This window comes from Lagopus leucura, unplaced genomic scaffold, assembly GCF_019238085.1.
Source record: "Lagopus leucura isolate 7727_CA_CO unplaced genomic scaffold, USGS_WTPT01 Super-Scaffold_100004, whole genome shotgun sequence".
NCBI lineage: Eukaryota > Metazoa > Chordata > Aves > Galliformes > Phasianidae > Lagopus > Lagopus leucura.
In genome coordinates, this window is record NW_024962264.1 from 48057359 (window position 1) to 48345716 (window position 288358).

The window sequence follows — 288358 nt, forward strand, 5'->3', positions numbered from 1 at the left end:
TCTGTGGGATCACAACATGGAAGAATTCCTGTGCTATTTCCAGCATGAACAAGGATCATAGAGAAATGTCTGTGAAGGCGAGATTAATGGAGATAATTTCCCTTTTACCCTACTCATTCAACTGTAGAAAGCAGAGTTAAAGAATTGCTTTTCCATCACGCAGCTCCTCAGTCTGTAAAGTGCCCCATGAATCACTGCCAATGATGCCGGAGCCAACAAGGCACAGCAATATTATTTTTTAAAAACTTTAGCTTGTCAAAGCTGTTTTCAAAATCAAACTGTCTCTGACACTAGGCAAGATATCCAAAAGCGGCAGAACGTAGCACAACAGGGCTTCTCTTCAAATAACAAAATCAAGAGAATTCTGTCCTTTCTCTAACATCGAAGTCACTAGAGTATTTCAAATTAATTTTAACATGAGGAGCAAGCATTGTTAATAACTGCATCGTTAAGCTAGCCCTTCTGTTAAGGTAAGATTAGTACCAACAATCTTTGAATCATTCATAGAATGAATCATAGAATGGTTTGGGTTGGAAGGGAAATCTAAGACCATCTAGTTCCAACCCCTGCTATAGGCAGGGACATCTCTCACTAGACCAGGCTGCTCAAAGCCCCATCCAGCCTGGCCTCGAATGCTTCCAGGAAGGGACATCCACAATTTTATCCACAACATTATATATACATATATTAGATAAAAGAGTTAACAGTTTTGAGCAAGTTATAGTAGACCTGATCAGAGTATCTATGAAAGCAAAGGATTATTATAACCAATAATATAACCACAAACAAAGAACCACTTAAGGATTTAACAATCGAATTCTCAAGAATTAAGCTTGCCCATCATCTCCTCAAGACCCAAAAAGCAAGTGGAGCTCATTTTTTATTGGTCAACAATAGCTATGCAAAGTGAATTAAATAACAGAATCTCACCAAGCCAGCCAACCACTCATGTTTAGTTTTCTAAGATAAAAGAGGTTTAGTAGAAGTAGTTAGATTGGAAGCCAAACACATTTTATGCTGCCTTGAGGAGTTCCCACAAAGGAAAGTCAGTAGCGTACCTAGAAAACATTCATCAAAAGCCACAGGAGTTTTGCCTCCATAAAGAGAAGATCTTGTTCATGTAAACAGATGCTTAAATGTGGTGATACTGTAAGCATCCAATAAAGCAGGATTAAAAATAAAATTTAGCAACATTCACTCACCTACTTTCAAGAAACCACAGACCCACAGAATTATTCAGGTTTCTGGGGTCCCTGAGGGCCTCTAAGCCCAAGCTCCTACCCCATACCAGGGCAGAAGTCAGCCAGAGCTACTTGTTTGGAGCTCTTTTCAGCTGGGCATCAAGCCACCCAGGGATAGGCAGCCCGCACCAATGCTCAGCTGTCCTCACGAAGTAAGGAGAAGCATCTTTGCTAAGTTAGAACCTTTCCTCTTTTAGTGTGTGACAGGTGTCTCATTCTCCTGCCCCATGTCTCTGTCCTCTCAACAACCTGCCTCAAGCTACTAGGCTCCCTGCCATGCACTTCTTCTCCAGCCTAGCTCCCAGGGAAGGTACTCCAATCCCAGCCAGCTCCAGGGCTCTCTGCCAATCTCTCTCCAATGTCCCAATGTCCTTTCTGTGCCATGGGCCCCAAAACTGGATGCAGTATCGCAGGTGTGGCCTAGCAAACAAATAACCACTTCCATCAACTTACATCAATCCTTTCTGCTGCCAGGACGCAGCTGCCCCATATTTAACCTGCTGCCCTGCTGGTCCCCCCCAGGCCCTCTCCAGGCAGCCACTCCCCACACACTGCACCACAGCAAAGGGTCATTCAGCCTGTCCCAGGTACACTAAGTACATTTCTGTTTAATAAATAAGAGGCAGTTTAAGTCAGGGTGTGTTCTAGTTCATCACATTCTTACAAACCTACCTCTAGGGCATGTGGTGCAGCCCTTTCACCTGATACTGTTCTCGCCATAGCTTGAAGAGGTTTCAGCTATTAACTTTGATATTATAGTACCATAGTAGCTGTAATTATCATAACCGAGGGGACTGAGTGAAGCAAGGGAGCACAGTAGTTTCATTCTTAAACGACACACTGAAGGAGGGAAAACTGAGATCTTCACATTCTGTATGCCAGAATGCTCACACCTTCCCCCATCCAGCTTTATCAAGCACTCTTTCCAATGATGCTTTCACCCCCAGTAAATTTTGCTTTTACTGTACTAGTCTTATACAACTGTTCTTGTTGGGATATTTACAATACTAATACATAGAAGCGTTCATCGGTGGATGAAGAGCTCATGGACTGGCAGCTTCTGCAAACCAAAGATAATATAGCTTTTATAACCTGTTGTGAAATAACTCTTCCTTCATTGACTAACACATTCTAGAAAACAATTCTGCCACACTGATCATCTGCTTATTCTCCAAGCTAAGAAAGATTCCAGCTTTCTAGATGATAATTTTCTTTAAAATAAAAAATGTAGTTAACACCAGCAGAACAAGTGGAAAGAGGTTGAATAGTTGCATCCAACAGATCTTTGCAACCAATTAGACAAAGACATTCCAGACCCTGGTTTTTAAGGGCAGATCTTTGATCTGTGATCTTTTACCTATTTTAGAATTTTAGTAATGAAAGGAGAAATGAATTCAGTTTTAAGGAAATTAGCAGCACAACCCTACATTTCTTGACATTATCCCTTTATCAATAGTATTGTTGTTCTCACTATTCTCACCCTTGTGTTACGCACTACTTGTAACATGGCTTACACAGATCTCATGACAAGGGAATTGGGTCAATGTACACGGGACACACAGCTGCCATGCAACTGGGGGAGGAAAATATTTCTAGAAGGCGATGGTTTAGTACATCAGAGATTGGACATGTTCTTCCAACCCTTTAAAACAATTTAGTTTTCATTCCACTGAATGACTGACCTAGCCAGAACGAAGAGCACCCCATCAACCTCATCTGCCCTCACTAAATGCTGCCCTGGAGATGTAGAGAAAGAATGAAGAATTCCATTCCCAGTCATAATAACTGCAGTAAAGTTACTCTGAACCATCCATCTTTTGACTCTTTATGATTAACTTATAAACATTATGGGAAATATTAATCTAACTTTAGCTGTCCACAGATTAGCCAGTTGGTCCATTCATATTAGTTTCTTCCAGTCTGAGGAACATCCTCATAGAATCATAAAATGGCTTGGGTTGGAAGGGACCCCAAGAACCATCAAGCTCAACCCCTCTGCTGCAGGCTGGTCTGCCAACCTCCACATTTAATACTAGGCTTTATAAATTCCACCATGATGAGGGATTTGTGACTAGCACATATCAACTATAAAGTTAGGTGCTTAAAGACAGCCAAGATGGATACTAATCTGTCAATTGAAGCTATTTTTCAAAGCTCAAGGCCTGTGTTCAGAGCTCACTGATGTAACTGAGAATCTCTGCTATACTTCCCCAGTGGATTTGGGGTTGCATACAGCAGCCTTCCCACAAGCTGGACCCTCTTACCATCAGGGCAGACACCTTCATTGTACAAAGCTATAGACCTGAAGTATTACCAGGTCAGGCACTGTTGGCCTAGATAACTACACTTGTCCCTTTAAGTTCATTCCCAATACATTATGTAAAGTACACAAGTAAAACACTCTTCCAGTAAGAGAAGAAAAAGAAACACAAAGAAAACAGGAAAGACTAGAAACTGAAAAAAAAAAAAAAAAAAGTCAGCTGTAGGCACTGTTTGCAGCATAACTCACCAACTTTCCTACAAGATTTGCTTAATAAAACCATGTAGTCCTAAGTCTTATTGCACTTTTCTACATGTGAGTGGTTGCATTCAGATACTTTCACAGGCAGTCAAACTGGCTTCTCCAGAGCTGCCTCCTGCAGAAAACATCTGCTGGATTTAATCTATTCCTGAGTATCAACAAGACTGATGGTCCCAGTCTTGCTGGGGCACCATGGTTGTGGGACTAGAGTCCGTAATCAAAGATCTTAAAATCCCTTTGAAAGCAAAGGAAGAGTTGATAGATAGTCTAGATACAATCCTGCAAGAGACAAGTTTCTCATATACGTAGCCAATCAGTAGGTTTAACCAGTATGTTCAATAGAAGGAGCTTTATCTCTGATATTCCTCCAAGTCAGGGCACACCAATCAGTGTCACACTGTATTTTGAAGGCCATATAAACCGACGTGTGTATTCCTCAGGTTCTAGACACCTTCAGTAGATAACCCAATCCACTTCCTTCATCATATATGATTTTGTCAATGAGCTACTCCCACTGACTTTTAAGCAATGGGAGACGTAAGTCTCAGCCTTCTAGAACTGCATCCGCAGAAGGGAGAGACATCCTAACAAAATCTTGTTTCCAGACTCCTGAGGCAAGACAATAACATGAAATTTACTTGCCCGGATCACTGTTTTTATACCTCTCACACTGCCTCTAGATACGGCGGAGCAGATGGTGGCATGGCTGTTCTGCTGCACAAAAGGGCACTTCCAGAAGCACCAAGTAATACACCTGGCCCCAGTTCTGGAAGCAACCAGCTTAAAGCTGCTGCCTTCAGAGAAATCTATTGGAGGTAAACAAAAAAAAAAAACAACAACCACACAACCAACAAACCCCTCTGGCTCACAAGCTTCTTAACAACACAACTCTCCAGGAAAATACATATGAAAGTGGCAGAGTTAGAAATTACTGCACATTAGCCCATGCACATCTATAGGGAATGGCGAAGTCAAACACTGACCATAGAGGACAGAAAGCACGCCCTGTTTATTATTACCAGACAACAATAGAGGAAGCATTCTTATCAGCTGGCAAAGTTTCTAAGGAATACAAGTCTATGGAAAAGCCATCCCTAATTGAACCAAGTTTCAACAACGAGGACAGAGCATATTAATGAGGCGATGAGGAGATAACAATACCCTGAGGAGCTGCACCAGTATTAAATGTGGCTTTATTACTGTATTGCTGTTACGAATCCTTGCAGCAAGAACGACTGTTTATACAGATGTTCTTTCAACCACCAGTTATTGTAGTTTAAGCAAACACACTGGGAACCTTGACATTTTAAAATTATGGGCCATTAGATTAAATTAGATTTGTTATTTTGCTTTAGTAAGCCACTACACTTTACAAGGCTGATACATTCTTTCAGTGAAACTGAGCTGTGTTAATTGAAACGAGATACTGCACCTTTAATAATGCAGGCTGATGGAGCTGCCTTGCAGGGTTTTTCATCTGGTGCCTTTATTTTAAGTCTTCTGAGTGCCACTAATATGGTTCACTTTATCATTAAGAGGGCATTCTTTGTGTAAGTAGCACATGCCAAGTCAAACTAAAATAATAGAACTGGTTTACTGTTACACAGGGGGAAGTATGGCTGATATTTGTGCAGAACTGAACATGTGAGCAAGGCTGAATTTCAGTTTCCTATCAACAGTGACTTGTGATTGGAGCAGAAAGTCCACAGAATCCCCACATCCCAGCTCCTGTCACACGCAGATCACATCAGACCTGTCAACACCACATCCAGATCTCAGGCCCTTCTGCACACTCAGATGGACTTCAGTGCTTCTGTTCCATAGCTCAAGGGAGGCACAAAGGGGATGGGATTGTTATGAGGAACCACCCACTTCACTGCAAGCAGGATTCTCCTATTCTTCAAAGAGTGGAATAACTCTGAGAGAGGAAAAAGATGACTTCTAGCACCCAGCTGACACGCTCTAGTGAAACATCAAATGCCAAGGAGCAAAGGCAGGCCTCTCGGACACTCACTCTGAGCCTTAGCACCTGTCTGTGCAGCGCCCAGCCTGCTCCTGGACTAGCAGAATGCTGCTGCAGCAGAGACAGCACTTGGATGATATTTAAACTGGATGAGAATCCATCCCTGAACCACACAGCTGGTTCCTTACCAATAAAAACGTGCAGCTTCAGATCTGCGTGTTTCTGCCTCAGCTTCCTTGTGTGGCACTGCTCTACTGTCTGACAGACTCCAAGCTCTCTGCTAGCACCCTCACTGCCAATCCTCCACATCCCATACCAAGGACATCAGCAGCCAGCTTACTGCAGTTGCTGCTTGTTTTATTTTCATTTGAGAGAGACATCCTTGTAAATGCTCACCACTGAGCTGGAGGCCACCACACACACAAGGATTGCTAACACCTCTGGGCCAGCGCATAGACAGCTGAGGAACAACTGCAGAGCTGAACGAGGTGGACCTAGCAGCCAGGCATGGCACAACCCTATTTCTGGTTTTCACTCAAATCAATGGGGCTTAATACCTACAATAAATAGATAACATCTTAGGATGTTACAATTGATGTTGCTTTTCAATATCCTTGGGCTAATGTATCAAGTTCCACACCATTTGCTCAGTCCAAGGATGGTGAACGCTGACCGCACTTTTCTAAGAGGTGTTAACCCTCATACCTCAGAGCTTAACACAAAAGGAAATACCATGCACAAGGCACATGGGACCACACCTGCTTCACAGGCAGCTGACAGCCTCACCACACACATCACACGTTTGCCATCCATGCATCAAGAAGATTAAAAAAGTGAATAAGGAAGGGTGAGAGGTTACATCCAGCTTCCTCTATCCACATGGCTCTCCTGGGCCAGCACCAAGGAGTTAAGCCTCTTCCTACTCCTCTTACCTGCCCCATCACACACCAGCATAGGCATGAGAACTTGGGAAGACAGGGAACTGCCCAGGAGGGAGGTTTCCGCCTGACCCACACGCGCTGCTTCTAGACAGGAAGGCTCACACTCCCTTCATTATCATCATGCCCGGAGTGATTGCTGGCAGCCTCATTACCTACCGACCTGCTTTGCTGCTGAGTTCCTGGCATCCTTAGCAGCCAGAACCAACAGTCATAAGCTGCTGTGCACCGAGCAGGGTCACATGCCTCCCTCCTGCTCCTCTGTTGTAAGGAAGGATACACGGGGACCACCTGATTCATCTGCCCTACGCAGTTGCCTGCACGCACTGCACTTCTCCCTTGAGCTGTACACTGGCACAGAAGTCCTTCTTTCCCCATTCCTCTGCGTTCCCATCTCTGGTCCTCTTGTCCTCTCTCTGGTCTACAGCAACTGGCCAGCTATGTCAGTGCCTGACACAGCACTGCCGTTTCAGATGACGTTGGAGTCAACCATTATTCCTGAGAATATACTTGAGAATGTAGGAATCCCACCGTCGCGGCGACTTTACCAACCATTCGCCCAACCACCGCAGGAGAGCAGAACCTAAAGCCGCAGATTAAACTCAAAGCCTGCAACTGACGGGATCTCCTACCCGGCTATCTCGGTTTATGCCACATTCGCGGGTATTCTGCACCAGCAATACGGCGCGGAACTACTCAAAGCGTTGCTATTGTTACACGCCAAAATATTGAACTACAGCATCTCACCTCCACCTGCCCGTCTGCGCGTTCTACAGCGCGAGCAAACCCCGAGCGAGACCCGAGGGGCAGCGCCGCATTGCCCTCAGCTTTCGGGAGCAGCACAGGAGGGGATGCGGGCACCCCCACCACCACGAGCCTTTCCGCGTTACCTTCGCGGCCCTTCTGCGGCCGGGAGTGCCCCGGGGGGTCTGGTCTCCAGGAGGGCCGGGGAGCCCCGGTGCCCCCAGCCCGGGAGGAAGCGTCGGCTCCAGCACCTGCGCTGCTGTTTACGGCCGCCCCACTCAGCCCGAGCCAGGGGGCGGGCGAGGGAAATACGATTAAGGGCTTAAATCCGGCGTGGGGGCTGCGGCGCGGATGCCGCAGAGCGCAAATCGCGCGCTCCGAGAACCGCCGGAGCCCCGCGGCCAGGCGGCAGCTCGGGACTGCGGCACGGCGCCCACACCGCGCTGCCATCGCCTTACCTCGATCCACTTCTGCGCCTCGCCGAACGCCGGCTCGGGCTGCGGGCAGTCGGGCGGGGGCTGCGCTTCTCCCAGCTCCAGCGCGGGGCTGGCCATCGGGGAGCCGCGATGAGCGCCGGGCAGCCGGCCGGGGAGCGCCGCAGCCTGTACCGCTGCCTGCCGCGGCGGGGCCGGGCGGCTGAGCTCTACAGCCCGGCGGCTGCGGCTCGCCTGCGGTAACCCCGCGCCTGGTGCCGCCTCGGTCCTTCCTCCCTCCCGCCCTGCCTCCGCCCCGCCCGCCGCGTTGCCGGCTAAAAATAAAACAGACGGGCCAAGCGGCTTTGCCTGCAGCCCGGGCACGCGGCCCGTCCCCCCGGGGGCGGCCGAGCCCTCCCCGGCTGCAACCGGCGTTGTGCCCGCAGCCCCGTCCCTCAGCTCACGGCAGCGCTGCGGAGGGAGAGCGGCCGGGAGATGTCGGAGTGATGCCCGAGAGCTCTGTGCTCCAAGGTGTGCTGAGAAACACCGCACGTGAGCGTGGGCTTGGGGCGAGGGAAGACAGCAGAGCGCATCCTGCAGACCTGCGCGGCTGATAAGGCGGTGCGAGCAGTCCCAGCTCGAGCAGAAATGCTCCTAAGCCTGAAGTGAAGCATAGAAGTTTCTAGAAATTGGCAGGAAAACTCTTTCAAAAGGCCTTTTTAAAACCAAACCCTAAAACAAACAGTCCATTCATCTAGTCGTGTCGGAAAGATGAGCTAAAGTTAGTCGTTTGTATTTATTCCAGCTTAAAAAGATACCCACTTGCTGGACACCTGCGTGCTGGGCACGGGGGTGGGCGCACATTTGCTCCCAATCAGTGCAGTATCTGAGCGGGGCTCCTCGAAGCACCTGGCTGCGCTCAGCCGTAGGCGGTGCCGGCAGTCTGCAAGCTGCAGGACTTCAGAGCTCCCTTCGTCCGGGTGTGAGTTTGCCTCAGTTCTAAAGGTCCGAATCTTGCTCGTCATTAGACAGCAGCCAAGGAAACAATGCTCACTCTTCAAATCACCTCAATCTGCATATTTAGCTCTGTTCTCATTCTGAGAGTTTGTTTTCATTGCGTTTAGCTTTGGACTCTGTTTATGGTTTGAAATTGGCTGGAGAAACAAGGTGCCTGAAATCAGCTCATAGGGGTTCTTCTGAAAACAGCGACGAGATGAAAACGTTTTTGGTACGCTAACCTCAAACATCTAAAGGGAACTAACAAGTATACTTGAAGTACTTCTGCCAACACAAACCATTTTCTGATTCTTGTAATATTTAAATAACACTGATGTATATCAGACGCAATTAACTTTGTTTTCCTAAGGCAGAAGGCTGACAATTTAAAATCATTATCCTCTTATTATTCTGCAATCCCAACTGTATGGCTGTGCTCTACTGTGTTCAACGCTCCCAATGCCCAACTTGTGGAGAGCTACTCGTGGCTGACCACTGCTGCATGCTGTGTCTTGCTTTGGAAGGTGGGCATCCTTCTGCCATTTACACACCCAGTTTGCGTGGATCACTAAAGCTGATGTGCCTCAGTGCTCATGCACCCTCTCGCATTCGGGTGCATACTTTTTAAATTGCTGAAATCTGCATCAAGATGTGTGATGCAGACCTTCAGAGAGCCCTGCTTTGTGTTTAGGAGAATAGGAAAACCATGCATGGCAGAGGGAATCTGGCCACTTCTTCGCTAATCCTAATCCTGAACCTGCTTCCATCCGGTCAGATCTGAGCAGCATCCTTACCTCCCTGTTCCCATGGCAACATGGCTCTAGCATCAGCCCAGCTTGCTTTATTATTTTTTTTTTTAAGCCACCATCTGCCTGGGGAGCAGCAGGCCTTTCTGTAAGCCCCTTGACACCAGTTATGGATTTTTGCAAAGGTTTTTCTTTCCCTTTTGCAGCCACCCTGCTGACTGGCAAAAGAGGCAAAATACGAAAACAAGCACTTGGAGACTCCAGGAGGGTTTTCTTGATGTCATTTTGCCACTCCAATCATTGAACTATTTTCCTTGTAGCTGTTGTTTTAAAATGAATGCTTCAGTTCAGCCCCTCAGGTTTTCTTTCCAGTAAAACTCCAGCTCGCATCTCAGCAGTCCTTATCATCCCACCACCATCTGCATCTGTGTTCATTAGACAGGGGAAAGCCTTTGCAGGAGCATGCAGCAGTGCCAAGCTGTGTGCTTTGTGCAGCTCTGCACAGGTGCACTCACCCTGCCTGAGGCAGTGTGCCCACAGTGAGTGAGGGAACTGTGCCAGCAAGCTGTGGGACAGCGTGCATGGGGTGGTCATGAGAAGGTGAAAGCAGAGGAAAGATGGTGTATAACCAAGATGTTATAATTGCAATATAATCAAAAGAGTAAGGCAAAGCTGTATAACCAAGATGTTATAATTGCAATATAATCAAAAGAGTAAGGCAAACAAGGATCACAAAAGAGAATAAGTAGAAGAGCTTACCCTTGGGTTGAGCTCACTAGAAGATATCAAAGAGGAGGATCTCCAGAAGAGATCCTTCCCCTCTGGTAGCCAGCTCTTAAATAGGTCCAGGAGGGGTGGAGCCTGGCTCCACCCCTTCCGGTAGCACAGGTGAATTGCCTTCACCTGTGCTCCTCTGGCTGACTCATGGCTCACCTCAGGTGATCAATCAGAGGTTCAGGCCGTGACTCAGCAGTTCCCATACAGATGGGCTCCTGAATCTGTCAGGGCTTTGCTACCTTGAACAGCAGGGAAAACAAACAGGCTTTTGTGAAGCTGGTTTCAAGTGGAATGGGGGTTCAGCTGGTTTGGAACTGGCTGGTGTGGTCTGCCACCCAATTTTGTTTTCTCTGTTGGGAAGAGAAACTGTTTTATTCCTGTCAGCAATCAATCTAATGTCTTTAAGCCTGGGCAGCACCAAATGAGTATCTCTTTGGTTGTTTCCTTGAGCACTTGCATCCATTGAATTGATTTGCTTGTCTCTTTTTCTCCCTTTATCAAACCACTGAATGTCCTGTGGACAATTTGAGCATGTAGAATACTTATTTTAGAAAGATTGCTCGGGGTTCCTTCATTCTCTGAGGTGCAGAACAAGGGTAGGCACATCCAGCAGCCGGTTAGTTGAGGGCCATCACACAGGACTGCAAAAAGCAGTGCAGCTGTCTGGTGAGTGTGTGCTGACATGGAACATCATTAATTTGGATACTCCTCAACTCCTCAGGCATCTTAGAATCATAGAATGCTGAGTTGGAAGGGACGTTTAAAGGTTGTCTAGAAATCCTGTCTAGTCCGTCTAATACTCCTGGAGGTTTGGAGATTTTTCTGCTGACTGTGTCAGGACATGCACTTCAGACTTGTTGTGCATGAAGGGGTGTACGGAGGGGTAGGCTGAGTGAGCAGCTGAGAGAAACATTCACAGCAGCATTGGCCAGAGCAGAGGGCTGTGGGAGAAATCTTCACCAAAAGTTCAACATTTTCTTCATTGATAAAACTAGATTCAAAGACAGTTCCACTCTGCAAGCTGTCTTTGAGAGCAGGTTGGTAAGGGTGTCCATTTAGGAGCTAGAGAAAGCCTAGTTTTGAAAAATGATTCAGAGCAAGGCTGTTCATGTTCGAGAGGTTTTTCAATTCTTTTTTTTTTTTTAACATACAAGCTACAATAGAAGTAACACTGGAGCTTTAGTTATTTTTGTTTCCCATGACAGTCAGTCATTCTGAGATCACGAGAGCTTGTTGATTTTCTCAATCACTCAAGCAAATGTTGTGACTCTGCATTTTATTTAATTGGGGCATCTGCTGTGGCACATTTGCAGCATTCAGCATTTGGCTGACAGCACCTGTCTGTGTGCTCCTGCCGTGCTGCCTTCCATCACAGTCACTTTCGCTGCACTGCCGTTCATTCAGCAGCATACTATCAGACTTGGCATCCACGTTCTGAGCCATTCAGAGGGGTACAGGACTGGCTGGGTCTCCTGTGCTTGCTCTTCCCTTGGAGAAAAGCAGCATTACCCCTTCTCACCCTGTCCTGGGAGAGAGTATGCCACCCTTTTGCGAAGCAGGTTTTCTTTACTTTGTAATCACAGTTTGATTTTTGAAAAGTAAAGCACCTTATTTTACCAATTTAATAGTGGCTGAGCACTATTTGACACATCTCTATTGCTCTGTCTTTGCATTTAATTACTTCTTTAGATTTGAAAAGCTGTTGATTATTCTGGATTTGATTCACTTTGAAACACGACGCTCTTCAGTCACGAGCCCCACAAACCAGGCTGCAGGCTGTTCAAAATGAGAGACCATGCTCATAAATGCCTGCAAGTATTCAAGCTGAACTCCCCTTCCAAAGCACAATTCTTCAGGCTCTCCTCATCCTCTCTGTTCCCTGTGTACCAAATCCCTGATCCGTATCTCTGTTCTGAGTGCTGATACTCTTTAGGTGTGGGATTTTCCCTGCCTGGCCCCCTCCCTGGCTGTGCACTCTCCTTCCCAAGGCCCCAGATCCCACGCTGATGGCTCTGCTGATTGCATGGAGCTGGCTCAGCTTCGCCTTTCATCCACAGCCACACTCGGTTCTCCTGCTCACCCAAACAACCATTTCCTTCCTTCTTTATATTGTTCTCATCAAGACCTGCCTTTCCTCTGGGGTAGGAAGTTCCTATATCCTCTTTAAAAAGCATCATTTTTTTTCACCCCCTAGCCCAGCTGACTTCCTCCCCACCTACCACAGCCCCCATCTTGGCTCTTGAACTTTGTCCATCCCTGTTCTGCCTCTCCCCTCCTCGTGTTGCCAAGCAGTAGGTGGAGGAACAATGTGCCAAAGAGAAACTGTGAAAACCCCTGAGAAAAAAGGGCAGAAGGAACCCAGTGAAAGAAGTAGTATCACAAGCAAGTGATGAGTGCCTTTCACCAGTGTTATCAATGATCTTGTTGGACTGCTAAGATAAAAGCTCTGTGTCTGTAGGGCTGTGTACCTGCCAGCATGGTTTCTCTAAAGCAGAAACAGCAAACAGATATCATTTCTGTGCTGAACTGGAAGCGGCATAGAAGGGCAAACAAGTGTTTCCCTGCCAGGTCTCTTCTGAGCTTGACTACTTTTCAGCTACTTCCCCACAGTCTACTTCATTAAGAACTGGAAGTGGACCCAGGGTGTTCTTCCAACAAGAAACTCCACTTCCAGGGTGTACCTGCAATCACCCTACAGCTGATTTTGTACTAAGTAGACAGAGCAGGTTGTTCAGATGTCCACAAACCACTGTAGTGAGCTGTAGCTTCAAATGAGGGCTATAGGATTGTGTTACTTGGGGATGGGCAGGGCTGTCATGTATGAGACAGCATATAGTGAATGCAGTTGAAAACTGACAAACTGGTGCAAAATAAGATGAAAATCAAATTTCTAGAACTGCAGAAGTGGGTGATTTGGAAATCAAGTCTTAGTTTCCAAAGTAAATTCCTGTGTTCTGATACTCAGTTCCTTGATACATATTTGTATAATACAACCAAGTAGATCACCAAACTATGCTGTTGTATTAAAAGTGCAAAAAGGACAAAAAAATAAGTAAATAAAATCTCTCACTGATTAGAGAAGCTATTTGCTAGGTAGTGACATTTGGAAGTTTGACTAACCTGGGAAAAGCCACATCACATTCAACCTTTAGTTTTAGCAGTCACTTGCATCATCTAGAAAGAAGTAGAGAAAGTCTTCTTTTTTGTTCTCCTACTAGGTTTAAAAAAAGAAAACCTATGCCTGGAATTAGTCCTGGGCTTCATACAGATTTTTGGGGAATATTAGCTGATTCACAGTGAATTACAATGTTTATTTACTCAAGGTAAAGGAATAGGCAGCTAAAAGTGGAAAATGGAAAGGAAGAAGAGAAACAGGCTAAAAAGAAGTAAAAAGAAAAAGGTGAGAAAGGTAAAGAATAACTTTATGCAGGACAACAATTTATTTTAGTTAGAAACATTACAATTTAGTTTCATGATACAGGAATATATATATTTACCTATGTATTGAATTTTTAAAGGACAACATTTAGCCAAGGACTGTGTTCATCTGGAGACAAGAGAAAGCTGTGCAGGGTGAGATCTGGGTGAGCTTGCTCCCTGAAGGCAGGCTGTCTTGTTCAGTGATCTGCAGCCCGGCAGTCCTTGCAGAACAAGACATGCATCAAAGCTGTGGAGAAGCTTTGGTGTAGCACGTACCATCTGGGAGAGACAGCATCCATCATATCATCACAGGCATGCAGTCACATAATCATAGTCAGGATGTCAAAATCAGACACCAGCCCAAGCTCAAAATGAAGACTCTTATGTTGTCTTTACTTTGCTCCACCCATTTTAAAAGGTAGAGTATTACTTGCAACCCTGTCTGAATTACAGCTGTGAGATGTGGACATCTCCCCAGACAGCAGAATTTCTTGTATATCCATCCTTAAACTGCAAGTACCAACAGGCTGATAAATCAGATTAATATTACTTCACCATTTACAGACACACATCAGGTAAAAACTCATTCACTGGAGCTTCTGATGGAAACAGAATACTTCTTAATATGTATGAGACATTTAGGCATTAAAGAAACACATAGCACCATACGTATTTGTTGGGCCTTCCATTGGAAAAGTTATAAAACTTTTAGCGCTTCTCAAGAATTGCTGTTTTCTAGACCTCCTGGGGACCAAACTTCACTTTACTAAAAACTCTGGGACTTTTTCTGAGTCCTGTCCTGCAAGAGTGTGAGTCCAGGAGGGCCTGGCACATCTCTCGGGGTTGGAACTTGTAACCAAAGGTGCAACACGATCCCAGAATGTAGATTCACTCTGCCCTTGCTGCCATCTGCTCAGATGTGAGCCATCTCCAACCCAGGAGTGACATCACTGTACTGCTGGCCAACCCACAGAAACCCAAGTGCCCTGGAGCAAGTTTTGGATCCAAGCTGACTCTCTTCAGGGCTGCTTTTAGGAATGGATGTGGTGCCATCATCTATTGCACTATAAAGGTTTATCTCCTATTTAAGTCCTTGTTGACAAAGTATCAGGGAGGATATTACACATTGTTGAACTGCTGTCTGGACCACTATGATTTACTACTTAAGAGCTGCCCACCCAGATGAAAGTGTAGCTAATGAGATTGCCAAGAAATCACTGCTATTGTGTGTAAGCCAAAAAAACTTCATGTGGTCTCCTCTTAAAAATATAAAAAAAAATCCTTTTAAGTTATTTTCATAAGTTTCTCTTATTATTACTTTTTTTTTTTTCTTTCTTTTTTTTTTTCTTTTCTTCTTTTTTTCCCAATTATGTCTTTCTTTCTCGCCAGCAAAAATATCTGGAGTTCTTCCCAGTGTAGAGGAGCAAATGCTCCTCTCTGGGCCTCTGAAAGAAACCCAAAGGTTAAGAAAACTTCATCTGATCATGTAAGAGAGTGGAAAGAACTTTCTTAAAGTTGATAATCCATGTTACTGAACTGATTTCCAAAATCAATTGACTCATTTCTCAGGCTCTATTTGGCTGCTGATGGGACTGCCTATCACACAAGCTCCTGATCTAGCTGGAGGGAAGGAAAGGGAAACCATAGGTTGCAGGGTTGTCAGACATGCAGCCAATCCAAGTCAGCACTTGGGAGGATATCTACATTTTTTCTTTAATCGATGCTTTTCAAAATAACCTTCTTTACTAAGCTTTTTTCTTGAAATATCAAATTCCTGGATTATATCTTCTCTATATTGATGATACATGCTCAGGAATCTGAATAGAGATTTTCATAAGACTTTAAAGGAATTAGATGCTAAGATCCCATCAAAATTAATGGGATCAGCACCTAAGTCCCATCCATGCCTTCAAAAATTCCAGTCCTAAGACACCAGTGACACCATATTTGCTTTGTGTGCTGGCAGGCCAGCAAAAGATCAGAACAATGGATGGCAAATCTTCAAGAAATTGGAGCACTAGCTTCAGAAAAACCTTGTAGAAATAAAATCTTCGAGTTTAGGCCAAATAGTGCTGGGAACACCGGCATCACTTTGCAAACTTGGCCAAGGAGTCTCCAGAAAATGATGTATTTTTCTGAAGTTCTAGGTTGGAAGGGTCCTTAAAGCTCTTCTAGTTCAAAGCCTGCTCTGCCATGGGCATGGACACCTTCCACTAGGCGAGATTTGTGTCTACTGTACTATAGGCAAACTTCACTGTAACATTTCATTTAAGTATTTCTCTTTATAGACCACGTTGCAACCAGAATATAATAAAGAGATTTGAAAAGGAGGGAACAATCAATCTCAGGAGTACCTTGTGAGACTGAACAGCATCTTACACGCAACAGTGAAACTGAGAAAATACAAGCCCATTAGGGATAAAGACTTTTCAGTCTTGCTGGCAGTCGAGACCTGTGGGGTATTTGTTCCAGTGATTAAGGAAAGACATACAACGAGTTCCACAGAGTGAAAAATTTTCCAGCAGTGTGGCTGGGCTATCATCTGTTGGAGCTCTTCTAACATGACACTTGTCTTTTTTGCTGCCTTGCTAGGAGCTAATGTTGCCTTTGTACCTTGGAGTAGGTTGGCAGCACTCAAGTGTTCATGATCTCAGCCTAGGGGTGGGAGACACTTCAGCAAGGAAAGTGGAGGCTCAAGTGTCAAGAGCATCTCCTAGATAAACAGTGCTTCTTCAAGGCATGCGCTGAGACAATCCGTAGGCATATCCCATCATCACTAGGTTGCTATAGTCTTCTCTTTCCCTTTCTGCAGTAATTATGTCAACAAAATGCTGAAACACTGTACAAGACTTGAAAACAGACACTGAAAGCGACAGAAGGTGCTCATGGCATAGAACCCAGCTGGAAACTTGTGGTGGCTGGAGGAAACGTGGAAACATGCTGGAGGTGCTGTGCTGGGGAAAAGGGTAAGAGCTGCACATATGCTCCATTAAGCCTGCCAATTCTTACGGCTGCTTTTCTCCAAAACTGTGTGACTTTTACTTTCTGAGGCCTTGAGAGTGCTGGGGACTCCAGCAGAAATGTAGGGGAAAGATTGAGATGCAAAGAAAACTCTTCGTCTCTCGTTTGAGTGAGAAGGAGGAGAAAGGAGAGTCATCTTGCTATTTAGAAAGTCATATTTATATACAATTACATTTGTATCTTTAAATACTCAAGATTGTAGAACCCCCAGAGGAGAGAAAGAGAGATGGGGTTTATGAAGCCTGTCTGCTTCCACAGGAATGCTAGAGTACCAAAGAGGAGGCCATAATGTCTGGAGAACACATAATAATGTCCAGGATTCACTTCTTATCTTCCTCTTAAACTTCTGGCCCTTGATATAAGAACTGTAATGACTTTATTGGAACACTCTGTGTCTCAAAGCTTGTGATAATACAAAAGCCATCCCATGGCTGATTTCTTCTTACAGAAACACTGTTCAGAAGGATGGAAAGAGATGTTTACACCAACAGATATCCTTGGTTTATAACATGTTGAGTGATTGCAAAACTTGGGGCTGAATTCCCAAATCCATTTAAGTTCTCAAGTGATCATAATATAGTTAACATATCCTTTACAGAAAACATGCACAAAAATAAGGAAATGAATGCTTAAACACATAATAAATCTTTCACTCTCCGCAGAATAAGTGCACTATTCTTATCAGGTATAAACCATGGCCTATTTCTTCATAATCATAGTCATAAATCTGGCTCAGTTATTGTATATATTTTACTATCTGTGTATTTACTTTCGAAGAATACTGCTGTAAATTTCCTAAAGATAAAGGGATTCACTTTTTTTCATACGTATTTACAAGTCACCAGTTCTGGTCAATAATAGCATGAGTTCTGTTGAAAAGGCAGCTATTTGATGGCAATTTCTCTTAAAATTATGTATGCACCTTTAGTTAGCATTGAATAAGTGGGATTAGAAATGCAATATTGATATTGCTTTTAAAGCCCTTATGTAGCGAAGAAAGAACATAAATGTTTTGGGGTATTGCTGAATGTTATATAGAAGGGTTGTGTTACATAGAAATATACCTTTTGTTAAACTATCAGCGTGCAGGCTGCGTAGGATCTGGGACATATGTCACTGCTTGCTACATTGCTTTCAGGAGTGTGGTAGTTGTTCACACAGAGGCATCTTTCTACCTGAAATATCCATGAAGTCCATTTGGCTGCAGTGTGAGCAGAATGCCCATGGAAAAGCAGGGCTGTTGGGCTGTCTGTGCTTATTTTGTGATGGGTTTTGACTCTGTTAACCAAAGTAATTTGTTAATGCCCCGCTAAAATTTGATGAACTAACAAGTCCTTTCTTGAACAGTGGTTCAATCAGTGATATTTTTGGAAATGTTTTGTGTTTACAAATGGAGTTGCTTGAACAGGTATTGACCCTGGTATTACTGAGAATGATGTTTGCTGAGCTACCAGTGAGCGCACTGAGGGTGGTGACAGAGCCGTTTATATGGGGTGCTTCTAAGATAGAAGTGTCCTTATCATGCAGAAGTTATGTGCAATGGGAAAAATAGTGGAGGAAACCAGCTACGACTAGTAATTTTTAAGCAATTGGTTTTAGTTAGCTCCTGCTCCTAATGGTAATCATTTGCACAATAATTGCTTCAAATTTCTTACAGAGCATTTGGATTTGTGCTCACTTCGAAAAAAAAAGACAGAAGCCATGTTTCCAACAGGACCATCTGCTTTGCTGTGGATGCTTAAAGTCTACGTAGATGCAAAAACAAATGAAGACATTCCCCGAAGAAAAATCTGTCCAGGAACATTAAATACAAAGATACCACATCTGCCCTTGTGGTGTCCCTGCAGTTCCTGTAAGCTGGTGCAGCAGATAAGGGTGCACCACTGTGTTTTTGCTCACCTCTTACATCACACTCCAGGGAATGTCATTGCGATGCCATTGAGACCAGGTGCTTTTTGATCAGATCCAGTAAAATGCTGCAATGTTCTTGAGACTAGAAATCACACTTTTGATTTAAGGTACATCTCAGTGTTATTGATGTTTTTAAGTTTTGTTTTGTCTTTTACCTTTGATATGTGGGTTGTTTATTTATTTATTTATTTTGAGATAGCTTAGCACTGATAACATCAGAAAAATTATGGGCAGGAGAGGAATGCATTTGGAAAGTTACAGTGCCATCTATAGAAGGAGCATCAACCTGCAATCTCAGACCTCACTGCCTTCAACAACCTTATTTTGTACCTTCAACAAACACCAGTTGTTTTAACCATCAGCTGTAACTAAATAGCACATCCAACAGAAAACTGAGCACTGTACTGCACTCTTAGGCATGACTCCAGTCCTCACCTACATGTTTGTTTTCCTTCCTCATGCTCGCTTACCTTATTTTTTCTGCCAGCATTGTCCTGGTTTGTGTTTGGTTTTGGTGGCAGAGTTTCATGTCCTGGTAACCCAAAGCTGCCTGGTGGTCTCGCTCACCCTGCCAAGGAGACAGATCATCGAGGGTGCTTGGATGGGGCCTTGTGCTACAGGGAAATTGGTTATACATCAAGCCAAGGAGAAAAGTTGAGGTGCTGACTTCACAGTGAACAGCAAGGATCCAGGTGGAAGAGTCAGATTCAAGTCCGTATTCCAGCAGATATTTTATGGCTTATACGCTTACATACATTATTGCTTGAATATATTTACATACAGAGAACATTCACAGGAAGAGAGAGAACCATTCACCACAAAGTGCCAAATGGTGCAGTAGTTTAAGTAGCTAATGCAATGCATGGCTGGAAAGACCCTTGCCCCTTGTGCTGGCTCCGGGCAGCTCAGTAGGCTTCATACTGCCCACATGCTAGCTGAGCTCTCCTGCTCAGCACAGCAGGCAGGAGGGGGTTTGTCAGTGCTTGTCAGTGCCTGAGGGATCAGCCCTGTGTGCTTTGCTTGCAGAAGCTGGAGGCAGATCTGGACATTAACATAAGGCTCCATTGACAAAGCTCATGTGCTGTCCTCCATCCATTTGCTACAGCACTGTGACTTGTCACTGTGCATCCTTCAGCTTTGGCTGGGAAATGCTTTCTGTGTATTTTAAACCATTAGATTTTGGTGAGGTGGGCAAAAGAAGACCATGGATTTAATATGGTACCATTTAACATCACTGAATGTTTCGCCACTGACTTTGACTGGTTTAGAGTTGGTTTTATGAACTTGATCAAACTGCATAAACTGTTCTTAAACCAAATGAAAGGAACAGTTCACTCCATTTGCTTTTATGAAGTCTTCTTCCCCAACCTTGCTTCATTCAGACCCTGATTCTGGAGGATTTTACCTCAAAAAAATTAATTTCACTGCACACCCACAACAGCGTGCTTCTATTTTCAACACTGGCAAATATTTACCTGCAAAGAAACTCCTAGGATACAAAAACGAAAGGAAACAAGACAAAAATCCACAGATATTTTTGAAAGAAACAGCTTAAAGTCTTTCACTACTGAAAACCACTTTTAAAATATATTTGCTATTTACAGAAAAATGCAGTGTTATCTTTACAAAAGCTTTAGATATATTAGATTTGGGGAAAATATTTTGAATGAACAGGGAGAATTGAAATCTGCTTTCCAGGAGTAGGGCTTATGATCTTAGTTCCAGAGGGGGTGACAAAATTGTTGTTAAATCACAGAACTAGGCAAGGCAAAATCTAGATGCTGCCATTCACAACATACAGACCATTAAGGCTTTCAGTGCTGTTCCCTTGTCTGTCTGCTAAGTGATATGTATTCTTTTTCTTTCCTAAGTGCTCACCAGGCTGTAGAAAGGAGCACGGAAAAGTGTGGCACTTCCTTGAAAACCAAATATCCTACAAGCCAAATTAGGCATGGATTAGTCCTACCCAAGCACTAGAATTTTAAATCCTTACTCTTGGTTATATAGACACCTAATGTAAAGTAATTGTCTTAAAAGAAGTAAACCCAATCACAGGGCAAAATGGTACACCATGAGAATAAGGGTATGGCAAGGGGAGTTAGCTAGGGGAAGCCATTGCTTCTCTGTGTAAAGTCTTCTTCATCAATTTGATTGGCACAGGAGTTCAGGATGTGCTATGGGACCCTGACAGCTAAAGCCAGCACCACAGTTTACACCATGATCTAATCTTTATGGAATTAAAAAATGCAATTCAAGCTGAGGTCTTAAACCCACATGGACTTCTTTGGACAGAGGTCCTCATGCACAACGAAGGGTTTTACAGGTGAAATGTTGGGTTGGGAAAAGAGGACTGTCTTAAGAAGGATCCTGTTCTGGAGAACAGTCCCCATGCGACTGCATCCAGCCACACTGCAGCATACATAATGCTGTGTGACTGCTGCAAAGGAATGCAGGGCTGGGCCGCCTCTGTCTCCCTGCTGTGTCTCATCCCATAGGCTTCTGGACCAACAGGCTTAAAGATGCACTACAAGGAGTACACTGCAACCACCAGGCAGCAGTGAAACTTATCACTGATTCAAGTACAAAATCTGCGTGTTGGAGTGCTATACAGTTCTAAATACAAAGGCGAGTCCAAACTGTGAATAATTTTCAGATTAGACAGAGTTCTTAATGAACCACAAATGAGAAGTCTGTCCATCCATACTGTGGGCAGTGGTTGCATAGCTGAATGCAGTAAGTACAGATTTGTAAGGGCATTGCTGCACGTACTTTTGCTTTGTTGTGGATTTCACTGATCATACCTCACTTGCAAATAAAATATGCACAAGCATTTATTTTGCTCTAGATAAGAATGAATGCAAATAAATAAGCAAGTGGGGATTGGAAGCCCTTTCTAGCTCCTGCATCACATTTCCCTTCTGAAACAGAAGTCAGCCTGAAAGCTTCAGCCAAAGCTTGCTTTGGAAATAAGCATTTTTGCAGAGTGCTGACTGTGGAACTGCATTTACTAACGAGTTACAGTCACACAATGGTTTGCCTCCGTACGATCTGGGTCACAGGCCAGAATTCTCCTGAATGCTAACATTTTCATTTAAGCTGTGTTTGTCAGTGCACAACAGAGATATTTTCCTTCCTAAAGCTGGTCCTAAATGGGAATGCTGTGTGTCACATCTGATGTCACTGCTTATGGTTCACTGCAGAGTCAGGGGTGAGGCCCTCTCGCCGTGAGCTCCAGTATAGTGGAGCACCAGCCCATAGCGTCACTTCCCACCCTGTAAGGTCACAGTTGTTGGTGCCATTAAGTGACTCCAACAGACAGCTTGCAAGGTACCACAACCAAATTTAGCTAAATCCACTCTGCACCCAACTTTAGGCACCACTAAAGAGCCTAATTTAAGTAAGGGTACAATAAGCTTTGCCTAAATTTAACACAGTCAATGACCAATTGACTTTTTGCTCCTAACAAGAATATTCTTCTGAATAGCAGCTCTATCACAAGCATTTTAAAGGAATATCATGCAAGATCTATTGACTATCTTCAGGTTTTAAGATTTGTATTTAGCATTGAAGGGTTTCCAAAATTATTTAATAAATTGACCCATGCTGCATACTGCACCTTTTACAGTGTGGATATGGTATTAAATCTCACTTAGGAAGAAATGATGCTGAGTCCTGCTGAGAGATTTGTTCAGGTCAGTGCAAGAAAACCTAAAGATGAACAGCGTGACTTGTTTGGTCCCTCGCTGCCACTATCCTTCACCTGTTGCTACCTTATACCTGTTTGTCTGTACAAAGTTATTACATGCATATAAAAGCAGCATATCTTGGCCTGAATGCCAGGAAGAAGAATAGTAGGATCTTGCCACAAACACAAAGAATAGATGGGATTGGATAAACCATACCCAACTTGTTATTATTGCTTAAGGAGCTCTATAGAGCTTATTTCTTAAGAAGCTTTCCAGCAGCATTCTTATGAGAAGAAAAAAAAAAAACCCAAAGAGAGGGAAGTTACTCTGTTGGTGGTCACTGCTGATGAGAAGTCTGAAAACCTTCTGTCTGAGAACAACAGCAGAGACAGCCCACACAGGTCTGAGCTCCCCTAATGCACACAAACGTTATCTATTATATTGCAGTCTGCAAATATGTTAAAAATGTATACTTTATTTATACAAACTCATGTTTCTGCTGTAGCAAAAAATATTTTGGAAAGCAGTTGGACTTGTGAACACTTACGCTTCAGACCGTAGTTACGCTGTCAGGATTCACATTTTCTGCCTGGATATAATTTATAAACATTGGATTTAGTCAGGGAAAGTCTTCATAGAGGTTAACTGTAATTTCCTGTTGTAAATGGAGTCTGATGAATGAGGATATGAAATCTTGGAAAAGTTTAATCATTCTAAAGAAGGCTGTCCCACATGATGGAGTAGAATTTGCACAGCTTTGCAAAGAATTGGCAGTTTGCTATTTCTCTGTCTGCTCCAGAGTGAAAAATCACAAGTGAGGGGCTTCTGCTTGAAAGCAAATGGATTTTTGCCCTGTTAGTAGGATGAGATCAGGCTCCGAATCTAAACAGATGTGGAAATATCATCACATTCCTGACCAAGGAATTTATGTCTATTTGTACACAGCCTCAGCTATGTGCCCAGGCCCAGCTGAGGCACTGGAAGTCCTAGACTAGCACTGAGCTGAGGTGTTCTGTAAAATCAGAGCCCGAGTACTGTGTTATGCTCCAGAAGTTGAACTCAGCTACTTCCTATCTGAGCAGAGAACACCTCCCTGGCTCTAGCTGCCCCCATGAGTGTCATGGAGCAAACTACCAAAGTGATAACATGACATGCATATATATCGAGCGAATATCAGTAAAAAAAAACAATGTAATGGAGCTAACATCTCCATTTTTGGCAAAGGGTTATTAGCTCTGTATGATCACATCTCACAAAGGAATTGTGTGACTGTGGACTCTCCTTTGAAATCTTCCAGCTAAGCCTATGGGATAGTAAAATTATTCCAATACTCCTCATATTGTTAGCTGCTGGTGGGAGGAATATCTCAAGCTTTGAAAACTCTGAGCTCTGGCTGCAGACCTCAGTGGTGGCAGCCACAAGCTACAGACATCCAAACTGGAGCTGAGCAAAGGATTACGCCAGCCACCTGAGTGATACATATCCTTGCAGCAGCTGTGGCATAGGGTGCTGTAGAAATGAAGCAACTTCTGTTAAAAGCATTGACCAAGATTTCTGGCTGCTGAAACAGCACTTTTTTGTTGCCCTTAAACACGGCACTTATCCACAGAGCAACTGCATGAAAATTTTCCTAAGCCCTCACAGCCTCATTTGAGACAGTAAAAATGCTCATACCAGAAAGAAGATCTTGCCGCCTTTTACAAAAGATTTGCATGATGTTTTGCAAGGAAGTTTGTTGTCACTGCTTCCTGTGGCAGTTGTTTCTCAAAACACAGTAGAGGTCACCTCATGGCCGATTTTCAGGACCTTGTTGTGATACAGACCACTGAAAAGCAAGTCACAAACTATGCCTCATATTTAAGGGAGATCATATCCACCTCTGTACATAGTACTAGGCTGCATCAAAAACCTCTAACCACTGTCTTCTGACATAAGAAAAAATTATCCATCCGTTATCTAGCCTCTTCCCTAACTTTGTTCTATAGGAATTGATCCTGTCATTTATTGGCATCACTTGACCTTCAGTTCCATTGCTCAGTTAAAGGAGAAAGAATGGTGGTGAAGTTGCAGAAAACATCAAAGCAGCCCAATAGTGGTACTTTCTGATTAATGTTGTTCCTTCATCAACACTTCTCAGCTATGAAAAACACCAAAATAAGGACACAACTTTGTCACCTGAGTCTTCTGTTTGTCAGAAAACCAGAATACTTGAGCCAATCTTTTCTACAATAATTTGCAATTTTGATTTATGAAACTCCTCAGCTTCCCCAAATACCTAACCTTTCTGTGGGATGGGAGAGGGGAAAGGAGGGAGAAAGTACTATTTCTTGAATTATGATGCAATAGAAATCTACCAAAGAAATATCTTGAGGGGGACTCAGGATTAAGTGTTAATACAGACCCTCTTTTGCAGACAGACATGAGTTCACCTGACTGTTCTCAAAGCCAGTCAAGCTGTGGTTAGCCTAACAGTCAACTTTAGCTAATAAGCCATGCTAAAAGGTAGAATATATTAACTCAGGCCCATAGCCAAACTAGTGCAGATATAAAACTCTGCCTGAAAAACAAAACGTACATGGTTATAAAATGAGTTTTAATCCCAACTTCGCCATCAATTTGATGTACTACCTTAAGCAAATCACTGAATCTATGTCTCAGTTCCTTACTTGCACAGTGGGGATAGTAAAAACACATTAAGAGTGGAAGCTGTTCTGGTAAGATTCTGAACATGCATACTTATAAAGTCTTGAGGAGAAAATGCAGTTCAGTCTAGTTACAGTGCCACAAATAATAATGCTTCTCAGTCTGACACTGAACAAATGTAAGCAATTGAAGTGTCTTTTTTTTTTTTTTTTTTTTAAGTTGTATTGAGCTTAAAATGTTAACCCTACCAAAACACATTAGCCCAGCCTTGTCCCTCTGATGCCATGCAGCTCTTCCCACTTTTTATACCCTGCTGCAGGCCTTGTAATATCTGCTAGCCACATCTGAAAAGCAAAAACTACACAAGAAACTTTCAAATCAGTTCTACATTTTTTGTTATCCACACATTGAGCTCCATATACTTTTCTGAGGCATAGCAACTTTTTAAGGAGCTGAGAAACATCATTAAACTATCTTACAGCATTTGCAGTGCTAATAGAAGGATGACTTATGAGAAATGAGCAAGAATTGTCTCTTTTCCCATTTTGTCCATCAAGCATTCACTGATTTTCTCCTGCACTCCATTCCCAGTAGGGGTCCTGTACGTCCTCATAAATTGCAATGCTCAGAATGCTGGAGATGATTTAATCCTACCCCTTGCTCAGAAGCAATGGGCACACTGGATCACTTCAGCTGTGGCTTTCTCTAGCTAAGCTTTGCAAGCTTCCAAGGCTGGAGATGGGTTATCATTTCTCCGCTGACTTTTTCCCAGTACTGAACCACTTCCCTTTAAACAAGTACATATCTAGTGTCCAGATGTCCCAAATGGAACCTTCCAATCTGCATTTTGTGGTTACTGCTATCAAAAAGCTAGCTTTATAATCCTTGTAAATGCCCTTGAAGTAGTTATATGGTACAATTAGATACTCTCTTAGCCTCTTCTATGCTGGACTGGAAAAGTCAACCTCAACCAGCCCTCCTTGCAGGCCATGTCCTCTACATCTCCAGCACCCTCCTGCTGGATCCTCTCCAGATTCCTCCACAACCTCCTTGGACTGAGGTCCCAGAAACTAGACATCAGTCCAGGTGCAACCTCACCAGTGCCAAGTAGTGACGGATAGCACCTTCCCTCCATCAGCCAGCCTCACTCCCTCCAGTAAAACTCCCAGTGTAATATGCAATTTGCCTTACTTATGATGAGAGCACACAACACACAGGCTTATATTCAATTTGGCACCCACCATAACCCCAAGGGCCTGCATCCCAGCTTGTCCATACACAGAGTGGCTCCAGCCAGGTGATGAGATCAGCAACTCATTGCATTAAACTGTAGGGTTCTTTTCACTTCATGCTCACTTGAGATCCCTCGGGTTTGAAGCATCTGGTGCATCAACCACTCCCAGTAATTTAATAATCACCCTATGCAATACTTAAAAAATGAAAAAATATAAGTGATATTTTAATTCCTTTGGTCACCAAGGAATTTAAACACTGTTACTTGGCTTTCAGCACTAGGATTTTGTCTTCATTTTCTCAAGTTCTTGATTGTTCCCACTCAGTTCATAGTCTCACTGAGCTTCAGACCTGTCGTCAGTCTCTCCTTAGTTGTTGGTAGCAGCAGAAAAGGGAACCTGTGACAGTGAGGTTTACTGTCATTCCGTCTTTTCTCCCTAGTTCCAGCACACAGGCTAAGGGGATCAGCCAGCCACTTGAACTCCCCAGTGCCTCTGCATCAAAAAGCAGCAGATACTAGTACTCCCGTTCCCCTTTTGAGGTTATTTCACTCTCTTATTGATCTGAGCATCAACAGTTGGCTGCTACTGGAGTTATTTCCACTCTTCCCTTACTCCTCTAAGAAAATAAATATTGAAATAGTAACATAATGTACAGGGGATGAAGTGGTGCGTGCTATATTAACTACAAACAAGCTGTGGACCTAAGCCAAAGGCTATTGAAATGCATAAGAGGCTTCAGATGTTGCACTGAACTTGAATTAACATTTGACTAAATGGGCACTTTAGCTTGTGAGTAGTCCAACTGGAGCTGTATATTTCACATTACACGCACCTTCAAATAAATGAGTGGCTGATCTCCTGAATCACACTTATTGCCATAAGTTTCCCAATACTGCCACCTGCAGAACAGGCTAATTACAGCTCCCAACAAAGAACTGTGAAGAGGTTGAGCACAGACAACGCTGGATATGATTTTAAGTTACCATGTGCATGCCTGGGTACATAAACCTGAAGTCCTACCTGAAAATCCTAAATATTTCTAAAACATTTCTAATGCTCTGTATGTTAAATACCCACTTCTGGAAGGCTGTAGAAAAACCACAGTAACCTGCTGATTCAAATAAAGTAATTTGCACAGTAAAATCCTCACATATATGGAAGATCAGCAGTGGCAAGAACCAGTCATTGATTTCTTTTAGAGATGCATGGAACACTGTCAGGCTTCGCAAGCTGATTCAGTAGCTGTCACAATGAGAGTTCTGAGGTGAAACATTTTGGGCTTTGGATGAGAAGACAAAAAGAGCTGATTTAATCATGGAGGATGTGCAGGAAATTAAGATAACAATTCTATTCAGAATTAGAGATTCAGGATTAAAATTGAAGGAAAACAAGCACAGTGAGCTCCACTTGAAGTAGGACGTAGGTAAGAGTGTCAAATTATTGAAGACCATATTTTCATTAAAATAACTTTTTTTTTATCATAGCTTGTCAAAAGAAAAGCCTACAGCAATTTGCACTGTTTGGTCCAATACTTTTGCTAAAATGTGACACAATGGGCAAAGATGAAAATTGAAAAGCCATTTGCAAGCAGGTAAAGCTAGCTGAAAACATGCATTAAAAAAAAGCTTACAGAGTGTCTATAACTCAATGTAAATGACTGAAAACCATCCTTCACTACTTACAATTTATTCTAGATGGATTTGAAGTGTGCATACACACTTCTAAGCATGCTGACTTTGTAATGTATTAAAATACCTTGAACAGCTGAGCTATTAATACAACAAAAGCTCCTATCTATTCAGCTTTCAGATCCTTACCAATTGAATCCTTACCTCCAGAGACAACTATCACAGCTCATGAAACTTTGGATCTTCTCAGTAATTTCTCTTCCTTTAAACAACTCATTTTAGGGGAAGTCCAGTGCTTTGCCAGACACCTGTGTTAATTTTAAATAGATGAAAACAACCTTGCTGTTGATGCACATGAGTGGATTGATAATGAAGTGCCAGTCTTCCATCTTTTGAAAATGTACCTACAGTCAAAGGGTGCCAAAGTAACAAGTGAATGCCTCAATACTTCTCTTACTTTTCCAAAAAGAAGAAATTATTCAGATGTCTGAAATTTGGTAGACCTGAGATCTAGAAACCTGAGTAGATTGGGGAAAAAGAAGCTTGATAAATGCTACAGCGATTTCACTAGCTCTGCTAGACACGCTGCTAGATTGAAAAACAAATACACACCGATGCAAACACTGTAAGAAATATAGTCAGAACTCAAAGGCACTGTCAGGTAGCTTCACTATTGCCTACACAGTAGTTCACAGGCACAGTTACAATAGGTACCCAAGGCAACAGCTTAAACAGCAACACCCCCTGCAAAACAAAAACACAGTCCCACAGGCATGGCACACAGCTGGCTGGACTCCACTGTTTCTACTACATCTGATGGTTGCTGCTCCTTCCAGCCCCCCCGTGATCCTGCCACAAACAGTTCCCTCTCTGGGAGACTTTGTTGCTAGGCAGCCTGAGCCATAGCAAAGGCAGAGAGAGATGGCTGTAGGTCTCTGCTAGTGCAAGAGGCTGTAGCAGAAGTGCCATGAAAGGCCTTCATCTGTGTTTTGTCAACTAGAGAAAGATGCTGTTGAAGAAGAGTAACATGCAACAATTTACCTTAGCAGATGCTTTCAACTTCCCAAAACTGAAAGAGGCTGATGTTTAGAATTGAAGTACTCTGATCTTTTAAGCTTCAGAATCTGAATTTACTTTGATAATGCTTTAATTAAGAGTAGCAATGAGATACAACTCAATACACTTTCAGACTACACATGGCTTTAGTCAAAGCCTCTATTTTGAATTACTCTTCAAAAAAGCCTGAAAGCCAGGGGCAGTTCACAGGGAACACAACAGCAGCTACCTACAGAACATACGAAATTACCAAGCACCACAGAACAGAAACCTACACTGCACAGAAGCCGCAGCTAGGACAGTATGTTTGTAGACCCTTGGTCGAAGGACACTTCACACTTGCTTATGGTTACCTGAAGTTTGGGCAAGGAGCTGCAGATGAATATGTAAAAAGCTTTCATTTAAGAAGGTCAGAGCATTAAGGCTAATGAGTGTTTTACCTTGAATCTTTTCTTCCTATCACCTTCTTCCTATTCATCCAACCTGAAATTTCTCCCTACAACTCAAAATTCAATTACTGCAGCTTCCCAACCTCTCCACACTCCCATTTTCCAGTCATTTTGGAAGAAACGTGATCTCTTCCAAGGCTCTCCTTAGCACAGTAACAAGTTAATAAACCCACACACAAGCTGCACAGGTTGTGTCAGCATCAGACAGATTACTTTTCGCAACAAGTAGGAAAAAACTGTTCTAGTGCTGCCTACCAGAGGACGAAACAGGATCAGTTAAATGGACGCTTCTATACAAGCAACCTTACTGTAAAAGCAGATTGTTTCAAGTTGCCATTTCAGCATTCATTCATTGCACCTTACCAGCAGACTAAGTATAAAGAAGGATGTGAAATTACAGCTGAAGAGTTTGGACATCAGGAAAAGCTTTAACAGAAGCATGGTACAGGCCTGGCCTTCATTATCCAGACACAAAGGCATCTCTTGACTCAGAGGCCTTTCTCTAGTGTCTTGAAGCTACATCAGCCTCAGCTGACCTACTCACCTTAGGCAAATAGTAACCTCTTGCCCTGAAAAGAACTTTGAGTGGCCTTTACAAAACAAGGTTCGTAGGATGCCACAAGAAACTCTTGGGACAAGAGGAATGATCAATAAACTCCATTTAGTCTTCCAGCAGAAAGTTTTATTCTTATTAAGGACAAGGAAATATCAACCAACAGCTCCATTAATAGACACAGATTAAACAAGCCCTGTTAAGCACTTTCTACTCAACATGTGCAAAAAACAGAGTCTAAAGACATCATGTGTCCAAACTGTTCACATTAAAACTTGAGCTCATCCTTTATCATAAGCTCAAGTGATGTTGCTTCTGTGTATAGCAAAGGGTGGAAACAATTTAAGTTACCAGAACAGCTGTGTTTAACAAGTACTGAAGCACTGGAGTTTCGACTGCATTTACTGGTGTGCTATTAGGTGTGCTTTCCTTCAGAGCCTCAGGCAGACTTGCAGAAAGCCACAGCAGAAAAACGAACTTCTCCTTTTTCACGTTCTGTAAATTGTCTGCAGATCTTAGCAGAATCCTTAAGAGAAAAAAAAGCTGTTTAGATGACTGGAACATGTTTGCTTCAAAAAAAAAAAAAAAAAAAAGACCCTAAGTCATTGCAGAGCTCTGGGTCCCCACAGCTGATTTACATAGTCTAATAACACCAGTTAATACATACACTTTACAGGTATCTAGCTCTGTGGTATAGTACTGCTTTGTTACCAGCCTGCACAGCAAGCAGGTACAACCACTATACACTGCAAGAGTGCCCCCATCCTTTTAGAAGCCATACTTGCAGGGAAACAGAAGTTTTACCTTCAATAGCAAGTCATCTGAGCTTGTGCCATGGTTTACAGGAAACGGCAAACGCCCATCTGTGAAAGAAAGACCCATCACTCACTAAGCTTATTGAGTATGCATTAGCAGAATTCAATACAGTGATGTAAGAAACCAGTACAGACTGTGAACGCAGTCAGAAGAAATTGTCAATACATGTTTAAGTGAAAAGGGAACCCAGTATTCCCAGCTCTACAGGAAATGTTACTTTACAAGAGTATACAGGCATTCAGTGTAACTCTCCTTCAGCTGCAATCTTTACGTAAAACTATAAATTGGCTTTGACAATGCCATTAGAGAGCTACACCAGCATCAAGCTCTTAGCTAGAGCCACCAACACTGCTATACAGTGCAAAGCAAATCCTGCCTAATTCCACACCACTCAGGAACTCACCTAGTTCATACAGATGTCCATCCACATTAGCAAACAGGATGAAGTGGAAGTTCACACTGTTGTCCTCAACCTTAGGACAGACCATTAGACACATTAGTTAGACTAAGGAAAGCCTGCAACTACATTTAGAAAAATCCCACTTGTAGCTGCAAGACAAAGGAGATGTCTAGAAGAACGCAAAAGCAAAGCATTAACTGATTCAGCTTTAGTAGCCACTGCAAGGCCCCCATGTTACAATACATTAAAGTGCCAAAGCCTTAATATTCAGCCCCCCAGACACAGCCTGAATGCAATTTTCAACATGTTTGATAAAGAAATCCTGCATTCACCCATCAGTTATTTAGCCTGTTTCATGAGTTGTGACAGCTATCTGCCAGACAAGAAATGCACTGCTCTAGCACTTTCAACAGCCTCTTCTCCCAAGGTTTTACCCATTCATATCTTACCCGACACTCTCCTTCTTGTGCAACAGAGTTATGGACTTCTTGTATAGCCTTAAGAGAAAGCACACAGAAGTTATTGCATCCCTTAAGTGATGATGCTGACAGTTATTTGTGTAGTTCACGTACCTTATTATTTGCAAAACGCTTAGCTCTCTCTTCAGGAGACAGATCAGCTGTTTCATCAAGAAATTTCTTCAGGGCAGATCCCTCATCTGCACAAGATTAAAGATTTTCTTCAGCACAGTTAGAAAAACAGTTACAGTTCAAACAGCCCACACCACTCAGTGCTTACTGTGTTAACTAGGAACAATCACTTTCAGCCTAGAACCATCTCCAGCATAAGCATAATGCAACTACCACTTCAAGTCACCAGAAGCTATTGATGACCTGCATAAACAGCCAGAGTCCAAGTGCCTCAGGGCACTCCAAATACTTGTCTTGAAACAGACTTACAAATAGATTTTGGCTTTTTCCATTTCTCCTTGCAGATTTGGAAGAAGGAAAGTCATGTCTTAAAGAGATTATCCTATAGCTGGTATCTTTCATCTATGCACATTCTACAAGACACTTGATTTCTGCCTTTCTGAAACTGCAAATCTACAGACATACACATCACTTACTCATGCTAAAACCAAAGCTTGCTTTGGTTTTCCAGAGCTTGAATTAGTAGTACAGCATTAAGATATACAGAGTTCCTATTCTTACCTGAAATACATGCTCTAACACTGATATCATTCAGAGCACGCTCAGAAGTCTTTTAAGAGTAAAGCAACAGGGGTCTTAGCTTTCTTTCCACACATCCTTTAACTTTGTATAAGAAATACCACACCATGCAAGGGATTCAGATTTTCAAGACAACAGCAGGAATTTACTTTATTTTGCAGTTCTCTATTCGGAACAGTAAACATTACCCAGACTCAGTGACAAACCTTTAAGAGGAATTTGTAATCTTGTTTCCTAGGAAACAGGAGCTTCCAGCCACCCATAACCTGGACTAGTTTTGTATCTTTTCACATAGGAGAATCAAAACTGTCCTCTTCAGAAAATATACTTCCATGCTATTACCAACCCATATGGCTTTTCTCACAGAAAGGTATGCATGTTTAGAACTGATTTATAGACATCAAGCAAGTCCACCTACACTAGACATAACCAGCATTAAGAACCTACTGGTCAGTTCACATCAGTTATCAGTGTCAATGGTCATTTCTAAACATGATGCTTCCAACTTGTAAATACATTGGTCAGTCCTGCTCTTTACTTCCCTGTCCTGCAATGCTTTCTACCAGGATAGGAGTCAAAATAATGCCACTTCTGCAATTTGTGCTTCTCTCTAGGAGAAGAAGGATGCACACTGTTAACTTCAGTTTCTAAGTATCTTCTATAGTCCACAACCACTCAACTTTCCACTGCTGTAAAAAAGCTGAGAATTCAAGTATTTTAGAATATGAATACTCACCAAGTTTAACTTTGTCTTTGTTATTAGCAACTGCATGTATCAGACCAATTGTCCCACAGGAGTTACTGACAGTCTGCTTCAGGAAATACACCTTGGAACTGATTTCTTGGTCCTTTATTTTCTCAGTCTGTTGTTTCCTAAAGTTCTCATGCTGTGAACATGTAATTGTTTTCAGTGTTTCACTATAGCATTATCTTTTTATTGTACAAAATCACTACAGAGACAGGCATACAGGAGAGCCATTACCAGGACTAGACAGAAGAACTTACCCAGAAAGTCATCTTTGTGGCACAGGTCCAATAAAGCATTATCTGTGTATCCTGGATGCAGGCCAAGCCTTAATGGACTACCTACATGACTTAATCACATCCTAAAGGACTGTTCTTGGTTTCTCCATCTGTGTTGTACACTGGAAATAGCTTGAGAAGGAAGTCATATAATGGATCGGCTCTTTATCTGCTCTCTCAATTGTTTTTACCTATTTGATGGGACTACTCAGCATATCTATACAATAGCTTGCTTTTGTACCTTTACACCACTTTCCTTCCTTAATCCATACCCATCAGAACAGCATGTAGATCAACACAAAAGGTTATAACCCTTCTTTTAAGCATTTGTTAAGCACAGTTCATTTTTAAGTGCACCTCCTTGTAGTTCCTCAGCATGTTGCACTAAAGGCATTACCATGCAGCTGTAGCTCAGGCCTCCCTAGATCCAGTGAGTGATTCAGCAAGATGCAGAATCACCGCTCCTCACACTCAAGGCTGCTAACAGCATTTTCTTTAGTCCGGTACACAGAGAAAAGCATAGGAGGCACGTTAGAATAAGAGCCCTTTTTTTTATTTCTTACTTTTCTCTCGTTGGAGCTGACTGGAGACCATGGCCAGGCATACCACATCACTCCACTGCAGCCCGGCAGAGCCACACCCACCACCACCAGCTGATGCCGGCAGATCACTGCGGGCACCGGCTGACAGCAGGTGCAGCCCGGCTGCCGACAACGGGTTTTGTTCCAGGAGCAGCTGGGCCGAATACAGCCCCCCCACCAAAGCTGGGCACCTACCTGCTCGGTGAGAGGAAAGAGGAGCAGCAGGGCGCAGGCCGGGCTGGGCACGGCGCCCAGCGCCTCCTCTTCGAAACCCAGCACGTCCACGAAGCGCCAGCCAGGGCTCACCCCGAGGCGGGACAGCACCTGCGGAGCGCAGAGAGCGAGTGGAGGGGCCGCTCGCCACTCCCCGCACCCCCCCGGCCGCGGCCCCGTGACACAGCACAACGCGGCGCCGCCATCGCCGCCCAACCGCGGGCGCGGCCCCGCGCAGCCCCGCAGCTGCGGCCACCGCCGTCCAGGAGCGCAGAGGGCGGAGGAAGAGGGAACGGCCGGGCCGCGGCGGGGACTCACTTTGTTCAGCATCTGGAAGACAATGAGGGAGAGAAAGGTGAGTCTGCGCGCCCAGCCCACCGCGGACCCCCGCGCCCAGCTCCCCACTCACCTCGGGGTTGATCTCCATGGGCTGCCACGCCATTGCTCAGGACGGAGGCTGCCTGCGCGCCGCTCCGGCGATGTTCACGGCACAGCACCACCTGCGCGCCTCTCTGAACCGCCGTCGAGACGCTGCGGCACGGAGCCGCCCACCGGCCGATATATAGAGGCGGGCCGGCCCACTCCGCGCCGCCGCGGGGGGAGAGGGCGGAGCAGCGCGGGGAGGACCCCGGCCCGGCGGTGCGGCGAAAGTGCTAGAAGCGGTCGGCTTCCCCCCGCCGTCCCGGGGCGTCGGGTCAGGTCCCACGGACCGCGAACGGATCCCACGCCTTTACCGGGTACCGGGTCCACTGGACCTGCCTGCCAGTGGCCAGTGGTGGTGAGCGGGCAGGCCTTGCCCTGTGGCTGTCCCAAAAACGCTGCCTTGCTCATGGAACAGAGCTGCGGTTGTCAGGAAGGTGTTTGCATCGGGATGCCCTACTGCATGTGTCGTGTGCAGTGTGCGTGGCAGCATCGATATTCAACGCAGGCATTAGATAGTGGCTAAAATCACAATAAGATGATAAGGCTGCTGTCGTCCGCCTGCTGATGGCAGCTGTGCAGTCTGAATCCGTTCCTCAAGAGCAGTCTGCTGTGGTTAATGATAACATACAGGGCTTCTTACCTCTTTGTTCATGACCTGAAGATTTCTGCATTTCATGTCTTTCATCTAGAATGTCTATGAGCAAGGAAACAAAGCCATCCTTTGCAGGATACCAGGAATCTCATTTGAGGAACCGAAGTAACTGCCCAGTTTGCTGGTAAATAGCCAGAGCCTTGTCAGTGAATCTCACTGTTATCATCCTAGAATTGCTTGAGTTGGAAGAGACTTCTAGAGGCCATCTAGTCCAACTCCCCGGCAGTGAACAGGAACACCTACAGCCTGATGAAGTTGCTCAGAATTCCATCCTGCCTGACCTTGTGTGTCTCCATGAACGGGGCATCCACCACCCCTCTGGGCAACCTGTGCCACTACCTCACTGCCCTTATTGTAAAAACCTTTTTGTTTATATCCAATCTAAATCTCCTCTTTTTTTTTCTTATATACTCCCTTTTAGATACTGAAAGGTCTCTATAAGGTCTCCCAGGAGCCTTCTCTTCTCCAGGATGAGCAGCTCCCGCTCTCTCAATCTGAATCTTTGAAACAGTGTGAATACTGAATAAAGTAATCAGCCGAGTATCTTCAACCTGCTTCTTTTTTAGTAATTGCTTCCTTTGTTTTCCATCCTGTTTCAGAAAGATTTGAAACCCAGTGCAGCAAAATTTCTAAGCGCATGCCTAATTTCCAACAAATCTGTATAAACTTTACATCTCCTATAAGTTAGTGGGGTATCATTCCATTCAGTGTGTTGCACTCATGTATTTGAATGGAGACTGTTCATCAACTTCACTCTGTTCACAGTGAACTCCTAGGAAAAGAATTTTACGGGTTAATCTTTGACGTGACTGCAGCGGGTCCAAGATGCTGTGTCACATTGGGTGCACCTGTAGCAAGACTTGAGTAACAATAGGCAGGATAGCAAGGTCTTGATATTTTTTGTGCAAAACTGGGATGTTGCCAGATAGGAGAAAGCCCCAGGCAATCTGGTCTGATCTTGCTAAGTCTGATCTCCCTGCTTTGAGCAGAAGGTCAGTCTAAAGGCATCGTGAGAGCTCTTCAAACTGATGCATCTCATAACGTCTTGATTCCTTCCATCGCAGTAAAGGCAAGGACAAAATACACTGTGCAAAACTAAGAAATATGGGGAAGGGGGTCACAGTAAGTGGCAGCAGCCTATATTTCTGCTTTCTCCCCTTTTGGGTTTGGCTGAAATCATTGGTATCTATGTGCAAGCTCAAGGTGGTCCAACATATTTTTTTTGGTGTACATTACATCTCTGGCTGCTATGCTTTTTGTGATCAACTGTGCATGTGCTGGAAGATGCAAGTATAGAAAAGCAACTTGAATTAACATGTATGATGCTAATGATTGCTAATACATGTGTAGGAGGGACTGCATGCAGCTTCTCCAAGTGGATGGCAAAGCACAGGTCTTGCAGCATGGAAAAAGGAAGGCTGAAAATGACAAGGAAAATCTTATTTCTGGCTTACTTTAATAGCAAATGGTTGTTATAACTTCATCTTGTCTCACAGTAATTACTATTATTTGAATGCTGGATGCTTGGATGCTGGGGTTACAGGCATCCTGGGGATGGACCCCGTATCTGGGCTGTTGGGAAGACTGCAGACAACAGGGCAGGCATTGTTGCAGTCTCTCAATGCTGCAAGCAGTACACAGGGGCTGTAACAGGAGTGACCATTTCTAAAGGATAATCTGCAAAATCTATCAACACATTACTTTAAAGTAAGCAATAAATACAACTGGTAAATTCTGCTGCAGTTGCATAAAGATGTCTGCCTCTGGGAAGTGACGTAAAAATGAGTGCTGTATGTCCATTACCTAATGCTATCCAGTACCTACTTCCTTGCAAAAAGGGAGTTTTCATACCATCTTTCTTCAGTGCAAGTAGATGTTGTATGAGAACTACTGAGTCACGGCCTGAACCTCTGATTGATCACCTGAGGCGAGCCATGAGTCAGCCAGAGGAGTACAGGTGAAGGCAATTCAGCTGTGCTGCCGGAAGGGGTGGAGCCAGGCTCCATCCCTCCTAGACCTATTTAAGAGCTGGCTACCACTGGGGAAGGATCTTGTCTGGAGATCCTTCCTTGTGGTGTTTTGTGGTGAGCACAGTATAAGGGTAAGCCTTCTATTTTTTCTCTTTTGTTATCATAGTCCACTTCGCCTAACTCTCTTGTTTATTTTGTGATTGTAACATCTTGATATCCATTGATTATACAGATGTAAATGGCAGGTTTAACCCAGTATGTTCCAATATTTCAGTAGAATCAACTCACCAGAAGAATTGAATGGAAATATTTATAAGCCAAACAGAGGTATTAGCTTTGGTTGGTGACAAGCTGTCATCCATAAACAGCAGTTTCTCTTCCTTGATTATAAAGAGAGCCTGAGGGACTCAGCTCAAGTGTAGATGTCTACAGTGTGGGCAGTGGCTTTTAAATATATGAATCCAACTTTAACTGCCCAGAGGGGAAAGAATCCTTGCTATTCATCACAGTTAATGTTCTGATAATGTCTAGTTGAATATGCATTATGACAGCAAGGACAGATGTGGTTTCTGTTTTGGACTTTACAAATGGCAAACAGGACTGCTGTAAGCCCGCTGAAGCAAGTTGTGTTCACAAGGACTGCATTTGTAGACTGGTAGCCATGCGGCTGTGAAATAAGACAAGTTCCTATCACTTAGCAACTAGTATGCAGTATGGAAAGCTCTTAAAGCAGTCTTTATTTTATACCACTATTTTCTTCTATGTTAGGATATCTACCCCCGTCAGTGTTTGCATCATTGTGAAGGATGGATGTAGGGAAATTGACCACAGCTGCATTTGCATACTGGTTCCATCAAATGGGCATGTTACATTCTGTGTTGTTGTTCCAGCTATACCACATGATATAGCTTTTCAAAAACAGAAAATTGGGATTTACTGAAGGAAGCCTTTCTCCCAGAACAGATGCTGGAGAAAATCCTACGTCTGATGCATTAACCTCAGTAGGCAGCTGAGCCCCACACAGCTTGCTCACTACCCACACTGGGATAGGAATAGAGGAGAGAATCAAAAGGGCAAAAATGAGAAAGACTGTGAGTTGGGATAAAGACAGCTTAATAAATAAAATAGTGTGAGGGTATGGAGAATAATCTTAAAAAAAAAAAAAAAAAAAAAAAGGAGATAGAAAATCAAGTGATACTGAAAGCTGTCAGCACCACCTGACTGACAGCCAGCCAGTTCTTGAACAATGGTCTCCTGGAATAAATCCCTGCACAAAGTTCTTATTGCTGAGTTAAGTGTTACATGGTGTGGGATATCCTTTTTGTCAGCCAGAACCAGCTGTCCTGGCTGTGTCCCCATACAGCCTCCTGCCCAGCGTACTTGCTGTGGGGGAGAGTGGGAAGCAGAGAAGCCCTTGACGCTCTGCAAGCACTGCTCAGCAATAGCTAGAGCATTCTTGTGTTATCAGCACTGTTTTGATCACAGATCCATAACACAGCTGAAGCTGGAAAAAATTAACTCCATCCCAGCCAGACCTAGTACTCTATGTCTTAAGGTACCAAACATAAAACATGACAAACATATCTGAAGCCACAATAAAGACAGTGAGCATCTGGCATCTGCATAAGACTGTAATGCCTCCCTTTTCTTCTGGTAGATTGTTTGGAGCACAGCAGTAATTCATGTGTATTAGTGCCACAGCCATTAGAAGATCAGATGGACCAAGAGGACAAGCATAAATGACTGTTATTATAAAGGGGCTGGGTCCCTGGGTAGCTTTGTACAGGACCGGAATGTATATATGTATTTCTGAATTGCAGCCAGGTTCTTTTAAATACCTCTGTGAGGAGTTTCAGTGACTGCAGCACAGCACTGTGGGGTGATGCACGTCCAGTTCGGCACCAGGCAATCAGTAGCTTCTCTTCATGTCGGTGGGACAGGAGCTATGAGCTAAAAGGTCTCCAGGTGTCAAATGGCAAGCAGGAGTAAGACTGGAAAGAGAAAGAAATTCAAAGAACATCAGAGCTGAGCTAGGAATAGAGGAAAAAAAATAAAATCCTTTTTTTACTTAATCTTCGATGCTGAGGTTAGAACTGTTCTAACTCCTTTCCCCTTCTCTGCAAGGAGGTAATATTTTGGCTAGGGGATGGAATGACTGGAAGCTGCTGATACGGAGAGCTACTGTGGGTCTAACACATGATGAGGGAGAGGGGTAACTGAAGCTATGCACATGAAAGAGCCAGGATGATGGGGTGCTCCGGGGCCCTCCTGCTGAGGGCTACCTTTCTGCTTACTGAGTGCCAGCAATGACTCTGCAATTGCTATGAACTACAGCCAAGTTCTCCAGCATGTGAAAAACAAACAAACAAATAAGAATCTCTACGCAGTGCAATGGCTTATCTGGAAATCTGTAAGTGGAAATATTCCCTGAAGTGCTAAAATGTAACTTTAAAGGCCTGCCTTGAGCATCTCAGTTCTGAGGAATGTGGCTGAGGTTTTCCTGAATTCAGATTTGTCTGGCAGGATGCTCATGATTTTTTTTACCTCGTGGCAATGCAAAATTGTGTCCACCATATGGTGATAGTGTCTATCAGAGATACAGCAATAGCATACTTTATTTCATGGTAGAAGAAGGACAAACAAGGAGTGGTCCTTTTTTCTTTCCACAAAGAAAGGCAGGAGGGACAATACCTGTTGATAAGGGTATCTTAGTTTCCCACCAAATGATATACTATCTGTTTTTATTTGTTATGAAAGCTAGCTAGACTTTCAATGGATGAGGAAGACACCTGGATAATCAGCACGTCTCTCATTTTCTTTACATGCTTTCTTTGAGTGTTGCTAGCCAAACACTCTTTCTTCAATGAAAAAAGACAAGAACAATCCATCTTTCCAGTCTGTAGAGGAGAAAAATCCTTCCCTCTCTTTGTTAATTTGTACATTTGTGGGAGCAGAACTCTTTACCTGGAGATATAAAATATGCATCTTAAATAAGAGGACCACATTTTATGTAGTGTTTTAATGTAATACATATAATAGCTAATAATGAATTCTTGTTTTGATGTAATGGCTGGATGATGGCTGTGATAAACACATAGATAGCTATTTACATTTTCATCCAGTCAATGCTTTCCTCAGATTAACAGGCACAAGAGAAAACAAGATGGGCCATGTGAATTAAGCTGCTGCTTGAAGGAGACATGAATAGCAGCCCTCAACCTGTGCAGTGCATGTTCTTGGACAACACTGAGCTTCTTGTCGAGGGCTATGTTGTGCCAGGCCATCCCACTATGCTTCTCCCTTGTGAGCTTCAATTGTTTCACTCACAACTCAATTAGCAAGCTCTAAACTTAGGCTTGCTTTGAATACTCTTCACCTACACAGAGCACCCAGGAGGCATCCGCAGCCTCTCCTTTGGGCTGGAGGATGTTACTTTAGAGAGAATGAGCTGCTCTTGAAACAAAATAAAAATAATAGAATCACAGGATATCCCAAGTTTGAAGAGGCTCACAGGGATCATCAAGTCTGATTCCCAGTTCTGCACCGAACCACCCAACATTCAAACCCTATATCTGAGTGCACTGTCCATATGCTCCTTGGCACAGCAGCTTGGGGCTGTGGTCACTGCCCTAGGGAGCCTGTTCCATGTCCACTGTAAGAACTGTGAAGAACTTTTCCTAACACCAACCTGACCTTCCCCTGATGCAGCTCCATGCTGTTATCTCAGGTTCTGAGCTAAGGGCTGCCCCTTTACTCCCCTCATGAGGAGCTGCAGGCCACAAGAAGGCCTCCCTTCAGCCTCCTCTGTTCTGGGCTGAGCAAAACAAGGGACCTCAGGTGCTCCTCCTATGTCTTCCCCTCTAGAGCCATCTTTGTAGCCCTCTTTAATAGTTTTAAGTCCTTATATTGTGACACTCCACATTCAGCTCCTAAGTTGCTCCAAATCAGTTCCTGATCTGCTCTTATGTTCAATGAGATGTAAGAAAATGAGAGAGCTGAGGAATATTTTCAATCAGTTAAAAGAATGTTGAGACAATGACACATTTAGTACATTAAGGTGTAGAGATGCACTTTCTCAGGTATAATTGTATGTGGTTCTGAGAGAAAGGCATGGGTCACCTGCCAAATGCTTCTTTACATCAGTGGTCTCCATTCTCAAGAGTAAAACCTTTACAGGGAAAGAAAAGAATGTATACCTTAGGGAGCTCCTGATGAGGAACCTAACTTCTGGACCGTGTTTGTTGTCATCTGTGGTTTCTTTGCAGTCTAGCTTGGCTGCTGTGTTTCTCAGGGGAATGTGAAGAGCAAATGAAGAAATTGGCATGCTTGCTTGTTTGATGAAGTTAGACGCAGGGCTCTGCCAGAAGGAAATAACAGAAGCAAGTGTGTCTGCTGCAATGAAGGAGCTAGCTGCTTGCTTGACAACAGAGGAACCTATAGGCACGACCTCTCTTGTGAAAGAGTTTTATTGTGAAATATTATCATGCTTTCAGTTAAACACCACAAGCCATCTTGTACTGTGTCCAGGAGATCAGATTTTTTGTGGGTGGAAAGGTATGGAGGAAAGAGGGGCTAGTGATGGGATTAACCAAGATAAAAAAGGCTGTCCTTCGTTGTATCTTTTTGTACAAACATATATTTATATGAATATTTACTTTTAGCAGAATGTTAAAGTAGCTGACAATGGAATTCAGTGAGCAACAAAGCTGTTCAGCTTAACTTGTTCACAGAATGCTGAAAGATGCCTGCTTTGCTCCAGACATCTGGCATGGTCCTGTTCTCTTGCTGTATCTTAGGAGTAGTCTTCTGATGAAAACTTCTCCTTCAATTTTTGTGTATATATTTACCCAAACTGAATGAATCCAAATAAATTCTGAAACAAGGTGCGCTCAGCTCAACATGTTCTCCTTAAAGATCTGTTTTGATAACAGGTCAGGCAGTGCAAGTTACCCTAAAATTCTATGCAACAAGGACATGCATACCGCAATAAGGATTTTCTCCTTAACTTATATGTGCGTAGTCTTGATAAGCATAGGGATTTTGCTTTTAATTAGGAAAGCACCCTGAAATGAAGCTTCAGCCATAGACCATATATGAGAAGTTCAAAAGTATTTCTTCCGTTAGAACCTGAACAAGGATGTCGGCATAGAGCTGCTGCCAGTGCTGTAGGTGAAGATCAGTGCCAGATTTCCCTGGATTGCCTCAGAACCTGCCTGTGCATCTGGTCATTTCTTTAAGTGGACAGCCTCTGCCAAAATGGATGAAAAAAATCATTTTCTGCATATAAGCCAGTCCTCTTCATCAGTCCTACGGCCTTTGCATTTCTTAGAGTTTCTAGCCACATAAATATATATCTATATTCAGTGTGCAGCTCTTCGGGGCTGGTGCCTTGGGAATGACTCAGTAGCATAGCTCTGGCATTTTCTCAGTGTGACTGCAGCAGATGCAGAGCCTTACAGACCTAGATCTGTGCTGCTGTTGCTTCTCCACTCTACAGTAGTATGTAGAAGCATTAAACAGAACCAACTCCTGTGTTAATTTCAAATTATGAGTAGCTATTCACTTGCACTTATTACGAGAAAGCTTTGATTTCAAAACATGTAAGAACAAGTGGCTTAGTCCCACATTAATAACCATTTTCCATAAGTATATCTGGCAGAACACAGCCCTTCAATTCAGCTTTAATTCTGTCACAAATTGTTTTACATGTGGTGACCACCCAGTGCATGGTAATGAAAAGCAGTTGTGTTGTACTTGGTGCTTTTACTGGCTGAGGGAAACAGCAGCTCTGGAGCCCAACTGCTCTGACTCTCCAGTGCATGCCACAGGAGGAAGGTTATTAGCCCTGGCTCATCTCCAAGCAATTATATTAAATACACAGTGAAACAAGTCCAGTTGCCCCTTCTGAGCTTGCCCTTGCCCTAAGCTGCTTGCAGAGAAGCACTATGCAGTGCCATCTGCGCATCTCCAAGGCTGGTTGCAAAGACCCCCAGATCATCAGCAGAGGGGAGCAAATGGAGGTTTTCTTCCTCTCTGCTCTAGGAATTTTTCCATATTCTTCAAGGAGGAGAGCAGAGAATTTTTTAGACAGTGTTCATCACTGATGGAGAAATATCAGTTTAACAAGCACTGTTTTGAAATGTTGAACCAGACCACATGTAGTTATGGAGAACATCATCACTGGACCTTCAAGCCTCACCTGTTTTAGTGGAGGGGTTTAGTTTGTGAATGTGCATGCCAAAATATATTTATTTGTCAATGGAGAAAAATATTTAGATGGTGAGAAGAACTACATATGGATCAAAACCACTTCATCGCATGGTACTGCATCACATTCTGGAGCTGTAAATATAAATGCAAAAGATGCCACTCTTTCCAATGTATGTTTATACACAAAGGGCAAAATTCCCATTCAGTGCATTTACAGTGCGGACTTTTCTGGTTATATTTAGACCATTAACACTGGACTTCTGTCTTTCTTGTTTCAGAGGCAAAACTCTGCTGTTAGTAAGCTTAGCATTCCAACTTTCTACACCATTTTTTAAAATATTTGTTAGTGAATATAAATGTGTATACATGTGCATATATAAATGATGGAAACAGTCATTGTGGCCCAAGAAATGGGTTTCCTGATGGCCTCAGTGGGAGCTGTACTGCTGCACATCTCAAATGCACATTGGGAGCCAGAGCCAGCAGTGCAGGGAAAGCTCCAAGGTGCCAAAGCAGTGGGACTGAAGCCCAGCAGCTGTTGGTGATGCAGAAGTGTCTGCCTAAAACTTAAAAGCCATGGTTTGTGTTCTTCAAACAACCACATTCTCAAAATATGGAAAAACTCTAGCCTCAAAAGCAAGTGATATTCCCAAATCTATATTTCATATTCCTACTTTTCAGATGTATGAAAATATCAAAGATGATATGTTTTGGTGCCCATCAAAAAGCAGAGGTTTATTTCCCACATTCACTTTAAGAGTGTGAGGCAAAAAAAAATCTAGCTCCATTTTAGCTTTGCAAGTATGAGCTACTATCTTTATCTGACTACCTTTAGTTTCTCTCTTAGGACTTCTGAGTATTTTTCATGTGCCAGGGCCACATAAAACAGTAAAGCTTGCTTAAATGTCAGCTTTGAAGGAACCTACTGTCTTCTATCCCAGTGCCTAAGCAGCTGCTTTGGGATATAGAAACTCCGCACCTTTTCTTACCATTTTTCCTTGCTTGGCTGCTTTAGCTAGAAAAAAAAAAAAAGTCCGAAATGGATAGTTTAACTGCAGTGATCACTTGTTGTGTTGAAAGACTTGTAGTTCTCCTTTTCAAATATTTGGGAATGAAGTCATCCTTCTCACCTTTCTCCAGAACTTACCTGGAATTATTTCAAAAAATGATCAGTTCCCAGCTTTATTTCACTATTGGAGTAATCTTACCAGAACTTCTGATGTCTGGCTGTCATTGTTTCTCTGTAAGTGACATGGAGAAGAACCCTAGAAGGAGAGAACTTTCTCTATGGCAGAACTAGTTCTTTACTATATGCTTGCCCAAGGAGCACTCATCATAAAGAATCACAGCATGACTGAGGTTGGCAGGGACCTCTGGAGGTCATTTGGTCCAACTCTGCAGCTCAAGCAGTGAAGTGACACCCAGAGCAGGGTGTGCAGGCTCATGTCCAGGCAGCTTCAGGATTGTCAAGGAGGAGACTCCACAGCTTCTCTGGGCAACCTGTGCCAGCACCATACAAATGGCTCAAGATCTCCAAATAACAAGAAAAATACATGATTTCACACACTTGCCTGGGATACTGAACCCTCTGTCCTCTCTAAGAAAAGTGCATATTTAAGCCTGCAATGAAAAAAATGTAATTCCAGTCCAGTATTTGAATCTTCTAGGTGCACGTGTGTAGTGTTGTTCATCATGGGAAATCATTTGATTTTATAGTTCAAGGGGGAGACTTGATGTAACTATGAGACGTGAAAATGTTAAGAGAATTAGTTCCAAATAAAACCACTGTCCTACTGTAGCAGAATTTTCCTCAACAATTTCCATGTTAGGCTTGGATTTAGGAGTAATATATTCAGCAAAAAGTTATTTGATGGTATAGGTTATTCTGAAATACTAAACTTCAGTTACACCGCTAGATGGTAGTCTTGCTTATTCTGTGTTCACCTTTTTTTCTAATCTGATCTGCAGAGAGAAAAGGCAGGATCACCGCATACTTTTGATTATCCCCATACAAGGAATAACCCTTAAGTAAAAAAACTGGTATATAAAAGAAGATGGGAAGAAACCATTAGCTTCTCCTGAGAGAGCACTTAGAGGCACAGTCAATCTCAGCGTAAGTCTGCAAATCTGTGCTGTATAGAGGAAGGGTGGATGCAGACAGATTTTTGCCAGAGGAAACTCGTATGGCCAGACAGTTCTTACTGCAAAGTTGGATGGACTATTCCAAAATAAATTTGCAGTCGTGGATCAAACATAGAAACTGCAAGATGATGATGAAAATATTTTGTTATGAACCAATAATATAGAAAGGTCTCTTTACTTTCTGTTATATTTACAAATGTTGTGTTACTAAATGGTTGTCGTAGGCATGGAGGTAGTAACTGCTCTGTATCAATTCCTTAATTAATTCCCAAAACTACAGGCACTCTCCTTAAGTCTTCCTTTCTTTGACTCCTTCTTTGAGACCTGACCTTGAATGCCTCCAGGGATGGAGAATCCACGATCTCCATAGGCAACCTGTTCCAGAGATGAAGAGGTGCAGAGGTAATAACTGCTCTATATCAATTCCTTAATTAATTCCCACAACTACTTGGAAAGTTAACACAACAGATTGCTCTAAAAGAAGGCATCTATATTTGATGAGACTGGCTGAGCCTATGCAGGCAGCATATCCACCTGGAAATGTTGCTGAGAGTCTGAGTGTATTGAGCAGCTGTCCATTTAGGATGTATACAAAATTTGTTATTTAGTTTCCTCAACACTTCACTTTTATGACTCTGCTTACTACATTACAAACCAAAGTACATTACATGGACCATGTAACTAAATGTTAATCATAATTTTAACCGCATAACAAAACCACAATGCAGTGCAGATACACTTCTCATCAAAGGAATGTGAGTATATGAATATCTTGCCTGGCCACTGCTGCAGGAGAACATATTAATAGGGTATTCAATAATAATCTTGGGCAACTCAATAGTTGTCTTGCATCTCTTGAACAGAGGAAGTGCAAATTCCAGGGAGAGTTTGGCTCCAATATGCCTTCAAAGTCTCTTTGCATGAAAGCTTTCCCTCCTGCTGGATGATGTGCTCTGTTGAAGAGGAAAGCACCCTGATTTGCAGACAGTGGAATCTGATGAGTCACCTTTGGGTGGCTCAGAACCTCGTCAGTCCTTCCTGAATTGAGCAGTGATACATTTCAATTGCAGATAATTAGAATTATTTGGAAGGTTTTCTTTGGATATTCACCATAGTTAAGGATAGTGAAGTAATGAATTAAAACATGAGTCTTAGCATATAGAAGTATTGTTCCTTTTATGCAAGCCTAGACTAAATCATGTCCCCTTTTGATATAAATGTCAGTACTGCCATGAACAAGAAGAATACATTTAGGAGTAATTATTAAATTCCAAGTAATTATTGAAGTATAATTTCCAAGCGCTTTGCTCTGAACTATCGCACCTTTATCTAATTGCTGCTTTTCCTTTTTCACTGCTGCAGTGCTTATAATTGCATGTTCTTCCCTGTTCTTTAGGCTGACAGATGTCAGTGTGGTCTTCTAAAAACACGAATATTTCAAATTAAAGATTCTATATTCCTATTCATCTTAATGGTCCATTAAATTGTAATTAGATCCTCAAAGCTCTGCTGTTACAAGGAGCATAGTTATAAACTCATGAAAGAAAATACCAAAGGCTCTGGGACGCATGGGAAGAATCACTATCCCTTCTAGATAAATAGATTTACCATTAGAAACACTGCCATAAGTTTTGAAGCAGACTTGGGCACTCTAATAGGATCGCTGAGCGTGTTTTCATTTAAGAGAAAATCAGACTGGCCATTTTACTATTGTAATGGTTTTCTTTGGCCTCTTAGTGCACGTTTGGTTTCTCTGATAACAGCACTGTATTGTAACACGGACTGCTTTGCATCTGCTGTTCCACAGCCTTCATGAGTTTATCAGGAGGTGCTGGAGTGAAAGATGTGCTCGTGGTTGCATGCTTTCCACTCAAATATTACTCCATGTTAAAATCTTTGCTTCAGCACTGAGCAGTTTCTTCCCCCTAACGTCAAAACCTTGACAGGACAACCCCCCCCCCAAATAATTGCTAAGGTTTTAAACAGTTTCCCACGAGTGTACTCATTTAAGCCCCACTATTAGCTATTCGCTGCGTCGCTGTGAATCCTACTGCTGCATCTCAAGATTTGTCCAGGGACTCACAGCCCTATCCTGTTATACTGCAAGCGTGTTTAGAGCAGGGAGGCTCAGGACTGGCCCTCCTGGCCGTTCTCCGTGCTCGGAACGCAGCCCGCACCGCTCCTCCGTGGCCGGGAGCGCCCCGAGGCGTTCCCTTGCAGGTGGGAGCCTCGGGCACCCAACGTGGCGCCGCCGCCCCCAGCCCGAGCGCCTCCGGCGGCCGCCCCGCCCGCCCGGTCCCCTGCGGCCCGCGGCGCTGGGCGGCGGCCAGGGAGGAGGGAGAGGAGGGGCGGTGGCGGCCGGCGGCCGGAATCGTTTCCTGGGTAAGGCTGGGAAGCGTTTCCGGCAGGCTGGCTGCATCCCGCTGCGGGCTTCGAGCGCCCCGGGAGCGGAGCGGCGTCAGGTGCGTTCTCCCCGCGGCAGGGCTGGGATGGCCGGGTAGCGCAGCGTAGCGCGTCTCGCTGGGTCGGAGGGGCTTCAGGTACGCGGCCGCCTGCGGTGCCGCGGCTCCGCTGTGCTCGGCGGAGCCCCACAAAAGGAGGGCCCGGCCGGCGGGCGCTGCTCGAGCTCCGCTGCCCGTGCGGGGCCGCATCCCTACCCGCAGGCGGTGTGCTGTAGCCCGCGGCTCTCTGCCGGCGGGGCGAGGGCGGAGCGGGAGCGCGGAGCTGCTGCTGTTCTTGCTGCGGCTGCTGGCGGCCCGGGCGGCAGCGCGGTGCCGGCGTTCCCTCCTGCATAGCTAGGGAGCTGCGGTGGATCTCGCTTTGTTGGATGTGGGGAGGTAAAACGACATGGGAAGTGGGTAAAGTGTCTGTAGAAGTAGCTAGTGTAGTTGTTATTATAAGTTATAGAATGTTAGACTGCGATTTTTGCAAGTTCGGCTCCGGTTAAATAATACTTAAGGTTTGTATGCAGGATTGTGAATGGGAGTATGTAAAGAAACAGTCCTCAGAACAAAATGTGGACCTGGTGTAATTCCTCTGAACTTCTTAGCTTAGGTCTCATGACAGTAGTGAAGCTGCTTCCATTGCGGCCCGAGAGAGAATTTGGGCAGATGAAATAAAACGAGAAGTGTCGTGGTTTGTATTTGAACTTGCTTGCTTTGCCTGCTTGATCAGTGTGCTTTAGGTTCTTGGCTGGGCTCCTGCTTGTTAGGGAGAATGGCTGCGATTCTGTGCTTTAAATGAAAACCAGGCTGCATTCATAGTGTAGGTTTGCTAGTAAGCATTGTGCAAGCTGCTGGTAGTTTTGTGGGGTGATGATGTCTGCAGCAAGTTGTGTGGGATGCCAGTACCTGCGGCAAGTTACAGGGCTTTGTGTGAGACCCTCTGAGTTATCCCAGAGCAGAGATACAGGCTGCTGACTGCAGGCTTGCTGTGTCCTCTGGCTTGCTGATGTGTGTCTCCAGTTCATTCTAGATTATGGCACCATTCTGCCATCTCATGCTGTAGCACTTTTGAAAAGCCTGAATGAGTTGACTGTCTTGTATCTCAAACTATTTTCTGCCAGCCTTAAGTAAGTTTAGTTGAAATGTCTGCAGATGTTTTGGCACTTAAAAGGAGAGACATCCTCCTGTGATGATGACCTTGTGACAAAATCTTGGCTGAGTAACTTCCTTGTGTAGAGCAGCCACATTAAGTGTGTGGGTATTTTGTTTTTTTTCCTTTGCAGCAATGAGTGTTTGATGGAGTATTTCTGGGTTCTCTTCTTGTTTTTCTGCTGTTTTAGAGAAATGAAGGTTCGGAGAGGACTCTTCAGGGGGAACGCAGGGATGCATACTGTGGAAACTTGGATTACTTCTTTTTCCTGTTTTTCCATTTTTGCAAATATGCCAGGGATCAGTGACCCAAAATGTTCATTTTTATTGGCTCCTGGGTGGATTCTGCTGTCCTTTCTTATCAGGAGGGCAGTACTTTCCTTAGGAAATACTTAAGCAGTACTGCTGAGCATTGCAGCTGCAGGGAGTTGTGATTTGGGGGGCTGGTTAGGAGAGATTTGAGTACTAGAGAATGCCTGCTGTAGGGATTTCTTACTAGAGGCTGGGCAATGACTGAAACAAATCCTAGTAGCTGGTAGGTGATGGTGAGTAATCAGTGGATGACATCTCAGCCAGATAAAAAAATCCATACTGTTCAGAAGCTCTATATTAGGATGTGCAATTACACTTGGAATCCATACTGAAAACACACAATGCTGTATTGTATTTGTACTGCATTGTATATAGATCTCCTGTGGGCAAAGATGAGATTTTGCCTTTGTCTGCTCTACTGTGAGTGGAACTTTGCAGCTGGGAGCAGGAGGAGACTTGCTGGGTGTGTTAGCTCCTCTCAGGCCACACTGCTGCCATCCTACTGCTGTGGGCAGGTGAATGTGGTGGTGAAGGACTGGTGGGATAGGTGAGAGCTCTTAGGGAATGCTGGGTGCTTCAAGTGGGACAGGTGCAGAGGGTGACTAGGGAGGAGAAGCAGCAGTGTTACCAGAGGAGGTGAGAAAAGCCAGGCCTTTTAGCCAAGCAAATGAGGCCTGAGAGAGGGGATATGATTCCAATCTGCAAATACAGCAGGGATATAAACATTAGAAGAGGAGAGGAGCTATTTAAACTAAAGAACAATGTTGGCATGGGAACAAATGGATGTAAACTGGCATGAGTAAACTTAAGCAGGAATTGAGACGGTTACTTCCCTAAATGGAGTGAGGTTCTGGAATGACCTTCAAATGGGAGCAATGGAAGCAGGACCCCTGACTGCCTCTTAAAGATATATCGAGGAAGTTTGTCATGTGCTTGGCTGTGGTATTAAAAGAGAGACTTGGTGACTCAGGAAACCTTTTCTGTACGCCTGTGCTAACTGGATATACATTTTCTGTGCCAGTGTTTCTTATTTTAAAAATCTGACATTCAGAAGTGACATTAAAATAAAATGCTTGCTTTACGGATTGTATCACTGCTTAGAAAGCATTGCAGTATGCTTAGTGGATGCTTTCTGAAATATTTTTGCAAGTTTAGGCTTTCTTCCTCCAAAATGCTATGTGTTGACTTAGAGTAGTATCTGATCAAGTCAAAACTTTTTTTTTACACCAAAACTGTGCAAAAAGAGACAATTCTTTAGTCTATGTGTGACCTGTTTGAGCTTATCCTTCAGGTTAAAAAATAAACTTCAGAAAACATTTTTGTTAGCTGAAGTAATTCACAGATTCTCAAAAACAGAAATTGAAAGGGGTGGCAGATCCAGATGGTGTGAACTGAGAGCAGTGCTCTAAACTATGCTGCGGTTAGAGGACTGAGATGAATGAAATGTGAAGTAACTTTGAAGATAGGTCTAGTGTATGTCATTGTGCATGGGATTTGTTTCACTTACTGTTTTGCAGAACAGCTGAGAGTTATCTTGAGTAGTGGTTGCAACAGTTCCACTTGTTCAGAAGCCTGTAGACCATTCTAAAAATATTGTGTGTGCAATACTAAGTACAACCAGCTGCAGATGCTATGCACTAGGTCCTATGACTCTCATAAGTACATGACAGCTTCTAGAAGATGTAACAAATGTAAAAATGGAAGACCAGCTGCAATGAACGTACCAAGGATTAGTCCAGTGCAATGGCCACACAGGATGTGATGCTGCCACAGGGCGCTCAGCTGGTCGCACCTCTGAGCAACACCTCTGAGATGCCTCTGAGTGCTCCTGCATGCTCCCCTTCCCTTCCTGTGTGCTCTGACAGAAAGCAGCCTTGTGCCATTGCAGAGAAGACCTCTTGCAGGTTGACTTATACTTTAGGCTGATTTGTGGCCCACTGAAATCAAACATGAAAATTCCCTGAAGAAGAGTGAAGATGGGTGCATTTATGCTTTTCTGACGTACATCCCTTGCAGAAGACCCTGGGACACGTATATCTATATCAGTTCTTCTCCTGGCTCCTCCAAACCCTCTTCCCAAGCATAAGGGTGCTTTTTGCTGTGTAACATTCCAGTCTACCACCCCACCAAAAGCAGAGATCTTCTCACTGACCTCCTGCTGCCCCTCTGAGCTGCTCTGTGGGCTGATGGGCTCCATACCTCATGGGCAACCACCCCAGCACTACTGGGCCTGTTATCCTGTCCTTGTCTTGGTATGGATCTGAACAGAACATTGCTATCCTCAGAGCTTTAAGAAGCAGGGGTTACCATTGAGAATGCTTTGTGTGGTGTCCTGCTTGAGTTGCCCTTTTTAAAAAATATATGTTCTGCAGGGAAAAATAGGAACAGGATGACCTTATGCAGAACCTCCTCTATATGTGCTCTCAGAGGCTCTGGTTGTTCTCAGCTGGGGATTGCTGGAGCTGGGTACACCCTCTGCTGTTCTCAGAACGTCTGGTGGCTTTCTATCCCAAATGCTAATCTGATCTGTCTGCAGCCCCCCTGGGACCTTATTGCAGGCACCGTGACCTTTGGTCAGGTGTGCTGCATGTCTGTAGGCCTTCTTTGGGTTGTTTGAGATTTCCCTCATTCTCTTTGTTCTTGTCTGGGCTCCTTTGTTTGGAGACTTAGTTTTCAACAGTAGATGAGCTTTGGTGTTATGTAGTTGCTCTGTTTTCTTAACAATTTGTAACATTTTATTAGCTTTCTGGATTGCTACCAAGGTAGTTTCCTGAATATGTCAATTTGTAACATTAAGATGTGCTGGTGTGTGATCATTTTGGAGTCCATTAGTTGTGTGAAATCGTGGTTGTACCTTTCTCTTGTACATCTTTTGCCGCTTATGTTTATTTGTTAGTTCACAGCTCAGTCTCACAGGATTATCTGGAATTCCTCACATCCCCTCCTTGTTACCCAGATAGCTGTTCCATGAGCAGTGTCCTCAGCCCACTGCTCAGACTCCTTCCTGATCTCAGGTGTGTGTCACAGGGCTCAGGTCTGAGCACAGATGGCTGCGGAACTTCATGGTGACTCCTGCTCACTGCAGGAAGAGACTGGGTACCCTTATTCTTACCGTTTCCATTTTTCAGCCCTTTTATCTGTCCACACAGGACTTTTCCTCTTATCTCTCTCACCTGAGTTCCCTTAAGAAACCCCTCACCTTTTGGGGAGGGGAATTTGAAGTCCTTTTGGAAATCCATGTAGGTTGAAGCATATGGCTGCATCCTATCCGTGTTTGGCACCTTTGAAGAACTTCGATAGTTCCAGGCCTTGTGCATCTGCAGGCTGCTGCTGAGCCTTGTGGTCCTCTGTGTGTTTAGAATGAAAAAATGAGGCTCAGTTTAGTTGAAGATCTAGGGTGGATCTCTAAGTTCTGTCTCCTACAGTTACATGGATTTTCTTTTTTTAAACCGAAATGTGCTGAGCTTCTGTCTCCCCTGAAAATGTGGCATTTGTTTGAATAAGCGTTCAGATTTTTCATTTCTGCTGAAGAAACGCTGCATCTTGTATAACGCTGATTAGTGCCTTTTAAAGCATTCTGCATAACTGTTAGCATGATTAAAAAGATGCAGATTTCTGCTTTTATCAGTAGCCTGTGTGCTGCGGTTGATAGAAATCTAAAACAGGTCTGAGATGAATGGAGTCAGACATGGTTTACTCTTGGGTATTTCTTCATGAATGTAAACTCTTAGCTTCAGTAATAGTGCAGTAAGAGTAATGCTGCTTGACAGGGAAAGGTTTGGTACAGAATGTGCAGGTTTTCACTTCTGATCTCAATGCTAGATAGCCAACGTTTCTAATTCTGGTTTATGTTGCTTTACGAATAGTGCTGGTGCTGCTGAAATACTCCTTAGCAAACTTACATCAGGCTTCTTCTTGACAGCTTAATCTTTTGGACTTCAGAATTTAAAAACCTCTGCTGAAATCTCAGTGGTGTCCCTCTGTAACAATGCCAGAATAGAGTTGTAACCTTCTGATTCAGTCATCTAGCTCTTACTGTTTCCCTGTCTTTTTCTTTCTTTTATTTTTTTTTTTCCTTTAGAAATCTTTCTTTCCTTTGTCTTCCTTGCTGGGTTGTGTTGCACCCCAGGTAATGTATCCCATCAGACAAGCATCAGCTCTGCCTGCCCTTGGGAAAACCCTTGTTTTGGAAGAGTAAGGCATGCTCGGCTATGATATGCTTTTAAGCAGTTCTGCAGTGTTTAGTTTCTTTGTTGAAGGGTGTGGGGTTCTTTTTTTTTTCTTCCTTTTTTTTTTTTTTTTTTCCCCCCTTTAATGCACAGTTTAATTTTCACAGGGAGCGAAAGAAACATTTCTAAACATCTGCAGATATCCAGTGTAGAACACATGTTTAAAAAAAACACCCGTAGGCTTGTTATAGGCACTAAAATGTGGTTCATACAGGACTGTTTTAGAACTAATTTTTCTTGTGTTCGTTAGTTGGCTGTGGGGAGAGGTTTCCTGGTATAATTATTGTGTGTAAAGGACAGATTCCAAAGGGAGAGAAACTGGCAGGCACAAAATGTTCTTTACCTTTATGAATCAACTTGTTAGAACAGAATAAGCCACCCTAAAGTTTTCCTATTTTGTTGTTGTCTGTTTATAGAAACATATAGCTTCTTTGTAGCATTTTCAGGATAGGATGTATTCCAGTCATTGAATTACAGTAACTTGGTGTGACTAATATTGGCACAAATTAGTTCAGCCTTTATTGGAAACATCTTAAGTATAATTTCACAAATGGGATGGAGGGAGGTGCTGCAGGGTGCTTACTGGCTAGCTGCCTAATTTAGAAAAGTAGGAGCTTGACATTAAGCCATCCTATGTATTTAATACAGAATTTCATTATCTGGAAGCAGTAGCTTAGGTAAATATGACAACTAGTTCATTGCTACAGTGTTTACATTTGCCTTGTTAATTCTATTTACAAGGAGGATTATTGTCAGGAAAGGATGTTTCTCTGCAAGGTATGAAATTGTGTGGCTATGGAAGATGAAAGGAAATTGCAAGGCAGAGGAATATGGAGGAGGTGTTCTCTCATAAGGAGAATTCAGTGCTATCCTGATTAAATCGGGATTTAAACACAGCATAATGGAAAGATAGTTTAATTTGGTTATTTACACAGTGCAAAGATATATATACATGTGGAATGTGATGTACAGACTTATGGAGCTATTTGTCTGAAAGTAAATGCAGTAGGAAACCTAGATGATTTTGGCATGCATAGTACTTAGAAAACCTTAAGCATTATGCCATCATGTCACCTTACAAAGTATCCTGGGTGCCCTGGATCTAGTTTCCATGGCATACACAGAGGTGTAGGGCCAATACTCTTGGAACAGGAAGGAGGTCTTGCTGGTTGCTCTGCCTTCTCCATCCACCACCAGGGAACATCAATGGAGCTCCTGCAAGCCCTGTGATCTCCAGTGGAGCTGGGAATGTGTATTGGGTGTTAGTCCCCTAATTCTCCCAGAGTGCCACATCAGCTTCAGGTTTTTGCAGAAGACAGAGCTGGTAGGCACTTGGGTGTTAACATGAAATTGAATCAAAATTTGAAGCCTGGTTGATTCATGGACAGCTGCTGGAGTAGTGTGAGATGGCAGTGAGAGATCTCTTTGTTAAGTGGAACAAGCAGAAATAATTTCCAAAAGACATGCTGGCTATCCTGTGGGTTGAGTCTGGAGACCTCTGCCACTGTAGATGGTGCCCATGGTTTTGCTGCAGGGAATTCTTGTTGGACGCATCACTGGGCTGGCTGATCCTGAAAGAAACAAGCATAGGGATAAAACATGTTCATGTTTCTATTGAAGTGTGTTAGGACAGAGTTAAATTCTGGTAACCCTTTTTTCTTAGAGTGCTGTAAAATAATTCAAGAAGTAGTTATATAAATATCTCTTGCTGTTTTCTCTAAAAAAGTCTCACCAGCCATTGGTGCTCTCCTTCCCATTGCTGGGATGGGAGAAGGGTTGATCCCGATGGCTGCAAGATGGAAGCCTCTTTGTCTGCCTGTTGGAGATGCTGAGGAATTGAAAACATGTGCGGAGATGTAGAACTTCACAAGATAGCAATGTGCAGAGGGTGTGTGCTTCTACAAAACACAATTCCCACCAAGATTTTCTGTTCATCCAGGCTAACAGAATGAAATCATGCCTTTCATTACTTATCGTCAAATTCTTATTAAGCTGTGAAACTTGAGAAGAAAATGAAACAGTATGAAACAAACTTTGCCCTTCAGGAAATTAAATTTCATTTTGATATTAGTTTTTCCCAAAGGTACAGATATGAGGGTCAGCTTAAAAAACAGTAGAAGTGACATGTATGCTGATGGGTAAAGAAGAAGGGAAAGGTGGTGAAGATTATGTCACTTGAATCTGAGTAGCGGTGAGAACTGTGTACCTGAGAAATAAGTCATATTTTTGAAGTCCAGTGAGAACCTGCTTGCATGGTTTTGCTATTTTTTTGTTTTTCTTTGTTTTGTGTTTTCACCACACTTCTGGAAAACAGTGCAACAATGTGAGGCCGTCAGTATAAGGAGGAGTTTAGCTAACATTCCTGGATGTGGAAAGCTTTGTGTTTTCTGGCAAATAAGATTGGCTTTTTTTTTTTTTTTTTTTTTTTTTCATTTTTATTTGTTTTTTTTTTGAGGAATTTGAAGTCTGTTAGCTTAAAAGGCCATCAGAAATAAGAAAAATGTTTGAAAACACTTGTGTATGTGACACAGAAGCAAAATAACTTCAAATATTCAATCTTTCTGCCTCAGAAATATTTGAGATTGGATGTATTGTTATATAAGGTTGTGGGCTGATGAGATGACTACCCAAGGAGATTAAAATAACTTGGTGAGAAGACAGTATTTGCTTTAAACATGTGCTGTTACTTAAACATGTGCAAGAACTGCTAGCAAACAATGCTTGACTGTATCAATGTGTTCTAACCTTATTTTTATGATCTTTCCATGCTATTACATCAGGTGTTTATCTAACTGCATTTTTCGCCAATTCTTGTTTCTTCTTAGCTTCGTTTTCGGTGAATTCTCCTATATATTTCCCTTTGACACAGGGATGTGTTTGTTTTTTTTTTTTTTTAAAAAAAAGACTAAGCTTAATGATCAGTATATTTTCTATACCAAAACAATATACAGGAAGCAGGTTGGGGTAGATATATGGGCATTCAGAGGCTAAAAGATCTCTCTTGAAGACCTACGAGATATATTCTAATGTGATAACACTGGGTGCAGATCATCAGGCAGTCACATAAGTGGTCCTGGGAGTTGGGTCTGTGAAGCCTGGCAGTGTACTGACAGCCTTGCAGCAAAATATAAGCCTGATGGAGGGATATGCAATGAATTGAAAGCAACCACAGGATCACAGAATGGCTTAGGTCTTGAAGATCATCTAGTTCCAACCCCCTGCCATGGGCATAGTTGTCACCCACTAGATCACTCTGCCCAGGACCACATCCAACCTGACCTGGGTGTTCCTAGTTTGGGGAAAGTGATTAAGGTGGGAGAACTGTTAGTCTCCTAGGGACATCAGAGCACTGTAGGAGATGTGGAGCCAAGGCAGACCAGGAGTGATGGGAAACTCAAAGTATCACTGATGCTTTTGTACCTCACGTGGGAGTTGCATTTTAGCTGTTTCCTGGCCTTTGTTGAGGGTCACCAGCACTGCCACATCTTGGCTGTGAAACACAGGTATCGCTTGTGGTTTTTCCAGTGTCTTTATTCTGAGTTGGGCAGCCAGTGGGTAGCCACAGGTGCAGTGGTGTTGTGTGAACTTTTTTTTTTTGTATAGAGAAAGTTCTTCCTAACTCAAGTTTTTTGTGAACGTGTTGAATGAAATGGCTATTCTCCTAAATTTAAAGCTTGGGTTCTCCTTCTTTGAGTTCTTGTGGCTAAAACTGTGCTACACTGTAGATCCGTTTGAAGACAGATAGCTCAAGCAAAAGATTCACTTTGAGGGATTTGGCCTGCTCCTCTGCTTCTGCTGTGTGCTTCTGAACAATCTGGAAGTGTAAGTGTGGGCCTGGAAAAAGTAACAGTGAAGCTGGTTGACAGTATTCCAGCTCACATTAGGACTTAATTTGAGAAACATGAGCTTGTGCTATAAATCTGAGATTTGGGCTTGTAACCCCTTAATTTTTGACCTGATAAATCCTGTCACTCCCAGCAAGCTGTTAAGGTTCATCTCACTAAGTGCCAAGGATGTTTTAAATCCATGGATTATTTAAGTTATGCCCGTGCCAAGGTTTGAAATAAGACTGCTAATACATGGAACACGCCAGCAGTAAAACCAGGAGTGGATGGTGTGGGATCAGTTCAGGAGACATAGTGAAACTGGGCTTTGACAGCATTGGGGTTCTTTGAGGTTACAGGAAAATATTTTTGATGTAGGTAAACACCATGGTGGGATGAGATTCTTTGCAGGAGGAGGTGTGGAAACTGGAGAAGAAAGTATTAAGCTGAACTTAGATTTAAAAAAGAAGACAAAGATACTCTAAGGATAGTGTGTAGTGATGCATGTACTTGTGACTCCAAAATGAAGGTACTCATGCTCCCAAACACTGGCTCGAGGAGGATACTTGCCAGTGCTCAGGTGGAGGCAGTAGCCAGCATATAAATTGATTAATTTTAATTACACAAAGGGGCTGGGTGATGAAATGAGCTGCAAGGCTCAGGAGTGAAATAAGCCAAACTTCCACACACAGAACTAGTTGCTAACCTTGAGATAAAACTGCACTATGGAGCATTAGGAAGGCATGCTTTATACTGAATACATTATAAGCCCCCAATGATGTTTTGCGTGTATGTGTGTATGTATATACACATGGATAGTTTTAAAACTATGCATTTAGTTTTTTGTTTTAAGACCTTATTTGTTTTAAGACCTGTATTTGTCCTGAAAGATTCTAAAAGTAGCTAAATTTGATAATAAGTATGATTTGTTTTCTCAGAAAAGTTTGGGTCTAGGAATTTCAAGCTATACTCCTTTGCATTTTCCTTGCAATTCCCAATGTAGAGATGTCTGTAACTTTTATTTACTGTTTGTAACTCAGAAATGTAAGATAACTCAAATGCTTTCATGGCACAGCAGAAAGTTTAAGAAGGTCTGGAAAGATGCAGTATAAAGCTAGTAAAACAGGCAGAGCTGGATGATAAAAATGAAAACAAAACCCAACATTTTCCAAGATGTTGTCTGAATGTGGCAGGCTTGGGGATGAGCAGCATTTCTGCCTTTCTCAAAAGCTTTTCATGAAAGAATCCTTTTTTCAAGCAGATCAGTACATGCATAAAAACTTGGCTCCTCTAGAGAAGCTTTTTATAATATGATGCAGAAAGTATTGGCATACTGTATGGAAATAGGTGGTAAAATTACCTGTGCTTTTGAAATGGATGTTTTGATAGTTGTGAGTCGTAGCTGCTTCGAAGGCACCACGTTATCATCTCAAGTTCAATAAAAAGCTTAAACTTAAAGCAAAACAGTTACTCTCAGGAGCTCCAGCTGGGGAGAACTTCTCAGTTTTGCAAGGTGAGAGCAATGCAGCTGTGAAGCAGGTTGGTGCCATGGAGTGGCCACAGAAGATTAATGGGGTTAACCATTGTACTGAAATAACAGTTCAGGTCTGGACCAGTGGTGTGACCTCCACTAATAAAAGCTTACAGGGACCAAACAGCTTGCAAAAATGGAATTAGAAGTGGTCAGCCAAAGCTGTAGCTCGCTGCCTACCTGCCCTGCTCAGCTCTCAGGAGGCACCAAGTGGTAGCTACCTGGGGTGGTTCCTGCCTCCCTGGTGAACCTGAAGTACATCATGATGAAGTTGCCCCCAGAGCACTGATGGGAAGATAGTTTTTTTGTTTTTTTTGTTTTTTTTTTTTTTTTTTAACTGCATTAAGGCACTGAACTAAAATGTTGGATGTAGATTGTATGTTAATAGTGGTTATATTACCTGTTGCAGCAGCTGCTTGGACAAGTGGCACAGTGAAGTGGTAGGAATGCCATTGCTCTAGGTATCATATGGCAGAGAAAAATTGGTGCATGCCTTCTGTTTAAAAAGAAAAAAAAAAGTAGATGTTTAATTTTTCTTCTTTTGGAGGGAAAACACAAACTGAATTCCCATTTCTTAGCAAACTATTATGTTTTGGGATTATTGAATGAGAAGCTCTAAAAAAAGCTTGTGTTTGCTTGGGTGACCTTAACATGTTGTTTATTCTTCACTTGTACATCAGCCCTGTCTGTACTGAAGAAGTTTTGTGGATTTTCTGTGTTCATGGTTGGCTGTTGTGTGTTTTTGTTTGTTTTTACCTTGAAACAATTTTTAAACTTCTACATTGCACATTGAAGTGCTGAGTTTTCATTCTTTGCTATTTCTTGATTTTTGTTTCTAATAGAACACGAACTTGTGCAGAAATGATTTATTGCCCTAAATGGCAGCAGTTGGTGTGTTGGAGGCATGACACTGTGTGTTTACAGAAGGAACAGGAATGTGATATGTAAGGTTTTAAAACAAACGTTGAAGGAAAGAGTAATTAAAAGCCCAAGGGGCGAATTGCAACGTAAGTTTATCCATAGGTAGGCTATGTTAGAGTGACTTTCTTTAACCTTGAAATGTGAGTTAAAATGCATGCATTGAGTTTATCAGGTCTTTATTCAAGCAGTTGTTATGGCTTGAGGTGGAAAGAGCAGCATAAGAAATATGTTTTTCATCTATAAAGGGATTCATCACCGTTGTTAATGATGCCAACTGTGTTACTTGAAAGGTAACAGAGTTGGGGTAAGACAGGGCTGGCTGTGAGGAGTGGTGTAGCCATGGCTTACCTATGGTCACTTATGGTCTCCTGTGACTGTGACTTAACCATGGCACTGAGCATACTCAGTTCTGTGAAAGACATTGTTTCAGCATCCTCAGGGCTATGGGTCCCAATGGTTTGGGATACTGCTAAGTCACCACAGGGATTTTGCTTGTCTGGGAAAATGGCTTTACGTGCCAAAAAGAGCTTGTTTATTTTACTTATCAAGGTGTAATTCTTCTGCCTTGTTTTTGCATTTTAAGCAATGTCTTAACGCCTGTAGGACTTTGATTTGTGGCCAGCTTATTTTCCTGCTGATGCTGATGGGATAGATGGGCTGAACTACTTCCCTCTGATGCTCCCGAGGCCTGGTTCACGTTTCAAAAGCATGTCGCTTAGTCCACGTGAATGTGTGCCTTTTTCCTACCTCTACTACAGGGTTTATGGACTGTGCTGCCTTTTCCCCAAAGGGGCTGTGAAGGGGGAGCTGTGTTTGGATTAATGTCTCACAACTGTGCACTGGCTGTAGTGTATGTGATGCAGCACAGCTGTCAGAATGGAGACAGAGCTGAAAGCAGTTACAAGGCATCCAAACAAAGGGATGCAGACGTGGATCTATGCTGTGAAGGTGCCCATCTCTGCTCTCTGCATAACCGCATTGTGCTTAATCACAAAAGTATCTGCTTGAATTGGCAATGCAGAAGAATTTAAGGCATGTTCTAATGTCTCATTTATGTCAGGATTCCTGCATACATTAAATATTTGGTAACTCTGCTGGTGTGTTTGGGGGAAAAGGTGGGGGGATGTGGCTTGAGTAATGCTGTGTAATTGGCAGTAAAATAGATATGCATCTGTCTATCCTTACTGAGCTGTAACAGGAGTGGAGAAATAGGCATCTCCAGGCATAGCTCCTGGGGAGACTTCTTCAATGCAAATGCCTTCTGTGAGTGAGAAATTGCCTATGTAGACAACAACTAATGCATCAGTGAGTGCGTCACTGGAGGTGGTGGCACATCCAGGAGTGGGGACAAGTGGAATTCATATGGCTGGTTCTTCAGTTCAGCTCTTAATGTAGATCATGTAAGATGAAGGAAGACTTCGTAAATGACCTGGAATCACTGGCAGAAAAAGCTGACTAGAAGATAGCTTTCTAGCCCCTTTTGAAGTAACTTACATGTTTAATCATTGTTTTTTCCCCATCAGCAATTGCTTTGTTCAGTGAGGAGGGTGAAGCCCAGCAGCTCATTGGCCATTCAAGCAGCTGCACTGATCTGGAGGCCTGCTTCTGGCATTCTGCACTGAACTGAGGCTCTTCATGTTGAAATGAAGAAACTTTCTTGGAAATGTAAGTTTCAAGGCATTTTTGGAATAAAAAGAGACTTTTTTTTTTTCTTTTATGTTCCCTCAGATATGTGCTGTTAGAAGTATGGTCAACATTGTGATACATCAGCATGCTTAAATGTGATCCAAAAAATGTATGTGGCTAAGTACAACTGCTTTTCATTAGTTTCTTGCTCAACTCTTGAAAAGCATTAATATTGAGATACTCTATTCCAACAACTTTACTCTCCTTAACACAAAAGTTCAAAATATGTGGAGAAGTGAAATGAAGAATAATGTGCATCATGCCAGAGCAGAGCAGAACATAATGAAGGTATTGCAACTCCTGGCACCTATTTCTGCCTTTTGAGCCAAAGTTGGCATGGATGGTGGCATGGTTGCTGGAGAGGGTGGCACTGGAAAGTGTTTTAACATAATAGCAAACCAATGAGCTGTATTTATAAACATAAGTATGGTAAATATGTACAAGATCATATCATATGTATATGCATGTGGTATTAGTTACTGATGGTGTTAAACTCTTATTGTTAGAAAATCAATGTGTGGCACACTTGATTGTAGAAGGGTTCCTTTCTGCTTAGTGCTGCTAACTGAGGACATGTATATTGAATAATTAAAATAGTGTGGGAGAAGGCTTGCTTGCATTACTTTTGTGCTGTGCAGTGTTGGGATGGCTGCAGTTTATCTCTGTTGAATATGGAGATGCTAATGGCCTTCTTGACTCAAACAGAAGTTGTATAAATGAGTCCTTCAAAAGCTCTTATCGGCTGTTAAGATAAAAGTTATGCTATGGTTAATGTGAATTGCTGCTGAAGGAATAATGAAGAGAAGAAAAATGGAACATAAGATATTGTTTTAGCTCAGCAGCTGTGGTCTCTGTGAAAAAGGCACATAAATCCCTTCACATGAAACAAACCACAGTTTAGGAATTCTTTTAAATATTTTAGCCTGTTTTGATTATATATTCCTATTAAAAATACTTTAAACTCTGAAAGGAAGTTTTCTTCACTCTTCCCAGTGCTCTGTGAAGTCCTCTGAGGGAAAAGGAAGGGAGTGTTCAGAAAACTATTTCTGACATTAAATGGCTTCTGAAATGCTGAGTGGGTAAAACCTTGAATTTGTGTTTTGGGAGTAGGCGTTTGCAGGGCAGGAAAGGTTTTATTTAGAAGTGTCTGGTCCATGCGGGGCCATGGAAGTGTGCGTGGGTCTGGGGTGTCCATCAGACTCCAGCATTGATCCCTGGCCTCGCTCTGTGCTAATGGTGGGATTGGCAGGGTGCTGTTGCCTAGCTTGGGACTGACTGCTCAGTCACAACCCATCTCCTGTGCTCCTTTCTCACCCCACGTGCTGTCAAGCTGAACAAATTCCAGTGTTAGTGGAGCTTGTAATCAATTAGGCACAAGGTGAAAAGGATAAGAAAGAAATACAAAAGACAATAGCTGAGTGTGAAGCATCAGCAGGAATTCATTAAGGGCCATGTGATTGATGGCTGCCCAGCATCTTGTTTGTGTCTGAGCAAGCTGTGCCAAAGCCATCCATAGCATACACTGCACGCATTAAATTTGTTTTTATCCCCACATCTAACTATTTGCACATCCAAGGATGTTCTCTACTTCTATAATAACCCAACCTGTGTCACTGCTCTCACCCATGTAGAGGTTTGTTTCACTCTCTCACCCCAAGAATTTCTGGTCTGAAAAACCAAGTTTAGTCTGAATTTTTAGGTCTTTTAACTTCATCCTTATTTAGTTTATATCAGCAGTTTTGTACAACTGTCTGAGGAGTTGTGAACACCTCTCACAGTTTGCACTCAGTAAGCTTTTTCTTCAAGTTTTCAAAGAAGAAAAATGTGAAGTGTGTGAATCAGACTCCAGAAATGCTTCTGTAGTGCTTGCTGTGGCTCAGTGTGATAGGGGAAGCAGAATTCTGGAGGGGAAATCTGTCATTATGGCAGCAAGAATAATTTCTCATTGAGACTTGCTATTCACATGCTGCTTTTATGCTTCCTATTTCAGTCTCTAAAAGAGTCTGTGTATTATATGGTGAACTAAATGGCTTTTTAATAAGCTCGTAACTACTGTCTCCCAAACTCTGTAATTTAGACACTTAAGTGAATAATAGCACATGATGTATAATAGCATGTTGCCTTCAGTTTTCCATACTCTATTAGAGGGCAATGATGCACAAATGTATAGTTAATTAGGTCTTAATTTTCAGTTCTTTGCAGTCCACTTTGTACAGATATCTTTATTTGTATTGCACTGCAGTTGAATCACTGGAATAATCTGAGCAGTTAGACTATCCAATTATGATTGCAGTGAGGTTAATAAATTAAACTCCTCCTCCAGACTTTGGTTTTGTTTTGATTAAGGCATACAATCGCAGTAGGGAAGAGCCCTCTGTTTTTAATGTATCCTTCAAATTGGTTTAGTATATGAAAGTACATCTAATAAATCTCTGATGGAAGCCGGATTCCAAACATGGCTTGTATCTGAATGGGGATGCTGGCTCCTAGCACCTGCTGAAAACAGTTGTGTAAGGTCACCCTGGTGTAATGTAGAGAACAAATTGCATTTGCTTCTGGACAGGACTAACCTGGCACCTCAGTCGAGAGGGATTTGCCGATGTCTTGGGTCCTTATGGTGGATGGGATTTCATGTTCTCATTTTTACTGCTTTTCTTCATTCTTCCTTTTTTTTTTTTTTTTTTTTTTTTCCTCTCCCAAGATTCTTCTGCAGTGAAATGTTGAATAGATATCGGATACCTCTTTTCTTATTGATGTCCCATTTGGTTTCCCATTGTCCTGCTTCTTGCAGGCATAGCCTTTCATTAGAGCTGATGGGTAGATTTTCTGCTTGGACTATATTGTGCTTTCATATCCTCATTTTGCAAGTGCCTGCTCTTTGTTTTTTGTGTTTTGTTTGTACAAGTCCACTTGGCACCTGCATCCTGAGGACAGGCCTAGGGCTGTTCTGAAAGAATTGAAATGGAGCTGAAAGGATTACTGTTTTCATCAGCAGTCCATTCATCTTAGATTTGAGACAAGCAACTCCATTTTATGTTTGAGTATGGGTAGCTGTTTTTAAGAATTGATCTTTTTACACACAAACTATTCCTGTCAAATCTTTATTTTGTTCCAAGTTTTAAGTGGCCTGGGAAACACTTAGATCTGGACAAGCCACCTTTTACTACAAGCAGTTGTCTAAAGAGTTCTTATGATAGGGAGCAAAATCTAATGCAGCCTAGAAGTGACTGTGGAGAGGATCAGCAGGCAGTGGAGCTGATGAGAGGAAACAGTGGAGGATTTTCAATTGCATCTTTACTGATGACACTTGCATCTTCCAACCACACAGATCTATTGAGTGCTGGTAATTTACTGTTGTGCAGGGACAAGTAGAAAAGAAGGAAATTGCAAGGTATTTTACATATGCACACAGTATTCTTGTTGGCACTGCACTTCTCTAGCATCTGTACTAAAATAATTACTGGTGAATTATTTATTGATTGATATTATATCCCTCCCTATGGATTGTTTTCATGTTTTGGTGAATTAGTGAGGGTTTTTTTCTAAGTATGGAGTAGCTTTCATCATGTTTAAATGTTCAATCTCAATGGAATTGGTATCAGGAAGGAGAGGGAACCTCGTCATCATCTTTCTGTTGGTAAAGAGGTAATGTCTGGCTTTTTAGTAGTGAAAAAATATGGATAGGGACACGCTTTTCCCAAGCCAATGTCTCAAACCAAAGGGGCTTTTAAAAGGAAATCCTGTGAAGAAGATGGGATGTTGATGACCTGGAAGATATGCACTGGAAAAGAGAGCAGCCTGAAAATGCAGTGATTTGGACAACAGTACTGGTTCTCTTGTAGGTGAAAGGAGCAGATATTTGGACTTGTCATGAGCATTAATACTATATAAGGAAAAGTAAGAATTTTCTTTAATGATTCCTTTGAGTAGAAAAATGTTTTGAGGACGCTGCTGCTGAGCCTTGCTTTAGTCAGTTGCTGTCGTGGGCTCCTAGAAAAGAGATACGAAGTTCACTTGAGAAATGTAACAAATCTTGATGGTTTCAGCAAATCTTGGCTTTCAGAGAGAACTTTTTTTTTCCGTGTTGAAAGTTGATAATGTTTTCTTTAATTCTGAAAGGCAGAAAAAGGCTTAGAGTTTTATTTTTCTTCAGCTTGAAAGAAATTCTTATGGACTCCTCCCAGAGAGCAGTGAAGAGCTTTAATCCATGCGGTATTGATTTATATAAGCTTCAAGCCAGGACATTAGTTCTCTGAGAAAACAGATCTTCGCCCACTAAACATGCCTTAAATATGTACTTCCTGAGGTGAAAAGGTTGAGATGTCTTTAGCAGGATGTGCACTACTGAGAGAATTAGTAAGGAAATCATACATTCCCAAAGGCTTAATATTCAATTTTTAAAACAATTGAAGCTTCTAGTGATTTACTTAGGGGATTCTGTTGTGGAGTAACAAAAAGAGGGGGAGAACTCTGCAGTTTGAGTAGATGGTCTGTCAAATCTCCAGATAGGAGGTGTACCAAAATGTCATAAAAATCCAAATTGTAGAGCTATGTAACAAGTGAGTCAGTGATCAGACAGCATTCAGTGGTAACAGTTTCTCTATGCAGCTCTTGGGTGCTGTTTACGTTGCACTGTCTTCCCACATGCATGGATGTTGGAGGTTCTGACAGGCTGTGTTCTGCATGAACACCATCTCACAGATTATCTCTGATTAAAATTTGCATTTTAAGTATCTGATTGTGGCTATAATTTTTCTGGGTCCTTTCCCAGAGCTAGACATATTTCTTGTTTCTGGAGCCAGAATGGGTTTAGTAGCATCTTTTGGAGTGGTTGCACACCACATTACTCTATATGAGTTTGCCATATTGTCTTTTAGAAGGCATTTATTAGAACTTCATTAGAACATTCATTCATAGAACTTCATAGAGGCAGTTCTGTTCATGCAAGGGTGTGGAATTCGTGGTTCTGTTTTCTTTTGTGTGGTAGGTTTTTTTTTTTTTTTGTCTGTTTTAAAACCATGGCTGCATATTTGAGCATTGATTTTTATTTATTTATTTTTTTTTTGCTGAGCCATTCCAAGTCCCTTTCTAGAATTTATGGTTTAATTAAAAATCCTGTAAGGTTTTATAACTTATGTAAAAGTTAGCATTTCATGTGTATTAATTTACATTTGTTAATACTGAATTTCATTGATGTTATATTCCTTGTCCATCTGTATCACTTAATTCTCTGAGAACTCCTGACAGTCCTGTCAGATCTTGCTTTACATCAGCATGTCATCTGTTGATGCTGCTACCCTTCATCTCTCCCCTCACAGCCTTGCTTTCAGTTCACTGATCTGTGAAATATTCTGTAGCACAGGGATATGGGAGACTGCTGCTAAACTCAGCTACCATGCATATTAAGCCCTTATTTTTCTCACCTTTGCCCATCTCTTGTGTGCCCTTTCCTCTTAACTGATCATCCCTTGGGAAAACACACATGGCAGTCCTTGTTTCCATTCTCTCTTGACTGAGTAGGCAGCACAGAATGTGCCTTGTTCGAAATGCTTCAGGAAATACCGAATGTTAAAGCTGCTCTAAAAAATGGTTTGTGCGTTGTGGCTCACCAGAGTTATTAGATGTGGTGACCAAAAAAGTTTGGGCTCATGTTACAGTTCTTGGTGGCGCTCAGAGCAATCCAGTTCCTTTGGGTTCTTTTGTGAATTCATCTTGTAAAATACATCTGCACTGATAATCATATGAGTAATGCAGTAGCTCAAAGAATGAAGGCAGGGTCCTGTCTTGATTACAAGAATTAGGGAAAAAAATATTTTAACTAAAATTAAATGGCTTTTTTTCTTTGGCCAGTGCTTCTCAATTGCTCTGGAAGCACTGAAAACTTGCATGTATTCCAATCTCAAGACTTTCTTGTCCTTTTCCTTCCTTACCAAACGTCATGCCGAGAAATATACCAACTCTGATGACTCAGGCATGAGAACTCTATTTCCTTCCATTTTTAGTTTACCTCTCATACACGTGTGCATATTCTATTAATTTTTTTCTTAAAGTCACTGTTTGGTGTTAACACTGGGCAATAAGGATGAAAGTGTGCAGTCCATTCCATGGTGTGGAGCATTGCCTTTATTTGCTGGTTGCCGTCCTCTGGTCCAAAACTAATGGGTAGGGCTTCAGTAGTTTTAGTTACATGATCAAAAAGTATATGCTTTAAAGTACAGCTTTCTGAGCATTTCCGTGCATTGTAGTTAAACTCTTGAGTGCTGAGGGCATATCAATATTAAATTTTAATGATTGACAATGGCATTTTTTAACTCAAAATGTAGAATCACTATCCTGAGGAACCAAGGCTCTGTGGTTTCATTAAATATCACAGCAGAATCCATAGAACTTGATGTTAGGATGGCAAAAGTCTGATTTAATAAAAGCACCAGTTTGCATATAGCTCTGATTTTGGTGTGTATGAACTTTAATCTTCAAAGGTTCATAACTATTCTCTGTTCAAATGTTAATAGAAAATTTGGGGTAGCTTCCAACAATAAAATTAAACTGGCTAGCTTTCCTGTGAGACTTCCTGTGTTTCCTGCTTCTGTTTTGGCTTAAAGTTAATAGTGTTAAAAAACCACCCTTTCTTGTATTGCTTCTTTAGCCAAAATGCAAAAGCAAGAAAGCACTGCAGCAGGTTTTAAAAAAAGTAGCACTATTATGAACAAGAAAACAAATGAAAAACAAAAAAACACCTTCAGCACAATCACTTTTTTTTAATGATATTGGTCAGAATTTCAGGTTTCTGCCATTGTATTTAAATAAAAACACATTTCTGTGCCTGCATGTTAACATCTCAGCACTTACATGTGCAGAGAAAAGGCTGAGTTTGTAAGAGAAAGGAGGTATTCAAAAGAAGACATTCTCTATAAAAAATTTCTTGACTTGAGGAACAACTGGAAGATTAGCCCAGGTAATGGCATGTGTGTTACTTCAGGGAAGTTTATCAAGCAGCATGTGAGCACTATGCTGAGATCAAATGGTGATTGAGTGTTAATCAATAATTCTATTCATGTGGGTCCAGTATTTTCCAGCTCTTAACTGGTTTCTGTATATAGTACTCTGATTGGATCCATTATTTCTGTTGCTGTCCAAGATAGTAGCCACTTTCTTCTTAATTTAATTTGTCTTTTCTTTGGACAGCCGATGTCAATTACTTTAGAAGCATTGAAAATGTGATGCGTTGCATCAGATTGATTCTGGCTTTTGTGATCCTCTGTACAGTTGAGTGGTGCTCGCTCAGGGTAATTATTTCTTTCCTTTGCTTGAAAATCTTGCCACCTCACATGTTTAGCATTAGGTGATGAGTTGCAGTGTAGGTGGTGGTGTGGAGATGTCTGAAAAAAGAACAGCACTTCAATTTTTGTTATAATAGCATATGCTGAATGAGAGGAAGTCCTGCAAGCAGACTCACAAAAGGAAATGTTTCATTTTATGAAGCTGGTACGCTGAAGGAAGAACTAGGATTCTACAGATTTTATTTGCTAAACCAGTACCCAGCACCTACCCAACTAAAACACTTCAGGGCAGGATTCCACGTGCTGCTTGAGAGCGCTTTGTCTTGTTCAGATACGTGTTGCTGGAATTTTCCTGCATTGCACAGCCCACCCACTCTGTGTTATTGTGGGAGGATTATCAGCGTTGCACACAACTGTGCGATGGGTGCAGAGGAGGTCGGAGCTGGTTCCATGTAATTGAGTTCAGGCTAGAAGCACTGTGCTACAGATTGGGTGGCTCCAAGCAGCCTTAAGCAGTCTGGGCCAGTGCTGCACTGGGAGTGTACGTCTGTGTTCTAAAATCAACATCAGTGTGCTCCTGTACATTAGCTGACGTTAGCTCTCCTTTTGCATTTACTGTTTAAAAGAAAAGGCTTTATAGTTTAAAAAAAAAAAAAAAAGAAAGAAAGAAAGAAAAATGACTTGTTAAGGCTTTCAGTCCTTACTATCTTTACGTTTTGACTCCTGTATGTTATAGCACTTAAATACCTGAAGGTACGTAAGCCCTACCGTTTTATAAATTTTGAGTTTCAATGGGGTAAACCTGCTGATATAGTCATCAAATTTAGGTTAACATGAGAAGGAAGCTAAGTCTCCTGAACAGAAATACAGACAATTGTATGTAAAACGTTAGGAAGCAATGTGTTCTCTGTTACAGTTTCAGAGGTCTTCAATGAAAGACAGGACTTAAGTTTTTTGCAGGCTCTGAGGAATGCATTCCCATATAGGTGGGGTACCTTTGAATGCTTCTAACAGCTTAATCAGTGCATAAAAACCACCCCAAAGGCTGCTTTGTTAGTGGAACAACTGTGCTTCTGTGGTATGTGTTTCTGGCTGAGTCCAGGTAGGGGTTTTCTGGAGGCCTTTTGCATTTTTTGTGGTAACCTGATGAACAAAATATTCAGACAGCACACCCATGCTGTGTTCCCAGCCCTTCAGTTTTGTCAATGATCAGCAGTCTAGAAGAAAGTATGTTACTTTCTTTTTTCAAGATGTGTCTTTGACATGTGTTTTTATGCTCTGCAGTTTGTAATGTAAAGAAAAATAATGGCAGTGTGCTCTTAAAGCATTACTCAACAGCAGTGTAAACCAGATTATACTGACATTTGTGGTGGTGATGCCTTTTAGGCAAGCTGCTAGATTTGGGCTGCAGTGTTAGCAGTGTGGGTTGCTGCCTAATTGGACGTCTGTGCTAGAAGCAACTGGATGTGTTTCATGATTCCTGGAGAAGCAAAGCATTCAGTTCCCTGGGGTGAATTTCCTCTGATTAGCTGTCAGACTCTTCGCTTTCAAAAGCTGGTTCTTATCTGATAGTACAAAATAGTCTGACTTGTCAGGTTGCTGCTGAGAAGCAAGGAAGATCCTGTTCCTGCTTGTGCCTTGAAGAAGCTGGGCACACAGTTTATGAAATGCTTCTGGGAGGTGCCTGAATCCAGTTTGTTTCCCTGCAGATCAGGGACAGATGATCTGGACCTGTTGCTGCATTTCAGAATTACTCTAGTTGTAGCAATGGATAGATGTTTGTCTGGTTAGCTTATTGTGCTTCATGGATGCTCGTGGAAGTCGTTCATAAAAGCAGAATGCTAATGCATTAAAAATACCTCAGATTTTAGAGGAATCTACATTTGTTATGCAGATTTATAGCTATAGAACCTTCGCACTGCCTACAGCTGGCTTGTGTTGTTTGTTTTTAAAGCCAACAGAAGCACAGAGGGACCATTGGTGGTGTTCAGTTCCATTTTCCTCAGGAGACTTTGTGGGTGGTGATATACAACCTCAAAATCCAAACCCTTTGTGGAGAACAATGGAGCAAAGCACTAGTGTGGTGTTTCTTATGAATAGCCTCGTTCAGGCACTTTTCTTTCTTTCTTTATTATGAAGGATTTAGCCTAGGTTTTTTGTGGTTTATTAAACCATGCTCTACTCTTTTCTCTTAAAGTAGCCTGCAGTTTGTTAGCTGGGACAGCTGAATTGTGTGTACGTGCACTCTCCTTTCATTGTAACAGCAAGCTAGAGGTATTTTTCCATCTTTTTTTTTTTTGTGTGTGTGTGTGGAACCATAAGAACTGTGCAGGGACTTTCAGTATGTCCATATGGTTTCTATATTCTATATTCTCTAAGTAACAGTGGCATTAATTCAGTGTTAGGTCAAGTACAGAGCAGTGTATGTATGAAATTGTTGGACTGTATGGCTAAAAAGCAGGAATATAGGCAGAATCTGACCAACAAAATGAGAACTCTGACAGAAGTATGCTGCTAACTGAAAAGTGCAAAGTGATTTGCTTTAAAGGAATTAGTTCTTATATAGACATTTAAAACAGAAGTTAAGGAAGAACGCAGGCTTTTGATGCTCACTACGCACTTTTCAGCTGACTGCATTTCTGTCAGTAATAATTGCTGTGTATTAAAGAGAAAAGTACCAGACTGGAAGAAGTTCTCAAGATGGGAAGGATAAGAGATTGTTTCAGTAAGTGACAGAAACTGTGGAGACCAGAGGAAAGGCTAAATGCAGGGAGATCATGTTGTGTTGGTACTGCTGGTGGCCTTTCTGTGGCTGTGATTCTGGGAGACTCAGCTGCTGTGTACTGCAGAGTTAGAAATTTTATACTTGGATGGAACAGTAGCTGAACTGAGTTCTGTTGTGGACAGGACATACAGGGGGTGATTTCCCTTATCTGTTAATGGGGAAGGGTGCTAATCCTTTTCTGGAGGATTCTTTTAAGTCTGAGCATCCACAAAACTGAACCTCCATGTTTGTATTAAAAAACCCAAAGATATGAGGTTCTTGTGTGGCCACCTATTCTGTCCAAATTACTTCTCTACATTGTTGTCTTTGGGACTATTGCAGCTGAAATTGAATGAGTTGTTGGGCATTTTACTGTTTGTTTGTTTGTTTTAATGTCTGAATATTTATTTCAATTCTTCATCTCTGCTACTGCTGTCTTTTCCTTATCTGCAAACTGGATATAATGGCTGTCCCTCCCTAGACATGTTTGTCTCAACATACGTAAAAATGCTTGTGTGTTGAAGTTTGCAGCTGCTTGAGAATATTAGCATGCAGCAGTGGGAGTGTACAGGAGGTGCACTTTTAAATTGGCAGTCAGAGGCAGAAGTACTTGGAGTGGAGGGGATGCCCCAGAATTACTTTGGAGAGAATGTAGCAGAGTGGCCACCTAAATTGTGGTTTGTGATTCTTTCAGGCATGATTTAACATGTCCAAGGGTAGAGGGAGGAAATATTTGAAAGCTTTGTAGAGTGCTTTTCAAAAGTTAGTGGTAGATCTTTCAGCAAAACACATTCTTGGAAGAACAGAAATTTTGAAGCAGAGATGTTCTGTGAAGAACATTCCAGAAGACTTGGTTTGGAAATACAGAGGTGACTGCAATATTGTTTGCAAAGCATACCGATGGCTGGTGTGTGTCTCAAGGTGTCTGTGATGTCTCCCTGTTTAAACTCCTTAGTTGTGTTTGGTTGGTGAGTAGGAAGTTGAAATATTTTGTTTTCTTTCTGTGATGTTGAGATTAATTGGATTTCTGACGTTAAAGGAGGAATATAAGCTACAGGTAGAATATGTTAGGCACAGCAAAACTGTAATACAAGCTCTTATTTAAAACAAAAACAAAACAACTACTGTGTAATGTTATTCTATACTAGCCTGAAGTAAGCATTTTAGCAAAACTGAGTGCTCATTCACAGGCCCTCGAGTCCTGCTGAAACTTTCCAAGTGTTTTCTCTTTCCCTTATTTTTTTGGACTGCTGCCCAATGGCATTTCATGTTCTTGACATAAAGCAGTGAGGAAAACAGTGTGCTTTTGTCTGTGCTCAGGCGCTGCCATTTTGGGGGTGGGGGTTGGCAGAGGAAGTGGATGGCTGGTGCTTATAGGCCTCCGGAGGAACCAGGCAGAATGGTCCCCATTGATGGGGCCTTGCTAGTAAATACCTTCCCAGGTCTGTCACTGCTGTTTTGATTGGCTCTGTGAATCGTCTCAATGACTGAAAGCTTCTGGCTCTCGGTACTCGAGGATATTTGGTATAGAGTCTGGGTTTCCCAGCCTCCTCCCTGCCATTTTGTAGTGGTAGTGAGTATGTGAAGATTGCTTGCTGTGGGGCTGGAGGCGAAATACTGCCTGTCCTGCTGCAACCACTGCTGAATCCAGGCTGATTATGTGCTGATCAAACTTTTGGGACAGAAGGTTTGTGCCTCATGGTAGATATTTCTACCCAACACAGGAGTAGATGGCTTTGAGACAGTGCAGTCCTTAGCTATGACTCCTAGGTAGGCACAGCAAGGATGCCTGGGTTGTCTTCTGCTCAGTCTTACTTCTGGGCATCAGGAACATGGCAACGCAGGGGTCTTGCTACATGATGAGTTTCACATTTTCTTTCCTCTAATTGTAGCTATTTTGGATTGTTTCACTATGAGGTACTCTTACTGTAGCTGGTACCAAGTACTCTTACTGGACCTGGGTAATTCTCAAAGTCCTGTGTAGCTTCGCTTGGAAGTTGTGGATGTATTCTAAAACTTGCAACAGGAAGGGGGAGGGTTTTCCTTCTCCTATATAAAAATAGTCTTAGCTAAGGAGGAAAAAAAAATTCCCAGAAGCTTGCCTGAATGTAGTGGGCAATAATGGCCTGCTCAGAAGTGCTTGCTGCAGGCTTGCCTATGAGCTCCCAGAGAGAATGTGTTCTGTGTATCTGTAGCAACTAAGTGGGCAAAGTGGGAGAGAAACAGTCTGCAATTTGGAAAGTTAATCTGTGATATTTGAGGCTAAAGACAAGCTGTTGCCAGCTGCTGGGGCTGGCATCCTCCTGGGAGACAGACATTGGTGTGTGTGTGTGTGTGTGTGTTTGATTTAGTTTATTAACTCTATAAGATATGAAGGTGCAGGGAAAAAGAACGTTACAAAGTTGAGCAGTATCGTCATTTACTCAGTAATGTTAATACAAGTGTATAGCTTCATTAAAATTCCCTTCAGCCTTTGCAGGAGAGCTGCAAAACCAAGAGAAAGTTAATTTTCCTTCACTGTTTAGTCTCTTAAAACTTCTGAATTAATATGTGCGATTTTCGTACATAAAACTCACTTCTGTGCATGATTTTTAAGGAAATAGACATCGTTTTCCATTTTTTTCTCTGCTTTGGAATACTGTAGAGCAGAGGTATTACATGTTTTTGCAGATAAGATTCATCTTCCTCATCCCTTTTAGTGGCTCTTTTGCTGATTAATACCACTGGTGTAGGTGTGGTGGCTGGAGCTATTTGTATTGGGTCTAGAGTGTTTGCAGAAGGCAAAAGCTGCAGGGGAGCTGTTCTAATAAAAGGTATTTGCTTTGCTCTAGTACTTGGGCAGAGTCTCTTTTAGCAAGATAACTGACTTTTAGCAAGATAACATGACTATGTTGTTGTGTTGGAGAACTCCATCTGAAGTTACTCAGTAGAGGTTCAGCTCTATTCAAGTCAGTGATTTGTTTGCTTTGCTTTTCTTCGTACTTAAAATAGTTGTAGTGATTCTGCTGTTTTGGACCATGGGGAATGAAAACGTTCAAATTATAAACTGCAGTCCTTTTACTTACCAGTTACCACAGAAATCTAAATAAAGAATGCTTTTCAAATAGTGTAAATGCAGCACATTTACAGCTCTCATCTTAAAATGTGATACCATTGTTCAGGTCTCTTTAATAATTGATCAGTTAATATCTACTGCACATATTCAGACTAGAAGTGCAGTGAAAGTGTTGCATTAACACTATTTGCAAAGTATTCTCAATATGTCAAAACTTTTCCACTACTGATTTATACATCAGTTTGTTGCTGAGATTGGCAATGATAAATGAGACAGGAAAGGCTGCTTCATGCTCTTTATAGAGCTGCAAAGCACTCAAGATTGTATGGATTCTGTCGCCTGCAGAGCTGTTCTGTAATTCCAGTGGGAAATAGAAGCCAGTGACATGCAGAACAGTTTAAAGTTACAGCTAGAAACCTGGCAAACGTAAGTCTGGAAATGCTCTGCTTCGTCTGTGTGCTTCTTAGACTCTCCCCAGTCTTGCTTTCTGACATCACTCATTGTATACAGAAGCTGTAATGCAGGGGAACTGGAGTTTTGAGTTACTTAGGCCTCTGCAAGAGGCATGGCACTACTCAGACTAGTTTTTAGGAGAGGAGAGCTGCTCCAGGTTTTCCCTCCGCCTTTACAGACCTGCCAGCCCCTCTGCTTCAGAAGTACTGGAAGGCAATTTTCTGCAAGAGAAAATCCTGCCTGTCTACCTGTGTGTGTGGCAGCATGGCATTTTTGTCAGTTTTCATTGTTTTCAAAGTAAACATTAATGCATTTTTAAAAGCAGTCACTGATTTCAACAGTTTACATCTGCTTCCAGTCATCTCATATAATGCAAATTACTTTCTCTCTCTCTTTTTTTTTTTTTTTTTTTTTTTTTTTTCCAGTTGCTGTCTGGCTGGTGGTAGTAACCTTGTAGAAAGGCAGCTAAGCATGTAAGAATTTTAAATGAGTTTCCATCTGGTGTTGTTTTTGGCTTTGTAACAGGAATAAAAATGTCTCGTATTTTTACAAAGTAGAGGATTTTTTTTTCCTCCTGATAATTAGAAATTCAGTCTAAAAAGCAAAATGGAAATTTCCAGATTTCCTGAGGCAGATCACTGAGCTGTGCCCCTACATCAGCACATTGCTGAGGGAATCCAAAAAGCAATTGCACCGTGTGACATATGGGCAAACTGGCTATTCTAATTGGTCAGTCTGAGCTAATATGGCTATCCAGCATCTCTCTAAGCAGTGTGGAGGTACTCCTAAGCTGTTATGTTCTTGGAATCTTCTAAATTAATTTTACTAATCATCTCTAACTAAAATACAGTCCCTAGGTCTGCATTGTGTTCAGTTCTTAGGTTGGATGACTCCATGCAGCACTTCTTTAGGTGCTGACACATCCATTGCTACTTAACTTCCTGGTATAGGTTCAGAGAAAAAATTCTGGACTGGGAGAGAATTGCCACCTTCTTGAATTCTTTATCTTCTTGCTGTCTTGCCCTTCTGTCTCTGGCTGTATGAAATGGTTGGAATTTCTTGTCTGAGTGCTGAGACTTTTGCATATGTTGCCAGTTTTGCTGGCTTTGTCCTGTGTCCAGAAAATCAGGCATCTTTCTAATGAGCAGGATGGTATTGTAATAAGGATGAATGAGAGATGACTAATTTTTTTGTATGTTTTTATGGTTTCTACTCTGTAAAGGTTTAAGGTTGAGTAGGATTCCAGCAAGTTTCAACATTCATCTTGGCTGTGCTGGGTGTCAGAATAATTTTTCCATTGTTTTTCCTTCCAGCTGGTTTGTTCCTCTTTTGATCCTGTTTTATGGCTCCAGATGCTTTAGGACACTTCGGAGGCTGAGGCAAGGTTAATACATGTCTCTGGTATTTGTCCTGGTACCTAGGCTGCGCTGTTCCAGCCAGGATGGTCAGCCTTGGTGCTCCATCCACTGTCTCTGGCAGTGGAGACAACCAGGCCAGCTGGGCCCCAGCAGTTTGATGCAGAGGCAATATAGGCATTGAGGAATTGACATACCTGGGTTGGTTCATGTAGAACTTTGCAAATGGAGCAAGCCCAGAGCCCAGGGTAGGGTTTTGTATTTGCAATCCCAACATTGCATGGCAGTACTGGTGGCAGGGTATAGAAAGGCATTTTAGCAGACATTCAGTTTTAAGATGCCCACTCTTCTTCCTCAGTTATCTTCCTCAGTTACTGTCCCTGTGTTATAGGGTGCATGTAGCAGCAGTGCCTTTTTGTACTGTGCTCAGCTCAGGTGCCTCATTGGGGAAGGTTGCTCCATGTGGGTCCGAGTCATGTCCTAGGGACAGCAGAGGAGGAATAGCATAGAATGGATCTCAGCTACAGTGTCTGATGTCTTTCTGAGATCAAAAGCATCTGGGGAATGAACCTGCTTAATTTTTGACAGGGTGTATTTGATGATGTTTTGACTTTGCCAGAAGAGAAATAGTTGTTTCAGTTGCAATTTTACCCAAATTCTGTGATGAGAAAGAAGCTGAACTCAACTGTCTTTTTTTAACTGATCTACAATTATATTCATTTTATTTCTTGTCCAGCATTTTAAAAAGCCAACTCAGCAGATCTAGCAAGTAACCTATTGGCTGTGTTTTTAAAAGCTTGCAAAAATAGTAGATGGCAGAATTGAGCTAAGCAATTCTTTCCTTATATTTGTGCTAATATGATCTTGCATTTCTTTTCCTCTACTAAGTCATCAGAATTGAAGGCCATTCTCACTAAGGCCTAGCAGGATAAAGAAAAGTTGAATTTAGATGCGATGTTGTTAAATAGTAATAGTCTAGCACTAGTATGAATGTAACTTGAAATACGCTTAATTATGTTCAGGATTATTTCAGCTGTAAACTGATATTATGTTTTTTTTTTTTTTAAGGCTTGAACATGGGGGGGCTATTGGCTATTTTTCTTTCTCTCGTCACAATAAAGGAATTTATCATTTAATATTTATTAAATTTGTTATTTATTTTCATGTCTCTTCTACAGTTATCTGAGATTATCTATTTTTTAGGTTGGGGGCTCTGCCAGTTCCTCACTTCAAAGAAAGTGAGATTGACAAAATAGTGCAGAAATGTTAAGCTGAAGATTGGAGAATAACAATGAAAGTTTGAAGTCAGAAGCTGGGGACTTAAAAGAAAGCAAAGATGTCAGTGCATGGTCTGCTTGCAAAACTTGTGATCTGTGTCCATGTACACAAAACTGATTTAATGTGATGATGAATGAGGAGTTGGAATTCTGCTGCTTTCAGAGGAACAATGCTGTTGTTTTCTGTATTGTTTTATTTTTTTAAATTATTATAAATTAGAGTTTTAAGTGCAATTACTGAGCTTTGCAGCACTTGCTTTTAAGAAGTGCCTGCAATTTTGTAAGCCAGTTTGGTTCTGAGCGCTGCAGAAATAAGAGCTTCAACTGAATTGCTTCAATTATAATTGAAAGGGAGAGAGGATGAGTGGGTATTGCTACAGAAGGTTTTCTGGGAAAGGAGTTCTCAAAGACTGAGGGACATCCTTTTAGTCAAATGGCTTTGAGTGGGAGGAAAATTAGTTTTATAGCTACACTGCAGGTGGGTTACCTTCCTTTTTTTTTTTTCTTTTTTTCCCTCCTTTTCCTCTCCACCTTGTATGACATTACCTTGCCTCCTTGTTTCTGCCAGATCTGGTACTTTTTTTAATCCAGCACCAGGAATTAAATATACTATCTAGGTTCATCCTACTCCCTCTGCCCCCCTTTGCATTCTTCTGGGTTATTTCCCTATGTAGGTTCTCTCTAGAAAGAGAAATCTCCTCTTGTGTACAGAACACTGTCTCTACCCTAGCAGCAGAGTGAACCTTTTTTTAGATCTTTTTTTTGCTGAACCTGTTTGTCTTCCTCTGATGAAGTAAATATATGCTAATTTTCATGTTGATTACCTGGTGCAGTTCCTTTATTCACTCTAAGTTACAGCAATTCACCAGCTTAAGGACCTTTGACACCAGTTTGGCCTTGTGTTTTGTAGGCATCAAATGTACATTGTACTGCACTAGTCTGTCAAGTGAACATGTTGCAAAATGTGAATGGATTTTGAGAATAAATGCTATTAATACTTCTCCAGTGTAATGCTATTAATACTTCTCTAGTGTAAGCACCAGGAATACAAAGGTATTGTGCAAAACTGCTGTAGCTGCTATCAGATTTAGTTCAATCACTGCATTTGGCAGCTGTTCTGACAGCCAGCTCTCACAGCTGGGTTTGCTGCTGCAGCCTCTGCAGAGAGCAGAGCTGTTGAATGTGAGCTCAGGTCTCTCAAGCCGTGCAAAACTTACTCTTGTGCAAATGCATCAGTGTTATACGGGCTTTTCTAAAGCATCTAAGTAGATGAGTATGCATAGTTTTATTTAGTTCTCATAGGTGCTGTCCTTTGAGGGTCTGGTTATACTCTGCAGGACACAGTGCCATTTCCTGTAAATGCAAAGGGAAACAATTGATCAGTCTTGAGGTGTTCTTCCTGTTCCTAAAACTAGAAATTACACCAGCTTACTGTGTGTTTGCTTGCAACTCAACCGTAACACAAAAGGTGGTGAGGGCCAGAACTGCGCAGTCTTGGGATGTCTTGCTGTTAGAAATTGATTGTGGTGTTCACCACTACTGAGCTGGGGTAGCAGTTATCTGAAACACTGGCTGTGGTAGGAAAGGGAACGCTCCATATATACTTCAGCTGTGGGCTGTGGCATGTATTATTCCTTGGTTTGTAGATTGTTCAGTAAGAGGTTTATCGTTGTTAATAGTTGTGTTCTACCAAACAGAATAGAACAACTAAGTGGACTGCTTAAGAAAAATGCTCTTGCTTGAAACCATTTAAAGACCCCTGGGTTTTCTATTGGTTAAGATTAATCTTAACGTTAGCTTTGTGCTAACATTATATGCTCCACTCAAATGTGAGTATTTATTACCTGTTTTCTCATATCCTCTGGAAGGTTAAACTGATGCACACAAATTACACAATATTACTGCTTTGCATTTAGGGAAAAGAAAAAAAACTTCTGTATAGCTTTTTTCTGCATAGCTTTTTTGTTATCAATCACTTTACCTTGATTTGAAATGAAGGAAACCATAAGAATACAAAACAAAGCGTATAGCTTATGTTTACTGGGGAGAACATGTATGTGGTGTTTTATTTTTTATCAGAGGTTCTGGAGATGTTTTGCAGACTTCCAGCAACCCTGTTTCATCCTGTAAACGAGGAGCCAAGCACGCCAGAAGCAGCACGATTTCAGACAGCAAGTTGTGTTACAGTAGTAGGTGACACTGTGCTCTTCATTCATCCTGCCTGCCTCACGTAGGCTGCTTTGGCTGAAGTCCTGAAGGTTTGTCTAAGCTTGCAGAGGGGATTTGGTGCAAGAGTTGGGATGTGAGTCGCATCCTTATTTGTGAGTAAGAGGTGACTTTGTTCCTGTATGGCTGTTATCGTGTCCTACTTGCTTGATTATTGCGTTATTGTAGGGGTCACTGCTTTCCATGTAGCTTGGAGCGAACGGTGGGTGCTGTCTGTGTCAGCTGCTGCATCTTCTTTCTGGATCTTCAGTGGAGGAGGACCTGTTGTCTGTGCTGAAATTAGATCCTTGCTGACTGTCTTGGAACCCTGTCGGAAATTCCTATGAACCCATATGTGGATTTCTATGAGCTTCAAGGAAGGTTCCCCTTTCCATTTTCAAACAGCAGTGAATAATGAGAGCACAAGTTGGCCAGGATATGAGTTATGCCTGCTGTTGAGGCTGCGTGTGTCATCTGAGTCCTTAGTGCTGACGGTATTCTTGGCCTGCTGCAGGCATTAGACATGACATCTTTCAGTTAGGTTTAAAGATGTGGCAAAGGATTATGAGCATAGATTCATACCACTTTAGACTGCTCCAGATTTGTTGTTAAAGGCTGTTGTTGACAACAGCTGTCAAAGGCTGTCCATATTCAAGTTACTGTGGACACCTGATCCTTGTCTGTGGCACTCTTGTGGCCTTCTGTACAATCTGACTGATTTGAGGACCCAAGTAAAAATGAACCCCTTGAAAAGGAGGAGGGCTTTTGATCTGCCTGGTGCAGATCTGACTTACTGTGGTAGCCCTGGAGCCAGCAGAAGTGGGGAAGTTGATCCTTAAGAAATTACTGGATTACTGTGTTGATAACACTGTCCCTACCAAAGAGCATCAACACAACCCAGCTCTTATCTGGACCAGCCATTGCTTTGAAGCCTTCTGCCTGGGGTGGGGAGAGGAATTGACAGCAAGAGAGGAAGAACTCAAAGATCGATTGGGGTGAGTGGTGCTTGGACTTGGACCAGCCATAGAGATTACCCTTCTGGCAGCGTCACTGCAGCGAGACAGCTGAGCCGTCCAAAGGCCAGGTCCTGCTGGAAGGGACAGTTGGCTTAAACGTAGCATAGATGAGAAACTATGATTACAGAAAGCGTTTCACTTTGCTGAACAGCAACATTTACTTTCTGCAGATGAAGGTATGTGAAATAATTCCTGAAGCTGAGGCAGTCATACCCAGAGTTTATATTGTTGAGCTCAGGACTCTTTATTCAGTTGAAGTTCTGCCTGTATGAAGTTTGACATTTCCAGCTCTTAAGATTTGTATTGTGCTTTATAGCAATACTGACTTTCACTGTTCTTGTTGATATGGGTGTAAGCTGGTTTTTAAATGAAGGTTCAAAGTTGGTTGGCCTTGCAGACTTCTTAGCTGTGTGTGTAGGTCCATGTACACCTATACATACGTATACAGGCATGCACGCACAGATGTGTATTTTTTAAAAGGAAGTCTTGGAGCCACTGGCTTCATCCCAGGGGCTATGAATGCTGCCAACTTCCTCTTTGGGTAAGCTAGGAACAGTGGAAGTTCTTCCTTTCGGCTGCTGTGGGCTCAGCTGGGGCTGTGAGTGCTCACTTGATACCTTTTATGCTTTCAAAGTATCTAGTGTCTAATGTTTTAGCTTCCAGCCACCTCTATTAAGTCTAAGTGATGCTGTAGCCAGGGACTTCAATCCTAGAGTTGCTGTTCTGCACTTAGACTCTAGTGGATTCTGAGATATCTTGGAGATGCCATGTGTGAGTCGCCTACAACAGGAGAGAAATAGTTTGAAGTTCCAAAAGAGTTCCAAATTTTATTTTTCAGTTATAGCAAGACCTCGTTTAGATCACAGACCTCTCTAGGTTCTGTGTAATTAGTGGTTAATTCCAGCTGATTTACTGAAGTCTTCCTCAAACTCTTATGAGTACTTCAGCCCTATTTGCTTTATTACATACTTTGTTTCTTGTTGTGGAGCACCTTCTTTTTTTAAATTTCATAATACATGGCATCTTTTGTCACAGTTTAGTCTGAGAGGATCAATACACAGAAAGCTCCAAAATTTTTCTGTCTAAGACAGAGTTATTCACATGCTTCTTGTTATTAATGGTTCTCATTTATCGAGTTGGACCCCTCTGCCTCTGGTGAAGAGGTCATATTTTTTAGTATATTGATTAACTTAACCATTTTTAGTAAATTTTACAGCCCGTGGCTGCTCTTGACCCTGGATTCCTTGCAGCACCTCCAAGCAAGATGCTGAACATAGTTTGCATTCCTGATGCTACACAAATGGGTGTGTTGTGAATTCGTGGGCGCTAGAATGAAGTGTGTATCCAGGAAAGTCTTTTATTTAAAAAAAAAAAAAAAAAAGACAAACAGCAAAGCTCAGTCTTATTCTATGCTGAATTTAGTTCGGACTTGCTGTGTTGACAGTGAGGTCGCTCATGCTATAGTTATTTATGATACTCTTTGGTTTCTTATGGGATTGGATGGCTCTGCATGAGTAGGAAAACTCAGTAGGTGGGAAATCAGTGCAATTGTTTGGATCTAAGACCTTATTTAAAACAGCAGGATTTCATGAGGATTTAATTGTTTCTGGTGATGAACAAGAATATAAGTGAGTTAGGGTTAGAGTGAGGGAATATTGGGTGCATTTTAATATTTTTTTTAATGTAGTTCTTTTTAGAGCATGTGGTAATAGCTGCTGTCAAGTCTGTTCTGACATGGTATTTCTTGTGCTTTAATGTGTAAATTATTGTAGCAGTGTACGGAGTGTTTTACTGTAGACTCAATATAGCAGCAAGGTATTAATTCTTGTAGTTCCTCTTTTTGGTATGGATGTGAAGTGTAAATATAGCCATCTGGCACTGTGCGTCCAGTGTGTGTGCAGTGTCCTGTGAGAAGACTTCCAGTTCAAGAGGAAGTTCATTTAGAAACTTCCTGTTGTAATGAAGTCATAGCCACCTCACACGTGTGATTTGAGCTAAAAACACACATGTCTTTTTGATGAAAACTCTGAGTCTTAAGACTTTAAGAATGGAGAACTTGGAAAGAACCTAATACTGAGCATAGTATTATAATTAATCTACAGGCTTACTGTTGTTAATTTGTTAAACACATTTTAAGTGATTGTTTTTTGAAAGAACTTCCCAAGCAAACAGCCTCATTTATACTTTTTTTTGAATAAATGGTAAGAAAAAAGATCTTGGAATTTTTTGCTTATCTGATGAATAATTGCCACATCCTAACTTGTGAGCATGTATTGTATTTCTTGGCTGTCTAGAGTCATACACCAGCAGAAGTCATTACTGACAGGTTGTTTTTAACTAAGTAGAAGGACCAAATGCAGTCCCACAACATGTAGCTCTTTGAACATCATACTTACTATTTCAAATGAATTAAGAATATACTTGTGTGTTGCATGATAGAAGTTGGCTACATTTATGGGAATAAACTTAGAAGCCTAAAGGCAGACTTAACACTCTTCTGAACTAAGTGCTACTGAGAACAATGGAAAGCGCTTGGTCCAAACAGGATGCAAGTGTATGATGCATGAGTAATGAGTAATATCTTGGACAAACGAGCATTGAATTTTTTCTCATCCACCACTTGTCCATGGAGTTTGCTCTCCAAGTTTCTCCTGTTCTGTTACCAATAGTTTTGTGTCTCTTGCCTGCTCTTCTGTGAGAAATATGTTTTCCTGTTAATATTACATTAGCCAATGATTTTATTTTTTCAGGAGAAGCTGCAGGATCTCTTCTCAAGCGCGTTTTAAAAAAGAAAAAAGTGCTAATTAGTGTGTTAGTGTGGACCAGCTAGTGGCATTAGCCTCATAGCAGATCCTGTGATGCAGTGGGAGGACATTTGGTTTTTGAAGGTGAAAATGAAAATGAATCCTTTCCATCAGGCAATTCCACCACTGATAGCTCTCCCTATCATAGGTGAGGAACTGGGCAAATGCTGCAGAGCACTCGACCTGCAGTCTTGACTAAGAAAAATCAATCTAAATATATTTAGCTTGGTGAGAATTCTGAGTCTGCAGCTGCTGCATTTTCTTCATCCTTTTCACTTCCTTAAGACATCAACTCTAATTGGTGAGTCAGATGGCCAGCAGAGATGACAAATAAAGTAATAAGCTAAATAGGGATTTTTCTATTAACCACAATTTTTTCAGCTAGACGTATTCCATGTCCCTCTTAAAACTATTTTGTTGTTTCTTATTTTATTTTTTAAATTAAAATCAATTGTTCTGTTTGAGATAATAGAGATGGGACACGTCTGATGGTTACCCTAACAGTGGTCCTGCCATAATTCCACTAAGTACATTTAAATGATTTGTTCCAAATTCTTCATAGGCTTGTGTGAGACCTTTTGTGGTGCAGGAAAAGAACATAGTGTTGCTGCCTTCTCCTATCCCCATACTGAAGTAGCCAGTGCTTGTAAGGGAGAGGAGATCTCCTGTTACAGCTAAGCAGCAGTTCTGCAAAAGAGTTTGGAAAATGTGGTCCCAGTGTGCAGACACAGTGTGGTGGCTTCCATTACTACACACTGCAGAAGTTGTAGTTAAGGGTTTTTTGATTGTCTTTTGACTGGCTGTGAAGTCAAATTTGTGAGGGCTTGTAACAGTATCATTACAATTGATTATGACTAAAACTGGAGAGACCTGAGCCTTTTATTTTGCATTTTTTCAGTTCACTCAGTTTAAGTGAGCTGAGTCTGCCTGATCTTTCATGAAGACAAGATGGTCTCCTATTGGGCAAAATTGCTTGCATAGATTTCCTGAATATATGAAAATAACATAAAATAAAGGGTATGAAACGATGCAGATGCAGACAAAGACACCCTTCTAACGGTATCTTAAATGTGTTGTGTGATGGCCAGGCTGATATGAAAAGCAAGTGAAGGGCAGCAGTAATGGTGGAGGCTGACCAAGCAGGACACAGAGAGGCAGAATGGACTGGGAGGCTGGGCAGAATGGGACTGCTGAGTGCTTTGTCCCAGGTCCCCTGGGCTCTGTAGGTTGCTTGGTATGGGCAGTGACAAGGATGCTCTGAGATAAAGCATCCTCTTGCACGCTGCTTGAACTGGAGAGTACCAGAGAATGTGAGGAGGAGGGTAATGGTGCTTGGAGCACAAGTGGTAGTGCATTTGTTGTTTTTTGGGGTTTTTTTTTGTTTTTGTTTTTTTTTTTTTTAATTTTATTTTTTATTTTAAAAAGGAGCTGACTCACACAGTCTGATTGCAGTGCAGTTCGCTAGTCACAAGTTAAGACTGAGTGTGGCTCCATCTGAATTTGTCCTGATTTAGCTAATGCTCTGTGGGATTGTCTTAATGATGGGAAAGTACATCTCCTGGGAGCTGTGAGCAAAGGGCTGCCTTGTTGGAAATCGGCAATTCTGGCTTGGGGAGCTCTGAATAGAGTAAATGATGTATTTTACCATCATCTTGTGAGAGGAAATGTTGCATTTTTGTTTGTATCCCCTGTGTCCTGCTTTTGCTGGGTTCGGTCTGTTAGTGTATGTACAGAACAGGAAGAGAAAATTAAAAAAAAAAAAAAAAAAAAAGTGTGTTGTGCCCTAGAGGGGATGGATGGCTTAGGCTGAACCACTGCCTCCTTCTCCCGTGGGTATGATGTGTGGTAGTGACTGATCTGCATTATTCATCACCTCTGGCTGCTGCTGTGATGTGGGTGTTTATCACGTGAGTAGTGATGCTGTGGATTGCTGCAGGAAAGGTGTGTGTGACTGGAATGCTCATTGCCCTCAGGTCTTTCTCCAAGTGACAGATAAGATCTGGCCTCAAGTATGGTATGTCTGGTGAGCAGTTGAATCATTTGGGAACGCTTTTATCATGAGCAGCTTCTGGATTAGCATTTTTAGTTGCTCTATCTCTTATCTTATGTTTGATTGGTCTCTGTCACATACTGGCATGAATTCTCAGACTTTCCATTCCTCCCTTAAAAATTGATGCATATGTGAAAGTAAGGTTTGCTTTCTAACATTTATTTGGAAAATTGTTCAGCTAGGTAAGATGCATCCCATTGTGTGGACCATTAAGAAAAAGATCTCTAAGAGAAATTCCAGGCTGCTTTGTTTACAAGTATTGGTTAAGGTTTCCTCGTTTTCACTTAATTTTTCTCCTTATTTTCTACCCCTCCAGCATGAGCATTTTCAAAGCATACCTGTTCTGCTAGTGAAGCATTAGCAGCAGAATTGTGCTTTTGGCTTCTGTGAACTTTAAAGCTTGGGTCATGGAGGGGTAAGCAAGCAGAGCATAGACTTGGTTGCCATCCATTGGGAGAGAGTGCACTGTGGGCTGTTCTGCAAGTCAGTATTGAGCAGTACATACCCTTTGGGGATCGTGCTGTGCTTTTGGCATAGTAACCTGGAGCCATCAGCCTCAGTCCGGGTGTTTTCTATAACAGTATTGTAATAGCAGCTGTTTGTCTATTCTATAGTCATCTCTTGTTTTTGTTGTTGTTGCAAGTTCAACAGCAGACATGGTTGTAGATGCTGAAAGCTGGAGGAAAAGGGTGGGCCTGGGGATTGGAAGTGGGAGGAGGGAGGTTCTTTCTGTCTGGGGGATGCTGGGCACGCTGCAAACCCTATTCCAGAATATGGGACTTGTACATGGGACCCCACCAGTTAATCAGTCTGCAAAACGTGATTATACCTTGAATGTGTGCAGGGGCTTTGCCTGGAGGTTCGAGGCCTTATTCTGGAGCAGGGAGGCAGCGTGTGGCACAGAGGCTCCTAAGGAATGTCTTTGCATGGACAGAATTGCCGTGCTGGCTGAAAAACCACTGGTGGATTTCTTCTGGAGGTGTTCAGGAGGAGCACAGGGCAGGCATCTGTGAATTCCTTCTTCTGAGGTGGAATCCTGACAGGAATAAGCCCAGTGGTTTTCTTCTGCTGCTTCATTGTCTGCGATATAGCACAGCTCAGTGAGAAGTCAGAGCACAGAAAAGCAGTAAGTTGTGTAGTGAGGGGCCAAAATGACACCCTGGTGTTTGGGAATGACTGCTGGCAACCAGGAGGCATAGGCGTCACTTGACTGTGAAGGGCTGGAGTGAGGTTGCCAAAATGAGAATATAGATTTTGCCTGAAAGGCAAGTCTCTTGGCTCTGCCCTTTCTTCTCCTTCTCTGTTTGTGCAAAACTCTTAAAGGGGAAAAAAAACAGAACACCTTCCAATTTCCACTTTGAGGATTTTTAATAAAAAGAATCACAAAAACAAAGGGGACAGGCTTGGGTGTGATTTGTGAATACCAAGCTGTCCTCTTCCTGTCTCTTCTGTGGTGGCCTTGTGGCTGCCATGCTGTGTGGGCAGGCAGGAGACCCATCCCCATGTTCAAGCTTGACACGGGATATCCTGGCCCACCTCTGCCCTTTCCAGGAGCTGGTCCTGTCCTGGTTCTGGGGCTTCTGAGCCCTTTATGCTGTGCCTTCTGTTACAGGTACCCTGAGCCAGAGTGTGGTGATGGATGCTCAGCATGGGAATGAGAGCTGGCTCACAGCACTGGCACATAACATAGAGGCTCTGTTTCAAAAAGCCTTGATAATTCCAGCAGATAGAACTGGGAGGTTGTTGTCCAGAATACATTTTTAGTGGGAAGGGAAAAGGTAGGACTTCATTGTAGATGGCGGATAGCTGAAGCTCTTCATTGATTGCACTTTTCAGAATTTATAAATAGTGGCATGTGTATTTTGGTGTTCAATAATTGCAGAAAAAAATGTTTATGGACATTGTGAAACATGATGGGGTATGTTAGAGACTTTTCCCCTTCATCTTCCTGACTTTCTAAAACTTGTGAAGGTTAAATGTCATCCAAATGATGCTCTCTTCCTTTCGGTCCTCTAGGGCATAAAGTGAATTAATGTGTAAGATTCTTCCTTCTGTGCGTTTGCAAAACCTGCTGTCAAAGAAGCTCCAATTTCTTTGCAGAATAAGATACTAAAAACGTCAGGAAATTCTTGAGGCAATGACAGCAGCTTTCTCCCTTACCCCTGTTTAATGACTCTTTTTACCCTTCAGTATGTCGTGAGCATCCTTGACTTGTGTCAGACTGAAGCTCAATGTGACAATACACCTGGCAGCTTTCTTATTTGAAGGAAATCATCATTTGTATTTTCTTGTTGTTTAACTATTTCCACACTAATGCTCCTAGAAACTGCAGAACAAAACTCAGCTCCTCCTTCTTGCCTCCTTTTCCTTTTGAGAGCCCCCAGCAGACTAGTTACAAACAGACAGTGTGACAGTGTGCTTTCTAGAAGGAAAGAGAGAATAATTCATCCCTAAAATAGCTGACCATGCAGTACTTATTAAATATTGATGTCATGCTGGACTCTTTCTATTCTTCTATTTTTAAACTAGGAGAAAGAGTGGAAAGTTTAAAAGAGGAGTAGGTGAGATACTTCAGTCCTTGCTTGAAAGACAACTTAAGGCAGTTCACAGTCTGGTAACAGGAATCCAGCATACTCTGCACGTCTGTGCAGAGAGAACTGGAGGACAGTGCCTGTTACTGCCTTCATACTGTCATTTCACTCATCAGTGTATAGGTAATATCCTAAATCTCATGCAATCTCTTAGCTGCTTCAATTCTAAAGCATGGAAGATGGTCTGAGGGTCAAATACTGCAAATCACAGGGAGGTGTCATTAAGTAGATGTCACTGCTTTGAGAGAGCTACAAAAGTAATATTTGTGCTAACATCACAACAGGGCTGATAGCTCCCCAAATGTTTCCTTCCTGGCTGCTGTTGTTTGTTTCTATTACTTCTAGCAGAGATGCTGTGATTTGCACAGGGGCCTGTTGCTTGGTCTCTGAGGCTGGTTGAAGAGCAATCACAGGTCCGTGTCCTATGGAAAGCCAGGAACATCTGATTTAAGCACATATAGCTGTCGCTCCATCTCTGCAAACAAAGGAAGCAGAGAACATTGACACTGCTTAATTTGCACCTGGTACCTCAAGCTGCCAGTTGTTTATTTTATCGTTTGCAACAGAGTCTCTACTTTGTTGCCCGTGGGTGTTTATTATGTACTAATTCAGTTCTGAAGAAGAGAGTAGATTGATCACCCTGGAGGTGCTCAAGGCCAGGTTGCATGGGGCCCTGGGCAGCCTGGCCTAGTATTAAATGTAGGAGGTTGGTGGCCCTGCATGTGGCAGGGGGTTGGAGATTCATGATCCTTGAGGTCCCTTCCAATCCAATCCAATTCTGTGATCAGTGCCTGCATGTTATCTGCCTTCCAATTTACTGCTTTTAATGAAGTCCTAAATAAATAATTTTGTTTTGCGTAGGTTTACAAGGCAGCTTGCTGCGCTGTTAGCTGTCCAAGGTTTTCTTTGAAATACTAAGATGCATGAGCAGGAAGCAGATTGTAAAACCAGTCCTGTCTTCATCCCACTATCGTTGTTTTCAGACCTGGCAGTTTTCAAAGTAGGCAATATGGTGAAAGCAAGGGTGAAGAGGTGGAAGTGTCCTGCAGGATGTGGAGAGAAGGGAAGGACTGCTGGGATGGGGAAGTTCCCAGCTGGAAATCTAAAACGCTGATGTGCATTGCTTCAGGAATTTGTCAACATTATATCCCTCTCGATTCAAAGTCAGATGTCTCTTGTCGGAACTCACAGTTGCAGCTTCCTACTGATAACTGTTCATGTGAGGAAGAGTTCTCCCAGGCACTTTGCAGAGGCACTGCAAAGCTCACCTTCTCTGTGAGAGCTGGTACTGAGCTCCAGATTCCTTCCATCTCCTGTCCTCTGCAGGGAGGGAACAAAGCCACTGTGGGCAGTGATATGTACCTACTGCACTTTGACAAAGGCTGCCAGTGTTGCAAAATGCCCCTAACCAAGGCTGCAGGTGGCAACTACAGCCTTCTGCCTTGGCTGTCTGTTTGAGAGCTCAGTTACTTCCACCTTCAAGAGCTCTATTTGGCATTTCAGACTTTTATCTCAGAACTGGCTGCTGAACCTACATCAGTTTCAGTAAAATGAATAAATAAATTTTCTCGTTTCAGACATAAAATGCTTTTTGAGTTGTTTGGTTTTTATTGAATTAAGCACTGTTTCTGTTGCAGTTATGCTAGGCTTGATCTAGGGCAAATTAAGTTTCATGTGCAAGGTGAAGAGGATTAATTGTAAGAACAGCCACATCAGCACAGATGGATGCATCCACTTGTTTATCTCAGGAAGAAAACCCTTAGAATGAATGGGGAATAAACCAGCCCGTATGCCCGGTCTGTGGTGAGGATTGAGGTTCTCATGCTTACCCCAGAAAGTCTTTTTATGTAAAGTCATGAGCCTCAGACAGAAGGAAATGACAAGTTCCTTGTCTTTGCTGGCATGAGGATGTTAACATAATACGTGTTCTCTCTCTTACACTAAAGTCTGATCGCCTGATACAAAAGTCCACAACTGTGCCCATTAGATTGGGTTAGAATATTAGCCCAATGAGCACCAAGCATTGTTCTGTTTCCTTCCTGCCCTCTGGTGAAGGTGTTTGGATTTTTGCTGTTGTTAAAGCAGTTTTATTTGAGTGTAATTTCTTGATTTCTTCAAGAAACTTTAAATCTTAAAATTATTTTTCATCTTGTTTATAGAAATATTCATTCTTAAGTTTGCAGATAACACACGATTTCAAAGAGAATGTTTTTATCTCTCTTAAATGATCTCTTCTGTCTTGGTGCTTACTGGGATTTATAGTTCTTAAATTCCTCTTAGAACAAGGACAGGAAAAAACAAATCTCTTTAAAGTGGAACATGATTTGCCTTACTTTAGACTGGCTTTCACTTTTTTAAAAAATGTTTTTGAAGCTGTACAGCAGATGAGATTTCTATTTTCGGTCTTTTGCATGTTTATTTCCCTCACATCTGAAGAAAATATAAAGTTGAATACTTTGAATCCTAGAGCATAGCCTGACTGACATCTGCTGCTGAAGTATCTGCTGATAGGGAGATAACGTCACTTCCATTGCTGTGTGGCAGTAATTCCAATATATTTTTCAAGACCATCCTCTTCATCTGAATTCACTTTCTGACTGATGCTCAGCATCTATGCATAGAGAAACCACAGGTCCGTGGTGTAGAGTGCAGGAGAGTGCAGAAAATCCCTCCTTGATTCTGTCACAAACAAAAACTTGTAATATGTGATGTTTTTGCTTTGCAGCTTTCTTCGTTTCTTCATTGTGACCTGAGAGCGCCAGAGCCGAGGTACCAAGGACTTGGTGTTCCAGTACAGACTTTCCACTGGTGAGCTGGGGAGCGTAAGTCTTCTGCTGCATCTTGTATTAATGAATTAAATAAGTGGTAGTATGTCTGAGAATCTACTGGGGGTGGAAAGAGAGCTCCTTCTGCGCATTTCTTGTTCCATATCTCAGATGACGTAGCCTCAAACTTCTTCCAGCATAGACAGGAGATACCATAAGTACTGGATAGAAATATGAATATTTATCATGATGTTTGTTAGTAAGGATGTCCCAGATCCTCTAGTACAAGAGAAGTAATCAGTTTCTTTTCTCTTGCATATCGTAGCTTTTTTTAGCTCCTTGTACAAAAAAGCACTATAACTTTGCCTTCTCATGTGAGAAAGGGTTTTATGCATCAGAGGTGTCTTATGGTAGTACCATTCCTCTGTGGTGCCAGTGTATCTGCTGATGTGGACACTCTTGGTCGATCTCAATGTTCTTTTTATAGCAGAGGTATGGTTTCCTGTGGTGTGTTTTGAATGCTTGCAATCTTTAGTAAGATTGTGAGTGCTTGCAGTTGGGCTAAGATGGAATCTGATTCAAAGATGGAATCTGAAAGCCCTGGTTTACGAGTTCCTGATTATGTGCTGTAGTTTCCCAGTTAAGGTAACTCTAAATAGAATAGTGACATTTACTAACCAAAGACTTGAACGTGACACGTTGAGTAGCAGAACAGGAGGAGGAGCTGGAGGGTACAAATGGGAAACCTGGCTTTGTCAGATGCGGTGTTTGTGGCACAAGTCATAGTCACTTTTGTCCAATCCAAAAATTCAAGAACCTATGTCCATCATATGTGGGAATAATACTTGCTGTTGAATCAAGTAGCAAATGGCTTTTCAGATGAGCATGAAGAGGTGCTTGATGAGCATGAGGCAGCTAAGCATGAAGTTGAATCCAGCCCTTACAGTTCTATGATTCTGTGAGAGGTTGTAAGTAGCAATTTCCTGCTGGGGCACAGTGGTTGTGTATGACCCCTTTTTCCAGGCAGAGTTTTTCCAGAGGAAAAGCCTGGCCTAGGATTGGAAAAACCCAGGCATATGATTTTAATAATTTGGAGAGCAGTGTTTTGTTTAACTAGTTCATGCTTGATGTAACTGGTTGAGTTTTGAGTTAATTTGATTATTTTTTTGAACTACTGGGAAACTATTAAAGGAGTAATGGCTAATTTGATCAATAAGTATTCTGGGAATTCCTCCTTAAAATGAATGCTTTTAGGCTAAGGGAGGAAATAAGAGCTGTGCAGCAGAGTACCTACTTCTGATTTTATCTGACAAATGTAGTCAAATTCTGGTGAGGAGGCGCTTGAATTTGGAATGACTGACCTGTTTACCATTTCACGTCAAGCTTTTTGTGTCACCTTGGAGCAGATGCCTGGTTTTGCAGTTGAAAGGAGCTCTTAAGTGTGTGTGCTTCCCCAGATTGTGAACTTTTGACTTTTGCTGAAAGTGCAGTGCTTAGACATTGTAGCTTGCTTAGACATCTAGTAGCCCATAGATACTACCAGAGCCTTGATGAAACTGCAGTGCAATGACCGCAGGAGCAGGACTGGGTGTGTGGCCCCAACGGGGACACAGCCGCCATAGACACTCATCTTGCTACATAGATCAACACAGTCAGGAACACCCAGTTCCTGGTGTAATTTGTGTAAATGCAAACAGCCTGTGTCTTCCCTCAGTCCTGTCTCTAGCTGACCAGGAGGAAAGTTTTTAGTGGGAATGCATACGTCCCTGGGGCCAGGGCTGGCCATGACCATTCCCAGGAATGTGGCCAGATCTCTGGCTGGAGAATTGTGCAGCTGTGCATGCTGTTAGTATTTACATATGCATCAAGTGTGCTATTTATGGTATTTGCAGGGTTCAATTGAGTTTCAAAGAAGAAATTAGAGGCAAAGGGTGTAGGGGAAGGTCAAAAGCATTTGCTCCTTTGCAGGAAGGTGAAGCTTATGTATTTAATTCATCCAGAATGCTGTATCGGAGTTCTGCTCTGTACTAACCCAAATGAGCAGCTAAGCCCAAACCTTGCTGCTTGCCTGCTTCACAGAATCACAGAATTGTAGGGGTTGGAAGGGACCTCCAGAGATCGAGTCCAACCCCCCTGCCAAAGCGGGTTCCCTACACCAGGCTTCTTCCCATCAAAGTGGGGAGAGAAGTGGAAAGGCAAAAGCAGGAAAACTGGTGGTCTATACATGAAGCAAAACTATGTGTGCATGTTTCCTGTTTGTACAGAGTGACTCCATTAACTCTGCAAAGTGGTCTGGTGAGCTGCTCTTCTTGGCTCATCTGCATGTCACATCCAGTCCATGGGGTTCTGGAACAACCCTTGTAAGGGCTGGGTTAGTGCCTCTGATGGGGTTATTGCCATCACTTGCCACTGTACATCTGTTCTCCTTTCTGCACAAAGATGAACTTGCTATCATGTAACCTAATGTGCACTAATGCTTATCTGCTTCACATGAGTGTTTCTCCCAGGCATTTTATCTTCTGACACAAAACCATAAAACCACAACATCTTGTCCTTGCTACATGCATGGAATATTTGTGATTAATGTGGCCTTGTAGTTACTTGAAAGCAGAGCATATGTTTAACATTTCTACAGCATATGCTTTAAGATTTGAAGTCCATGCCAAGAACAAACTCCAGGTGGACACAGCAATAGCTCAAGTTGTGGTTCAGATACATCAGCATCTGCTTCTGTGACCTAGTGGCATCTCTGCTGCTACTAAAGGAGTTCAGCTTGCACAGCTGTATTTCTGCTGAAGAGTTAATTTCTGTGAGATGCAGGCCTCTTTGTTAGGGGCTAAACTAGTCTCTTGTTTCAGAGACTCAGAAGAAAATCAGTGGTTGCTCCTACCTCAGATTGCATGACCTCTCATTTAGTTAAGCAGTTTCTTATTAAAAGCCTCATTTACAGAATCATAGAATCGTAGGGGTTGGAAGGACCTCCAAAGATCTTCGAGACCAACCTCCCTGCCAAAGCAGGCTCCTTACACCAGGTCACACAAGTAGGCGGTCCAGGCGGGTCTTGAACATCTCCAGAGAAGGAGAATTTAAAATTATTGAATACAAAGCTATAAGGTTGGTGGAATCTAACCTTCATATCCAAATGTGGTCCAAAATACATATATTCTGTCATATTTCATAGGGAGGCCAGGAGCTCAGTTTCTTGTCCCATTTCAGTCAACTTCATTTTGGCCTGCTTCTGCACTTGCAGCAGAGGAGCTGAGATCTGACCAGCTTACCTGTCGCACTTGTTGCTTGGCAGATGGGGTGCAAGCCCTTTCCTGTGGTTTTGCAGAGGATCTGGAAAAGCTGCTGCTGTTTCTTATCTTCACTTGAGACTGCAAAAATAGCTACTTGTTTGTGGAAAGCTTTATTTACAAAATAAAGTTTTGTAAATAATGAAGTAGAAAATGTTTTCTGGTGTCATAATAGCAGCACTGTACAGCGGCGTGTAAAAGGAGCTCTGGGGAAGGTCTTGGTTTGCAGCACGTAGGTGGGATGGACTTGCATTGGCACTGTCATCATGCTTCATTACCACCTTTTCCAACTGGTACTGGCAGCAGAAGATGTAACAGTGGTTAGTGCAGGAAATGGCTCAGCCATTTTTAGAAACGTGAGTATGTCGTACTTCCACAAAGAAATAAATTTCTTTCTACCATTATCAACTGACCTTGCAAACCATGGATATAGCACTCATCTTTCCAAGGTCATCATGGAGAGACTGGACCAAATCTTAGCTGGTTGGTTGGTTTGAGCAGCTTTTCACCCACCCATCTCTCTTTTTAAACATTGTAAAATGGTTCCCTGAGGTTAACTATACTTTTTAAAAGTATATTTAAAAAAAAAAAAACAAAACTTAAAGAAACAACCAAATAATAGCATACTTTTTTTGTTATCACTTGTAAGAGATGGTGGGACTAAACAAGTACTTTGGCAAAAAATCCTGTATCATTTTCAGTGCAATTACTACTTGGTAAACCTTTTCAGAAGTTTTTTACAAAGTTCTAAGATTTTGTTGTAGAGCGTAGTTGTAGTCTATAGGTATAATTTCTGTAGCTTCATGGTGGGAAGATGTGTTTAAAAGAAAAAAAAAAAAAAAGAGTTGTATGGGAAATAGAATGGTGTGGGTTGAAAAGAACCACAATGATCATCCAATTTCAACCCCCTGCTATGTGCAGGGTTGCCAACCACCAGACCAGGCTGCCCAGAGCCACATCCAGTCTGGCCTTGAATGCCTCCAGGGATGGGGCATCCACAGCCTCCTTGGGCAACCTGTTCCAGTGCATCATCACCCTCTGTGTGAAAAACTTCCTCCTAATATCTAATCTAAACCTCCCCGTCTTAGTTTAAAACCATTCCCCCTTGTCCTATCACTATTCACCCATGTAAACAGTATTTCCCCCTCCTGTTTATATGCTCCCTTTAAGTACTGGAAGGCCACAATGAGGTCTCCCATCTCCCTGGAGCCTTCTCTTCTCCAAGCTAAGCAAGTCCAGTTCCCTCAACCTTTCCTTAGATGTACAGCTGTTAAGTCAGTAGAAGTGTATGAAAACACTCTATCTGATGACTCTACTATGGAACCAGACAAAATGGTAAACAAAAAAAAAAAAAAAAAAATCATATCTCTGTGGGGGGGGGGGGGGGGAACAAAACAACACCACAAAAGCCTAACCAAACAAAACCATCAGCACTTTTTTCCCCCAAATGAAAAAGCAGGGCTGAATTGTTTTCATTTCCAAAATGCAATCCAGTTGCTCATTCCTACATATAAGCTGTATTCCTTCCTTTAAAAAAAAAAAAGAGTACTGCTAATAATGTTAGAGTGGTGTCTATTGTCTAGGTCATGGCATATTGAGATTTCAGATGCTGCTTTGTTCGCTACACCTAGACAAAAAGCTTTTAAAATTAAAAATAATTCTGAATTATGCTTCAGAAACAGTTTGGCTGCTTTCAGTCATTTCTGGTTTCAGTTTCAGAGAAATAAGTTGTGTGGAAGGCAGATCAAGTAATCTGTTTACAAAGTTTCTTCCATATCCTTTTAGGTGAAAAGGTGAAAGTCATGGTATGGTCTGAAAGTTGATGCTCAGAACTTCAGTTACCTTGTTTTCACTTAGTATTTGTTCTCTGGATGTGCTTGTTATTCAGTAATCATGCAGTTTTATAACCCTGCCGGATTCTTGTCTTCAGGTTGTGATTTAGATTCTCATTCACCTCTTGGGGAATTCCACAACTTGGGAACATTGGTTTCACAAAAATAAAATTAAAGAATTTTAAAAATCACCCCATGGGATTAAAACTCTGGGAGGTATCTGTCATTTGAGTACTTAGCCCCATCATATTATCCAGTTCAGAACTTTTTAGATGAAGATCCACGGGGTTACTGTAAGGTAATTTTACACCCTTTTGGAGGCTGTTCTTGGACTGTATCTCTCTGATGTTAGGTATGTTCTACTTTCCAACCTAAATTTAGTAATGACTGCTTTACATGCTCTTTCTTCTTGTGCCAGCATTAAAGTTCTTGTTGCTTCTCTCAACCTTCGTTTTTCTGTAAGCCAAGCTCTTAATATCCTTGTACAAGATAGAAATCTGTTACCTTGATTATTTTCCAATTTCCTGTGTTTTCCATTAATCCCTCTGGTGTGTGAGGGTCCAGATGCTGCTGCGCTGCTTTGGATGAAGACTGGGCATTACCTAGCACAATGGTGCCAGTGTTTTCCTAGCTGTAACCAGAGAACTAATTTGCCTTCCTCATGGATGCATCCCACTGAAGGCTAAGCAGAGGTCAGTGCCCTGCTGATGTACCTGGGTCTCTTTCTTCCATCGTTTCCAAACACTTGCATTGTAGCTCAGCACTGACAGCAGAATTTCTTAGTGATCCCCTGAATGACTGACATTGTGCTCTGTGTTATTTCACTTAATTACTTTCCTATTAGGCTTCAGCTTTCAGTTTTCCTTTTGGGGACTGCATCTTTTTCCTTGCAGAAGAGCTTCCATGTGTTATGTCAAGCAGATTTCAGTAATGCCTTTCATGACAAGGTCATTAATGACAACATTAATTGTAATTTTTTTCATCATCCAGTAATTTCTACTCTTTTGTATAATTTGTATTTCCCTTTTTCACCAGACTGTAGCAAAAGGTGATTAGAAGTTCCCCATTTGCTTGCACTGAGCCATTTGTTTGGACCTTTCTTTGTGTTCCCTCTTGTTTACTGTTAAGGCAAACGTTTTTTGCTTCCCTCTGTGCATCAAAGTTCTTCACAATGCCTTTGATAACTGTCCATTCCCTAAGATCTTTGAAAAATACCGTGAGAGAACTTGCCTTGCCTTGTCTGGACTGTTGAAGTTTGTGCGTCTCAGATCAAAATCACGTGTGAAGAAGGCCTGTGCTAATATATTCTTATAGTCCTCCATTGCCACAGGTAAAAGAGAGGAACAGTTGATGCTGTGGTTCTTTTGCATTGCTTACTGGGGATATAATGCACTGATTTAAATAAAAATAGGAACTGGAACTCTGTTGACAGGAAGAATCAATAATGAGATTTGAACATAATTTTTGCATTAGTGTTTCACTTTGAAGGTAGGAAGAGTAAAGGCTTCTTGGGATAGTGCCAGAAGAAGTCAGAAGGTAGCTGTGTGAGTTGTGGTAGACCAGATGCTCTGGGGTAACCATTTAAAGAAACCCTGATGCTGGCTATGTGCTCCTATTGCACTGCAGCTCTCCTATCCTTGCACTCCAGAAAACAGCTGAGCTCAGTTTCACCTTGTGCTCAACTTGTCTTTGGAAGACCTTCCAGTGATCCTGTTTTGTTTTTGTTTTCCCATTTGAACAGTTAATGAACTTTTTTAGATTAGCATATTCATCAGCTTGGAGAAAGTGTAGTGCATCTCATTAGTTAATTGAGAGCTGGCAAGCCTAGGAATGAAGACATTTTCAGGGGTTTCCAATCCTGCTTTGTCTCCACTTCTAAGTTTTGCATCCATTCTTAGAAGGACAGCAGCAATACTGTGTTTATTCCTACAGCATGCAGGAAAGATGGTGGGGAGTGATGAAATGCTGTAACAGAAACCCTGGTTGTGCTTGAAAATTTCCCACGGAAAACAAAAGGATACAGGCATCTGCAGCTTCAGAAGAAGTGAACATCTCTGATCTTGGTGTGAATGAAATTCCAAAATGGCCATTACAACCCTGAATATTGCCCACTTGTTTCAGCCTTTGCTGGCAGAGCTGTGCTGGCCGATGCTAACTGCTGCTCTGCGTGAATGCATACTCTGCCAGTGGGGCCTGGCATGGGCTGTACAGCTTGCTGGGATCTCCAACTTTGCAGTGTACATGCACAAATGTACAAACATAACTGTACAAACACTGTATGTGTGCATGCAAACACGCCTTCATTAATCTCAAAATGAGCCGTTAGATGCATAGTGTGAAAATGTTGGGATTTATTCTTCTTTCAGTGCCTGAGCTCTTCGCTGTAGCTGACCTATCTGTGCAGGGCGTGTGTGGGTTTTGAAACAATGAAAGGCATTCTCCTCCCCGTTCCCAGCATAATTGTTTCCTGATATTCAAAGCCATACTTTTAAAGGCAAGATAGTGCTTTTGTCAGAATATCACCCCAAGAGTATGGGAATGTGATTTCTTGAGTAGCCATCCCTGGAGAAACTTCACACAGTGCTTCTTTCCTGCTGCGCAGCTGCTCATTACGGCTGCTGGATGATGGAGGGAGTCTCACTTGGGTGACTTCTGTCATTTCCAGTCTTTTGTCTTTTTTCTTATCCTTTTTCTTAGTCTTGTGACAGTAGGTCTGCTGGCAGTCTGTTGTATGAGCTTTGGGTAGCCAGTATGCGTGTATGTAGACCTGTATTTGAGTGCACACATTACGTTGCCTGTGGGGGTCCAGGAAAGGCCAAGGAATCAGTCAACAACCACTGCAAACCCTCATAACTAGCAGCGTATGCAGGCAAATATATACAAGTGAAAACTGATAAAGGTTTAACATACGTTAGAAGTGTGGACGTTAGATTGTTTATCCTACAGACTGTACTGAAGCAAACTTGACCTATCCATCCAGTATTTGAACATAACTCATAATATACTTTAAAAAAACAAAAAAAACAAAAAAAACCACTTTTTTTTGTTGTTCTCCACTGGTGTTGGAAGAGCCAGAGTAAAGTGAACTCTTCTACAGCAGTAATAAGAGCTGCAATAAACTCTGTAAAAAAAATAAAAATTAAAAAAAAATATAAAAAAAATATGGTGGCTTAAGGTGGCAGCCTGAGATGAAAGTTGGGGCAGCCTGCTTTGTGATGTGTGCCCTTGGCTGCACAGGATGAATGGCTGGAAGTTTTGTCTCTCAGCTCTTAGGAAGACCTTGGCATTGAGTAGGTAGTAGATAGATAGTTGTAAAATTCATTTAACTGCAAAGATGTAAAAGTCATAAGGCATGAAAAAGAAGCCATGGGATTTCTTCTCTTCAGACTAAAATATTTTATGCTTTTATTGGCTCAGAAGCATTTTGATTGAGGTTTAGGGTTTGCACTATGTTACTCTGGGCTGACCCCAACACATGCCGTGCATTTTTTGGTCACTTGGGGATTTTGTTACTGTGGGAAAACTGATGCACTAGTGTTGGACTACATTGCTGTAAAGACAAGAATGGTTTTCAGAAACAGATTCAAAGCAACTACGTTGTGTGGCATGGATAAGTTTTGCTTCCATAGTAAATTTAGAATATTGATAAACTTGTTGCTTACTGCTTGCTGCATGATAATTAAAATGACAGTGTTGTTAAATTTCACCTGCTGTCTGGCTGTGTTTATAGCTAAAAGCAAATTCTGTCTTGCAGTGTTTTGTTCGGATGGCACTGTGGGCCGTATTGAGTTGCTGTATGACCTGAGACTTCTCCATGCCTTCAAATTTATATAAGCTTATTAATGGAGGCCAAGCGCTAATAATAAATTTATGCTGTATGTATAGCACAACAGTTCATCTACTCTGACAGCATGGGCATGAATAATTTATGAATGTAGTTAGCCTGAAATTTGTGAGGGTCATTAGCATTTTAATGAAAAAGATACAGCTGTTGTACTAAATCTGTGCTTTCCTCCTCCCCCAGCTGAGCGTTTCGATCTGTGCTGGGAGCAGCTGACAGTGCGGGGATGTGCTGACGGCATTATGGGCAGGCGCTACCCAGGGGCTCACTATCGGCCAAGCAACTCGTGTATGTATGCAATTGCTCTCATTTATTGGTCACTTGATTGCTTTAGAAGGCTACGTTCATAAATTTTGAAGAAGCATTTATCAAAGGATGCTGACATATTGTAATCGATGCCAGCTCTCCTGTGTGTATACCCAAATGGTAAGTATACTGATTAATGTTCAAATTGCAGAGGTGTCTTTGAGAACTTTAAAAAACTAACCAGCTTGACTTGACTGAGCCTGTTGCATTGTGCTGTGTTTTGTGATCAAGGTCTCTAATTTTATTTATTGTAGCATTCAGAAACTTAGCTGCTGTTTCTTGCTCCCAACCCAAGTGTTCAGTACCAGATACCTTCAGATTGGCAAACAGCTTGAGCCATTACTGTGCACAATTGCTTTAACTGCTTACAACTTGGACTAACAGCTCCTGTTCAGATTATTTATGTACGTGAGGTCAATCTTATTCACACTGAATTTCCTCTGAATTATGTCCTTCTGGATTATGTTTACGTTGGGTATTAATGTTCAGATACTGTAAACGCTAACACTGGGAGAATAAATGGCTGTTACAGTTTTGAGACATCTCTGGTGGTCACCTGCAGATCTGTTTGAAACCCTTGATGTTATCTCTAGGTGCTAGCCTTTTAAGCCTGGCCTTCCAAGCATCCTGCAAGGCATGAAATCTACATCTCAGCCTAAGCTGAAGTTCAGCTTTGAAATGGTCCTTTGTAGCAACAGGTAGTAGGGTCTTTCCTATTTCTACCTTCAATAAATGGCATTTAATTATTGCCAGAAGAGCCTACAATATGTTTCTTGTTGTCTATTTTACCACCTGCAGGCAGTGAAGAACTGGCAAAGTTCAGAAATTTGCATCAGGAACGACTGATGTCAGAACTCCTTGTTTGAGGGCAAGGATGCAAAAATATCTACTTCATTATAGCTTTATTCTTTTGTTTATCCAGGTTTTCCCTTCTCTTAACCTGTCACGGTTATTAAGTCTCACTTGTTTTCTTTTTTTGTTTTGCTGCTATACGAGTTGTGCAACTTCCTGGTGCCTAGCATAGTAAATGCTTTGGGCATCCAGCAGTAAGAGCATTGAAACTGACCAGTCTTTGGAGAATTAGATTTATGGTAGCAGGTTAGATCCTGATGAAAGTACTAGTAAAATGTATCATTTTGCTTTTGCTTTCTTTGCATAAATACTGAGTAATGGCAGCATCTCAGTTATTGTATTTCAGGAATCACAGTTGTTTCCATTAAAGGAAGAACATTACTCTCGCTTTCTGATGTTTATTATGTAGTGTTAAGGAATTGGGGCAGTTTTAAACCTTAATAAATGACTTTCTATTTTGTCTATACATATGTGCATAGGCATACTGCTACCATTCTGTAAATAAATAGGGAAGAATTAGGCCCGTGTGGAGTAGGGCACTCTTGGCCATTTATGACATTGACTGTTTTGTTAAATGATTTCATAACTTTAATGAATACAGAGCATTGCATACTCTTAGAAGAGTAACAGAAGGTTTTATATGCAAGGAAATATAACAATTTAAATAGAAAACAGCTTATTTGAAGCCTAGTGCTAGAAAACATAGTTGAAATGCAGATGCTGAAGGTACAGAAGAAGCAAGATGTTTAAAATGTAGAACTGAAAGTAGTGAATTTAACAGGTACCTGCTAATTTTGGGTTTTTAAATGTCTAGTTAAAGAGCAATGATGTTGCCTGATTACTGGCCATGAAGAAAACAGTCTTGGGTGTATCCCTGGCTGTCCTTAACACTGCTTGTCTTGACTTCATGCTCAACAGGGAGCCTCCCTCCTTGCTGTTCTGTTCTTGTTTTTCTTATGAAAATTATGGACGTAAGACTGGAAAGTCTCCAGCATGGAGAAGCCTGGCTTTGTAAAAAAAAAAATAAAAATAAAAAAAATTAGTTCCCCTTCACGAATTTTCCTGAGCTTCGTTCATATTTTTCTCTCTTCTAATATTTACTCATAAAACGACTTTTCTGCATCGGTTGCAGTAACTCTCCTGAAAAGACAGGAATTGTGTTATGTGGCTTCAAATTTACTTTCATACTATGGCTAAAATCTTGGTTCTGTGCACTCTGTTAAAGTCTTCTGTATAACTGGAAGAACTTTCTAATGGGATGTCCGCATATTCTGCCCCCAGCACAATAACTTAGCTTTACTTGCTTGTAGTATTTTATATGATACTGGAATCGAAGCAAAGAATTTTGTTGGAATTGGTTGCAGTTCCACTTTGCTGTCCTGCATGCCCTCAAAGGCATGGGCACAGTATAAAACATAATTAAATGCACAGCAGTTATATTTTCTTAGAGTGATATGAAAATGCAAATTAAAAAAAAAAAAAAAAGCCCTCCTTTTTTTGTTTTCTCAGAGGACAAGTGAGGAAAGGCAGGAATTTCTGGGCGGTAGTTTTGGTAGTCATCGACCTCGGGAACGTGCTGGGTGGAGGCACAGTCCCATAGTGGCAAAGACCTGCTCACTTCTGCAGCTCTGTCTTCAGCCTTTGCTTCTGCAGAGGAGAGCACCATGTCTGCCTTGCACAAGTCACCATGGAGGGCAGAGGTGGAATTTTTTTCCAAATTATTACGCATATTTTATTTAAAAACTGCTCAGACTAGTGTCCATGTAAAATGATTTATTGATAACATTCTGCCAATACAATTAGTAGAGTTGAAAGAGGTTGTATTTCAGAAACTTCTGATGGAAAACCTTTTGGGGGAAATAACTTTTTAATGAAATATTCATAAATCAAGGATGAGAATGAAAGTAAGCATCCCCTGTGGGATGGCACTCCCTGGACTGTGGAGGAGAGACGTTTGGGTATTGGTTCTCCTTGACTGTCTCCCATGCTAGAGCTCTTACAAACAATTCAAAATACTTCCGGGCAGAGAGAGCAGGACTGATTTCATAAACCTCGGATTTGGTTTTCCTCCAGGAATACTCAAAGTCCTGTTCTTTCTATTTCTCTTCAACTTTGCCAGGGAGTGCCCAGCTGCAGCCTGTTTTGCACTGAGGTGATCTCCCACTGCTAGTCTTCCAAAGGAATATTAGTGAATCAAAATACTGAAAAGCTTTAGCTTTGTTGTAGTAAAGTAAGGAAACAGATGATGTGATGACAACATAAATAGCAATAAAACTCTGGATAAAACCTCAAGCTTACAGTCTTACAGCCAGTCTCAGCAATTACATCGCTATAGTGATGTACACAAGCTGGGGTGAGAACTTCCCTGGAGTGGCTTTGCACATTTGGTGTGGAACCCCTACTGAAACAATAGTAAACCACCCAAGGAAGGTAGCCTGACTGTAGAAGTGTACAGTTCCTGGTAGAGGTGTCCTGGTACCACTCTGTCAGCAAAGACCTGCCGTGTATGTCTTGGTATTTCCAGGCCTTGGTCTAAAAAGCACTTGAGTGAGTGTCACCTGAGCTCATGCTCAGGAAGGGCAGTTTTCATAAGGTTGTTGAAAAGCTGCAAAGAATCATTGCTGAGATGTGGAAAAGCCAGAAATACAGACAATTAAAGGGGTAAAATTTACAAAAGCACTCAATGGCATATACATTGCTCTCCCAGTTAATGCCTCTCTCATTTGACTTTCTGCCATTCGTAAGAATCTGTTTGGAGACTTGCATGACAATTTCTTTGCCTCTTGAGGAGTCCTGACAAAACCTGAAGATGTTCTGGATCCCACAGATAGGAAGTTAGGTCTGCAGCACTGACCTCCTTTGACTTGGAGTCTACAGAGAGAGAGAGGTTCTTTTATGAGCCACATGGTGCCCTGGGTGCATAGTGTCACTTCTGTTTTTTTGTTTCTTAGCGTGGTTTTAAATACTAAGTCTATACTAAGTCACTGCAGTACACCTCTGACAGTTCCATTTCTTTTTGACAACAGAACTGTTCTAAAGCTGAAGGTTTTCTGTAGGACCACACATTATGGAGTTGTATGCTGTGTGCTTGTCCTGTCACAAGAACTTCAGTTCCCTTAGTGTAAAAGCATCCTGTGACGCTCAATGAGTGTGTGGGTGGTGACAGCACAAAAGAAAGGAGTATTCTGGTTAGGATATTAATACCTTAAGACTCATTGAAATCCACTGAAATGCTACTAGCTTGTTCTTTTTCCACTCATTTGAAGGCTTTTACAGCTAAGTTTGTAGAAACTGAGCACACTTTTAGCCATGCTTTAGAGGAATATAAATGTCAGTCAGAGCCGTTGCTTTTTTATGTTCTCCTTCCACTTTATTATGGATTGATCCATTTAGTTTATGGGGATCATAAAGCAAGTACACTTTGATTTTATTTATGAGCACGTGTTTTGTTTTATATATGAGCTCTGTGGGTAGAAGTTTCTCATTGCAGTACAACATTCTCAAGGAACTCTGCTTGCTTCAATAGCCTGAGATTAAAGTTATTCCTATATTCTAGTGCCATAATAACATTTAGGAGAGTTACTACAGGGTATGGCCCCCTAAACAATCTCTCAGATGTCCGACAGCTTTAGAAGAGCTGCAGCAATTGGTTCATAAACTGTTTTCCTATTTGTCCCATTAAGGTTTTGTTGAAGACGATGCGTAGCCTTATTGGCAAATGTTGAGCCTGGCTGAAATTGTTCTTTGTATGATAAACTTTACTGTAGCTTGGCTTTTAATGGAAGAACAAATTATGAACTAGAAATGTGGGTATGTTTTCAGGTTTGGTGAAACCTCTGCTCTGAAATGCATTCCGTTACTAAGAGCCAGGGAAATGTGGCAAGGACGTATGAGCCCAACTTGAAGATGGTTTCAGCAAATGTATTTAACAATGATGCAAAAATACATGATGCAATAGCTTTGCTTAGGTGAGATACAGAATGTTTTTAATACATGGAGCAGAATTCCATAAATCTGTAATTCTTCCTGATAGTCATATCATCTTATTTTATGGAACCTGGCGATCAGTGCTCTTTTCTGTTAGTAAGACTTGGACTTTAATTTTGCTCACTTGTCTCAACTTACTGTTAGTGATTTGAAGTTATTTGCAAACACTATGATTGAAATGAGGAGTTTTGATTCGTCATATTTAGACTTTTGATATATCTATATTTTTATTCTTGTCTCTTTTCGTATAGAGTTGCAGAGTCTTCTGAAAATTGGCCCATTAATTTAGTTTTCTGATTTGCATTTTTAGAGATCAACTTAACAGTAAGTACAATCTTGTGGTAATAAGAAAAAAAATTCAAATGTATTTTGGGATCTCAGCTTTGAGAATAGTGGTAATTGCTGGTTCAAAGCTATTATTGCCTGTCTGGGTAGTTTGAGGGTAAAAAATGTTTCTGGTTAACCTTGATAAGAGCATAATGTATAACTAGCCATAAACTTATTATCTGTAATTCAGGGGCCAGCTGAAGTTGTTGCAGGTGAAATCCTGAACACAGGCCATCAGGAATTTAATTAGCAATATGCATTAATTTAAAAAGAGAACCTGAAGTGTTTGCATTCATATGCATGCGATTAGAAGCTGATGGTGCTCACGTGTATGCAGTGCTGTTTGTGGGCTTCGTGGGAACTACAGAGTGTTTGCAGGCTGCAACAGCGGGGCCACAAACAAGATGTGTGGGAGGTGGTTAAGGATGAGCATTCTTAAATTTTTTTTTATTATTATTTTGTTCAGCACAACTTAGCTCATCCATCTGATCTGGTAGCGTGTCAGTTTGTGGGTTTTTTTTCCCTTTCTTGCTTTTGTTAATAATGCTGTGATCTATGCTCAGTCACATCTCTACTTTCACTGCCTGCCTCTCCTGACCAAAGGGCTTGGTGTTGGACTTGTGCCACTGAGAACAGTTGGAACACTGGTACTGGATGCTGCCAGTTCTTCAGCCCAGTTTGGGAATCAATCATCTCTTTAATAGTTTTACTTCCTGATTTAGGAGTAGTCAAATGATCCAAGTTACACTGATGTGGAGGCTGAAAATTCCTTGCTCTGAATTTGATCTGAATCACTGTAAGTCAGTTTATGTGCTCAGCTCGTGAGCACTGATTCTTTTCCACTGTTTCATGAAGCACCTGTGTACTCTGTGTATTCTACAGAGCATGTTGGTTGCTTTGTTTCCCCGGAGACATATTTATTGTAGCTTTCTTTTTTGTATGTTATCATGCTTCAGTTTTGGTAATTCCAGTCAGATTTAACTGCATGTTGTTTAGCTTAAGGGTCAGTGAATGCTATTTTTGTGGCACTCAGTACTGAAGTGTCAGAATGCAGAAGATTAAGTCTATCTTGGTTTATTGATCTCAGCTTCTGGAACCTAAGTTACAATTTCTGCGTTTGTTTCTATGTAAGAGGAAACGACTGTGTGTTCATTCATGTAAGCTTGTTCTCTAGAGTAAAGCATGCATTTAAAGTAGAGCTCTTTGTAACTAATAAAGTCTGAGGTATGATCTTTATTACAGAAATTGAGTGATAAATACATTGTTTGTTTGCTTTAAAGAGAGAATATTAAGGCTCTGGGTTTTAATTTACACACCAGGATTTTAAAAAAAGACAGGTTTAGTTAGCAGATGTGCCTGTAACCACATAGCTCAGATGGCAGAAGGTCCTGATAGCAGTGCTTGCCATAGCCAACAGATAACGCACACTCCATCTCCTTGCAGTGACAGCACTGATTGTGCCTGCCAGACTATTCTATTCTGCAGGGGGTGGAGGGGGAGGGGAAATCTGATTAAAGGAAGAAAATTGAATTTGAAGAAGACTTGGTGTCTTGTTTTTTCAGTACTAAATGCAGGCTTAATCCTGATTGCATGCCGTGGATATGCAGTATATAAATGAAAGCGCTGCTCTTTGTTTCTGCGAGTGATCACTTGACTCAGGAGCACTGTGAGCAGCATGAGTTTGCCCAGGGAGTCCACAGCACTATGCTTCAGGCACACAGATATATGCTGATTATTTACATCTGTCGGTCTTCATAAAATCATGAGGATGTGAGCAATAAATCTAGCATTTTTCTTGATATTATTTTTTTTCTCTTTGTAGGTGTTAGATAGAATCTGTCAGTGAAAGGCATCTTGCCCTTAATTCGTGCGACATGAGGAATTTGACTGGAAGGATGGGAAGAGGAAGGGAAAAAAAGACAAAAGGCAGTGCCAGAACTAATGGCAGGACTTTAAATTGTCTTTTCCTTAATAACAGCATTTTAAGATGGATCAGCATTATGGGTTTCTGTTAACAAGAGCATCACAGGAACATATACCACTGCCAGGCTGTTGGCAACATGGTCTGTTCCAACAGGAGAAGTGTGATTCTGAGGCAGCAGAGGCTGGCAGCGAGCCTCGTGGGGAAGTGGGAGCAAGGCAGGAAGCTGGTTCCTGCATTAGCAAGGACTGGAGGGGCGAGGACAGCCACCAGGGTGGGACAGGGAAGGCAGCCCAGGGGATGCACTGCTTCAATGATGGGAATGGAGTACATGGTCTTGACAGAGACCCCTCCTGTCCTCAGCAGCTCTGCGATCTGCATGGAGCAGCCTGCAGACAAGTGAGAGGGCATGAGCAAGCTGCTTGCAGCTCAGCTCCTGCCCTGCTCTTGTGTTCCCCAGCTGTGCTGTGGGGCCAGGCTGTGGGGCTGGGCTCAGTTTGCTGGCTGTGCTGAGCTTCCTTCTCTCGTTCCCAGCTGGGCCCAGCAGAGAAGTGGTGCTGCAGTGAGCAGCGGGAAGAGAATCCCTGCCCATAGGAGCATCTTCAGTTGCTCTCCTCTACCATAACTCTTCATCCAAGTGTTTTTCTTTCTCCTTTTTCCTTCTGAAAACAGTCAGTATCCCCTGGATATTGACATTTTTGTGTAGGCAAAAAGGAACATGGTGACACTTGACAGGAAGGAGGCTGCTAGTCCCTGTTCTGATTTCAGCTTCATTAGTGTAAGTCTGGACTTCACAAGGAGGTTTTCAGCTGATATCTAGCTTTTACCATTTTGCTGGTTCTGCTTGAGGAAAAATGCAGATGCAAGAAGACTGCAGTAGGATACTTAATTTAAATTGGTGTTTTAACCTGGTATTTACTCTTTGAAGCTCAAGGGTTAGCTAATACTGAGTTGGAATTGTTCTCTCCACCTGATCAGGCTTTAATGAGGTAAAGTCCATAGGACCTGAGGCCGTAGCCCCACTGCTTCATTTTGTCATTGAATGTTTTGCCTTCAGCGGATATCCTTGCAGATAGGACTTCCTTGATGCAACTATAGAAATAGTTGCAGGTGTATAGAAATGCCCTGGCTTCCAGTGTATGCATTGTTTGAATCCAAACCAAAGACCCTAAGGCAAAAATAGCTTACCTCCAGAGAGATGGCCATGCCAGACCCACACGGGAGGCCGCTACCCAGTTGCTTGTTAGAATTCTCTCCTGTTGGATCTGCCCTGCAGACTGTGCTCACTAGCTTCATGTGCTGGGTCTTATTGTGCAAGTTGTTCATGTGTTGATGTCTTACTGCTAGGTTTATCTTACAGTGCTGGAGTAGTTTCCTGAGTAAGCAAGCGAAGAATTACTGGGGAAAACCCCCGATTTTCTAACCTTTTTTTCCCCTTGCAATGTGTTGTGTAAAACTGGAGACTATTGTAAAGCATAAATTAAGAAAAGTGATGTTTGTGTTAGTTTTAATTACTTGGTCTTGTTATTATCTCCCATACTTTAATGCTTTGCAAATAGCTTTGAAAACTCCAGAAATCATCACTGCTATGTTATCAGAGTTTGTTTAGAATACTTAGCCTTTGAGGAGCTGCTGAAATGTGGATTATTTTGTATTTTCCTTTGTTTTTAATTCTTACATGGTCCCTCTTTTCAGATTTCAAATTATAATCTATTTCCTGATGCATTGCTGACGCCCCCGTGAGCCATGTCAGAAGTACTTCCAGGTCAGATCCCCTTTAAAAGATACTGCTTTGCAAATATACAAAACTTTCTCATTTTTCTTCTTCTTCCCAGGCCCATCTTTTGCTTTCATTCTGCATTTACAAATGAAAAAGAGCAAAACCTTTCATTTATTTTTGACAGCACCTTTTTGAATAAACTCTCAGTTTGGCTTTTTAAAAATAATTGCTATACAAAAAAGCCTCATTTCAGTTAAAGGCAAATCAGTTTTTTTCTGTTCGTAATGGCATTTTCTGTCTCTTTCTTCAAGCTCTGTAAGTATCATTACGTGACTGAGAAACAAAATAAATAAAAGTCATTCAAGTAATAGTGTTATTTATATTATTGTTATGCTTAATGAATTGGGACTTCTTCCTATTAAGCACATGACACTGGTGAAAGTTTATAGTTATGCTTCCATACATTAAAAGTATATTTCTGGGACTGATATCTTATGTATAGCAAGCCAGAATAATCAATGAATTGCTATGGTAGATCCTCAACCTACCAAAATGCTGTCTTAAAGCACTTTAATGTTGATAATATTTTTTCTATTCTTCGTTCTGTACCAGAGTCCAGTCTTTATCTTCTTGAGATGCCCTGTTTTCCTTGCTTATAACTTACTACTGTAAATGTGCTCTTGCTGCAGTATGTATCGACGCAGTCATGCTTGATCTGCTTGCCCATTTTTGCTTGTGTTTTAGCTTAAAGAAAGTTGATTACTGAGGCTCTGATGGGAGCTGTTGCTCAAATTGTCTGGGGTGCAATTTGTACATCTATAAAATAGAGTGCAATAAAACCAGGTTGGGGCAATTGGAAGCACCCACTAGTCTGGCAGGGAAATGGTGTGCCCATCCTTTGCTTTGCTCCTTCCTCATCATCAGGGTTGAGCCATAATCTCATTGCAGTGGGAGCACTGACCTCTTGAATGCTGGCAGGGCTGAGATGGTCAGGAGTGAGTGAAGGCAGTGCAGGCCTTCCCAAGTGCTCCTTTTGAGAAGTTTGTTTCCACACCCAGAAATCTTGGCTGAAAAGCCAATGTTGTCCGACTGACGGGAAAACTGTAATGCACATATTGGACCTTTTGGATGCTCTGTTACTGATGAAGATGTAAAGAAGAACTCTCTACAGGAATAAACTACCAACAACCACTGTAAACCTAGGAACAGAAACACATTTCAGATGTGAGCAGAAAAGTAAAATCTGCTTATGGTGCCAGCTGCTCCGGCAGATGTAACAGTCCAGGATTGAGCCCTGCTCCTCTCCTAACCCCAATCAAAGTCAGTGATGGTGGAGGGGCAGATCTCAGGCAGGGATGAAAGGGTTTTGCACGAACACAACTCCAAGATGTCACAGAAAGCCCTAGGTGGGTGCTGCTGCTTGTTTCTGTTGTCTGCCCCATGTGACTCATGGGCAGAAGTACAGGAGGAAGTTGCATTTCCTTGAAACTTTTAAATGTAAAGCTGAGATAGAAGTCTTCTGTGAAAAGTGAGGCAAGCTAGCTTTCTTTTTCCTTGTGCTGTTCTGTTCTGCAAGTTAGAGTTTCTTTGATTAAGCTTTCCCTTGCATTTGAATATTTTCCAACGCTTTACTTAATCCTGGTCTGGTAGCACTTTCTGCCCTTGAGACCTAAGTCCTGACTTTGTATTTCATCTCTTTTCTTCTCTGTTGTAGTTTCCTTTCTTCCCACCTTCATTTCTCATTGAGAGAGGTTGGTGCCAGCTGTGCCTCTTGTGAAGCCTGGTCTGGTGTGCAGTGACAGGAGGGGGTGGTGGGATGTTCCTTTCTGCATACACCTGCTGCTGCTGCTGCTGGTCTGCACAGGCTTGGGAGGCAAGCTGGTGTCCAGCAAAAGGTTCATGTGCACATTTTTCTGCTTATGATCAGAAAGCAGCCCAATTTAGTGCCCCGTTTATAAACACTGCTTGGTAACAAAAGACATCAGGTGGAGACTGGAGGCTTTGCTCCAGTCCTTGAGCCACGTGCCAGTGTTTGTCATAAGCCAGCAGGGGAGCTTCATCAATCAGATAAGCAGAAGATAGTACATGCTGCTTCAGTGTCTCAGTGAGCTTATACTTAGGGTATATTTTGATATGTGAAATGCTAGCTGCAGGAGGCCAACGAAAGATAATCTGACAGGCAGATACTTAAACTTTATCTAGGAAGATTTTTTTTTAAGTAACTTGTTCAGTGGTGGAAAATAGTGGCAAACATTTTATACAACAAATCGCTTGTAGCAGAGGATGAGAATAAATGTTTCAGATTGAGGCTGTTTTATTTACTGATGGAAAAAACACCTCTGGAATGCAAAATAAAACATAATCTAGCACAAATAGGTACCGTGCAATTCCGTGAGTGCAGCAGATCAAAATTATTCTGCCTTAAAAATTTGTTCTTATATATTATTTCCAGAATGTCGGGTTTTAACTGATTCAGGACAAGAATATAAAACAGTCAGTCTGCAAACATAGGCTTCTCCATGCTTTTAGATTAAAACATGTCCTCTGATAAAACTACGCTGGATCAGGCGTGAACTTTCTATTTGCACTAGTCCACATTGTTTTAAGGTGAGATGCAGGAAGCGACGTGTATTGATGCATTTGAGATGTGCACTTAGAGAATTTCTTTCAGCTTTATGATGGCTGTGTTTTAGAAGTCCTTTGTGGCTAGGACTGAAATTGGCAATAGGATGTTTAACCATTGTTTAACCATTACCTAAACACAGGCTGTTGCAGTGTGCATGGGCAATTCTGAAGCTTTTGCAGTTGAATACAGAGCAGGCAATATGGGTAACCGTGTACTCGTTTATTAACATTGTGAAGTGCTCCTTTTTGCTCTGTGCGTTTATGCTGATATGCTTTTAAAACCTGAATGTTTAATCTCTCGCAAATCTATGCAGCAGTCTATTCTGTCTTGTCAGATGTACAAGGATGCAGCACAGCTCAGCTGGAATGATCTGTCATCAGCTAGCTCGAGTGATAATTTTTCATTCCTAAATAAGCCTCAGACATATTTTTGTGTGCAGTATAAGCAGTCGGTGATACTTGAGAATTAGGAGCGACAGAAAGGGTGCTTCATGCTGCAGCAGATGGGAGTGATTTATTAATTGGTGTCTTACTTGGTTGGCAGGTGTCAAAAACAGTCACTACTACTGTGTGTGTAAGTTGAGGTGCTCATGGAGTATTTGTACAAATTAGTGGGAGCCACAAATAAGCAGTAAAGTAACAAATGATGGTTTAAACCAAAAAGCAAAGTATTTCTTCATAGTCTAAAACATAGTCTAAAAATCTATTCCCTGAAGAAACTTCATATTTTTCGAAATGTGAACTGTACCTCAGCTGATCAAAATCAGAAACTTGACTATAAGTAGGCAAAAAATGGTTTCTATTTAACACTGAAATACATGTACTGTCTCTTAGGATGCATGTTGTATACTTAAGTTTGAAGCTTGCAAGCTGTAGAAATAGTGAGCCAACTTCATCTCTGAAGTGGACCTTTTTTTTCTTTTCCTTCTTTAAGCTGATTGAACTAGAGCAGGGTATTTTATGGAGGGATCCAAAGCACTCTACCCCACCCTGTACTCAAGTACAGTTTTGTGTAATACAGTGCTGTGTCGAACAAGGGGCACCAGTTGTTTCCTCATCTTTCTATCTTCCTTGTCACTCTTTTGCTGTAGAAGCAGAGAATCATTAAGGTTGGAGAAGACCTTTAAGATCATTCAATCCAACCATCAACCCATCACCACCAGGCCCTCAAATATATAAAATAATTACAGGGTTACCGAGGAATCGCTGTATTATGAGTAGCCCTTCCTGCCGTAAGGGACCCAATAAACACCCTCACTAAGAGCCTGCAATGCTCAGAACTTTCATTACCCTTTTCCATAAAGGGGAAGGAAAAAAAAAAAGTAAAATTTCAGGTGTGAGGAGGCAAGGGCTGAGTGGGCAATCATACTGACAAAAACTGAAGAAGGAGCAACATCTGTGCACAATCTATTGAGAAATGTCTCTGATTTACTGCTTCCTAGTAATGGGCACCAGAGAAGTTGTTCTCCTCTTGCACCCTCGAGGTAGTGGTGAAGTCCTGGAATGAGATGAGAGCAGGGGACAGCTCCTGGGCCTTGATGCATTTGCTGAGGGCTGTTCTCCTTATCCCCAGCCTGCTGGGCATGAAGGAGCTCAGACATGAAGAAACACCTCACTGATACGGGGTCAAGCCTTCTGCTTGTCTTCTAAGCTCCATGGTGATGATCTCTTTGTATTTCTCTGCCTGTTTTTCTCTATTTAATAAGCTAAGCTGTGTTTTTGTTCTCTTACCCACGTAGATTACAGTGATTCTAGCAGAAGCCAAAATACTACATAACACAAGTGTTTTATTGCTGCCTCTGTTGCTTTCCTAGTTGATTCTGGTGTGGACGCGCTGGCGGTGTTTATGGCAAGCAGCAGCACGACGGACGTGGTGAATCGCAACGGCCCTGCCACGCCGCCCAACACCCTCAGCCTGCGCTCCTCTCACAACGAGCTGCTGAACGCTGAGATCCGGCACACTGAGAGCAAGAACAGCACTCCTCCGAAATGCAGGAAGAAGTACGCGCTGACTAACATCCAGACAGCCATGGGCCTCTCAGACCCGGCAGCGCAGCCCCTCCTGGGGAGCAGCTCTGCCAATATGAAGCTGGTGAAGAACGGAGAAAACCAGCTGAGGAAAGCTGCCGAGCAAGGCCAGCAGGATCCCAACAAGAACCTCAGCACCACGGCCGGCGTCAGTGTGACTTCTGAGAAGTTTGAAGGCAAAGAGCCGATCCCACAGGACTCCTCCAGCTGTGAAATATTGCCCTCACAGCCCAGGAGGACCAAGAGCTTCCTGAATTACTATGCAGACCTGGAGACATCTACTAGAGAGCTGGAGCAGAGCTTTGCTGCGATGGAAGATAAATCTGCACAAAACAACAGCCAGGCTTCCACCATTATTGTCAATGGGGAAGTCTTGCCCCGGAAGCAAAACAAGCAATCAAGCCCAGAGGATGGCCAAACTGCCACAGTGTCCTCGAGTCCTGAGACTAAGAAGGACCATCCCAAAACGGGGGCCAAAACAGACTGCGCACTGCACAGGATTCAGAACCTGGCTCCAAGTGATGAGGACTCCAGCTGGACTACACTGTCCCAGGACAGCGCTTCGCCGAGCTCTCCTGATGAAACAGGTAGGCAGCAGCACCTGCTTAGTTTTCGGAACATGGGGCTGAGCCTTCCCAGCTGGCAAAAGGAAGGAGTAGGGCAGTTCTGCTGTGTTTTTACAGGGGTGTGAATTGCATCCAAACGTGGATGCTGCTTGGCCAGCACACAGGTCCCTTCCTGTTTGGTCCTAGTGCCTTACAATTTGGTTTGGAAAAGGCACCATCAAATGCTTTAGATAGGATCCTAAAAGCTGTGAGACCCAAAGTTTCACTGTAACTCCAAACTGCTTCAACAATGTCAGTAATATGCAAACTTCACAACTGCCATTTTATTAATAATCACCCCAGTGCTCAGTGAGTCTGTGTTCTGAGATGCACACAATTGCTTGGAGATGTTCAACTATTGCTATTTGCCTATGGATAGCAAGGAAAAGCTTTTCTGAGTATGAAGTGTTGCTTTTGAGCAAATATTTTCAGGTTTGGTAGAGATTTTAGTTTTCTAATTAAAATCTTTTTGAGCCCTCAGTCATTTGCTTATATGTTTTTATTTAAAAGGGAAAGAAACTTAATTTGGGTCATTTAATTAATGCATTTCATTGTTGGTTGGTTTGTTTTTGTTTTTGTTTTTTGCAAAGCAGTTTCATGCAGTAATTCAGAAGTTGAAATCATGGCATATTTTGAAAGACTGGGCCCATTTACAACGTGTCTTTATTATTTTTAAAACTGCAGAGCTCTCATTTACCCTAGTTAATAGGCTTCATCATTTAGCGTTTTTTTAATATCCAAGCTAATCTTTAACGATACAACTTTGTCAAAATGGGGGGAAGCAGTGTAATTCTTGAGGGTGATGTGGAGCTAAACAAATTTATCTTAAGTTGTTTGTATTTAAAGTGATTTCATTATTACTGTATATAAGTTTTGTGCTGTTTGGAGGCTATAGTGATCCAAATTCACAGCTTCCTTATCTGTCTGTAGCATTTGTGACAGTGTACTTTGGATGTGATTGTAATAACAGTGAGTTTGGGTTTTAGTGTGAGAGTTCAGTCACAGCAGAAGGTCCCTACTGCTGTGTGGCAAATAATGGATCTTTCGATCTGTTTTGATGTGTGACAAACCTTTGCAACTGTAGAATTTTTTGTATAGTCATCTCTTCCTGTGAAAACTGAACGTATTTTCCATTTACTGAGATTGCTGTTTGTGTTAGTATTATTTCTCAAGATATATGATATGTATGCCATCACTGATTAACATTTTTTGGAGAAAACATCAGTGTGTTTTAGATAACAGTGCCGAGTTTGTTAGCTCTGGCTAACAAACTTGCCCAAGGCTTGACAACGGAAAAATGTGGATAGAGAATTTATGTTCAGTGAAAATTAAATTAGCATAATTCCAAGTAACTTAATTAAATAAGGGTCACTCAGGATGAGCTACTACAAGTTTTGTCTCTTTTACTCTTAATTAACGTGTTTAATTTCTTCCTTCCAAGCTGTATGTTACCATTGTGTGACATCTGAGCTCTTTTGGCACTCGGAAAAGAGAATTTTCTGAGCTCTTTAAGATCTTTCAGTTGTGCTTGGGCTTCATAGGACGGGCACCACTGGGCTCCTCACTGCCACTGCACCTGGGCAGAAGGAAAGCATCATGTATGGTCTTCAGTCCTTGTGCTTCTGCAGTAAATGCCAGCAGCCAAAGGGAGAAAGGCATCCAGTAGAAAAATCTGCAAAAGCAGACAGCTTTAGTTTATATGGCTTCTGGGAAGGAAAAAAAGATAGAATTTCAAGAACAGTTAATCTGTTAAGTAGTGCAATGCAGCAGATGCGTGGAGAATTATTAATGTTCAGTCCAGAGATTGTATTTAGCACTTTAGCATACATAGGAATGTAATAGAAATACCATTTACCTCACAGTACATGGTTGAAAATTGCAATAGTCTGCTTTCATGTATTTTAAATTGCTTCATCTTCCTCCTCCCTCTATGAACAACTCACTGTTCAAATCTTGGATAACTGAGTGATTGAGGGTTTGCTTGCTTTGTTTCTGAAAGTATGTTACTCAAAGACCCTGAAGAATTAGTTCTTATTTTTTGTGTGCACTAGGAACACATCATTACTGTTCAGACAAAATCAAAGGCAGGAAACTTCTTTGTGATCTAATGGAAAGGTGCTTTTGAAAGATTTGACACTTTTTCTGAGTGGGGAGGAAAAAATGAGACAACCAATTCAACCTTCCCACTCAAGGGGGAAGGCCCTTGGCAGATGGATTTGTATCTCGAAATGAGAATATGAATCAAAGAGAGGAGTCAAAAGGGCAATCCTCCTCCTTTCGGGCAGCACTGCTGCTGAATGTGACTGCTATTGAGCACATGCTTGCCTGCTGCTGCTCTCTCAACAAATCCAGGATGTCACTTTAATGGCTGGTTACAAATAAACAAGTTCAGCTCAGCACAAAAATGGCAGCAGTGAGCCTGGCCCTTGGGGAGGGAGAGTTGGGATCTTGCAAATGGAGCCTGCTATTCTGAAACAGTAGTGTGTATGGGTAGAACAGCCCTCTAATACAATAAAAATTGCAGCAAATCAGGAACTAGTCAGAAAGATTTATACCAAGGGTGAGTTCTGCCCCTGATTTTAACCTGCATCTTGGACAAAATTAAAATGAATGCCCTTTAAAAGCTTCAGTTTTCCTTTGCGGAACGTATCTGATAGAGACAACAAGGATGTTATTTAGTACAGAACATGTTTTCTGTGTTCCTGAGTGTAGAAAATGATTTATGGTAATAGAAATACAGTCAATTATGGTGTAGATAAGCACAAGTCCTGTAATACAGGGGACAAAATATACTATCATTTGAACAATTGTAGGATTCCAAGTAAACATCTGACTTTAAGGAATAAGAGGTTTTGGTTCATACCCACTGTGCATCCTAATAGCCCACAAATTTAATAGCAGGTAGTCCTTGTTCTCTTATTGTTTTTTTTTTGTTTTTTTTTTAATCCTGCATGTTGCTGATAGCTGTGTATCAAGAACACAGGTTTTATAGTCACAGACCTTGACCATTTGCTGACTGCTTGCAAAATAGTAAAGGTGACTATTGCTGCATATCAGTATTTGTACAGGTACCATTCTATATAGGGAGTAACTAGTTACATGTTTATATTCCTCTTAGCTGTTCCTGTGAGAGGATTTTGGGGAAGAAAAGGCAAGTCAGTTTAAGAGGAAAAAAATACCTAAAGGGCCATGTGGTTATTTATACAGTGTTCAAAATAATGACCAGCATCCAGGGTCTACTGGTAGAGGGGAGACTGAACTTGAGAGGTGATCTCCTGGGTACAGGCTGTTGGTGGCACAGAAGCCGCTTGCTGCTCTCGGATGTTGAGGTCAACCTTCCCTTGGAGTACTGTGTCCACGTCTGGAGCCCCCAGTAAGAAAGACAGAGAGCTGTTGGAGAGGGTCCAGAGGAGAGCCACAAAGATGATCAGGGGGTTGGAGCACCTCCCCTATGAAGACAGGCTGAGGGAGCTGGGCTTGTTCAGCCTGGAGGAAAGAAGGCTGTGGGGTGACCTCATTGCAGCTTTTCAGTACCTAAAGGGAACCCACAAACAGGAGGGGAATCAACTCTTTGAAATGGTTGATAACAGCAGGACAAGGAGAAATGGTTTCAAGTTGAGGGAGGGAAGATTTAGGTTGGATGTCAGGGGGAAGTTCTTTACAGAGAGAGTGATGAGGTGCTGGAACAGGCTGCCCAGAGAGGTTGTGGATGCCCCGTCCCAGGAGGTGTTCAAAGCCAGGTTGGATGGGGCCCTGGGCAGCCTGGTCTGGTATTAGATGAGGTTGGCCCTGCATGTGGCAGGGGAGTTGGAGATTCATGATCCTTGTGGTCACTTCCAATCCTGGCCATTCTGTGATTCCCTTCTTAATGCAGTAGTTGAATCCTTGGCTTCAGTGCTCAAGTAAGTGCTCTGGCTTGAAACCCAAAGTTTCTGTGATAAAAACAGGTGATGAGCACCCTTTTGAATTTGAATAGCTAATAAAAATAGATGTATAAATTGAATTAATGTTATGGCATGAACGGTTGCTTGTGTAGCTAGAGCTAGAGTTGGTGAGACAACACAGGAAAGGGATTGCTGGAATTGCATCGCCACTGGAGTGAAAGCTGTGGAGTAGTTTGCAAGATTTTCAGGGCACTAAAAGTAGCATAGTGTCTCTGTAGTGTAGTTTACATTGTTTTGTAATGTTGAGGAATAGTCTAACATTGTTTTCAAGCAGGGCTTATTGTATCTTTCAACAATGCAGAAGACTGTTCTAAGTGTCTATAGGGAAAACTTGAGATTTAGAAAAGGTGAACTGCTTAATGTCTCATGCTTGATAAACTATTTTCAGAAGCTTTTCAAGCTTCTGTTGTTACAGAAATGCAGAAGTGTAATCCCAGACCCTGTGTGTCCTCTTACGGTATGAATGCATCTTCTTGCTGAAGTTCTTCTGTGCCTAGGGCTGTGTTTCTTTTCCAGGTCTCCTCTGAGACCATGGGAAGAGTTGGGTTTCAGGCAGACACATGACCAAGCAAAAAGAAAAAGGAAAACAAACTAAGGAAGGGAAATCAGAGAAGCTAATGGGAAAAGTCAGGATCCTAATAGCCCTTTCAGAGGGTGTTAAGGAAGGCGCACAGAAGAAAATCCGCCAGTAACTAATAGCAGACTAGCAGTCCCTCCTTAGGGGGGAAAAAAAGTTTTCAATTCATGAAGTTGTGAAAGTGATCACAAATTATGACCAAAATTGATCCAGCAAATCTCTGTCTCAGCACTTTTTAATGGTGCATAGAACTCAAGCCAAGTTTCAATCCACCTGATTGATGCTTTAGAAATGAGTGTAAAAATCTATACGGGAGGGAAGGAAAGCCTGTTGTTACCTTTGGAAGGACTCTCAGCTTGTGGAGTGCTGTTCCCTAGGGCAAGCTGAACGTTTGAGAGTAGCTGGCAGTAGAAACAGGTGGGCTGTTTGGGTTTTGCATGCTGACCAGATGCACCAGATCCGGCTAGGTGCTTGTTTGTCTCTAGTGCTACAGCAGATGTGATAGAGGAATAGTACTGCCATGCAGCAGGAGTCCCTCATCATTACATTGTGCCTGTTTTATGGAGTTCAGGAGTGTTCAGGAGTGCTGCAGGGGGCAGGTATAATTTTGTGAGTCTCCCAGCTTGGAAGCAGTTCTTGCGTCACTGCCAAAACCCTTGTTGAGTGCAGATCAGAGCCTGAGCTTCTCTAAGCTGATGCAGCAATGCCAGCATTGGGCCCCAGTAGCAATGGTGGCTCTGTCTCTCTCTGTTCTTGGTGGAGGAGGAGTTGTGGGGTAGGGAAAAAAGTAGAAAGCTGAAAGATGAGAATGTGGCCTGGAGGCTGATGAGAGAAGGTTGGGGGGTGGGGGAGAAGGCAGCAGAATTACTGCAGTTAGAGAGATGAATGAGAGCGTGGCAGTAGCTGGGAAAAGCTGGACAAACCAAGAATCAGAAGCAGGAGTGTTGGTATTTATTAAATTAGGCAAATGGGGCTACACAAAGAAGGTGGTAATAAAAAGGATGGTCCAAAACTTTGTTTGAATGCAGCGCTTTCTTAAAATTGATATTTGGTCCCTGCCTTAAGGGACATGAAGCCTTTTTCATGCAACCCCATGAAAGCACATACATTTGCAATTAAGACTCAATTGCTTGATATCAATATGTGTGAAGCCCCTGGGCGCTCAACATTAGGCTGTAAATGTCCAATACCAGAATGCCATGGAACTCAAGATAATGACATTAAGAAGGCTTCCTGTACTGTCTGAGATCTGGATTTCTAAAGCCTAGCAGAGCATGTCCTTCTGTTTGCACAGTAGATTTATCCTTGATACTTCAGAGATGAGAAATTCTCGAGCTGTGGGGGATAACAGCCCCACATCGCAGGCACGTATTTTTGCTGTCTGCTTGCTGTCTCTGGGGCATTTGGAACTTAAATCCATTTTTATATGATATTATGTTATTAGGATTGTTTCTAACCGCTGTGTATTATGTTGTTAGTGTTATGCTTATTTCATATCCTGGACTAATTTATTACTCAATATGTAGTACACAGTCTCAGAACTATTCAATAAAGTGTCTTAACAAAGCTACTTTTTTTTTTTCCCCCAAGTTGTTCAGTGTTGTGATTTAACTAAACTCATCCTCCTATTTTCTTAGTGGCTTTTCAGTAGAGATTTTACAGGGTTAAATTTAAAAATTAAACACTTCCTCAATTATTCAGATATGGTTGCGATACACTAACAGGTACAGTAGCACTGTCACTACACTGAAGTAATAGTTGTAAATCTATGGAGTTCATTTGTTTCTTGTTTGTGTGTAGGTTAGCATTGCAGGATAAGATGCTCTAAATCAAAGGCTATAGCTGCTTTCATGTTTTAGAAGTGGATTTTGGCCTTTCTGTGAACCTGAGAAGTTTTCAGCAGTGAACAAAAGAGCCCTTCCCTCTTTCCCTTCTCAAAATAAATGCACAACTCAGATTGCCCAAATTAGTTTTTAAATTAGAATATATTCCCACTCAGACTTTAATTTAATTTTACCTTTACTAGGCAAGAAAAAGAAAGTCAGTTGCCCTGGTCATTTTGGCTGATATGATTCTTGGCTTTGCTTAAATTATTGATTATAGCAAGGGGAGGGACTTTCTGATGAGAACAGTGCTCTCGCTAATAGAAGCTTTTCACTAAATCAATTTCTACCATTGCTGCAGTGCACCTTCAGGGAGTTGGAGGTTATCAGCCTTAAGAAGAATTTTGTCCTCAATGAGTGGATCTTTGCCATACGTTTTTCTAAACCTTTCCTTTTCACATTTATACCGGCAACTAAGGGAAAAAAAGCACCATAAATAGATTACCAGGGTTGGTTTGCAGGGCGAGGGGCTGTTCTGGTCCAAAGTTGAGCTGATTAAATCTTGATGTGATTGATATCTGAGTGCTTGTGGGCTGAAAGTACTGTTTCAAAAGCTTGTCTCCTGAGCAGAGTCGGTCAGAAAATACATCACTGTCTTGCAAGCTGGAATCAATTCAGTGGAGAGTACCCTGAATGCATATGCTGCTGCAGTTTCTCTGGAGGAGACTCTCTCAGGTTTTCCTGGCTTACTAGAAAACGCAGTCATTTAAATGGTCAACATGTGGTGTTTCCTCTATTATTTCTATCTTCAGTTGATTGAGGTGGCTTTTCTTTTCTCCCACCCAAAGCACTGTTTCTTGTTAGACTAATTAAGTAAGGGTCTGGTTAAGCATAGCAGCATATTTTCCATATTTGATCTGGAGACCGATTTGGAGGTGCTACACAAGGAGAATATGAAGCTGTTGGGATGTGTACAGAGCAAACTTTAAGGATGCTGGTAGCAGATAAGTACATGTTGAACTGTATGGGAGCATCTGGTAACTGTAAGTAACACTTTCTCTTCTACTTAATCAAAGCTCTGGGTTATAATGTCTCTTAGCTCTAGGTGATGGATAGTTATTTGTTAATAAAAATTTAACAGATCAGTTAAGATCAGTTGATACCTGACAAGGCTTAAGCTGCAAGATAAATACTGTAAAGGTGTGCTTCCAGCTGCTTGTCTTTTAAGTAGTGAATTGACAAGTGATGTTTTAGGCTTGTGTTCTGTAGGACTTAAAGGTTTTTATGTAGGTTTAAAATCCATGATGAAATGGATTTCTGTTTTCTCTCTTACATGTCCCATATAGTTCCCGTGGGGCTTCTTTATTTAATGCAGCCCAGGGTCAGAGGGGAATCTGGCTAGATAAAGTGCAGCACCTCTGTGCATTCCCTGCAGTGCAAGGTAATGCAACTTATGGTATACAGAGCGAGGTTTGGGGGTTAGAAAGCTGAGGTGTTTTACAGTCAGTGCTTGATTGGTATCTCTCAACAAGTGTTGACTGGTATCTTGGACATGTTTCTGCTAATTTTTAATGGACACCACTTTAGCCAGTCCTAAACCAGTCAGTTGAACTTGGTCAGAAGAATGATCTTTGGTCTACACAAAACCTTACTATACACAACTTTCTGTTTTCATCTGTATTCACTCCAAAGGAATAGTAAGAAATAGTGATCTGTGTTGGCTTTTGTATTTAGAAAAATAATAAAACAAAAATTAAAATGCTTCTCATTCTTTCTCTATAGGCAAGCCAATGTAATTTATCACACACTGTAGCCATAGCAGGTTTTCGAAGTAATATTTTGTGTTAAATTACCTTGTTTTCCTTCATGCTTAACTAAACCAGAATAATGAGATAATGAGTCTCTCTTTTTTTTTTTTTTCCTTTTTCCCCCTCTGGAGTCTGTCAGCATATTAACAAGCAACTTTAGTCTCCTGACTACACAAATTTCCCTTCATTAACTGTGTTCAAACATAACCAACACTTTTTTAACAAAGGCACATGAAGAATAGGAAAAATACATAAGAAGAACAGAGATTTCAAGACTGAGCTTCCACTTGCATAGAATAAAAAGTTTGATTTTTATTTATTTAGTCATTCATGCAGAACTTGTGGTTTGCTGGGGCTTTTTGGATGGTGGGATGGATGGTTTTGTCTTTTTTTCAGAACTGGATGTGCTGGGCTTCATAAAATTCTGTTCTATGTATAAGAAATAACGTTCCTTTGCAATTATGAAAATGAATTTGTGATCATTAATAGAAAATATTTTTTCTGTATTTCTCTTCATTCCATATCATAGTGGAGTTCTCCTGAATAATTGTACTCTGGATTTTTGTACATTGACTATACCCAGTGTTTAACTTTATGGGAAGTTCCTCTACCCTTAGATTAACTAACCCCAAGATTGCTTTATAGGGAAAAGTGCAGTTTCTTAAGATGATTACATAGGGAGTAGGTAGTTGCCCCATTGAAGTTTTACCTCGTTCTCTATTCCTCTGTGACTTCTGTCCACTTCAGCTTCACAAGGTTTTAGTTTCAAGAAGCTGATCCAGAGAACAGCAGAGCACAGTTCAGCATGCTTAATGTTTCCCAGTGGAAAGCTGCCTGTTCTGGGTGTTGAGGTGCTCCTAACCTGGAAGCAATACTTTTTAATCTTTGACAAGCTTCAGCAGCAACAATGTCAAATGAATGGATGGGCTGGGACTCAAAAAGAGTAGTGGTTTCCCAGGAATAGGGTGGAGGGGAGAGGGCTCTTTCTGAAGTCTCTGCCAGAAGCAGATTGAGATGCTATGTTTGATCAACCACTTCTTCCAAATCTCATTTACTTCTGTATAATAATTATTTACCAGTGTTTTTAAAAAAGGTGACAATCTACCCCTGATTTAAAAGCTGCACTCCCTACAGAACACACCAAAAACAGCCTAGTAATAGTAATTTCTGGTTCTATTCAGGCATACAGCTTTGCTGTAGGTGAGGGATTACGTTGAGCTTTTGCAAAGCAGGTCTGTTTTGTTTCCATTAACAGCACATTTATTTTATATCCTCTTTTTAATCACAGAAGAATGCTTATAGGTATCTTGCATTTTTAAAGGCTGTTTGTTAGTACTGGTGAATAAGAATGGTTGTTTCATTTACACCAACGAACCAAAATGAAAACAGAGCTGTAACATTTCCCTTGAAAGAAAAACACCCTGACACCAAGCAGTAGTCTGACAAGTGTGCGTCTTCCGAAACAAGAGTCCATTTAGGTCACTGTGCATCTTTTAGCATTAAGGTAGTATTCTTATTTAATTCTTTCATCTTTTTTCAGTAGACATACGAGATTCTACGGTTTCTAGTGATTATTTTATTTTTTTTTTTTTGTGGACTGTCTTGAGATTTTTCTCTTAAACTCAGGAGTTGGGGACTTAAGTATCAAACGTGATACAATATGAAACTCTAAAAATTTGTCAGTGCTGAAAGTAAACATGCATTTATAAGAGTATTTTTTTTTCTGTTCATTGTTTGGTGTTTTAAAAGGAAACTTTTTGAAAGCCTTGCAGCTTTAATTCTGCAGTGAGGAGCAAATGTAACACCTCATGCTGTAATAGGCTAAAGGCTTTCTGTGGAGCATGGTTTATTTTATGACTTACTGATGGGTAATGTAGTGGTCTGAATTTAGAAGAGAGAAAAAGACTCATTCTGGTAAAGCTGTTGCAAATGGGTCAGTTTAAAGTCAAGCAACTGAGGTTATTGTGCCTTCAGTTCTTTTTTCTTTTGGCTTATCACAGTACAGATACTATGCCAGGATTGCATGTTGTACTGCCCACAGTCTTTTATCTAGGCTAATCCTGTTCAGAAGGTGACAAGATTAACTGGGAAATCACCATCAGTGAAGAAGCAGTGAATTCCTAACTGCATCTTGCATCCAGTATGTTGCTGTGATCTCCTTTCTATTAATTTTTGCAAAACACAAATAAGATGAGAAGCAAGCCTATAAAAACTTACTGATGTAGCTCTCTTGAACCATAATAATGGTCTTCTGTAGTAGCCTGTATTTTAAGCAGTTAATGACATTAGCTGCAATCACATAAGGGGAAATAGGTGAAGTTAATCTCCCCCTCTCCACCGAAACACCTAAATGTATTTCTTAAGCAATGGGTTCTGCAATAACCACTAGATCATATCTGCTCATGGTGCCTGTTCCTCCAGGCATTTCTGACACAGTCTTTTTTTTTTGTTCATCAACATATTTAAACCAGGTATATATGCTTGCCTGTGAAAAAATGTCCATCTATTAAATTGTTCCGTACAATATAGTGTAAAAGTAAAAATGTCATCCTTTTAAATAAGTGCTAATAGAAAATTGAAGGTTAAAAAAACGTAGAGGGATAATAATATTCAGTCCCATAACTCCTGCATTTCTATTGTCCACTTTTCCAGTGCAAACACTATACTGACTCAAAATTCAAGCTTGCAACTGTGGGCTACAGGGACTGCAGTTCAGTTTTGTACCTCACTGGGTAGTTCATCAGCTTTTAAGGATGGCCGTTCTGTCAGAAACAATCCATTAAAGGAGTCAGTGGTAAAAACTTATGGGTGGAATAGAAGTAAATTAAAAACATAACCAAAAACAGAGCTAGTGTACAGCGAGTGGTTCTCCTCCTTACATCATTTCTCTTTCAGCAGTTGGTGGTTTTGGGCTTTCAAACCTGGTATGTCGTTCACATTATCTTTTAATTGCTATAGATAGACTTTTCTAACATGAATTTATTTAATCATTTTCGATCTCATTTGTACTTCTGGCATCCACAATATCCTGTGACCATGAGTTCCACAATTTAATTATGTGATGCATGAGAAAGTACTTCCCTTTGTTATAAAATTGCTCTCTGATAATTTTGTTAGGTGCCCCTTGCTTTACTGCTATAGGAAGCAGTAAATAACAGTGAATGTTCATTTCCTTTCCATCCTTGCCTTCTTCACACCCTTTGTGACTACAGATCGGTGACATTCATCCCTCCTTCCCTTTTCACTCTTCCTCCAGGCTCTACCACACACAATGGCTCCTTCTGAAGAAGCACTTTTATATTTGTGTTATCTGTTTTTTATGCTTCTTCTAGTTGAGCTACATCTGTTTTTATAATAGGGTGAGCGGATGTGCATGCACTGGTCCCATGGTAGTGCCAATGCATGTTAAAGCTGCAGGCATAAGGGGTTCTGTCTTGATCTTAGTTTCTAACTTAAAATCAAGCTGTTATTTTCAGAATTCACTATGACCTTGTTCCTTCCAGAGTAACAGAGAGTAATTGATTGCCTGTCACTTTGTGTGAGCGTTTTAAGTAGCAGTAAAGGAACTTTAAGAAATTAATAAAAGCCAGGACTCGGAAATGTGTGTGGCCAGGAAACTGAAGGCTGTGCATTACAAAACATTACACTGTTTGTAACATTTTGTGATGACGGGTTGCCATGTTTTTTCCATAATGTTAATTGGTCTGGATGCCTTGAGGTATGTCATCTGCTGGAGACTTTTGTGTATTGTTTTTACTGTATGTTGTCAGATTTACATTTCCACGAAGAAAGTGTTTGTTTTGAGGGAGATTCAGGTTTCAGAATAAAGAAAACTTTTGTTCTTATGTTTCTGGCATATGCAACTTTAGGGAGAGCTTGTGCAGAGTTTTTCAAAGCAAGTAGCTGTTTAGATAATATACTTGACATCAAATAAGAAAGCAGGAGATGCAAATTGCAAGTGAGATTCTGTTGTGATTCTGCAGAACTGAAGAATTCATCCTTTTTTTCCTTACAGATGCTTATCCAATATGAGGCTCCAGCTAAAGACTGTTAGGTTTGATTCTAGCTAATGCTTATTTAAGTTCAATTTGCCGCTATAGTCTGTGACACAAGCTATTTTTGAATTTTCTTTTGATTCTTGTTAGTGGTTATTTCACCACTATTAGTTGTCTTCTAAATTTCTGAATCTATCTTCAGTTATGTTCATAAATGCATCCCTATGAAAAATCAGCACAAAGTTCTAAAGCTGGTGTAACATGTAATAGAAGAATGCAAATAACGACTTGTGCTGGATGGATTGTGTTTTCAAGACATTATTTATATTTCTGAGTTTGATTAATGCCAAAGATATCTGTATGTTAAGAATAAAGCTTTAGTAGAAAGCTTATAACGATGTAGAGATGGGAAATAGTTACAGAAGCCTCTATGCTATGGTGGCCCCTTTGCTCTATCAGCATGCTTCCCTCTCCCGTGAGATGCGAATCACAGAATCATTAAGCTTGGGAAAGATCTCAGATCATTTACTATGCCTACTAACCCATGTTCACCATCATCACATTTCCATGTTTCTTAGACACCTCAAGGGACAGTGACTTCAGTACCTCCCTGGCCAACCTGTTCAATTCATTGCCATTCTTCCTGAGAAGAAATATGTCCTAATTTCCCACCCGAACCTCCTGTGGCACAACTTGAGGCCATTACTTCTCATCCTATTGTTGTTACCTGTGAAAAAAGTTTGACCCCCACATCACCACAACCTTCTTTCACACAGTTGTGGAGAGTGATAAGGTCTCCCCTGAGCCTCTTTTCCAGACTGAACAATCTCTCAATAAGACTCAGTTCACCTGAAGCAAGATTCCTTTTGAAAAGGTCATAGTTTAAAAGGAGGAGAAAAAAGTCTCGAAGCTAGAATAATTGGAATCAGGTGAGTTAAGAAGCTTCAGCAGAGGCTGAGCTCCTGGTGTGCCTGAGTTTTTCCAGAACATCTTTGTAGAGATGAGCTCTAGGACATGAGGTCTATAATGCACTGCTTCCTGTGCTCGTGCATTATTTTGTGTTCATATGCCTCCAATTCTAAGAGAGTTTTGTCATAACTTCTACTGCCTTTTTCTTTGGAGTAATAGATACATAAAATAAGGAGATGTGGGAACATTGGGTTTCTGGATTTTGTGTTGAAAAAAGGAACCCTTCAGGTTGTTCTCTAACGCACATTTGACTATAGCCTTAAAGTTGCTAAGTAATGCAGTATATAGATCATTAGAATCCTCTTAATGATGGTAGTAAATTGGGTAGAATGTGGTAGGAATACTTGTTTTGCTGTACAAGGTAGGACTAAGTTTGAAGAGCAGCCCTTTGTGTGGGACAGAGGGGAACCCAGTGCTTCAACATGCTGGGAGGGACAATGATGGGTCAGTCTTTGTGCCCTTATCTTATACTTGGGTTTGGGGAGCTTGGCCCTGCCTCTGGGCAAACAGTTTCAGGCATCTCACACCTCTCTTCCTTCCCCTGTCCCACTGTGTTTAAAATTGGGTTCCAAACCCTCCTGCTGTGTGGATAAATCCATTGGTTTTGTGGTGTTCTAGAACAGCTGCCACACTGTGCCATGCATCCACATTGTCTGAGGGATGTGCAGAGCTTGTGCAGGAGATAGGAAACAGCATTTCTTGGAGTTTTTACTTATTCTCCAAGTGAAACATTTAATTTCAGAGAGTAACTCAGTTGTAATTCAATTTTATGTTCTGTTTTCATTGAATCATTAAATTCAGAAGGAGGTCTTTTTCTGAGTGCATTTGCGCAGTTCTGTGAATGAAACTATCAAAGAAGATCAGTTTCAGCCAAGCCATCACTGGAATTGTATGTCTGTGCCACTGGCCAACTTCAGTGGCTCTTAATTAGCCAACCACATGCACAAAACCCACTTATGAGAACTTCTTTAAATCTTCAGGCTATATCAGTGTATTTATGCAATACATTCTCCAGAGCAATGCTGTCTTGCCTTTGATTCTGTACACTGTTCCCTACTGAATTTGGTAGGCTTCATCGTATTTCACATTAAGAAAATTATCAGCTTCCTGGTACCTCGCTTCTTATGCAGGTTTTTTTTTTTCTCTTTTTCCTAAGGTTTGTATTCTGAAGGGAAAAGAAAATGCTGACTCTGAATTCCTTATTCCACGCTCTATTTTACCATTTCTTTCATTCAGGTTAAAAAGATTCACTAAAGCCAGCAAATTTAAACTCCTTCTATTTCTCCACTGGAACAAATCTGTTATCTGTGGCAGCACAGTGGACTCCATCGTTTCAGTACGTGTCAGCAGGTGTACGGTAGTGAGGTGAGGGAATAAAATCACAGAATCACAAAATTGCAGGGGTTGGAAGGGACCTCTAGAGATCATTGAGACCCTCCCCAGATCTGTCCTTCATGATGTCTGTCTGGTTCAGTAGCACCAGCAAAGAGCTGAAGGTCTGAAGGAGACCCCAGAACGCCTCGTGTCTTCACTCAGTCCAAGTCCAGCAGAGAGTTGTTGGTCAGGAAGTGCTCAGCTTGCTACTGTCTGGTACTTGTAAAACAGGCTTCTATGTGGACACGAAGCCTCACGGTACATTGGCTCCTGTGTGGAGAGTCAAGGCTGCTGAGGTGCTAGCACACACTATGCTGCACACAGGCACTGCCTGAAGCCCCGCAACACTGCTGCAGAAGGTGATGCTGGCAACACAGTGTGCTTCTGACACAGACCTCCCCTCTGCTCTGCAGGCATCTTCATGTCAGGACGTCTGAGTTTAACTGCTTCTTGTGTCAGCATTTATAGGCTGAATCTTGCTGTTTGGTTTGATTGTTCCAGATTATTTTTACTCACTGCCCCCAAATGAAATAGTTAACATGTTGTCTCTTCTGTGAGTGGCTTGACACATATTGATTTGCACTGATTAGACAGAGTCAGGCTCTGTATTTTAGTAGAGAAATGCATACATTCAGAGGAGCCACCAAACTGATTTTTCCCTGCTTTTCTTCCAAATAATTGGCAGCTGTTGCTAAGACATGAATTTTCTGGGATAGGACTCAGGGTGGGAGGGGTTTGCATTGGGAAGGCTGGGCTCCTGTGCAAATTGATTTTCCTGTGCACATGGAGTGTGCTGCAGTAGTGCATGTGCAGGCAGCTGCATGAGTCCTGCAGTCCCTGGTCTGATGTCTTGTCCATTTTTTGTCATTAGATCAGACAAAAAACCCTTCTGAAACAGTGCAAAGTAGTTAAAGAGCACATGCTTCAGTCTTGCTCCCTATAGCAATGTCATAGGAAAAAGAGGTACTATGCAAAAATCAGAAAAGAGATGTAAAATACTGCTGGATCATTTTAGTCCTGAAAGCTAATTTACACGACCACTTCTACTGGTTTGTTGATGAGGAAAGAAAATATTGATCTGATTGAATTTTGTGCTGAAGAATGCCTCAATATACTGCACCATGCACACCATGGATTTAGAGCATATTAGACTGCTATGTTGAACAATTGTTATTTTTAATTAAAAACTTTTGCCACCTGGTGGAAAGAACTAGTACTTCAATTAAGCAAGAAACACATAATGCTGGTCCCATACAATGTAGATTTGCTAGCAGGAATAGCTTTCTAAGACAAATTATTCTGATTTCCTGCAGAGTGTAGAAGAAATCTTCCAAGGGGAATGGTGCACTTTGTTCACATGCTGTTTGAGGCTGTATCTCATTTAAGCACAAAGTTCTTAACAGGGCATTCATTTGTGTGATGCTCTTTTGTTTGGGTCTCTTTTTTACCCCACTGCAGAGGTATCTGTCTGTTCTTCCCTGGATTCTGGGTTCAGCCACTGTGCTGAGTTCCTCAGCAGTAGGTTGACCCCAGCTGGCAGCTAAGCTGCTCATTTGCCCCCCAGCAGGATGGGGAAGAGACTCAAAGGCAAAGTGCGGAATAGTCAAGATAAAGATAGTTTAATGAGTTAAGAAAAGCAATGAAACGAGTGATGCAAAAGCAGTCACTCATCACCTCCCACTAGCAGACCAATGCCCAACCCATCTCTAGCTGCCAGCACCCCAAGAGAAGCAGAGAAGGCTTTGATCCTATGCAAGCTCTGTTCAGCAGCTGCTGAAGCATAAGTATGTTACCAGTACTGTATTGGATGCAAACTTTAAATATAGTACCATATGGGCTGCTATGAGTCACAGAATCACAAGAGTTGGAAGGGAACTCTGGAGATCACCTAGTCCAACTCCCTGCTAAAGCAGGTTCCCTACAGCAGGTCGTACAGGAACATCCTGGCAGGTTTTGACTATCTCTAGAGAAGGAGACTCTGCAGCCTCTCTGAGCAGGCTGTTCCAGTGCCCTGTCACCTTCGCAGTAAATATAGGAAATTAATTCCACCCCAGCCAGACACCCTCACAGCTGACTGTTACCAGCTCATTTATCAAAAGAAAGCAATCTCTTGTGACATTATATAAAGCTTTTGTAAGAGTTGTAGAATGTGTAGAAGGCACTACTGTGCCTTCAGGCAGTGATTCCTCAGCCTTTGCTGAGGTGCTCCTTCCTCCATGTCATCATTTCCTGGTGCCCCAGAGGCATGGGGCTGTGCTGTCATCATTGTGCTCTCCTCCATCCAGATGGGATGCACCTTACCAGAGCATCTCCTTGGCCCACAGCAACCTTTTGGGGGCACCTGCAAGTCTTATTTCCTAGCTTTGTCAGATTCTGCTTGTTTTGTGGCTGGATGTTTTTTAGTTAGCAGATGGGTTAGTCCTTTCTTACCTATTTGGGCCCATTTTCCTAGATGGAGCATGTGGAGCTTTCTTCACAATGTTTCTGAGATACTTTTTCCTGCCCCTGCTATTAGTAACAACCATTACAAGTGCAGAAGAGCTAGTTTCTTGTAGCTTCACCTCTGGTCTGCAGGCTGTATTGCCCCAGAATTCTTCATCTTACACAGAACAGGCAGTGCTGTCCTGGATGCTCACCAGAGCCACCATCAACCAACACTTAAAGGACACCAAAGCTTTCTTCTACAAAGGCCCTTGGTTTTCTTCTGTTACTGTGCTAGTTCTTTGGTTCTTGCATCAGGATTTTGGTAGCTGAAAGGGAGAAGATACCAGGGCATGGAAACAAATGGGTTGAATGTTCTGTGTTGTTTTGATTTTCTTTCCCTTAATGTTGACTAATCTGCTTTCCTCTCTTCCTTGAGATTAGTCATGTCTGCTTGAAGCCCCTGTATGCCTGTAAGAGCTCATACAGCAGGATAAAGAGCACACCATGTTTTAAAGAAGGAAAGAATAGCACAGGTACTTAATCCTGAGCTTCTTTAGGATTTTCAAGTTGTCAGGCTCTTCTAATTATGGTTTATGTTGGTGGTGGTCAAAATGGCAGCTCATCTTGGCACAGATTGTGCCTGATGGCAGGCACGTCTGTAAATTCTGCAGTTCAGCACTTCTTCCTGGAACCTGTTTGGAAATCTTCCTCTTCTGAGTTCCCAAAATGCAAGCAACTGCTTCAGCAGTTTGAGGAGGAGGACTGGGTTGGCATGACAATCCGTTGCATGCTGCGAGGAAAGATTGCACCAAATGACCAGCTTCTGGCTGTTTGTCGCTCCTTGTTGAGTAATGTTCCCCAGATTAGACAGGTTTTTCTGATTTATAACTATTTGTCCTGGTAACTTGTGTTTTTGCTGCACTTACGTCTGAGATAGCGTCACTGCAAGAAGCATGAATGCTTGGGAAAGGCTACCTACTGGCCATCATTACTGTGAATTATGAGTGGTATTGTCAGTTATGCTACAGAGCAAAGTGAGAAGAAAATTTGTCTTTTGAGTGTATTTTCCTGAGCAGCCTACATTTGCACATTGAGCCTACTTGAGGCAATAGATGTTATAAAAATATTCAGGGTCCATGTTCTTACTGTTTTGCTGTTTCATAGAGAATGCTGGCTTATCTTTGCCTTCATTCAATAGCTCAACATATCTTCCTTTCTTATGACTTTCTTGATGTTTAGTGTGCATATGAAGGTAGGTGGAGGAAGTAATGTGCTCCCTTTAGGATAAAAGCCCAGATCTGTTGAAATCAGTGGGATCTTAAAGATGATTTCGTTTCAGATCTTTTCTTTCCCTTTAGCTTGATTTTTCTTTAGGCCCAGGAGATAGAAGGAAAACATTTTTATTTCAATATCTTGGAAGTTCTGAAGAGTAAGAAATGCTTTCCTCCACCTCTTTCACTTTTAATAAAACCTCTTTATCCCCTTCTCTTCCCAGTTCCTTTCCATTGTGCCCAGAAATATAGCATCTGCAACATGCATATTCTGTTATCAGCCAGCAGTTTCCTGGTGCTTTTACCCAGCAATGAAAAACGCCATCAAATTTTAAGCTAGTTGCTTCCCACTGCTGCCAGAACACTACCAACAACATGCTGTTGGATCCTGTCAGCATCCCTTTCTTTGCAATTTTGCTGTTAGAAACTTTTACTTTACTAATGAGGCTATGCTGTTGTTGTTTTTGTTGGTTTTTTTTAATTTCTCTGTGGATGTTGTACGTGTACCAGCTGCTGGAATGTGAGCAATGGAAAAGCCAGAGACTGAAAAACAGATTTCTGAATTTAATATTGGCCGGACTATTTTTTGTAGATTTGGAGAACTCTGAATATGTCTCGGGTGGACCATTGTGCTCCCAGCCTGAACACCAAACATTCCAATGTTTCCAGTGTGGAAATATGCTCCTAAGAGTGGTAGATAATCAAAGTCTAGATCAAATGCTGCATTTGGATGGTCTCTCTTTTCTTTTGAGAATCATTATAGGTAGAACAGATATAAAACAGTCCTAAGAACTGAGAGAGGTAAATGAGAAGTAACTACTTTCTGAAAGGAGAAAAGTGAGATCTCTCATCTTTGTACAGAATGGGTATTTTATTTCCTAACCTATTTAGATAATTTGGATCAAGTGCTTAGAAGCATTGTTGAGTCTTGCAGGCAAATGGTCTCACTTGGTCATTCAGCCACCACACAGTGAAAGGAGCCCTTCTTTGCTGAAAAGAGGGACTGGAAAACAGACGCTTCTACAATTCCAGGTAAGCTGCATTTGCATCAGCTAGAAACTGCATTTACATCATCAGCTGCTTCCAAGTACAAGAAATTATGCTTACAGAAAAAAACAAACAAACAAAAAAAGCCATGCTCAAAAACTTCAGTGGAGAGGCACTGACTACTCTGTCCCTAGCACCTTGTTTATCATCATTTCAAAGAGAACTTGGTTCATTTCCAAAAACAGAATATAAGAATGTGATCCTGTTTCTTACAGCATATATGTGCTTTTGGCTTCTAATTCTGTTTGACATACTTCTTTTGCACAGTAGTTTGCAATTATTACTATTATATATTATTACTATTATATATATTACTATATATTACTATATATATTATTACACTATGATTCTTTCTAGGGGTGTATACCCACCTGGCATAGCCTCACATCTGCCTTTTGGAACGCACAAGTCATCAGGATATCACACAGTGCTGCACCAGCAGCCTGCAATTATTGGTGTATGAAGTCAAAACAAAACCTTTCATCTGCAAATCAGTGAAAAGCATGGAAAAGACCATGAGTTGCAGTGTAGAACTTCACCTCTGGGTAGGGAGGTACAGCAGAAAGGTTCCCAGTGGTAATAAAACGTTTGGTTTTGTTGCATGCAGGTTGTAAAATGTTACAGCAGCAGTACAGATACTTGCCTCCTTTCTCCCCTCTTCCTTTTGTGGTTGTCCCCTTTTTCCAGAAGATTAGAACTGAAAAGACTGTTGAATGTACCAGTATCAGTGTGGCCCCATTTTTTTTTCCTTGGTGCTCTGCTAAGTGGCTGTTTTTACTGTGGACTGTATAGCAAGTAGACATTTTGACTCAGTATCATACTGTTTAGCAAGATCTTCGGTATTCAAAGGAAAAGTATTTTACTACCCGTCATTCTATAGTCAAATAAAGAAAATTTAGTATGTAGTATGTTGTAGTATGTTTCCACTGCAGAGCATTCATCTATCCTGTCAGATTTTGTACGTTGGCTTTTACTTACATCTTCCTGTGTTCTGTATCTTGTGATGGGTCATTACCTTCCATGTGCATGGTGAATGCTTTCACCTGTTACAGAAGAGGGCAAGCTAGGTTGGTTTTCCAGTCTGTGCTGGTAGGAAGTCACAGCCTGTGAGCAGGTTAGCCCTGTGGATGTTGAGGTGTGTTTGCAAATTAGTTGTAGGTGGGACAAGGTTGCATTTATTTCAAGTAGGTTTGCACAGCTGACTTTCGTTTCCTTAATTGTCTGGATCAGTAACTGGTAACACCTGTGATCTGGCTTCCTCCTGTTCAGCTGCATTAATCAGCTGATGATTAAATTTAACTCCCTATTTTATCTGAGAACATACGCAAGCATATTTTTGTATGTTTTTTTCTTAATGCGTAATTTTTCTAGTAAATAACTAGTACTCAGACAGGTGATATTTTCTACCCCCAGAATGCACCCAGCTGTTTTACCTGATTTCTTTCCAAGTGCTCCTTCATGCGCAAGCGAATTTTATTATATACTGGCTAAATGTTACACAAATATTGTTGTTTTTAGTCTCTAGATTGACAATTTTCCTCTGCTGCTAGTTCTGTACAGTTACACTTCAAGGTCACTTCAGATTAGGTATTTCTGGTAGTATATTGTTGCAATAAATAATTGCGTTGTTTCCTCTGTATCTTTGGTTGATTTGTTTAAAAGAAATAATTTAGCCACATCATAGTACCTCACAAACAGCATATGCAAATATATATGCATACATATGTATGTTTATACGACAAGGACAGAAACAGTGTCTGTCTTCTTAAAATGAGCACAGTGACATTTCATGTCACGGCGCTGCTGAGGTATGGTTATTACCATACAATTCTGTAAACTATATGAACCTGAACTAATGTAAAACTGTTCCTCATTGTGTAATAAAGGCTTATCATTTTTCTGTTCCAGCATACACTGAGAGGCCCAATATGTATATTTTATGAACACCGGCATTATTGTGATATTTTGGAATTCATGAACCACTTATTTAAACTTACTCGTGTGTATTTGGTCTTGTGCTGTGCATACTTCACTGTGATACTGAGATAATTAATCTTTGTACATACCAGTATTTTGCATGATGTAGTTAAGTTATTGAAAGTTTTGTTTTCTTTTCACCTGGTTGGGAAAAGTGCAGGTAAGTTGTTTGTTTTGAAAATAAAAATGGGCCAGGTTGTTGGAGCAACCTCAGATATGTGTATGAACTGGGACAAGAACTCATTGAGAGCAGCCCTAAGGACTAGGACTAGGGGGTCCTGTTGGACAAAAAGCTTGATGCGAGCCTAGGCAACCAGAATTCGTGAGTGGTAACCCTGTGCACAGAGGGGAGGAGGGGTTGGACCCTTCCAACCCGAGGCATTATACAAATATGAATCTACTTCATGACTTATAAGAGCTTAGAGTCAGGAACTATGTAAGTGAATGCAGGAGAGGCTATAGAGGACATGCTGACGTGAATGTTTAGTATACTTGGGAATTTTTTTAATTGATTATATAATTGCATCTGATCCATGATATTGGGGTGCGATCCTTAAAGCACTTTATTGAATTTAAGCGTAATGATAAAGTTATGTTTCTTTTCTCAGATTAACCCTGAAATTGTAAATTGGTAACTTAAGAATTGAAAATGGCATTGTGAGAAAAGTTGTCTGGTTTGTGCCGTAAAGTGTAAGAGTCAATCAAATTATCATTCCATTTGTGTGTGAGTTTGCATGTGCCTAAGTGATGACAGCAGAAGTGAGAAGCATTGAGAAACAGGTAATAGAAGTGCTGAAGCACCTAGTAAGAAATGTTAGTTGGGCTAACAATAAACTTTGAATTCAGTAAAGATGTGAAGGAGGAAGATATAAAGCAACTGACAGTATAAATCAGGAAATTGTTTTAATCCATTATCTTTTTCTGTGTTTTTTTTCATGACAAGTGAAATAAAATATTCCATAAATACATTGTCCAACAGTTTCAAATAACTGACCTTCTACTATCTTCCACTAATTTAATGGGAAAAGTATGGAATTCTCACCATATCAGCTTCATAACAGTTTCCTAAACAAACTCCAGTGCTTCTGATGGAGTGGATTTCTTCCCATGGTCAGGTTGATCTGGAACAGGCTGTCTGTAGAGGTGGTAGATATCCTGTCCCTAGAGATGTTTAAGGCCAGGCTGGACAGGGCTCTGATCGACCTGAGCTAGCTGTAAGTATCCCTGTTCGTTGCAGCACAGTTGAACTAGATGGCCATTAAGGGTCCCTTCCAACTCATCTGGTTCTGCAGTTCATCTACCCTCCATTGTCGGTGTTTTGAAGCCTGTATCTGAAAGCTGTGAGTGAGTTGCTGGAATAGATGAGCTCCTGCTCATTGGTACAGTGCTTCCTTTCTTTTCAGTGTTGTTTTTTTCTTTTTTTGCTAGAGCAGTTTGTATGCCAGTGTCAGCCCCTCATGTCTGCTTGAGTGCTGGCGAAACGTCAGTCCAGGAGGTTATTGCAAGCTGACAGCCCTTGGAGCATAGCACCTGGTTAACAACACATAACATAATGACACTTCCAAAGCACTTTTAGCTGGGAAGTTTTAAAGAGCACTGGCTCTCTTCCCAGCCTCTGGAAAGTATATATTCCCCAGGAGAAAACTGCCCTTGCTGAGGTACAGCTGTTTTTCACAGAGATGCCTCTGCCTTTATAAAAAGTACTGTATTTTTTTTCCACTGGTGACATTTCTTATACGTATTTGTAATCTCATATAAATTTGGGAGCGTCTCTAATTATGATATGAATTGTTGGCACATTCTTCAGTTCATAATAGATTTGTCAGCAGAGCCAGCATTTTATCCCTGTGTTGGCACTGTTGATGAGGTTGGGCTTTTTTTTCCTACCCTATTATAAAACCAGTTCAAAATAATGTTACTTCTGACAGCCAGGGTTGTATGCAAAATGTTCATTATGTTCTTTTATTTGCATTGTTTTGAGCAAGTATGGATGTTGCAAGTAGAGCCATTGCAAGTATGGATGTTGCAAGTACAGCCATTGCAGGTTCTGGTTTTCTGTTATTATTTCTTTCTTTTGATAAGCTGATTTTGATTAGCAGAAATGCATGCTCTGCTAGCATGCATTGACAAAGGAAAGTAGTGTGATGAAGGGAGCAGAACAGGTTACATCACAATTCCAGATATTTCTTTGTATGTTGTGTTTTAATGTACCTAAAGCTAAACTCTATTAGAAAAGCTAGTTTATCTGATGGTATTGGGTAACAGCCATATTGGAATGGCTCTTTGTTAAGTTTTCCCTCTCTTTATAGGCTAATTCAAGCCACAAAGGCTTTCGTGCCTTATTTTGAGATCAGTAAGTCAAGTTTTTCTTGGTGTTCCTGTCCCTAGGAATAGTAGTACCTGCTGTGTTTTGTTTGCATCAGGTGAAGACCTATGAAAAAAAAAAACATTCGTATCTTTTTAACATTGATTCATTTTCTGTTTTTTCTTTCTTTTTTTTTTTTTTTTTCCCTGTTCCCAGCAGATATATGGAGTGATCAATCATTTCAGACAGACCCAGACTTACCACCTGGATGGAAAAAAATCAATGATATTGCTGGAATCTATTACTGGCATATACCTACAGGAACAACTCAGTGGCAACGTCCTGTGTCTGTTCAAACAGATCTTCAGGGCTCAAGGAAAGGCTCACTTGGTTCCATTACACCATCTCCTACTCCAGAAACTGAGGTAACACGCTGTCCTGATGTGTGCTGTGTACCATTAAAAAAAATAAAAAGAAGACATACCTTCTTGACATGTTTGAACGTTACCTAAAGTAAGCTTTAGAATATGAGGCCTGATGCTATTCCGAAGTAGAGCTTCTTGTTGACAATATATTGTAATTGCCTACTTTTCATGTGTATTTTCTAATGGCTATGCCTCATAAAGCATCCTAAACTTGGGATGTGTAGGATGAAATCAAACATCATATCTCGCATAAATAAGTCAGTGCGTGATTGATGTGAAATGACTGCAGTATGTGCTGAAGCGTTACTCCATTATATGGGTACATAAAATTTCTGCACATTATAGCTATCTTTTTCCTAGACTATTTGTAATTGCATCTTCTTTTTGGTTCACATAGTAGGAGGGAGTATCACACAAAGAATTCATTTGAGACAGCAGCTGCTTTACAGGGTAGTTGCTATTAAATAAATATCAAGTATTCTCAAGAGTAAGCCTCTTAACATCTTGTCAGTGCAAAATATCTGCGTGAGTAGATCACTGTGTTGCAGTCAGTCTTTAACTAGAAACAGAAAGATGTTCTCTCTTTCTGCATGGGCTGAAAGAGCAATATATGATACTGCCTTTTAAAATAATCCTTGAAGGCACACTTGAGAAGGTTGATTGAATGTTGTATACATAGAAATATAAAATAAATACTGGGAAGGAAGAGTATGCTTCAAAAATGGAATCACATTGGTTTTTAATGTAGACTTGACTTCTGTGGAGTGAACCATTAACACGATAACAGATTATTTTGAAACGTAATCCTTTTTTGTTCTGACTTTCCAGAAGAATGTCTACAGCTTTATGGAATCAATTGAAGTCTTTGTACTAGCTTTGATTTTTGTATCAGGCAGTATTTGATTATTATTTTCTTAATGTATTTAGGTATGACATTTTTTGTGTTCTTGACTTTATTGATACATGCTCCAAAATAACATAGGTGAAAAGCAAGGGGAGTTAAGGACATTCAAATATGTGTTACAGTTTTGACCCTGAAACTTTTATCCTGTATAGGCTTAAACATGCACATTCTTGTTTATTATTTCAGAAAGATTGCTCCCATGTGTTCACAACTGCTACTCATAAGGTTGCCAAACTTGACCACACCATTTTAGTTACAGTTCACATCAGTAAGGTGCCTGTTCACCAAACACACTGGAAATCATTTCTGAGAGAGATTCATGCAGAAAGAACATCAATTGGTATCAATCATGTAGAAAATAAGAAAAAAAAAATCACAAATGTGCCATATAAATTCCTGCAAATTCTTCCAACTTCAAATGTCTGGACTGTGTAAGTGAGGGATATATAACTTCAACATTAAGTATTTCTCTAGAATATGGACAACATATGGGCTTCAATAGGGAAGCTGTAGATGTCCTTCATGACCACCCAGAAATCAGTTAGGTTAGTAAATTGCAGAAGGAGAATGCATATATTCTTTTGAATTATTTTTCTACCTCTGTTTAAAATGTCTTTGCAGTGAAAATGTTAGACCTGGTAATGTGGCATATGGACCTTTAATCTTTTATAATTTTCATTTCTTTAAACAGAGAATAATTATAGCAGCACAGATCTTAGTACAGTGTGAATGTATAAAATAAGAATACTTGAAGAGCTATTCTAAAATGCCATATATATGCCATATATATAACTCAAATTAAACTTAGATTTTGATGTGGATGTGCTAGTGCACTGAAGAATTGGATCCAGTCAAGCATATGCATTTCTATGGCAGGATCAATACAATATACTGTATCTTAAAAGATTATGTCGAAAATAAACAAGTTCCTGATACTATTATTAGTATGTTAATATTATATGCCTATTTTAATTGTAGATATAAACTGAGGAATTCATCTCTTGAAGGTTTCTGTGTTCACCAATAAGCTTCTAACATGCTCCTATTTAAATAATACTGATTTTTTGACTATCATTACTAAGAAAGCACTGCAATAAAATACCAGCACATTGATAGAATTAATTTGGAAATCTGTGTCTGTCAGTCTGACAAAAAAGATGTGGAATTTGATCTAGAATGAGGCTCCCAAATGTCTGTACCCTGGTGCTGCCATTGGCAGCAGTGGTTGTGGTGGACAGGTTCCAGTTTGAGGCTGGAGCACTTTGAGCTGTGTACTGCTGGTTCCCATAGAGCTGCTCAGAGTACAGGCTTCCAAACTGATCTGGCTTGGAAGGGCTGCTTTAGTTCAACTCCATGGGCAGGAATTTGTATTGTTTTCTTCTGAAAATCTTTTTGATGGATGAAAGGGCAATCTAGGATTGAAGATTGGTGCGGGTAGCATTTCTTATTTGTCTTTATGGGCTTTTGTCACTCCATAACAATTATTTTATCACTTTTGTTTGTGAAGCATTAAGTGCTAGTCTTGAGTTTGTTTGGGCTATTCCAGCTTTTAGATTAGTCAAATAAACATATAGAATTATAGATATTTTTTTTTGTTCCTTGAGTAATGCTATTTTTACCCTTTGTCTTGTTCCTTCTTTATTAATTTGTTTGTTATTTATTTTAGCTTTGTGTCCCTGTCTCTTAAATGATGTGACATACAGAAACTTTGCTTCATTTGGTAGAATGTGGCTCACAGCTGAGGGCAGTCAACAAAAATAGCCAGTTTTATTCCATGCCTGGTTGCAGGCAGTTAGCATGAAGTACAACAGATGCTTAGCATTGAACAGCAAGTTACAAGAAAATGAGCATGGAAAAATGGTGCTGTAATGCGCACAAATGGCACAAAGGGCTTTAAAAAATGAAGAATACAAAAACGTCTTACTCTTGCTCAGGCTGTGAGACAGTTTTACTTTTCAAGATAATTAGTGAATTTCAATCTAAACCAATTGCAGGTTACACATTATGCGAAAATTCTGCACATTTAGCAGAAGTGCTAATAAACACTAAGTATGGCTAACCTGGATTATTCTTTCCCTTTCTACTCCAAAAGCTACTACTAGCAAAAGCACAAAAACAAAACCACATGGACAGGTGGTTAAAGTTCACTTAGTTGGCTCTTTTCTTCTCTGCATTGATGACTGACTTCCTTTGTAAATCCTCATGTTTTGTATGTTTTCTTCCAAATTTTAGAGAAATTACTGCCTTTTTCCCATTTCCTGTGCAGAGAGAAGGGGCTTAATTTTCAATAAGAACTTCTTTGAGGTCCCAGTAGAACGTGGTGATGGTAGTTGTCTTCTTAAAGTCTGATTCATCACACACCTGGATCACCTCTAGATGTTATTCCATAGGTAACATAATTGCCAACAGCTAATAATTTAAAAATGAGGGGCTTAGTAGCAAAAGCTAACAACCATTAATTAAGTCAGAGGCATGTTTGGGAGGAGTTACTGTGGGAGTTGTTTTTAACCAATAATTACTCCAGGCGAGATTTCCTGAGAACACTTCTGAGATGTGAGATCCATACTGTGAATTAATGTACTGAGTATGTGGGTTCTGCTTGGCCTTAGTGCACAGCTTGTCTTGGGAGGGGCTATTATTAATTATTATTAATTATGGGAAATCTTGATGATTTGGGGAGCTATTTGGGGGGCTTCCCTGTGGGGAAGGAGGAGGGGACAGCTCCAACATTAGTTGCTCCTCCTAGGCTTTGCAGGGAAGGACAAAACTCAGATTGCCATAGTGTTAAATGCACTATTGCCTTATTAATTGCACCACTCTGAATGCATCAGAGCTATTAGAAAGCTAAATGGAAAATGAGAGAGTGGATGGTTTGTTTTGTTTTCTTAAATAAAAAAAAAAAGTTCCAAGATTTTACAAAAGTACTTTCTCAACAAAAAATCTCTCTGCACTCCTTATTAATCCTTCTTCCCTTCACTTTGTTCCTCGTGCTTTTTCCCTAGAAAATATTTGATCTTTACCTTGTATGTATCTTCTCCTTGTGTATATCATTGTGTTGCAGTTCTAGTTCCAGTAGTATTAGTCCCTTAACAAATGTGGCAATCAAATGGAAATCCTTGTGTTTCCCCTAAACTGCTGTTTACCAGGCTGTAGCAGCTGTGGCCAACATTCATATTCAGATTTATTTTGCTTGCTTTTAAGATCATAGTTAAAGAATAATTTCATTGTTCGTTCCTAATTTATATTAACTTTCCTTGTTTCAATCATTTGTTTTGGTAAGTAACTGTTAGAAGCATGTCTTTTCTTCCCTTTCCTCCAAATGCCATGGTATAGTAATTAGCTGAAGTTTGAGGTGATCTGTTCCCTAACCCATCCTGTAAATATCAATGCTAACAACAGTGTCTTGTGTTTTTTTTTTCTTTTTCTTTTTCTTTTTTTTTTTTTTATCAATGTGCTTCTTCCTGTGTGAATAATTATGTGTCTAGAAACAGCCATGGAGTGATTTTGCTGTACTGAATGGGGGAAAGATTAATAGTGACATTTGGAAGGCAAGTATATTGTCAGATTTTAGAACCTTTAATACTGTTACCCTTGTTTTTTGCATGGCAGTGGCTGTTTTTTTCCCTTTTATTTCTCCATGAATGTCATTCATAACTTAGGCCGAAGTGAATGGGGGTACTGCTAAGGATGTGTAGCTCACAAACATGCTGCCTTTTCTGATCTTTCCACGTGGAATGGATTCAGTCTAAACTTGCAGGGCAACTGCCATGATATAACAAATAAGATGCCTGCACTGAATGAAATGCAGCTTGAGAATACATATGCATGCCTCTTTTCAACTTCAGCCAGAAATACTGTCGCTTCTTTGCAGGGAGGATTTAATTTCCCTTTGAAATAAGAAATAACACGGCGGTGTCCTTAATACTGCATTGACCAAACTGCCTTTATCTGTAGGACCTGCATGCAGCCACTGTGAACCCAGACCCAAGTCTGAAAGAGTTTGAAGGAGCAACATTGCGCTATGCCTCCTTGAAGCTCAGGTACGATGGCTTCAGAAATTCCCATGGAGTAACCAGTTTCGTATGGTGTTTTCCTTAATTTTTACCTTATTTTTAAGTTGATGTTTGTTTGTTTGTTTGTTTGTTTTTAACAGAAATGCTCCACAGTCTGATGATGATGATTCTTGTAGCATCAACAGTGATCCAGAAGCTAAGGTCTGTAAGAAAATACACTGTGAGATAACAGTTAAAATTTGCAATTGTGAACATAAGTTGCAAGCTGCAGAATGTCTCCTAGGTTGTGAAGTTTAATGTACTCCTCCTTTTGGCACAATATAGGTTGACCATGCAAGACTAATTTTTTCAGAGGAATTTGCAATTTAAAGTTTTATTCCATTTGGTCAGGATAGTGTGACCAAGAGCCAAGAATTTGCTTGTTACAGCTGAAGAGTAAGTGGTAATAACTGACCCCTTGCACAACCAAGCGAGTTTTCTGTTCTAAGTAAGAGAGAGGCTTGTTTTTTGTTATGGCTGGACAGCTTCCTGGGGCTTTCATTGATGGCAGTGGCTCTTTATTCTCAAGTTTGTCCCCTCTTTAAATGCTCTTTGCTCAAGTGTCTGCTTCAACTCTCAGATACTAACAAGGAAGCTGCTTTTTTGAAAAAGGAACTTTGTATTTCAGAGAACAGAGAATGCAGTCTAGTTTGAGGATAAAATTTATCGGTAAAAATGAGACTACTATGTGAACAAGCACCATAATTAAATTAGGGCCTTCAGTGATGTAATCTAAACTTTCTGAGGAGAAGGAAGCAGCAGGAGGTTTTGAAAGCTTGTGCACATGTCTCCAGATTGGTCTTGTTGACAATTTTGCCATGTGCTTGCATCCATTTTTAAGAATGTATGCGAATCTCTAAAATTGGAAATCCAACTAGTTTAAATGAGCGCCTTTGCTGCCATACACCTGCAGTGACTGACAGGAGCAGAAGCTACTTACATGCAGAAAGACAGTATGAAACAGATTTAATAATTATAATAGCATTAACGATATATTTTAGGAGAGAAAACAGACTGATCAGGGTACTTTGTCGTCTTGATTATTTGGCTTGTGATGTTTAAATCAGATGTAAATAAGTTTGTATCTCTTGGCAGGCTGGCAGTTAAAAAGCAAGGCTTCAGCTGCTCTCGTTATAATGACAGGCACAGTAAATGGAGTGGGGGAGTGATGAGCATTAGGTACCAGTCTTCAGAAAGCTGTTCCTTTCAAATGTCTTACAGTGTGGAAAGCATTGCAAGTAGCTGACATTTTGGTATGTTTCACTCTTCACTGGATAATTAGCACTGGAGGAGTCCTTGTGTGGAGTGTTTGTGTGGACAAGGAACACTGGTCATCATCTCCCTCCTGTATGACTAGCTGTTAAGCTACACAATTTATGGAGCTGATACCTATCCAGTATCAGCAAAATGAGATGAAGCCAAGAGCTTGTCCACAGCAACTGGCTTTTTTTCTCCTGTGTAGGCCAAATTGTGCTGATGATGCTTACATGAGTAATTGTAGCTGAGCACTGAAACATTCGCTGAAGTGGCTGAAAGGAGCAGGACAAGAAATGGAGTAGGAATTATACAATTGTTTTATATTTATTGCATCACTTGAGCGCTGATGTGCTATCTATCACTGCCTGGCAGGGCTATTGTGGTACAGTTCAGCAGCTTGAGCCTTACCCTGCAGCTCCAGAGGCTGAGGGCAGAGCTTCCAGCTGCTGTATGGCTATACCTTGCAGAGATGGGAGGTGGGTCTGGGAACACCAGGAAAATCTTTGCCTCTGGAAAAAAGTCATGGAAAGGCAGATGTGGTAGGAGGGTTCCTTGTTAGTCCATTTTATCCAACTTATTGTGAGAGTAAAAGAAGTGCAATAGGATTTAAAACAGGTGACCTGATGCTTGGATAGATCAGATTTCTAGCTTCTTCAGCTTCTCTGCCACGTTACTTGCCTTACTGCATTGGTTTGATGCTTGCTTCTGCGTGGCAGCAAGCACAGCCTCAGAGAAGGAAGCTTTGTAACTCATTAAACTCTGTGTTAGAAGAATTTGTCAAAGTGGGCCTTGTTAGAGAGATGCTAGAGACTTTAAATCTGTTTAAGCCTATCCACGATAGTGGCCAGTACATAAAAAGAAAAATAAAAGTAAAAATGTCTTTAGGCACACAGATCAGTGCTGTCTTTCAGTAAAGGGAACTGTGCCACCATGTGGAAGTCTCTAGTAGTTCCCTTCCCCAAAGGTGGTCTGCTTCTGAAAGGACTGTAGTGTTGTAAACAAGTCAATGTTGTGAAAAGCATGTCATAGAATTCATGCAGTTCCTGTAAGAAAAGTTATTTACTCAGCTTTGAGCTGCGCATCCTTGGCAGGTCGGTGCAGGTTTTCTGCACAGGACCATAAAAGGGAAGGGAAAGGACAAGAAAGAGGAGGATGATTAGATTGAGCTTCTCCATTTCAGTGATTCATTTTTGTAGGAATTTCTTGAAGAGGTGGCTCGTTGCACTTGACAGGGATACTAATTCTGCATGTGAAACATGCGCGACTGGAAATGAGTTTTGAATTGGTCCTAGGAGACAGATCATAACTTTCCTAGTTAATTTATTGAGAAACATGCATTCCTACTTGAGTCTCAAGGAAGGTAAAAAGATGCTTTTACCAATCCTGGACCATAAACTCATCTGGGCTACGTCTTGGCTTTTTTCCCTGTGCAGGTACAAACAAACTGAACCTCTTAGGAAATCTGTCTCCATCCCTAGGGATGGGATGATAAATAGAGGAGTTGTGCAGCTCAGTTTCTCCTAATTCTATACAGAATCAGCCTATTTGACTGGACATTTGAACCTGCCTGTATTCTTTCAGTTTAGGTGTGGTTTTCTGCATAGGCTTAATGTAGTCCTGTATGGATTTTCTAATTTCCTGCCCCCCTATTAGCTTGTTCAGCAGGGCTCTACTTTTCACCCTTGCCATTTTAAAATAGCTATATATTGATATCTAAGAATTGTGAAGAAGTATCTATACCTGCTGAAGTACTGGGCAATTGCTTCAAAAGTCTGTTTTCTAATTTAAAAGCCAGTAAATGTTCAGGATCTTGAAAGGAAGAAGAGATAATTTCTACATTTTGTAGAGGTACAAGATGCTGCTAACAGGTACTTGAATGTGATGATTTACCTGTAAGTCAATGGAAAGAAGCTGAAGGCATGGAAAGTGATGAACGTGGTGATGAATTGTTAAGCATACTTGGGTGTTTTGATTGACACGCGGCTGTCTTGTGGTTATCGTGAATGTAGCCTGTAAATATCACTGTTGAAATAACTTTTACATAATACTAAGTAGCTCCCAAAGAGTTAAACGTTATCTCTTTGATGTGTCTCTTGCTATGAAGGTAGGTGCTGTGTCTTTTGGAGAGATCCCATTTCTGCATGTTTCTTACCTTCTCCAGAAACACATATCCTGGGTAGACTCAGGGCCACTAGCAAATAGTCGGTCTGTCCCCATGATGATGGTGGTGGGCTGCGGATGATTCAGACTTCTGATGCAAGTGAAGAGCTAACCAGAGACAAGTAGTTTTTGTCATGTCTAGTAATTACAAGAAAGGATGAATTTTCCATGTTAAAGGGCATAATTCTTTCCCATTCAGAATAGCTTCTGGATTATTGGTGCAAACAGGAAATAGTCAAGCTTATCCAGTAGTTTCACTGTTCACCTCATATTGCATCTAATTTTCTCATGAGCATATGAAGCTCTACAGAAAGCTTTAGTTCAGTCCATCTCAATTAAAATTTGAGGTTGCCACCTTCTTAAAAGATGAGTGCCTGTTTCTCTGACTGTTGTAGCAGCTCTGTTTTCTGGCTTTAATATTTAACAATGTTTGATCAGGTTTATTACTTCAAATGAGTTTTTTCCAATATTATATAGAACAGATCTAAAATATCCATCCGTTGGTGTGCATTAAAAAGAGTGTGGCCAGCAGATTGGGGGAGTGATCTTCTCCCTCTACTCTGCCCTGGTGAGGCCACATTTAGAATACTGTGTCCAGTTCTGGGCTCCCCAGCCCAAAAAAGATGGGGATCTTCTAGAAGAATTGCCACAGAGTTGATAAAGGGCCTGGAGCATCTCCCATATGTGGAAGGCTGAGTAACCTGGGTCTGTTCAGCCTGAGGAAAAGAAGACTGAAGGGGGATCTGATTAATCTTAATAAATATCTGAAGGAAGGTCAGAGGAAAATGGATTAGGTCGGGCTCTTCTTGGTGGTATGCAGTGATAGAACAAGGAGCAATGGCCTAAATCTTGAACATAGGAAGAAGTTCTGTGCAAGCATGTGGAAGAACTTCTTTACAGCAAGGGTGACAGAGCTGTGGAACTGCTTGCCCAGAGAGGTTGTGAAGTCTCCTTCTATGAACATATTCATAGAATATTTGATGTACCTGTGTGACGTATTGTAGGTTGTGTGCTTTGGCAGTGGGGATGGATTCAATGACCTCTTGAGATTCCTTCCAAATAATCTTGCCAGTAGCTGAAAGTTTCTTGTGAGCAGCAGAATTATATATTGTGGGGATTAGCCCAAAGAGTACTTATAAAGTTCTTTCAAGACTAAACTTCAGCCAGTAGAACACCCAAGGGCATCTTTAGAAGTGCAGTTTTTTGCATTGATTTGAATACTCAAAATAGAAGAAAACATAATATTCAGTGGACGTGGATCTTCCTTAAACAATGTGTGTGAGTGTTTTAAAACAAAGGAAATAGAATACAAGTTAAGTAGTTTCAAAATTTTGTTTCTGTTTGCTATAGGCTTATTGTAGACTTTCAGGGGGTAGCATGATAATTTGGAAATAAAATATTTTAAATAAGTAAAATCAACATAAACATTCCAGAGAAATTTGAAGAGGTTTTGGGGGGGTTATGGTTTTTCCTTTGTTTCAAACACAAAAAGGCACCCTTAGCTACCTCCCCTTCTCACTTTTCAGGAAGTCATTTCAGTAGCTTTTAGAACTGCATGAAAACAGATTTTCAGTTTGAAACATCCAGTGAATAGTTGAAGAGAGGTCAGTCGCGACAGTCATTGTATCAAAGCAAGATTTTATCTGTCTCTCCTTCTTTGCAGCCTCTCAGTAGAAAAGGTGAGCAATGAGGAAAGCAATTCCTGAGCTGGTTGGTTGCTTATGAATTTGGCTCCCTGCCATGAGCATTAAGGCACACTCCCAGCTGTGGAGATGCTGCAGATAAATGATGCAGGTGTGCTAAAGCACTCTGCTTCACAAGCAGTTTTAGAAGCAGCAGACTGAAGCACTAAAATACATCGCTAGAACTTTTTCTTAATGCTTTTTCATTTTGTGTATTAGATGCCTTGAAGAATGTGTCTGTGTATTCATTCTTTCGCCATACTGACACATACTACCAACATCTATTGTATCATTAAATGATGCTGTAAGTAATCATGTTATGATGTGATATATATATACTAATACAGATTTTCATCTATATGATATTTTCTTCCACCTTGTCCTAAATGTAGTCAAATACAAAGATACAATACAAATAATCAAATACAAAGATGAGTCCAAGAAAGAGGAAGAAATAAGAGTTTTTCCCAAATCTCAGCAACTGACTTTTTAATGATACAAATAGCTGCAGTAAGTTTATCTGTTACAATATATGCATAAAGGTCTGGGATAAAATATTTTAATTTCATGAGCCCTTCAAGATCCTGTGGTATGTTGCATGTCCTTCACTCCTAGAAATCCCATCTATCTTTGGGATCTAATTACATGTGAGCCTGTTCTGGTGGATCAGGACATGGATGACCGAGCAGCAGGAAGGATGTATAGGGAAAGATTTTCTTGAAGCCTTTCTCAGAAAAATGTATTAAAAAAAAAAAAAAAAAAAAAAAAAACATTCCTTGTGGGAAAGAAAATGGAAGGTGCTTTAAAATTTAACATAAATTTCCAGGTTTGTAGATCAATAATAGCATCTTGAATTTCAGGGTATTATCAGTATTTTATTTTTTAAGATACACTGTACAGAAGGGTTACATCAGGCTGCTGCATTTCTACAGGACTGGGAAAAGATGAAATATGAGCATCCTTTTGTCTCAGGTCATGCTTTTCCAAGTGCCGTGCCGTCTGTGTGTGGCATGGGTTATGTGGGAGTGCAGCACAGGCTGGCTGGAGCTTCCCACCTGCTCCTAGCAGGACTGCTGCCAGGTGACGGTGTTTCTTACATTTTCTTATTTTTAATTAATCATAATTTATTTGGTACTTTGCAGCACAGTATCAGCTCTTTCAGGGCTAGCATACTTATGTGTATGACTTACAAAAGGAGTCCTGGGAGCAGACAGAAAGTGAGAGCAGAAGTCTCATTCATATTCACATCCCAGGAGTGGAAAGCTCCTCATGCTGTTCTGGGATCAATAGGTTCAGAGTGCAGGAAGCTCCCAGTTTAGCTCAGCCTATGCTGCTATTGCTGGCCTCTTTGCTAAAACACTGGTGAAGTAATCACAGCTTGCAGCCCTTCATACTCCCACTGGAGACTGATTATTTTACCTCTAAAGCAATATATAGCCTCTGCCAGCTCCAGCTTTAGAGCAAGACTGTTAGTTGTGAACTGCCTTTTGAATATCTGTTCATCATGTTACTGCTACAAAATGAACTGATCAGAAGATAAATTTGTGTTTCTCTTCAATTATTCATATTAACTTGCCAGTTCAGAGTGGCTTGGAGAAGCAGCCTTGGCTTGCCTCTGATGTCACAAAGTTTATCATTCTGTTGCTCACATTTTTAATGAAAAAATGCTGAGTGTGTATTGATGTGTATATGTATTTATGCATGTTATGCATATACATGATGTGTAGTACATATACCCAATTTAAAAACAGCATGATAAAACTTGGTGGGTTATTTGTGTGTCGTGAAAACTAGATTTATGGAGGAAGTTAATCTAAGAATAAATTGAAATGGAACATGGTGTTGAATGACACAGCAGTGTTTAGATAGCTCTAACCAGTATGCACATTTATTTTGGTAGTAGTTCTCAGTTGCACTGTAGAGAAACAGAAGTCTCCAGTGCCAGTATTTCTTGCATTTCAACAAAGAAAAGAGGAGTGGAAAGTAACAATTATCACTTAAGAATATAAAAACTTGAGATATACATTGCATAGTGATACTATGTCACTCCTCATGGGGCGTACAACATTCCATAGCTCTGCAGTGCTGCAGGGAGACAATGGGACAGTGAATGGGGCCTCAGGCATGGGAGGCCACAGGGGCTTGTGAATCAAGATTCATCAACTTGAGATTCATGTTCATTTGAGTCTCTTTCAACAAGTGGAATGGATCAGAAGTGATCTAACTTATTGACTTTGGATGCTGTCATATAATTGCTGGAAAAAAAAAAAAATTGCTCTTTAAAATGTTGTTTCTGCAGAGACATGAAATCTTGACAGCTCAAGACAAGTTTTTTTGCTATGGATTCATTACATTTGAGAGTTCACGTAAAGACTTATTCTTTTTTTTTTTTTTTTTTTGCCTTTTTGTCTTTTTTCTTCAAGTTGAATATCATGCATTCTACCTTTGAAAGTATGTATAATAGTGCTAAGTAAAGTGCTTTAAGCTGCATTAAAACCTCTCACATCCATCTGCCTGCAGAAGAGAGCCCTCATCAGAAAAGTAAATATGTAACATGGTTAAAGATAACAAACACAAAACATTAGTTTTTAAGAAATGAATGCACACATTCTTCCATACCCTACAAATTCCTGCAGGGCTTGTCTTTACAGACAAAGGAAATGTGTATTTGTTGGGGTCTCTTGTGTGTTGAATATTCTAGTTGTGCTCAAGTTAGTCTATAGTTCAGTTATTCTACAAGATAAACCCTAATTTGAGCTTTCTTGTAACAGTCATCCTGTGTTGGTTTCTGGTGAAAAGTGTCTGCCTTTTCTTTACAGAGGAAGCGTTTCTGTTATTTCACTATATTACAATGAAACTCAAAACACTATGTGTTGCTCAAAGCAAAGTCTGTAAACCTATCTCTTCAGGGTATGAAGTCAAGTTAACTGCGGAGCATCTGAAATCTAAGCCTGTTCTTCACTAAGCTGATGTTAATTTCTTCTTCAGAACTGTATTTAGCAAAAGGGTATTAGTAGAGAATAATGATGTCTGTTCCATTTTGCTCAACTGGCTAGATTTTTCATTTGATTCAGAAATACCATAATGAAAAGAAATTGGGATTCATAAAAATCTTGAACCAGTACAATGGCCCTGCAATGCTTTCTTGCCTTGATGGAGCACATTTGACCTCTGGCTGTGAGCCAGAAGGCATCACTGAAACAAATATTAAACTGGAAGAGAGCCACTGCTGTCAGCCTGCGTGTTGGAGTCTGAGTGTCTGGAGAAAAACGAGGCTGCAGTGTCTTGGAGAAATGAGCAAGGGACTGTCAAAGCAGAGAGTTCAGTTGACCTGCACTAGAGATGTAATTTATTAAAAAGGTTTATTTGTAGTGTTATTAAAGCCCTCCCATTTTGCTCCACAGAAGTTGAGTTTATTGTCATCTGCTTTCAATAGCAGTTATTATTTCTTAATTCTGTTGTGATTTGAAAATGTACTCTTGGTTTTGTATGATACACACATTTTCAGCAATTCAGATAATACATCATGAACTGAAAAGCAGAAATATTAAAAAATGCTTACTAGTTTTGATTCTGCAGTTTGAATTTTTGGTAATTAAGAATTTTCACATAACAACTGAATATTTCTATGAGAAAATGGATATGCAGCAATCTGTTCACATTATTTGAAGTACTTGCTTGTTCATTAATTGCATAGCAGCATCTCTTTATTCTCTTGTTACTCAGTTTAGCTTTGATCATTTCCAATACTTTCATCTGAAATCAATGCAAGTTTTCTTGATGTGTAGCAGGCAAATATATTGGAACTCATTTATTTCCCAGGATACAGTAGCTATATTTTATCTTCCAAAGCGTAAAGCAATGTGTTAGTTTGCTTTACTTTTAAACAGTTAAAGATGATGTAAGTGGAATTTTCAGAAATGTGCTGGCTGCACAAGAAGTGGTTAATTGTGTGACCTACATGCTGCGGCACAGGCACCAGTCTGCTCAGTGGCCTGTGATAGAAGACCTTATTAGATGCTGTAATGATTTACTCGTATGTTTATCTGCAGACAGATATAACCTTTAAAAAGGAAAAGCATGAAGGGAAACAAAAGAAAATTGCTCATATTAAAGTCCTGTGGAAGTAGAGAAGAAATTAATAGCCTAGATTTAAATCCCCAAGGAACATACACTCAAGCATAGTTTTTCACAGTGGATACCAGCAGCAATTTAGATTGCTTTTAATCTGTGTTTTAGGCATGTCCCTTAGTTTCTTGTTCTCAAGCTGATGTTCTAATGTAATTTTTCCTTGTCATTTGATCTGGTCTTCCTGTGCCCTTATGATCTGTCCAATTTCCCATACTACTTTGACTTCTGTCTTGCAAAATTGATCTCTTGTCCTCTGCCTAGTGAAGGATTGTATTTGCTTTAGTTTTCCTGATACATTTATTTTTTTCTAACAGTACCTGTTTAGCACTACAACAGCTAGAATGTGCTGTTGCTTGGGTGCAGAGATGCATCATGATTCCCCGTACCTGGAAAAGCTCTTCCTGGCTTTTCCTGGTGCTCCCACTGAAAGAGCTCTCATGGAGCAGAACCGTACCAGGTGGTGGAGCGGTCTGTGACACCAAAGAGCAGGAGCATGAACCACCACCATTCACTGAACTCATTCAAACCTCAGTCTGGGGGGATGTTTCAGAGCGACCTGCGCTGCCAGAGAGGTTTACAGTGTTTTACAGAGTTTAGATTACAGCGTTTATGAGTTTGGTTTTTTGACTACAGGCCATTAACGTTAATTAGAACATTAATTAGATTTGCATCTGTGCAAACATATGCTCCCTGAAACTGGGAAAGTGGGTGGGGATTTCTGTGTTTTCCTTTCTGCTCATCTGATTCTTCATGGGGCAGAGTGTGTTCAGGTGGCTTTCTTTGCCTGTCTTTTGCAGCACACCTTATGCACTGCTTAACAGGAAAAGTGAAGTCTCTGCCTGAGATGAGAGTACAAGATTGTTGTCATACTACAGTTTAAATGTTTGCATTTAGCTGCCTCAGACATGCTGTGCTCCTAAAATCAGACAAGATTTCTGAAAGACACAGTTGGGATGAGAAGCAAGCATTCTCCCTGCATTCATCCTCTGCCCACTTCCAGCCGAACCAAGAATAAAGCAATGTCCATGTGATCCCCATGCAGTGCACCATTCCTAAGCCTGCCTTTCTTCCTGCTTTGTTCTTCAGCTTTCTTTAGTTTGCTTCAGACCTAGTTTTCTTGGCAGCTCTTGGAAAGAGTCTGGGGACAGTGGATTAACGCAGGCAGGAAAATCATGTTCTATTTATTCAGATACATTTTTCCAAATTGTTCTTTTTAGACATCAAAATGTAAGATAATGCAGAGTGTCCTGACCTGGAAGAGAAAATGATATGATGTTATTTTGTAAGTTAATTGTGAAAATATGTAACGTGATATAAAGGCTATTTGTTAACTCCCTGTGAGAGAAAAAGAGGGAGTCTACTGTAGGCCAGAAGTTAGCTTCTGGATTACCTTGAAATTATAATTTGCCAATAATTAGCTGTGAGCATTGAGCAGGGGTAGTTAACTAGCTGAAGTTACCAGGGACGGCTGCTTTAATGAGCTTGTCAACTCTTAGCCAAGGAGAGCTGTCCTCAATGCTTTTCAGCGTGGCTGGCTGTGACTGCACGCATTAGTTCCAGGAGAAAAGAGGGTGCATTAGCTGAGCTCACTCAGCTCAAAGGCAGCATTTTTTCTCTTGGCTAGTAAATGTGGCTGATGGGAGCTGAGAAGCTGTGGTGCCACGTTACAATGCTAAGAAAGCAATGGTGCTGTCATCGCTAACTCAGCTGACCCTAATTTAAGAACTAGGTCACACCTGAAGGGAGAGACTGGGTGGATTGTTTATGTTGGGTTTTGTTTTCTTTTGTTTTAAAAAGTACCTCTAAGCCAAATAAGAAAACAGGCAAAATCTCTGCAAAACAAACAAACGAGTAAAACACAAAGTGGATCTTTTGTCAGATTTTTAAAGGTACTAGCAATACACAGAGAGGGGAATGCAACATGCATGCGCCCACTTTTTCTGCCATCCTCCTTGTGTATGTATGTGTGTGTTATATGATTTTGTTGTCTACTAGACTGATAATAAATGAGCTGTGGTATGTAATGCACATCACTCATATTACTTTGTGCAGAAGTCTGCATGAAAGTCTATGTCTGAGTCACGCCAACATGTGTTGGAGCCAACTAAGAAGAGTTTTCTTCTTCAGGTTTGTTTGGAGCAAACAAGCACATTTGTTTGTGTGTGCTTAGAGCCACAGGCATCATGCTACTTCGTACACAGTGTTGCATCTTTCTGGGTTTTATTAAGAGGTCTGCTTTTTTGTTTGTAGAGAGTTGTTGGGAAATATGCTTTTCTTATAAAGTTGTTGTGAGACATTTAATTTAGTTAATGATAAGAGCTTCTTACAAAACACATAAACAAAGATTTGCCAGGTGTCAGAAGCCAACTGGTTTTCCCTCACGTATCTGGCCTGGACACACTGAGAGGGACTTGGAGACAGGAGAGGATCCAAACCCTTCATGCAAAGGGGGAATACGTGGAAAATGGACAACAGAGAGTCTCATTCAGCTTGCTCTGCTGTCATGACAGTGAGCTGCAAAGGGAAAGAAATACAGCAGGTACCAGCACTGGAGAATTCAACATGAGAATAAAAGTGCCCAAGGGGAAAAAAAACAACAAAAACAAACAGTTCACCATCTTTACTCATAAGAAGTGTGCTTGCTGTCAACTTGAACTGCTTAAGATATACTCCGTTCAGTGCAGCTGTTTTTATCTCTAGTTTGAAACCGGCTTACATATTGCGGATTGAGATATGGAAAATAATAAGGAAATAATGTGTTTATTACATCTATTTAGTTTTTCACTTCTAAGCTGATTTAGAAAATTATCCACTCTGCTAATGTTCTGTGATTCAATGCACTATTGACATATATGTTAAAAAAAAAAAACAAAAGACAAAAAACAGAGCAACCTTCTGGCACAGTAAAAATTCTGTATTTAAAAAGCTTGCAAATATAAATATTTAATACCCCAATGGGCTCACAGCACTTTTAGCAAGATTCATGAGCATCTGATGTGCCAAAAATAATTCTGCAGTCTCGTGATTGGGTGACCTGCTGATTGCTAAGAAGTGGTTGTCCGAGTACCTTACGTAGCCCTGAAGTGAAGAGAACCCTTCAGTAGTGACTTCTCCATTATCTCCTCCCTTCTCCCTCGTCTCTTTTTTACCTGAATGTCAGTGCTTTTGTGGCTTTCCAGCAGGCTGCATAGGAGGAGAATTTGCTTATTAGTTCCCTTCTTTCCTTTTTTTTTTTTAGGGGGGTGGGGGGAAGGGAGAGCTAATAAAAATGTAGAAGCATGGGAGTTTGGGTTTTTGTTGGCTGCTGCCTTAGTTGAGATGCATTGCTGTATGTGCTCGGAGCAGTTCCAGGGGTGCAGGAGGCAGGCTGCGTGCTGACCTCTCAGCACTTTTTAGGGGAAAACAAATGAACATTCAGCATCTACTTTAGCACCACATGCTGATTTCTTTACTGTGTCTCTGAGCAGCACTGGGCACTGAGTGCTGGCCTCTGCCATCACAGGGTCACCATTGTGCCAAGACCTAACAGGGAATCAGATTTCCTGAAACAGTTGCGAGTTAGTTTGCCAGAACAACATAGGATTTAAGGACACTGTTACATTTCAGAAGAAACACGTCAAAGCAGAGTACCAAGGGCTCAGTGCTAATGGAGTTCAAACCTTGGTCCTCTCTGGAAAGGAGAGGCAGAGGATGAAAAAACAGATACACTACAGCAGATTTTCAGTGGTTAACTCCAAATTGTCTCAGTTCTGCTTTTATAATATAAAAGGCAGGGCAGCATCGTGGTTTGAATACAGGGAGTGCAGCTACATGTCAGCATGGGACACCACCCCTTCACTGACTCAATTAAAAAGCTTCTTTTTGTTACTCCAGCAAAACTGGAATGAAAAGATGGGATGAGATTTTTGGTCTGCTGCCATATGAATACCTAGAAAGTAGCAGGAATTGGATATTGGCTCAGGAACTATTATTGATGAACTTTTTAGGGACCATCACAGAAGTGTGGCGTACCTGTTAGGAAGGTACATCTGTTGTGCATCTTTTGCTGGCAGTGCATGGCAGCTTGAGAATGAGGTACTCACAGTGTTCTCTGGGTCAAATCTTGGTCTCTTACACAAGCTCCCACTGATTTAGCATTGAGCCTGTATTTAACCGACTGTAAAACCTTGAGAGCAAATGTGGTTTGGTTTGTGCTTGTTTTTCAAAAATTAATTTTTTTTATTCTTTACTTCAGTACACCCCAGTAGGGTAAAGATAGTGCCATTGAATTTCTCCCATTCTGTTTTGCTTGCAAAAAGCACCGTATGTGCAAAGTAATACTGCCTTGGATTGTTCTGCCAACTCAGTGCTCTGGTTGTCTAAACACCCTTCTGCTTAAAGAACTGTATAATTAGTTTTGTGTTAAAGGTCATTTTTAATTTCTTCTGGAAAAAAGCCTCCTGCTTTTCCGTTACGATACTTTATTGTTTTGTTAGGACTTTGAATTGTTTATAGTCAACTACCTTACTTAAGGTTGCTATAAAAATGATTGTTGTAATCTACAAAAAAATAATTTTCTGCTTAAAAGGTAGACATATACTGTCTGTGTATGTAGGTATGCTGTAGACATGTATCTACAAGGTAGAGATATACTGTGAGTGATTTTCACAACATACATACTCCAATAGCTCAAGATGCTAGCTTAACTTTCCTTTGTACTCTATCTATGGCTAGTTTTTCCATTATTCCTATGTGTGTGTGTTTGTCACAACAGTCAGTGTGTTGTGTGCTATGATCCACGTTCAGATTTTTTTTGTTTCTTTTTTAGTGCTTTGCTGTGCGCTCTCTGGGCTGGGTAGAAATGGCAGAAGAAGATCTTGCTCCTGGAAAAAGTAGTGTTGCTGTAAACAATTGCATCAGACAACTCTCTTACTGTAAAAATGACATCAGAGACACCGTTGGCATTTGGGGAGAGGTAAGAATGCGTGAACTTCAATTCTTGGAATGTGCTTCTTGTGCTGTAAAATAGTTTGAAAGAACAACCCTTAAGACAAATATTTCCATATTCTGTGTTTAGATTTCCCTATCCCAGTTAGCTCTGTTGGAACTGTTCAAGGACAGTGCTGACATGTTTGTTCCAAACTGCTCAGAACAACAGGTACCCTTAGAGACATCCCTTTAATGTTTACATCTTCACTAGTACACATCTGTGTAGAAGCAGAGTTGTGGACACGCAAGCAAAACTGTTGAATCCAGTGGAATCCTTCTGGACAGAGGTTTTAGAGTGATGCTCTGGAAAACATTGTCACATGCTTCTCAGTGACAAAAGGGCTTTAAGGAAACCCAGACTGCTGTGACCGTGTTTCTAACATGTCTGATGAAATTGAGAATGATGGACAGATGGCTTATTTTAAGATGATTACATATCAGTCTTTCAGAAGGAAATGAATTTCATTAATTTCTCTGTTGTTTCCTCTCCTATAACTCTTGAAAGCGTTGACCAGCGTTCCTCAACTAGATGGATGTCAAATTCCCACACACTGAGGAAAAAAGCAGAGAGCTCAATTCTCTTTACCACTCTCTTTGCAAGTTTGTAATTCCATCCATTTTTCAGATGACAGAACTTTAATCAACTTGAAATATATCAGCTCAAAGCCATGTTTTACTTTGGCTTAAGAGTTAATACATTTTTCCATATTCTTCTCTATCAATTGCACTGGTCTTTATTCAAAACTCTTGCTAGTTTTCAAGCCAAACTGGTGAAAAGTTGTGTCCTCTTGAAAGGAATTTTTAATTAATTATTTTTAATTTTCATTTAAAAAGTAAACATTAGCACAGTGAAACAGTAGAGACACTGTGCTTGAATTGGTGGCCTCTGAAGTAAATCGCCATCTTGATTTTTAAAAGAAATCGTTACAACATTTTTTTTCTGCTGACAAGGTAGTATTTCAAGATTGGAAGAGGCACAGTTTAGAGAAGAATCTGAAAAGCATGTGGTTCTCATTGACACATAACATAGATCAGAAATCTATTACAGAGCTAGGGCAGATGGCTGCACATAGGGGTTTTAAGATTGCCTCAAGATTTATTTTAGCTAGAATGTAATGAAAGTGAAATTGAGACTAGGGTCATCCTATGTTTTCATGATTACAAAATCAAGAAATAGAATAGCAAATCACCCTGAATAAAATTCTGACCCTACAGAAGCTTTGTCATTGGCTTTAATGTAAGATTTCCTGTCACCTTTGAAAGAAGATCTGTGTAAGTTTCTAACTTCTGCAGTTCTCTATGATGTAAAAACAAAACAAAAAAAAAAGCTTGTTTGTTTGTACTGCTACTTTGCCATGCATTACATTCTCCTACCTCATAATGTCACTTACATAAACAAGACTTACTGTTGCTATTGGCCTGTATACCACCATACATAGCACCTCCTGAAAGCTGTTGGACCTGAGTCTTTCCTGTATTCACTTTCCCTTCCTGATCCTTCCTGTGAAAGCCATCCTCAGCACGCAGCTTCAGGTCTCTGCAGCTATTCAGCCATCTGAGACGGTCATGTTCGAGCTCCCCACGTCTGAATCACTTCTTCATGCCCTGTGTGGTATTTCCATCTATGAAATAGCTTCAGTATATAAAGCAACAAAACTTAGCAAAATATATTGCTTCTGGCTGCAGCTAATCTATCCCTTGAGCGCTGCAAGGATAATTGACTTATGTTACTTATCTGCCCATTTTCCAATCTTTTCCAGCTAATTTGGATTTCATTTTATTACTGTAATCCCAATGTATTTTGCATGATGAACAGATTTTACCTCCTTGTAATAATTTCCTTCTGGAATAAATACATAAGTAGAAAATGGGTTCAAAAAGCAATTTTTTAACACTCGGTAATATTCCTTGCACAGACCATTTACTGCTTCTGACTTCCAAGCACATTTCTTGCTCTTTTTCTTTGTGGTTATTCTATTTTCTGTTTGGTTTCATTCCCATCCACCTATGCTATCCTAGCTTATTTTGTTCCCCATGTTTTTGTCTCATTTACACACATGGTTACTACAGCTAAACAACATCTTTGTCTAGGCACCAGGCTGCATACCAGCCTGCATCCCTTTCCCCTCCTGCACCCCTCGAGTACTTGTGTTGCAAGCTCTGTGTCACAGTGCCCTTTGAATGATCATTAGGGGACTTGGGGCTGGGAGAAGTGATCAGTCCCATGAGAGGCAGAAAGCAAAAGCTGGGCACCTGTGATTCAACACCTGTGGTTCACCACCTTCCCCCCATCAGTGGGCAGTGTCTGCCTCTCCCTGAACTGGCCTTGAATCCCTGAGGTCAGGGTGGCATCAATGTATGTCATGTAAAATCACAAAAATCACACATCATTAAAACTTGAACCACAGTAAGCAGGCAGAGAGAGAGTTTCTGTGTCACTGAGGTGAAGAAAAAGGTCATTTCTGAAACATTTGTCAGTGGGAAGTCAGAGCTTTTCCATTCTTTCTGTTCATTTATAGATTCTAGCACAATAGAGGAGAAACAAATTACTCCATATTTAGCTCATAGTTCCCTCATTTTTATCAGCAGGAGCTTGTCTTAAGTCTCAAAAGTGGGTCCAGGATCATTTCCATGAGATTCCAGTCTTCAGCCTCTGAGAAGAGAACTATTAGATGTGGCAAAAGAAGCAGCAGACTTTTTGCAGATGCTAGCAATAGGAGGAAGATTAGCATTTGTGAATTAGCATCAAAAGGAAAATTGCTTCTAAATTTGTTTCCTCTATGGGAATAAGCATTCTCCTTGTTCTTATGCACCAGTAGAGTTAGCGAGAAACCCTGGCTCCAGGATTCTGCATTGCTGGCAGAATTTTTGTTCATTCCTCACTGCCAGGTTTTCCTCTTTAAGTAATCTTTCTTTAAAGAGTATCATATAAGTAAAAGACAGCATACAAATAGTTGTCTGTTCCCATGGCCCATTGGCTAAAGTTTATGGAAACAAAGCACGTACTGTGTGAGAGAGGGAGCTCTGCCCTAGGTGTGGATGGGGATTCATGCAAACATTTACTAGCAACGTGGTTCTTCTATATTTGAAAGAATGTATTGAAGATAGGATAAACAAATGATTTGTTGAATAACTCACTAGCTTGCATTTAAATGAGTCAAACAGTTGCATTTGAAAGTTAGCTTTTTGTGATTGGGATCTTTTAAAAATACATTAGTAGCAGAATGCTGTGTTAGGTCTTTTTCACATTGGAACTGAGCAAACGTGTTCTTAATTGCTTTTGGAACAAATGTAACTTCGCATCAATTTAGAGGATGCAAGGCTTAACAATGTAGGCATAACTCCTTAATACTAATCAGTTTGAGAGGAGGACATGCTCTGTAACTGTGCATTTTCTGGAGTTGCAGGGCAAAGACATGTACCTGATATTGGAAAATGACATGCTGAACCTGATCGACCCCATGGATCGTACAGTTCTTCATTCACAGCCCATAGTGAGCATCAGAGTTTGGGGAGTGGGTCGTGACAACGGCCGGTGAGTCTGCACTCTCTTTGTTCCTACTGATTTTGTGCTTTTTGTGACTTGCTGATATCAAGTACAGATATGCCAGGAGTAAGTTGCGTATCAAACCTGTTGAGCAATTGTGACTCAGAGGTAATGAAAGGATGGGCAAATTCTTCTTTTTCTTACCTGTGCTTTTTTTTTTTTGCTTTTTTTTTTTTCAATTTCTACTTTTCATAGTCTATCACTGATATTCTGTTTTACTAAACCTGTGTTGAACAGGCATTTCAGGTGAATTCAGCTGTATGCATAAAACTGCATGTGCAACCTTACTTCATTTATGTATGCAATGCTTTTTTACATGGAACTATGTTTTCAAAAATGGTCCAATATTTCTCATGACTCCTCATTTTTCTATGTCTTGTATGTGTTTGTTTCTTTGACTAAAGGAAAAGTTTGATTGATTCTCTTGTCATAAGGAACAATGCCAAATGCATGCTTCAAGGCTTTCCTGAACTGGAACCTGTGTTCCACTAGTTCTCATTCCTGACTGGTCTTTTGGAAACAATCTTGCTTTCCATGTAACACTGGCTGCAGGAGCAGGATTGTGAAGGTGGCTTATGTAGAGCAGGATAGCAAGTTGTTTCTCTATTCCAGTGAGTGTTTTGTCTATCAAAAATGTTTCCATTCACATAGAGCAATTCCAGAATTTTCAGACAGTGCTCCTTCCAAGTAGTAAGGATTTAGACACAATAAAGAACTTATGTTTTTTGTGCCTATGTTTGATTATTTGGATGCTCAGTATGAAAGTATCTATTTTTTGTCTCTGATTTTGGCTAAAATTAAACCCTGAATTTTTTTTTTGAGTACGAGATTTGGCAAAACAAAGTTTCTGATTATTTTTGGTTAAATTTCTAAAAGGAAAGATATTGTTTCTGTGACCTGATTTTGTCTTTCTAAACTTACTACTACTACAAATGACTGGTGTGGATGTGTTCATTTATTATTTATTTCTTTATTTTACTGTTTTTCACTTCCATTGGTGCAGATTTTTGAGAGATCTGGAAGAGCAAATCCAGTTTGAAATGGTGGGAAGTAAAGAGCTTTTTACTTCTTATGAATAAACCATTACAGTGCTTTGTTTGCTTTAGAAAATGAGAGCACATTTCCCTTCAAGTCAGATTTTGTAGCAGCTTGCTTTGGTCAGGAAATAAGAGCATTTTAAGGAACATCTGAATGTGATGCAGCTTAGGAAGTTAGCTTTGCTTTTCATTAATATTTTTGAAGAATTTTCAGTTCTCTTTCAAAATACTTAGATTTCTTTTGAAAATAATTGGAAAACCATTTTGTTACGGCTGTAAAATAATGTGTCACATTTATCCAGGTTGGATTCCTACTTCAAAAGGCAGAACTAGACATAGAAACATCAGTGCTGAAAGGGGGCATCTAAGAGAAATGTGTCTTTTGCCTCCAAAATGTGAACGTAAGCCCCATCAGTAGGACAGGAGCTGGTGGGCATCATTTTGTGTGGAGGCCAGATCTGCAGATTTGCCATGTTATCCTCCAACACCGATGAAAAGCTATGTACAAGTAAATAACATCTCTGATTCCATCCCTGCCTAGTTTTGTAATGGACCTGGAGACCAAAAATAAATTCCAATTCTGCTGAGATTTCTGTAGAGGCTCACCTATTTAATAAGAATAAAGTCCTAGTTGTAAGGAATATGTATATGAATTACACATCCAAGTTTAAAAAAAAATAAAAAATAAAAAAATAACCCCATCAAACCTGTTCTGCCTCTTGGTCATAAAATGTGAAAGTTTCCTCCACTGTTTACGCAAAAAGAGATTTTATTTGGGACATCAACAGTGAGACAGCTGTAGAACAGATAAACTAATCTTTTCTCGCATTTTCATCATCAGAAGAGGAATTTGGTCAATTTGTATTGAAACTGAACACTTCTTAACTCTAATTTTTCTTGTTTGGGTGCTGCAATATCAGCAAGAAAGCACTGCTTTTTTTGTGGATTACTGTTCTGGGAAGCTGAAAAAGTCCTACTTTCTGTCATGAAACTCTTCTGGAAGATGTTGCTCATGAATGTTGTTAATTAACAACATTTTGTATTCCAAGAGCCCATATAATAAAATTTAATTAGATTTGTTCTGAAAAGAAGTTTTAAAATCGTGAAATACTGTAGAAATGTATGTTTTCCTCTATATTGACCTTTCTGAAACCCATAGTGATCCCCCAGCTCTCATTTTGAACTGCATTTTACTTGTAGTAAAACAGGGATAGATTTTGCTTTGGAAGATGAAAAGATTTTCTAATGACACCTGACCAGATGATTTTCTAAGAAATGCCATAATGAAAGATTGATGAAATAAAGCGATGTGCTGATGAAAGTTTAATCTGAGGATATGTCTGGTAACTCACATCAGGCAGAAACATCCACTGGAAGGCTGTAATAATTTTCTCTGTATGCTACACTATTATCTTGACCTCTAGAGTTACTTTTTTTCTTTTTTTACAATAGTTGTGTGATAAGCAAAAGCTTCATTGTTTTGTTGACTTAAGCTATGCAGCGATTTTGTTTTGAAAGGTAGCATCCCTTGTTTCCAATTAATCATTTAGTAAAGCATATTTGACCTTAAGAGAGACCAGAGTAAAATTGTGAGCAAAAGCAGGTTTCTGCAAGAGAAGCTGGTGGTTGTGCATAAATATGTGCGTAGACTCTAAGCTCCAGTGTTTCATATGCAACATGGGCATTAAAGGAAAAGACATATACTTTATCTGAACATCCTTTTGGTAGACTGTATTTCTTAGGTGGTGTGATGTTTTTTAAGAGTAAAAGCCATTGTACTTCATTATCTTTACAGCCTTCCTCCCCTTTTCTGTTTTTCAAAAGAGCCATGACATTTCATTTAATATTACTTGTAAATGAGAGAAAAATCCTAGTACTCGCTTAAATAGTTTGATTTCAAGATCAGTGATGTCATTGCCACATGAAGAATGTGTGGCACCACAGGTGTATCAGTGAATAATAGACAGTGCTGCATTTTCTTAACGATCAGTTGGCATGGATTTTTCTGAAAAAGCATCTTGGAGAATATCAGCCTCCTAACGCTGTTGAAAGATTGTTCTTTCCAGTTGTGAGCTGCAGGTATGTGCATTCATCATGCCTCAGGGTGGGTTTTGTGTCCCCTTCTCAACTGCTGGCGCATGCCTTCTGCCTCTGAGCCACTCACTAACAAGGAAGGGAGACAAGGTAATGTGCCATCAGTTCTGTACAAGGGTTTCTGTTAGCACATTTCCCTGAATCTTCCTTTATCTTCATTACTTTTCAACCAATCCAAAGTCCAGCTCAACTTTTAAAATCTCTTTGAGACTTGAATTGCCTGGTGGGAGAGCACAGTGCCTTCTCTGGTGGTGTTTCAATCCAGCTGTAAAATGGAGCCATTTGCTGACAGCATTGGTGTCAGCATGCTCAGGAGACAGCTGTCACAAACCTAAACGTGAGTGGTGTGGGCATTTAGAATGCTGGACAAAACACATGGCACATTTTTCTGTTCACCCACCAGCACTGTCATAGTATAATTCACATCTGCTGTTCTAGTTGGTATGTGTACTTCCCTGGAGGCTGAGAAGGGACGGCAATTGCTCTTGGTTCTCAAGTGATGTTTTGCGGTCTTAGAAACAATGGTTAGAGAGTGCAGAAGTGTTGAGTTCCCCACTCTGCCCTAAAAGCACAGATTTTCAAAGATGGTGGTATTGAGGACCTCTTCAACTGTGTGGAAATCCCTTGCCCCACGTCTTTGAACTGCTGCTGGTTTTCTGCTCCCTAGGTATAGAATCATGGAAAATCTCAAGTTGGAAGGGACCCACAGGGACCTTTAAGTCCAACTCCTGGCTCCACACAGGACCACCCAGAATTCGAACCCTGTGTCTGAGAGTGTTGTCCAAATGCTTGATCTCTGGCAGCTCAGGGCCATGACCACTGCCCTGGGCAGCCTATCCCATCACTCTGGTGAAGAATCTTTTCCTACTGCCAACCTGACCCTCCCCAGCACAGCTCAATGTCATTCCCTTGGGTTCTGTTGCTGTCAACAGAGCTCAGTGCTGCCCCTTTCCTCCCCTCTTGAGCAGCTGTAGGCTACCATGAATCTGAGCTAAGAAAACTATTGGAGTTACGTGAGAGCACAGTACAAGCCTGTGAAAAGATGAGGAGGGAATGGCATAAAGTGACAGCTCAGACTCCTCAGAATCTGCAAAATTTTGTTTTTTCAACAGCTAAACAAAAATGTCCTGATATCAGAAGTGTTTAGCAGCTACACTGTCCATTGGTGTCAGTGGAATCTGTGTGTATTAAGTACCTTTGAAAATCAAGTGGCTAAATATAGATCTGGGTATCTTTCTCTAGACATGCAGATTTGAAAGTTTTTGCTTGAACAGCATTTTTCTTTGAATAGTGAGTGTATTATCGAGCTAAGAGGGATGGAGATGAGTTTGGGCAAGAACTGGTTTGTTTAAGGACAGAAAGCAGCTGAATGGGGAATCTGCGGGGTGCACTGCTGCAAGGAAGGGGTTATAATCCATATTTCCTGGCTAAGGCAGCACGTTTACACAAACTACCTGAGCCCCACTGCACATCACATTGTATAGATGTGAGATTTTTGGAAAGATACCTGGCCTTAATGAGGGAATTTTAAGCTTAGTATGGACAACAAAGGTAAAGTTAGTGTGCTTGGAGTACCCTGGTGTATCTGCAATTTATCATTCCCCTTTTCAAAAAATTGTGCAAGCAACACAATATCAGGCTTCAGTGATGTATTCAGTGATGTGGCTTATAAGAGCATTGTTCAGGGAGGTGCTGAAGGTTTGCTTTTCCTTTGAGGTGATGATTGAAACCTTAAATGCATTGTGAGGTCAAGTCTTTCTCCAGTTCTTTGAGAGAAGCTTATCGAGTTGTAAGAGATAACAAGTAATAAACTTTCTGTTCCACGTTAAAGGGACATGGTCAAGAAAAGCTGAAAATAAATTAAAACTGAGATGGTGTATGCACCTGCTCTTCTGAAAAGATAACACCCTTCAAAGCATGTGTTATTCCAGCTGAACTCTCCAAACTCAGAGACACCACGAATCAATACTACCTATTCCCTTTGGTCCGTATAACCTTGGAATAAGGACAAAAAATACAGTGAGGAATCATGTAATAGGGCATAGGTGAGGGATTATACAGGAAGAAAAGGATTGTACTGGCTTTTCTGGCCCATATTCCTTGTTGAGTTTTGTAAGTAATCTTTTCCTTTCTCCTTGTCTCTAAGCTAGTTGTATCTGAACATTCCTTTCCATATATTTTTATAACATTTTCTAATCCCTAAACAATAGTGCAGGTGATTATACAAAGCTTCAGTTAATGTCCATAAGGCCTGACATTACTATTTGCAAGTGCAGTGCTTTGTAGGAAGGGGTGATAATACAACATGACTGTGAAGGGGATGTAGTTAAGCAGGTGAAAAAGCTGTATGTGTGCATTCTTTCTTTGATTAATGAAAGTAGTTTGTTTTAATTTCAGGATTTAACCTAACTGATAGAGTAGATGGAAGGTGAGTTAAAATACCGCCATACTAACTTGAAATAAGCACCTGTAGTTTTGCACTGAGTGGACAGTTTTATATTAATAGTGTCTTAAGCTGTGTGTGGGGAGCATCCCTCTATCCTTCTGCCTAATTCACTAATGGGATGAGAAATGATTTTGCGTGACAGCAAGAGACTTTTTTAGGGATGAAGTGCTTGTGACTGATGAACTCACCATTTGATAACAGCTGAGAAAAAGGATGTGCTTAGGGAGAATCTTGGCCACAGAGCTATAGATATTTGGTAACCTATGAAAAACTTGAATGCAGGAGCAGCAGCTCAGAAGCACAGCAACAGTGGATTAGCAAAAGCAAAGTGTCACAGAGGAAGGGAATTGGGACAGGCGCCAAAGAGGGAAATTGTGAGGATTGCTGTGGGAGGGGTTGGGAATGGAGAGAGGGGTGCGGAGAGCTTAGGATGATGCTGTGGCACTGCACTGGGAGGAAGTGAGAAAAATGGCAGGAGGCTGCTCTTCTCATTAGGAAAAACAGCCACTTAAAAAGTGTCGCTTGCTGCATTATTGGCTGAGAGTGACCAATAGTGTTCAAACAGAACCCTGCTTAAGTATTTTATTACAGCGTGCCTTTAGTGTTCTATATGTATTTTCTAGAAATAGTGGGAAATATGTATATAATTTGGGAATTGCATGTAGTGTTTCTTCTGGGAGTCAAACTTGAAATAATGCTGGGAACTATTAAACTGTTAATCTTTCTCACGGTTAATTTGAATGATACATCTATGCCAGGACTACAAATAGCTGCAGTGATGCAGCCAGTTTATCTCAATCAGTAAAAATGATGGCATGCTGACTTAGTCCCTGGTTTACTGTGTTTCTCCAAATTTGTGCTAGAAAATATCCACACGCTTGCTGTGACTCCAGCTATTAAACTCAAAGGCTTTAGGATACAACCAGGGTAATCTGTGTGATAGCCAATTAAGTTTGCAGGTCCACTGATAGTAGTTGGGCTGCTTGTGAAGCTACTGTCTACCATTTTGATGTGGGAATCTGATGCTTTCTTCTGTTATTCTTTTCAATGCATGTTAATCAAGCAGGTGCTATGCCCAGGCTGGATTCCTTTATTTATTTGCTTTAACTCCATGGCAAAGCACTGATGCAAGTGATGCAGACAGCAGCTATTTTTCTGCTCCATAGCTGTGAGCAGACAATGCCTCACTGCCAGGTACTCTGCTTGCCCTTTTTGTTTTCAGCACCCAGATAGGAGCTTGGGCCTTAAGTGATTTAAAATTAATTTATTTACTTTGCCTTGTCATGTGTATGGGTGCATGTGCAATGACTTGCTTCCTCTCAGCAGAGACTATGCCAACACAAAGTAGCATCCTCTTTCAGAAGCCATTTGGAGTCAGTTAAGGCGCCTGCCCTTCACCTGCAGCGGTACTGAATTTACACTGTTAGTTGCACTTCTCTGAGATGGTATGTGAAGACCAGGTCTGTGTATATAGGAGTCACCTATGGAATAAATTTTCCTGGCAGAATTAGGTTTTGATCATCTTATGAAAGCTTGAAAATGCTTCCAATTTGATAATACTTTTCTTCCAAAAGCAAGACAAAACAAAAAGCAAGAAGAACCTACAGCATTCTTTCTGTTCTCAAGACTATGTAAAGACTTAGGTCCTGGTAGGAGATAAAGGAAGACTACGTTAGTGGGCCAGTGACTTACATTTTGCTGGTCTATTTTATATTGAAGCCATTCCATTTCTAATAAGGTGGGCATATAAAAACCTTTAGAGGAAAAAAAGGCACAGAGAGCTTAAGTCGCTGAAAAAACAAGAAGTGTTTTAAGAAAAATCATGTTGTTATACTTACAAGCCCCATGCTGGCTGTAAGGTTTGATACAGTTCTTTGTTAGCTTGATTATAGCATGTTTTTGTGAGCATTAACAGGCTTTCTGTCTGTGGCTTACTTGGAAAGGTCAGTGTTTTGCAAGACCTATTTACTTCATCTGTTTTGTATTGTAGGCAAAAACTTGACTTCCTAAAATGATTACTGTACTGGGCAAGTCATTTCTGTAAAAGTAATTCAGATGAGAAAATTTCCTGTGCAGTGGAAAGGGTTTAATTTGATTATCTCTGCACTACACTACTTAATGAAACATGGGGCTTTCATGACTTGCTAATGCAGCAAATTAAAGAGCCAAAATGTGGACAGAAAATGATCTGCCTGTAGTTTTAATTTCTGTACAAACAGTTCATATACTGTACTGCAGAGTCATAGATGGGATGTTTCTGTATTTACCTTCACTGTGTAAATATTTATATCCACTTACATAAACACAGTTTTAAAACTTGCATTAGTGTTACATGCCTGATACCAAGGGAACCTGTGAAATACCTACGTAGTTTTAGACCTTCAGTGGTCTTCTGAAATTTGGCATATGCCACAATAAATTAAGGTCAAGATCTTGTCTTTTGTCTCTTTCTGAGCATTGTCACAAACTTAACAGAGCTTCCCAGTACATTAATTTGGAACTTGCCTCTAAAATACAAGAAGATGTGCTTTCTGTCAGCTTACCACTTCAATTATTTAAATGGTGTATCTGCCTCAGGACTCCTTTCCATGCTTGCTACTAGCTGACTGCGATTCAAATATTTATATGCAGTATGTCCCTCTGCAAATCACAGTGTATAGTGGTGTCTTATATGTATTTAGAAAGCACTTTCACTTTAGGTTTACAATTCTGAGAACGATGTACTGGCTTGTTTCCTAATACTAACTCCACCAGAGAAAAGCACCTTTGGCAGTGGTGTTCAGCTCATTGCCCTCTGGCAATGGAGATAGGTAGCCTGTTAAAGTCTCCTTAATAGATGCAGATTGGTTAGCAAAAGCTTGCACACTCATTTGAGTAAACTAAAAGATTTTTTTCCAGTATAAAATTATAGTGTCTTAAAAAAAAATCTTGACTCGTTTCTATGCTTTGATAGTGTAACATGAATGTGTTTTTGAAAGAAGAAAACTGTGCTTGATAACACTGAAAAATCTGTGTTCATTGTGATGTTTCACGTAATTTCTATTCATCTTAATGTAATGCGATAAAAATAAATTCAATTTATAATTTGAAGGATGTATTAAATACAAAACTCAATCATCTCTAAAATTTACTGCCTGAAGTTCCCCTTTCCCCACCCCGATAAATTTCAGAGCTGACTAAAAGGATGCTCTTGTGCCCTCTGAATCTGACCAGATTCTTATTATAATTAACGGGAAGTTTTCATTAACTTCAACATGAGTTGGGTTTGTCCGTAACATACAGACGCGAGCTTGGGAAACCAGGGTGTTACTTAGTGTAACCAATGTAATGCCTCTGGGAGCACCAGGATAGCTTAAGCATCATTTCTTAGCAGGGCTAGGGTGGCTCTCTTGTAGAAGAAAAGAACGGGTGGAACATTGAGGAGCATATGATGAATCTTAGAAGAATACAAATGGGTTTGAGGGCTGTAACGTCAGGCAGGGTGGCTGGTTTCAGTATTTGATTTGGTATCCTGCTGATCTTATCTTTAACAAACATAAAATAAGTGAATTTTTCTGCTTTAGCCAAGCACCTGTGAAAACTGAGCTTGCCTTCATTCTGCGGTGCCTATATTGACATGTGTCAGTGTTTGGGGTGATACTGTTCTTGTCAAGGGGATGCATAAAGAGGAACAGCAGATTACTTAAGGAATAATTTTTTGGTAGCTCGAAGTGGATGGTCTGTCTGAGTCCTTGTGGCTTGTCCTCGCATTTGCAAACAATCTTTCAATAGTGAAGGTGCTTCTTTTGGCAAGCTGATAGTAGGTCTAGGTCAGTTTACTAAGAATATTTTGAATTTGTAGTTGATTGGGAAGTCTTTGTTGATTGAGAAGTTTATTTTCTGCACGTTCCTTTTGGTGCTGTCTGAAGAATCTAATTACATTTGCATGTCTCAAAAAAATGTAGATGCGCATTTAATATAAATATCCAAAGCCACAAGAAAACAGATGCACTAAGAAAGAATGTTTTTTGCATTGTCTGTATTTTATTAGGAAAGTTGCCTTTAATCTTGCTATTGCACAGTTATTAATATGAACATGATGAGATGAATTAGACAAAGCAAACTGAACAATTTCTCGTGCCCTCTATTCATTTCTGAAGTGCATACATAGCTTCAAGGGTCTCAGTGTAAAAAACAAAGCAAGCCCCTATGGGATATTGCCAATCAAGGCAATGGTAAAGGGTATTCATTTTGTCAAATTTGAGCCTTTATGATTCAAGGTAGCATTTCTAACTTCCCTCATCCATCCCAGCATGTGGGAGTTGTGATTTGTAGCATATGTGGAGATTCTCAGTTCCTGTCTGAATCCAGGATTTAACTGTTATGAAATGTTCCCTCACTCATCCCTCATATACTCTTCCATCTTTCTGAAAACAAAATGAAACGTCAGATAAATTAGAAGATTTGGCAGTGCTGTTGCTGCTTGATAATTAATGATTATAAATGATTTGTGAATGAAATTACATAAGAGGATGTTTGAGAATAGGACTACAGCTCTGCTGTAATTTGGATGTGCAGCCTCGTGTTAAAGCAGTGTTCCAAAAAGCCGTGCTTCTGAAGATCTGCCAGCATCTCTAGGGTGGGTCCAACAAGGATGTCAGCTGCTGGTAATGTTTACCTTTCTTTAGTCTGGCCATAGCTCTGTAATCAGGGCTGTGTGATGAGATATGTAGTGTTTTGCTCTGAGATAAATCAGCTTCTGACCATGCAGTAGGAATAGCTGATCAACTGAGGAAAGCGTGGCCCCCTTCCTGTACCTGGAGCATATGCTGAATTCTTTTACTAGGTCACCCTGCTGTTCACCGCCAGAGTAACGGGGGGCCTAGACAGACCATCACTGCCAAGTGTGTGGAGGTCTGCTCACTTTCTTTGTGATGTTAAATTTCTGTTCCATAATTGTTAGCTTGGCTGAACCTTGTCTCCAGTGGGGAGCACAGCAGCCTGGAGATGTATAAACTGGCTGGGGACCCAGGAAAGCAAGCATGCATCAGCTGGGAGAGGCTGGAATGACTCATGTTGTGTTTCCATACCAGGCCTACCCCAAAACATCCCTGCTGTCTTGAATTCAGCATGTTTGGCAGTGCAAGAGTTGAATTTGTTGGGTGCTCATCAGCTGAAAGCTCTCTTGGGTAGTTTCTACCTTGCCAAGGCTGATAATGGGACCCATTGCCTGCTGTAAGCTTGCTTTACCTGCTGTGTGTAGGTACACACAGCACAATAGTGCACTATCAACAGTCCTCCTGTTCCCTTCTAAGGGATTGGGATGCAAGCTTCCTTCCTTGGCTGGCAGTGGAGAATGTGGCTTGGAACAGAGTTTGTGCTAAAGTTTTTCTACCTAATCTCTGGTAACTGTTGTTGGAGGGGAAAGCCTGTCAGCCAAACACAGTGCTGCTACTTTGACTTGTGTCAAAACTTGCGTACCCAATGAGTATTCTTAGAAACCCAGCTTGTGAAAAAAAACTTTCATTTCAGCTTCACCTTTCATTTTCTGAATACATATACGTGACCAAGTGAAATCTAAGGCATCATCTTAGAGAGCTACCACCCAAAGACTATATATGAAAAGAAGAGAGTTTACTCCAGAAGGAGTAAACTTAGAGGAGAAGAGAGAGTGAGATGAGGTGAAGGGAAGCTGATTCTGGGGCTCAGTAATGAAGCCAGCATGTTACACCTAGCCATGCCTCTACTGAAAGGTGCACTGATTGTAAGTATCATGTACCAATACATCAAAACCTGGGACTAAAAATTAGTCCCAGGTTCATTTACTGGATAGCCAACTTGACACTTCAGGCCTGGGATGTAGTGTTGTCTCTTTTTTTTTTACATATCTCCAAGGTTCTACTGAATCTCCTTTCTTGTACTGAAGGAAGGTTCAGGAAGCAGTGGTTCTCTCCTATAAACTGTTTCAGCATATTAAAATAGGGAAATTTGGCTTCCTTCTTTGGAAGCTTTCAAGTTGGTGTCTAACATTGTCTCACAAATGCTGTCACTTGGCCAGCTGGAAAAGTACCATATCCTTTAGTATTCTGGTTATTGAAAAAGAAGGAGGAGAGCGGAGTAGTTGTCAACAGCTATCAGATTAATTATCTTCATTTTCAAGGTTAAAAAGCTATGTGGAATGCATAATGGGACCAACAGTATATAGTACTTATACCTTACAGCATTTAGCCACTTTCAAGTGCAGCTTTGCTTGTCCGTGATACTTTCCTTCCCCACAAATGAAGTTCTGTATTTAAGTCAAGCTTTTCAAGAACTTATTTAGTTCAGTGCCAAAATTACTACATGGCCTTGAATTCTTGTGAGTGCTGGGCATCCAGCACATCCAGGAAAGAAGGAATTGGATCTGTTTCTTCTTAGACAGCATCAACAGATTTGTTTATTAAATTCCAGCCTGTTAGTCCCATGGAAATCAATGGAAAGCTTTCAGGACAGCAAAGGTTGCCACTTGAACATAATTCATCCTGCCAAATCTTGTGCATGGCACACAGGAAGGAAGGAAAAAGTCTCACTGGACTCTCAGGGTATATTTAGGCTGTGAACAAACATCCTGCTCCAAGTGCATCTGCATGGCTGGAAGTATTGACTGCCAGCAAACTGTCCTTGACTGCTTGTCACTCTCTCCTGTCTGCTGGTAGAACAGCCCATGTTTGTGTTCCTTGCCCTGCTTGCAGTGGCTGGCTCAGCCACTGCAAAGAGACAGGTGGTGTACATTAGCCATACTGGCTCCTTGTCCATGTGCAAGACAAGGTGTGATTCCAGGAGCAGCTCCATGGGCACCCGTGAAAGAGAGTCTCTTAAATGGAGAGGAGTGCTTAGCAGGGACATGACCCACCCATGTCCAGCAGGCAAGCTCTCAAGAGCTTCAGTGGTGTGGCTTGTGAATGCTCACTGAATGCCCCAGGATGGGACATGGGACTCACACAGCTCATCCCCTGGCTGCTGCCATAGCCAGCCAGCAGCAGCCACGGTGTTGGCATTGCCAAATGATGTTGGTGCTGTTTGTTCCCTCAGCTCCCAGAAGTGTATTTGGGGGCACTGACTTTCTTCTTTCATGTTTGCCAAAAGTATAAAAGCTGGAGCTTGAGAACACTGCTTTTACTGTCACTGTTACAGCAAAGCAAAGCAACCCCTCTAAATGAAAATTATTGTTACTGCATGTGTCATGCAGTTTGGGAAACAGAATTATTTGGGGCGTTTGTTTTTTATAGATCAAGGATAAATCCCCCTTCTAGTATGAGCAGGTGTAATTTCATTGAAGCAAACACTGTCATAGTCCTGTCCAAATTCTTGAATTTGGCAGTATATCCTATCTGCCTTTTAAAGAGATTTCCCTGCTGGCACTCAGCTGTAGTCACGTTGCAAACGCGTTGTGTTGCTCTGCTTGGGAAAACTGGGAGGGGGAAGAGTCCTGTGTGCTTTAGCTTCCCCAAGAGACTGCTTCTGTTGGAGTGGATTGCTCTGGGAAGTTTGCAGGCTGGAAATACACCGTGCATCGGTGAAACCACATTGCAGAGGGAGGAGAGGGCCTGCTTGGCAGGTCAGAGTGTGCAAATGGTGAATCCAGTGGGAAGGGAGGAGAAGACACACCCACCTCGGTGGAGCTGTGCCCTTCGGGGAGCACCTGCTGGCTCCCAGCTGGAGCAGGAGCACAGGCATGCACAGTCCGTCAGGAGTGGGGAGCTGGCGCGATGCGCTCCGGCTCAATGCAGAATGAATGAGCTGCTGTTCTCGGGGTGAAGCGTGAGTGCGTGGCTGCATCGAGCACACTGCATCAACCAGCTCCTGGATACACGCTGACGGCACCGGGCAGCGCCTTGAGTTGGGGGGCTGTGTGTGACCTGCGTGGCTTGCGTTGCTGTTGGCTACAAGAACGAGGTAAGAAACTTAAAAAGTGACATGAAAAACCCTCAGCCCGCCCTCTCCCCGCCCCCCCACCACAGGCAACAGTCTCATGGTAGGATTAGCCTTTGTCTCTTGCTGTATTTTCAAAGCTACGGTCCGTTAGTCTAAAGCCTCTGTGTGGGTGCCTGTAAGGCAAATCACAGCTCCTGGTGTGACAAAAGGCAAGTCAGATCTCTTTTCTCCAAGAGCTGCCACTTAAAACCTTCGGAGAGCGCCGTGGCTGGGCTGTGTGCTGAGCGGTGAGTGTTTGATGCTGCTCTCCCTCCTTTATCCCCCCACACACTGCTCATTTGAGCAAGAAGCTAACTAATGGATCTTGATGCTTAAGGATCTTGGTGGGGGATGCTATGTATTCAGCTCAAAATTTCATGTTCTCAAGCTAGCTGCAATTTACTGACTGCATATTGGCCAGTCTGATACTGTAGAGAGTGATCATCAGCTGTTTTTACTGATAATGTTGCATTAATAACCAAATAGATGCTGTTGTTATGAAAAGCAGAAACCTTGTTTACTGCAAAAGAAGAAACTTCCTGTATTTTTCTTCAAACAGTGCCTCCATAATGATTTTTGAGTAATTCCCAGCTAACTTCTAGTCTGCTAGTCTAGGCTTCTTTAAACTCATAATTGCCAATGGAGATTGTTCAGTTTGAAATTTTTGTAGAGGTCCAAAAGTCTTTGACATTTTTAAGGGCAGAAGTGTTACACAGTGTGTAGGGATGCATGCATGTAAAAATATATTTTGTTGAGGAGAAACTGTTAATAGCATTTCTGCAAAAGAAGAAACTTCATGATTTAAATGTAATATATTGCCTTGAGGTCTCTGCTTTGCTTAATCCTATCTGTATTCATAAAGAATTTGCAGCAGGAGAAATTTCATTGATTTGCTAATTGATATATAGCTTTGAATCCTCATTATGTTGCATACTGAGGGAAGGGAAGAGAGACAAGCACATTCATCTTTTTCTTTAAACTCAGCAGCTTTGCTCTTAAATTAGGTCTCTCTTACCTTATGGAACCTCATTGCTCTCCTGTGCAGTAGTTTTTGCTTTCTTAAAGGATACTAAACATTACTGACTCTTGATATTTGTCAGTGAAATATATGAAGTGTTTATTCTCTTAGAACTATGGCTTTAATTATGTTTTTGTAGCTGTTGCTTCACAGTTAATATAATTATAACAACTTGTGAGTGAGGAAAATACTATTATTTAGCCCTGGAGCATTTCTCAGTAAGAATGGGCTTATTTGTTTTCATAAGGATTTAGTGGGAAGAGAAAGATCCTGTGGTTTTATTAAGTAATACCAGTTGGCTTTTTTTTTTTTTTTTAAGTACAGATTAGTTTTCCTTTCTACAATAACAGATGTATACATTAGATATCTCTATGTATAAAGTTATCTTAAACATCAATCAGTCGAAATACAGATGAAGGTCAAATGAGTTGTGGGGCTAGTATTTTAGATAACGAAGGTGTGTGCCTATTAGATGTCTCTGCTGTTTGTTGGGTTGTTAAGAGTCTGTTGGATGTCCTGTTCAGCAAGCTGTTCTGGTTTGCCATTGGAGTTGCCTGTGTTTCATGACACGAAGTAAAACTGTGTTACTGTGGACAACATTCTGATCTAAATGACATCAGAGTGCCTGATATTGATTCAGCTGCCCTGTGGAGCTTTGATTTGTGGCAGAGTGCGGACTTTGCTCCACTGTAGTTTAAAATAGGTTGAGATGAGTGAAGTCAATCCAGGTCAAAAACTTAAATTTAACAATTCTAGATCAGGGAATGTCAATTCGTTAATAAGCGTTCAGTTGAATTTCCTCATATTAGAAAATAGCTGCTGTGTTGCTGAATTTGGTTTGGTATCTGCCAAAGAAAATAACATTCATTTTTCTTGTACTGTGCTGTAATATTAAAGGCTCCTCTACATGCTTTAGGAAGTTTCCAAATTGATATGCTAGACTATGTTTGTGTCTGAATTGAATCATTCTTTCAAAATTAAAACAGAAAACCTCATACCCAACTGGTAGATCTCAAATGATGGTCTGGTAATTTGGGGAAGAGGTGGCCTGCCATTCAGAGTTCGGTTCCTACTGCCAGAAAAAAATGTACATTTTCCCTACAAGTCAAACATAACATTTCCCAAGGAGGGGGAGAGCGATGGTCTGCGGTGGGTTAGGAAAGTCCCCCAGGAAAGGAGATGCCTGGGGTGGCCATCTGCTGCATGAAGCTATAAAGGACACATCTCTTTCATCACGGTTGCTGTCATTTAGTGTGCACAGGTGAGGGAAACAGTGAAGAAATGGTGAAGTGACCTGGGATTGCTCTGTGATTATTTATGGAGAGGGCTTGAGGAGCAACAAGGAACCAGCTTGCCTGTCAGGTATCGATGTAATGTGTAGCACCCAAACCATCAGTGTGATTTAAAAATTCAGAGCCTCTAGTCTTAAGAGTAGAATTCAATTCTTTCAGAATGTGAATTCATTTAATGTGGCAGGCTGCCTCTTATTTTCTTCTTTAAAAATAGAACCCGACTGGGTTATTACAGTCTTCATAATATATGAAGCAACAGAAGGCTACATGAAGCCTTCAATTTTTAAGCAGAAATCTTCTTTGCTACCAGTGGTGAATTACTTAAAAATTGATGGCACAATCTGGCCCCCAGCAAACAAGGGATTTCTGGAGAGGGTGCTTTGCTCTGTCTTTGTGCTGTGGTGAGAGACACAGAAACACAAGGCATGTTGGAATAGTCTTGATACCCTTTGGAAGGCAAAAGTCCTTAGGATCATGTATAGAAAAGGTTAAGGATTTACTGAACCCTTCAAAATATTATAAACCACTGCCAATTTCCTTTCAGTGAAAGCAGATCTATTTCCCTAATGGCATGCCTAAGTGGAGAACAAAATCATTCTCTAAGCAACAGAGAGACTTTCAGATATGCAAAAAATGAAGGTTGCTCCCTTTATTTGTTCAGGTTACATTGTTGAGGTGTAAGTAAATTTTACATAAACATTTTGCTGCTTGGAGTGCTACTGTACTTTGTAATCACAAACCAGGAAACCAGAGTAACACCTCTTCTGTGCCTCAGCGGCTATGCATGGACAAGTATTCACAACTGTAGATAAAGAAGAAAGGCTTATGCCACACATCATTATTTTTATCCAAGTAAAATGTGTTTAGAAATAAAATCCCCAGTAACTGAAAGCAGAGAAATTTCAGTTGGTCATTATCACGAGAGAGGCTGCCAGTGCTGACTGCTGTGTGCAGTCCCACATGAGCTGTCTGGGGACTGTAGGACTTGTGGTGTGGGTGACATGTGGTAGCTGTATTTTTTTGTTGTTCAAAAAAGCCAACTGAGGAACATGCAGTTAGCCAGACTCCAAGGGAAGCTACAGTAATGAAGATACGTAAAGTGTTAACCTCTCGACACTGTTAGCTGAACGTGTCAAGTCACAGAAGTGGTCAGGCTATAGGTTTAAATTCACTCTGTCAGATTCAGGAAGTACTAATGCTTGCACGCGTAGCATCGTGCCTCTTTGCTCCAGTCTGTCTCTCTTCTGAATTGCTGAGCCCAAACAGGTTGCGGAAATTTAGGTAGGGCCTCATGAGCATCAGGTGGAGGATGTGGTTTGCAGAGCAGGCTGTTGCCACTGAGCCACACAGATTATTCACCTGCCAGTAGAGCCTGCATTACGCTTCAGCTTGCCCAGGGGTGCAACTTGCATGTTACTGCTGGGCCAAACCCAAGGTTTTTGGGGATAAATAAGAAGGAAGTGTCCATTGGGCTGTCCCTGGAAGGGGTGCTCCTTTCTTGCATCTCTGGCTGCTGGAAGGTCATAGGCTGTTTTTCTCAGAGGTCTTGGTCTTTTTCCCTCAGAAATGAATCTCAAATGCTGCAAAGCAGTCCTCACATGATTCTCTAGATATCATCTCCTCACATTATTGTCAGGCTCTGGCTTGACCCTTTTAACTCAATCAGTGTAGAAAAGAATATAGAGCACCATACTGAAGAACTTACACAGCTGCATTTAGGGCATTTCTGGCACTTTGAGCCATCAGTATAATCTGTCATGAAACTGAAAACTTTCCGTGGCTACTTCTTAGCCTGGTGGTGCATTTCTTTTAGTGTTTTGTTTGGGGTTTTTTGGTTTTTTTTTGTTTTTTTTTTTTTTGGCTTGGTTTGGTTTGTTGTTTTTTTTTAAGCTTAAAGATAAATCATTCAACTCTATTTGTATTACCAGAATATAAAGGGAATGCAGGCAAGTAGTTTTCTGTGTGAAATTAATTCATTAATTACAAAGCACTCTGTGAAGAGCTACTGGATTAATTTGAAAGCTGTAATTAACTGGTTAGAAGCAGGCTGCATTCCTGCTTGATGTGCTTGCATCCCACTGTGTGAAAGTCCTACAGCCACAGCCCAGTCATTCCTCAATACCCAGCAGCCTGACTGATCATATTTTTCTGTCACCTTTCTGCATTTCCTTCTCTTTTTTTCTGTGTCTACTCCTGCAGTTACAACGCTGTTTATTCTGTACAACTGTACATTGCTTAATGGTAGAGGAATTAACAGATTTTCCTTTAAGAGTTTCCACCAGCAGGTCATGTTTTGTATTTAATTCTGTTACGTTCAAAATCTGCTAAGTCTAAGACATTTCTTCTCTCTCTTTTATTTATTTTTTTTCTTTTCCTCCTAAAATACATTGTATCTAAGTTGCTGAAAGATTTTTCCAGTGTTAAGCTTTGTTCTGAGAAGTAATCGCTGTTTGTCCAGTTTCATATGAAGACAGTGATTAGTGCATGGAGAAACTGACTATATTCTCCTGGGAAGCTAAAATAATGCTACTATGATTATCATTATCAAATTAGCATTGAAATGCAGAATCCAGGGCTGTCCATGCTCAAAAAATCTTTCACTATTTGCAATATTGAGATCTACTTTTAGCATCTTAAATTATCAAGTGCTCACGAGAGGCATGGTGAAATCTTTACTGATTCTGCAAAGCCAGTAGAAAGCCCATGGAGCTGAAGGGAAGGTGTGAGCAGGGTTTTGGTTGAGGAGATCACTACAGGTCACCACTGGATATTGAAAAGGAGAAACTGCCAAGTTCACCACCTGGAAGGAAGCAGAGCAGAGGGCCCTGGGTTATTTCTTCTTTGTAATGAGACTGAGGTTCATGTTTCCATTGTAAAATATCTGAGAATGATCATTGCAGAAATACAGATGCAGTTCTTGTGTCTGACTTAGCTGCTTTCACTAGCTGCCTTGTAGAGTGTGTTGGGCAATGAAGATACACCACTGCTCTGTAAATGCAGAAAACAGTTACGCTAAGATGAAGGAGTCCTTAAGTAGGAAAAAAAAAACATTACAGGATCAGAAAGTAACTATAACAATTATTTAAATGGCTGAATCAAGCCTTTATAGAGTAATTTGTCATCAGCTTCTCTCAGGAGCAACCTCTGTTTTCTTTTGACAAGGAAAATAGGTCAGAGATGAATTGTGTTCTAAAAGCAACTGTATGCCAGCAGCTTAAGGAGCTGCAGCCTTTCTTTCTACTGGGAACTTGGCCTTCTGCTTAGAGCAAATGAGTGAGTCCAAGAGAAAAAATAAGCCTGAATTTGTTCTTAAATACAGAGGTCACAATTTAGAGACTGCAAATGAAGAAACAAACAAACAAAAAAAATTATTAAGGGGCAGGAAAAAAAACTGGTCACAAGGTTTCATTAGAGAAAGATACGTTCATACTTGAGGCCATTTTCTGTGTGCTGAAAACTGTGTACCCTGCTCTCTGGCAGCGGAGGATGGCAGCCAAGATTCCAGAGCAGAAGAGCAAAGTGGTCTTTCTTGCTTGCCTCAAAAAAAATCATAAATAAATAAGCTGGGGGATTCTTGAGTACACTTTTTATTTTTTGTGCATACATTTCACACTATTTTTGAGAATAGTCCTAGCTCACATTGGCTATTTGCATTCTTAATGCCTGCTGGTAGTCTCTAAAGCATCCCAAAATTTGGCATCTGTTTGCTTAGGTATGTTGGAGTTTGTCCACAGTATCTTACAAGTTTGATCAATGTATAATATGCACATGCTCAAGAAGTACCAAAAGAAAAATACTACAAAAGTATTTGAAGGAAACCTGGGTGAGGGTTAATGTTCTGAAGTATCTGTATGTTGTTGTGCTACCTTGATAAAACTGGGAGATGTTTATGATCAAAGCATTAATAAAACCAGAATCCTTTTGCCAAGGTTGTTAATTTCTATTGGCCACCTATGTTTACTCTTGTGACATAAATGCATAACTTAATGGAAGTAAGGTTAAATGAGGGAGGATAAGAATCATAACATCTAGAGCTTCAGCAGTTCTTAATGTCATGCACTATGAACTGTATCTGCCAAGCTTACTAATTTTGTTTCGAGGTATTGAAAGGGGATTTAATGTGTTTGTTTTTCCTTTACAATCTAGGTACTAAAAGGGCAAATATCTCAGTAAAATGTGAATTTGTTCTCTAGGCAAATATGACAACAGGATTAACTGTGCTTGAATATTCGTATTTACTGAATGCTTTATTTTTGATCTAAAACAATTTAAGGGGTATGTGTATGTGTGTGCGCTATGTTTCTAAGGTGTGAATATGAAATCTTAGTAGAACTCCATACTTCACAGTTTTATATTTTCCAGGTGTAAAAAATGGGATTTCTAGAGGTCCATAGAGGTCTCCTTTGCGTAGATACTGTCACTAGCTCTTCTCAAATGTCATTGCTGAAGTAGACACATACTTCTCTTAAGCCTGAAGTTTCGAGCTCCTGGCTATGACGTGTTTTTTTGTGTGTTGAAAAAGTGTATTTTAAAAATACAATCCAACATTTCCTTTAAACGTTATTTAAGTGCCACCATTTTGCAAAAGGCTCATGGAGCTGGTATCCAGCAATTAAACCCTTGACTGTATACGTATGCATCCATGCACAGCTTCTGCTCCCACAGTGAATGGGTGCATTAGCTAACCATATGCACATTTAGTTAAAACCTGACTTAGAAAGCCTGCTTTTATTCTGAATCTACTCATTAAGCCATTTCTAAGCAACAGATCCATTTCTGTAAGCTTCACAAACTCATTGGAGTGAGATGTCTAACAGGAGTCAGTTCCCTTTCTTTCATCATGCCATCTTTAGTCCTGCCCTTAAGTAGGAAGGGTGATTTTTCCGCTTCACTACTTTTTTCTCAATCAGAGCTAAGTTGGATGATGTAGGATCCCACAGGTTTGTGTACTGTGCCTGAATGATGCTCAGGTGGTCACTAGAGGTGAGCTCTTACAAGAGCTGAGTTCTGTAGTGCGTGGGGAGAAAGGGGAGTAGAGGATACTGTTTGCAAGGACCTGTTGGAGGGCTGGACGCAGAGATATGCTTTGCAGCAGATGGCTCCTCAGCACGTGTCTTACACTAAAAGTTGTGGAAAGTAGCTCTCCTCTTGAGAATGGTGTTTACCTCCATAGGGACAGCACTGCCATGTGCGTGAAGTGCTGTCATGCTTTCAGGGAGGGTTGGGGAGAAGCAGGCAGCAGCCTATCTAGTTTCCCAGTGCGGTTACCCCTTTGTGGAAATGTCATGCAAAACCACGTACTGTCTTTAGCTGACACCTCCACACGAGTGGTCCTGTGCTTTCCTTTGCCCCACCTGAAGCAAGGCCAGCTGGTGGGGAGCTGTGTCCCAGCCAAGGGGCAGCAGCCCCCCCAAGCAGAGGAGTCTGTCCCTGTCCTTCAGGAAAAGGGTGTACAGAGAGTTTGAGTTTGCTGCAGTGCTTCAGGGATGAGGGTGCCCAAGGATTTTGTACTTTTCATATCAACTCAGTGTCTTCAGGAGGAGGTCACCCAGGCTGTGACTTCTGCAGTGCATGTAGCAGCACAAGTGAATTCAGAGCCTGAGCTCGTGGAAAAGGCATTCAGAAAACTCATGCAGATCTGTATACTCCTTCAATTTAAACAACGTAAAGTGTTCATGGTCTGAAGAATTATTTGTTTGTTTTCTCTTTGCCTTGTTTGTTTGTGTGCTTTAAGTAGTGTCATTTTGGAAGGAGGATTCATGCACTTTGTGTATCCATTTATGCTTACCGCTTACTACTTCCCTTTTCTGTGTGTGATATTTTAAGCTCGATTACCTCCCGGTGCTGATATGTCTGTCCTGCCTCGATAAACTCAGCTGATGCTTGTTGGCTTCATTGCATGTTGCCAAAAATACAAGCTTGAGAGCAACGGGATTCAACCAAAATAAGCACTGAAGGCAAATAGTTGCAGGACACCTAGATACACTGTGCTACAAACAAATAATGAATATTAAATGTACCGCACATTTCAGCTACTCTGTCTCATCTTTTGCTGGAGCTCTGTCTGTGTGGGTGTTTTCTAACTTGCTCTTTCTCTTTCTTCATGCTTTCGTGGATTCAGAGAGAGGTAAATGATTTTCATTTTCCCATTATTCTTTGTGTTTATCTTTTCAGCATGCACCAAACAGTGCTCATATCAGTTTGCTTGTGAATACTGTCATTCGGAAACTTAACTGCAATGAGGTGCATTTATGTCTCTGCCACCTTTTCAGCTTGCTATTAACAGTATTGTCAAGTTGAACTGTGTGTTTTTTTCCGTATCTCAAGCCCTCAAGTACTAGAACAATTTAAATTTATGCTATGCAGTGGATTTTGTTATTGACTTCTGATGTTTGAGTTTAGACACTATCATTCTGTGTGTTCTGAAATGAAGGAAAATTCATTATAATTTTTTCTTTAAGAAAAAAAAGTTATACTGCCTGCTGGGGACTTTAAGAACTAATTTTAGCAACAGTTCGAAATGTTGACATTTAACTTCCAATTTTTGGCATTTGATTTTTGAATGCAGCTGGGTTGGTCACTTGTCCTTGGAGTCAGATGAAAAACTGTCACCAGCACGTTTGATTTGTTTGGGTGCACAAAGGAACCCTTTGGGATTCCTGACACCGCTTCCCGCTGGTGGGAGCGCACACAGCGAGGCATTGTAGTCCCGCGCTCTGCAGCGCAAGGGCTGCAGCCACGCCAGGGCCTCCTGCTCATGGAATCATGTCTCGTGGATGTGGCGCGGGTTTTGTTTGCTCTTCTAAATTGTAAGGAGTTGGTGCTGGGACTGCGTGGAAGGAATGTAGCTGAGAGATGCAAGCAGATGCTCAGGTTTGCTTTGTGGAATATAATGAGAATGCTTTCCAGGCTTGACTGGTTTTTAATCAGTTCTTTAGGCAGAGTTGGCCCAGGGAAATGTTTGAACTTCCTTCATTATGGCTTTGCAATCTAATGTAGATTTCATGCATGTAGGAAGTGATGATCCTCCCAGACTAACACTAGCAGAAGTGTGCTGCAAGCAGATTCGTGGGTAGTGTCTGTGCATGATTGCTTGTTCTCTGTCTGCATAATAAAGAGCAAAGGAGAACTAGTGAGCACTGCTGATAAAGAGATTCTCAGTGAAGAGTTTAACTGTTCTAGCGCAGTCTGCTCTCTTCTTCACTGAAATGTGTGGTAGTGCTTTGAGCTCAACTTGATGTATGTCTTTATTAAATCTTCACATATTCCCTATAAACAAAAGCCTACATCTACCAATTAGATCTGGAAGATAGAAGTGTTGTTAAAAATATCTAAATACTAATTTGTCAAAATAAATTTGCAGGATCTCCTGCAGAGAGGCTGTTTAGAGGTTCATAGGCATAATAACACGTTCATCTATTTTTAGGAAATTTAGCATTCACAGAGTGCTAGACTGGCCATCCTGAGGAGTTAAACCAGCAGTCTGTGATGCTACCAAGTAGAAGCAGCAGCTGCAATGGACTTGACAAGTAGCTTCATTTGTGTGTTTTCTCCTTGAAAATCATGCTGTGCAGGGTAGCCTCCCGCCCATGCATATTTCATTAATGTTGTGAAGCAATTAAGCAGAAAAAAATTCACCGTGAAAAATTGGTGGCAGTAAAATGTCAGTGGTCAGTGTCTCCACTGGTTTTCATAGGATCTGTTGCTGAAGGTGTGACTTCATTTAAGTTTTTGTAAAAACCGGGCTGAAGCCTAAGCTGCTGCTCCTCTTGTTGCCTTGCGGTGTCTGCCCAGCAGCTGAGCAGCAGCTGTGCTCCACTGGGGATGGCCTGTGCCCCTGGCCTTACTCTTGCCAGCGCCTCGCCAGCACTTTGAGATGGACTGTCAAGGGCAGTCTTGGTGGTGATCCCAACAAACGTGATGGGCTGTCCTCCTTGTCTTGTCCATTAAAACAGTATTTTAGCCATGTGATCATGAGATGAGGCTAGCAAGGAAGACTGGCATGGAACAAAAATCTTAACTCTGTGGTATTTGTTGGTGCACTTTGTTGACACGATGAATAGATCAGGAGAGTGTGGATATTAAGTCATACCTTGGCGTAACTCAAGACCTCGACTCGTGACGTGGCCATGTAGATCTGTGTTTCTTTGAAAGGGTGGAATGTAGACCTTGGTATTAAAAAGGGGCATGGTTTATAGCATCCTTGTGCCTGGAGAGGCAGTGGCAGCAGGCATGTCCCCTGCCCTGCACAGTGAGGTGGCAGCCAGCCTTGGTACATGGGGAATGGCTTCTGCAGCTGTGTCGGGTTCAGGATGTTGGAAGGAAATTGGAGTGGAAATTGTGCAAATAGTTTCAAGCCTGGAAGTGCTGGGCTCCAGAGGGCTGGGTTTTGGACATATTGGTTTGAGGAAGGTTTTAACAAACTAACTTGGATGTGCACAGAGCTGTGACAATGATAAGACATCAAAGAGTAACTGGGAGTCTGTGTGTTTTAGGGTTGCCAGATTAAAGCCTCTGAGTATTGCACAAAGCTAGCAAGTGACGTTGTCAAGAAATGAAGCACACTCAGCCTTTCAGCAGAGGATAATTTGCACTATGCATTTTATGCATGAATTAGAAAAACAAGCTACATTGTTCCAGTGCCCTTTCAGGAGAATTTAATAAATGCAGAACTGATTTATTGCTTCAAGGGTACGCTTTTTTTTTTTTTTTTTTTTTTTTTTTTTTTTTTTTTAAAGTTCTGTGAGGATTGAAATAAGAAATGACTCCTAGAAGTCTCTGCTTCAGAGAGGATCTTAACTACCTAGGCCAGAAACTCATGACCAGGATGTGTATTGGTGGACCTGCCTGCTATACTGGGTTGGAATTGGGCAGCAAGAGCTCTGCAAGCTGGAGCTGTTGGAGTAAAGAATTGCAAAGCTTTTGTACATTTTTAGAATTACCAGAAGATCTTTAAATTTTTGTAATGTATCTTTACTGCATGGTTTCCTGCACCTAACCTTGCTTGCCATTTGTGACATTAGAATACTTGTGTCTTGGAAAAAGCCTCTTGAAAGAATGAGCTTGTTGGTGTTAAAATTTATCCCCTTTTCTTCCGTATGACCTCTCTCGCTTTCCTTGCTTTTGTCCTTCTCTGCTCATTTATTCTGCTGTCATGGACACTGTGTTGTCTATCCACTGTGTGTGAATGGCAGCCTCCTGCCAGACGGCTCCTGACCCCACTCTGCCATTGTGGCGGCTGCTCTCCCCCTTTTTTCTTCTTTCTCTTTTTTGTCCACAACCCTCCCCTCTCCCCTTTCTCCTTTCTTTTCCACAAATCTCTGGGCAGCTGTTTGCAGTAAAGCGAAGCAAAATCTGAAGATTATGAGCTCAGGAGCCTGTTTCACTGCAGCCCAGCAGGGTGTGCTCTTTGACCCCACAGGAGCAAGATGTACATACAGTGCACACTGTTACATAGAAATAGTCATTTTCTGGAGGCACTTTTAGGTGAATTTGAATCAGTTTTAAGCTGAGCCTAGAGGATATCATTTTCTTCTTCAAGGATTCTTGTTAAAATTTGTGGTACATAAATCTGCAAAGCAATTTACGTTTTCCTGCATATGTATTATTTTAATACAGTTGTTCTAAATACCTGCAATTCAATTATCATTGGTAAAAGTAAAAATTTTCTTATTTCCAGATTCAAGGCTTTTTTTTTTTTTTTTTTTTTTTTTAATAAGGGTTAATACAATTCTACAGTCCTCTGGAAAAGTAAGAAAAGGCAGTGGAGAATGTGTTGTTTTTTCAGGCCATACTTAATTGGGATTTCTCCTAGGACTGTAGCCTAATAGTGGCAAATGGCCATGACTGCTATTCAAACAGAACAGCATTAGCATAAATCACATTTAGTGTGATTATATTCATCCAGGGTTGAGCAGCTAAGTGATGCCTAGCCAGGTGTTAAATAGGTATGGCTATCTAAGTTCTAGTCAATTACTGTAGACATTTGCCAATTAAGGAGGGTAAAGGAGCAAATAAAAATGAAATTCCATTCCACTTAGCACCTTACATTATCTTTGCAGTTCTCTAATTGCTTTTTAAAATGTCTCTCGTTGTATTTTAAACTATTCAGCAGAGCCAGTCTTACCTGCTTGTGCAACAAAATGCACTTTCTATCTGTTTTCTGGCTTTTTCCAGGCTACTAATTTACAACAAGTTCCTATGTCCTGAAATGTACTAGTGGATAAGGTACTATATGTGCAAATGGTTAAAAAAATAAATCCTGGCCCTTCTCTGTAATGCCATACCAACAGAAACGATCTGCTTGTGCTGTGAACTTGAGAGAATATAGAGATGCAATACACTGTTCTTCCACTAAACGTCATGCTGCTCTCCCCACTGACATGAAGGGAATTTTACTGGGAGCTGTGGTTTAAATCCTGCTAATTTCACATGTGCCCACATCCCACGGAGAACGGGAAGACTCCATCTGGATGAGATGGGGATCTGTTCATTCTGTGCAGCTTTGTATCCTTCCCTGGATTTCTTAAAGGCTTCTCAGTTTATTCTTTCTCTTGTTTTCCTAGCAAGAAGTAAAGGCAAGGGAACAGTGTGAGGAGGTATTTGCCCTTTTCCATAAATTTCTATTGCAAGCACGTTACTCAGCACTTCTTCATTATTGAAGGGACTGGTTGCCCATAAATCTCACTTAAATGTTAATCAGCTTCAAGTGAGCTGCTGTGGAATGAAGGTTTACAGAGTAAGCGACCCAGAAGGGATCTGAAGTAGAAGAAGCATCAGAGAGCAGTCTTGGGGCTTACTTGGTATTCAAGGCTTTGGACAGATAAATTGTTGCCTTCTGGTCCTGTGTAGGGAAAAATAAAACTCCAGAGTTTTATTCTGTTAGCCACGGTTTTGGGAGCAGCTACTACAGAGTGATCAAAGCCATGCCCTTCTTCCCAGAGAGCTCTGCTCTCCCTGTGCTTCACAACACCAGGCTGCACCAGGTCCCTGCTGCCAGCCTGTCTCCTGAGATGCTTCTCAGAGCGTGGCAGGTAGGTGACTTCAGGAATTAAGGGAATCAGTGGTATTGTTTGTGCTCTGTCAAAACAGAAGTGGATGATGTGCTTGCTAATTTTGATTGATGACTTGGAAACAGCTGGTGCTGGCAGACTTGTGTGTGATACACTACCATTGGTTTTGAGGAGCTTGGATTTCCTTCTCTGCCTCAGCAGGCTTACAGATGATCATCTAAAGGTTTATGCATGTTCACAATTTCCATATGTAATTAGCTGATATACTTTGTTCAAGCTGTTCAGGTATTTAAAGTAAAGCACTGGTGCGTGTGTCTCAACCACCACTGCACGGGCTTTATTAGCTCTCAGCAGTCAAGATTGATGTGCTAGCTGGTGTCTCATTTGCTGCTGTAATTGCACTGTAATTTCACACAACCTGGCTTATACACGTGTCCTTTTAATTCAGGAATATTTACTGTAGCAGCAGGAACAGACTCCACTGTCTGAGGCTGAGGCCTCCTGGCTGCATGGTACACACAGCATCTCAGCGAAGGGCTACTTTTCCTGCTCCTTCAGGCTGATGGTGCCTGAGTAGGATTTCACAGAGTGAAGAAGGCATTTCCTGGTATCCCTGGGCAAATGCCAGAGCAAGCAGTAGGAGCATGAAGACATCTGTGGTGCAGAGTGCTTCCTGACGTGTGTGAAGGCTTTGCCTACCAGCTCTGTCATTTCACTGCTAGGCAAAAGTCAGACCAGCCATTCATAGGCTGCTTGAACTTGGATTTGGCTGGCAATGTAATGTGTCATCCAAATCTCCAATACTTGCTTTGTCCCATCTTATTTTTATTAATGACAAGTTTCTAGCTAATAGCTTTTAAGCTACCAGGAGGTGCAAGTTATGCTCTGTCTGTGCAGCCCATCACATGTGATGGCCCGATCTCATCCTGATGCTTCACAGTGTTCCTTGGGCTCCGGGTTTCTATTTATTTGAATGGGGATCTGCACAGCACAAGCAATTCAGCAAAACAATGCAGGGTATACAACTACTCTTCTTGTAAAGGAACCCGTAAATCATTCATTTACACATCCTTGAAGGGCTTTTATCGATTTGAGGTTAATGCTTCCAAATAGTGATAAATAGCTATTGTCACTCCAAAAGAACAGGCCTTGATCCAGCAATGAGGTATATGCAGCAGGTTGCTTGCTTGTGCATCTTCGCTAGCCTGTGCCTAAGATCACAGCCAGCATGTTTGTTTTGCATGCAATTCCAGATGGAAATCTCTATTTTATTTTCAAAGTGTTCAGGAAGGAAGGAGCCCTTCTAAAGCAAGGCTTTGCTTGTGTAGAAAAAATGCTTCAGTTATCCCCAGGATGCTCAGTGTCTCGGTGAACTTGCAGTGCAGCAAAAGGGAAGAAAGTGCTGAAAGGCTCTTGTAGATTGTGGCTGAAGTACTGGGAGTGGGGCTGGAGCTGGAAGACGTCCAGGCATCTTAACAGACAACCTCTTCTGGGATTATTGCTGTGGGGTTTGCCACAAGTCATGAGTCATTGGATTAAGACATGCCTATGTTGTTACTCCAGCACTGTTCCTTTGTAGGTGCCTGTGTCACACATACAGGCACACCAAAGCAGAGGAAGAGCTCCAACCTGTCTGTAAGCATCCAGGCAAGGGGCAGCCACTTCTTTGTTGTGAGGATTCATCATGGACAAAACCTAGTGCTGCCACACTAAATACAGGAAATGTACTGAACTTCAGGGTAGTGCTCCTGCTTCCAGTGTGGGGCTGGAAGTCCAGCTCTCCAGCAGCCATCAGCATCCTGGTGTGCTTTCCTGTGCTGTAGAACCAGCTACGGGTTCCTCCTCTGTGAAAGGGTGAATTAGCCTCCATCCCAGGAGGGCCATGAAACAAATTAGCACTACAGGGAGAGTTATGAGCTCTTAGAGCAGAGACAGCCCTGAATTCAGTATCCAAATGGAACATGTCAACCCTGTGCTCATGCTTTGACTTCTTCAGAAGCACATCAGCACTTCAACAGCCTGAGAACGAGGAAGCACCGTACTAACTTTCAAAGACTGTACTCTGTTGAGGCGACTAGTTGGAACAGTGTAGAAAATCTCTTTCATAGGGAATCCTTATTTAACTTTTGAAAAAATAAGGTCATTTATTTAGGCTGATTACTTTGAGCAAAACTCAGCAGGTTCACATCTCCCTTATACAACCAGATCTCTAATTACTATCTGCATGTTTTAAACACTTTTATACAGTCCTTCTAAATGCATTCTTTTTCTATCTAGACCACCATTTGCCATTTTTCATTTTTTTTCAGCATTTAAAAGCTGCATGTGTTTTTAGTCTTATCCTCTAAATCTTTCTCCTTTGCCTTTAGTAAGTATGTATTTTTCTATGTATTTACAATTGCTTTTGGAGTTATGGGTGTTATGTTCAATAAATTGTTATGAAACTGTAATGAGCTGTTTAATTATATAGATTACTCATCAACGCTTATGTATTTTTTCATAGGTGTGCAATGTATTAAATTTGAAGATCTGCATTGTCTAAGATGTGTTTTATTCTCTAATAGCTGAAACATACACATGGTAAAGGACAGATGACTGCAGGTATTACTGCTTCTAATGTGTCAATTCATTTTGTTTGTGCAGAGACTTTGCATATGTGGCAAGAGACAAAGACACCAGAATTCTGAAATGTCATGTGTTTCGATGTGACACGCCAGCAAAAGCCATCGCCACAAGTTTACACGAGATCTGCTCAAAGGTAAGTGGATGCAAAGTCATCCACACAAGCCTGCTGAGAGCCTCAGAGCATAATACACACAGTCAGCCACCTCACACTGTTAGCTTTGTATCTCTGGCAACCAGAAATGAGACAAGGAGTTTGTAAAGGATACAAAGGAATGGGAATAGTGGGAGGATGTGCATTTAGATTTGAGGATGGTGATACTTGTATTTAATTGATAAGCATATATACAGAGAGTCGTCTTGTGTAATAAAGAAGTTGTGTGTTGAAAAGGGAAAAAGAACACATTCTTTTAATTAATGATCAGTGGTGGTGTGTAACTTTGTAAATAAATTAGACCTTGTTTGAATGGTATGCTTCAAGCAGGACAGGCATGAAAATAGTTGCCAGTGTTATGCTGCCCAATTAAAATAAATCAGGGAGAAGGGGAAGAGCTAAGCTGACTAACAGTAGAAGGATCTTCGTTCCCGTAGCAGCACTGTCTGTAACACTGGAGACAACTGTTCTCTTCAGTCATTTTACATTAATCTGCCAACATTCCCTAGTTATTAATTTTGATTTTCTTGCGTGATCAGTTCATGAGTGTCCTCAGTACAGCAATGTCTTGTAGTGCTGTGACAGCACATCCTTGACAGCTGAAAAAAATGTTTAAAAGGCTTTATAGGGAGATACTTAAGCCAGAGTGCTTGAAACTGTTTTTATTTCTTTTATTGAGCTATGGATTTGAGGCTGCATTCACCTTTTTAAGAATGTGCTGACGAGCTGCCCCAACTGGTGGTAGGGCTGGGAGTGGCAGGGGCCATTCTGGGTGATGCTGCACAGCATCACTGCAGCAGTGGTTCACTGGAGATGCCTGGACTTGCTGTCTCTCATCTTTCTCCTCCGACTCAGCTCTCACAGATTTTTCTAGCAAGTCTAGCAGGGAAAAACAATTTCTACAAAAGTTTCTTTTGTCCAGTAAGCACAACATCAAGTAAATGCAGGGGGTATCTGACTTGTGCAGTCAGAAAGGCAGGAAAGCTGTCATGTAATTGTGGCATGAAATTCCTGGCAATACTGGATCACAGAGTGACTGAACATTTACAGCTAATAGTAACAGAGAGTAAAAGAGAATGGTGCTGTTGAGCAGAGAGTTGTTCCTTATAATTCAGCAGTAGATGAAATCCTGATTCAGCAAAGCACCTGGCATCTGCTATCTGACACACTTGACCTCTTTGCTGAGCCAGGGCTTCTCCCTAAGCTAGCAAGTATCATTTTTCATCCTCAAGTGGGAATACTGCCATGTGTCCCCATAAAAGATAATACTTCCAAAATATGAAAACTAGCAATAAATAAATAAATAAATAAAAGGGAAGAAAGCAAAGATAAATGAAAAGATAAATTAGCCAGAAGTATCTTCAGACCAAGTGTCATTCACTGGAACTCTAGTCATCTCTACAGCTTAATTACTATCAACAGTCATCAGTGTTAAAGAAGCAGATCGCAATTTCATATTTTGGAAAACCTCCCTTAACTTCCCTGGGACCCTCCTCAGATGTGTATTTGTAGAGAATGATCATCCAAAGTGATTGTTTGGAAGTGTTTTCCTCTTTTGTTAGTATTGTGGGAGAGGAACGTGTTGCATTTTGCATGGAATTTTTAATGTCAGACGAAACATAAAAATGGAAGAAAAAATGACATGCAGCAGAGGATAGATCAGAGAGGTACATGAATAATGAACATACTTCTCTGTGTGTTAAATATTTGTTTCTTGCAATATTACTCCTCACAATTTTTCTGTTGACAAAAATGGCTGGTTTTTTAACTCTTCCATTCTTCTTTCATCTAGTCTTGAACAGCTCGTAAGTTCAGTATGTAGATAAGGAATGGTGAATAAGCCATGGGCAAGCTGAAGTAATTTATGAAGAATAACTTGTTTAGTCACGTAGTTTCTGGCTAATTTGGGAAATTAGAGTTCTAATAGGAGTAGACTGATACTTGGAGTTACTATTTTACAACATCTTTCAAAAAATGCTGCATTATCACTATCTTATTCAGATTATGGCTGAACGGAAGAATGCTAAAGCTATGGCTTGCAGTTCAATGCAGGAGAGGACAAACGTCACCCTTGATGTTCCTCTGCAAGGTACCATACATCACTGCTCATGCCCATGGGATGGGGCTATTTCAGATATGTTTTATTTCTGATGCTGTTTCTGACCAAAATGGTGCCTGTTGGTTGGAGAGTCTTTTAACCACTGTATCTGACTCTAAGGTGGTATTGTATTAAACATTTTAATGTATTGATCCTGTTCACAGTAACACAGTCCTGCTAAGTTATGTCAGTTTGCACATTGTCTTTTATTTTAAAATACAACTTTTGCAAACACGGTTTGTCATGCTTGTGGCTACTTGCATATATTGTCCAGTTCATATCAAAGTACTTCTTGAGATGGCACAGATCAGCCAAATCTGCCCTAAAAGCAGAATGTGCTCCAGTTAATCACATGGATTCACATAGGACTGCTCCTTCCAGGTTTCAGCATGGTTTTGGCAGCTTCCAAGGCAAAAGATACAAGTGGGTTGTCATCTACCATGAGGGGCTTTTGCACACTCTACTACTGCATGGCAAAAGAAAGTTGCCTTTGCATGCCTTATTAGTCAAAACTTATTAGCTGCTGTTTAGAAAATTCTCCAGAACAAATGTACCATGTGTTAGCTTTACAGGAAACTAGATGCTTTCAGATGCAGCAGTTCATCCTGATTACCTTACTCCTAATCCATACATCAACTTGTGTAATTTTCTGCTAGACAGCAGTATTGATTACTCATAGCTTGTGTTGAACATATTAAAATGGATGATATTAAAAAGGTTCCAGATTTTACATAGTTATGCAGTAAAGAATAGGTCTGTATGTCTCAAAGGCACATTCATTTATATTTTTTGTTTTTGTTTTTTTTTAAATATGCCAGTAGCATAATGTGACCCTGTTTTTAGTGTAGATGAAGAATTAAATGATGCAGCATTCTAATTCCCTTAGAAATTATTTGGTATTAGTCTTGTCAGAGGGGGTAGAGATTTGTTTTAATTAGTACAATGCCTTCAGAGTATAATTACTTGATAAGCTGTTTTAGGTTATTGATGAAATGAAAGTCTTTTTCCTAGCTGTGAGTAGCAATAAATAGAAATCTGTATTTGTTCCCATGCAGTAGATTTCCCAACACCAAAGACAGAGCTGGTGCAGAAGTTCCACGTCCAGTACCTGGGAATGCTACCTGTAGCTAAACCTGTGGGTATGTGTCTTATATTTGTGACTTCAGAGGGAACTTGCATAAACTCTTAAGGGCTGGATTCTGACTAGCCAAGTGTAAGAGCATGATTTTGGAATGGGAGCAGTTCCTGAACTTCACAGTCTTAAGAGCCAGAGATGAAAATGTCTAGCATTCAGCGCTTCAAATAAATGTGTGTTGTGCAACTAGAGTACTTTGGGAGCTGGTAAGAAAGCATTTTCTTTTTACTGCTTTCTCTGAATATGAGCTTTGTTACTAATGAGAAGGGCCTTGGACAACTGAAATGGTGCAGCAGTTAAACAAGATGCTAATGCTTTTTTAGTATGCCAGAGGCACCTGATTTGCTTCTGCAGATGATGAAAACCAGCTTCAAAATCCATCACCATACTCATTTTACCAAGTTCAGAACAATTTACTACTGTGTACTACTGTGTGAAAATAATATTGTTTACTCATACACATTTATTTTATGTTTTAGGAATGGATACCCTGAACAGTGCTATTGAAAGTCTGATGGCTTCCTCTAGCAAGGAGGACTGGATGCCAGTTACCATGAATGTTGCTGATGCTACTGTCACAGTCATTAGTGAAAGAGTAAGGCAGAATGTCCTGTTCAAAACATGTTTAACACAGGTGCTGAAAACCAGGAACTCATGAGCATTAGAAGAGAGTGTTCATTTTTCCTGGACTTCATTTACCTTTTTTTGCATTTTATTTCTTTGCAGGGCTGTATCACTGTTTTACAACTACTTGTGTCAGCTTCAGCTTTATTTACCATTCCAAGCATGTCCTTAGAAACATAAATTATAAGTAACCTTTAGATGCTTAAAACGAACACAGTATTATCCTTCCTAGAAATTTTGAGTGTCAAATGTTGTAGATTAAGCTGTAAGGAGCAATCCTAAGTTCTAACTTGTATTTTCTTTATTCTTTCTATGAAAGCCAAGAGTAAGACTACAACTTGTGTTTCACATCACTGTCCTTTAGTGAAGCATTTTTCATAGAATAAAATGAAACTTGCAAAGAATGTTCCACATCTGCATCTGTTGATTAGGTCCTAAAGCCACATCTCTACATACCAGTAATAGGGGACTATGTTTAGAAGTCACAATAGCCATGCATTTCTTCACAAAACTGCCACATCCATTTTAAACATGCAGTACTACAATGCATGATATGCTTCAGTTCTAAGGCTCAAAGCCATTGTGTTCTGCTTGTAGCCTAGAAGAGAGAACTCAGCTCAGGCCTTTGCACACCAGGTATACACAGATTGCAGAAGAAGTTTCACTGTATCAGTGTTCTCTCCCTACTTAATCAACCTAATACTGAAAGTAAAATTGCATAGAATATCTGTTAGTAATGAACAATCATTTTATTCATAACCAGAATGAAGAGGAAATCGTGGTGGAATGTCGTGTGCGGTTTCTGTCCTTCATGGGAGTAGGCAAGGATGTCCATACATTTGCCTTCATTATGGATACAGGAAACCAGCATTTTGAGTGCCATGTGTTTTGGTGTGAACCAAATGCAGGCAATGTATCAGAAGCTGTTCAGGCTGCTTGTATGGTAAGTGACTTTCTTGAAAAGGCATCTAATAGTACTTAAATTTTCTACTACTTCAGTATATGTATTTACAAATGTGCAGTTAATTTCCTGAGATATAACTTGCAATTTGGATTCTGATATGTCTGGTAAATTGAAAATAAGCTTGAAATGTTGATCTAGTGAACTCTGCTCCTTTAACATCTGATCTCCTGAACTCCTCAACACCTGTGTAAGATCTGTTCTGCAGTTACAGAAGTTATCTAACAATGGAAGAATATTTCTATGTAACCCAGTGACAATGTAGTGAAGAATAGTCCTTGTTTAAGAAAACTTATTTTTCAATTTTCAAAGTGGGTTGTTGCTGTGATGTAGTATTTGTCGTGTGCTAAAGAACAGTTTCTGCTAAAAGTCAGAGCAATATCCTATTAACTTGATCAGGGTTGTTTGTCACAGTCAAAATGAAAGTTTGACTGTATTTCATGAGTAAGTATTTTAAATGTATTTTAAATGCACTGAAGGTAATAGCTACAGTAAGGAGTGCAGAATGCTTCTGCTTTGTTGCAGTTACGGTATCAGAAGTGCTTAGTGGCCAGACCTCCTTCGCAGAAAGTTCGGCCTCCCCCACCGCCTGCAGATTCAGTGACCAGGAGAGTCACAACCAACGTAAAGAGAGGAGTGCTGTCCCTCATTGACACTTTGAAACAGAAACGCCCAGTCACCGACATGCCGTAGCTGCGTAAGAGAGAAGATTCTCCTAACATTTAACTGCAGATAACAGTAGCTACACTAAGGGAAATGAACTGATGGTGTTCGGCCTTCCATTCCAAATTGCTGATGCTTTGTCTTAAGAGAATTTATCCGTATCAAAACAATGCTAGACAAGCATGTTATCTCGTTCTTGCCACCATCGTTTGATATGAAAAGAAGCATGAATAATTTTTTTCCTGTCAGTAAGTTACATCATGAGCAATGGAAGGTCTGTTTGATTGTAAATAAGTAAACATTACCTGAACTCACACAAAGAAAGAGTATGGCCACGTCCTTCCTAGTGAACTCGTGCTGAAGTCCTTGGAGTGAATGACGCTTGAGTTGATAGTTTCACCGTCTTGAGCTGGATTTGTCGCAAACCAATCTTAAGTCCTACAGCACTTTGGTTCTCAACACTGGAGTAGATACCAAGGATCAGCTACCATTGAATTACTGCAGATTAAATACCAAGTTTTTTATTTTTTACAGAACTAACCTGTTAATTTTAAATTGTTTGTCAGCATTGGTCTGCCTGACACTCATGTGAATCGTTGTCATTTGATCTCTGTTTGTACATTACAGTTGTAGACAGAAATTGTTTGATACCAAACCAATGCTGAAAAATCTGGGAGTGTTTTCTGTAATTGAGTACAGGGTGATCCATTGAAGCTTTTCATCTTTAAACATACAGATGCACGTGTTGGATGCTAAATATGTCATCCCAAATTGTCATTAATTGATCAAAAATACTGTTTGTTCCACATAGAGCTCACACTGACCAGGAAAGAGTTAGTCAGCAGTTTTACTGTCTTAATACTCTCACAGAAGCAAAAATGTTACAGATGTTTTCTATATGAGTGTTTGATCAAATGTTCCATTCAGTGTTGGGTTGCACTACTCCCCTTCTGAGTTTGCTGCTAAATGGTTGTTAGCATGCCACAAAAAGAACAATCGTGTTTCTGATTATTTGCTAAGTTCAATGGAAATTCTTTTAGTGGTCTGTTGTTGTTGAGAGTTGTTTTCTAACAGCTGTTGAGTTGAGAGTTGTTTTCTAACAGGATGTTGTCGCAAGTGGGACAACTTCATGTCAGTGCTTTTGCTCCAAAGGTCTCCTGTAATAGCCTTGATCCACACAACTGCCGATTCTGACAAAGTCAGCACAGTAATGCCCCTTTAAAATTTTGTCTTGTACTGATCTTCAAATGCAGCTTCGTCTTTCTCTCTTTGCCATCTTCTGTTTAGACCTGCAGATTGGTACAAATTTTGGAAATGGAACATGAAAGATATTAACTAATGTTAAAAATGTTTTGCCTGCATTTATATATATGTTCCAAACTGTATCTGTCTCCCAAATCTGCAAATTTGGTCATGCTGCAATTTTAGAAGGACATTGTCAACGTTGTTTTTACAAGAACCATTTTTTTTACTTTACTGTGCCAGAGATTGTTATAAACAAGATTGTTATGAGCAAACAATGATTTTTTTTTTCTTATTTTAAAAAGTCAACAGCAATACCTGGGCAAAACATGTTAAGAATACAAGGGGAAAGAGTGATGATTCAGGAAATGCCTTTATTAGAAATGTAGAAGAATTATTAAAACACATTTAGCCTGATGTATGAGCGAATGTAGTGAAGGCTAGCCATGCAGCTGTAATATTCTAAATGGAGTTCTTCAGAATACCTTCTAAGGAGCTGATCCTGCACTATGTTCAAGAAATGTTTAGATGTTGTCCTGAGGGACATGTTTTAGTGGGAAATGTTGTTGATAGGTGGATGGTGGGACTGGATGGTCTTAGAGGTTCTTTCCAACCTTGGTGGTTCTATGATCTCAAACCTCTGCATAATAGAATTTTTGCACCCTGGGCAGTGAGGTAATTCTGTCCCATCCCAAGTCTCACGTTCCTGCTGCTTGGAACCAGCTCCATTGCTTGTGCAGTTGGAGGAGAGAAGGCCAGTCTGCATAACGTGAGTAAACTCCAAAATTAATCCAGCTGGCCACGTGGCTGTGCAGATGACAGGGAGAGCAGGAGGGGAGGTGAGGCAAACCCTCCCCTTTCAGCAGTAGCAACCTTTGAACTGCCTATGAAGCCAGATTTTGAAGCGTGGAAATGACAGCTTGTGTACTGGCTCAGTCCTGTTTCTCCAGGTTCTAGTGCTGATCCCACATAAGTCTGATGGGAACAGTGTAAAAAAAAAATATTGCTTCCTCTCATGGCTGCTATCAAAATGCAGTGTCTCACAACGTCGCTAAGCAAGATCATGAATTTGAAGGATGTTTCCTTGTTAATCAGAAAACTACTGAATCAAACTTTGTTTTATATACTGAAAATATTTTGACAGCGTCTTTCTTTTTAAAGTTCCAGGTGAAAACTCCAGGATTTTTATTTGCTTTACAACAAAGAATGTTTAACAGTATAATCAAGTTCAGTAGTGTTGTCTACACAGTGCTGCTTTTCCCCAAGAGAGAAACAGTCCAAGTTTAAACCAAACCAACACTTGGGAAACAGCAGTGTTAAGGTAAGAAGCTGTGTCAGGAGTCTTTACACATCTGTGTCGACAAGGCTCTGAACACAGAGTTTTCACTGGCAAAAATGTGCCACTGCAGGAAGGGCTGAGGGAAAAGAGAGAGAAAGGTATTGGAAAAGCTGTAGGTCCCCTGAATTTCTTGTCTGTTACCAAAATGCTGTTGATTTTGCAAATAATTAAGTAGTTTGCTTAATGGGCCAAAATATTTGGCCTTTTGGCTTCAGTAGAACTCCTGAGTTTCTAAAAAGTGTTAAATATACACCCAGGTGTTTGTAGAATCAACACCTAAAATTGCAGAGCTCGTTGTCTTTTATCAAACAATGTACTGAGGCACTCTTTAACTATGGCTAAAAATGTGTGTATGGCATACACGTGTCTGAGTAACTACCACTGTTTTATTTGATGTTGTAGCAACCCTTCAGTTATCTATGCATTTTTTATAATACCCAGCGATTCTGTAAGCAGGCAGCCATGCATTCACTATGCCTTGTATGTCTGATGCCATATTTTAAATTAACCTGTTAAATACAGCTTAAAATATTTTTATTTTATTTATTCTATTTTTACTGAAATATCCTGCATTATGATGTCGATGTATTGTCTTTACTGGACATGATCTTGTAACGTTCTCTATGCTGTATACTATAGGTTGCCTAAAAAAAGGCAGCTTTGTAATTATTTGTAGTCACATTTTTATTGAAGTCTGTAGAAAAATCATGTAAAGCGAAGCTAATTTCTTATTTTTTTCAATGCAAGTAGAAACTAGAGGTAAGTATCACACATCACACGTCATTAATGCGCTCCCTTGCAGAAGCAAGGAGATTTATATTCACCATCAAAAATGAGAGATAAAAGCCTTTCTTTTGAAATCCGCAGTGCTGGCTGTAGGTTTTCTTTAAGCCACTGTTTGTTTCACTTGAAGGGGGGAGAGAAGTGGTGTGGGAGGTTCAAGGCTACAGAGACAACTATGGGGACTTTAAATAGGAATAACAAAAATTGCACAGAAGCGGCCTAGGACCAACTCACAATAACACTGTGCATGGAGATACCTGTGCCTGCTGAAGCAACATGCCCTTTTGTGACAGGAAGAGAGGCTCTGGAGTGTCTGACAGCTTATTCCAGGTCAGGTCTGCGTCATTTCCTAAGAGTTCTGCATCCTTTTATTTTTAGTCTTATCAAGTATTTCATAGATGATTATTTTATTAGTGATGTACAACTGTTGGTAAAGCATCCATGCAAAACAGCGCTTTTTTATTTCAGCAGCTCATGTGGGTTCAGCCTTAAATGCCATTATTCCTTCCTTGGGCAAGTTAATTCATATGTTGCTAAAAACTTGTGCTGCACAGTCAGCAGAAGTAGGTGGACCCACACCTACTGGTTATTAGCAGAGCTCAGCCTTGCATAGAGCACCCAGTTGATGCTGAAAAGTGCAATTTCCCCTGCTGTTGTCCACTTCTACACATCTAAATGTAATCTATTCTGAGAATAAATTTGGCTGCATAAAATGATTGTCTCAACTGTTGCTGGTCCAGGGAACTGGGAAATTCTTTCTTTTCTTGTTCCAAATTGAGGGAAGGGAAAAATATATGATGGCTGTTTAGAGACAGTAGCAGTGCCACGGAGGTTTTTGTATGTATAAAACTGAATCAGTGGCTTCTAGTTGAAAATTACAAATATTTAAGTGGAACACTGAGAACTAGTTATGTATGATACTTCACTTTATTTTTAAAAAGTGTTTAATTGAGCCTTCAGGCTCCTATCCACAAGCCGTTTGAAGTCAGTATCAGATGTTGCCAGCAGGTGATGTTCGGTGCTCACCAAGCAAGCTGGTAAACCTGCTGAACTAAAATCTTCCCTGCTAGCTCTTCTGTATTCTTGGTAAGATATCAAGGTCACCACTCGTTTGGTCTCCGTAACATCTGAAGGACTCAGCTCCCTCAAAACAAGATAAAAGGCCAAGTGTGGAACATCACGTGTAAGCCCAAAGCATGTTCATTTTGGAGTCATTTTAATCAATATTTAGTAAATGAGAGACACTGGGCTCTATTTTTAAAAATATGCAAGTTCACTTCTCTAATTTAAGAATATCTTAAGCTTCTTTTAGGCATTTAACAACCATATTAAAAAACAAACAAACCCTTCTTTCCATTCCTTTTGTCTATTACGTAGAATCCTCCTTGAAGGTGGTTTGAAAGAATGTGGGATTCTTAGTTTTTGTTCCAGTTCTATTGCAAACAAACAGGTCTAGGTAAGTATGTTCAGAAACAAAAACAAAGCTTTTCCTTTTATTGGACCAGGTGAGGAGCGTAGATTACTCACAGCGATGTACTGCAGGTGAGCGGTACCTCTGAGTACAACAGGCGACTCTGATTAAAAACATGAACAGAATTTTTCACTGATTCAGTGGAGTAGTAATATTTATCTGATGATGAAGAAGCAGTTCTTTGTGCCAATGGTGTAACACATCCCTTCTTCTAAAGCTTGTTTGTCTACGTTGGCTGATGTGGACAGGAAGAAAATAAAGATGTTAAAACATTTTCTCTGCATGGGTCTAAATCCTTAAGATTCCATATCATATTGCTGACACTTGGCGTGTTTACATTCAATAAACTCTTACCAACTGTCATAATGAACAGTTGCTAACAATTCCTGAATTACTTTTTCTGTTCATACTGCCCATATTTAGTACTAAGTCACTTATTACATTGTGCTCAGACAAATGTAGATATTCACCATTTATTCTGCATTTGTTAGCAACAGGGAACAGGTTAGGTTCCCACTGCTGATTTCTCAACAGTGGAAAACTTATTCAGTCCTTGTGTTCAGTCATTATTCAAATAAATAGTTACACTATTTATAAAAATAACTTAGATAATAGCTGCTTATCTGATGTGAAAAGAGCTGCGTTTTGGTTGATGTTACTAAAAGTACTGAATTGACATGATAATGCATCGTAATATTTATATAGTTTCCCCTTATAATATTTTTAAGCATCTGTGAGTGGAAACCAAGGGAATTAATACTGGAAAGCCCATGGGCTCAAATGTACTTGGCCAGCTGTTTGTAGAAAAAATCACATCAGCTTGAAAACTAAACTAACTTGCTTACTGTGCAAGGCTTAGTTTCTGCGTGTCACAGCCCAAAAGGTAATTTACAAAAACGGTGTGCTATAACTTGTCATTTTAAAGTCTATAGCAAATAGCTGCAGTATTTTTCACCTGACTCCCCCAGTGGTCTATCAGCCTTACGCAACTACATTTACTTTAAAATGTAACTCTTGGTTTTAAATGGCTAACATAGCTATTTCCATGCAAATATCTGAGAATTAGTCTCACAGTAAGACTGTAATGAATAAAGGTATATTGCAATCTACATGCGTGAATAAATACATACAGGAATCTTTACCTTTTCTAAAAAGCTAGGGGAAAGTTTGAAGATTCTTACAGCCCTGATTGAGAATTTCTGAGCACTGTTGGTTTGACTACTTTAGACACAGGTGGAGGAGGTTCTCTGTCCCTCAAGCTTCTATTCCTCTGTCTGGACTGGAGCAGAGAGATATGAGCTGGCATCCTGCGTTGGTTTCCTTGCGGATGTCCATATGGTGATATCATTGGAGGGAAAACTATTTCCACTAGCTTCACTGCGACCATTTTTTTACATTCTGCATGTGGCTTGACCATTTTTTTACATTCTGCACGTGGCTTTCTAACTTGTGTCTGCTTTCTGTGCACCTTGACAACAGATGTGTGCTTTGGCACTTTAGAAACACCTCTGTCTGAAGCTGGGTTGATGGTAGGTTTCTTCAGCTGAACGTGACCTCTTGGTTGGTTGGAATTCTTTTTTTTTTGTTTGCTTTCAACTTTGGATACTACAACTGCAGCTTTCCTGTTAGATACAGCTTCAAGGTGAGGGACTGCAGCAGTCTTTGGCTCTATGCGAGTATGAGTAGCATCACTTCCATGTTGTGCTACTTTCTCTTGCTTCTCTTCTTCCTTTGATTTACCTAGAATGCTGTCTAGTAGTAGTCCTTTTGCTGCAGCTTGAGACAAAATATCTTTAGCGGACACATTTTTGGAAGAGTCTGTCTGCAAATTTCAAAGGAAAGAATAATAAATTGAGGAAACAGCTGTAAAGTCAATTCAGTAAGCCCAGATTCCTCAGTATCTACTCCACAAGAAAGGCATGGCAGTATCACTGTTTGCTCTATAAATAAAGGCCCTGACTGTTGTGTTAAGTGCTGTCTGAACATTTACTCTTCCAGAGACTTTGCCCTCTACAGGCCAGAAGAGGGAAAATGAGTTCTGGACTTCGGTAGACAAATGTCTGCACAGCATGATTATTTAAACCTTGTGGGCTTTGAAAGCCCCTCCCCCCTTTTTGGTGAAAAAGCTCTACTGCTCTCAGCCACAAGACGAAAAGCTTGACACTCAAATGCAAATCATCCTTCTAAGGTCTTTCCTCAGGAAATCATGCTAAGGCTTTTCTGTTTACTCAGCAAAGTTTCACTGCCTTTCAGCCCAGATTTGCATATAACTTAGTTTAGAAAGGAAACATTCCTATCCATTTAATACAAGTTGTAATGCAGTCTTAATCCATGCTGGTGACACTGCCTGCTTGCATACTGGCACATCCTGATGATACATACAGACCTAACCAATAACTTCACTAGACACCACTTAGAATGAATCTAATCCCAAGCTGTCTAGCTCATTCCAAGGTTTGATACAAACATTTCCTCCTAAATATTCCTTGCACAGACCTAGATAAAGAGATTGCTCTGACCACAACTGCTCCAAAACGAAAGTACATGTAGAAAAGCTGTGTTCAGCCTAAAACATTGTGCACATTTCAATTGAAGGTACTTCTAGAAAAGCTGTAGCTTTGCTCACCAACTCTTTGGTTTTTTCAAGAAATCTTAAAAATTAATTATTTTCACGTGTTCCATTTATGTATTCCTTTTGTGGAAAATGACAATTGTTCTCTTCTGTGATTTTAAATTTTAGTTTTCTTACCTCTCTTGCTATAACAGCCAGAAAACAGCCGCTGGAAATTTCCGATGGTTCTATTTTGAAAAAAGAATCAGTGCAGGACTCTGGGTTGGAGCAAGCAGGAAGAACAGGAGGAATCAGTCTGACAAAAAGAAAGAAATGACCAAGAAATAAGAATATACAAGGAAAAAAAACACGGATACGTTAAAAGTGATTTGTAAAGCATGTCTTGCAAATGAAAGTTTTATAAAACCTATCTTCATTCTTTTTTAAAAAGAAGGGCTAATCAAGACATGAGAATTAATCTTTTGAGAGTTATTTTCAATATTAAATTACATTAACCACCAGATAATGAATGTATATCAACATAATTAAGAATTGCATTCTTTCTTGAGTCCGCCATAGCTGGATAATCGAGTTGTCCAGGAACATGGGAATGCTCTGAAGGCACTCAGCAGTACATAGAAATTACAAAGAGGTTGACTTTGAGTCAATAACTGTATGCTCTTAATAAATAATTTAGGTAAGCTAGATATCCTATTTGCCATACTCAACTACCAGGGCTCCAGTTGTTGTTTTTTTTTCAATCTACTGTTTTGTGATGCATCAACAAGGCAGGAAGGAAGGAAGTCTCCTTTTCCCACATTCCCCCTACACTCCAGCAATTCCCAGCTGTTACAAAACAGATGGCAGTGATTTGGTTCATAAGGCCAAGAACAAGTCTGTCACAAGACAGAAGAGTATCTGTGATGATCCCAAAGGACATTTTATCAGCACGACTTGTTTCTTTCAGAGCTGCTATATTCTGAGCACAGGTGCTCAGAATTTTTCACTGGGTTCTGTATTTCTAGTAAATCGAGTTACCTCATGCTAAGAGAAATGCATGAGGAACGATGATAAGGAATACTTACATAAGGAAAGCTTGAGCTTTCACCTTAAGACAAGCATGATCACGCTGTATCTCATTTATAGTATTCTGTTACTGCTTTGTCTACACTGGCTGCCAGCACCTTCATGGTACTGGGACAAAAATCCAAGATCTGTGCATGACAGTGAAGGATGAGCTAATTCTAGAATCATCATTTATGAAGTTCCAGCCATCCTCAGCCACAAAATTGCTGAGTTTTGCAAAAAATTCCAATGCACTTTTACGTTACCTATTATCTGTGATCATCCAGTATTTCAAAGCAAAAGTGTGATGTGGTGCTATGACAAGTTTCATGATATTTCTACAAAACACTGAAGAGGTTTTAGGATTTCTGAGAAATTTTCTTATGGGAGGTTTTTTTCCTGAAGAAAAAAAATCAAAGCTCCTGAAAAAAAACCTTTTTTTTTTTTTTTTTTTTTTTTTTGTGAATTATTCTGTGATATAAAGAAATATAAGTTCTCTTCTACTGGGGGAAAGCAATAAATGAAAACATTAGGAACAACTTAATGTCTCTTATCATCAAAAAGAATGGAATCAGAGACAGCTGAAGCTGATATTGTTAATCTAATACAAGACACAGATTGGACTAGGTTAAGAACTATGCTACTTCAAGTTTTATATAGACAAAACTATTCATACCATACCTGAATGGTTTTAGTTTTTTTCCTTTCACACAAAATTCCAGTGCTTTTTGCACTACTTGTTCATTCTCTTCTGGGTAAACTGAAGAAGTGCAGTAAACAATAGATTGTACTTGAACTACAAAAGAAGATTTTAAGAGACTTCAGTGTTAAAATCCTTGAAACACAGTGGTTTAGTAAGGACTAAAACCAGTATGAAAATTATGCTTTATGCTATTTTTACCAATAAAATACGCTCTCCTGCACGTGAGCTTTTTAACAATTGAAATCTTTTCAAATACTGGCAGATTTCAGCACAAATTCAGGGCTGTCTTTTCACACATCTGCTAAAGAAAAGGCAGAAGAAAGTGGCAATTTGAAGATAGACTACATTTACAACTTAGCCAAACTGAGCCTGACTCAGGCAGTTGTTTATGCTGTTGTATTAATGGCTGGTGAATATCACAACACAAAAACCCTTGCTTGAAGAAGTCATAATTTGGAGGTTAAACATTTACTGTTAACTCATAGACTAATCGGTGTATCTTTAATGATATAAATCCGGTTGTAGTACAATGAAATTGACAGTATAAGAAAATCTTTTCAGGAACCTGCCTGCCAGCACACTTACATTTCATTGCATGCATCAACTCATTCAGCTGCCTCTCAGCGAGAATACAGAGTTTATCCTTAGACACAGATCCTTGGTAGAGGTCTTTCAGCAATCCTGCATCTATATACAAAGAGTTGTCATTTATTAACATGGCTGCTCTTGGTCTTGTCTTAACATTCAGTTTGCACAAAAGGCTTGGGTAGCAGACCTGATGGTCACTGGTACAGTGAGAAGGCAGGCCTTACGGATCACGATACCACGAGTGCCTAAGCAATTCTTTCCTTGTCAAGTTTACCTCTAATTGCTACTGCCTCTTCTTTGTTTCTGTTTAATGAAAGCTGAACAATGAGTATTACAAATAGTCATTAAAGGAGTGTGATTAATAAAAAATCATGTACTCGTATATTGACATAAATTTTGTCTTTTTGCTTGAAAAGGAAGGCAATATATACTCTTCTCCCCAGAATAACCCTCAAACTTCATGCCACTGACTTGAAATTGCCTTCACAAAATGCTCCTAGCCCTTCAGTGCCACACAGAAAGATTTTTTTCTTATTAAGAATTCTAAGGTAGGACAAATACATCCTGCTCACTTTCTATGGAAAAATCTGAGTAATTGATTATACATTATTCTCTTCTGTTTTTCCATTGTAGTCTGCATATATGTCACACACAGAGAATTATACAAGTCATTAATACATCTTTTGTAGTAGTTTAAAGGAAGTTTTGTGCGTGTTGTTTGTCTTTTAAAAAGATTACATTTTATCAGAGCAGCTGTATTGTTCAAATCACAATAGCTAAGGAAATATTTCTACCAGAAAGCATGCATTAGCTATGGTATCAGAAGTTACCTCCATGTTCAGTCAAAATAAAATCTATTGGATTACTAAAACTCAGCCCAGAGCACTGTGGTATCAACAAAATGACTTTTGCATTTTGAAGCCTGGGATCTTTCGGTTCAATCTCAGTGAAGTCTTCATGCAACAACTGAATATCTGAAATAAAACAAAAAGGTGGGGTGGTTAACTCAGCAGTTCAACACTAAAGCAAGTCTGCCTAATTTTAAAGTGATGGGGTTGAAGAGACAGCAATGTTACACAAAATTCCACAAAGCTACAGCCTGCTGGACCAGACCCCCCAACATCCCACTGATTTCAGGCAGACTGAGTGATTAAGCCTTAGCATCTTCCACTGAAGAGACTGCTAATTGGCATTGCCATCTTGTTACTGTTTGATCACATCTTCTGGGTAAACTGGACAAATGTATAAATTTTGGATTAGCAATCTCAGAAACAGGTAGAAATCAACCTGAAAAGCAACAGACAAGACACCAGATACACAGATGCCGCAGTTTGCAGATCCCAGCCATTACACAGGAACTACTTATGTGGAGAACTTCACTGTAACATTTCAGGAATCTGGATAATCTGCAACCTTGTTGAGCCTGATTGTAGCTAAGGAGTTGTCAGTTCACTCTGTGACAAAAATAATCCATTACTAGCCTCCCAAATCTTCAAAGAAGGGATCTCTAAATTCTGATAGATTTATGACCCGTTTATAGTTATCACAAACTCCATCAAAATCTATTTACAATACCTTCAGCATACCAACTGTTTCAACACATACTTTTGCATCCCATGTGACTGAACAAGTCTCCCAGTTCAGCTGCTTTTGCAGAAGTTTTTACACCACAAACAAAAACTGTGGACATGCTGTGATTTCTCAGTGCCGACAGATGAGCGATGGTGAGGTGGGAACCCAGGTGAGCCACAATAACATCATCATCTGTACTCAACAGCGCCTGCACAGAATGTACAGCAAGGCTGCGAGACTTATCCTATAAAACAGTGACGCAAAAATTCAGCGTTACCAACTATTTGGGTTTCTCTGAGCATCAATCTTTTCCAAATTAGGAAATTAATTCACTATTTTCATGATAAATAGAAAAGAGAGGAGGAGAAAAAACTAATCACATACAGTGGCTAATATGGAATTTTTAAGAAGACAGAATCAAGCATCTTAAGTCAAAATCACTAAATTTCACTTAAATCAGAAGGCTATGGGCAATGCGATCATGGAAGGTGCTCCTGCCCATGGCAAGTTGGGTGGAACTGCATTTTTAAAGGTCCCTTTCAACTTCAACCTTTCTATCATTTCCTGTGATTCTATGATCCTTCTAACCTGAATTATTCTGTTCTGTTTATCATTATCCCATCAGAAATATTCATAATATTCCTCTTCAGCTGCAGGACATGAATATTTGCATACTGTCATCCTCTAACTGGGGATAATGTACACTGAGATACACAGAAACTTTCCTCATATTTTCAGAAGTGCAGCCACATTTTCAATCACTTTTGACATTTTTAAAATTAATTTTACATTTTATTTAACTGTAATTATGAATTATGAGTACTAATATTGTCATTGCAAATCTTAATAAATGAACTCTGTTTCTGAACTTCTGATTTTTAAACATGTCCAAAAACTTCTCAGAGTATGTTTCTGCCTGCCTGATGTAATAGGGCAGGCACACAGCATGTGACCTTACTTGAATGTAAAGCATCATTTTGCTTTGCAGGTTGATATTACTCACTGAAGGGTGGCACCAACTCACCTGCAGTAAGAGCTTGCAATCTGCAAATAGATCTAAATTAAGCAGTTCGTCTTTAAGAGAGGAAGGGAAAAACAAGACGTTGTGGCAATGCTGGTCCAAACAGTATGTGTAACCGCTGAAGTCTGACACAGATTCAACTTCAGTGAATCCCTTACTCTTCAGATCTCTGAAGACATCTTGAAGGCTGTTAACATACAGTTCTGACCATTAAATATACACCACCTTCATAAGCAACATAACTCACACTGATGTTGATCACTGACTTTTATTGCTTCGATGTCTACATGGGTGTACACATCCCTACACCTGTGGCTGTATAAGACATACTGCATCTGTGTATAAAACATCTGTATAGATTACACACACACACATAAAATAGTAGTACTATCTGACACAGGAGGGGAAATCACACTACTACAGGCTTTGAGGTTCTTGTTTTGACTCCTAAGTTAGTAAGTGAGATAACACAGATGAAGAAGGAGCTGTGTGTCTCCAGAGAATGATTCACAGCACCAATATATAGATGTCCTTGAGCTCAGGAGACCCTGCAACAAATTTACTGCCAGAATAGCTTGGTTCTTTTAATTGCTTTCAACATATCCCAGTCCACCAATGAATTCAACAATTACTATCTGAAGTAATCCTTGTGTGAATGTAATAAAGGCATAAATGCTGAGGTTTGCAATTCAAATATCATGAAGGTTTAAAGGCATGTATACCAAAACTTGAATGTTAAATTGCAGTTTTAGACAGTGCTATGAGCTTATGTGGTGTTTCAAAGGTAGGGTCAACACTGCAGCCTTTAAATCTCAATCTGAGCTAAAGGGTGAAAGATTGCAGTCAGACACTTTTTCTTAAGAAAACCATAACCACCTACAAGCACAGAGTATTGGTCCAAGACAAAAGTATTAAAAACTCCTGAATACATGATAAAATGCATTATTTGTAATAACAGAATGGATAACGAGACTGGAAACACCAGCCTTACACGCTTGATGACACAGTGAATGATGATTAAAAGAATCATTAATATTTGACACAATCTTTACATAATAAATACTGCTTCGAAGCATTTTATCTGTCTTAGCACCCTCTGCCAAGGTTATTTCTTATACCAATATGCACAGAATGGCTTAGGTAGGAAAAGAACTTGAATATCACCTGCTTTTTACAAAATTTTCTCTGATTTTCATCACGGAATTTATTTGCTCTTGCAGGGAGATCATGTCAGGAAAAAAAACTACTTGTTTGGTGAATATCCTCATAAGCAATATAGTCTGTAACAAACTCTTTCATATCTTCCATTTACAGTTCATTAATACAGTTACTGCAATATATAGAAACTTTAAAACAAACAACCAGCATAGTCCAACATTGTTCTACTAAGACTAAGGACTTTTATAAGAAATTTAAATTACCAGCAATCAACTAGCCTGGAAATTTTACAAGAGTACAGCAAACTATCCAATCACATGTGTAAAAACTAAAACATTAGATGACACTTTTAAGATGTTACCTGGTCTTCAATGTGTTTATCCAAGCACATAAAGGCAAGGCAGAAGCTCTTTGTTCGTGCTTCCTTATAGTTTCTGGTAGAAAGTGTTCAATTGAAAGAGCATCATGCTTGATGCGACATCTTGCTAGTGCAGCTGCCAATTTGATCCTAAACCTAAAAAATATAGTCATAAGCTTACTATGTTTTTTAAATGTTGGCACCAACTACTTACAGGCAACATTTCTATTAAAAGTCTCTTGCTTGGACATCAACAGCGAGATCTCGCTTTGCAAGCTTATAGAGAAAATACATAGGTGCAGGTATTTTACTGCAGAGTAGATGGCTGAGACTACTGCCTTTCAGTATGCACAGGTCTGGAATTATGGCAGATGAATACAAAACAAATCTCCAAAAGTTGTGAAAAATAAAATATTAAAAATTGGAGGGGGAGAGAAAATATGGATTCAGAACTGCAATCTACGGAATATAATCACACTTTTGCTGGAGATTCAATGATTGAAATATAAGCATAAAGAAAAGAGACCTCTAACCAGTAGAGAAATGGCAGAATTGTGATGGCAGCCAGGAGGTGGTTTTGTTATTACATGAAAATGTCAGACTGAATATTTCTGGCCTTTTCTTCCCAAAAGCTTTATGCCTATTTATGATGTGTGATACTTCAGAACAAATAAAATTTATTAGTGTTAAGATATATCACTGTCTGCCCTCCTTGCACATAGGGTGCTCCTGAAATTTTAGGGCTATTCTACATCTAGCAGTACAATTCTGTCTAAGAAATGGCAGAGACTTAGGAAATGTACACTTGAACACTCCTTAAAATGTTTATTTTACCTATTGTCTTTTTTTTTCCCCCTCTAATTACTTAATACGCATTTAACAAACTTTCATAATAGCAGTATTGCTAAATAAAGGAACGCTGTTCCATTCTATAACCCTTTGGAGCTTGACTATTACATTCACATTTTTGAGTGTAACATTTATGATACACATTGATGCCTTTTGTGCAACGTATTTATGAATGTTTAGCAAATGTATGGTGAACTATACAATTTATGAATGAGTGTAGATATATTTATGAATGTTTGCTAAATATTTCATTTATTTTTTCCTAAAATTATATGAAAGTAGTTTCAAGAGCTACAGAATAAGCTACCTATTTCTAGTAAAATAATTTGCAATATAGGTTGTTAGCAATGTTTTTCTTATTACAGGAGTAAGAAAGTTTCCCTTCAAATCACTTTCTCATCAAAAATTAAAAGAAATTTTGCGAGATTTCAAGATAAAAGGTATCTGCAATATTCAACATCAGGGGACAAAAAAGCAGTTGCTATAAAATTCTGCATTTCTGCTATTATATACCACCACCACCAACAAAATTCTTAGCACATGTACCTGAATAGAAAGTTCTCTATTTCCTGAACTTCTGCTATAGGTTCCTCCTCATCAGATATCACTCGTGCTTCAAACTCTCTGTCTTGCAGGTCGTAAAGCATCACAAGAAGCAGGCTGGTTAATTCATCTGGCTGCAACAGAAGAACAGCTGAATAGAGAGCAAGGCACTTTGCCTCATTTCTGGATTAAAAAAAGTCCATATCAAGCAGTAGTCTCCTGTGTAAGACACAGAACAACTCCAATGAAACACATTTTTTCTGTCAGTTTCTTTCATAGGATTCTTTGGATATAGTAACAGATGAGCTCAAGCCATTACATCACAAGCATTCAAAACAATGGTAAAATCTCCTTCCCATGCCTGAACTTAGGCAGCAATTCCTTCTTAAAGACAGGCATTACCAGCGCTGCCATTACCCTTGGATACATCTTACCTTCTCACAAGTATGACTGATGCAAGCTAGAAAACTCAAGTTACTAGAAGCACGCCATCAAACACAAAATGTAATTGCCTAAGTCTCATCACTGTGCAAAAACAAGCTGAAAATCAAATGTTACTGCTGGATCATTTGCCTGATCACATCAATCCATGCAATTAACATCAGTTCAAATTAATCTTGTAAATATCAAAAAGCATCAAAGGCACCACAGAATAGAATAACAGATTATTCTGCCTTCTCCAGATTTTCTTTTCATAACACAGTTTGCCCAGGAAATGAAAACTGGGTTCAGTGTTTCCTTTTGTCTGATATGGTTCACTCTACACTTTCCACTCACAAGATGATTCAAGTGGGATGGAAAGCACTGAGTGCTGTTCTTTATTTTATCCAAAGCACCACTCAGTGTAAAAACAAGGGGAACCAAGATAGAATCCAAAAGCTTCACTTTGCTTCTTCAAAAGCCCCAGTCTCTGTACTTGGGCAATCCTTGCTCTTTGTACTCACTAAAACCGGACAAGCCATACAATGCATTCAACAGGGAGCTTCACATGAAAGAGAAGAGGACAAAAAGATCTTTGCCTGCAAGTTTGGTTAGGATGCTCCTGAGAGCTTGCAAATAAGATTTTGAACTACCTTGTCTTGTTCAAGAAATAGGCAGAACCCAGGAGTCAAACTTCCTGGACAAGTACAGCAGTTGCTGGTATCCTATTATGTGACTTTTCCTGGCTCATGGACAACATTACACAGCTAGTAATATAGTGCAGTAAGCATTATGATTCATTCTCAGTTTCTTTCTCTGAAGATAATTCCCAGCATTGGGATGCAACATCAAAGAATTTCACATACAGATCATCTAGAAGACTGGAGATTCATAGTTTGGACAACTAATGAAAAAGAATAGACATATTTTGATCTCAGGTTACCATATGGAAAGAACCATCTGAAATAAAATGTTCACTTACTATTGAATGACATGGGTAAACATGACTATCTAGCAGTATTTCTTCAAGGAGATCTTGATCTGGGAAAAAAAAAAAAAAGAAGAAGAAGAAGAAAACATTGTCAAGTTGTACTATGAAATACTAAATTATATGCAAGAACAGCAAATATTTACAAAATAGTAGAGAAAAATCTGAAAGTTTGAACATCATAAATATTAAGTGAAAGTTTACTCATGTACAGTAACAACTCTAATTACCTTAGAAGAAGTACAGATTTTAGATGTTTGATTCTATAAAACATAACCAACACTTAGTTATATTTAAATATTTGAGGGATACTACTAGTCTAGTACTAAATTACTACTTAATTTACAAAAGATTACCCAAATCTCTGTCATCAGGCAGAAACTACATAGTTTTATTCATGTACTTCTCTCTGCCACATCATTTCTACTGACAACTCTGGGAAAAGTTTTGTACTTACATTTCAGAGCACTGAAAGCGAGTTCGTAAGATAAACGCTGGGAATACTCATCTTTAAGAGTCAGCATGGGAGATACTGAGTCATCACCATATTGCACTAACATTCTATCCTTTGGCTTTTTATTATGAATGCTGTGAAAAATCTTAGCTGCGTTTATGTATACAGAATCATGACAGACATTCTTTTTAATCAGAGTCATTGTTCTTTTCTCAGCAGCTCCTTTTTCATCTGAAATTTTCTTTTCACTCAAGTTTCTCAAGTATAATTTCTAACATCCTCATGAAAAGACACCAAGTTACTTTTAGAACCCGGCACTTTTGCAGTTGTTGATTGTGCAAGTGCAAGTCACAGTCCTGAAAAAAAAATCCAAAACAAAATAAAAGTTTGCATTGAATTGTGAAATTTTCTTTCACTAGAATACTCTTTTACCCTCATTTTCAGGTTTTCAATAGAATTCATTTGTTTTTAGGCACTAACCCTGCAAATACATATATACTTGTGTAAGCCTATCAACTTGCATACCCTAGAGAAGTACTTTTAGTAGTTTGCTTACCTTATTTATTTTCACTAATACAGATACAAGGAAGACTGGTTACTCGTTTCCAAGAATCTAGTGTGTTATAATAAATAACCCTGAAGAGATAATAGAGATCTGATTTACCCTACAGGCTTTGGTTATTGTACTGTGCATTTATGACAATGCTTAGAAGCCAGGTCAAATGTTCAGAACAGGGCTAGCTATGCCAAGACAAATCTAGTGATAGAGTGAAGATATACATACATTAGTTTACCTGTCTAGGGAAGAATACTAGAGAACAGAAACACAACAGAACCATGCTGAATTGTAACACAGAAAAATAGCTGTGTGTTTTTTAGCTCCCCTAACATTTGAGAAAAATTACATGCCTCTTCTCCTGTGATAACACCTGCTTAGCATCCAGTTTTCCTCTACCCTTTACTCTTCCCATTCACACAAAATGTACCAGAGAATGAGGAAAGTAACACACTGGCTGGGAAGAAGGCGGAACGTAAACTGTTCCTTCTCTAGCAGGCAGCCATGAAATACCCCTGGCTAAGCCAACAGTCCCGAGCTCAAGCTCTTTTCCCAGCCTTGATGATGCTCAGGCCATCTCTCCCCAACCTCTCCAAGTCTGGCACAAGTCAGCGTCTGTCCAGGACAGCCCATAATTCCCTAGCAAATGACTCTGAAGTACAGCTGGGAATAAGTAGAGGAGAGAGAAAAGATCCATTCCATTTGTCTGTGGAAAAAATGAGTGAACCTCAAGCAGATTACTCAGTTGAGAAAGGAAAAATAAAGACAAACATCAGGTTCCCAAAGATGCAGCTCAGGACAACGTTGGTTGTGAAAAAGGACAGGAAAGAGTCTTCTCACCTTCTGCTTCCAAGGCATAACCCACTGTCCCAGTTACAACGATCAGGAAGCTCTGTTAGCACAGCAATTCCACGAGTATTACCCACAGCATCACAAAGCAAGAGGGACGTTGGTTGTGGCCATTATCTGTGCAAAGGGATGTGAAAATTTCTTCTGAAATCATTGGTATGACAGAAGCAGGCAGCCTCCCTGCCCGCAGTTACTGTTACCCAAGGACAAACTGCAGCAGGAAGGTAGGAAGGCTGCAGGCTTCCAGGAAGAAAGCAGCGAGCACAGAGCTGTACGTAAGCTGCATGGGAAGGAGCGATCTGCTGAACACCTGCCTGCTGCCCCCATGGGACACCCACCCTGTACAACTGCCTTGAGACCAGCAGGTTCAAACCTTTAAAGATTCTTCAACCATCACTTCCCAGTACAAGTGACACGCTGCCCTGTCAGCCATTACACTTACCGATGGAGAAAAATGGGCACGGGCTCCTCCAGCAGCCATGGGAGCGAGCACCTGGCTGGCCCTGCTGGGTCCCAACAGCCCGCACCTACAGGTGCCAACCCAGCCTCATGCTGCCAGGCTGGACTGCACCACTCTCCAGGGCTGGGTGGGGAGGGCAGAGCTGGGCTTTCTCCTGGCAGCTTCTGCTTCCCCAGCTCCCCTCTGGGGGTGTGCCGTGGCAGGGATGAGGCCGTGATGTGAGGGGCTGCAGAGGCAGAGCTCGTGCTGGAGCTCTCTGTGGTTCACATAAGGCACCCAAAAGCCACAAAGCAGTGCCAAGAACCGCCTTGGCAACGGCATGCTTGTGTCCATGGGAGCTGTGTTTCCCAAGGGTTACCATGGCAGGAGCTCTGCAGAAGATCCAGTCTCTCCGTGGCAACAATGTCTCTCACTCTCCCTTTCTTGTGGTGTCAGCGGTCAGTGGTTGTTTTTTTTTAACATTTAAATCCCCAAACAGCATGAATTCCTGTAAATTCAGTGTCTGCTTAAAAAAAAACACACCTTATCTACACTTGGATAGATAATTGCATTAGAACACCCCAGTGTTGGACAGGGTTGGGAATCCTGGAAATACACAGGAGTAACCCCATTTACCAGCCCTATCACTATCCATCTGTACTTGTGTCTTAACTATCTCAACCTCTGCTTTGATTTGGTCTTGAAGGACATAGACAGATCAGGCCTTTATTTGCAGCCAGACTTTCCAGTTGTTTACATCAAAAATCTTTTATTGAAATTACTCCTAATAATAAGTGAGCCATAATCTTGCCAAAAATACACTTCACTCCTATAAACCTTGTTCACTTTACATCACTGCTCTTAAGGGCAAAATTGAGATTCTGTTGAATAAAGGAAAACAGTAAAAAAAAAAAAAAAAAAAAAAATTGATTTGGTTAAAATCCACATTCCAGACTAAAAAATGGAAGCTGAAAAGTGCAAAACAAGAATTATTCTTAGTTTGCTAATTGATTTTCTCTGTTTTGGATCTGCTGTGTGCTCTGGAAACGGTGATGCTGTTACTACAGCAGCAATTGCAAAGGCAATCATGCAGGCTGAGTAAACTTTGCATACAGCAGTTCAAACAAGTATTGGATCCCTTCTGATGAAGGGGAGGAGTACATGACGACTGTGTTGTTTGTATCAGTGAAGAACTACACCAGCAACAGCATAGATGGAAATGAGGTTTTTCTGCTATTTCCTTTTGTCCAAATAGATAGGGCAAGACTATTTAAAAGCCTGACTGGAAATGACTACCTGATTTCACAGCTGTTTCTGTACTACTCTCACAGTCAAGGTACTATTTATGAAACATACAGGTGATCCACTGCTCTTCTGCTCACCAGGGCAGGTGCTGCTGGCCATTGGCTACAACAGGCTGCTCTCTGGCCTCTGCAGTACTCTGCACACTCCACACTCACTTTCTGCTCATATTGCATTTTGCCAATTACTGCTGTTTTTTTCCTGCTACTTTTTGTTCACCCTTCTTTTCTGCACTAAGGATCTCCTGTGCAGTGATGGATCTCAAGTTGCCTTTTTAAAGGCAATAAGAATTTCTTGTACTAAAATAGTTCTGAAAGGGCTTAATCCTCTAAGTGGAATACATCTGAATTCTTCAAAAATATGCTACTGAGACACTAAATCATTTGCAAGTATCTGAATAGTTTAAATATTGAAATAATTTCTTCAGATTCATATGAGCAGAAAATTGAAGAAGGATTAGAGAACAGTTTTCCTATTCAAACATCTGATGATTATATGAAATCATTACAAATGTTCAAATTAAAGCATAATGGAGTGGGACATGGCAGAATGAACAGGGAGATGCTGATGAGGATCTAAAAATTCTCTTCTTCTGGTAACACAACGTATGCACTGTAAAACACTGCTCCATAGGCTTACGCAGAGAAAGGTGTTTGAAAGCAGATTGCTTGGACTAGAGGAAAGTGAACTGCTTCCAGAAAATAGAAGCAAGCAAATAGAGCTGAAAGTTGCTAGACAGAGGCTATCAAAGAAAAAGGAGCAGAGAAAAATGCAGCTTCCTATCGCAAATAAACAAGGCAAGAGGCCATCATTAGTAGTGATTATATATTTTGGCACTAATGACCTTAGCTTTCCAAGATATCAAATGGTATGGTTAAAATTTGTGGTAAAAACACAGCCAGTGTATTTATCTTTAATTTCATTGGTTTGTAAGTTATGTATGTATATTTCTTTTTTATTATTTACCAGGAAAAGTGCAAGGCTAAGTTCTTTGGTTCTGATGGTTATGAACTGGAAATAATATAACAATCTTTACTGCTAACCTTAGGATTCAACAGTGATTTTCTATTCACAGATACTTTTCATAAACATTTCCATCAGAGGCAAGAGCTCCTTTTGGCATGAATGGATAATTCTCAGAATAATACTGTTCAACAGATTGAAGTTTGACTTATCCATACAAAATCTTCTAAGATGTTGCTAAAATAAATGCAGCAGCATTTAAAACAATATTCCTTGAATTTTAAAACAGGAGAAGAGCAACCAGTACAAATATTTCCTTCTGTAATCTAATTACGACTCAAATGCAAAGATCTGATATGTGTCACATCAATTGCCAATATTTGCAGTATATTAAGAAAAACAAAATTATATACAAGCGATAGAAAACCCTTTGTGCAAGACAATATTTTGAGTTGTGCATGTACTAATAAAGCTGCAAAGATATTAGCCAGAAACATCCAAGAAGATCCAGTAAAAAAAAAGTAAACCACACAATTTACATCGAAGAAAAAGTAGTGATCATACAGTTTGCCAGTATGTAAGAGTTTGGTTTTGTTTTTTTTTTTTTTAACCTGTCAGGGACAACATGTTCAGGTTTTAGTGACATAAACAACTCATTTAATCTTCGTCTTGTACAAAGGTGAGCATATCTATACAGAATGGAAATCCCTGAAGCTATAAATACTTAAAGAACTGAAGCTTTAAAGATTTATGTCACTACAACTGAAAAAATTACAACTGAAAATTATAACCTGCCTTGTTAGAACGATTTTTGTGGAATGTGTTTAACGAGGCAAACAACACTATTTTCCTCCTTTTTCCTGTAATTTAGGTTGAACAACAATCCTCCAATGTCTACAACAACCGGAGCAGGTGTGGACTCCTTTGTTCTTCCCCAGTACCTCTGCATACATAACAATGGAAGTCAGAACAGATTTTGGCTGGTAGGATCCTGGCAGCCCTCCCTCTAGAGATCAGTATTCATCAAACTGAATTTAAATACTCCTACTGAGTTCACTGATACAGGATAAAGACTGTTACCTTGTGCCTCTGCCCAGTTAACATCCTCCATTAACATCCTCCAACGATGGGAGCTTGAGATCCTTAGCACATTATGCAAGTCACCATTTCCATTCCATTCACAAGGAAACGTAAAGCATCCAGTTGCATGGGAGAACTGACAGTGGGAGGTTACACACATTTATTTCTCCACTCCAGTCTTTCACTTCTGCTGATATCCCTCTCATGGTGAGAGGTTCAGATTTGGTACATACAAAAATCCAAATTAACTGCTGACCACATCTCTCCTCTGGTCTTTCTTCTTTTACAGTAGTCATGACAAGATGAAGGTAAGCTATAAATAAGACATTAAGATACCTCTAAATCTAAATCAAGTGAACACACACCTACTGTCCACAAGTACCCATTTTTTCTAGGTTTAATTTTATTGTTAGCATAATCAATGATAAGCCCAAAAAATCCTCCTGAACATGGCTTCCTCCCTTTTCCAGAGGGGAATTCCAGTTTTCAAATTCCTTCAGTCTCCAGCTGAGGCTCCTTTTACTTACGAAACCAAGTGGAGCGATCTGCCAGATCAAACAACTCTGCCTGTTTATACAAGGGCACCTGTGCCTGGCATTGGGGTGATTCAGCAGATGAGCCCTGCATCCCAGTTCTCTATCCTGTGTCTCACTATCATCTAGCAACATATTTTTCAGCCAAGGTTATTTTCATGTGCCTCTTAAAAGTTTAGACGATGTTAAAAAAGTGAAAATTGAGAAGATGGAGATTTGTACTTCCTGGGCTCAAACTCTCACCAGCTTGTGCATATTACTGCAGTCTTATTGCAATCTTGTGGAGTTTACTGGATCAAACTATTAACTGTAAGATAAGTCAGAAAATGACTACCTTCGTCATTATTTGCCTGCTTTCTTTTCATACTGAAAATAATTCATTGAAGAGCTAATGCTCAATTGAACGCCAACATGCCAACTTTGCCATTGAAGATGCAGGACATCTTTACTACAGAACATCTTTCTGATTAAAAGCATTCACAGTGCCTGCACAGTATCTTTCTCTGGTGATGAAGATGAGCCCTGCTTCAGAAATCTCAGTCACTACTCTGCAGACATGAACATTTTAGAGAAAGCTGTGATTCTAACTCTTGTTGGAATAAAGCCAACCATTTTAAACCTCAGAAGTAACTTAGCCCTATTCATGAGACCATCCCATTATATGGGAAATATATTTTATATGAGACAGGTTCATGAGAACTGCTTTTTGAGCAATATAATTTAAATGTGGATACTGTGGCAGTACACGTGCATCACTGGATCTTCAGCTGGAAATGAGGTTGCTTATTCCAATGGCTACATAAAGGATCAAGAAACACTGCACTGCTGTTGCTTTTTACCATCTACAGGTGACTTAAGTGTCTTTGCATGAGGTTTTTCTATTCTAAATGCTTTATCATGGTCTCCTAACAATGACAAATCAGTCAGTCCATGACACATATTGACAATTTTTTTTTTTATTATGACCATTCCATTCTGCAAAGTACTTTTTCACCCAGCATTCATTACCCAGCAGAGATAAGGAAAATGTCCTGACAAGTCACAATTACATTTTCATATTGTTGAGCAAACAAAAGTGATACAGCCCTCCCAACCAGGGAGGAAAAATATTCACTCAACAAACAGAGGATCCATAGGAGTATTCATCAGTATTAGGAAGGTAAAGAAAAACATAGACTTTTTGCATCATAGTTTGCATTCTGGTCTTTTGCTGGAGTTAAGTGTTGCTCAGGACATAACTTGAAATTAGATGAAGCTTGTCACTGGGAGCCTTCTGTCTTGACACAGATTGGTAGCTCTTTTTAGACCTATTGTCTGTCACACACATAACCTGCATACCTCAATGACTTTCAAAATTGGCTTTTTATTATCTAACAGCACAGATCCTGCTAAGGCTTGGAGCCTGTCCTCACAGTGCTCATCCTTTCCTTTATGTTCCTCACTGTATACCTTTTAAGGAACAAAGAACATCAGTGGCCTGATATAAAATCTGGCACTTACCCAGCCAACATTCCACACTGTTTAAATACTCTGCAAAATAGGGCAGGTATTAGAAAAGAGCCCTTCCATTGTTTTCATACCTCTAGTAACAGCCTTGTAGGCAAGAAATAGTACATATGCCTTATGTAAGTGATCTCATTGTTGAAACAGATAAAGACATACAAGCTATAAGCTCAGAAAAATCATTTTAAAGGCTGCTGGTAGGTTTCAGTTTGTTCTACAGAGACTGAAGGCATCAATTCAATACTGAGTTTGTCAACATAGGAGAGAGAAAGACAGCTTTTTTTTTTTTTTTACCTGCAACTTTACATGAAAGATTTACAGTTGCTCTTACTGTTCTTATTGTCAGATGGATTGGGGATGCAATCTTGCACTTCATGATTTCTTTGCTTCTTTTTACTACTTTGTTGATGTTAGCGTATAATCTGAGCTGTTAAATTAGCTTTAATAACAAGGGCTGCAAAATTCAAACTGTGTGTCATTGTGATCATACTGGCTCTCTGAAAAAAACAACTTACTGAAATAAGAATACCACTGTGCTTATCTTCTCTAAATCAAAACAACCATACTGTATCGAGTCCATGCAAAATTTCACTGATGCTGGATTTGTATGCCAATCTGATTCAAGTCAAAGGACTTGTGTGCATTAGCATTTCAAAAGTGAGTAATCACTCTCAGACATTATGAGATCCAATAGAAGCTGTTGAAATTAGATGTGGTATTTTTGATGAAAAAAAAAAAAAATAGTTCTAGTCAAAATACAACAAGGAAACTAAAAGGAAAACACTAAACAATAAATTAAAAAAAATAAAAGCACATTGTCACATTTACCATCCATCACATTTTTTCCAAATCTTTACTATTACAAGATTCTTTTTGAAGTACTCATTTTATTTCACTAGTGTAGGGTATGATAACATGAACTTGTAAAAAAAAAAAAAAAACAAAACAAAACAAAACACAAAGCTGTATTTGCTGAGTTCTTTTGGCTGTTATAAAGCTCAGTGGTAGTATTGACAATAGAAAGACTGTGGAGCTCTGAGTTTTGACATTGTTGATGAGATGAATCTCTATTGGTTTTATATAAACTTAATTTGGAGGTTGTGCTCTTAATAGTAGTTTTGTATGTGCCTCTGAATTTTCCTGTACCCATAAAAGCATCAGTGAAAGGAAAATAGATGGATGCAAAGGGAAACCAGATTTTTTTCCCCCTCAAAACAAAACTGTAAATAAATTTATACTAAAATTATAGGACAAGACCTCTACCTTGTAATCTTTCTTTTCTAGTTTTTTGAATCCCTATCTTGTTCCTTCAGATCAGCTCCCTTCAGCTTCAGCAGCGTATCAATGAGCACAGAAAGCCATGGCTCACCCAGTTCAGGCTAAAACTCTATTAGCTATAAGTCTGAATTAAACACGTCCATAGAGCTGAGACATTTCTTCATTTATTCATTCAGACAACTGGCATTTATGAAAACTGATAAGAGTTTCTAGAGCAAACGAAAAGCATTTTACTTTTGCCTGAGGATATTCACCAGCAGCTTCATGACAATTAGTGTATCTCAACTTGGGGTCTGCCAGCGGAAATACCAAGTAATTACAATGAGGCTAATTTTGGTGATATTTCCGAGATTAACCTGAACCTTCTATACAGGCATCAAGTTACTGTTGAGAAAGATCCCAGGTTTAGACTCTCAAGTTTATCTTTCAAGTTAACAGTGCAAACAGCCAGGTGACAGATTCAGAACTTGGAGCAAAATTTCTCATATTCCTTAAACATACGGTGGCTCTGATGTTTGGCAATAAACCCCACTGATGTGAAAGTTCCCACCACTTGTCAAGAAATTCCAGAGGAAAAACATTATTCCAGAACTTAGTTTTCCCACATTAATACAGATTGTTTTAGATAAACTTTACAATTAAATTCTGTAACGCTGCACTAAATGTACTCCTCAAAGCATGAATATAAATTCAATGGAAGATATCGTTAATCTGATAATGTTTGATCAGACAGCTCTGTTATCAGACTGCATTAATGCTATATATCCAAATTCTCCTTGTTGTCTTTGTATCTCTCCCTGTTGGAACCCAAGCCCTGGAGTCAAATAATAAGATTTCCCCTACTCTTTGAAAGTCTTGGATCAAAGCAATGAGTGACAGCTGTGGTCTGAGAGTAGAAAAGCACTCATTTTGGTAAGAGTAGAGATACAGCACATGGTAACAACAGCATTAGGGCCAACTCCTGAGATCCAGATCTTCTCCCAAAACTAAACTAATCATGCAATTCCTGGCATTAGTTTTCACATTCAGCCCCACACTAAAACTGCAGATCTAACTCATTCAGGTTCAAATGATTTTTAAAAGTATGATTAAAAGCCTTAAGCTTCTTTCTAACTGAAATTAATTTAATCAAGGCATCTCCAAGCTCCACATTCCTATCTCTTGTTTGTTGTCCCCTCCTACCCTCCAGATTTCTGGTCCACTGTTATCATTTCTATTGCTAAGAAATAACAGCACCTGCAATCAGAGGGAATAGCATTGTTACCAATTCAGAAAACTCATAGGAATTGATGAGATCTGTCAAGTGGGTGCTCAGTGTTAGCTCAGGGATAACTGAGTTCTGTTCCACTGTTGTGAAGCTGGGAAAAGAAATGGTGGCTTAACTTAAGCTATTGTGGAAAGTGGTTCAAGCTAAGCTGCAGGTTTTCATGGATTTATAGGAAATGCCCATATATTCTCTTTCATCAGTAGAATGTGCTCAGAGAGGGCAGCACACAGCTGGAAGCCACAGCACTGTGGATCTCCTATACTATTTTCTGTGACAATTTTGTCTGATTTCTACCTTGTCTTTGAGTACAGCCTCTTTCCCTACAAGCTTTTAATGGAGCTGTTTCATGGAGCTTGGTCTCATTTAAAGCAGAGTGAAGGACTCCTCATTCTGAATCTTTCTCAACCTACCACACACATAACATTTCAGCATGAAGTTTAGAAAAATGCATTTCTCCTTGTAGTTTTACAGATACATTTTCTATTTAAGTCTCAGAAATAGTTCAAAACGTTGAAGTGCTGGGTGGCTAATAAATACAAGAAAACCAGCAGAAAAATAATTCTGTTGCAATTGTGTGACCTTTCTCCACCTCTGGTTGGATGAATATGCCCAGTTTTACAGCAGCAGAGAAGCTATTTTAATTAGATTTTTAAATTATATTTTGTGGACCTGTGAAGGCTGAGGCAAATAGAGGCCAAAAGATACCCTACCACAGAGAAACAAATCATTCACTGCCAGCATTCTGGTAGAAAAGAACTTTCTATAGCCTGACTACAATGCAGGGAAAAGCATTGCAAGCTCTATCGCAGAAAGAATGCTTGTGTGAAGACTTCTAAGAGGCATACTGAGGTTCTTTATGTATATGAACACCTTAGGAAAGCATTGTTCTAGAATTTCTACATCAGGAGCTTTATATGCAGTTTTCTAAAGTAAAGCCTTGCTTAGCAAAGATTGTGATGTATTACGGCATAGCTAAAGCTAGCACATGAATGCTTTCGTCCTCTGGGTAAATAGTACATGTTAGTCTTCAGGACTGACAGCTCATCACTTTCATCACCTTTCCATTAAGAAAACGTTACATGTAGGAAACACTTATGGGTCTGCTATTTCTGAAATAGAGCAGTAATCACAGCTAAGAAGCAAACGTCTCAGACATCGTTTCCTCCTGCAAGTGGGTCATGAGCCTAAAAATTTAACTACAGAGAGCTGAATGTGTAAATACATTCTGGGTCCCAGCAGTAGTTAGAAACTTACATGTCAATAGCTGTTTTACAGAGCTATATTTTAAGCTTTTTTTTTCTTGTTAAACTAGTCACCTGAGTGCCGCAAAACTAGATATTTGTGTTGGTACTGATGAATGTGTATACCACTGTTATTATCAAGTCATTGTACTATTTTTTCTTGTCATACATAACAAGCAAGGAGCCAGAAGGAAGTATTTTTCTGCCAGAAGGATTGAGGCGTACAACCACAATATTTTAACTCAGCATTATCATTATGGCTTCATATATTTTCAGGCATTTCCCTTTACTAAAGGATGAAAGGCTTCATTCAGCTGGGGAAAATGATTTGTCTTGGCAGTTACAGCACAGAGTACAAGGAGCAACTCCTGTACTTTTTTAAGGTCTGCATATCTACAGTTTGTCCACAAAGGGGAGTTGTAGGAACAAGGCAGCCAATTTCTTCCAAATTTAATCCTGAAGAAAAATGCCTGCACTCGCTGATAAGGCAAATTCCCCTCTGTGTAAGTTACTGGACAACAGTTCAAATGTAGAATATTCATGAGGATCTCATTTACTATCTGCTATCTTATTCTCAGTTTTGCTTAGTTCTTAATTATTTATTGAAGTATTTTGAAACAAAGAGACAGAAGAAAAGGAAATTAAAATGGCAGCTTAAAATCGTTGAGTGTGCATGATAGTAGATATCTTACAACTGATGAAAGTCTAGATGTTAGCACATAATATTCACCTACCTTATTTATATGTTTTCTATTACATACATTTCAAAACATACGAAATCATGTTTTTATATCTCGGCCAATATTCTTGCTCTTTTTCATGAAGTTTTACTATCCATTTATCCAGCACAATACTCTGTCAGATTTTGCAGCAAGATGCCTGTGTGAGTTTGATTTCAGTCCTACCCGTGTAACTGCAAACTCTTTTGTACTTTTTGGAGCATTAGGAATGCAAGTAGACCAAAGAAGTAATGGCAGCAAACAGACAGCTTACTTGCTTACAGTTAGCAAATGCAAAGCTCTCTGTATGACATCGGCCTTGTTCTTATCAGGTTTATCCAACAGCTTCCCTCTGGCTAGGTTTTGCCAGCTGGTTTGATTGTTATCTTTGTTCTTCTTGACTTTCTAAGCACACAGTGTTATAGTGGTCTTTTTTCACTCCTCCCTCACTAAATATCTGTAAGACCAAGACTTTATCTTATATTCATCAAGATGGGCATCCTAATAACAAGGAAAATGTCTGTCCAGCTCCTAAAAGTATTATACATTCATAGAATACCCCAAGGCAGAACAGATCTATAAGAATCATCGAGTCAAACTCCTGGCTCCACAGGACCACCCAAGAGATCAGAGCATTTGTATAAGAGCACTGTCCAGACACTCCATGAACTCCAGCAGCTCAGGGCCACAATCACTGCCCTGAGGAGTCTGTTCCAGTTCCCAGGCACCCTCTGGTGAAAAGCCTTCCCCTAGCACACAGCTTGACCCTCCCCTGATGCAGCTCCATGCTGTTACCTTGGTTCCCATTGCTGTCACCAAAGAGAGGAGATCAGTAATACTCTTCTACTCCCCTCTGCTGTGTATATCAGCCTAGCATATTCCTAAACACAGATTAAGAACTAGCTGAGATGAAATTTGGCTTCTTATCTGCCTACTACATCATATGGTCATCAGGTATGTCAGCAACCACTTCACTGAGTATAAATTTGTGTAGGTCTTGCCACAAGAGAGTTGTAACCATCTAGAATTGTTTCATTCATATTATGGAAAAGAAATCTCCTTTTCAAATAACTGGTGAGCCTAGACCAGAAACTTATCCTGCAAACATCTCAAGCCAGACTAGGTTTAACATTAGACTCTCGGCTTCCTTTAATCCAAAAGATGAACTTCTGGCAGGTGTCAGTGTGAACATGCTTATTTGTTTAGAGCTATTCAAACAAGTGCAAATGGGAAACAGCCACATGGGTCAACCACAGAAAAGCCTGCAGAGCTATGCGAGCCTTGAAGAAAGACTATGGAGGGTGGGTCCTGGCTGCCTTTGCCTCACAAGGCAGGACTAGGAAGCTTTCATACCAGAAGTTGATGTAGGGAGACCATGGCCACACAAATGCCATATTAAGTAGCTTATAGGAATTCTTCAACATCTGCCTTCCTGAGTTCCTGATAAACGTAAGATATACCACTAAACTGACTTTAAGAAGTAAACTGCAGATCCAGTATCTTTGAGTATCTTTTTGGAGGAACTATTCTGACCACCTTCAAGAATCCTAGGCTGCAACCAGGACAAAGCTGAAGAGTCATCAGAAGACACATGAATTTGGTTCTTCAAAGTCCAGGTGAGAGCCAGGAATTAATGTGAGACATCATCTCCCTCGTACTCTTTTTCTTCCTTTGTTTGCCCACTCCCAAAACAGAACTTATCTGCCATCCTTTTTAGACTACAAAGAATTTGATTTTCCTTCCCCTTTCATCACTTGTGTTTTTTCAACTACCCACCTTATCTCCAGCATGAAAGGTGGGGTAGGTTTTGTCTTCATTTAAATATAGCTCCAGGCATCCACTGAGAACACTACAGTGATCCTGCTCCATAAATTTAGGCTCAGTATAGGTACGTTTTAAAGGTTTGTGGCCAGTAACTGTCTACCTTTGAAAGATAGTTATTAGTGTTGCAAGATTCTAATAAAAAGTAAGGGTTACAAAATTACAGGCTAAAACCACTTAAGGCTTGGACAAACACTTTAACCACTGATGTTTTAATTATTTAAATTGACAGGATGTAAACAGGAAGCATTTTTTTCATGACTCAAAAATAAATGTACATATGTGAGAATTATGTGGTGTTTCATTTACAAGATAAGTCACATGTCTTCAAATATCAGGTGATCTATGAATCTGGCTTGGATCACAAATCAAAGGCCATAGAATATATGTTATATTATGTTATATATAGAATATATGTAGAACTGTTTTCTCAGGTATATATATCTGCCATTATGTTCCTCAAGCTTACTATAGATTGCCTAGACCTAATAAACCAGAAAAGCTTGGATTTAGCACTGAAAGGATAACAAATATTCTTTTTTGATATGTATTCAGTTAGCAAGAAGATATCTCCATTTGAAGATGACTCTTGTTCTAGCAAGAAAATTTTGAACAGCAGCTTGCTCAGTGGTAGAGTTCCTATTCCTTTCCCCCCCCCGAAAATTGTAAATTTCTGCTGAGTATTTACTAGTTTTTCATTTTCTTCACTATTTGCCCTTTAGCTCACTGATAGGTAATTAATAACATATCAGGATTTCGGATATTATTTGTAACATGGCTCTTGAGGGATCATAGCTAATGTGGACGACACGTTTCCCAAGTTACGAGAACAAGGTTATTATTCTTTAGAATTCTCAAGCTAAGTAGAACATTAATGATTTCAAAATAAGGGCCATAAATTACCTCCCTACTAGCACTTATTTACTTGTTTATGTTGTTTAGTGGAGTTCTCTGATGACTAGCTGTAACACAGTAGAAAACACAAGATGGCTGAGCAGCAAGGTTATAGGCCACAGCAAGTGAGAATCTGCCTAGATATAATAACAGTAAGCCCAGAAATAAGAGAAAGACACTACTTACATTCATAGGGTCCTCAGATAACCAGTGATCTCCAAATGAGACACCCCTACCTACACTGCCAGCCCTTAAGTTAGGTCTGGGAATGGGTGGATCCCGACTGCACCTCTTCCATTTGCATGCACATGAGCTCCCCCAAGTTGGCTTCCCACCAGGTGCTCAGTCACTGTTTGAAGCCATGACTTTGCATCTCCAGTACACTAACCAAAGAAGTTAGTTTTATGATCTGGCCTCATAACATTTTGCACTTGCAATTTTGCTCTGACATAATGAGAAACAGTGCGTGGCTTTGTCAAAATATGGTCATGTCTTTGAACATTATTACCAGCACAAACTGGGGGATAAAAGGATTGAGAGCAGCCCTGCTGAAAAAGATATGTGGGGAACTGGTGGATTAGAAGCTGGGTGTGAGCCAGCAATGTGCCCTCACAGCCCAGAAAGCCAACCATATCCTGGACTGTATCAAAAGGATGGCCAGCAGTGTGAGGGAGCTGATCCTGCCCCTCTACTCTGCACTGGTGAGGCCTCACCTGGAGATCTGTGTCCACATGTGGAGCCCTCAGTACAGGAGAGAAACAGACTTGTTAGAGCACTTTCAGAGGAGGGGATAATTCAAGAGATCGAATCCCTCTTCTGCGAGGACAGGCTGAAAGAACTGGGGCTGTTCAGCCTGGAGAAGAGAAGGCTCTGGAAGATCATGACTGTAGCCTTTCAGTATTTAAAGGGGAGCTACAGGAAAGAAGGGAACAGACTCTTTAGCAGGATCTATGTTGATAGAACAAAGGGAAATGGCTTCAAGATCAAAGAGGACAGATTTAGAATGAACATAAAGAAAATTCTTTTAGGGGGTTGTGAAGCACTGGAACAGATTGCCTAGAGAAGAGAAGGCTGATTCCTGGAGACTTGAGGCAAGGCTGGATCAGACCCTGGGCAACTTGATCTAGCTGTGCTTGTCCCTGTGCATTGCAGGGGAGTTGGGCTAGATGACCTTTAAAGATCCTTTCCAACTCTGAGGACTCTACGATTCTATCAAAATTACTTGTGCATTCCTTAAATCACTACTTACACACATGCATGTACACTTATACACATTCAGGAGAGCAAAGGCTTTGCTAGTTTAGTAGGAGCCATTGAAATGTCATTTGTTATTAAATAAAGCCTTAAAATGCACCTAATAACAGTAATCTCTACCGAACTTCCAGATGCATTTTCATGAATCATCTGTATCAACATGCCTCCTCTTTTTTTGCCACAAAATTAGCAAACCACACCTTTTTAACATGGAGGTAAGGTAGAACATAAGTTTTTTTTGAGTGGAATTTGGGGAAACCAATTACAGTAACATCCAGAAAGCTTTTAGTGATCTATAAAGCTGTGCATCAAGGTATTTTCTTTTGTTTCTCATCCTAACAAAGCAAAGCCACGGATGTACTTGATGTATGAAAGGGTTTTTTCCTCATTCTCATACTGCACAGAGTACAGTGTACTAGCTTCCTACTGCTGTCTCCGTTCTCAGTTCTTATCCTCACACCAGTAGTGCCCCTGTCTCAGATTGCTTCTGTTTACAGGTAACACGTGCTACCTGTTGCCATGCAACTTGCTGCCCTTCAGAAAATCCTTCAGCTCCCCACTCCTCCAGCATAAGGCTGGGTGCCAGCAGCTCCTCACTTCACAAGTCCCAGCCACCTAGGTTGTGTAAGAGCATGGCATTGCACACCACTGCCTTGGAGGGTTCTGTGGAGGTAGCTCGCTATAGGACAGCGAAATCTGGATGGGCAGGTTTCAGATCTGTTTCTCGAAGCAGTCATTAGTAGTCAGGAGTGAATCAACACAGCATAAGTTACTGAGCTGCCTGAGTGGGCTACACAACCATTCCTCCACATTCAAAAATGTGAAGTTGAAACTGCAATCACCACTACAGTAACCCACATTGTAATAATTTGAGCTTTTTACTTTGGAGGTCCCCATTATTGGCAACATTACAAATGGAGATTTCCTAAGGAAGAGCCCACCTTCCTAGTCTCTTACTCTCCAAGTCAAGAGAAGGTGGTTAAAAACCACTGAGAAGTTGCAACACCATGAACCAGCTATAACCTCTTCTGCTAAAGAGAAAGGGATTCAGGAAATCATTGCAACCTTTTTCTGTGCTAATCTATGGTGTATTTGATCATCACTAAGTGTACCCATTCTTCTATGTTGGTTGATCACAAATTTTTAGCAAATATGTCTGTCTGATACCATGCATGCAGAGAAATAATAGAAAACTATGTTCCTGATCCTTCCCATAACTGTTTGCCTTTGTGTTCTTTCCCTTCACATCCCCCTCGCTCTGCTTTAAACTCTTAGACTGGAACTAACTAACATTATGCTGACTTTGAGATAAGCTGTGGTACATAAAGGAGTTGCTAATGATGCTGAATAGGACTAGTAAATTATTAACTTCACAAGGTGGAATGAGACAGGCTTCAGAAAGTTTCCCAAAATGCTGAAGTGCATTCAAGTTCATCAAAGTGTGGCGAGCTCATGAAAACAACGAAGTCACTTGAAGTCAAAAGTCAGGAATATCCAGTCAGCATTATATTATGGCAGAATTTTGCCTTGCTGGACAGCACAACCATCCCATGAGCAAGGAAAGGCTGTTATACTACTAATTAGTGTACTTGAGTTCCAGTAAGTAGGTAGGAAATGAAAAAGGGTAACATGCTCAAGGAGCTGTGAAGGAACTCACATAGCAAAGCTTCCACTGACTGTAGGTGATGCAGAGAGATACTTTGAGGTAGGGAAAACCTGCCACTTACCTGTGTACTTTAAATGCAGTAGTAGCTAAATAGATACATACGATAGGAAAGGTGTGATGACAAAAGGACTGGCACAATAGAAAGGTACTGTAAAGGAAAGGCAGATTGCTCACCTGTACCAGAAGATCCTAGATCCACAGGGGAAAGCTTCACCAAGGAGGGATCCCTAGAAAGAAACTCTTTCTCAGTGGCAGTCAGCCCTTAAATGAGTTCTAAGAGAGGTGCAGCCAGGCTCCACCCCTTCCAGGCACACAGGAGAATTGCCTTCACCTGTGCTTCCAGGGCTGATTGGGTCTTTTCCCCAGGTGCTCAGTCAGTGGTTCAGGCTGTGACTCAGGAATTCCCCTACAGATGCATTTACACATTCTGTTTTCTGAACAGTCTTGCCTCCAAGATGCAGGTTAGTACACTCCTATCACACTGGAGAATCCACATGGCCTTCACAATGGTCTGTAAAGAACAACAGAGGTGATGATAGAGTTTTGGGTTATTCTGGAATCTTACTCAGAACCCTACTTCATTTCTCTTTTGCAGTGTCCCTCCTTCTGTAAGGACATTTCCTTGGAATGGCAGCTGTGGCTGAACTGCCAAAGCTGACTGACAGCTGGTACCTAGCCTTGAACCAAAAGAACTGCTTCCAGGAAACGCATCCTGTTCTGAGAAATCACATTCCAAAGCTCATGAAGAATTGTGTGTGAGAATCTCACACTGAGGCATATGACATTTCTTGGCGTTACCAATCTGTTTTCTGAAGCTCAACATGTCCAAAATCTTCCATTTTATGGATTCATTCTTTTACTGTATTTGTGGAGGAAAGGTGCAGAATTTCTTGACCTGTTTTGCCTGACACTGATAGACTTAACACGTGCTCTTCTTCCATTAAACTTTATCTTCACCACTTTTGTATAGGATGTTGCAGGATGTGTGACAAAGACTTTGCCACTCCACTGGATCAGAGGAATCAATCCTAGAGCTGTCTTAGAATAGCTTGCTTGTCTGCATTCATCATCTATCTTTCAACAATCAGCAGAAAAGAGAAGAAGCCGAGTAATGCTGCTGGTTAGAAGTTTTCTTTACTGTTCAGTGAAAACAAGCACATAGCCCGAAGCCAGCTGAGAGGTCTGAGAAGAGTGAATACAGTCTGCAAAACTGTAGGTTCAAAAAAAAAAAAAAAAAAAAAGTGACAGCATAATTTTTACAGCCCTGAGAAGTAATTTAATAAAGGTATTGTGTGTCTTGCATGTCTTTTGTCTTTCTTTCAATGAAGCTTCCCCAAGTACTTCACAAATACTTTCTTTAGCTGGGGAATTTGACACTATTGTTTAATACAATGATGTGCTTGCAACACTGGAAAGTAATGTTTTTCTACAAGGAAGGGATTTTTTTTGCATGGCTGTGTTTTCACTTTTTGCTGTGAGTGAGGTGATCTATACCCAGGTCAATGCTTTGGAATGCTTTTAAAAAATGTTTAAATAAAAAAAAAGAAAGAAAGAAACAAAACCCCATCTTCTACACTTCCTATATAGCAGATCCCTTTTACTCCTTTGCAAAATGCCAGGAGCCTAAACAAAAGGCTGCCTATAAACAGAACTATCAAGCCAAAAATGGCCCTACTGAGCTTTTATTCACCTGTTCTGTTTTTCTGTAGTCCTTCATGAGAGCCATATTTCTGAGATCTGTCATTCATACACTTTATGGGAATGGCTACCTGCTTATGGGTGTGCTGAATGCCTGCAGAAAAGTGAAGAATGGTCATTTTAAAGACATTTGTAAAGGCAATATTAAGCTTGGTGTTTTGTTGGTTTTCTTTTTTCCCCTCCATCTAGTTAATGGTATGGGGTGCAGGAGGCCTTGCAAGGCTCAGTGTGTATTGTTCTGCTCCCGAAGTGTTTCTGGAATGCAGGAAGGCTTGAGTGCCTGCAGCTCCCTCTGCTCCCCGTTTCCCCAAAGAATAATAATCTACCAGTGACAACTATCCACAGAGGTCTTGCAGGAAAGCTGAACTGAGTAAGGACATTGCATATACAACACAACACCTGCAGTGGCAAAGGAACACACCACTCTTAGTTTTGATTGCCCTGACACTCTAATGAGTTATATCATTTTTATGTGATGTGGCCCATTTTGAGGAAAACAAGGTCACTTCTAAGTAAACTGAAGCTTGTGAGTTATGTTGTTTCTGCAAAACATAAGTCTGATTTAATAAGTTTGCCTTTAAAAGTAATGTAAATAATTATTAATGGATGCTTATGGGTTTGTTTTGTTTTGTTTTCACACAGGATTTAAATTTGATAGGTGTTCTCTGGCCTTTTCATTACACTGTCTGAGTTCATATTCTGCTGGGTACTCCTGCAGCTCTGCCATGCCATCTAGTTAATAAAACAGCGCTAATATTCACTCTGAAAACCAGATGAGGTAAGAAAAAGTGAAAGGAAAAGGAAAAGAGAGCTTTCCACTCTCTCTTCTGTTTCTCCCCAGATAGATTTTTCTAGCTCAGAGAAAGAAAACAAAAGGCCTGTCTTGTTGTTTCATATAGTCATAAAACAGAGTTTGTGGGATGACACCATGGGAGTTCATCTGGGGTAGCATCACTGCAGAAGGACCACTGGGCAGCCTGCCAAAGGGTTTGAAGGTACATTTAGGTCCTTAAAAACAAAAAGCCATCATCATCCTGGTTTAAGGGGCAGAAGGAGCCAGCACCTGGCAGCTGTATCACTGCAGGATACTCCTGAACAGTTCCTCCTGGCCCTGGCCAAGTTGTTCACACGTGCCTCCAACAGGAGAAGGCTGCACAGCGAATCTTGTTGGCTCTGGGCTGCATCCAAAGCTTATCATCTCACATCTCTGGGCTGTGATGCAAGAGGTCTTTCCCAAGACAAGGCACTGGGCTCCTGGGTGTGGCAGAACACCTGGATGTGGTAGAAATCTCAACTGCCCATCAGACTGGAGACTTGGGATCTCAGCTTGCTCTGGCAGGGCTGTGACTACCATTCCTTCTCCAGGGTATGTTTGAACGCAAACATGCCCATGCTCTCACTGCAAGAAATATTTAGAATAAAAAGATTTCCAGGCTTTTATATTTCCCCCTAAGCCTTATCCATTTTCTCTTGATTTTGCCAGCATCTGTTTGTGCTTCTGTCCTGCAAAAGTTTTGCATCCCAATATGAGTGTCATTAGTGTCTGCTAGTAATAATTTGGTGAGCAATGTGGAGAAGAATATAAGAATTTTCACAAAGGCACTGGTTTTCTGCTTTTTCCTAAGGTAATGGCTGGGATTTGGCCTGTGGATTCAAAACACCAGGCCAGAATGCATGGAAAAAATTACAGAACTTTTTTTTTCAGAATGCCTTTCTCTTTAGGTAATTCAAATGAGATCAGATTCCAAACATGAGGTTTGTATAAGACAACAGGCCCAGATGAAATGTGTGTACTGGAGACATCAAGTTCAGCTGGAAGGAGTTTGCAAATGGATGTGTAAATCAGCGGAGACTCCGGACAACTTCCTAATTCAAAAATTTTGAGATGCTTGAAGTTCAGACAGCATTGCTGGCTCTTTCTGTTCTTCAAGTCAATGGATGCTGCTGACACTGTAGAATATACACGCAAATTGCAAGTGGTCAGGTTTGACTGCATTTCTCATACCAGCCCCACGTAAGCGGAGTAGAATACCAGAACCACTTGCTGGAGCTTGGTGCATGCCCCTTGCAAGACCTCACAGTTAAATGCATGGATCACTCTTCATTTTTGTGATGTTTTCAAATATAAGGTGGCATTATATAAACAAACAGCATTACTCAGCAGTTTTCCACAAATAATAGGCACTTTATTAAAGAAATTCCAGTTCAGCTTACAGCTTAACTGCAGTCATTGACAACCCTCATTAACAACAAATGACTACTTTTCAGAGAAAGTGCATAATATTGAAAGATCAAGTCTGTGACTGACATACTTTGTAAAGGTCTTAAAAATTAGGTACTTCAAGTATCCTCTCTGAGCTTGCATTAGGAAGGAAACATCTGTTGAGTTGCAGATCCTCTTATGAATGTAGTTTGAAGTAGCTGGGGTATTTCTTTGCTGGTATAGTTTATGACCTGAGGAAAACAACCTATTGATAGTATATAGTCTAATAGACAATAAAGAATTCTTTTGCTGGTAGAATTGCTAACTCACTGGCTTTTACTTGAGAAGGCTAAGTCATTAATTTTACACTTCTTAAAACATAGCTAAACTGGCAAGATCTTTAAGCACCATCTGTGCTTGTACTTACTTAAAAGATAAAGCAGAAGCATCAGAAAATCCTAAGAATATGAAAAAAAATAGATTTAAAATATCTAATAGCCTTTCCTTTGCCTTTTACTTGTATGTCTTCCCTCACAATCAAGAAAAACGTAGGCATATAGGCCTCATTTTCACATTGAAACGAATGATTTGGCTGAAGCAGAACGTAGTATTGTGATGTTTTGCATAACTGAAACGTAGATGTTCTTTCTACTCTTATTCTGACAGCAGTACCACATTTGTGGTGGGATCATTGCTTGGCAGTGTAGCTGGAAGAGAAACTGCTGGGGAGGGATCTGGGGTTGAATCATAAAATCATTAAGATTGGAAAAGGCCTCCAAGATCATCTTGCACCAAGTGCAACTGTCAGCTCATGCCCACCATGGCCGCTAACCATGACCCTCAGTGGCACGTTTGCATTTCTTGAACACCTCCAGGAGCAGTGACTCCACCACTTTCCTGACCACCTTATTTCAAAGTATTACCACTCTTTTTGAGAAGAAATATTTCATAATATCCAGCTTGAATCTTCCTGGTAAAATTTAAGACTTTCACCTCTCATTTTATCACTATTACTTGGGAGAAGAGGCTGACACCCACCTCACAACAACCTACCTTCAGACAGTTGTAGAGAGCGATAAGGTCACCCCTGAGCCTCCTTTTCTTCAGACTAAACAACCCCAGCTCCCTCAGCTGCTCCTCATAAGCCTTGTTCTGCAGACCTCTCAACAGCTTCATTGCCCCTCTCTGGACACACTCCAGTGCCTTGATGTCTTTCTTGCAGTGAGGGGCCAAGATAAACCAGGGGCGTATTAATAAATTAAAAAAAAAAAAAATTCTATAGGTCAGAATTTAGAAAGCTTTATGTCTTTATGCAGCTACAATCCTTCTGTCTCTTCAGCAAGCACTGATATAAATAGAGAAAGCATTCATTTCTTTGCAAAAACCGATTGTTTGCTATGGTGTAAATACATCCTCAGCACAACAAAGGGTGGATGTTTCTGCCTTCACAAAAGAAAGTCAGCAATCCACATTAGTTGAAGGTAGTGGCTGCACTTCATGGTTTTTTTTCTCTTTTCCAGCAACACATCATTCCTGGAAACGTCTTGTTCTTAGAATAATCCCGGCAGCCAAGGAGACAAAAATGGCTGCCTGCTGGCTGGTGTCCCTGACGTTCTTGACCTTAGCAGGCCACCGGTGCTACCATTTACAGGGCCTTCCTCTGGGAACTGGAAGTGCTGATGGTTTTGGTAACTCCTGAGTCTTGAATCCATTATTTCTCTTTGAATTGTCAGCAGGGAAAAGCACTGTTCTTCTCCCAGTTTTTCCTCATTAATTTGATGGAAAATTAAGTTTGCAAATGCAGATTTTATTCTCAGAAAGAAGGAAACTTCTAGAGTAAGATTTAAATTCATGTTGCCATTCCTGCAATTAATCCTAATTCTAACCGCTTAACTAATAAGTAACATTAAGAAAGTTTATTTCAAAATTTAGGTACCTGGATATTACAGTACCTACATACTTCAAGCTTATAGGCTACAGCTAACGTATACTTTTGGTCACACTTTATGAGTGTATGAGGCCATTTTTTGTTTCTTTTCCAAGATCTTTAGTAAGACGTCACAGTAGATCACAATATAGGTGCTGTTCCTAAGCATTATGGACTTAATCTTTCATTCTGCTTATAAATCTACGATAATATTTCTTTCTACTTTTAATTTTATATGTTCTCCCATTTTAGAAATATCACATCGCATCTTCCTCTCTGTCTTTGCAAAGAATGCTATATGCTGACAGAACACAGGCTGACCTCCTCACACATTTTGCATTTTCAAAGTTTCTAGAAATGCATTCTATAGATATACCCCTAATTTAGATTAAAAGTAAAAGTTCTGTTCCTAAAGCAATTAGCAACTTTGAATATTTTTTCCCAGATGTGCTTTTTCATTGCAGATCACAGGTCCAGTCTGCTTCTCCACAACAGCAGCAAAGCAACCAATTCCTATTATATCGCCACAACTGATTTTTGTCTCTTTATCAGGAAATCTTTTCCCTTGGTTTAGCTCACTTGTAACTGAGCACCTGGAAAAACTCATGCTAAAAAAATTAAAAATAAAGCATATATATTTCAGTATAGGCTTTGGTGGAAAATCTATTCACACTCAATAGCACTAGTACAGTTTGCCACCAGAGAATTAGGAGACAGTGGCAGAGAAAAAAACCTTTCTCCCTATGTAATGGATGCAGAGTGGTGCCCAGGAGCAATTCTGACAGCAGTGGACTGCATGGTCCTCTCTGCTAGCAAGCCAGCTCAGTGCAGCACCCAGGCCCTGACTCTCCCTCTCACCCCTGGCTGTGGCCATCTCTCTGACCAGGGCAACACCACCTGACACCTCAGAGCTTCTGAGCATGCTAAAGAATCTAAAAGAGAACTGTTTCCAGGAGAGAGCACAGGAATAATTTGCAGATATGCTGTTCCAGTACCCCAACATCATTCATTGTCTCAGGTGATCGGATTTTACTCAAGGTAGCATTTTCTTCAGCTCTAAACAGGGATTGAAAACAAAAAAAAACAAAATTAAAAAACAAAACAAAAACAAAAACAAAAAAACAAAAAACAAACAAACAAACAAAAAAAAAACCAGATATTACAAAACTAAATCGATCAGTTCATTAATTACTTCTGGACAGCCAGACTCCTCCAGCACCTTAAAGCTTCAGCTCTGGCCATACCTACTGTGCTTGTTTGCCCAGTGTATCATGCAAGTGCTGCATCCCTTCTGTGATCTGCAGCATTGTGTTTGCAGCTAACCAACCTCCTGTCTGCCTGACATTCACGCTCCCAATCTCCATCAGCTTTGACTTCTATCCTGTTTATCGTGGGGAATGAACACCAATCTGTTTGCCATCGAGTAGCCTCAACTCTCCAAGATTACTCCCAGTCGTGGGAGTTGTCCCAGAACACCTCTTCTGTTGTGAGTGCATTAGCCAGCACCTCTTTGAAATGCAGGCTCCAGGTGATTGACTTCCAAGTAAGTGGAGCTGAATGGGTTTAGGCAGATTAACATTCTAGCAGTGAGTGGCAGTCATTCCAGAGAGCTAAATCAAATTCTCAAGTGCTCATTAGCAACAGAAGGGGAAAAAAATTAGTTTGAGAACATATAAAAGAATCAACACATAGTGAACAGATTTGGAAAAGTCTATTTTCTTCCTTAGACTTTTTCATTGATAGGCATCTCCTTACAACATCAGATCACATGGCACTGCTGCCTGGCATTTTTTTATAACGTGGAGCATGAAGATGCAGCTGAACCAGGTTCACTCCAAGTTCAGAATCAGCCTGGTAAGGTTTGCGTGGCACATCACACATTAGCAATGCTGTATTTCAGCAGCAAGGTGAAAACTGCTGCAGCTTCCATTTGCTGTCTAGTGTTAAAAGAAGTATTAAGCATCCCTGAGTAATAAAATAAAAGCCTGCTGTGATGATTTCACTCGGGTCATCCAGGGCACTGCGTGTGCTCATAATAATTTGTCTGTTTGGAGTGTCCTAATAGAACATAATTGCATAAATTGTTGTGTGGAGGAGGGAAAGAGGATGTTCACCACTTAGCAATCCAGACTCAAAATACTGCTCTGGCTCAGGGCATGCAGGGACAACGGTTTCATTGCAGGTCTGCAAAGGTGTGGCAGTGCTAGCCATTTCCCAACAGCATGCTGGCAGTGCTGAGCAGTACTGAGTAGCACTGTGTCTGCTTGCTGGCACCCATGGCCGCCTGGTGACATGCAGCCTCCTGCCAGTGCTGGCCTCAACTTCTGGTAACCCATGACATAAGCATGAGTTCTGGGCCTAAGTCTTACAGTGAGTGAAGTCGTTTACATTAATTAAAAGTATGTACCATTTTTTCTTAATGCTTGTTTTCTTAGAGTTCCAGGAAACGTGCAGATTTTTTCAGTTTGGGTAGCCACACTGCAAAAGTTCACCTGTTCTCACTAAAAACATTATAAAAGACATAATCAGGAAAGATTTGAGATGATTTGCTACTCATGCTGTCAAAGAGAAATCACCTCTAAGTGTTAAGGTGTTCCATGCCCAGCACAGCACTGGAGACATCCCCGTTTGCCTTTCCCACCTCAGGCTCAGCAGAGGGAAATCCTACCTCATGCCCTGCCCTCCCTTGCTGCTCAGTGCACTCCCAGAAATATTTCCTCAGCCCACTGCGTGTAGACATAATGAGTCCAAAACATTCTGTTGAGCAGCTGCTGGGCAATGTCCTGTGTCTCTGCTGGCCTGGAAGGGAAGAAGGAAACAACTGAGCCATGTAGACAGTCTGTACCCTTCTGTTATGGGCTGTGGGGTCTCTTCCTTGGAGATCTTCAGAAGCTGCCTAGGCACCTGCTCTGATGTCCCTGCTGGAGCTACATCTGGGCCAGAAGGACTCTGCCAGCCTCAGCTGTGCTGTGCTACTATGAAAACTGCCTAAGTGTCAGATTTAAACCAGGAACTTGAGGCAGATTCCTGCTCCCAGCTTTGCTGGGCCTCTGAAGCTGCATCTCCTCCTTCCCTGTGTTCCCACTCCCCACACCATTGCTTGGCACCAGCAGAGCTCTGCCTCTGCACGGGGAGCATTCCTAAGGGAAGTGCCAGGATGCTGGTAATGGAGTCAGTGCAAGACCTGGAGGTTGCTTGTTTCCTGACCAGCATCAACATTTTCACATGTTTTTTGAAAGCTTCTTTGGCTTATTAAAAAAAACAGTGGAGAGAGTAACTTGTCAGGAAATACTTTTGCTGACTTGATGTGAGGAAAATACTGTTTTTATCCAAAACAGCAGAAGAAGCTGAGTAAGCCACTTCACCTTCCTTCCTTTCCTGCTCTCCCTCACTCGAACTTCTGTCTCTGTAAAGGACATTTCTTCAACCCCTTGACATCTTTTCTAGCACCACCCACTTTGTCCTTTACAGCTTCTAGAACCATTCAGAACCTGATAGCAACCTTTCAACATCTGAAGGGGAGCTGCAGGGAAGGAGGAGATGGACTCTTTAGCATTGTCTGTTGTGGCAGGACAATGGGAAATGGTTTCAGACGAGAAGAGGGGAGATATAGATTGGATATAAGTAAAAAGGTTTTTTACAGTAAGGGTAGTGAGGCGCTTGCACATGTTGTTCAGAAAGATGGTGGATGACCTATCCTTGGAGACACCCAAGATCAGGCTAGATGGGGCTCTGAGCAATCTGATCTAGCTGTAGGTATCCTTGTTCATTGCAGAAGAGTAGGACTAGATGAACTATGAACTTTAAGGGTCTCTTCCAACTGAAACAATACTACAATTCTACGAAAACAGCAGATACCTCTTGAATTGCCTGCCTTCATCCACCAGAGAGGAGCCCAGATCCACTTGTGCACAAACCATCACCACCAACACCGATGAGTACAGGTCCCCAGGAGCTCCTGCTGCCACCACCCAGGCACAGCCCAGCCTCCCTCTGGGACCCATCATGCACACACGGCCATTACAAAGTTTCTGCAGTGCTCCAAAACCAGAAGTCAAACTCATAGAAATCGAATCCTTCTTCCTGAGGCTCTGAATCACTCAGAAGCCTGAAAGTCTTGATAGCTTTCAAGCAGCAGTTTTGTGGACCTAAGCCTATGCAGGAAAGAGCTGCATACTGGAAAACTCTTGAAGGAATTTGAGTGTTTTCTGCTAAGAAGCACCATGCATTGTCCTCGTGATCACTATTAAAAACCACAATCCTAATTTAAAAAAAAAAAAAAAAAAAAGACAAGAAGCACCTTTGTACTCGTGGTCCTGTTATTTTACTAGTGTAGATGTATATCTTTCCTGCCTCCTTTGTATTTTTAACTCCTCTAAGCCAACACAGGTAAGAAATGGTGAAATGAATCAATTTCCTTATTATATCGTCCATGAGCAGGAGCTTCATAAATCCTAATTACATTCACCTGCACAGACCACTCTGAAAGCTCTGTGAGCTGAAGGTGCTCCCCTGGATCATTATTAGCAGTGGTGGTGAGCAGGCAAGTATCTGTCACAAACAGTGTGTAAATCACTCGTGTTCCTTTTAGGTTGGGGGATGCACAGGGTAACGTCTCAAAGCCTCTTCCAATGAGTGTGTGATAACAGGAAAAAGAAGTTTGTGTTCCCAGCAGCCCACCATTTGCAGGACTGCAAACAGCAGCAAGGGAATCGCAGCAAGACATAAGCCTCTTCTTACTTACAAGCAGAGTTCGCTGACAGGTGTGCAAAATTGCAATGCAATAGCCCCAGAAAACACTTTGCTTCACATACAATTTTCAGGAATAGCTGGTAATTTTCTTCCGAAGTATTACTACATCTTACTTTTACTATGAGTTTGTGGTATTTTTTTCTAACAGCGTGCTTCCTGTTGAAGATGATGCTTTTTGTGATAGCTATAATGTACAAGACTGCAACTGGAGCTTGGGTGGCAGCAGCTGTGCCACATCCCTAGGTTTAATGCCTCTTGTCAGATTTCAGCACAGGTGATGGTTCCTATGTGGCAGCTGTTTCTCAAGAGCAGGCAACAATTTCCTTGCTTCTCCTGGCAGTGCCAGGGGCTATTGAAGTTGAGTTAGGTGTCTTCACCTGAACTACATTTGGCAGTGCTCATGCGATACTCTTTGTTGCCTAAACTCCAACTTGCACTGAAGGTGTAGTAACAGCTGTGAGGGAATAGGCACCTCTAAGAGTCCTCTAGGTTATTGTGTTTTGTCTGCCTGTAACCTTTTCACAGCAGCTCTTGTTGTCTGTACTTGCTTTGGTGCAGTATCTGTGACTGCTTTCTCTGCAAAGGTTTTGTGATTTCCATCACCTACAAGTTAAACTGATGAATTCTGAAATAAACTGGGGCTGAATGGATCTGCCAGGGGGGAAATAACAAAAGAAAATAAAGAAGTGAAAGACAGTAGAGATTTCAGAAATAGAAGAAAAATGAATTAAAGGACAATACTGTGCTGAAGAAAAACTAAAAAACATTAAAAAGCACCTTGGCTATTGTGATAGCAAGTGCTGCTGGTAACCCCATCATACCAGCACTGGCTTGAGGGGAGAAACGTCTGCTTCTGGGTGTACTATACTTGTCTCAATCTATTTTGCTTGCAACAGTTCTGTCCACAATGCCAGTAGATGTTTTGTCTTTGTCAAGGTTATTATTAACAAACCACAAATTACTAAGCTAATAGTATTAAAAAAACAATTAAGGCCTATAAAATTCATATAAACTCTCTGTTTTTGTAGGAACAGTTTGGCAAGAATGGTGGAGTCCATTACTCTCATGGCGTGCTTCCAAGCAGCGTAAGTCATCAGGCCTTTGGCAACTTCTGAACAGAGCTGGAAGGGAATCTGGGAAGCAGGTCAGTGCAAGACAGTAAGAGCTAGCTTCAGGTTTGGGTTTTTTTTTTTTTGTTTGTTTGTTTGTTTTTTTTGGGTTTTTTTGTTGTTTTTTTTTGTTATAGATGAAGGAGATATTTGATTTTAAAGCACTTTGATTAATATTAGGTCTGCTGTAGCTGAGCTGAAGCAATTTCTTCTGATCTAGATTTCATTTTGGTCAACTTGAAGAAGACATAGAGATGCTAATCCAGCAAATGAACACAGACAGTTAGCACCAGCTTATTTTTGAACTGCTAGATTAAATGTAACCCCCTCATCCTCTTCTCCATGTCTCTTCCTTATGTGTGTCGATGATGTACCTCTACTACTGCCAGGACCAAGAGAATAATGTAAGAAACAATATTTCTGCCAGTGCAGAACTGCATTTGTTGGTAAGAAGCTGTTTTGGAGCACGGAGATGTGTTTGTTCTTCTCTTACCAAGACTAGTTTCTCTTCTAGTGAATCCCATTAATCATCCTGATTAATATTTCATCAGGATTCCTGATAGGAAAACCTACATGGTTATCACCATCAGTAATGTAGCTTGTCTCGCTGTAGAACTGGACGGATTTGGTTGTGGATCTGGACATTGTTGTGCAAAGTGCCACAAAATGTGGATCACACCCCACTTTTCTCCCCACCGAACTTACCTTCTGAATAGAAAATTCCCTTTGCATTGTCAGTCTTCCTCAGAACAGAATATGTCTGGACTGGAAACTTTATACAACAATAATTACCTTTTTGTTATTACTTATATTTATATAAAAGTCAAACCAAGAGTGTCTCTGACCCAGTTTGTGACTGCATCACAAACTCTTCCAATTACTATGAATAGAATGAATCACAGAATCATAGAATGGCTTGGGTTGAAAGGGACCCAAAGGATCATCAGGTTCTAACTCTGGTACCACAGGCAGGGTCAGCAACCCCCAGATTTGGTACTAGACTAGGTTACCCAGGGCCCCATCCAGCCTGGCCTTGAACACCTCCAGGGACAGGGCATCCAAAACCTCTCTGGCCAGTCTGTTCCAGCATCTCACTACTCTCTCTGTGAAGAACTTCCCCCTGACATCCAATCTAAACCTTCCATCCTTGAGCTTAAGAGGGCTCAAGAGAGCTATGTATGTGTCAAAAGTCAACAAAAGTCCAAGTCATAGCCTTATTTTGAACTTGTTCTTTTTCTGCATGAATTGATACGTGCAATCCTCATCGTTGCTTTAAGGTTTATGTCTTGAAGAACAGTGAATTGCAACAAGGTCTAAAATAATATATGAGTATTAGTGGGCTGTGGTTTTTATTTATGTATCTATAGCTTTCAGTTTTCAGGCTGGCCTGGGGGAATTTTGCTTTTATACCGTACCTTTTAATACCTTTTCAGCTAGGGAGGATTCAGTTCCACTTTAGAACAGACTTGTCTGAACCCTCAGATTAAGCCGAAAAGGTGCTGGGAAATAATGAAAAAAAGGGAAGAAATAAAAGGTACAGATGTTCATCATGGAGGTACCAAATGATTCAAAATCAGCTGTGAACTGTTTCTTTATAATTTTCTGTGGGCAGGAGGAAGCGAATCAAACTGGGACTTCAGGGCTCCTTGGAGTGCTCCTGCCAGAGCTGCTCCTGTTCCTGGCCTGCATGAGGCTGACAGGAAGGCAGAGTGTTCTTAACGGTGCTACACCTGATCGAGACAGCTTGCTTAGTTCCACTGTGTCTTGTGGTACACATTGTTCTTCAGCATCACGTAAATTATTTTTGTTATTGTTTCTTTTTTTGGGGAAAAAAAAAAAGAGCAGAGAAAATTGTGAGCTTGAAAATTTCCCCATCACCCAGCCTTCTGTGCAGGCTCAGCAGCAAGGTGTGTGGGTATTCTGCCCTGCTGAGCACCCTGTCCATTCCTCTTGCTGGTTCATGACCTTCCTGGCACTTGGCTCCATCCTTCTCCTCCCTACATGCGTTGCCAGGGTGTGATTTCTGTGCTTTCTTTGCAGCTGGCTCAGCCTCAGCCCTTGGGATTTTCTCACTAGTGCAGCTCCTCAAAGCCTGGAATGACGGACTCATAGAATCACAAGATTGGAAAGGACCTAGAAGAACATGAGTAGTATTTGATCAAAGGTGATCAAGGCCCTGATCCCCTTCTTTGTTTTTTTGTGTTTTGTTTTGTTTTTCAATCATCTCAACATCTCATGTGGATATTTTAAGGAACTGCTTTGAAAATGTGTTACATCTCATGGATGGTGGTGTGCAACAGCAGCCATGCTTTCCTGAAGGCAGTTATCAGAGAGGTTTAGGCTTTTCTGTGATGGCTGGTAATTGAAACAAGGGCAGGTTCCAAATCTGAGCATCATCATAGAGCTGTGTTGAAAACCAAGACAAATTGTTTAGCCTGAAGGAGGCTCAGGGGAGACCTTATTGGTCTCTACAACTGCCTGAGAGAAGGTTGTGGCAACAGGGGGTTGATCTCTTCTCCCAGGTAACTAGTGGTAGGAGGAGAAGTAATGGCTTAAGATTGCACCAGGGAAGTTCATGTTGGATTTTAGGGAACATTTCTTCTCAAAAGAGTGGTGATTGTAACAGGCTGCCCAGAGAGATGGTGGAGTCACTGTTCCTGGAAGTGTTCAAGAAATTTGTAGATGTGGCACTGGGGGACATGATTAGTGGACATGGTGTGGATGAGTTGATAGCTGACTTGATGATTTTAGTAGTTTTTCCAATCTTAATGATTCTACGATTCCATGAAATGCAAAAATAATGACAATTTCCTGCTGAAATTCATCTTTGGGCCCTCTTTCTTCACCTAAACACTATGTGGTTGGAAGACTGGAGATGGCCAGGGACTCAGAAGCTGTGAGATGGCATGCAGGACAGCAGGCAGTCCATGGCATGCAGGCAAAGACAGCACTGTCCCTGGGAAGCCATGCAGGGAGAGAGTCCTACTTGCAGCAACTACAGAGCCTCCCTCCAATGTAGTGTGATCGCTTGCTGCAAACAGAGAAACTGCTCCAAGATCTCCTGTGTCCAAGAAATCATGTGGTTTTATATTCTTGCAGGTAATCGGAATAGCAATAAATGTTCCTGGCTCTATTAGAAGTGATGATTCAAAAAGGACAACAAAAACAAGCAACAAAAACCTAATCAATCTAACAAAAAACCCTTTAACATTAAGAGTAGGGCAGGAACATCGTGTATCTGGGTGACCTTCCTGTTTCAGAGGCAGTTTCCCCCTGTACAGCCCTGCTGCCTGCATGCACACTGGCTTTTTGTACATCACATGTTACTGCTGGAGCACTTCTGTCTATCCAAAGTGCAGGGGGTTCAGCTCTCATTATTTTTGAGTCACTGAGCTACTTGCCTGCACATTTTCTGCTAACCACCCACAACTATTATGGGATGTATGCAAACCCCCCTGCCTCCACAGGCACAGACCTTCCTCCTCCTTCTCTGACCTCTGCACAAGCTCACACCCACTGAGTGCACAAGTGTGTACATGTGTATGGCAATACCTGCTGCTTCTTGGGGCCTCATTAGAGAGACAAATTGTGAAATTAGGCAGCTCCTTTTGTTTTCCTTTCCCTCGTTGCAGGGATTAACAAATGGCTGAATTCTTGGCTTGATTTCTTTTGTGTTCTTAGAGCTTGCTTCAGTATGTAACGATAATTTCCTGCTGAAATGCTTCTGCTGCACTTTGCCTGTTTCACTTCCCTCCAAAAAGAAGTGACTGTGGAGCACATGGCACTCAGGACGCCTCTCAGCCAGGGTTAAACCAAAACCATATCACAGTGTGTGATTTTACCCAGCTTCCAATTTCACCAGCTGTAGCTTCCAGTTTTGAGCTAGAGAAAGATTTATTTGTTGTGAATGCTATGCCCACATTTTAGTCCATGAATTCATGGCTTTCCACAAGGCAGAAGACATCTTCAAGACCCCACATGCAAACTATCCACCCTTTTCATCAGAGAGATTAAGAGAGAGGAACAATGTAATGTTCAGAAACTTTTATCTAATCATTTTCAGGTTCTCACTGGATTATAAAAATCAGAAAACTTTTCCACATATGTGAGAGATTTCAACACGTTAACACCAGAAAGGACAGTGCTATTATGTCTGTGCTGGAGGAGGTGTGTTAAAGCACAGAGCTGCCTTCCTCCAGAGCCATACTAAAAGCGAGAGGGATGAGGAGCAGCCGCTCGCTGCATTTCCCAGCAGCTCTAAGGTTAGAGGTGCAGCCTGGGTTATCTCAGGGCATGTTTATGTGGAGCAGAGGTGTACCATGCACAGGGCCTGAGCTGAAATGCCCCAGTGTGCCTCCCCAACTCCCAAGGCCACCAGGAGTAGCTAGTGGCCAAATGCAACAGGAACACAGACCAGCTGGCCCACTCTCCTGGACACAAAAGACAAGATAGAGCCTCTCCTATGGAAACGTGTCATTGCTGTGACATCCCTGGTGCTGCAGCTTGCTCGGCAAAGCATTTAAGAACAAGTCAGCAGTAGGTTTCTTACTTTTAGCTTGGGAACTGTATGAGGTATTGGGGCGCTAACTGTAGAAAAGTGAGTATCTTTGTGATCTGTGTTGGCACTGCCAGAGTTGTGGCAAAGCAGAGTGCTGAGATGGGCAAAAGGTGAGAAGGGCTGGGACATGGAGGGCTTAACTGAGAGTTTGAGTGTGGGAAGTGTGCAGATAGAAGGGGTTGTTGGGAGGAGAGGGGAGATCAAACTTCCAAGCAGAAAAGAAAGACACACAGGCTGGGAAATCACATCAGCTATCATCCCTGTCATTCAGATTATCAGGAAAAATTCAAGCTACTCTGAAATTTCTACACCTAACGAGATGAGGTGTCTTTTATTTTGGAAATAATGGTATTTCATCAGCTGCTTTCAGGAATGCTCATCCTCCAGCCTTTAGCTTCCACTAGGAAAAAAGTCAAACTCTCTAACATTTAAATATGGAGTTAATTGCAACATGTCTTTGCTTCCCAAATTTATGTACAAATGTCTAATCGTGTACTGGGAAATGTTCTGCAGAAGAAAGTTTAAACAAAAACTTAGAGTTGAAATAGAGATTTTTTAACTGCTTCTTTTTTTAACAGAAGTAAAAATATTCCTTAACTCTCCAATTAGTTTTCTGTTATTAAGAAACATTTCACTCCTGAGTACCACACTTCTCACTTGTGATTTTCATAGTTTCCCACTTATTAAAAAATTAAGAGAGGGGGAGGTTTCATAATCTCCTGAATGAAATGCAGCCACCAAACCTTCAACATGTGGTTTCTTGCTGAAATAAAGTCAGCTCTTGGCAGTAATGATAAACTGTAAAATAGTTATTGCACAACTGGCACCATAATAAGCCATGTTCAGAAGGAAACGTTACCAACCAGGAGAACTCCTCCAAAACACCCAGATCTATAGCCAGAAATTTTGTATTGCAATTTTAAGACCAGTTTTGGAGGACACCTTCCTTGATCAGATTCTGATGCCTTTAAAGATTAGCGCTAGTGGCCTAATCATGCTGCACTTAGCTGAATTCTCTTTGCTATGGACTCATTAAATTCTTTTATTTTGGTTTGAAACCCTACCATGGCTTGGCAGAGCAACAGGAAATCTCTGCTGGGTGCTCTGGGGCTGTGACTGCTCTTCCGTTTTAACCCGCAGACTGGGGGTGCTGCAGAAAACTGCAGCTATTCCCGTCCCATGTGAAGAGCTCACAGCCCACTAGAACATTATGTCAGCCAAGAGGTTGGGACTCACAGAGAAAAAATATTCTGATATGAAAAAAATGGCTCAGTAGATCAATTAGATCTTTAGATTAAACATAAACTTAGATCAGACCTAAAACACAGTGGTGACAAGCTCTACGACTCATCATAAATTTTCAGGAATGCTTTCATCCCACCTCATCCTGTGATAGGTCCAGCACCTGATGGTAAAGAGAAGTTGGATATAAGGAGGGAGAATTAAATACAAAGAAAAGTTCTTTACAATAAAGGTGGTGAGGCACTGGCACAGGTTACCCAGAGAGGTGGTATCTCCCCATCCCTGGAGACACTCAAGACCAGGCTGGATGGAACTCCAAGCAACCTGATCTAGATGTGAATGTCCCTGTTCATTGCAGAGGAGTTCGATCAGATGACCTTTAATGGTCCCTTCCAACTCAATTCTATGATGGTTCTGTGATGATTCTAAGAGACTTTCCTGAATCTCTGCTGTCATCTGGATGGGTGTTGCACACAGAAAGGAAAGTGGGCTTCAAGAATCGTCTGGCAACTCTTGCCCTTTATTTTAACTGGGATCTGTAAACCCAAGAGTGATATGAAATACACCACTTATTGCCACCAGCACTGTGTCTAGTGTGGCACTACTGCTCTAGCCTGGATGCCCATTAAACAGCTGTGGGCAGATGCATCATGGACATCCCTACACCTGCCCAGGTATGAGGCAGGTGTGGTGCCTTGCAGTCTCACTTACCATGCCTATGGTAAGTGTCTGTCACATAGAAAGAGTGGGTGCTACCTGTATTTTGATTGTCAGGTGAACTATTGCCTGGCATTTGCTCTAGTTGAATCCCTGTGCTATAACTCCTTTACCTGCAGCTGAACTACTACTACTAGGGAAAATGACAAACTCTTCTTTATCTTTGGTAACTCCAAAGCAAACCCAACCCGAAGCCTCCACCAGAAACAAAGGCATGAACTCACCTTCATACAGGGAACTGAATTCTCCCCAGCCTGCCCAGCAGTGGAAGGATGACCTGTAGTAGGATGGCTGGTACAGCCAGTACTACAAGGGGAAGTTATTGTTTTCCAGCACTGTGGCTAGAACTACTCTTGCTTTTTTTTGGACAGAAATGCATCAGTCAAAGAGCTGAACTTTCACAGTGTGCCTTACAGAAGCTGGCTCTGTACTGGTGCAGACACACCTCTTGGTAATAGAGCTGCTTCCTGGATGGTACATTCATATTTCTTCCCAATTTCTATATCATGTTTTGTATTTCAATGAAGAATCTAATTTAAAAGAAACAATTTGCACAGGTAGGCAGAAGGCTTTTTTTTTTTTTTTTTTTTTTTTTTGCCAACAACTCCTGCTCCTCTGACAGAGCAAATAGAGCATAAGCTGTCCCTACATTGGATTTGTTCCTACAGTGGATTGCCTGGCCTTGCTGTTGGACAACTGGACCAGGTTTTTGAGGAAGATGATGCTAGAATACTTCAGAGATGTCACTACCACTGAGACAATCAATTTGCTTTTCTGGACTATTTTTCTTTAGAAAATGTAATTGCAGAATGTTCGCAGCTAATATTGAGTTCTCATCTCAAGAACCTGTTGGCAATTTCCTCTGTGATTATTTGCACACTGATACTGGTAAGTTCTGACAGATTTTTTTATTCTTGCCCCATTTGCTAACACTGGAATTGCATCCCTTTATCAACTTTTGAATAAAGATAGTTGGAACTTTGCAATACTTGGCTCTTTGGCTTTGTCGTAGTGGTTTGATTCTTCAATTCCTGCCCAAAGCATAACTTTCCTAGGGAGTCAAGTGTGGCTGGCTTAAGTAAAGCCAATGGAAGTTTTCTCTTCTGAAAAAAAAATAAAATGAAATTGCAGTTTAGAGGGACAAACTGCTTTCAAAAACTGTAGGTTATAGAATATTAATAAAGCAGTATATGTATTCTCAGCTCTGAGTATTTCTTTCAAAAAAAAAAAAGGATTGAGAAGAGTTATCATAAAAATTAACAGGAATTGAGAAGAATTAATTTTTGTCACAGCTTTTATCCCCACTACTACATATTTAAAGATGTGACTTACAGGACTGCTGACCTTCTGCTTGCGGGGAGCTTTGTCCACTCTCCTGGATAGCTGGAGAAGTGAGGTGCTAGAACAGGCTGCCAGAGATGTTGTGGATGCCCCATCCCTGGAGGTGTTCAAGGCCAGGTTGGATGGGCCCTAGGCAGCCTGGTCTAGTATTAGATTTGGAGGTTGGTGGCCCTGACTGTGGCAGTGGGGTTGGAATTTGATGATCTTTGAGGTTCCTTCCAACCCAAGCCATTCTATGATTCTATGTTCACATCCCTCTGCCTGGCCATAACTCACAGAAGCTAATTTGGAGGGAAAACAACAGTTTCCAGTTCCAGTTGGTTTCATCACAAACTGAATTGGATCTCTGCTGGTTGGTTCCATCTACTATAAATAGGTCTCGTGCTCTGTCCATGCGTCAAAGCCCACAGCCAAGCACAGATAGCAAGGGGGTGGCCAAGGTTGTGGTCCCACTCCATTGTTTCTGTAGGCATTCAAAGCAGCTGGCAGAGGGATCACTTGGATGTGAAAGGAAGGCTCGGCCGCTGTTGTTACAAACTGGTTTCCCTTTTGTCCTTTCTCTCAAACCAGATGTAACCACAGGCCAGAAAATGGTAAAATGTGGCACTCCTTTGAGTGCAGAGGTGGGCTGAGCAGATCAGAGAAGCATAAGGGCTTCTCCCCCAGCTCTGCTGGCTGCTGCCGATGTGTGCGGCTTCGTCTTCTCTTCAGACCTCCGTCTGCCCGAGGGATGCAGATGGCCGAAGGGGAGACTTTCCCCTGCCTGACAGTAGCCAAAAAAAAAAAAAAAAAAGCACCGGCATAGCCCTTGAAGATAAAATAGAATCGCTACCTCCCGCAATATTTTTGGTAAAGCTATTCTAGAAGTTCGCTTCCTTCCTTCTAGCCTTTGTATCTCTACAGGTTTCCCTCTATTTTTTTCTTCTGCCCTCCTGAAACAAGAGGAATGCACTGGCCGGGAGCCAACCAGGGCTCAGCGCGGGGTAACGTTTCACTTCAGATTTACGGGAAGGTGTTGGGAGTAAGAATCTGGTTTGGTGAGTTTGGGGCAGGGAGTAGCCAAGAGACAACCTCGCTACTGTGAGCGCGGGGAGAAGGGGAGGAGAGGGGGGGGACGACAAAAAATAAAACGGCCCCGGAGCTGGGGGAGATCCCGGCTTTTACTCCCCGGGGTCCGGGAGTGCGCTGAGCTCCGCAGCGGGGAAGAGGCGAGCGCTCCCCAGTCCCAGCCCAGCCCCAGTCTCAGCCCAACCCCGGTCCCAGTCCAGCCCCAGCTCCGCGCCGCTCCGCGCAGGAATGTGCGGCTTAGCGCAGGGGCTTTGCCTGAACTGCTTGAACTGCTGAGCGCGGGGCTCTCCCCACGTCCTACTTCTCAAAAAGACTTCTTACAGAAAAAAAAAAAAAAAAAAAAAAAAAAAAAAAAGTACAGCGAGCCAAGAGTGGAGGCTCGGATCGGCTGTTGCTGCGAGCGGCAGCGTTGCGAGGAGTTGCTCAACTCTCACTTAGCAGCGGGGCCGGAGGGACAATGCGCTAAGTCGCTGCCCCACGGCTTCGCCTTCCCCGGATGGTGCCGGCGGCGGCGGGGCTGCAGGTAGGTGCCGCGTTTTGCTCTGTCGGAACGGCAGCGGAGCGGGACAGAAGTTTGCTCAGACTGCACACTTGGGAACACGGGTCTTTATTTATTTTGGTGTGTACATATATGTATATATTTTGTGGGCGGGAGGCAAAGAGAAAGGGTTACGAAGGAGTTTCGGGGGTCCCTTCTCATGCCTCACTGCGAGCAGGTGGCAGACGAGGGGTGGCAGCAGGCAGTAACCGAGAGCAGGGAGAGATTCACCTGCGGGCGAGAAACTCAGAAATTGAGAGAGACGTTCGTCCGTATCAAAGCAAATCCGCAGCCCCGATGTCTCTGGAGGACCTTTCGGAAGGAGTGTTTGGTTTGTTTGGCTGTTCCTTGTTTCCCACACAAAGCACAGCAGCGTGTGCGGCAAACTCAGGGCTGGCAGGTGGGCTCCGGCTGCTCAGCGCCGGCAGCGCAGCAACGGGATCTGACCTGGGAAAAGTTTCTGATGTCTGTCTTCAATGCATGGATCGACCGGGGAGGGGGTCAGGCCTCGCCTTTGCTCTGAGTGTATGTGCCTAGATGGGAAATGCCGGGGGCTTCTTATTCGTGTTGTAAGTAGTTGCTGTGAGTTGCTGTGAGTTTGTCGTTGTTTTGTTTCAGGGGGAAATCTGCACAGCTCATTTCCTTTTAGGAATTTAAAATAAACCTTTACGCTGAGGCAGTAAACAGACCGCGATATCCCTCCTAACGTTCTCAGCACCAGAGGGCAGGACTGCGAGATGGGGCTGCAAGGAGCCCCTCGAGGCAGCGCAAGCAGCCCGCCGGTGCCTCCGAGCCCCCGGCACGGTGCGGCCCGGCCCGCAGCTGCCGAGCTCCGGGGCACCGAGGGTGCCGCGGTCCCGCAGGGGTCGGGGCGGAGCAGCGCGGAGCGGACGGCCGCTCCCGTCCCGGCGCTCCGATAAAGCCGGCCCGCGTGTGCGGCCGGCCCGTGCCAGCAGGGCTGACAGGCCAACAAGCTGTCTGGGAGATAAACGGAGAGAGACAAATACTCTCCTTGCGCGCTTGGCCTCGCTCTCTCCCGTTCTCTTCCCAGCACATTTCCCATCCCGCCCTCCGGTTTGTTTTAACCCGCTGGAGCCGAGGGCAGGTGCCGCTGCCCTGCATCCCCGCGGTGCTTCCTGTGCGGCTGCCGGGCACTGCGGTGTCCCGGGACACGGCACAACACAGCCCCGCGCTGGGGGTTGTTAGGGAAGCAGTTGGAGCTGACTGCCGGGTCAGTACAGTCGCTAATCGCGGCAACCTGGGACGAGAAATCTTTGTTTGAAGTTTTAGAATGTGAAGGAATGCGCTGCCTCCAATAAAGCGGATTTAAAAATGTCGAGAGCCTTGGAATTAAAGTATTTAATGTTAAGCAGCAGAGATGGCAAAGCCTTCGGGTAGCACTGCTTCAATGAGAGCTTGCACTGGGGTCTGCTGTCAGGGTTGGGCACAGTTTCAGGGTGTAGCTGGGCAAACTGTAGAAACAAAACAAAACAAAAAAAAAACCAAACCACTTGGATATGAAGCAGAACAGCCTTTGCTAGTAGCTGTTAAAAATGTTTAATCACAGAAAACATTTATGGCAATTCTTATTTCTGCCATCATAGAAGTATTATTGGCTCTGACAACCAAACTGATTGTTACGGTTTTAACTGCATTCTGAAGCTGTAGTTGTTGGATTGGGCAACACCGTATTCAAAATGTACTGAAGTCTTATTTTTCTTAAAGAGCAATAGGGAAAATGGCCTGAGGGTTACTCCAGACTGGGTCTCCAACACACGTGTGCTCACAGCACTGTGGGTGACAAACTCAAGCAGATGTTGTAATCTTATGGGTGAGGCAGTAACTTACTTTTAGCTTTTCATTCAATCTGCTGGTGTTGACTGCCTGTGCGTGATCTCCCAAATCACCAGTGCTCTGATTTAGTGAGAAATTTAATACTGTGCTTTCTGTGAAGAAATGGTGATAGATACCTAAGTCACCAGATCCCCTTTGTGCCAAAACTAACAGATATCAATAACTTTGATGAAAGTAAAAATCAAAAACTTGCTTTTTAGCATGGAAGTAAATCTGATGGTTTGATCACGGAAGGGCAACCTCTACGTCTATATATCAGTGTAGGTAGCTGTCTCCTTAGTCAGGAGTTTAGATCCCCAAATCACCAATAGCCTGCACCCACAAACCCTCTCAAGGGTCACTTAGAAATTTGTTTTGTACGGGGATTTTTAGGTGCCATTTTCAATGTTCTAAAGTCGATCCTGCAAACAGGACATTTTTTGCACTTCACTTTGGAAGAAGGAAGGACTCTGACCTTTATCTTTCCAGTGAGAGGCCTAAAATAATATTTCTCTTCGCTTGTCTTTTGTGATTTTTTTTTTTTTTTTTTTTTTTTTTTTTTCCCCAATGAAATACTTCTGGGTACACCTAGCTCTTGCCAAGAATCAGGAACATCATCTCAGTAGCCTTGCAGAGACAATGTAGGCTTTGTATAGCTGTGGCTGTTGGGGTTTTGGCGACACAGTAACTCAACAGAGCAAAGCAACTTCTTAATAACTGCAGAGCTGACTACCTGATATTTGAGGGCATTTTTGCCCTTTCCAGCCTTTCATTTACCATGATCACAAGCAAGCTTTCATTTGAAAAGAAGAGAGAATTTTTTGTTATGTATTTTTGGAGTCAAAGTATATGTTTTACGAAACATACTTAGGGGCTGGATGTTGCATTTTACCTAGTTAGGTCAGATAGCAGAGGCTGAATCAGTAGGGATGGCTCATTTGGCACGACACGGAAAAAAACTACAAATGCATGAGAAATCTCTGCCATGTGGTATAAAAGAATCATGAGACAACTGTAACTTTCAGCTGTTTCTAAAGCAGGCAAGGCTTTAATGGCCACTGCAAAATGAAATGCTTTCTGTCCTATCTATCAACACAAGGACCATCTCAAAATCCACTCTGCAGAAGCGCCACTCCAAGTGATGTCATTCAGGGTTCATAATTGGTGTTTTGCCCCTGAGAAATGATTGAATATTCTCAAATTTTACCTTGAAATAAACTGAAAAACTTTATTTTGGGTTGTTTCTTTTTTTTTGTTTTGTTTTGGTTTGGTTTTTTTGGTCAAAGAAACCCATAGCATTTGAGGGTGTAGATTCCGCACCAGCAAGTTGAGGTCTTAGTAGAAGCAAAGGAGTTATTAGTTACTGCATGATCATAATCCTGGAGTTCCTGACTGAGGTGTTGGTGCTGTGTGCACTCAGATGCCACTGCGTTAAATGTGAGAATTATTGTTAGTAAGAAACAATAGAGGGGCCAGGTGGGGTGGAGCACTGAGAATGGTTAACTGGCTTGGCTGGCAGGGGGGTGAGTGCTGCCTTTGGATGCTGTTGTGCTATTTCAGCAGCACAGGGGCAATGTATTTTATTTCTTAGAGAATGGAGAGCTGATAAACAAGCACAGAAGTGAACTGTTTACTCAAGGCATAAGGCTATGAAAATGACCCTTGTAATAGCATTTGGAAGGTGACTGCAGTTATGAAAGCCAGAGAAAAGGATGTTCCTATCATGGAGATCACAAAAGGTCAAGAGCCCAGAATGGAGTTTTAACTATGAGGATGGGTAAAATAAGCAATATTTTGGCCAGGGAAAGAGAAAGCTTCAAGAGGTTTTGGCTGCACCTTGATAGCAAGGCCTTCTAAACAAGAATTGTGCCCTGTCTGGCATAAGGACAGTAATTGTCACTAAGGAAATGAGAGAGATTTGGGATATCCCATGAGATACCATGTGCTTTATGCATGTTGAGCAGGAAGCAGTGGCTGGGCTTTGAGCAGATAACAGCAAAAGTGGGGGCATCAGTTGGGTTAATAGTGGTGGGAAAGCAAAGCAAAAGGAATTGAAGTCTGAGGAGAATTTGTAATTGAAAGCAAAAAGAAGTCATCAGGGCTGGTGGAATGGACATCACAGGAAGGCTGAATGATGGGACTAATGGGGAAGTCTAATGGTGCTTGAACCACTTGAAGGTTAAGGCAGGGAAAACTCAGCAGTGAAGAGCCTGGAGCCTGAACAGGGCATGTCAAATGAATAACTTATTTCTGAGCAAAAGAAAGGAATCAAGGCAGCAGAGGGAGGCAGTAGGAGAGGGAGGTGAGGGTTAAGATAAATCATTGACGTGAATTTGCCATATTGTGAGGAAAAGAGGAAGACAGAGAATCAAAAACAAAGGAGGAAGGTGGAGGAACTGGATGACCAGGAGATGCCTGCATGGCATGGAGGAAGAAATGAGAGATCTTCATAGAATGAGTGAGAGGCTGGGGAAAAAGGTCAACCCACTGGGTACAGTCTGGTGCCTGGCAGGGAAAATCTGTGAGGAGATGCTTGGTTAGGGTTGGAAAGTCTTGCTGTTAAGCAACAAGCAGGGAAGGGACCTGGAGGGAAGGAAGCACAAAAAGGCTGTGGGTAACAGGTCCTTAAAGCTAGTGTGTGTGCTGTAATATGCACAGAAATAGTGGATATGAGGGCTGGGCAGGTAGCACGCAAGGCACAACTGTGGGAGCTTTCAAGGCTGGAGAGTGGGGAGGTGCTCGAGTGGGGAAAAATGGCACCAGCAGCAGGGAGGGGAGGTAGAGGCAGGCATGAGTGCACATGCAGAGACCTGTTCCCAAGGTGGTTTTACAGTAGAGGAGCACATTCAATTCACCTTAATAAAATATTCACATTGTTACTGTGACCTTAGGCCTTGTCCAAGCCATGTGGGTGCTTTTGGCAGTAAAATTCCTGTTGGCTGTGGATACTTCAGTTTCTCTGGAGTTCACGCTCTGGTATCCATGTCTTTATGTGAGTGCTGCTCCTCACAGGCAGCACTACTCTGCCATTAGGATTCACATTAAAGATGATGCTAATAAGGTACCTGAAGCTCAACAGATCATTGCAGATAGTAAATCTGTGAGAAGAGAGAGATTTCATTGGTGACTGTATTCAGTCTGTTGGGATTACAGTAGTCTGTCCTTTACTTCTTGGCCTTGTGAAGTGGGCAAGAACAGGCAAGGCAACTTGAATGGATGGAAAGCTGGAAGTGCCTCAGGTTGGACAAAGGTGATCTGCGCTCATTGTTGCTGCCCTGTATTGTGTCTTATGGGATTTTATGGCATAACCATGTGGTGCTGAGAAGGTTGTCTTCACCCCAAGGGCCTGCGGTGGCCCAGGAGGTAGACTGGTGTAGAACTCCCTCCAGGCAGAGATGTCCTCACAGCTACTCCCACAGTTCCATGGCTTGGAGCTCCGAATTCAGCCCGAAAGCTAGCAATTAGGCAGGGCTTTTGAAGGAGGAGAGCTGCAAGGCAAAGAGTGCTTTGTGGCAGGTCCCTTTACATGTCCTTAAGTTGTGCTAGTGGAGGTTCAGGTTGGACATTAGGAAACATTAATTCTCAGAAAGAGTGGTGAGACAGGATTGGCACAGGCTGCCCAGGGAGGTGGTGGAGTCACCATCCCTAGGAGGTATTCAAGAAACATGCAGATATGGCACTGAGGGACATGGTTAGTGGACATGGTGGCAATGGGTTGGCAGTTGGACTTGGTGATCTTAGAGGTCTTTTCCAACCATAATGATTCTATGAGGTCAGGGTTTACTCACAGGCAAGCAGGTGCACTGAGAGAGCATGTTGGATGGTGAGACCTGCAGAGTGCAAGCAGGGGATAACTAAGTGACTTCCATAGGAGAAAATTATATTGAGCAATCATAAATAACAAGGCTTCCAGGTGCTCCTTTCACACATTGAAGTACTGAGTGTTGTCTTACCTGCATGAATCCCAGGTCAGGCTGGGTGTGCATAGAATGACTGGTTCCAGACACCACACGGGTGGCTGGGCTGTCTGGTATGTGAAGGTGCCTCTTGGGCTGTTCCCTGACCCATGGCTCACTCTGGTGTTCACAAGTCCTTCTTTGAGATGTCCTTCTGAGTTCAGGATGTTTTTTCTCTTGATAATTTTTTTTTTTCTGCAAGTATCTCTCTACAAAGTTACACTCTCAGAAAGCAGTAAGACAGACTGACAGCCAGCATTAGTTTTTATTGTCTGCTAACTATATGATTCAAAGTAACAAAATTCTTGTGGAAATTCCTGTGGAAATTCCTGGCCATCAGCATTGCCACCTGCCTTGAGAAAGTTTACTGGCTCCCTGTCTGGATGATGTATGGGGCACGGTACAAAGCTTCTCGTGGAAGCAGAACAAACTGCCAGAAGCCCTAAGTGCAGTTAGGTATTGCTAAACTGAGACACTGCTGGCCTTGGTGGTTGACATTCTCCTCACAATGATAAAAGCCCAGGGAAAGGATCGGTTTTGCTTGTGGAACAGTTCCAGGGTGTTTTTTCTCTCCTTGTGGCCTTTCTTATACGCTGCTATCAGTGATTACTGACTGCAGCGAGCTCAAAGTGCTCTCATAACCTCTGTATGTGAAGTGGACAAGGTTTTGGTAAATTTAACTTTGCAGCTGTTTGGGGAATATCTTGTTTCTTTTAACCAGATGTAGGTTTCTCTGTGCATGCACAACTGTCAATGCAAATGAGTATCAGTGCTGTATTCTCAATTCCCAGAGCACTGCCCTTCAGCTGTCAGTGTTTGGGTGCCAAATGTCTAATTTGGTCTTGAGGTATCACTTTTCCATCACTATGCCATCATTTCCCAACAATAGATAAGAAATCTAAATATTTTTCTCTTCCCTTGTGAAACACTAGAGATGTGTTCTTGAGGAGTGCTACAGGAGACAGGCTGTTGAGGAGCATAGTGCTCATATGTGAGGGATGGTAGCAATGCACCTGCCTCTAGCATGAAGCATTTCCCTTCTGAATTTTCCAATAGACTCGACAGTGTTTTGTTGTGTTTCTTTTTTTTTGTTTGTTTGTTTTTAATAAGTAAGTTATTTGGATTTCCAAAGAAAATGAAAGCAAAACTGCTGATTTGCAACATTCTGATAGGCAGAGTAACAAACCTAGTTTTATGAAAAAATGCCATGTATCCAGAGACCTGTGAAATCCTAGAAGTTTAGGCTTGTAATTAAACTTCTTGCTGGTAACGGAGAAAATCAGGTAAAGGTCAGAACTCACCATGAATACTGTGAGTTCTCAAGGCACAGACTGTACAGGGAAACCAGTGTGCTGTAAGTTGGGATGGAAGTTTACATATCTTTGGACACACCTTCATATTTTTAATATGCAGGCAACTGTATGTTTCTTGGTCTTGCACTCTAATCAGAAAGGATCCTGCTGTAGTTTGGAGCTGTAATCATGCTGCCATGGGGCAGGCACAAGGCTATCTGCCCCCATGTGCAGTCATGCCCCAACAATACCCACAAACGGGTCAGACAAACCCTTTCCAGAGCTATGGCAAGTGCAAAGAGGATCAGATAAGCCTAGTAGTCATTGTGCAACTTTCTTTCTGAGCTCTGGATTCAAAGCAAAACTCAGCCAAAACCACAGGGCTGAAACTCTGGTGGACTCCACACATAGCACGCAATATGGCAGCCTGCACGCAGCCCATACTGCTGATTCACTGCTTCCCCGTCCTTCCCTGCCTGCCTTCGCCTTCCAGCATGAGTGCTAGTTTCTGGAGCTACTGCGTTCTTGGGTCTCTCTGCCTGCATGTATCGGTTATCTTGGGTCTGTGAGTTTGGTTCCCTGGTCCTGGCACAGGATGGGTGTTTGCAGTGATGCAGAGCTCATGTGGGCATACCCACGCTTAGGTCAGTATTGCATGGCTGAACACAGAGCTGCTGAGGGGAAAGCAGAATGGGTGGACCTCCTTTCCACCAAGTTTGGGAATGCTGAGTGACATGGAAGGTGAAGGAACAAGGAAACAGGCTGTTATTTTCACTTTCTTTCTACATTATCAAATCTGGGTTCCAGATGCAATGCCAAAATTCAGAGAGATGTTACCTCCAACCAGGGGAGCACAGACTTCATGTCTCCTAAAATAAACACTACAACATAAGCAGTGTGAGAACAGTGTTTCACTGCTGCTTCTATAGATCCAAACCATTCCTATTGCATTTCCTCTTCATCTAATCTTATCTATTCTGTGTTGCAATCCTCGCTGCGCTTCCCTATTTCCAAATCAAAGCACAGACTTTCTGCAAAAACCTGAATGCTGCCTCCATTTTGAAACGTGGCCTGTTTTAAACAAAAGGCATCAGTTTGTTAATTCATCGTTAATCCTTACCTGGAAAGCAACTGGTGCCAGAACAGTTGTATTCTCAAAGATCTTGTGAATGTCAATCACTGTTGAAAAGTTTTCCTCTGAACTCACGCACACTATTGTTTGTACATGTGCAACAGGGTGTAGAACGAGCCAGACAAGAAGAAAATGAAATGCATACAAATGACAGGTTCTGCAGGAAGGGCACCAGCACAGGGCTTAGGAAACCCAGCTTTGCATCCCTTCCTCTGCAAGATGATTTGATCCTTTATGAAAAATGGCATTTAAGCAGAATGTAAGCCTTTGAATATCACAGTTTCCATGTACTTTGTGAAGATTTCGACTGTTCATACCCATCTCCCAGAATACACTCTCACCCTGCTGTCTGAGCAAGACTTTAACTGTCATAGCAGTAGGAGGCTGCCAGGTGCTCTGCTGTTTGACAGCAGTATTTAGGGCATCTAAAAGTAAGGGCAGCAAAGAAAAAGGTGCTGGGGCTTGGAAGGTCAGGCTGGATGGAGGAGAAAAGAAAGGGAAGGAGGAGAAGAGGTGTGGTGGTGGGAGAAGGAGACTGCCTGGAAAAACTGACAGGCAGCAAGAGAAGTGATGGGAAGATATTGTTTGATGAGAAAACTCAAATGGGGGGAACTGAGAATTGCTGGCTGGGCAGGGAGGCAGCAGCTATGGGACCAGAGTCCTGAAGCTGGACCTATCTGAAGTCTTCGTGCAGCAACATCTCAAACACAGACCCTCCATGTGACACACACATCACTGCAATGACATATGGTGGAGTTTGATTGTGGATCTGTTTTGTTGTGTTTTTTTTTTAACCAGTTTGAAACAACAAAAAAACCAACGTATGAGCTTTGGAAGCAATGCACAGCTGCATCACAAACAAACAAACAACACTGTGTAATTCAGATCTTGCCAGATTTATACACTGTGTAATACTAATTTTCCTTTAGTGGTATATTGTTACAGTATGATCCATTCCCTTGGAAAAATTCAGTACTGGGTTTTGTTTGTTTGTTTTGCAGGGCTCTTGCCTTTTAACCTGTATGAGGAGGAGGGTAATCAATGAGTAGTTTTTTGTTCAGTGTGTAACTTATTCACTCTTTCATTGCTTTTGTCTGAAAAGAGAATTATTTCTCCTTGGCTTTTTATATGGGACTCATCTCGTTAGTATATAATTACTTCACAAACAGTAATGAGCTAATCCACAATAACCACTTGATACTAATTTACTAAAAAAACAATAGAGACACAGAATGTAGATTAAGAAGTTTACCCTTGTGTTGAGTGCACAATTTAAGATGCCAGAGCCAGACACAAGGAGAAGTTTTTATTAGTTAAATGTTTTCTACACTGGGAAGTGTACTTTAGGACTAGTTACAGATTAATGTCAAGATTAACAGGCTATTTTGGGTGAAGTACAAAAAACATATTCCAATAAGCTGAATTGCTACTTCCACTTTTCCCAAATAAGTTTCAGAATGACATTTCATTTAAAAATCTGATTAAATTTAACCATAAGAATTGGGTAGATGATCCAGAAATTAAATGTTTGCTTTGCAGCAAAACAAATTTCCTCTTTTTGTGTGTTTGCAATCTAGAACTAGCAATCTACATCAGTCACACTGCTCGCCTTATGACTTCCCAGAAAACTGAGTTTTGTTTATGATTCCCATTTTTGAAGTGCATTTCCTAGTGAGACCGCTCACAGCTCTCATCCTCTCATCATCTGCAAGAAAATTGCAGATCATAAAATGTTCCCACACCAAAATAAGGAACAAGCCATCAGTGACCATCTGTACAAAGTTTGGTTAAAGTGACTTGGCCAGTGATAGACAGGAACTGGGTGCAAAGTGAGGACAGAAAGACTTATCTAGGGCCAGTTCGTCTGCCTCCACTGCAAGTTCCTTTCTCGCAGTTCATCCCCTGCAGTGTCTCTGTGATAGCGGGGATGGCAGCCACTTGAGCATGGCTGTGAATGGATCATCTGCTGTAAGGGGCAGGGGTAGTGGGATCTGGTTTGCAGCACCTAGATTCCAAATACTGGATGCTTGGGACATCTGGTAAGAAGAGTCTGTGAGGGGTGCATGTCTACGGGCAAGTGGTTTGGGAACACCAGCCCCAGGCCACTGTGTAGTCTGGAAGAGAAACCACGAGAAGAGACCTCTTCAGCATCGTTGCTTTAGGGCTGGGAAGGGGGAATCCCAGGACCAGAGAGCCACTGAATTCAGCCCAGCAATGCAGATGACTGTAGTATTTTCCACTGACACTGCTGTGGCTGAAAAACAGCCTGTGGAAAAGATAAATGTGTCTGGTGACCTTAGCAGGGCAAAAAAAACAAAGGAGGACTAAGGGGACTGGGAGGGAAGAGGCTACAGAAAACAAACTGTGGGACAGGTGTGGTGGCCTGAGTAATACCTTTGTGAGGTCTCCAGGCATGAGATATTTCCTTCCAGAGAGAACATGGCCAGCACAATTCTATAAGAAAAGCCTCAGTGACCTGAAGAGTGCAGGATCCAAGCTTCTCTATTAATGTTAAATGTCCCAATGCAAACTAGCATAAGTTCCTTCTTCTGATATATTTTTCTAAAGCAGAAATGGACAAATGAAAAATACCTGTTGCACTGGGTGCCATGGACTCACCAGGAAATGGCAACCTTTGTTCAACCAGCATGAAATCTGCAGTCAGAAATGAATCCTGCCCAGTAAGTTTTGAGCATGAGGGTGAAACCTACGGTTCCTGAGTGGGTTGCAGTGCAGAATCACACTGTAACATTCATCGAGTAAACCCAGGTTCTGAACATGCTTATGACAACTAGTGGGTGGTTGACTCAGAGGCAGAGAAAAGGACATTAAAAAGAGAGAGAGAGAGAGAGAGAGAGAGAAGGAGGGATTTGCTTCCCTCTACTAGGCAACATGGTGTTTAAACTCCTTTCCCAGCCAGGTGTGGTAGCAGCATGCTCCCTTTCACACACCTGTGCACACACCCATGGGCACTTTCTCTGTTTTTCTGCAAGGTCACTGGCTTTGAGAGCTAAAGTACATGGTGGTAGTTTTGTAACACGCAATGGCAGCTTTTCAAAAAGTGCAGGTCTGATGTTATAATTATATTTTTGCCTATTCTTCTGCTCATTTAATGAAGCATTTGTAAACTAAGCAAGCCTGCTACTTTTCATATTCAAATCCTTGGTCAGATCTGCTGTGCAATCTCCTGTGCCAGTCTCCTTCTCCTCCCTCATCTACTCTCCTGCTTTCCCACACCAACAGAATTAGAAGTCATATCTGACCACCTTACTGGGTACAAAAATTTCTTTTTGCATCCACGGTTGTATTGCCCAAACTCTCTACCTCTGGGAGAATTATTTCACATAGAGGTAGAAGTTCTGGGCAAACTCTGCTGGCCAGATTTTGCATGTATTAGTTGTATGGTACATCACAGTGAGAAAATACAACCTGTATTTTGTGTGAGCAACTCCAGCCTGCAAGATTGGCTGTCTCACAGCAGCTCACAGTCACAGCTGTATGATGGTGGAAGGGATTGTGTGTCTGAACCAGTGATGCCTGGCTATTTGGAATTTGTGAAAATCAGCATGTGGTTTTCTAGCTTTCCAGGCTGATTTAGCATCAGCACCCTTGGAGATAACCCACATTATTAGGGTTGTATTTGGGCAAGTTTGTTCCCTTTGTATTTTTTCTTTTTCTGAACTTTGACTTAATATTTCTTCTCCCTCTCTGGTTTGGTTGCTTTGTGTCTTAGTGCTTAGAGATTTCCTGCCAGTATACTGCTAGTTTTTAATGAAGAATTTCAGCAACGTCTGGCGTTTACAAGTAAAAGCCCTCTTCAGATTTTGACACAAGGAGTTATATGAAATTACTTCTAATCTCTTTATCCTTGTCACACCACTCTGCTATGCAATAATACACCAAAGAATTTCCAGAAAGCAAAAGCTGGCGACTTGCAATACCTACCTACTAGACTGAGAAAAATAAAGAATTCAATCTGCTGCTTTTCTGTAGCTGCAATATCTGGGGGACAAGAGAGGAGAAACTTGGAAAAGATAAATACTTTCTAGGTTGTTTTTTAATAATAATAATAGCTTAAAAAAGAACCTTGAAGCCAAACAAGCCATTTCCCTCAAAAGTTGAGATCATGTTTTGAAAGTTAAAAAATGAGGCATTTTTGTTGTCTTTATCATGGTGGCTATCAGCAGTACAATGTTAATCCCTGTTAGAGTGGCAAAGCTGCAAAACAAATAACAGTATGTCCTTGAGTGCACCAGTTATATGCCTGACAGGTTTTCATTTTTCACTCTGTTGCGTAACGCTGGCATATACAGACGACACGTAGCATATGAAAATTTCTGGGTAGGGCTTGATCCTCCTTCCATTCAAGTCAAGGGCAATATTCTTCCAGTTCTCAAAAGATGCAAGGTCAGAGTGTACGCTGCAGTCTACTTCACCCGGTTTGAAGCCAGGCAGCTGTGTTAGAGAAGAGGTCAGCTGTCTCTTGCTCCAAGCCCAGTCCCACACGAGTTTGCGCAAGGATTTCTTTTGAAATCTGATGGCAACAGATTAGCTTTTACCACTTGCCCGTTGTGTTCTCAGATTTTGTTTCCTTAAAAGAATTTTTTAAAAAGAAAGAAATCCCAGCCAGTATTTCCTCCTGAATGAATACGTGCAGAAACCAATATATTGATATCGTTCTACTTGGTGTTTGTCAGTCTTAGCCAAGCACTCTGGGTAGGTGTTGCATGATTTAAAAAAATAAGATGAAATGTGGGTGGAACTGAAAGTGCTGTTGCTATTATTCATCTATTTATGCCGTCATACATGTGTGATCAGACAGTGATCTTGTGCAGCAGCCTGGAAACCTACGTATTGTTTGAATCATCCTACTGTAAGAGGGCCAGGAGATGTGTTATTTAATCCTTCTATTAGATGAGCAGGACTGGTATATACCAAATTGGTATTTCTCACCTGCAGCCAGCATCAACCCACACATCTGATGAAACATCAGCATGGAAATCCTTAACTGTACTTTTTTTTCCTTACAATATGCAAGATCATCAGAATTCCAATGGGAGGAAAACTGTGTAAAATGAGTAATGAAAAAGTGAGGTTCTTACACGAATAAAACTATCTGTTTGTATTGGGTTAATGAAAAAATCTGATATGCATAAAAGTACAAATTACAGGGAAAACACTTCCATTTTTCAATTTGGAGCAGGTGATGTGGAAATTGTAGGGAACAACTGGAAATCACAACAGAAAAAAAAAAAAAAAAAAAACAGAAAAACACAAACAAACAAGCAAACAGAAATAACCTGAAATTGGCTTTATTTTGTGAAGAAAAACAGGGAAAAAGATTATTTGATTCTTTTCTATACGTGTTTCCAAGGTCAATTTGTGACAGGAAAAAAAAAAGAGAGAGAGAAAAAGGCTGCCTTCCCAAAAGAATTAAAGAAAGTAAAGATGTGGCATTAGCATTTGATGGCCAAACCATCAAATTTGCACATGGGTTCTTAAGCTCTGTGGTAATGTACCTGTGACATATGTAGACCATCCAAAAATGTTAGATAAAGATCTGTTATCACGACTTGCAGGCTTGACCACATTCCTGTTCTCATTGAGAGCAGTTCTTCTAGCTGCAGGCAGTACAAACTTGTTGCAATATAAATTATTTGATCATCTTCCTCAATATTTCCAGATGTAAAAGATTTCTTTACTTTGGTTGCTAAAGAATGAGTTCAATTTTCTCTCTCTGCTCCTCATCGGATATGTCTGCTAGTAGGTTAAACAAGCCCAGAACTGCATCTGGCACAGATGCTGTCTGCCTCCAGAGAAGGATGCTGCCTCTCCCAAATGGCTGCACCCAGACTGCATGTGAGGAGCAATCCAGAGCTCACGCCAACCCAAGCCAATGCCTGGGAGAGTGGCATTCGTTCTCAGCAAATGATATTTATATGACTTGGGCCAGAATTGTGCCAGGGAACTTATGAACCATTAGTTGGAGCAATTGGTTTTCAGCACCTGGAAATGCTCACTGATGCTATTTAATTCACTTCTCTGCAGGTTGTTTGTACATCTCTACCTTCCTTACTGGCAATGATCAGCAGAATGCTTTTCTTTCAAAGGCTCCCGGATCAGGTGTACATTTATTATGTCCCCAAGCAAAGTATTTTCATTCATATAAAAGCATAATTAGCACTACCAGTATTATCAAACATTATAGAACAAGACTCGTACAGGAGAATGGGGTGGATGATCAAGATAAAACCCTACCATCTGTGGGATCTCTGCCCAGGAAGCACAGTGAAAGAAGGCAAAATGATAGGTAGCAGCAGATGCTGATGTTAAGAGCTGCTGGCTGCTGTCAAAATGAACCGTCTCATTGAGACTAAAGTCAAGAATTTCTGAGCAAGAATTAAACAAGAGTGCATTTTCAGAAGGGAAGGAAGAGTATGGAGGCACTAATTGCCTCTTTTGTTGTTTTTTTTGGTTTTTTTTTTTTTGTAGTAAGGAGGACACTGATACACTGTGGGGTCTAAATTCCATTTTGCTTTAATCTACCCCTACTGGGGATGCAGTTGCAAGCAGTTCATTATGAGAAGAAAACAAATGATTTCTGATTCCCTTGGAAACACAAAACAAGCCAATTCTTTATAACTGAGTTCCCCTGGAAGGACAGGGTAGGAAGTCATTACTGGCTCCATGGCTGGTCAGCATGACATTAATGAGACTCAGCCACTTGATCAGCTTAGTAGCAGTCAAATCTTCCGATGAAAATTGGATGTCATAGTGTCTTTACCAAGATTCTGTGCTATTTCTATTTAGTGGTAGACTGAAAAGGTCTATGTGGTAAACATAGAACTGTATAAGGTATGTGCATTTCCTTTACATGAAGAATGCTGGAGTTCAGACTCATTCAATTAAAGATGGTTTTCAAAACAGCAACTTCTGTAGTGGAACAAAGCATTCCCGTGCTACATGGCAATAATAAATACAAGGAAGACACTTTTATTTTTCTATGGAATATGCCTGCTGGTTTAACTACATTTGAGACTTCTGTTTCACAGATTAATTTCTATTATCCACAAGTTTCCCCTGTGCGTACTAGGGTGGCATTTTTAAGAACTAACAGCAACAACCTTGTTTCTCAGTTATGTCTAGTTTAACTAACATCTAATCCTCTTAGCTTTTATACCTTCACAAACAGGGATTTATTTGGCTCAAAACTTTTAATTAGCCCAATCACATGGAGCAGGCATTTAACAACCCCAAGGCAAACCCGTTTCAGACATCAGAGGTGTCTCTCAATCAGATTCTGAGAGCTAATTCTGGGAGACCTTTTCTGCAGAACTTGAATAACAGGGTGGGTGAGTGGTTGGCACCCAGTTTTTCTGCATAAGTGGGCAGCATTCTTTCATGGTTTCTTGCCAGCTCCTAATAGTGTGCTGTTACCCTTTGCTAACTTCCATCTCTGCTCTCCTTCCGAAGCAGCCTCGCAGTTTGTGCTCATAAAAATCCATCCAGCTCTTGAGAAAGAAAATACCTTCCCATGGATTTCATAGAATCACAGAATATCCTGAGTCAGGAGGGACTCACAAGGATCATAGAGTCCAATCCCCAGCTCCACACAGGACCACCCAAAATTCAAACTCTATGTCTGAGAGCATTGTCCAAACATTTCTTGAACTCTGGCAGCTTGGGACTGTGACCACTGCCCTGGGGAGCCTGTTCCATGCCCTGTGGTGAAGAATCTTTTCCTAACACCCAACCTGACCCTCCCCTGACACAGCTTCATGCCATTCCCTCTAATCCCGTCACTGTCACCAGAGCAGAGCTCAGCATTGGCCCTCCACTCCCCATGTGAAGAGCTGTAAGCTGCCATAAGGCTTCCCCTCAGCTTCCTCTGCTCTGAGCTGAGCAAACCAAGGGACCTCAGCTTCTCTACATACATCTTGCCCTCCAGATCCTGCCCTGTCTTTGTTGCCTTTCTTTGGTTGCTCTCTAACGGCTTTAAGTCCTTCTTATGTTGTGGCACTCAAACCTACACACAGCTCTCAAGAGAGGCTGCGCAGCACAAAGCAGAGCAGGACAAACCCTTCCCTTGCCCAGCTGGCAGTGCTGAGCCCAATGCACCCCAGGGTATTGTTGGCCCTTTTGGCTGCCAGGGCATACTGCTGACTCGTGTTCAACTTGTCATCAGCAGAAGCAACAGATCTCTTTCTGTAGAGCTGTTCTCCAGACACTCATACTCTGGTCTGTGTTTGACAGGACTGCTGAAGATCCAATGGAGTGGGCAAATATAAATGCAGTAACAGGCTGAGCGAAGAGATCAAGAATTGAACCTACTGGACTTTTGATCTCAGTGATATGAATTACTTGGGCACCATGCAGGTCATACCAGTGAACTATGGGGTCACAGCTGCAGACAGGCGATTCTGGGAAGGAATGCTGATGACCATGGTACCTGTGTTCCTGCTGTGCATGAAGTCCAGGGAGGAAAGGGGTGGCTAATACAAAGTGAAAGAATGGACACTGGTAAAAAATGAACAAGAGGGGTGCTTGCATTATATGCTAAACATCTAATTATTAACTTGAGACAGAGATAAACTCTAGGAGGGATGATTAAATCCAGCCTGATATGATAGAGTTCAGTGGCTTTGGCAGAGATCTTGTGGAGATAAGCGAAGCGCTATAACCGCCCTGCAGTTATATTGAGGAAAAAAGATGAGCATGATAGTCTGAAACTAGAGAGAAAGACTACAAGCAACAGCTAGCAGGTCAACCTTGTTGAACTCTTCCAGGAGTAAAACCCTCTCTGTGTCTGTCACTGCCAAGTTCTCAAAATGCCAGTGCCCGTAGGAGTGATGTTGAGCAAGACACCCTCATCGAGGGCGTTGCCATGCAGATATTTTTGGCCTCTGTTTTCATCTTAAACTCACTTTGGAACATCCCAAAACACTGTCCAATAGCAGAAATCTATAAATAATTGAGAAATAATCTCAGTTCCATCCATTTAACTTCCTTTAAAATTGCAAAGAGGCGAGCCCTCAGTATCTGCCACTTATTCTAGCTAGATCTAAAATCATTTTTAAAACAAATCATTAAGATGAATGGATGCAAAACCAATAAAAAATATGTTGCCTAAACAAGATCTGCATGATCAGGCAGAATTTCCATTACAAATCACTTACTGAGCAAAGAGAAGCAAAACCATGGAGTATTAAAAGTTGCTCCTCAGTAAGCCAGCTTTTAGAAGAAAAAAGGTCTGATCTCATCCTGAACTTTAAGCTGTCAGAGGGCAATTGAAAAGCTCATAGGGTCAAGTCAGTTGGGGCATATATCTCAGTAGCATCAATTGCAGACATTTGCAGACCATGATAAGTGTATGAATGCTCACTGTCTCGGTCACTTTCATGTTACATTATTTCATATCATCATTCAAAAATTCCACTTTCTGGCTGACTCTTTTAGCTAACTGGAAGTAAAATATGAGCCAAATGAAAATCTGGAAGAATTACGTGATGGAAGAGAAACAATGTCATGTAGCGTAACAAAAATCTAATGAGTGCACCTAAATAATGGAGGAATCTTAGATTTAATAGCCTACGTTTAATACAGCAAATAAAGCAAAATCTTTGCTATTTCACAGAGTACCAAGGCAAGAGCAATTGTGGGAACTCAATGAAACCTGTGAAATTATCTTTGGAAAAATTATCAAGTAGATGGGCTACTTGAGAGCCGTTCAACAAAGCTGCAAAGGACTTAATAAATCCAATGTTCAGAAAGAAGATAAAATGCAATACTCATCAGAAATGGACCAAAACTGCGACTGGGTCAAGACAGAACTCTTAGTTTTTCCAAATGTTTATTCAATTTTAGGAAAATACATGATTTAATTTATCAATCTGAGTCCCCCAAATGAGCACTCCTGAGGGCAAGTATGCCTGTTGATGTGCTCTTTAAGGTCACAGGTTGCATTGTGGGGTCAGACAACTGCTTCAGGCTCACTGTGTTGTAGGTGGCTCGAACACTGATGACCAGTCCAGGAGGTTGGATTTCTACAGATTAAATATTTGGGATCATTAGCACACACCAAGATTTGTGTGGCTGTTATGTTCAAGAAGTTCAGTGTCCAACCAATAAACGTGGGCTGAAGTGTTGTGCTGAGGATATGTAATGAGCCTGGGCAAAAAGAGCGTTTTGCTGAATTCCCTAATCCCTTGGAAACAGGCAGCCAAAACATAGGTGTAAATGCTCAGCTTCTAGCTGATAAGCTCAGGCTCATTAGCCTGGAAAAGAGACCACCAGGGGGGTGAACTGACTCAGGTCTGTAAAATCCTGAGTGGTGTGGAGAGGGTAGGTGGGGTTTGTGCTGCTCACTGCCTCTTCCAAAGCAAAAAGTAGCAACTGTTCTTAAAATATAGGAGCTGTTCTCAAAATGTAGAGAGATATTTCATCATACAGCACAAAGTAGATCTGTGAAACTCTTTGCCAAAGGGTGTGATAATTGCAAAAGGTTTTGCACGCACAGAAGGGAAGACTGGGCAGGTACTTGGAAGAATGATCCATCACTATATGGCAAATAACATCAGTCTCAAGGAATGCCCTGAGCTGAAAATGGTTGGAGTCTGGAAGAGGGCTTGAAGGAAAGATCAGACATGCTTGTCCTGTTCTTACTCATCTCCAGGTACAGGCACATGGTCACTGCTGTGTATTACTGAGCTACATTGGCCAGATTAATGGGCTATGTGGACCCACAACATTAAAAAACAAAATCAAACAAAACAACAAAAAACAAACAAACAGAAAAAGCCACTCTTTTTTTTTGATGGTGAACAAATTTTGTGCTAATATTCTGCACTAGCACAGATTGAGTAGGTGAATTTGAAGTGCTCTGCCGTTGTATCTGCTCCTGAGTTGGAGGGTGGAGTGGTGCTGGGTGTGCTGATCCTATAGTACTCGTGGAGAGAGGTCATTCCAGCAACCACACCATGGCTACAGGTACTGAATGCAGAGTAAAAGAGCAGGACTCAGGAGCAGGAGGAGTATTGCATGAAGACATGTTGGCTGGGAATCAAGCAAAATTCAGGCTAAACTGCCTGAAGCCATGCTACCCAGATGTATGGTACTGCTCAGTTAGTTATGTTAGGAAGGCTTTATAACTCTTCAAACTAGTCTGACAAATCTGTCTTAGCCAAGAGTACCTTTTTCTCTGGGCGTCCTGCTCACTTTCGTACCTCTTTCTGAGCACAGGGAAACTCAGAATTCTCTGTGCTTTCTTCTATGAAACTTAAAGAATTTTTGCAGAGGTTCTAGATTAAAAAATGGAGCCAATAAACAAAACACCCTTCACAGCAATACATTGCAGTTGTATTCTACTTGTGCTTGACAACATTAGGAGGAAACATTATACTCATTAGTTTAAATAACTTGCTTATCTTCAGGCCACCAGAAAAAAATAGCATTATTTATCTCCCTCTGTTATACTGCAGCAATGGCCAGCACTTTGGCAAAGTATATTGCATCACTGCTATTGCATTGCCTTGAAGTGTGAAGAGGTTTTGAGTATCTGGTTCTGGCCCACTGTGTTTTGTAGATTTGTAACCTGAGTGCTGTATGTTATGATCCAACATAGTGCTAGGAAAATGTGTCATGAAAACAGAGAAAAAATAGAAAAAATCCCTCAGGTTTTCCCATTGCATGGGAAAAAATAGTTTTTAAAATGCAAGAGAAGTGATACTGCTGATTTTGTGCATACAGCTCTGCACAAATGCATGTGGTCATCAGCCCTGAGTTTTCTTTCTGTGACAGCAAGGACTTGGGGTATATTTTCTTACCAACTTCTGTACTGCCTCCAATACAGATTTTTATAAATAGTTTTGTAAATAACATTAACATTTTTAAAGTTCTATGAAATGCTGTAGAGTTTTATGCTCATGTCTCAGAGAGGATAAAGCAATTTATTTCTGGTATTAGTCATTTTCCTTAAAAGTCTGCTGAAAAGTATTCTGATGCTATAAAGATAAGCATTGTGTAAGAGCACATCTGACATGGTACAGCTATGCTGACTGTAGTTTTAGGTTTAGGGACCCTGTCTCGAACCAAAATCTGATATCAAATGTCTTGGTGGATTCTGACCTACACAATAATTTGTGTGATTGAGCACTGCAGTTTTTTCTTTAGATTAGAAATGGGAGGCATTTGTGGGACTGGGGGACATGGTTGATGGGCATAGTGGTAATGGGTTGAAAGTTGGACTAGATGATGATAGTGGTTGTTTCCAACCTTAATGATTCTATGATCCTATGATTCTACAACTTAACTTGGACATTGCTTCCACATCTCAATCAGAAAGATAAATAGTCCTTAGGCACACAGGTTTTTACAGAAAATTCACAACATGAAGGAGTGAAACCTCTTTTTAGAGAGACTTACACTCTCATCGTTTCCTTCTTCAATTGACTGGAAAAGAACCAACATAAAACTTAATTTCTAAAAATAAGCATCATGGAAATATATATAGGATATGCTGGCTCATCCCATGAGGCACCAAAGGGGGCAAAACAGTGATGCTATCCTCAGACATGGGACATGTCAGACTGTTGACTGGAGATGAATCACCTACAAACACCCTCTGGCAGCTTCAGCAGAGCCTCATGAGCTTGTAGAGCTCCTGATAACCAGCAGCACTGTGGGTCCCACAGGGATGGATGCAGTTTTGTTTAAACAGTGGCAATCCCTCAGCACAGTCCTGGAATTTTAAATTCATTTCTCTTCTCTTTCTTCCCCTCCTTGTTGTCAGTCCAGAGATACATTAGCGTGAGTGGGAGATCTGCACACCAAAGGAGTTACAAGCTAACGCTTTGTTTTTTGCTGTTTAACAAAGAATACCACCAGCAAGGCCTAACACCCAAAGCACTGACAAGCACATGATAAAAATGGAGTGTTAATCCACGTGCCATTTTCTGCAGAAGATCACTGCAGGCTCTGCAGCAGTCTGTAGGCTGATTCACATCCTGGAATTTCAAGCTAATACGTGGTGTGATCCCTAACAACCGCGCCTGGTACATGCTTTGTTTGGAATGTGCATGGATAGGGTTCAGCACTGTAAGAAAAAGCTGACTGACATTGATGGTTTACTTAACATCAAGCCAGTTAAATAGTATTTGATCTATTAATGAAGTTGCATTGGTCAAGAACTAGAAGCTGGCTCCGTAGCTGGGATTCAATCAGTCACTGAACTGCAATGTCCATCAAAATAGCATCTAAGCATCATACATGCATGTTAAGAACAGAAGTAAATCTAAAAGATTGGTGGTTTTTTTTTCCTCCATCTGTGCTTTTATTTGTTTGTTTATCTTTGCTGAGTTGCCCTTACACGTATCTAGCAGTGACCTTGTTACAACACGCCACTGCCTTCATTCCTGAAAGAAGCTTGGCATGAAAAAGTACCTTACCTTTTCCCTAAATGTGCAAAGGGCTCTTCCAGCATCCTCCTGGCTATGGTGGGAAGAAACACAAGGGTGGGGAAACAAGTGTCCCCAGTTTCTCTCACACAGGTGCTCAGGACCTGGAAAATATCCTGCAGTAACCCTCCTCACCAAGGCTCAGTCAGACCCAATGCCTGGTGGGAGATAAGGTGTTACATTTAGTGAAGCAAAAATAACTGGCAAATCAGAAATTTACAGACACAGCCTAGAACAAATAACAAAACAATGACGTCAAACTCACTACTCTTTTTTTGCATTGGACATGATCTCATTCTCCAATGTCCTTCAGTCAGTCGTATTTCACAGAATCACAGATTCATGGGGCTTGGAAGGCACCTCTTGAGATCATCCAGTCCAACTCCCTGCTAAAGCAGGATCCTGATGGCAGGTTGTGCAGGAAAGCATTCAGGTGGGTTTTGAATATCTCTAGGGAAGGAGACTCCACAGCCTCTCTGGGCAGCATGTACCATTTCACGCTATGTTCTCCTTCAGAGCTGTCTGGAAACCAAAGGAGGTGTAGATACTGTGTGAAAATATTTTAGCAAATGAGCTGGGATTCTTTCATGTAAGGGCTGTGCAACTGTAAGCCACTAATAGCATTTAAAAGCCCACAAGTATGTAAATGTAATATGAAATACTGACTATCCCCGTGCAAGGGGGACTTCAGGATTATTCCAAAATACCAATCAAGTTCAGGCTTAGAATAAGACAGTAGGTTGCAAAAGAAAAAGTGCAATCCATCATGAAAAGTCACATTTTCAGGTTTGTAGTATCATCGCTTGTTGACATTGCTGAAATACTAACAACTTGTTTGGTTTCAGAAATAGGTATTTTATTAGTACTGAGCAAATCTCAAACAGCTGCCTTGCAGTCTTTCCTGAGACTCTTTGTAAGATCCTTCTCTTAATCCAGTAATGCTTGGAGTGTTGGTAGTCATTAAAATATGATTTGTCACCTCAATTCACAATGATCTGTGACATCCTTTTAGCCCTCTGAGTGTATGTTATTTCAGAGCAATGGTTTCAGTACACCTATTTTTCTGTGTTTAAGAAACAAGAAAATCTATCTGTCAGTGAGTGATGTGCAGTGCCACAAAATGACCCAGGCAGGAGTGCAGAATACAGACAAAACTTCAAATGCCTGGAAAAAAAACAAACTTAAATCCACGTGGAATAAATAAAGCTGTGTTGAATTTGATACATCTTTTCATTTCAGGCATTTAAATCCTCACTGGAGACCATTCTGAATCCACACAGCTGAAGATCTCTAGTACAGATGTAGGTCAACTCAAATGCAAACTGTTGTTCTCAAAGAGGTTTTATTCAAGTAAAGCAGAAGTCTTACAAGAACAAGCTGCTCCCAAGCGTTCCTCTGTCACATGCAAAGGTTACTTAGAGCAAACTGTGTAATTCCAGTTCTAATGTAAATCAAATCCAAACCTGCCAAATCAGAGTTCTAGCCTGCAGGTGAGCTGAACTGAAACCCAGTCAACCGCAACTGTGCTTAAAAATAGTCAGCACTTTTTCCTCCTGTAATGAATGTATCCATCAGCTCCCACTTTCATATTAATGGGTAGCAGAGGATTCAGCTATCGAAATGCAGCATCTGCATAATCTTAAAGCTCGCAACATGAATTTTGCAGAATCTTGTGAAAGGCTTTTGAATTGTAAAATGGATGTAGGAGTAAAATACATTTTATACCTTGAATCAGAATTTTCTCACCAGTCACACTGCAATCCTCAGGACAGCTATGTTGCATAGATTATTTGGTGCAGAAGTTGCCATTTACCCCTGCCCTCAGAAAATGCATCAATATGCTTGCTGAAGGTGGTATTACAGATTTACCCTTAAATAATTTCTTTGTGTGGAAAAACTGATCCAGTGAGTCATTTGAGCATTAATGGAAGATCTAAAAAAATAGAAATACCATAAAACTACTCTGGGAAACTGATACACTAGCTAAATGCTGCAGTTTTCTGGTACAGAACATTGTGTTATTCAGTTCTTCAGCTTTCATACAATGGATGGGAACACTGCAAGCATAAAGTATTACTGGTTGTGTGTGCATAGAAGTAAACAATATTCTGGTTTTAGCCCTTACATAGGAAAAAAAACAAGTTTAGCAACATATTTTTATTGCACATGTGATGTAGAGAGGGTATTGCTGGTTCTCCTAGGCTCCTTTTATGTGAAGATTTTTAGTAAGTAAGAAAATCTGCTTGAAGCTATTTCTGTCACAAACAGGAAAAAGGCGCAATGTTTCCTTCTTGCTGAACCGTTACCCCTTAGGTTCCCACTCCCCCTTCCCCTGGCAGGATGAGCCCTGGTTCCCTCCAGCCCTCCCCACTGCCCTGTCAGCAAGACAAGCCTTATCCCTCTGTGAATGCATCCCAGCTTCCTTCAGCCCAGCTCCCACGTACCAATCAGTGTTCAGCTTCTCAACCTTGCAGCTCTCCACCATGAATTACTCTGGTCACAAGCATGGCCCCAGCCATTCAGTTCCTCCTAGGAATCTTGAAACACTTGAGCTATCTCCACTTTGACTTTTTCATCAGTGCCTCTTGGATGGTCTGTATCCCATCAGTTTGACCCAGAACCTGCTTGTCCCACCATTGCTTTCCTTTCAGAATTCATGGATTTACTTTGATTGACTCTACACACAAGGTGCTTTCCCAGCTGTTTTCTACCTTTCCTTCCAACTACCACCACACAATTCCAATGACTACCACCCAGTTTACATCACCTGGTCCTCTTGAACCACTTCTGTATATCTCTTAATTTCTCTACAGACAATTATCAAGTCCTGACTACATCCTGAACTTCCTAAACTTTCTTCATCTTTTTGTGTTTGCCCATCAAGCTCCATCCTAGCCGCACCACTTCCTCTAGGCACAAATCTCATCTTCCTGTTCTTTTAATTGGCGATGAGGTGGATATGCTGTAAGAGGCTGTCTGCTGAAGCTGAGGGATATTTTGAGGTATGGAGATAATTAAGAGCTAAATAATAGCTTCCAAATATTTAAGTATAGCCCTCAGGATCTGGTCTTGCAGAGATCTGTATCAGTATGTCTGCTGAGATTGTCCACTCATCTTTCCCACTCTTCCTAAGTTTACCAATGATGATACTGTCAGAGGCAGTGTCAAGAGCCCTGCTGAAGTCAAGGTACACAATATCAGCTTCTCTTCCCTCATCTACCCAGATGATCATGACATCACAGAAAGTTACCAGCATACCAAGCATACCCCTTGACGAATCCATGTTGACTACTCCTGATAACCTTTTCTTCCACTTGCTTGGAGACAGCATCCAGAAAAGTTGTTCCATCACCTTACCAGCAACAGAGGCCAGGTCGACTGTCCTGTAGTTTCCCTGCTGTTCCTTCTTGCCCTTTTTGAAGAATGGAGTGCCACTGGCTTTTCTCCAGTCCTCAGGCATCCCTCCTGCTCTCCATGACCTTTCAGAGATGAGGTAGAGAGGAGCCTCAGTGCCTTTTAACAGGGAGTCACCCATTGCAAACAAGCAGCATTTCTTTTTACTGTATCCATTTCAAGCTGCCAGTAAGTTTTTTTCATGCTAATCCTGGTCATAGGTGTCCATAGCTGTAAGAGCTTTGTATCTGTTTCTGGCTGGAGGGTGGTGATTGAAGAGGAGCCCTGCTTTTGTGGGTCACCAGGGACCAACATGCCTCCTCAGTGGTTTCTGTTGTTGGAACATGATTACTAAACAGCCTCTCTCTCTATCTCACATGCTTGGCTATATCTGCTGGAAAGGTTGATTCAGTCCTAGCTTTTCCATTCAGTTATAAAATCTCCATAAGCGTTATCTTCCTCAGCACTATTTTTAAATAAAGATGTTACTTGTCTCCTGGGGTTCATTCAAATCAACTAGCTGCACTTGTGAAGTTCTATAAAGATGTCACATGTAATCAAATGTTAGGCATGGAATTAGATGGCAAATATTTGCCTAAATTTAACATTGGGTGCTAAGGACAGTGCTAAAAAGACTGCTTACTCCTAGAATGAACACAGGGTTCTTTCAGTTCCAATGTTAAAGCCCAGAAAAGTAGAATTAAAGCACTGTTAGCAACATATTCATTAGAAATTCTTTGTTTTTACTGTTGCACATACCTAGTCCAATCTCCTAGAGCATTTTAAAACCTAATGTAATATGTCACTAGAAAGACAGGTGGATAGATAGACAGATAGATAGACAGATAGATAGACAGATAGATAGACAGGCATGCAGGTAAGCAGCAAATATTTTTTAATACAAATACTCTCCTGTATGAAATAAACACTTTCTTTTTTATCTTAAAGAAACTATACAGAAAAAAAGTCCTGTCCCAAAACTTGTATTAATCTAATTTGTATGCATTATAAACATATTTAACAAAGAAATTAATTAAATCCTTAACTGAAACATAAGCAGAAGAAATCTGTTTCCATATTAGTATACTTCAAAGAAGAAAAATAAGAAAAGCATTATACTTGCATTGCAGTTGTTTAATTTTACAAACTTTTCCACTTTCTAAGCAGCATAGACATCTATAATCACTTTAATCTTGAAACTCTCACTTTCTATCTGTTCCCCATGCCTAGCAACACATCCCTAGAGTATTAGCACCTGGTGGGAAGAAATCCATGAGGTCTCTGCACTGTTCACTGCAGGCATGTGAAACCCCTGCGACCCAAGGCCAGGCTGATAGAACACAGGTTTACTTTGCCTGCATGTGATCTACACAGTGGTTCTGCAACACACTGAGGAGCATTTCTGTCAGTGCTAGTGCAGCATTAGTGGCTCTGCTCCTTCACATGGGAGCTTGCCAGGCAGCTACATCTCTAGCAGTGAGTGCATGGGCAGACACAAGTGTGTTGAGAAGTGCACCAGGAACATCTCCTAAGCACCCAAACTGCATAGAATCCTGACTGCCTGGTGAGAAAGCCAACTAAACCAGCACTGCCAAAGCCTGAATCTGAGGTTCTCCTTATTCAGTAACTATCAGAGCAAAGACGCAGAAGCAGCTTAAGTGGGGGAGCTTTGTACTAACATCAAACCCATGCTGAATGCATACATGTGATTTTAAGCTGTAGCTTTTCTAACAGTCCTTTCCTACACTTGACCATGGGTGGCACCATGCAATGCAGCAATACACGTAAAAGCGGTCAAACAGCTACAAAGAAGGGAGTTTTTTGAAATATTTGTCTGCAGTAAAAAGTTGCTAAACCACAAGCATAGTGTGTTTGTACAAAACAGAGATAAAGTCAAAACAGAGAGCTCTCAAGAAAGCTTTGGATGATAAGGTTTCGAAATGCCATTTTTGCGTTTCTGAATGCAGCTTCTTTTCAGAAATTTTCTAACCTGGCATTATATAATTTTCTACATGCATTGTCCATTCCTTGGTTAGCCAAGTATCTAACAAATCAGCTCTAATGAAATCGTTTGCAAATATTTTTTTCCCATCAGTATTCTGTTTCCCTGTGAATCACGAGCAAGTTTTCCTACATATCTTGAGTATTTTGTAAGGTCTGTTCCCTCCAAGAGAACAGCAATGACTGAAACTGCCCAGTTAAACACAGCAAAACAGCTCTGGGATCAGCCAGCAGAGGCATTTTGTAAATAGTTCCCTTGTTACCTCTTTCCTCTTGTCACTGGGGGAGCACTTTGTCTGTCCAGAGCTGAGGACTCGTTCTGTAATAGACGAAGATCTACAGTGCGTTTTGCTCAGGAAGCTCAGCCCCAAACACTAAATGATGGATGAAAGGGAAGGCAGAGCAAGGCCATGCAGGATTTCTGAGGGCTCAGACGCCCAGCCAAAGGCACAGCTGGAGGGAGAGGTGTCCTCATGCATGCCACCTTCAGGCCACTGCTGAAAAACTCTCCCAATGGACACCTCATTTCTCTGCTGCTTTCCAGTACTGTAGAGATCCTCTAAGATTTGTGGGGATGACTTTCCCCTCCCACCTATTTCTTTCACAGCAGTCACCAGCAGTCCCTCTGGCCCAGAATGGGGAATGCAGTTCCAGTTGAGGGCCATCAGCACAGCTCCAGCATCTCTTAGGAGCTGGTTTTGAAACAGCTGAGGGATGGGTCTGAACATATTCCTCTTTGCACCATGTGCTCAGGTACAGGAGGCTGTTAATGGGAATATAAAGTGTTCAGTGTCTCTGCAGCAGCCCCTCTGGATCTGCCTGTACTGCCTCCGAAGTGAGTGTTACCATGCAGGATGAAATACAAGGGAACTGGAATAAAGTTAAATCGTGCTTCATTGCACTGAGTACTGCAGAACAGAAATTTCCTTTCTGTTACCTGATCCTCATGTTTTAGTTTTGTTGTTGATCCCTTTGTAGTTAGGGTTGCTAACACTTCACTATTAAGCTGTTGTTTTCTTGAAAATGCTTGGTCCCAAAAGCCTATGTATTTTAAGTGTTTTTTTTCACTTTTAGTATCCATGTCTTTTACTTTGGTTGCTCCCAAGCCAGCCCAAGAATATACAGTTTCTGTACTAAATTAACATTCGACTTTACAGTCTGTATGCTTTGCAACCCAGCACCTCCTCCATTTGCAGTAAGTAAATACTCAAGTGTTACGCTGCCCTTGAACCCTACGCTATGTGATAAAGGTTGCGCACCGACAGGAGAACAAAATGCCAAGTTTCTGTGGGTCACAGTTCCCTCTGGCAGTGGTGTGTTAATCACAAACTTGCCCTCAGTTATTGGTGAAAGCATAGTGAGGGGAACTTTGGACCAGATGACAGAGTCAGGCTTGGCCTCCTGAGAAGCATCCACCTCTCTGGGAGCACCTAATCTGCTGCTGTGAAAAACTTCAAAAGAAGAAAATAAGGAGATGCTTGTTAGGCTTGGGTTGGACAGAAGGTGCCTGCATTTGTTTGAGAAGCGTGGGCAGTGATATCTGTGGGTCTTGTTGCAGGCTGCATGGTCTTTGGGACATTATTTTATCTCAGCCTGCTCCAGTCTGTGAAGAGCCAGAGGTATTAACACTTTAGAGAAGTACCTCACAATGGCACTTCAGTCTTCATGTTCATGTCTTGCCTTCAGATGTAACACTCTGTAAAAACACTGCTATTTCATTCCAAGGAATTTTAAAACGCGTGGGTTTGGGATGACTTTTATTCAGATGTTAGTCTCTGAAAACCAGAGAAAAAGTTATAGAAGCTTACATGAATGAAAGACTGGGTTTTCAGAAAGCAGTAACTATATAAATGTACATACAGAAAAAAAAATCTCTTTTTTCTTATTGGTTGTCAACAATTAAAAAACTTCAGTTTCTATTGTATTATAGCAGCTTGTCTATTGGGGCAGATAAGGTGAGAGGACCCATCAGATTATTACTATCGTATTTGTTCAGTGTGGCTTGATACAGCTTCAGCTGTAGTATGGCAAAGCCATCATTTTTCTGTGGTAGCTACGCCTGGGAGCTATGACTGCTACTGAATTTCCTTTGGTTCAATACTGCATGTAACCTGAGTGGCTCCTAGGCCTGTACAGTGCTTGCAAGCAATGCAGAAGTATTAGCAATGCAGAAGTATTAGCACCTTGGAGAAGTGAGTAGCTGTGCAGCCTTCCCATAGCAGGCAGCAAATAGAGGCCTTGTCTATCCTACCAGCCACAGAAAATCTGAGCTGATCCCATAATATGAGCACCAGCGTGCCTCTCTGCCACTTTCAAATCCTATTGCTGCTGCCTCAGCTTCCAGCCTTGCCAGAGCCCATGCAGCAGTGCTGCTACACAAAACACAGCAGTGATAAAATCTCGACCTAATGCAGATGAGTGGGCTGCGCCACTTGAATGTCTTCTATAGAAATGCTTCTACAGTGCAGAAATGCCAAAGAAGCTGAAAAGAGACTTTTTGGCAGAAAGGTAGCTCCATTCCTCCAGTTGTGGTTAGTAAGGTCTGTGAGATCTTGAGTTGGAGACATTCAGCAGAGAGACAGCACTGCAATGCTCCCCCGAGCTGGTCAGGCAAGGCTGACAACAGAGATAAGCTCTTTCAAATAAGGCCCCTTGTTCTGCATGGTGATCGCACAGCTGATAGCCACAGCTCTGTGGAGCTGCTGTTGGTATTTCCACTTGCACGAGCGGGATCAGTGAGGTACTAAGAGGTTAACATGATGTGGCAAGCATCATGTTGCAAACCTGGGGAGAAGATGGCAAAAGATGGTGGGTCTCCCACTCACAGAATCACAGAATCACAGAATTGTAGGGGTTGGAAGGGACCTCCAGAGATCATCGAGTCCAACCCCAAGCACTCATCTGTGTGCTATTCACAGTGTTCTTCCTCACAGTCAGGAGCAGATGCTGTAAAGCAGTTGTGAATATTTTTTTTTTTGTCTAGAGGGAACTCAAACTGATGAATTAATTGGGCATGTGCAAAAGACATGGTCAGGTCTTGAAGTTTGTCCTGCAGCAGCATGTCTAGCTGTGCAAAAGTCCATATGGCTTCCATACTCATGACAAGGGCTTGTGCTATCAGCAAGTCACAAGCAGTAGCAATGGTGGCCTTACATCCCAAATGTATGAGATTCCCCATGTGTGCAGGCAGACCAGCAGGAGGGACGCCACGCCTGAAAACATCTGCAGTGATTGGTGGTGCAATGGAGAGCCCAGAAGGCCTGGGTGCACTGGAGCATGCAGCTTGGGCTGCAGCCACAGAGCTCGCTTCAGAGCATGGTTAAGCCTTGGCAGCCATGGCCTCACTTGGGGAAACTATCTCAGAGGTGATGTTCCCCACCAGCTCCGGGAGCCTGGCACTGCATCACTGCAGTGGGTAGGACTAATGAATGCCAGGCAGCTCTCCTTCTGAACATCTGAGAACTGCAGAGGTGGATGTGGGAAGCCCCCTGGGTCATACATTCACTCCCTTCACTCCACTGCTCCTCCAGGAGCACGTCACATTAAGCATTCATACTTCTCACACTACTATTTGAGTCTGGTTGCTGGTGCTTGTGGTGTCACATGTGTGGTGAGCTGGGTCAGTCTGTGCCCCTGCCACCCGTCATTCAGTGCAGTATGCCAGTGACCAGAGACAGCCCCTCCAACCTCATGAGATTTGGCTGGCAGCCTTCAGCCCATGTCACTGAGCACGGCCAGGCCAGGCATGGCCCATGCCTGGAAAGCCAACTGTATCCCAGGCTGCGTCAAAAGAAGCACTGCCAGCAGGGTGAGAGAAATTACCCTGCCCCTCTACTCTGCGCTGGTGAGACCTCACCTGGAGAATTGTGTCCACATGTGGAGTCTTCAGTACAGGAGAGACAGAACCTGTTGGAGCACATCCAGAGGACCACAAAAATGATCCAAGGAACGGAATATCTCTCCTATACAGACTGGCTGAGGGAGCTGGGGCTGTTCAGCCTGGAGAAGAGAAGGCTCAGGGGAAACCTGGTAGCGGACTTTCAATATCTGAAGGGGGATTATAAGAAAGAAGGGGCAGACACTTAAGAAGAATCTGTTGTGATAGGACAAGGGGAACTGGTTTCAATCCAAAACAAGGGATCTCAATTGGATATAAGGAAGAAGCTAGTTATGAAAGGGGTTGTGAGGCATTGGAACAGGTTGCCCTGAGATGTGGTGGATGCCCTGACATTGGAGACATTCAAAGTCAGGCTGGATGGGGCTCTGAGCACCTAGCTGTAGGTGTCCCTGTTCATTGCGGGGGGTTTGGACTAGATGACCTTCAAGGGTGTCTTCCAATTCAAAAGATTCTATGATTTGATGTTGGGAGCACCCCCAAGGGCAGGTCTCCAAGCCCTCCCAGGTCCTGCAGTTGCCCTCTCCTCACAGGGAGTGGCAGTGGCACCTTGTCAGCACCATGCACTGGTGCCAGCCCGTTGCTGCTGTCCTCTGCTTGTAATTGTTAACCTGCTGGGAACGTAAAAGCTCTGTTATTGCTGGTAGAGCTTTAACTTTGGGCACTCCCGAGCAGCCGAAGCACAGGAGCAGTGACTCTGCCTGAAGGTAAACCACTGATTATTTCTTTTGCTTCTTTTTCTGTTCAGCCTCCCTCCGTGTTATTTCGTACTGTGGTTTCAGGGTACAGCAAAAAAGTCCCCTTGCTGACATTTTGTTTTTGAACTTTTAGCTGTAATTTGAATGCCTGTTCTCTTAAAGCTGGAGATTTATTTGGAAATTTGTGTACTCCCATAAATTACCTGTTCTCTCTCAGCTTTCAGCCTGGCACGCCTAGGCTTGCAAGCAGTGTTAGAACAATACAGAGAAAGGTTATCATGACTTACCTGCCATTAATTATCTATTAATAGCTCATTTACTTAGGCCTTTTTTTTTTTTTTTCTTTTTCTGTGGCACACTTATCCCCACTCAACAGATTTCCCGCTCTGTGCTTTGCTTTCCCGGAGGAGCACAGGGCAGTAGAAGTGCGGCCACCCCCCCAGTGCCACGTTCCCATTTGGTGTTTGCAGGGCGGGTGGGACAGAGGCTGCCTGGTAAAACATTGACCTGTGCACCAAGCCGTGGCTGCAGAGGTACGGGGCTGCCCGAGGACGAGAGGGGAGCCTGGCAGCCACCAGCACACACGGGAGCATTCCGACTTCTCCACAGGTACTGTGCACTGCTGACCGACCTTCTCTTGGTTTTTTGGGAGCAAAGAAGAAGCAGAGGTCAGTTACAAGATTTCCAAAGACTCCCCTGGTAGAAATCTGGGGTGGGAAAAATGCTTGGGTGGAGAAGAGCACTGTTATTAGTTGCTTTCTTTTGTCAGATACATTTGGCTGTGTCGTGTCATCTAATGCTTGGGTTGGTTAATAGCTAGTTGTTTTGGTTTTGTTGCGCCTTCATTTAAAACAAAATCTTGTGCCATTGCATTTGAGTGCTTCATTCATGGTTTTCTAATTAAGTTCATGACAGCTGGCTTCTGCTCATCTTCTAACCAGCAAGCAAGAAAATGAATCAAAGTTTCTGAAGAAAATGTGTAACTAAATTATTACAGCAAGGATGTGGTTGGTGACTCACGCTGAAAAATGCTTGCTGATAGTTGAAGGAGCTTTGCTAATATAGACTAAGTGACTGATTTTTCCAAGACTTTTTCCTTGTAATCGCTGTGTTCTAAGAAAGCAGGAACAAAAAGAAATTCAGGATTTAAGTTCCCAGTAAAATATTATGCATATGCTACTAAGAGAGATGGAGCTGAATGGCTTCAAATAATTTATTTAAGTTTATTCAGTGATTGAACATTTTTACCACACCGAGGAAGCTGATTCATCTATGCAGGATCTGTTCCCACGTGTAATTTCCCGGTTTGTTCTTATGTAAGTACCTATGATGAGTCCCAGAAATCACCTTTCACATCCCAGGTGACTATCAAGTAAACCCGAAGGGGATTTTTCACAGCATGCTAGGTGTAAGGTGACTGATGTGTATTGAGTATTCACAAAGGAGCTGCAGTGTGTTTTGTGTGCAAAACAAAGTGAAGGAAAGAGGTTTTTCATATGTTTGCTTTCAGTTTCTTCGTATGAAGAGTGTCAGCGTCAGGTCATGGCTGTGCTTGCTGCTTGCTCCCTGATCTGACAGATTTTCTTGATCTGTTTGCTGACTAGGCTTGCGCATTACACACTGGGCTTGCACATTACACACTTAGTAAATTCTTGGTGGTGTTATGCTGCACCAAAGTGCGGTAACACATTTACTTTATTAAAAGTAGTCTAAGTGAAGCATGATTTCGATTCTTAGCAGCACTACACCTCCTTGAGAAAAGTTCAGGGAAAAAATACTGGAGAACAAAGCAATCAGAGTTCTACAGGCATCTGCTGTAAAGAAATGAAATATAGCTCAAGAAAGATGTTGGTAAAGGCTGCACAGAGCTTCAGTTTGTTGGTGAATCCTTAGAGGTAAACCACTGATTATCACTGAAGTATGTGATCTGCATGTGTGTGATTCTTGCTTTCTCCTTCCAGGACCAGTGATCCCAGTATTAGACAGTAAATTGGAGAGATGTAGAAGTTTCCTTTGCAGTAACTAAAGAGTTCAACTGTTACCTCAGAGCTCTCAGAGACTGAGTTTAAAAAGGAAAAAAAGAAAAAAAGAAAATCTAAAGCAAAAGTGATGACAATGTTATCTCATCTGTTTTCATACAGTGATAAGGTCCTAGCTGGTGACTGCAGGGAAGCTTATGTGGCTTAAATGGAAGGAATGGGACAGCTGAAAAGATTCAGTCTTTGAGCCCTGTTTGCACAATGGCAGACTGCTTTCAGAGGAGCTCCAATCCTTTTCCATCTCCAAATCAAGGAGTCAAGAAGAAATGTTATCAGATAGGCAGGTTTCAGGGCACGGGGGCCATAACAATTTAAAGGCAACGGAGAAAAAGGTGGTGCAGTGCATGCTTTATGACTAAACTAAACTTCAAACAGTTGTTGCTCCTATTACAATTTTAGTTTGGCCTGAGAGATTATTACTGTGGTATCAACAGTAAATAAAATTACAAGAAGACTGCTAACATCTCCCATGCCCCTGACACGGCCGTGATTGTGACACTGCATATGTGCCATGGTGTGCCTGCGACAGTAGGGAGAAATGCAGCAGCATTCAGTGGGATGGCTGAGCTGTGCATTTACAGCTCAGTACTGCTAACATGTGTCAGAGAGGTAGGAAATATTTTTGTGGAAAATACCCTTGTCTTTCCCACTGATGGATTATGGAAGAATCCACTGCAAACACCTCATTTGGGGAAGGCCTATCCCCAGGACCACTGTCTAACATAATACTGCTAGTTGCTTCCCAAAAAATCTGAGCAAATTTTCATCGGAGAGCTGACTGTGCTAGTGGGAGCCCTCAGCAGTTCTTCTCTGTTGCTACTGGTTTTGAGGCACGTTTCATTTGTGTTTTAGACAGTCTGATAATCTAAGTAACTTAGATCATTGCCGTACATAATAACATATTATTATTTGCAAAAATGGAGCAAGCAGATTTCATTTCATGGACTGCGCTTCCAGCAGAGCAGTTTACCAGGTTTTGGTCAGTTAAACCTGTGTAAATACGATGAAAGAAGCAGGTATCATGAGGGACAGCTTTGTCTGTGGAACCTTTTTTCTGGTACACAAAGTGGAGAGGGCAGATCAATGCTTAGCCTGGGCTGCTATGAGAGATCCTGTTTAGAAAGAAATCGGTCTTCACCCTTAAAGGGAATGCCCCCTTAAAGGGGCATAGACATTAATGCTAGAGTTATGTGTAATAAAATATCACAGATCCTACAAAGACCTTATAGAGACACTTTCCCAGATTGGCACTGTGGTAACTCTTCATGGGTAGGAAGAAGATTTTATATTTGAAGAAATAGGCAGAGTAAAGGGATATATTAAAAAGTGGACGACCTCTGCACAAACTTATGCAGGAAATGATGCTTTCTCTGTATCGTTGACCAGTGTTTGGATGGCAAATAACAAGTGGTGCCAAAAACAAATTTTCATATAACTAAAACTAGACCTGCTTAACAGGACCATGCAAAACTTGGCCATTTCTCCCCTGAAATTATCTTTCCTAAGTGAGCCTGGAATCACAGAGCAAGAGCATGGCTGAGGTTGGCAGGGACCTCTAGTCCTCTCAAGCAGGGACACACACAACAGTGTGCCCATATCAGACCATATCCAGATGACTTTTGAAGATCTCCAAAAAGGAGATGTGCCTGGTCTTGCCAGGGTTACCTGGCTCACAGCTTGTACCCTTGTAGAGGGCTGCCTGGGCACTTTCCACATCCAGCAGCTCCATGGGGACTGGCAGCAACAGGCTGGGGAAGGAGAACTGAGGAAACACGTGGCTCCCATGCCATGGAATTTGGGTTCAGCTGCTCAGCAGGCAGAGATGGTGGGACCAGGAGTACTGCTCTGCCTCCTACCCAGGGCTGGGTCTCTTTAAGGACATCACCACATGGAGATATTCATAGTCACTGTTTTTTTCATCTGATACAGCAAACTATAGAAGGCAATTGCTAATGTTTTGGGCTTGGGACAGAAGTAGGTTAGAAGTAGCTTCAAGTTACTTCTGTTACTACTGTAGAAGTTCTTCTACAGCGATGCAGCTCTGCACTTTTCTGCCCATGAGTACTGGAGAAGCTTTTCTCTAGCTGCCCACTTGTACAACACCCACATGGTAGGAGTTTCTCCTTCACATTACTCTAGGAGAAATTTTAAACATTATCATCAAATCCACTTACTTCCTGAAGGCAGAAGTATGAATTTTACCAAGGGTTTTGTGCCTTTTATAGAAGTAAGAGTTTTCTAAGGGGAACTGTTTAGCTTTTCAGAGCCAGTTTGCAGAAGCATATTTTTGTGACATTGAACTGTTTTTCCTCTTTTTGTTGCAGTGAATGAAATGATCAGGTAAAGTGCAAGCCTTAAAAGACAGTGATTGCAGACATGTAAACAGCCTTGCACACTTCCAGCAGAGCAGAAAAACTTGTGTTGCATTGAAACCTCAGCTTTTCAATTTTGCTAAAATGATGCAAAGTGTTAACCCATGAATTACAGCTGAATATGAAATATCATTTCTGTGAAATGAAGTGACTTTAATTATTTTAATTACAAAAATTATTTTGTGCTGAATGCATGCGTGTGCAGTTTCCAGTGATGTCAGTGAGAGATGAGTGCTAAGATCTTGATTTAGTTTTTTTTCCCTGTGATGTGTTCTTCCAAAGAAAACACTTCTTTCTGTGAGTGGTTGCTCTCAGTAGTAACTTTCATAACTTTTGATCTCACCAGAAGTCAGA

The 288358-nt window shown here is 41.2% G+C and overlaps 5 protein-coding genes across 35 annotated transcripts in view; 2 read left to right on the forward strand and 3 right to left on the reverse strand.

Moving 5' to 3' along the window:
• The window catches only part of LIMCH1 (LIM and calponin homology domains 1), a 165746-nt gene extending 157784 nt beyond the window's left edge, over positions 1–7962 (reverse strand). For 6 of the 10 annotated variants that reach the window (XM_042871926.1, XM_042871922.1, XM_042871921.1 and 3 more), the window contains exon 1: positions 7866–7961. In XM_042871926.1, coding sequence (XP_042727860.1) covers positions 7866–7961 — 96 coding nt within the window. Of the gene's footprint in view, positions 1–7553; positions 7610–7865 lie in introns of those variants that run through there. The other 4 variants (XM_042871923.1, XM_042871924.1, XM_042871929.1 and 1 more) reach the window with 3 other exon arrangements.
• A 22086-nt stretch (positions 7963–30048) lies between these two features.
• On the reverse strand, positions 30049–34667 carry UCHL1 (ubiquitin C-terminal hydrolase L1). Of its 2 annotated transcripts, XM_042871432.1 has the most exons (9): positions 34553–34667; positions 34462–34473; positions 34126–34254; positions 33063–33213; positions 31730–31815; positions 31607–31654; positions 31161–31230; positions 30746–30804; positions 30049–30467 (listed from the first exon to the last, which is right to left on the reverse strand). In XM_042871432.1, exons 1-9 carry the CDS (start codon positions 34583–34585, stop codon positions 30381–30383), a joined length of 675 nt encoding a protein of 224 aa, XP_042727366.1. In that variant the 5' UTR covers positions 34586–34667; the 3' UTR covers positions 30049–30380. The 2 variants fall into 2 exon arrangements, with proteins under 2 accessions (XP_042727366.1, XP_042727367.1); XM_042871433.1 differs by lacking the exon at positions 31607–31654.
• A 13259-nt stretch (positions 34668–47926) lies between these two features.
• On the forward strand, positions 47927–201428 carry APBB2 (amyloid beta precursor protein binding family B member 2). Of its 16 annotated transcripts, none has more exons than XM_042870638.1 (17): positions 47927–48002; positions 61474–61615; positions 91212–91308; positions 100404–100508; positions 113773–114573; positions 138322–138530; positions 142920–142982; positions 143389–143474; positions 143588–143648; positions 157524–157670; positions 161092–161219; positions 190706–190820; positions 192840–192927; positions 193992–194075; positions 194551–194666; positions 195459–195638; positions 196182–201428. In XM_042870638.1, the coding sequence occupies exons 4-17, from the start codon at positions 100463–100465 to the stop codon at positions 196347–196349; spliced, it is 2292 nt and encodes a 763-aa protein (XP_042726572.1). In that variant the 5' UTR covers positions 47927–48002; positions 61474–61615; positions 91212–91308; positions 100404–100462; the 3' UTR covers positions 196350–201428. The 16 variants fall into 16 exon arrangements, with proteins under 16 accessions (XP_042726572.1, XP_042726571.1, XP_042726575.1 ...); XM_042870637.1 differs by having other exon boundaries at positions 91212–91294; XM_042870641.1 differs by having other exon boundaries at positions 91212–91294; positions 138325–138530.
• Positions 200969–215310, reverse strand: NSUN7 (NOP2/Sun RNA methyltransferase family member 7). The gene is made up of 15 exons (XM_042871111.1): positions 215272–215310; positions 214821–214872; positions 214219–214235; positions 213428–213695; positions 212965–213023; positions 211566–211696; positions 210174–210326; positions 208658–208841; positions 207667–207877; positions 206892–207035; positions 206059–206160; positions 205452–205566; positions 203904–204021; positions 202297–202976; positions 200969–201389 (listed from the first exon to the last, which is right to left on the reverse strand). The coding sequence occupies exons 1-14, from the start codon at positions 215308–215310 to the stop codon at positions 202332–202334; spliced, it is 2238 nt and encodes a 745-aa protein (XP_042727045.1). The 3' UTR covers positions 200969–201389; positions 202297–202331.
• Positions 215311–251809: 36499 nt separating this feature from the next.
• RBM47 (RNA binding motif protein 47) overlaps positions 251810–288358 on the forward strand; it is a 74962-nt gene continuing 38413 nt past the window's right edge. For 2 of the 6 annotated variants that reach the window (XM_042871670.1, XM_042871673.1), the window contains exon 1: positions 283461–283602. The gene's annotated coding sequence lies outside the window, so the exon portion shown is untranslated. Of the gene's footprint in view, positions 251928–283460; positions 283603–284063; positions 284262–288358 lie in introns of those variants that run through there. The other 4 variants (XM_042871674.1, XM_042871671.1, XM_042871677.1 and 1 more) reach the window with 4 other exon arrangements.

Excerpts from the sequence above, each read along its gene's own strand:
- UCHL1 (XM_042871432.1), bottom strand. The coding sequence starts at position 34,585 with ATGGCGTGGCAGCCCATGGAGATCAACCCCGAG. Across the intron at positions 33,214-34,125 it reads TCTTTCCTCTCACCGAGCAG|CATGAGAACTTTAGGAAACA; the intron begins GTAGGTGCCCAG and ends ACATGTTCACAG. Across the intron at positions 30,468-30,745 it reads CAGATGACTTGCTATTGAAG|GATTCTGCTAAGATCTGCAG; the intron begins GTAAAACTTCTG and ends TTTTCTCTTAAG.
- APBB2 (XM_042870638.1), top strand. The coding sequence starts at position 100,463 with ATGGGCAGGCGCTACCCAGGGGCTCACTATCGGCCAAGCAACTCGT. Across the intron at positions 114,574-138,321 it reads GAGCTCTCCTGATGAAACAG|CAGATATATGGAGTGATCAA; the intron begins GTAGGCAGCAGC and ends CCCTGTTCCCAG. Across the intron at positions 142,983-143,388 it reads TTAATAGTGACATTTGGAAG|GACCTGCATGCAGCCACTGT; the intron begins GCAAGTATATTG and ends CTTTATCTGTAG.
- NSUN7 (XM_042871111.1), bottom strand. The coding sequence starts at position 215,310 with ATGGCTGCTGGAGGAGCCCGTGCCCATTTTTCTCCATCG. Across the intron at positions 210,327-211,565 it reads ATAGAGAACTTTCTATTCAG|GTTTAGGATCAAATTGGCAG; the intron begins GTACATGTGCTA and ends TATATTTTTTAG. Across the intron at positions 208,842-210,173 it reads ATAAACACATTGAAGACCAG|CCTTCAAGATGTCTTCAGAG; the intron begins GTAACATCTTAA and ends GTATGTTAACAG.